This window comes from Chrysemys picta, chromosome 2 (assembly GCF_011386835.1).
Source record: "Chrysemys picta bellii isolate R12L10 chromosome 2, ASM1138683v2, whole genome shotgun sequence".
Lineage (NCBI taxonomy): Eukaryota > Metazoa > Chordata > Testudines > Emydidae > Chrysemys > Chrysemys picta.
In genome coordinates this window covers 145777382-146065739 of record NC_088792.1, presented here as the reverse complement: position 1 = coordinate 146065739, position 288358 = coordinate 145777382, and the positions used below count along the sequence as shown (strand labels likewise).

General features: G+C 41.6%; 1 pseudogene; it reads left to right on the top strand.

Annotated features, from left to right (window-relative positions):
* The first annotated feature begins 8144 nt into the window (after positions 1-8144).
* On the top strand, positions 8145-8244 carry LOC112059520 (U6 spliceosomal RNA; annotated as a pseudogene).
* Positions 8245-288358: the final 280114 nt, after the last annotated feature.

Here is a 288358-nt window from a genome sequence, read left to right as displayed (position 1 = left end):
ATTAGGAAAAACTTTCTAACTATAAGTGTAGTTAAGCCCGAGAATAGGCTTCTGAGAGCATTGTAGAATCCTCATCACTAGAGGTTTTTAAGAACAGGTTAGACACATATCTGTCAGGGATGGTCTACATAACGCTAATCCTTCTTCAGCATATGGGGCTGGAATAGATGACCTCTTGAAGTCCCTTCCATCCCTATATTTTTATGATTCTAAATCACAGACAGATTGTTGTAATGCCTGATGCCTCCCTAAAGTGAGTAATACAACAGTTGTCAAGGTTACTGTCAGAACAATGGGTATGTTAAAGAGAGTGGCCATGCTAAAGGAAACTGATTCTCCCAGTTTGTCTCTAAAGGGTTGGAACATAGCCACCTGACCAAGATGCTGCAATTCGCCAGTGAATCATATGACAGAGGGGACTGAAACCTTATTTAAGGGCAAGATCCTGTTCATAGTGCTCTCTCTCACTGACTGACAATACAAGTACTGCAGGAGGTAGAGGTTAGAAGGTACTTGTCGCCTTTATCTGCAGACTGGGTCCAAGGACTCCAAGAAGGAGTGAGCAGAGATTCTGAGGAGTTGTTTTACCTAATGATCTGTAACACTTGTATGTTCTGAAAATAAAGTTACTGTGGTTTTAGAAAAAAGAACAGGAGTACTTGTGGCACCTTAGAGACTAACAAATTTATTAGAGCATAAGCTTTCGTGGCCTACAGCCCACTTCTTCGGATGCATATAGAGTGGAACATATATTGAGGAGATATATATACACACATACAGAGAGCATGAACGGGTGGGAGTTGCCTTACCAACTCTGAGAGGCCAATTAAGTAAGAGACAAAAATTTTTTGAAGTGATAATCAAGATAGCCCAGTACAGACAGTTTGATAAGAAGTGTGAGCATACTTACAAGGGGAGATAGATTCAATGTTTGTAATGGCTCAGCCATTCCCAGTCCTTATTCAATCCTGAGTTGATTGTATCTAGTTTGCATATCAATTCCAGCTCAGCAGTCTCTCGTTGGAGTCGGGTTTTGAAGTTTTTCTGTTGTAAGATAGCCACCCGCAGGTCTGCTATTGAATGGCCAGACAGGTTAAAGTGTTCTCCCACTGGTTTTTGAGTATTATGATTCCTGATGTCAGATTTGTGTCCATTAATTCTTTTGCATAGAGACTGTCCGGTTTGGCCAATGTACATGGCAGAGGGGCATTGCTGGCACATGATGGCATATATCACATTGGTAGATGTGCAGGTGAACGAGCCCCTGATGGTATGGCTGATGTGATTAGGTCCTATGATGATGTCACTTGAATAGATATGTGGACAGAGTTGGCATCGGGCTTTAGGTTCCTGGGTCAGTGATTTTGTTCAGTGATGTGTGGTTGCTGGTGAGTATTTGCTTTAGGTTGGGGGGTTGTCTGTAAGCGAGGACAGGTCTGTCTCCCAAGTTCTGTGAGAGTAAAGGATCATCTTTCAGGATAGGTTGTAGATCTCTGATGATGCGACTTTAGTAAGGCATTTGATACGGTCTTGCATGATATTCTTATCGATAAACTAGGCAAATACAATTTAGATGGGGCTACTATAAGGTGGGTGCATAACTGGCTGGATAACCATACTCAGAGAGTTGTTATTAATGGTTCCCAATCCTGCTGGAAAGGCATAACAAGTGGGGTTCCGCAAGGGTCTGTTTTGGGACCAGCTCTGTTCAATATCTTCATTAACGACTTAGATATTGGCATAGAAAGTATGCTTATTAAGTTTGCGGATGATACCAAACTGGGAGGGATTGCAACTGCTTTGGAGGACAGGGTCATAATTCAAAATGATCTGGACAAATTGGAGAAATGGTCTGAGTTAAACAGGGTGAAGTTTAATAAAGACAAATGCAAAGTGCTCCACTTAGGGAAAAAAAATCAGTTTCACACATACAGAATGTGAAGAGACTGTCTAGGAAGGAGTACAGCAGAAAGGGATCTAGGGGTTATAGTGGACCACAAGCTAAATATGAGTCAACAGTGTGATGCTGTTGCAAAAAAAGCAAACATGATTCTGGGATGTATTAACAGGTGTATTGTGAGCAAGACAAGAGAAGTCATTCTTCCGCTCTACTCTGCTCTGGTTAGGCCTCAGCTGGAGTATTGTGTCCAGTTCTGGGCACCGCATTTCAAGAAAGATGTGGAGAAATTGGAAAGGGTCCAGAGAAGAGCAACATGAATGATTAAAGGTCTTGAGAACATGACCTATGAAGGAAGGCTGAAAGAATTGGTTTGTTTAGTTTGGAAAAGAGAAGATTGAGAGGGGACATGATAGCAGTTTTCAGGTATCTAAAAGGGTGTCATAAGGAGGAGGGAGAAAACTTGTTCACCTTAGCCTCTAAGGATAGAACAAGAAGCAATGGGCTTAAACTGTAACAAGGGAGGTCTAGGTTGGACATTAGGAAAAAGTTCCTAACTGTCAGGGTGGTTAAACACTGGAATAAATTGCCTAGGGAGGTTTTGGAATCGCCATCTCTGGAGATATTTAAGAGTAGGTTAGATAAATGTCTATCAGGGATGGTCTAGACAGTATTTGGTCCTGCCATGCGGGCAGGGGACTGGACTCGATGACCTCTCGAGGTCCCTTCCAGTCCTAGAATCTATGAAAATATCTGAGGGTTGTTAACACATAAGATTCATGCCTGCTGCTTGTGTATTCAGGAGGAACACTGAGGGTACTGAGGGTTCTCTCATGTGTACAGTCTTGTTCCACTTTCTAAACTGCTCACCGAGGGGAGCAGTGGCTGCACAGCTACGGTGACAACACTGGGTTTAACAGGAGCAGAGCCATTTGGGGGATGTTATTATTATTATTTTTTTGGTGAGGCTATCCTCTGACATGAACATTAGAGGAGGAAGAAAAAACACACACTCTCACCCCTCCGTCTGCCTCCCCCTCACCAGCATAAATGCTTCTAAAGTACTTCCTTTAAGTTCTCCAAGCTGATTTTAGTGCAAATCTGCCATGATGAAACTTGAGGAACACTGAGGGTAGTGAGGGTTCTCTCATGTGAACAGTCTCTTTCTACTTTCTAAACTGCTCACCGAGGGGAGCAGTGGCTGCACAGCTACGGTGACGACACCGGGTTTAACAAGAGCAGAGCCATTTGGGGGATGTTATTATTATTACTTTTTTGGTGAGGCTATCCTCTGACATGAACATTAGAGGAGGAAGAAAAAACACACACTCTCACCCCTCCGTCTGCCTCCCCCTCACCAGCTTAAATGCTTCTAAAGTACTTCCTTTAAGTTCTCCAAGCTGATTTTAGTGCATATCTGCCATGATGAAACTTGTTAAAAATAGACTTTAAATGATAAATTGCTAGAGGGCTACAACAGTATCTTCTCTCATTGACAATACAATAAAACTGAACCTCAGTGCCACCGGGTTACAGAATCTGAGAAGCTTAACGCTCAAGGCATTCACACGTCTTGCTAATTCCACATTCCCATGAGTTCTGAGATTCAGGCTTAGAAATAATTCCTTTTCCTTGGAATCAACTGCTGCTCTTCAGGAAGAGGTTAAAAAAAAAAAATACCCTAGACAGAAATCTATTAAGAACAACAGTACAAAAGTGCTCAAATCTTTTCGGGCTTAAAAAATAGATATGTATACATTCCTGGTGAATATGTTGGTTGGTTCTCAGCTATTTTAAAGTGTATATTTTGGACTAAGCTCCTTTTGAAAATATTTCAAACTAAAGTAGAAAATGCAAAGAGTATTCTGTATTCTGAATATTCTATCTGCAATCTAATATCATCTAAATTCTTCTTCTGCCCTCGTCACTGTGGTATCTCACAGCACACGGTGAAATTGTTTTGCTTGATGCCATCAGTCTCTTCTTCTCTGGTTAACCCTTTGAACATATGTGTTCATATTTTACCTCCATATATTTAATGTACATTTTTATTTTATTTTATTTGTATCTCCTACAGCTCTCAACCACCAATTTGGCACTTAGAGGGTTACACACCAAGTGGAATGATGTTCTTCTGCACTGTCTAAGTGGAGTGATACATTTATTTTGAGAATTTATAATTTCAATCATATTTCCTTAATCCAGATGAAATTACTTTATTTAACTGATGTAAACTTCACGTCATCTCTCCTAAGCCTTGATTTGGTGAGGCTCCAAGAGATAAAGCAAACTGAAAGCAATGCTAACATTTAAAAAGCATTTTCTTTACTGTGGCAGCATTGCAGTTGACAGAAAGCATTCTGACAATGTTAGGAGTGCAGAAATTCATTACACTACCTTGTGTTTATTACAGGCCTACATAAAATCAGATTTTAGCTAGGATTAATAGGCCCAGGATGCAGTTTATTTGCAGACGGGGAGCTCTGCATGTAAAGCACGCACACTGAAAAAGGACTGGACTATGGCATAAGCACTATATGCCTGTTCCTGGGGGCCCAGTTCCTGCAATCATGTGATCAGATCAGAAAGTACTTTAATTTGAAAAATTGCTTTAATTAGTCCCTACTGTCAATAAAAAGGAGGAACCAATTTTTTCCTCCCTGCAGATTGCTATGGAAGGACATGGGTCAGGATCAGAAAGCTGGCTAGGTTCACATTGCAGAGTTCCCTTAGTATTCTCTCCTCAGGTGCGGAGAAGGCTTGGGGGCCCACAGAGGAGAGAGGGTGTTCTGCTTCTCAACCCTATAGATCATGAGGATACGTAAGGAAGGGAACTCTATTTGGAGACCTTCCATTGAAAACCCTTCCCCTGGAAGCAAGACTCCTACAGGATCTATTTCACCATTGGATAGGCCACCCTATGGCAAATCATCCCCAAAGAATGTGGATGGGCATACAATCTGAGTTACCATTGCTTCAAGCTCTATGAACTCAGTCACCTGGAAATGTGCTGCCTAAGAAGGGGAAAATACAGCATAAATCAATCCCCCGCACACACTTGCATCTCCATCCTTGACCTTCAAAATCCCATGCAGCACACACAGAGGGATTTCTTTTGGTGCTAGGGGAAACTGAGAGCACATGAGGTTGGCACTACACCCTTTCTTAGCCCTTCCTCAGCTTGGAACTACTGGGTTCTCCTATCCAACACTCACTTAAGTGGAAGGTAATATGGGACCCTGCATTTGTTTTTTTAAGATACAGAATCTATTAATATTTTTATCTGCGGAAATAAAAATTAAAGACAACTCAATATATCATAAAAATCCAGGTAGGTCTGTATCACGTGCAGCTAGGGAAGTCTCCAAGGTGGCAGAGTTGCCAGTTACTACTACAGGAAAAGCAAGTGAATTTGTTATGATAAATTGGACACTAAAACAGGCTCATGTGTGCAGCACATAGGCAGCAGCTCCTGAAGTATTGTGACAGAGGAAGACAAAAGGTCAACAGGAGAGCTGGAGTGTGTGCTGCAGCAGCTATTGCTATACACTTCGAAAGAGAGCATCATGTACTTCCTGTGTCCATGATAGCTTTTGTCCACCAGTCAGTGCAGAAGGCTGCTAGATTCCCTTCCAGGAAGGCCAATCTGGCCTCCACCCAGGTATACAAAGGGGGAAGAGTACAACTTGTATTCTTCCTCCGCTCTTTTGCAACAATGAAGGGCCAGCCTACTTAATTACAAGTAGAGATATGTGACCCTTACTAACTACAAACCATGTTAATTCTTCTGGGATATGGTGTGGGTGTGGTTGTGTGTTCTGCAAACCCTAAACTCTGTCTTGTTTGGCAAATGCTTTGTGGGGGGTTTTCTGAACCTCTGCAATAAATCCAAGCCCATTTTGAGTGACTCTTTTCCTCTCACTACAGATTGAAGGAAGAAATATATATGGACTATATAGTTCAAAATAATATAAAAACTAATGGATTATTATGGTTTTGACCCAAAACAAGGAAAAATGCAATGGGCTTGACTGAGTTTCATTTTTAGTTTAATGATGCCTGCACCAGAATTGAATCTTCACAGTGACAAGGAGACATCCTCCACCCCAATTTTAAATCAATGGTTAAAAAAAAAAAAAAAAAAAAAGCCACCCCCCCCCCTCAACCCTTCAGCCTAAAATAATTGAATACAATTAAACATGATTTAATTTACAAGATTCTACCTGGGAGGGAGGGTACACTTGTGATGTCTTAGATAAATTCCAGGCATAACCATTAACTGTTACCATGAAAAATCGTAAGAACATGAGCCTAGAATTCTGAGCCTATTGTGTGAACATACTGTATAAAGAGATGATGTGACAGGGTCTATGAGGCCTTCTCTGCTCCCAGCTGGAGGCATCAGTGCCCTGACACCCCTCTGCTCAAGGAAAACCCATTCAGGTTAAACTACCAACAAGACAGTCTTCCAGAGGCCTAGAAGGGCCAGGAGGAACCAGCACTGGCCGGGAGCCAGCAAGCCAGTTAAGAAGGCTTGCCTGCTGCTGCCCAGGGGCACTGTTGGATAGGGACTGTGGCAGAGGTGTAAATCCTCAGTGCTAGCCAAGTACCTTAGGCCTAGTTAACCACCTTGCCTTGAAGTGCTGCAACTAAGCGTTTGCCTTTGAAGTTGTAAGTTTGTGTAAAGGCACAGACAGACCAATTCTGAGTTTGGTATTTCTAGTTAACTGTTTAGAGGCTGACACCGAGCTTAGGACACAGGCTCCCTTTCTCGGAGCAGGCGGTCACAACTTTGAGATTAAGACAGAGAGTGCCTGCAACACCATGCTTGGTGCTATAAGAGAGTTGAAAACAAGAAAACAGGTGCTTAATTCATTGAATTCAGTGGAGTTACCCCAATGGTAAAAATAAAAAAAAAGACATATTAGGATTAGAGCATTAAAGTGTTCACAAAGAAACCCCCAAAACATGATACTCACCAGAACAACTGGAAACCTATGTTTGACAAAAGGTTCACTTCAGATTATGAAATGTTTGATCAAATATGGGTCAAATGGGGGTTTGCAAGTAGCCTGTTTTGCAGAGATGCTGATCTCAATTCCATTTGAGATCATTGGGAGCTGCTAGTACTGCACCTCTGAGTATCAGGAAATTGGTTTTGTACATAAAAGGTGTAAATGGGTAGTTTGCAATGAGTTTTGATTGAGATTCTGAGTTTGTTTAACTTAAAACTTAACATGTAACATGAAGCTATGAACCCAGGTGGACCAAAATTGACATGTTTACACAACCCCCTGTAAAGAGAAATGGATGGGCTTTGCACAGGTTTGGTCAGAACCACATTAGCTATAGATATCCTCTATATGTACATACATCACTAAATTAATAGAGTGCCCATTATTTCTCACAAAAGTCTTTCCTCGGCGGCAGGGGCGGCGAGTTATATGGGCCCATGGTGCCCGGACTCCAACAATATTCAGGGCCTGGGGGCCCGGCTGCACCAATGTTTGGGGCCGGGCTGGGATAGCTTGCTGAATTGGGGGGCTAAGTTAGTAATATAAATTGCTTGATATACTTCTCTATTTTTAATCTTTAACTATGATGGCTCCGTCTACTCTTACACTGCTAGGCCACTAGAACTTCATTTGTTTCCATAAATATTGGTATTAGAAATTTAACGTCATATTTTTGTTGTGAAGTGAGGTGGAAAATTTGAAATCTATAAGATTTTTTCCCCCAAGTTGGAACAAATAAAGCAGTTTTTAAACCATCAATTGACTTCAAAAGAAAAAAAAATATGAAGCCTACTCTTTGACTCTAAACAATTTATGATGTTTAATAGAATTTTAAACATGTCTGCATATATGAAGAATACTGTTTTATAGCAACATTTCTAATATCTCCCAACACACTAATAAACCCTAAATTAATATAACTCTTAAAATGTATATGCAGATACCCAGACAACAGTTGACAGGACATAAATAGTTAACTTTTCTGTTAACTGCCTTGAATTTTTTTAAACCATGAATGGAAGAAGGTTATCTATTTGTTTCCCTTGCAAACATTAAAGTATATTTTGAAAGATAATTCTATCAGTTTCTCTTTTGCATAAAATATAGCAGATTACATTGCACAGTAGCAGGTAAATGTTGGAAACCTCATACTAATAGGTACTTGTGCATAGTGTCCTTTTGTCTTGCTGAAGCATCGGCCATAAGCAGTTAGTACCTTAAGAGCCATGTATTTGCCTGTCAAAGCACATATACTAACATTGGAAAGATACAGAGAAGATTAGCATGGCCCCTGTGCAAGGATTACAAGACAAGAAAGAGCTGAAAATATTAGGCAAACCTTTTAATAATCAATGGTCTTATTCATTTCAATTAGCAAACAACTGGTCTACTGGGGAGAGAAGACATTGCAATGGAGACATCTCATTACATTTTTACATTGAGAAAAAATATTTCATACAAGCAGTGGTCTGTTTTTTTTAAATATGAAAGTGGTAAAAATGTATTAATTTTAGCAAATTCTGGGTTAACGTTTGCATACTGAGAAGCCCTCAACCTGGCAATCTGCTGAACTGTGATCCCACCTTTTTGTAATAAGGAACTTAGGTAAAAAATGTGTATTAGTTCCCCTACAAAAGGACTCTTACAGCTTGCAGTATGATGCACATACCAAAGTCTAACTACCATTTCCCTTTATCAACAAAACCCTCAGTTGAGAGTAGTGCAGCAACAGTGGGGACAGAACAGTGGGCTCTTTCAGTTTGTCAGATTGCTGTTAAGAACAGAACATTGTAAAGAATCAAGTATTCTCTCTCTCTCTCTCTCACATACATATACACACAATATGTATAACAAGGGGACAGTTTATGGGCCAATCAGGATCTTAATGAAGTGAACAGAAGTTTTTCTATTGAGTTCAGTGTAAGTAGGATCAGCCATCATAAATGAACTGTGAACACTGAATTAAGGTGTTCAGCAAACTCCCCCTCCACAGCCACTGAAATAAGGCAGCCTCATACTGAAGCATGGATTTTTTTCTTGTAAGGTACTTAATTTAACTCTAATTTACGACCCAAAACTTTAGTATTTTCTTATATCTCCTCTATAACTCATACTCGTAAGTAACACTAAAACCTCATGGCCCATAGATTTCATCCTCTTATTTAGCCACAGCTAAACAAGCTACACAGAGGTCAAAAGGAAGGGGCTGAATTGGCTCTAATCTGATACTCTGATATTCGGTAATTTTACTGTAAAAATTCATGGTTTTCCCAACAGATGTGGTACTCAGCCAAAGTACACAGAGCCATACCAGCATCTGGGTGAGTTCTGGCTAACCAGGTACCAAAGTGAAGAGTTCAAATATAGACTCATAAAAAATTCTCCCGTTGAACAGGAAGAAGGAATGGCCTCATATGGACCAAAAATTTTATATGGGATTATTTCATATCAGCCTTCATCTTGAGGGAGCAAACAAGACTTGATTGGTTTTAAAACCCAAAATGAAATAACTGCCTACGTAACACACTTCACTCATAGCCAATGTTTTTTTTTCTTTTTTTTCCCTTTTTCCTTTTTTTGGCTTACTATGCATACTCAGAAAATCTCAGATGTAGCATCTGCTTTTATTTCTCTATTTTTGATGTGTTTGTTTTCACCTGAGTCATCCAAGCCCCCTTTGGTGCCCCAATGCTCAAGAGGACCTGTGAACCCACCCTCTACCACTCCTACCCGTTCAATCTAGGGCCCTACATTACAACATTCCCATCAATAGTGGATTAGATGCAGTTCTGTCTGGAATCCATTAGTTTCACCGCATACACCTAGGGTTGCCAGGTGTCCAGTTTTCAACCAGAATGCCTGGTTGAAAAGGGACCCTGGTGGCTCCAGTCAGCACCGCCAAGCGGACTGTTAAAAGTCCGGTCAGCAGTGCTGCAGGTCTAAGGCAGGCTAGTCCCTACCTGTCCTAGCACCGCTCTGCACCCTGGAATCAGCCGGCAAGTCTGGCTCCTAGGCAGGGGAGCCATGGGACTTCATGCGCTGCCCCCACCCCGAGCACCAGCTCTGCACTCTCAATGGCCAGAAACCACATCAAATGAGAGCTGGGGGGGGCAGTGCCTGCAGGTGAGTGCACCGTGTGGAGCCTACTGGCTCCCCTACTTGGAGCCACACCTGCCAGCCACTTCCGGGGTGCAGCACGGTGCCACGACAGGTATGATGCCTGTCTTAGCCCTGCTGTGCCACTGACCGGGAGCTGCCCAAGGTAAGCCCATGGCCCATCCCGAGCCGCAACTCCTTGCCCCAGCCCTGAGCCCCCCCAAATCCAGAGCCCCCTCTTGCACCCCAAACTCCTCATCCCCGACCCCACCCTCCCAGCCTGGAGCCCATAGCCCCTCCCATACCCCAACCCCCTGACCCAGAGCTCCTTCCCACATTCCAAATCCCTCGGCCACACACCCCAGCCTACAGTCCTCTCCAACCCCTCATTGCCAGCCCCACCCCCAGCCAGAGCCCTCCCACCCTCCTGCACCCCAACTACCTACCCCAGCCTGAATCCCTCTCTGACACCCTGAACCCCTTATTTCTGGCCCCATCACAGAGCCTGCACCCCCAGTTAGAGCCCTCATCCCCTCCCATACCCCAACCCTCTGCCCCAGCCCAGTGAAAGTGAGTGAAGGTGGGGCAGAGCAATCCACTGAGGGAGGAGGAATGTAGTGAGCGGGAGCGGAGCCTCAGGGAAGAGGCAGAGAAGGGGGCAGGGTCTCGGGGAAGGGGGCGGGGCTAGGGTGTTCTATTTTGTGCAATTAGAAAGTTGACAACCCTACATACACCCACTACAGGAGATTCCTATACAGAGTTATATGAGATGCCATCTGCCTCTCTACCCTTTCGGGGCTCTGTGCCCCAATGCCCTATCTTCTGCTGGCCTGCACAAAGAAAAGGAGTTGAAATACCTTATGGATTCATCCATGAAATGGCTGCTACTATAGATCACCAAGCCAGACCAGACTTCTTTTTTCATAAATTTGAGATTTTCTTTCATTCAATTTGACAGTAGTACTGTCTAAGGCACAAGCAAGAGCCTGGATGAGCTGTGATTATGTGTTCTCTGTCAGTGTGCCAGAGGTTATCATTCTATACAAGTAACAAGCCATCATCATTATTATTTCAGTTATTACAGCCTCACAGCCAAAGAAGACTGTAATGACTCTTTTAAACATGTGTTGTTGATACTGTAATAAACTAATATTGTTTGGACAAACTGTGTGTTAACATCTACTGTACTTTTAACTACTTCCACTGACAGAAACTCACCCTCTATTGTTTATAAACACAAGTAGCCAGAAGAGGCCATATGGATCGTTCTTTCAGAGTAATTTCTTACCATATATGGGGGTGGGATGAGGGGAAGCATTGTGCAATCTATTCCTGTGACTTAATTTTGGTCACAGTACGTCAATATCATCATACAGCAGCAGATCTACTTAAAAAAATACGCAGCTAATAAGACAATTAACAACAGAAGTTGGAGGAGCTGGAGCAGGTGCAGAAAATCTCTAAGTATTTATGCATTAAAACAATAGGAACAACTATCTTATAGTGAACTGATTACAATAGGGAACCTTGGGTATAACTTTACCCCAAAGTACATAATGAAGAAATGGTTTTAAAATACTAAATCCAAATATTAATTTCTTAGGTGAAAGCCCCATCAAATTAAGATAGTGTAAGTTTCAATGGCTAGAGTCTAACTCAGACTAAGTATAGTAGTGGTGAGTTATTGCAACATATACACACATGAGGCCAATTGCTGCTCTTAGTGATACCGCTGTAACAGAGCAGAATCAGACCCATGATTATTAAGAGGCTGAACTCCCCTTGAGAGAGGCTGCAACAGGAAGATGTAAGAGGGTGGATTTCAAGATGGTTTGGCAACTCTTACTTAGAGCTGCCTCACTTAGATAATGTCAAAACCATAATATCATTCTACTATATTTAATTGTATATTTGATTATCAAATTGCATTGTACCACTCTCACGTAGCTTGCAGAAGTGGGGGAAAATATTCTGCTCTACTCCACACCCAAACATTCACAAAACAAATCATGCACTTTGTCAGACTTATCATATAGACTCCTCCAGAAAGAGCCATTTACGGAAATATTGAGACTGACCTCTTCTTTGTGTGGAGGTCCTGAATCACATAAACCAGATATTTCTGAAGTCTGAGAGCAGTGTAATTTCATTCTGCTCCCTATGCTGTGAAATATAGAACCATTGGTGTCATGAAATCGAAGAAGTATAAAAATGGAAGTTCTTACTGATAGAAGCATGTGCAGTTTATATTAAATTAAGAGGGATGGAAACAGATCTGTGGCTTTTGAAGTACATGAAAAACTACATCTCCACCAAAGACACCAGCAGGTCAGGGGTGTAAATGGAAATAACTACTTTAGGGACAGGCTATTCAGGACCCATATTGAAAACCTGTGTATCGCATATTTTCACAAAATCAATTTATTTCCAGCAACTTGGGAGCTTTATGGTTTATGAAATATAGTTATAGTCCAACTGTCAGCAAGGAGCAAGATTTCTAAAGTGGGAAAACCACTGAAGGTTCTGCCCCCTCAAATATATATAATTTGCTTCCATCTGAACCCTAATGTCTCCTACCTTTTGGTATTTACTTTCTTCTGGTAAAACTTCTATATTTTATCTATATCTCAGATATAGTTAAAATCCAAAGTCTAAAGTTCATGTGTATTTCTTTATTTCATAGGAAGTAAAATATCAAGACCAACTTGGGATAGAATGAGAGATTTTTATACTTCTTACTGACCAATAAATATATATATATTTAAGGATGAGTCTAAAAAGACACTGTAGGCACACTGATTGTAGCAAATCCGTTTTGTTAACTAACCTCCAAATGAGACAATTTTCTTCAAATAAAGTGGCATGTATTAAAAATTATGTAATTGAAAGTGCTTCTGAAGCTTGGTATACTGTGCTATGCCATGGATATTTAAATACATTCAAAACCATTTACAATTATTAGAGAAATTTCTGCCCTCAGATTTTTTATTTTTATGAATTATAATAAAAGAGAGAATCCTGCTGACTACAATGAGAGTGGCACACACACTCAACATCAAATATGGCCTATTACTACTTTTTTTGTAATTTCTCCCTAATTTAAAGCATTGGTTAGGGGTAATAATCTGGGATAGTCCACACATTGATGTTTTACTACCGTCTATACTACTCTCTTCAAGCATCATTCCAAAGTATATTTAAAGCTCTCTGTAGAATAGGTGCTGTCAATATTTGGTGCTATGAGAATAGTGTCATTGCTGGAAGTGCACAGACTGAGAAAAAAAAAGAAAGACAAGGATAGCATGCATCTTTATGCACTCCCAAAAGCAAGTTCTCTTCACACACCCTCTTCCACAATGTCTGCACCTTAAGAGGGCCACATCCAGACCTGCAATGGGGCAGCTATGATGTTGGCAAACCGGGTATCAACTGTTGCCAAGATTGCAGGCATTAGCTAAGAATTTACAAACTTATAGCTGGAGACCAGACCAGTACACCTGTATGTTAGTTTTGCTCAAAATAGGTATTAGTCTTATAAGAATGTATTTAGTGTTTTGACTCTATGAAATGCTTGCAAATTGTTGCATGCACTAATTTCATTGTAATGTCTATATTCTGTGCTATAAGAAAATATGTAATCTTTGCTTTATAATTTTGAAAATGTTTGCTTCAAACTTGTGAACCCAGTCACAGGAACTGTCCCTGTCACCCATCCAGAAGGACTATCAAAATCAGATAGGCCACCAAGGAACATCGCAATAAAAAGGATGGGTTAATGGCCCTATCACATCTGGGAAATACTATGGGCAAGAAAGTTCGTCCTGCGAACTTGGAAGCTGAATGAAGGAAATAAAACAAAGTCACAGGAAAATGTTCTCTTTCTCTTTGCTATTTGACCTCTGACAGGTCCAGAGACTCTAAACCAGAGGTCGGCAACGTTCGGCATGCGGCTCGCCAGGGTAAGCACCCTAGCGGGCCGGGCCAGTTTATTTACCTGCTGATATGGCAGGTTCAGCCGATTGCAGCTCCCACTCGCCGCAGTTTGCCGTCCCAGTCCAATGAGGGTGGCAGGAAGCGGCGCGGGCCGAGGGATGTGCTGGCCACGGCTTCCCGCCGCCCCCATTGGCCCGGACAGTGAACCATGGCCAGTGGGGGCTGCAATCCGCGAACCTGCCACGTCAGTAGGTAAATAAACTGGCCCGGCCCGCTAGGGTGCTTACCCTGGTGAGCTGCGTGCCAAACGTTGCCGACCCCTGCTCTAAACTGAGGTAGAGTTCCTCTGGGTTTGCCCCGAAAGACACATTGAATAAACAGATCACGACAACGGTGTCACACTTAGGATTTAGATGATAACTCATATGTGTGTGTGTGTGTGTTTGTTTGCTTTCACCTGTAAATAACTCTTATTCCCTTTTCCTAATTAACAAACCTTTAGATAGTTTATTACAGGATTGGCTACAGGCATTGTCTTTGGTGTAAGATCTAGGGTTCCAGTTGATCTGTGGTAAGTGTCTGGTTTCTTGGGGCTGGAAGTGGTGTGAACCTGAAAGTGGTGTGATTTTTGGTGTAAGTGACCATTTAACACCAAGTCCAGTTTGTCTGGGTGGCCAGATAGACCACAGAGCCTATGGGGACTGTCTGTGACTCCATGGTAAGACTGTTATCGTGATCCATGAGTTCACATTTGTTACTGACTTTGTGAATTTAATTATAGAACACACCACCAGTTTGGGTTGTCTTCCAGTTGTAAGCCAGTTTGGATTGTCTTCTAGTTGTGAACCACTTCAAACAGTATGACAGCAGTTTTGTGATAATTTACTGGCACTAAGCACTTCTAAAGCTACTGTAACTGGGATCTTTAGGACATATAAAGTTGCCATGTTCTCCCAATGCTCTGGATATTCCTGATTTCCAGAATGGTTCCTTGGGACTGATAGTAGACAGGGAAGTTACAGTAGTTCTCAGGCTGATTTAATTTACTCCAGGGATCTAGGTGGAGCACATGGTGGCTCCAGGGTAGTGTGAGGTTCAAAAGTGACTTGTAACCACCTTTATGCCTGTATTCCCCATGGCCCGCACCCTTGGCTGCACCAAGAACTAAAGATCATACCCCAACATTACCACCTATCAGCAAGATTGTGTGGGTTGTAGGGATATTCCTTATCTTCACAACAGGGAATCCCATTAGAATCTATCAAATCCATGGAACTGTAAGTGCAATAGAGAAAAATTACGTGAAGATGGGGTGTGGTATAAAGGTTTTAGCAGCAGCAGTCTGGGATGACTGCATTACTCATGAGTGGCAAAGTCACAAGCAAATTATGCAGGTCATCCTAAAGCAGAGCTAATGGAATCTTTATAACACACCATCATATATTATGTACCTGCTGCATATTTTACAGGAAAATTAGAAGCCTGATCTACACAGAGAAGTTTAACTTAAATCAATTTGGACCCTTACCAATCCCCATGTACACTCACACTAGTTTAGCTAGCTCGTTGGCAAAAGTGCCAGCTTGTGAGAGGGTTTTATTAAAGACTACTCTTAATAAGCCAGGTGCCTTAATTACCATGTGTCCAATAGTGCAGGGCTCAGAGGGCTGTGAGTATAGTATAGTATAGTATAGCCACTTACACCTCCTAGTGGAAGCACTGGCTACCTTGCTGTTAGATATTTTGTCGATGTTACTTTACTTGGTGATACACATCATCAGCAAGCAATGAATCAGTCTAGGAACTTGAAATACAATGAGTGCTGATTAGTCTTCCTAGTGGCACAGCACGGCCCTTTCGGTTGTCAGTACATCATGCTGTGTGCCTGAATTTAATAATGATTTGAGACTGTCAAATAACAGGCTCAAATGGAATTATTTAATCAAGGATTATTAATCAGAGATTAGTACAGTACTATACAGAATAGAGAAAGAATAGATACACCAAATGTGGCAATGTAAGAAAAAGACCTGAGCTTTGTTTCTTTCTCCTCTGTATCTGGTGAGATGTCTAATTCTCAATACCTCTGACTTTTTATAGTGTACAAGACAAAGAAACACCTTCTGTGGATGGAAAGACACTTTCCTGTGATCGATTTTGCCATGTTATGTTTTAATGTTTTCATTTACCTCACTATTTATGGAATTTCCCTTATGGTAACTATGTTACATAATTGAAAAGCAAAAAAGGAATTCTAACTTGGTCACTATTCCTAACAGTTGGGCCAACTGGCAGTTCCCCAAAAACATCTTTTACTGCATCCCTATTTCATTATTAAAGAAAACATCTGCAATAACAATAGTTCCTTACAAATCAAGAAATCCTGCTGATAACTTAGACACTTTTGGTAGTTTGAGGGGGTCTCTTTCCTAAACATCTATTTTCCCATAGACTCAGAGGTGCCAATCATGATGGATTATGGTCCAATACTCAATCATAAGAAATTCCTGAATAGAGGTCACTTGCAGGTTACGGATCAACACTCTGGACTTACTATTCTGGACTTACTCTTTGCTAATACCATAAAGATTTTGAGAGAACAATTAATATGTAAATGAAATTAATATTCAAATAAGAGGACTAAAAGGGTTAATATTTACTGACAGGTACCAACAAGCAGAGTGTAACTATGCCATAAAAACAACAACATGATGTGCTTAAGATGACTTTTTACATCTTAGAATCCTACAGATGAAAAGCCTGCTATCCAGGGTTTCTAAGGTAAGGGACAGGAGATTAGTTTTTAAAAGGCCTGCATTTCACCCACCTGCACTCAAAGCAGGCCAGCTTCTTCAATACAGAACTGCCCTGTATCTATTCCAGGAAATCCCAACTCCCAATCACTGCTACTGCAGTGAACAGTCTGTGCCTAATGATTCCTAACATGAAGCAGAGTAACACTTCCACAGATCCCAGGGAAGGAAGACAGCTGAGCAGTCTCTATCTAGCATTATAGATCCTTACTCCTCCCTGGCACAAAACACTAACAGCCCTATCCTATCCCAGCCCTCTGGTCCATTTCCTGTTGTAAAACACCTTAGTGCTGAGCAGCATCATAGGGATTCATTTTTTGGATAGATAACCCTTTGTGAGCCAGTAAGCATCAGATTCCGGATCTGAGACCCCACACAAAACTACATATCTCTACAGCTACTATGCTTGGGAATTTTCATGAAATGTCTAAGGTTTATAACTCATATATAAGGCAAGTGGCATTTAAGACAGCCCCACCCCTGCACTCCTTACAAGTCGACTTGACAATAGCTAAAATGAAATTAAATACCTAGATTCATAATTCTCTGTCAGGTGCTGAGCAATTCCATTAATTTCAGTGAAAGTTAAGGGTACCCAGCATATTACAAGATCAAACCCACACATAGGGTTAAACTGTTCATTAAACTTATGTCAGGAATGACTGTTCCTCAAGCATATATGCAGAGACTTTAGGGTGTTTTCACTGTCCAGCATAATTTTAGTTGAAACTCTCCTCCTTAAAAAAACAAAAACCAGTTCCTCATTGGGATTCACTGTTCCCTATATTTTTTCTGTAGAAACAATTATAAAATGCAAATATTTATATATCACACTGATCTCCAGTAATCCTCAATAGCAATTCAAAATCCAGTGTTATATTTTACAAATTAGAGAGAAAAAATATTCCTCCCTTTTTAATAAGCACTGTGCTGGCACTCAAACAAGAGGGCTAGAGGTTTATTCTCATAAGATTCTGACACACACACACACACACACACACACACACACACTGCCACCTCCTCCTAAACATGTATTTTATATTCATGCTTTAAAAAGGTTCACCAGAAGTGATTATTTTCTTTTTTCTTCCCTTTATACTAATATAATTGCAAAATAACTGTCCTAACCACAATGCCTTCCCCCCTACTAGGCAGTCAAAATGGCCTTTTGCACTGCACCACTCACTTTAGATGTAAGGAAAAGAAATTCTAACAGTTCTGAAAGAGTTGAAGATCAGTAAAAGTCAAGACTCACCCCAGATAACACTATAAGAAATATAGATTGCTGGAGTAGGCGTGACTTGTTATATAAGAACTCTCTGAACTGATTGGGCATAAATAGCATAGAAAGAGACCTCTTCTTTATAAGACAAAAGGAAAAATAATCTTCAATATATTAACCAATATGGAGGATGTACTCATCAAGATGAAAACAGAAGGATGTGATTCATCATAATGGTACACATCACTGAAGGAAAAAAAATGCTTTAAAACTCTGGACTCACTCAAAATGATAGTTAAAGGAACTACAGTTGTTAGAAAAGCAAAGCTTTTAAATCATTCTCCCTTTTTGAAAAAGGATTATCATATATTTTGTCTTGTTTTATTTTAAAACAAAGATGAAGACAACATAAAAATCTCTCAAACCCTTACTTTCTTCGTGATGATCCTCATTGTTTTCCCTTTGGTTTTGTCATTTGCATTTCAGATATTTAAATAATTACGGTGAAAAAATAATTTAATAAATGTCTCTTGTTTATAACAATTCTGTTAAATGACCTTGCCACTATTACAAATGACTTTGTGGGCTGGTTTTTTTTGTTTTGGTTTGATTTGATTTTGTTTTTGTTTTTTCAAAAAATCACAGCAGTCACAGGTTCATCACACAAAAGAGCTCAGTCTGCTAATTGTTGGAAGAGCATACAGGGCAGTTCACCTCATATTTCTGATGTGGTTTGTACATGCACATTAACTTTCTCTGAGGGGCAGGAAAACACTGAAAATAATTCTGAGAAGTCAGAGGTATGTCTGAGCAAGGGGTCCTTCCTGTATGAGGAGCCATACAATTTAGGAGTTTCCTAGCATGTGTGCCAAGAAATACTCTCTCATCAGCCAGAAAATTACTCCATTATAATATAAGCTGAGCAAAATTCAAATTTCCATTCTGTGGGCAATTCCAACATTGTAACATTTGTTCTTGTCCCAAATCGAACTGAAAAGTTGAAAATTCAAAATTATTCAAGGAACAATAATTCAAAAAATTCTATTCCAAAAACATGAAAAAGTTTTATTTTGACATTTTCAATTGAAATTGAACATTTCAACATTCCCAAAATTAAAATGTTTTGTTTCAGTTAGTTGAAATGTCCAAAAAAAACCTTTATTTCAAGTTATTTCAACATTAAACGGCTTTTGCTAATTGTGGTGTTCTGCTTTTCGGGAGATGTAATTCAGGATCCTGATTCCCCCATTTCCCGGGCCAAACTATCTGTCCTATAATGCATCCAGAATCATATGACATTCATGATGACCACAGAGGGAACTCAGTACATTGTCTTATGGGGAGATGTCATCCTCCAGGGAGACCAGCCCATAGGAGAGATAATAAAGCAATGTGCCTCAATAAGACAATGCAGTTTAATATTTTGATGAATTGTTTTGAAATAAAATGTTTCAGATAAGTTAAAAACAGAAATATTCTGATTTGGGTGGAACTCACCCAAAATGATATATTTCATCTGAATTTTCCAAAAAGAAAAATTGAAAATATTTGGCAAAATCAAAATGTTCTCATGGAGAAATTTCACAATGTGGAAACTGCATTTTCCATTGGAAAATTATTCCAATGGATAATTCCTTACCAACTCTAGTTACAGTGAAATGAATATATATATATATATATATATATATATATATATATATATATATATATATATATATATATATATATATATATAGTGACAGACCCAGACCAGTGGTGTACAGGAGTCTGGTAGAGGGCAAATATACTGGTCACTGGATGAGTAGTTTTCTGTTCCCTGGCCTGAGTGACCAGAGCAGGGGCTGCACTAGAGTAATCAGTAACCTGCTAGAACCAGTTAAGGCAGGCAGGCTAATTAGGACACCTGGAACCAATTAAGAAGCTGCTAGAATCAATTAAGGCAGGCTAATCAGGGCACCTGGGTTTTAAAAAGGAGCTCACTTCAGTTTGTGGTGTGAGTGTGAGGAGCTGGGAGCAAGAGACGCAAGGAGCTGAGAGTGAGAGGGTGTGCTGCTGGAGGACTGAGGAGCACAAGCATTATCAGACACCAGGAGGAAGGTCCTGTGGTGAGAATAAGGAAGATCTTTGGAGGAGGCCATGAGGAAGTAGCCCAGGGAGTTGTAGCTGTCATGCAGCTGTTACAGGAGGCACTATAGACAGCTGCAGTCCACAGGGCCCTGGTCTGGAACCCGGAGTAGAGGGCGGGCCCGGGTTCCCCCCAAACCTCCCAATTGACCTGAACTGTGGGTTCTTCCAGAGGGGAAGGTCTCTGGGCTGTTCCCCAACCCACATGGTGAATCTCTGAGGCAAGAAAATCTGCCAATAAGCACAGGACCCACCAAGATAGAGGAAGAACTTTGTCACCCTGGTGTTAGAAGTGGGATCTTGGGGTGCACAGCGCGGCGGAAGAAGGAGAGTGATTTAAAAAAACAAAAAACAAGAAAAAGGGAGAGGGTTTATTTTTTTCCCCACCACAATGGATGACGTAGTGCGGGCACTGATACATGCTATGGCGGCCCAGCAGGAGGCTACCCATGTCAGGGCAGCCACCCAACAGGAGGCAGTGTGGCTTCAGCAAGAGACTAATTGCCTGCTGATTGACTAGGTTGCTCAAGACCGAGCTATGTTGCGGGAACTGGTAAACCAGGTAAAGACCCTTACAGAGCTGAATCGCGGCCATGATGGGACGCGGCTCATATGGGCCAGCCATTGGCTGCAGAAAATGACATGGGAGGATGATGTAGAGGCATACCTTCTGGCCTTTGAGAGGACAGCCCTACGGGAGGCTTGGGCTCGAGATCAGTGGTCTGGCATCCTTGCCCCATTCCTGTGTGGGAAGGCCCAGAAGGCCTACCATGATCTGCCTGAAGAGGCTGTGGCAGACTACCCCCAGCTGAAAGCAGAGATCCTGGCCAGATCTGGGGTAACAACAGCAGGTCCCAATTGTATGACCTCATCCATCTCGCACGAAAGTGGTTGCAAACAGAGTCCCGGAGTCCGGAAGAGATACTAGCGGTTCTGGTCATCGACCAATACATGAGGGGACTACCACCAGACCTTTGTGCCTGGGTAAGCCAGAACTAACCCTCCACCTATGACGAGGTTGTCACCCTGGTAGAGAGGCGAAGGACAGCGAGGGAGCTGACCCGACCAGTTAAGGAAGAGGCACCCCGGGTTAAACTAGCAGCACCAAGCCCTAAAGTTTGGGTGACTGGGCCACCAGGAGGGCCCAGGTGGAAAAAGAGAGAGGCTGAAGGCCCATCAGAGGCCACAAAGAGTCAGAGCACTGATGGAACAGAGGATCGTGATGTTAGACTGCCCAAACCAAGAGACCGGGGACTGTCTAGGGCTTCATACAGATGTTATGCCTGTGGGGAGTGGGGACACATAGCTGCACAGTGTCCCAATGCTGAGAAGCCTATGCAGTGTAATCTGGGGAACTGGGCAGATCCATACTCCCTAATCCACCTTGTGGGGTGTCTCACTAACCCCACATATGTATACCAGACCAGTGAAATTAAATGGGGTAGGGACCACAGCACTGGTTGATTCAGGGAGTGCTATCACGCTTATCTCAGGGAAGCTCGTGAAGCATAGTCTGCTGCTGCAGGCTAAACATACAGGGATAACATGTGTCCATGGGACAGTTAGTTACTACCCCACCATCCCAGTAAAAATCAAGATCCAAGGGAACACTACTGAGGTAGCAGCAGGTGTAGTCCCAAAACTCCCATACCCGGTGCTTATAGGGAGGGACTTCTCAGGGTTTGGAAACTTACTCCCAGTAGGTGGATTGGAGAAAGATGGGGACCCTAAAATTGATGAGGCATCCACAGCAGACTGTCAAACCCCAATCTTCTCTGAAATATCCCCAGATTTGTTCTCCACTCCCAGAAAGGGTAGAAAGACAAAAAGGGAAAGAAGGGCAGCTAAGGCCTTGGGAACCCAAATACTGACCCAAAGCCAGAGGGTCGCTCTTGTAGGTAGATGGACCCGCGCAGCTGAAAAGGAGGCCACACAGGAGGGAGAAGCACCTGAGTCTGACCCCCACCCTAATGCTTCTGAACCAGTAGAGGCAACAGAGGGCCCCTAGATCTTGGGCAGATTAGCCCCGGGAGAGGAAATTTTGGACGGGACCAGGCAGAAGACCCAAGGTATGACAACATTAGAAAGGAGGTGACTGAAATAGATGGGGTCCCCATGGAAGGAAAAACCCAGGGACCAGGACCCTACTTCATAATGAAGAAGGATCTCTTATACCGAGTTGCACCAGTACAGGGGCAGAAGGTACAGCAGATCCTAGTACCTCAAAAACACTAGAACGCTGTATTAAGTCTTGCTCATAGTCAACTTTTGGGGGGGCGTTTGGGGGTAGAGAAGACCCTGGCATGAGTCCTACGACGGTTCTTCTGGCCCGGAGTACATGAAGAAGTGTGGAGGTACTGTGCCTCCTGTCCGGAGTGTCAGCTGCACAGTCCCCGTCCACACTTGAGAACACCTTTAGTACCCCTTCCCATCATAGAGGTCCCCCCTTCAAGCAAATAGCCATGGACCTAATGGGACCCCTGGAGAAGACGGCTCGGGGCCACCAATATATACTTGTTGTTTTGGACTATGTTACTCGCTACCCAGAAACCGTCCCCCTGCGGAACACGGCCTCTAAAACTATACCCAAAGAGCTGATGGGGATCTTTGCCTGAATGGGGCTACCGAAGGACATATTAACCGACCAAGGAACCCCATTTAGGTCAAAGCTAATGAAGGACCTCTGTATGCTGCTCCATATGCATACCCTGAGAATTTCGGTCTACCATTCGCAGACTGATGGGTTGGTAGAAAGGTTTAACCGAACCCTCAAGGCTATAATAAGGAAGGTGGTAAGTCAGGATGAGAAGGATTGGGACACCCTACTACCCTACCTTATATTCGCTATCTGGGAGGTACCACAGGCCTCAACTGGGTTTTCCCCATTCGAGTTATTATACGGGCGTCACCCCCATGGCATACTAGATATCGCCAAAGAGATCTGGGAAGAGGAACCCAATGAGGGGAGAAATATAATAGAGCATGTAATGCAGATGTGAGACCGGATAGCCCAGGTTACCCCTATTGTACGGGAACATTTGGAGAAGGCACAGGAGGCCCAGCGAACCCATTACAATCGCCAGGCAAAAGTGCGACAGTTCCAACCAGGGGATAGGGTTATGGTGTTGGTACCCATGGCAGAAAGCAAGCTTCTGGCCCAATGGCTGTGTTCTCTACACCAGAGGGTCTTTTTCAATATACTGTCCTCCCTTTTGGACTACATGGGGCCCTGTAGTAGGTTTGGGCTGAAGTTCGGCCCTCAGCGGGGCTGTGGGGTGTCCCACCGCCTCGCTCTGGTCCGGCGGTAGTCCGGGACAACAGGCACACAGTTAGGGGCTCAGGCCCATAAGCAGGGGCTGAGTCAAGAGGTCCGAAACCCAGGCCCTCAAGCAAGGGCTGAGGCAAAGTCTATAGCAGCCCAGGCCCTAAGTCAGGGAGGGCAGCAAGCAAACAGTCTGTCAGAGGCCCAGGCCCTTAAGCAGGGGCCGGGTCAGTTTGTGATAGCCCAGGCCCTAGGTCCTTGCGGGGCAACGAGCAACTAGTCTGTCAGGTACCCAGGCCTTTAAGCAGGGTCCAGGTCAATTGGTGGCAGCCCAGGCCCCAGGTCAGGGTGGGGCAACAAGCAACTAGTTAGTCAGCTACCCAGGCCTTTAAGCAGGGTCTGGATCAGTTTGTGGCAGCCCCCAGCCCCTCTAGGCCAGGGAAAAAGTGGGGAGTCTGCCACCCAAGGAGTGAGTGGCAGGGGGGATGCAGGCCCTCCCACTCCACTGCGTCCCAGCCCGGGGTCCTAGCAGCAACGGAAACTCGCTGCTGTCAGTGGGGATCCTGGCCGCAACACACTGACATCAGCTCTGGCAGTGCAGCAGCCAGACTGGGGTCGGCTGTCCCCGGGCTACTTCCACACTCCCCCTCATATGGTACCTGGGCCATCTTGGTGTCATCGGTGCTCTCCACCAGCATTGGCTCCTCTGGGTATGTAGCGAAGGGCAGGCTCGGCTCGTCCTCAGGATAGCTGGCACGGGGCAGGCTCAGCTCCTCCTTGGGGTAGCTGGCACGGGGCAGGCTTGGCCAGTCCTCCTCAGGGTACCGGGCGAGAGGTAGGCTCGACCGGCCCGGTGACTCAGCAGGCCGGTCGCGTCCTGCGTCTGTTTCCCAAGTGGGAGCTCGGCCACAGACGTCTGCTCTCTCCGCCGGCCTGGGCTCCACTGAGCTCTGCAGGTGAGCTTTTATACTTCCGGGTCAGGGCCGTGACCTCGGAGGAGCAGGCGCCGGACCCGGTGGCTCCACCCACGTTGGGATTAGGGGAGGTTCAGCCCTCAGCAGGGCTGTGGGGTGTCCCACCGCCTTGCTACAGGCCCCAGGTACCTTCCAGCGCCTCATGGACAAGCTATTACGCCGGCATAACAGTTATGCTGCTGCCTATTTGGACGATGCGGTCATTCATACCCCAGACTGGGAAACCCACCTGGAGAAGGTGCAGGCAGTACTCGATATCTTCAGGCGAGCTGGCCTTACAGCAAACCCTGCCAAGTGCGCTGTAGGGTTTACGGAGGCCAAATATCTTGGCTACATTGTGGGAAAAGGTCTGGTAAAACCCCAAGTGAACAAGTTAGAGGCCATCCAAAATTGGCCACGACCAAGTCACAAGAAACAAGTCCTGGCGTTCCTAGGCGTGGTGGGGTATTACCGACGATTTATCCCCCACTTTGCCACAAGGGCAAGCCCCCTGACAGACCTAGTGAAAGCCCGTGGACCTGATCCGGTGAGATGGTCTGATGCAGCAGAGGAAGCATTCACAGACCTATGGACTACCCTCTGCAGTAACCCTGTACTGATAGCCCCTGATTTCACTAAGGAGTTTATCCTGCAGACGGATGCATCGGAAGTAGGGTTGGGGGCCGTTCTATCACAGATGGTCAGGGAGGAGGAACACCCAATTCTATACCTCAGTCGGAAACTCCTTCCAAGGGAACAAAAATATGCAGTGGTGGAGAGAGAATGCCTCGCTGTGAAATGGGTCATGGAAACATTGAGCTACTACCTGCTCGGGCGAAGATTTGTCCTCGTGACCGACCATGCCCCTCTTCAATGGATGCAGCGGAACAAGGAGAAGAACACAAGATGGTTCTTATCCCTTCAACCTTTCCAGTTCCATGTGCAACACAGAGCAGTGAGCTGTCATGGCAATGCCGATGGCTTGTCACGTGTGCACTGTCTGGCGTCCCAAGCTGCCTAACCCCTTGGCATTGAGCAGGGGGGAGGGATATGTGACAGACCCAGTCCAGTGGGGTACAGGAGTTTGGACCTATTGGGATCCAGGAAGTGCAAAAGGATCCCCCCCCAGCCTAAGGGGACTGGACCTGGAGACCAAAAATTACAGGGGACAACTAAAGAAGAACAGGGACAGGAGTGAGGTCAAAGGGTCAAATGAAGGCGGCAAGGCAGCAGGGGGACGCCGCCCAGAGGAACTCTGCTTGGATACGTGAAAGAATGGAGGACCTGAAATAGGCCCCACAGTCACAGGAGACTCCATCGGCCAACCTCCTCACTCTGGTTTTATAGATGGCCAGTTTCTCTAGGGCCAGGAAGAGGTTGACCAGGAGGTCCCGTGACTTCGTGGGGCGATGGATAGGGAGTGCATAAATAAAAAGGTGAGGAGAAAAGTGCAACCAAAATCTTAACAAAATATCCATGAGGAGCCGGAATAGGGGCTGCAGCCTGGCGCACTCCAGGGAAACATGCGCCAGGGTCTCCCTCACGCCGCAAAAGGGGCAGGTGTCTGGGATAGGGGTAAACCACACCAAGTACACGCCCGTGCTCACGGCTCCGTGAAGGAGCCGCCAACTGATGTCCCCGGTGGGCTTTGGTATCAGAGCAGAATAAAGGCTGGCCCACCAGGGCTCCTCACCCTCCAGAGGTGGCAGAAGGTCCCGCCACTTCATATCAGGGCAGGACGCGAGGGTGAGGAAATGAAGAAAATGGAGTACGAGCGTGTATAGATGTTTCCTTGGCGCGGTCCGGAACAGAACCGGCTGCAGATCGTGCAGCCAGCTCATGGCAAAGGGACGGGGAGGGTGCCGGTTGGGTCCATGGGGCAGGAGCCTGATTAAAGTCTGGAGGGCTTGGAGTGGAAGGTGGGCGGGGCATACCCTCTCACAGGACCCGGTCGAGATAGTCCCAAGCAGCGGGCGGCAAAGCGGCCCTCACCTCCTGAAGTACGTGACGGGGAGTATGAGGTCTGGAGAGCCCCATGCGCTGAGCGAGCATCAGGGGATCCAGCCAGTCTCCCAGGTCGTAGTTCAGGAGGTCTCCGACTTTGGTGACTTCTGCCAGGACCAACCTCTGGCGCACGATGGGGGACTCCGCCACCTGCACACGGAGCTGGGGGTTGTGTAGCAGCGGCTCCGCGAGGAGATCTGCCCCCACGGTGGCTGTCACGGACCTGGTCATGGAGAACAGTTTCCAGGTCAGGAGGAGGTCCTGGTAGAAGACTGGCAGCCCGGAGAGGCCTCGCGGAAGACCTCTCGGATGGAGACAAAGGAACTGCCGGTCATATAGGAGCCCATGGAAGTGGCGCAGGAAGGCGTGCACCAATATGCTCCACGCCGGACTACCTGCACCATAAAGGAGCCTCTGCAGGGCCTGGAGGTGGAAGACATGGACCTGAGCATGCAGACACTTCAGGCCGTGTCCTCCCTCCTCCAGGGGTAGATGGAGAACCCCCGCAGAGACCCAGTGCAGTCCTGACCAAAAGAACTCCAGAATCGACGTCTGGAGGGTGGCCAGGAAACCCGGGGCTGGGACCAGGTTGTTGAGTCGGTACCAGAGCAAGGACAGCACTAGTTGATTGAGCACCAGTGCTCTCCCTCAAAGGGAGAGACACCGGAGCAGTCCTGTCCATTTCCGGAGCCGCTCTGACACCCTGCCCTCTAATCCTAGCCAGTTCTCCAGCAGTGATGGATGTGTGGCAGAAAGGTAAACGCCGAGATAGAGCAGCGGTCCCATGCTTCACCGGATGGCCTGAAGCGTGGGTGGGAGGGAGCTCGCCTGCCACCCGTCCCCTACCACCAGGCCAGAGCTCTTGACCCAGTTGACCCGGGCTGAGGAGGCCGCCAAGTAGATGTTCTGGCAAGCCCCCACCCTCACCAAGTTGCCCGGGTCCTGGACCACAAGGAGCACGTCGTCGCCGTACGCTGACAGGTCCAGCCGCAGCTCCGGCTCCCACAGCACCTACCCCATCAACCTCCTACAGAGGAGACAGAGGACTCGATCGCCAGAGCATACAGCTGGCCCGAGAGGGCTGACCAGTTCGGTCAGGGTCCAGTTGAGTCTGACCTAACACTCTGTGGAGGCGTACAGCACCTGGAGAAAACCCACAAACTGGGGCCGGAAGCCAAACGCTCGCAGAGTGCCCAGGAGATACCCGTGGTCCACCCTGTCAAACGCCTTCTCCTGATCCAGGGACAGGAGGGCGAATGACAGACCATCCCTACACCCGAGTTCCAAGAGGTCCCGGACCAGATACAAGTTCTCGAAGATGGCGCGGCTCGGGACGGTGTAGGTCTGGTCTGGGTGGATCACGTCCGCCAGCACACTCTAGCCGCAACGAGATGGCCTTCACTATGACTTTATAGTCCGCGCTAAGGAGCGAGATGGGATGCCAATTCCGTAAATAGCGGAGGTCCCCCTTCTTCAGCAATAAGGCTAGCACGGCTCGCCTGCACGAAACAGGGAGGACCCCGCCCTGCAAGGACTCGACCCAGACAGTGACAAGGTCTGGGCCGAGGACGTCCCAAAACATGTGGTAGAACTCCACGGTCAGCCCGTCCATGCCTGGAGATTTATTGGTGGGCATGTGGCGGAGGGCTTCTGAGAACTCGGCCAGAGTGAGAGGCAGCTCCAGCCAGTCTCAGTCGCCCGCGCTGACCATCGGGAGTTTTGCAAGCGTTAGGATCGGTCGGATCTGGGGAGAAAAGGCCTGCATAGAAGGCTCTGGCCCTCCCGCACATCTCCGCCGGATCAACGAGGGGGGTTCCGTCCTCTTCTAGAAGGCAGGTGACGTGCTTCTTGGCCCCCCTCTTTTTCTCCAGGGCGTAGAAGAAGCGGGAGCTGCGATCCATCTCCCGAAGGAGGCAGATGCAGGATCGAACAAAGGCACCTCGGGCCCGATGGTCCTCGAGGGTCCGGAGCTCCTCCCGCTTCTCCTGGCACCTCCGCAGAGGGAAGGATCACCGGGGCTGGCGGCCAGACGCCTCTCCAGCTCTAAGACCTCCCGTTCCAACTGCCCTGTTGCAGCATCCCTCCGTCGGCTGGCGCCCCGGTTATAGTCATGGCAGAAGAGCCGGGCGCGCACCTTCCCCAGGTCCCACCACCGCCACGCCGAGGAAAAGGCATGCCCCTGCCCTCGCCAGGCCAGCCAGAACTCCCGGAAGGACGCCACGAAGCCCACATCCTCCAACAAGCTATTATTAAAGTGCCAATAGGCGGGCCCCGTCCTCTCCGTACAGAGAGAGGCTGTCACGGTGGCTAGATGGTGATCTGAAAAAAAGGCCGGCCGTATGCTGGAGGCGTGGGCCCGTGAAAGATGGAAGCGTGACAAATAGATACGGTCCAGCCGTGAGTGGCGCGACCGATGGACCTCCATCTGGACAAAAGTGAACATCGAACCGTCATCCAGATGGTGGTCACGCCAGATGTCCACCAGGGAGTGATGTTCGATGATCTCCCGGAGGACGTCCACGGCGGCCGGGTGCTGCTCGGTCCCCGAGTTGTCCCGTTCCTCGAGGATGGCGTTGAAGTCCCTGCCCAGGACCAGGCACTCGCAAGGATCCAAGGTGCTGAGGAAGGCAGACGTCTGCTGATAAAAACGCAACCTCTCCAGGCCCGATGTCGGGGTGTAAACATTGACAAGATTGACCACAAGCCCCTCCATGGGACCTGGAGGTGCAGCAGGCGGCCTGGCACAGCCTCGGCGACCCCCAGCACCTCGGGCCGTAGGTCGGGGGAGAACAGGGTCGCTACTCCAGCCATACGAACTGTGAGGTGGCTAAAGTAGACCCTATCCCCCCACTCCAGCCACCATCCACTCCCCCCCGAAGGAAGGAGAGCACCTGGCTCCTGTGGAGACCCATCCTACAGCCCTGGGTGTTTAATGTTGCGAAGGTGATCGGTGCCATAAGGAGGGCTGGGGGGGATCCTCGCCGGCAGAGACGCCCACAGCCTCCGTCAGGCCGCGCAACAATCCATAACCTACCCCGTGGGCGACTAAGGAGTCACGAAAGAGGCGGATCCATTGGTAAGCCGCGGTGGCTTTCCTCCTGGTCCTCTTACCGTCTCCCATGAGGGCCCTCGCGGCCCAGAGGATCTGATGGAAATCCCCCCATCGGTGGAGTGCAAGCTGTACCTTGTTGCGGGAGCCACGGATGTCCTCAAGGAACTCCCCTAGCTCCTCTCTCAGTGTATGGGGGGCGGGGGTGGGATTACCGATCTATGGCTTTCCCCCAGTGGGGCCCCGTCACAGCTCCGTGGCCCATCGAGACGGGCAAGCAGGGGGCAGACCCTCGACGTGGCGTCCGATGGGCTGGCCCCACGTGGCCTGCCTCAGACCCTGACTCATTGGGGGCGGAGGGAAGATAGCAGCCCCTGGTGGGTCGGGACAGGGAAAAACAAAGGCCGCTCCTTGGGGGTCATCCTCTGGGATATGGAAGGAGACAGCCCCAGGGGCGTCAAAAGCATCATAGGATGTGGAGGGGACAGGGATAGGGTCAATGTCAGGGGCAGGGGAAGGGTCGATAGCGGGATCGGGGGCCCCAGCAGCCAAGCCATTGGGTTGGGGGGGGGTGGCACTCTGGAAATAGGCTCAGGGATTTGCGGGGAGGGAGAGGGGCCTTCAGCGATGCCAGGTTCGTGCTCCAAGGCAGATGGTAAGGCCACGGCCTCCATAGGTGGAGAATCAACGATGGGGCCCCTACCCGAGAAGGAGGTCAGCTGCCCCGCAGCCACGAGGGAGTTCCCTGGCGACTCGGGTCCCGGCCACGTGGCACTGGCTGTCGCCTCAAGAGGCTCGACGGCCGCTAGCAGGATACCATCTGTGGCCGGGTTTGTGGAAGAGTCCAAGGGCTCCTCGGAGGCAGTCCACAGGGCCTCCCAATTGACCTGGACTATGGGTTCTTCCAGAGGGGAGGTTTCTGGGCTGTTCCCCAACCCACGTGGTGAATCTCTGAGGCAAGAAAATACACCAATAAGCACAGGACCCACCAAGATAGAGGAGGAACTTTTCACAATATATAACTGTTTATCACTAAATATACTTTAAACGTTGTTTAATCTTACCTTATGGAAGACTTATTTGAATTAATAATATTTCTACACAAAATATGATGACGTAACCACTTTTGAAGCTTATTCAGTATCTAGAATATCATCTATGGAGATTCCACTAAGCCTAATAACCTTAAGCATTAAAACTAAAGGTGGGCTTGATGATAGCATAAACCTAAGTATATATTATCTGCTATTGGAAAGATTGGCCAAACTGCATTGTAAGACTGGCTGATCAAACAGGGATCAAAAGGTCACATCAATGACATAGTTTTCCACAGGGTATTGGACTATTCCTTGTGCGATAAGGGGCAAATCAATTATCCTTGATGAATAGCGCATCACCTCAGTAAAGGAGTTCATGGCTATTTCAATGATGACAGCCTCAAAGGGCAATACTAAAAGGTTACCTTCCTTCTCCAATCAAGCTTGACCAAAGTTATTAGGCAAGCCCATCTCTATTCTCTTTCTAACCAGATACACTTTGTGCTATGCTTGATGCTTACTTATATCCAGATAATCATGTATTCCACAGTGGCAAGTATTGTGAGAAAGGTGGCATAATTTAGTAATATAGTGCATGGTGTCATGACTCAAGAGCAAGATGCCTGTCTGATGTAAGTGTGCTGGTGTCTTCCTCAATTTCAAGTTACTCTTAATAAGCAGAAATGTCTTTCTGGGGTGCCAGAAATAACTTGTGTGAAATACAAGCTCTCTCAGTGGCAGGCATCACTCCCCTTCACTCTAATTCAGAAGGTATTCTGTGTCTTCCAGTCATCAACAGCCTGTATTTCACAGGTTAGGACACATTTGAGGACTCCAGTTAATGTGACACTGAGGTCATATATGAAGTTGGTGACCTTAATTCAACTGTAGGAAAACTTATTTTTCCTTTGACATATGATACAACTCTCACCTCCTAAGAGTTTGCACTTGGCTGCTTGAGAGCATAGGATTAGTCCACAATCTTAATGCAAAAGTAGGAAAATTATCTTTCCAGAGACATGCAATATAGTATGACTTTCAACTCTAGGTAGTAAGGGTGATTTTCACGTTTATGCAGACAACCAGAATTATCAAATTATGCATTACATTATAATGTGCAAGGTGGGAATGGAAAAATTGGACGTCATTATACTGCAAAGCAGGTCTGAGCTGTAAGGCACAGGAGCAGGCATAGAATATAGTAAAGAAAGAGAAAGTACTGCATAATGTAATACACACTATAATTATATGTTCTTTCCTCCTTTCTTTCAAATTGTATTTCTTTTAACTTTACCCATTGTTTCAGACATTGTTTTCACTGATGTTGCTGAGTACACAAATACAGGATTTGCATCATTGAAATACAAGGCAGGAATAAAATGTCAATACTTCCTTTGTAACTGGCATATTATTTCTGCCATGTATTTCAATGGGAGGAATAAAATGTCAAGTAAACGGCAATTACACAATGAATATATGACATTTTATATATTTGGTGGATAAGCAGGAAAAGAATTTGCTGAAATTGTGTTTTCATTGAGGGGATGGCAAAAAAGCAGGCAAGAATATAATGTGCCTCAATTTAAAGACTGCAAAGGCTCAACTTTTAATGTTTTTGGTATTTGACATTTAAGGAGGACAGGGTACCACGACTGAAGGACAAAGAAGAGAGGTAGGAATTCTAATTTTTAAACATGGATTTTTAGTGCTGTGGGAACATGCCTGACTGACAATACTTGTAACTGAAATCCTCGATGTTATCTATGGAACTGATATGCACTGATGACTTTACTAATCTCCTCCACACCATGCTGCCATTGTACCTCATTTATGACCTATGGGATGACCACTAGGAGCAAAAGGACAGTTCAGTACCTGTGTCCATTCGTTAACTGGATTCCCTGATGAAACTGTAGAGAAAGGGGTCTATTGTAATGGTGTTCTTTTGTGGTCACTAGCCCACTGGCAAATGGATTGAAATCACTACATCAGTGATCATCCACCTGACAGTAACAAATACGAACCTGTAAACCAAAGCAAAAAGGCTCTGCTTCCCATTACTAAACTACCATATCTGTCAGCACTGAGAGTTATAAATAAGGACACTGATAGAATGAGGATTCATCTTATAAATCTCTTGAAATGCATTGGAGTTTAAGAGACAGAACAAAAAATGATACCTATTTTATTAAAAAAGGAAGTACTTATTTTTCTGAATAGGTATATCTAGTATGTATGACTATCAATTGCCCCAGAAAGTAGCAGTATTCATAAGATCCCATTACTGGACCATTAATTAAAGTTGGCTTTAGCTATTTTAACACATAGTGTTCATTTTAAAGAGCAATTTTACACCTTGGAATGAACAAGAAAAAAACTATTTCATTTTAGCGTGATCTTCACCCTTTAAATTCTGAGTCTCCTATCCCACTGGTGGATTTATTTTCTGTTAAAACATGGAGACAGTTTCACCCATCACAGTTTTAGACACCAGTATTTTAAGCAGCTCTTGCACTGTGCAAGAATATTTCATTGTGTTATAGAATACGTATGGAAATATCCCTATACAAGACAAGAGATTTAGGGGGGATTCTGCTTTATAAAAATATTTTTGAGTTAGAAAATTTGGTTTGTACATATATATATATATATATATATAGTTAATGTGTGTATTAGGAATTACCCCCCACCTTCTGTTTCTCAAATTATAAAGAGCTCTTCTTTGCTCATTGGGCAAAACAGTGTAATACATTATATTTAACTATACACCTATGACCACTTCTGCTGCACTCTTTTCATTAACCATTTCAAACTTATCTGCTGCTAATACTTCAAAACTTTGACCCATTTCAAAGAGCTGCTCAGATCGATGGTTCTGAAAAATATTGACCAGAAAAAACACTGTCTTCTTTTTAATCCAAAAAGTTGTGTCCGGCTTCCCATAACCCTTCCAGAAAAAGGGCATGGATCAAAGGCCCATGGATAGGCAATGTTCATTTCTGGACCAGTGGCAGGTCTAAGGTCCAATATTCATCCATCAAAGCTATAATTGAGAGTTTGTATAACTGGAAAAGGAGTATCCCAGGTTCCCAATCTGACCCACATAGCAGTTTATATAGGTCTTGTAGGTCCCAAATCATTAGACTTCAAAGTCATGATAATAAATATTGTGACAGACCCAGACCAGTGGGGTACAGGAGTCTGGTCCTATTGGGATCCAGGAAGTGGGCGGGCAAAGCCCACCCACTGCTAAAGGATCCCGCCCCCCAGCCTAAGGGGGGGTCCACAGGACCTGGAGACCAAAAAATTACAGGGGACAACTAATAAAAGAACAGGGACAGGAGTGAGGTTAAAGGGTCAAACGAAGGGAACCAGATGGGGACACCAAGCAGAGAACCTCGGACAGCGCCCACTGACTCTCGAAGGCATCAAGGGAGCCAGCGGATGCTGCCCAGAGGAACTCTGCCCGGATACGTGAATGAACGGAGGATCTGAAATAGGCCCCACAGTCACATGAGACTCCATCGGCCAACCTCCTCACTGTGGTTTTATAGATGGCCAGTTTCGCTAGGGCCAGGAGGAGGTTGACCAGGAGGTCCCATGACTTTGTGGGGCGATGGATAGGGAGTGCATAAATAAAAAGGTGAGGAGAAAAGTGCAACCAAAATCTTAACAAAATATCCATGAGGAGCTGGAATATGGGCTGCAGCCTGGCGCACTCCAGGTAAACATGCGCCAGGGTCTCCCTCACCCCGCAAAAGGGGCAAGTGTCTGGGATAGAGGTAAACCGCGCCAAGTAAACCGGGTGTAGTCACGGCAGAAGAGCCGGGCGCGCACCTTCCCCAGCTCCCACCACCGCCGCGCCGAGGGAAAGGCACGCCGCTGCCCTCGCCAGGCCAGCCAGAACTCCCGGAAGGACGCCACGAAGCCCACATCCTCCAACAAGCTATTATTAAAGTGCCAATAGGCCGGCCCCGGCCTCTCCGCGCAGAGAGAGGCTGTCCCGGTGGCTAGATGGTGATCTGAAAAAGGGGCCGGCCGGACGCTGGAGGAGTGGGCCCGGGAAAGATGGAAGCATGACATATAGATGCTGTCCAACCGGGAGTGGTACGACCGATGGACCTCCACCTGGACAAAAGTGAACGTCGAAACGTCATCCGGGTGGTGGTCGCGACAGACGTCCACCAGGGAGTGATGTTCGACGATCTCCCAGAGGACGTCTGCGGTGGCCGGGTGCTGCTGGGTCCCCGAGTGGTCCCGTTCCTCGAGGGTGGCGTTGAAGTCCCCGCCCAGGACCAGGCACTCGCAAGGATCCAAGGTGCGGAGGAAGGCGGACGCCTGCTGATAAAACACAACCTCTCCGGGCCCAATGTCGGGGTGTAAACGTTGACGAGATTAACCACAAGCCCCTCCATGCGGACCCGGAGGTGCAGCAGGCGGCCTGGCACAGCCTCGGCGACCCCCAGCACTTCGGGCCGTAGGTCGGGGGAGAACAGGGTCGCCACTCCAGCCATACGAACTGTGAGGTGGCTAAAATAGACCCTGTCCCCTCACTCCAGCCGCCAGCTAGCTTCAGTGGCCGGATCCGTATGGGTCTCCTGCAGGAAAATCACAGAGTACCCCCACTCCCAAAGGAAGGAGAGCACCTGGCTCCAGCGGAGACCCATCCTACAGCCCCAGGTGTTTAATGTTGTGAAGATGATTGGTGCCATGAGGAGGGCTGGGGGGGGATCCTCGCTAGCAGAGACACCCACGGCCTCCGTCGGGCCGCGCAACAATCCGTGACCTACCCCATAGGCAATTAAGGAGTCACGGAAGAGGCGGACCCGTTGGTAGGCCGCGGTTGCCTGCCTCCCTGTACTCTTACCCTCCCATAAGGGCCCTCGCGGCCTGGAGGATCTGATGGAAATCCCCCCATCGCTGGAGTGCAAGCTCTACCTTGTTGCGGGAGCCTCGGACGTCCTCAATGAATTCCCGTAGCTCCTCTCTCAGTGTATGGGGGGGTGGGGTTATCGATCTATGGGTATCCCCCAGCGGGGCCCCTATCTCAGCCCCGTGGCCCACCGAGACGGGCAAGCAGGGGGCAGACCCTCGACGTGGCGTCCGATGGGCTGGCGCCACGTGGCCCGTCTCAGACCCAGGCTCAATGCGGGGCGGCGGAGGGGAAAATAGCAGCCCCTGGTGGGTCGGGACAGGGAAAAACAAAGGCCGCTCCTTGGGGGTCATCCTCTGGGATATGGTGGAGACAACCCCAGGAGCGGCCATAGCATCATGGGAAGTGGAGGGGACAGGGAAGGGGTCGGTGTCAGGGGCAGGGTCGGAGTCAGGAATAGGGACAGGGGAAGGGGCAATAGTGGGATCGGGGGCCCCAGCAGCCAGGCCACTGGGTGGGGGAGGTGGCACTCCACAAAGGGGCTCAGGGATTTGCAGGGAGGGAGGTGGGCCCTCGGCGATGCCGGACTCGTGCGCCAAGGCAGATGGTAAGGCCACGGCATCCGTAGGTGGAGAATCAATGATGGGGCCCTGACCTGGGAAGGAGGTCGGCTGCCCCGCAGCCATAAGGGAGTCCCCTGGCGACTCAGGTGCCGGTTGCATGGTACTTGCCATCGCCTAAAGAGGCTCGGCGGCGGCTAGTGGGGTGCCATCTGCGGCCGGGTTAGTGGAAGAGTCCAGGGGCTCCTCGGAGGCGGGAGCGGAAGCAGTGGGTAGGGGGACAGAATATGGGGAACGGGAGGCCGAGGCGAGGTTGCTCAGATCGAGGCCCGCTGGCAGAGGGTCATCCTCCCCCTGGGTAACCGGGGTCAGACCCAGGGCCTCGATCTCCTCATAAATGGAAGGGAGATCACTTTCTACATCCCTAGGGCTCTCCCCGCCTGCACCCGAAGCGACGCTCGCCTTGGTGCGTGCAGGGGCTTCAGATTTTAAGGGGGAGAGAGGGGCTCCTTCAGGGGTGTCCATAGGAAGGGACTCCGGAGGAGGGGTAGTGCTATCCTCCGATGCTGCCACTTCTTCCCTAGCTGGTAATGGTGGACAAAACCCACCCGGGAGCAAAGCGGAAGGCTCAGCTTTGGTTCCCCCCTTCCTGGTCTTCCGGGGGGCTATCGCATCAGATGAAAGGAGCGGAGCTCGAGCCTTCCGCTTGCCCCGCTTCCCCTGCACTAAGGACCAGCCCTCCATGGCATCATCCGGGGGCTGGCTAACAGGGGTCAGGTCAGGGAGCAAGGGCAAAGGCTTAGGGACTCGGGGAGGCAATGGTGGGGCAGCATGTAGGAGGGAGGATTCTCCCTGGGGCATGCCCTCTTCTATGCCCGGTGATATCCCTACCTCACCCTCCTCCACAGGCCCCGCCAGATCGCAGGCAGCAGAGGCGGGCCCACTTGCTCATCTAGGTGCACTGGGGGAGATACCCCTTGGGCCTGAGCGGGAGTGTTGGTGGGCCGGAAAGGAGGAGGGGCGTCTTCGGGCACCGGGCAGCTAGGGGCGCCGGCGATGACGGGGCGGGCGCCCTGCCGGGGCTCAGGGGTCCCTGATGTCCCTCCGTGCCGGGCCAAGGGGCAGTCCCTCTGGACGTGTCCTATCGCCCGGCAGAGGTAGCACCGGGCCTCCCCCGTTGAATAATGCACCCGGTAGCGGGCTCCCTGGTAGGGGACGAAGAAGGACCCCTCGAGCGCCTCACCGTCACGTGCCGTCGGCAGTAGTTGTAACTGTACCTGCCGGTGGAACGAGAGGTCATGACGGAGGGCGGGGTCTTTGCAGCCCAATGGGAGAGGGCTGACCACAGAGATTGGCCTCCCCAGGGTAGAGAGGGCGGGTAACAGGGCGGCATTTGGAAGGAAGGGAGGGATGGAAGTCAGGACCAATTGGGCGCCCAGGTGTTCTAGCGGCTCCAGTGGGACGTATATGCCCCCCACCGCCAGGCCCTTCTCCACTGCCTCCTGGGCTGCGGCCTCCGATGCTAGGAAGAAGACGACCTTTCCGTACATCTTAGAGGCCGCCACAATGGCCGTGGGCCCCACCACCCTCGCCAACGCCCACACGTAGGTCTCCACGTGGGGAGAGGCGGGTACCAGGAGGCAACAGATGCCGTGCTTCCTGGTTAAGGTGGGGAAGGGGCCCCGGCCGCTATAGAAGGTAGGAGAGGTGGTGGATGGGGAAGATGATGTAGCGGCAGGTGGGGGGGCCACTGCCACCTGGGTGTATGCCCTGGGAGCTGGGGGTGGGACACCTACAGAGCTGGTGGAGGGAACAGCAGTGAGGGACGCCGCGGCCGGTTGCGGGGCCGTGGCAGTGGGGGCACCCCCTGCCATGGAGGGTCTGGCTTTTTTAAACGGGGCCTTTACCCTTCTTTGTGCCCTGGCCCTTCCTGCCGGCTGGGGGGACTCCCCCAGAGTCAGAGGGGGCGAGGGACGTGGCAGCAGCGGAGGTCACCTCGTTACCCACCGCTGCCGGCACTCCAGCAGGGGTGGTAGTAGGTGGCTCGGCAGCGGCGGTTGAGGTAGAGGCTAGGGGGGGACGATGGTGGGGCGGGTGGAGGAGAGGCAGCAGGGTCTGCCCGAGGGGTCTCACTCTCCTCGTCCCCTGCCATAATGAGGACGGGGGGAGAGCAAACACTGGAGGGGGGGTAGGGAAGGGGGAAGCAGGTCGACCACTCCTCCCCGCTATGCTGTAGGCAGGGGAGGAGGGTGCCAAAAAAAGGGAGGGGTGGATGGGGGCGCTATCAAGGGCTAGGGGTCAGTCACCGACTCAGGGAAGGTTTCCGGCTCCTCTAGTTGCATCAAGGAAAGGGGGATATAACAGCAGTGGGGGGTGCAGTGAGACAGTTTCAAACTAAAACGGGGAGGGGCACAAGCACATTGGAGGGGACATGGGCGCACAAGGGGAGGGGCTAATCAGGGCAAGGGGACCGCAGGGGGAAGGGAGCAACCAGGCAGGAAATGGGGCAGAGGAACCATGGGGCTAGCTTTGGAGGTTGGGGCGGGTCAAACAAACAAAGGCTGCAGAGGGAAAGGGTGAGGCAGGCAAACAAATTGGAGCTAGCGAGGGACTAGGGCAAGGGAGAGGGGCAAAAGGTTGCAAGGGACAAAAGGGTAGGTAACAGGGGCAAAGTTGGGGGCTTGCTGCAGGGGGGAAAAGGGTCAGTCCAAAAGGGGGGGGGCACATGCACCCATGTGCACTTGCAACAAAAAAGAAAGTCCTTGTAAGCTGGCTGCTGCATCAGGCCCAATGGTGGCAACAGGGCGTGGCAAGCCTAGGGGAGCAGCTGAAATCCCAGAGGCAGGAGCTTGAGGTAGATGGTAAGTAGCCAGTGGGGGTGGTGGAGGGGGCAACGATGATGATGGTGGGGTGGGGGGGGGACACAGACAGACCAGGGGGCAGGCTCCACACCACACCCCCTGTGTCCCACAAACACAGTCTAGACCCCCACCACAAGAGCACAGTTCAAAAGTTACTCAGTCCATGAGAACCCCCTCCACGGTGGTCTGTTCCTACGTGCTCCCCTACTGGCAGATGGTCCTCTTCTTTTCCTCCTCCTCAGGGCTCCAGCAGCTCCCAGCAGCAAACACAGCAGCTTTAGGCAGCAGTCTGGTGGCAAGCAGGAAGGACCCCTCTCAGGTGTCAATGGTGGTGGTGTCCTCAGCAGCAGGAGCACTGGCTGGCTCCCTCCCCTCCTCTGGGGAGTGGGCCAGCAGCCCCTCCCACCCCGGGGCTGTAACTGGAGCAGCAGCAACCAGGGTGCGGGGGTTTAGCAGCCAGCCAACAAGCAGGTAGCAGAGATGCAGGGGAGTGGGGGTCAGCCAGGGGAGTAGCTGGAGCAGCAGCAACAGACAGCAGTTGTAGTGAGAACCCAGGGCCTAGTAGCAGGAGGAGCAGCTCCTTACCCACCTTCCTCCAGGCCAGTGGGGTACAGGAGTCCGGTCAAAGGCAAACACACCGGCCACTGGCTGAACCGTTGTCTGTTCTCTGAGTGACCAGAACAGGGGGCTGCACTAGAGTCATCAGGAACCTGCTAGAACCAGTTAAGGCAGGCAGGCTAATTAGGACATCTGGAGCCAATGAAGAAGAAGCTGCTAGAATCAATTAAGGCAGGCCAATCAGGGCACCTGGGTTTTAAAAAGGAGCTCACTTCAGTGTGTGGGGCAAGTGTGAGGAGCTGGGAGCAAGAGGTGCAAGGAGCTGAGTGAGAGGGTGTGCTGCTGGAGGACTGAGGAGCACAAGCATTATCAGTCACCAGGAGGAAGGTCCTGTGGTGAGAATAAGGAAGGTGTTGGGAGGAGGCCATGGGGAAGTAGCCCAGGGAGTTGTAGCTGTCATGCAGCTGTTACAGGAGGCCCTATAGACAGCTGCAGTCCACAGGACCCTGGGCTGGAACTTGGAGTAGAGGGCGGGCCCGGGTTCCCCCCAAACCTCCCAATTGACCTGGATGGTGGGTTCTTCCAGAGGGGAAGGTCTCTGGGCTGTTCCCCAACCCACATGGTGAATCTCTGAGGCAAGAAAATCTGCTAATAAGCGCAGGACCCACCAAGATAGTGGAGGAACTTTGTCACTATATATATATATATATATACATACAGACAAGCTTTTGAATGTAATGTTATAGGTTTCTAAAATATACATTATATTTTTTCTCTCCCTCACTGACTTGTACAATTGAACTAATGGTACTAGCAGCCTTATTTTTCCATTATTCCAGTAGGAGTCCTTACAGAATAAGGTATAAATCATTGCAAGTCAGGATGGGAAGATATGACTTTGCTTTACAAGTGAAGGGATACAAAAATAGGGCCAAAAAAACCTCTCCAAAATATTTCTTAAATAGTTTTCCTACCTGCTAAATATGTGGCATATTTAGAATACTTTTTTGTGCATGGTTGTAGAAAAGTTTTATTGGCCTTCACTTTGGAAGATCCACGTAATTTGCTCATGTGTTTGCTTCTCATGAATAATACAGTCAAACTTAACTCATGCCAAAACACCTTTTTCATTCAATGCCATACCATGCCATCATGTATTCTGTATACACATGACAGAGGTGCCTCAGCCAAATCTCCAGATCCAAACACCCTTGAATTTTGAGATATTAGACCTGAATAGACTTGGACAGGAAATGGCTTTCCCATATTGGGAATTTTTTCAATATTCCAAAAATGTTCCAATTCTGCACTGGGATAAAACCAAGACTTTTGAAATTTTGAAAGAGAAACCTTAGCCAAAAGCCCACTGGTTATGGCACTTACCCGGGGTGTGCAAAACCCAGGTTCAGCTCCCTGTTCTATCTTATTATTCAGACAGGGACTTGAACATTGGTCTCCCACATAAGTTCCCTAACCACTCAGCTCTTGGTTTTTCCAGAGGTGGCTCTTAGCTATTCCACACAGTCTTGAAGTTGTTTCCACTTGTATAAATATTTTTTTGAGCAGAGATTTGAACCTGAGCCTGCCATATCCCAGGTGAGTGCCCTACCCTCCACTTATACAGTCAGTCTCTTTTTCTTTTTGGCCAAAGTAGAACAGCTCCATCAGGAGAAAGACACTAATTACAGAGCTATTTTCTATACTAGGCTGGGTGACTGTCTCTTTCTCTCGCCTTCCCCCTTCCCAAAAATTCTATCCAGGACCTTAGAAACCTTTCCCACTGAAAGTTACATTGAAACTAGTACATTCCCATTAAAAGTTTTGTTTTTGGCAAATCAGCATTTTCTGTGCAAAAAAAACCCCAAACGTTTTATCAAAAAATTCCTGACCAGCTCTAGATCTGAATCCAGATTTGAACATTACTACCTATTATTAGTATACACAAGTATATTCCTTATATTAGAATGCTTTGTTTGTGTTGGTTAAGTGACAGCTGATTTTAAGCTCTGATTTTTGTTAAATGATAGGAATTTAATTTGACTTCTTCTAGCGTGCCTTCTGATATGAGCGCTTTGACCATGTCACTTAAATTATGTTCACTGGAGAATTAAGCCATCATACAGATTGCAATCCTTATAATTCCTTTGACTGTTTTATTTTAGAAGGATATGTGGAATAAATATCTGAAATATGATAAAAACTGTGTTTCTCATTTTAATATTTAGCTTCTGCAACAGCTGGATGGTAACATGTAATAAGGGGCTAGCTGATGACACCATATGTTCTTGGTTTTATTCCTAAAGCTTATGCATACAGTAGGCTGGATATTAGAGAAGGTACTATTATAAGCAGACATCTCTACATTCTAATATAAGTGGCATAGCCAAGGTACCCTCAAGGACCTCATTTAACATTCCAATTACAATTTTGTCAGAATGATGGGCACTAATGAAATTGCTCATTAATGCTGAGCACTACAATTTTGTTAGCGATGCTAATAAACATGGACAATGCTATCATTTCTGTGGAAAGATCTGATGTGTGTGTGTGTCTCTCTCTCTCTTTCTCTCTCTGCATGATGGATACATGCCATGGCTGAGTTCATGCCATTAACACAGATTTCACAGATGGCCAGAGTAACAAAAGGTGAAACTTTGACAGCAGCTTTGGGTTAACAAATATTATGGCTTACAAGTAATTTAGATTAATCCTCTGCCTATTACTTTTGTTATATTAAAAAAAATAATTTATTTTTTTTATTCTTCTGTAATTAGAAGAGTGAACCAGGGAAGAACTTAAATGTATCAACAAGAAAACAAAGGAAATGTAAATAAAAGAAAAAGAATATTCTTTTGGCATTCCTTGAGTTTTGTGACTTTTGATAGTTTTATTCATAGTGGTTTGTATAAACCCTTTTATCTTAAATGAGTCATAGTTTTCATTAGTTCAGATCCTGAATTTTGTGTTAGGCTCTTCTCCACCTTGAAACTCAGTCAATCTGGTTTCATCTCCATATTGCATTTTTTTAACTGAAACCTTAAACTGAATCAGGATGGTTCAAACTTAAATCATTCAGAAGATATGGCCATTTTTGTTTTGAAAATTTCTCAATCTGGTTCTTCTCTCACTTACAGCATTTTATGTTTACTTCAATGCAGCTACTCCTGCTTTACACTGGTGTGGTGGGGCGATGCCCCAACCCCTGAGGAAAAGGCTGGAACAGGCCTTTGAGGCTGCACAGGCTGGCAGCCAAGCAACAGAGGCCTGTTAGGAGCCAATCAGGGCAGGGCAGAGGCAGCCAATCAGGTCCAGGTTGGGTCCTATATAAAGGCCACCTAGCAGGAGGAGAGGTAGTCTCTCCCTGACTGGCAAGGGAGGAGGACTGGCCCCTGGGTTGAAAGGTAGAACCTTGGACAGAGCAGTGCTGGGGAAGGGCAGAAGGAGCTGGGGAGCTCCAGCCAAGGAAAACCCAAGGCTGCAGGCCTTGCTACAAAGGGCCAAGCGGGTGCACAAGGCCAAAGGGGAAGCGGCTCAGGGACAAAGTCTGACAAGGGGAGAGAAGGAGGGCAGGGAGGCTGCCACTAGAGGGTCCCTGGGTCAGGACCCAGAGTAGCGGGTGGGCCTGGATTCCCCCCCTTGCCCCTTGTACGACACCTGGCTGAGGAGGAGCATGGCCTGATACAGGCTGTGTCTGGCTCCTGTGACAAAGGGACAAGACTTTGAGGCTGCGGCTGGCCACTAGAAGAGGTGCAGACGGAGGACTGCTGATAACACCAGACCCCCAGAAGGGGGTGAGACCAGAGCAGTGGGCACTGCCAGAGGGCAGTGTCCTGAAGAGGACGCCGCTGAGCGGGGAGCAACAGGGGTCCGAACACCAACAGGGGAACAGACAACGGACAGGACACCTGGCAGAGGGCGCCCTGCAGAGGACAGAGCTAATTCCCAGACGTGCCAGCGGGAGGTGCTGCGGTGGTGAGTCCCAAACCCGTCACAGCCAGCATAAGTGATTTTACATGCAATGAGCCGAAATCTCCTCTGCCTTGCATTCTGTGCTAAGTGGTTGTACCATTTTGGTCTGGAATGTGTGCTATACAGTCAGCCCTCCAGAAACCATAGAGATGCCACATTTCCTGTACATTCATTATGCAGGATTTTTGTTTCTTTCATGTGAGGTGCTGCATGCTGGAAAGAGAAAACAGAAGAGCCAAGTACACTGGATTTGCAGGCTATGGCCAGAGAATAGTAGGAAGTTTGTTACCTTTTTCTCTGTACAGAGTTTCTGTTCTTAATTAAGTTTAATCCTGAAACCAGTCTTGCTAGTTAAGTATATTACATAATACCAGCAGTGGGAGGCAGAGTTTTGGAAGGCCCAGTAAGAGAGGTAACAATGAAATGACTGCTTTGGAGCCTATGCAACTGCAAGTAGCTTCCTCCCCCAGCCTTGAGAAATCCTGAAGATGCCTGAAAACATTCAAACTATACATGAAAGCTGCAGACAAATAAACTGGATGATGAGCAAAAGGTTGTTCTGCTCTTAACTGTGGCAGATACAGAAGCACTAGCTGTACACAATGCATTACATTTACATGGTTGAGGGGGGAGAGAGAGGTAAGCTTTGCAGGAAAAAAATGAAAGTCTTTGAAGATCATTGTGTCCCTAGAAAAAATGTTACTTATGAAAAAGATATATGTGCAGCAAGGGAACAGAGAATGAAGGGGAACTGTCAAGGAGTTTGTCACAGACTTAACACTAAAAAGTCAGTTCTGTGAACATGGAATATTAGAAGATTCTCTCATTAATGATCAGATTGTCCTGAGATGTAACTATAAAAACTACAACCAGTAACAGAGAGATGGATAGAACACTAGAAAAATCAATATGTATATGCCAAGCAGCAGAACAAACAGAAACATATAAATTGGCAAGTGATAGAAACATTGAAAGCAGGAAACAGTGGCAGCTATCATAAGTATAGGAAAGGCTCAGAATTTGGGAAATATGCAGAAACTGTAATGAGCCCAGCCATTATGCTAAAATGTTCAGAGAATGCATGAAACTGAATGTATTGAGTTCAGAAAAGGATTCCTCCAGTGAAAAGAAAGAACTGTCCTTATGCACAATAATAGAGGAGGCTGCAAACTCAAAAGATTCGCTAATTTAAATGTGCACAAATGTCACATCTGTGCAGGGCTGTCCCTAGGGGTGTGTGGGGCCTGGGTCGGAAATCACATCACTTGGGGGCTGGAAGTGATGTCACTTCCAGGACCAACTGCGCCGGGGTAAGGGAGGCTAGGGGAGCCAGCCTGGCCCAGCCCACACTCTGCCCCCCCCCCCCCCCAGCCTCCCTTCGGCAGTGCTGCTGAGCTCCAAGAGGTTGGGGCCACGCCGCCTGCCTTCCGGGGACAGGGAGGCTGTGATGGCACCATGCGCTCTCCCTCCCAGTGCTCCAACTGCCGCGCACTCTCCCTCTGGTGGAATGGGTGGGGCTGGGGGTAGCCTCCCCCAACCAGTGGTTCACCTGCCGCCCATATGGTGCCGGCCAATTGCGCTGGCCCACGGGCCCCCCAAAGCACGGAACCCAGAGCAGTCACCCCAATTTGCCAGCTAGGGATGGCTCTGCATCTGTCACATACAAGATGAACACTGAGGCACAAGTAAATGTTATAACCGAAACTGAAACAGAAAGATGTGAGGAGCACATAAAAATGGAAGAGTCAAAAGTGTCTGAAAATTTTAATGGAGGAACAACTACAGTGTTGGGACAGAGCACATTGATACCTAAATAAAAAGGGAAAATGATAAAACAAGAGTTTGTGGTGGCATCCAGAGACAAACAACCAATTTTGGGCCAACACATGTGAAATGTTGGTCCCATCAAGATGAAGTATGTTATAGAGACATAAAGACAACCTAGAATCAGATATGAATATATTACTAGCATTATATGAAGTTGTATTCACGTGAAATGGGTGCCTCCTGCTAACATACAAGATATGGTTAAGAATGATGCAGAACCTATGATAAATTACGCACATAATCTTCCACAAGCTTTAAGAAAGAGGGTAGAAGAAGAGCTGCAAAACATGACAGCAGATGGTACCATTCAGGAAATACAACAACTGAGGGATTAGGTTCACTCCTTAGTTGTTGTAGAGGGGGAAGAAAGTGGAGAATTCCAGCTATGTATGGACCCTAAGGAGCTGAACAAAAACATAAAAAGAAAATATTTCCATATGCTCATAAGAAGTGAAATATTGATTAAGATGGAAGGAGTCAAATTCTTCAGCATATTAGATGTATTGGTAGGAATTTGGCAGCACTACTTAGACACAGAGTTTCAAGATCTGCACTTTCAGCACTCCAACTGGCAGACACTGCTTCATCAGAGACTCTCTTTCAGAATATATTTGATTCTAGAAGTCTTTCACTGTAGAACGAGCCAGATGCTAGAAGATCTAGCAGGCATGAAAGTATACATTGATGACGTAACAATTTTGGGCAGCACCACCACTGTTCATCAGGAATGAGAGCTAATAACTTTAAACTGAATAAGGCCAATGTCAATTTCAAACAATGGAAAACCATACTTGAGAGAGAGAGTGTCCTCAAAGCAGAGCTTGCCCAATGAATCTAAGATTCAGGCAATATTGAACATGCCAACGCCTGAAGATAAAAACATAATTCAAAAACTTCTAGGCATGTTGAGTTATGTCAGCAACTTCATGCCTAACTGTACAGCTCACACAACTCATCTAATACATCTCCTCTTCAAGGTCACCAAACAGGCATAGATGCCAGAGCATGAAAGAGAGTCCAATAATTTAAATCAGAGCTCCAGTACTGCAATTTTTTGACCCATTGAAAGACATCAAACTCCCCATAATTGCCTTGAAAGGAGGGCTAGAAGCAGTAATAGTACAGTGTAATGAAAATGATTGGTTGCCAGTCTCATATGCATCAAGGCCTATGACAATTACAGAGAAGATGTACACAAAAATTTTCACAACTTTCTTTACGTTCACAGCTTCAAAGCAGAAATTGATCACAAACCAGTAATTGCAATACACAAAAAGGAAGTGGGAGAAGCACCATCAAGGATGTGACCTGAGTTCCACTTAGTAATGGCACTGTAATGTGGTCTACAACCCTTATACTGAACATAAATAGAGGGGGGAGGAGAGAGCCTCCTGTTTACAAGCAAGCAGCTTGGTCACACCCCCTCACAGTTGCCAGAGCTGCCAATCATGGAGGCAGTCACCCACAGCTGCAACCAGGAAACAAGGCTTGCTATAAAGGGAAGAGTGCAGAGAAGGAAAGAAAGGCAGAAAGGTCTTGGGGAGCAAGATGGTGACAACCTGAGCCAGGATGCCTCCAAGAAAACAGCCAGGAGACTGGAAGAGATGACAAGTGAAATGCTGACAGGATTAAAGGAAGGTGAGTGTCCAAACAATGACCTCACTGACAGCAAACTAAGTGTGTGTGTGGGGGGGCAATCAGGTTATGCTTAGCCTCTTGGGGTGGCCTCTTGAGTGGCCTGTGACAGGTAGACACATTCTCACAAACTTATGCACTGTCTAACAATATATAGCCTGATAATCTAGAACAAACCGTAAACATATCAACATGATAAAAGCATCATGTGCTGTATCTCCAGGCACATGGTGTATGGGGAGACTTTGGCAAACCAGTAAAGTGCTTGAAACCACTATGGCTTATTGTTTAAAAAGCAACCTAGTCAGCAGGCTGTGAAGTGGCCATGCAGCTTGACCAAGGCAGGAAGGGAGGGGGGTTTAGGGTGCTACAGAAAGGGCAGCTTGACTCCATATCCTTCCTGATAAGAATTGTGTTGAAGTTGCTGATACATTTTAGAAGAGCAGTATGTACCCTTAGGAATGTCTATTCGGGTCTCAAGGCTGCAGACTCTAGAAAGACCCACACCTGGTTAATCAATAATCAGAAGGAGCCTCTTGCTTGCCCAGTGGAACTGCTAGCTTGACAAGTTTTCTTTAAGGGACATGTCATTGTATTACTAATGTATAAATACGGGGAAAAAGCTTGAGATAAGTGGGACTCTTGGGGGGGGGGATGACTCTTCAGGACTGGTCTCTCCCTCTGGATGCATCTTGTGTTCCCCACTGGCAGACGGGCTGCCACTGTGCCACTCGAGAGCCACACTCAGCTTTGGTAATTATCAAGGGTTGGGAGTGTTTCACTAATCTTGTTGCAGATGAGTGTAAGTGCTTGAGTCTAAGTAAAGTTTAGCTTTAAGTGAAAGAACTCTTGTGTTTTCCTGTTTGTGCCAGCCATCTATTGGTCGGACGGCCGTGTCTCCCCTGATTTATTTCCTGACACCTCCTCGCACAGCGTAAAAGTTACCAAAAGCTTTGGGTTGAAAGAACCCCAGGTAACAATGGGATGAACTGGAGACAGACTGCAAGCAGTGACACAAGCTACAAGTAAAGGGGGGGGGGGGGGGGGAAGCAACACTCCTCACCTGCATGTTCCCACTACAGAAATGATGTTTCAGTGATCTCAGGGGTGCTCTTGAATGGAGCACAGACAATGCTTCTCAGAGTGATGAGGAGAAAAGTACTGGAACAAATAAACTTGAGATTGAGCAAATGACCCAGGAGAGCTAAGAAGCTGTATTCTGTCCACCGATGAGTGGTAACATCAGAGAAATGGTAAGCAGGTGTGGAATGTTTTAGAACTACAGAGATTCCCAGCAGAAAGAACCAATGTTACCACACAAATAACTCAATTCTATAGGAAAAATTCAGTATTGATATATTCAGCCTGGGAAGCCATAATCATCCAGTTATAATGGAGCACTCTACTGATTTCCCAGAAATAGTCACACTTGAAGATACCACAGTTGTCAGAAATATTAAATCTACACATCATGGAATTCCAAGAGCAGTAATATCTGACAACAGCCCACTTTTCAAGAATAGGGGATTCCTGAATTTTGCTAACACATACAACTTTCATAATAAAACATCTATTCCCAGATATTCTCAAGCCAATGGATTAGCTGAATGTGGAAGAATTTTCTCATAAAAAGCAATGGATGCAACAGAAGGAGATCCATATTTTCCATTACTCATGTAATAATACTACATTTGGCTGTCGACAAGTCCTGAACTTTGAACTGCAATATTCTCTGGGCTAGCCCAATGGCTCGAACTTTGGTGGGGGGCATGGTGGAATTGCATCAGGAATGTTGGCTGGCAAGTGACTGAGATTCAGCCCTAGGAAGGATTTCAAATGTGGTCTGCTGGTTAGGTCATCAGTTTCCCTGGGGTATACAATAAGAACACTGATCTATCACCCCCCCCCAAAAAAAATCTGAGTGATATTAGGAGCAATATCACATCGGCTGCTGGCTATGATAAGGTACCACTAGGTTTCTTGAAGTAATTTAGGACTCATGCTCACCAGTGGCTAGCACAGTTCTTCACTCAAATAGGCAACGAACATCACAATCTGAAGACATGACAAATGTCAAAAGTCATAACGCTCCTAAAACTGGAGAAAGACCCACATATTGGTCAATAGCTTGCAACATTATCTCTGGCTGTGCCGTTCAAGGTGCTGGAGTGTTAGTCAATACTCAGCGTAGAGCAAGCAGGCTTTCAAAGAGCTCGGAGCACCTGCGTTCAAGTGCTAGCTTTGACACCATTAATCAAAAGTAGTTTTCAGATGGGAGCAGGACAGCAACATATGACATTGTCTGGCACATGGGGCTTTTAGTCAAATTGTCAAGAGCACTCCCAGCATGCATAGCCAATGTCATTGACTTTCTCCTCTGCCACAGACAATTCTGAGTGCACATAGGAGACAGAGTTAGCAAGGGGAAAGGGAAAAAAAATAAGTCTACCCCAAGGCTCTGTTTTGGCAACGTCACTTTTCAACCTGTACACAAATGACCTTCCACTCACCCAGTTCCACAAGTTCACATATGTAGATGACATTTGCTTGGTCATCCAAGCATGCTCATTCTCAGAACTTGAAGAGGCCCTAAAGGCGGACTTGATTAAGATGGTTGTAAATGCTACTGACCACAATATTTGGCCAAGTGTGACCAAGACAATTTTGAGTGTGTTCCATCTTGAGAAAGATATTCAGTTCTTGGGCTGCTCTGGCTTTCTCAATGGAGATCTCTTGGGGGGAAAAAACCCCACCCAGACTACCTCAGAGTAATCCTAGATAGATTTCTCACATAGCTTAACCACCTGAGGAAAACTGCAGTTCAGGTGAGGATGCGTAACAACCTTCTAAGTAAACTAGCCAGCTCTTCATGGGGAGCAAACACTCAAATTCTCCAATCTTCCAATTTAGCACTCTCTTATTCTGCAGCAGAATACTGTGCTCCAGTCTGGCTCCATTTCTCTCATGTAAAGTTGGTTGACACACAACTACACTCAACCATGTACACCACAACTGGGGTGATTGATCAAAAACAGTACCGTGGCTCCCCATGTTAAGTAAAATAACTCCTCCACATATCCATCATGAGGCTGCTACAGCCAGAATGATTGAGAAGATCAGGACAAACCCAAGTCTACCATTACACACAGACCTCTTCAACCACCCAAGAGCACACTTGTCATCGAGGCACCCATTGTGGACCCACTTGTCCTGCCCAGATTTCTCTGTGACATTGATGTGGCGTGAAAAATGGTCTGAAGTTGACATAAAAAACGGGTTCTTGTAATTGATCCAACCAAACGTATCAGCTTTGATTTGCTACAGACTCATGGGCCCTTCTGAACCATTTTCAAATGGGCCAGGGTCAATGTGTAGCCAGCCTTCTGTCTGGGGTCAACAAGAGGATCCCACCTGCACCTGTGGCCAAAGACAGACAATGTCACACATCACTGGCAGCTGCTCTCAGACCAGATTTGATGGTGGTCTGAGGGCTCTGCACTTCTCTGATGAGGCTGCCGCAAATTGGCTTGGCAAGCTCCGCATCTAGTAAGAAAATGACTATTCAACTAAAGAGCAACCCACTGCAATATGGAAAGGAATATGAACTCCTTTACGACAGATGTATAAATGCCAGATATGACACAAAAACAGAGGATGACTAAAGAGTCTGTGATAGTGAGGACAAAACGAGGAAAGTACAATCTGACAAAATATGACAACAAAGGAACAAGACCTCTTTCACAATTACAAAACAAAACAAAACAAAAAAACATTCCAGTGAGCATTTGGGAAGATGGGTACTTGCCAGTCAAAGCTATAGTGGTCAAAAAGAAAAATCTCCTTGTTCATATACAGTGATCACAGATGAATGCAAATTCTTATGAAGGAATCATAAGCACCTGTTCAAGATACCTGAGGAGGCAGAGACAAATGAACTGACTGCAAATGTACAAATAAAAAATAATTCACAAACTGATCCTGTTACTGCCTCTGAGACTGAACAGAGATGTAAAAAAAAAGGGAAGGTGTGCTATAGGTTAAGTCCTTCAGGAAATGTTGAAATGTGACACTTGTACACTCTGCATGCAGTCTTTTTATTTTCCTGTCAGGTATTGAATGCTGGGTAAGACAAAAAGGGGTGGGGAGAAACCCAAGACAGGGCGTAAGTTACAAGTGACAGCTAAAGAACAGTAAGAAGTTTTGCTACCTTATTTCTGTATGTAGTTATCATTCTTAATAAAGTCTTTATTTTGAAGCCAGTCTTGCTCATCAATAAGATAACACATGGTAGGCACATTGCCTATGAGTCATAAGATGCATTTCCTCAAGCTTACACCTGCATGATTTTCTACACATAATCCATGTATTCTGTCTTTGTGTGATTGAAGAGAGAGGAAAGGGGGGTGGAATTTTGATGTGTGTGCATTGCTGTGGGAGGATATGACTGAACATGAGTTAATCAGATTAAAGAGAAGCAGGGCTATGTTGTAAACTCTGAACACTGAGGACTTGTGTGAGAAGAAATACACCCAACAACCAGGTCTGTGTTAAAAATAACAGTTTTCCTTTGGGAGCATCTGCATGTGGAGTTTTCCAATATATAGTAAAGAAAAAAAAATTGGAGAAACCTTTTCATTTCAAGTTGCAAAATCATTTTGGTGCTGCATACATAGCAAAATACAAAGGCAAGATAACAGTTCAGGGTGACATTTTTGCAGCAAAATTAGAACAGTTTTTGCAACCAATCCTTCATGCTTGAAATGGCCACGTTTTATATGTCAAAAACATTTTATTTTCATGGAAATCAGTGAAAATATGAGCCCATATTTTCACTAGCAGTAAATACTGTCTTATACCCCTCTATTTAACAAAGACTTATTTTTTGACATCACCATTAACTGAATATCTTTTTAGCAGTGGTTTATAGTGCATCTTTAACTTCAACACTAAATCTTTCAAGAAGATCATACAAATGGGATCCATTACAGTACTGAATATAAATGTGTTGACTATAGTGCACAAAGGTGTGGGTTTTTTGTGCAATAAAAACGTTAACAGGTGGTTAAATAACTATGAGAGTTCAAAGAAAGACAATGAGACACTATTGGCCAATTTCTTTTTTTAAAATATTTTAAATCAGGATACAATAACATAAGTATCATGTACAGCAACTAAAATAGCATCATAATTCATCCCCTTCCTCACATGCCTCAGCTAGTTCTCTATTAATTTCATGATCTAAGTCAAAATTGCCCTCCTTTTAAAACCTTTCCACAGACTTACTCCAGCCTGCTCCACCAAACTTCTCCATTCACCCCCCTTCTGCACTTTTTACTCATCAAGTACTGACTTCCCCTCCATTCCATCACACAATCTCATTCTGTTGATGCAAATGGAACCCAGCTCTCACAAATCCAACTCAAGTCTCTTAACCACAAGACGATCCTTCCTCATCAAGTATTTGCAAGGCTAACATGGCTTACCATGTGTTCTCAGGGATAGCAACAGGCTAATAATGGGTAGTAGAACTTTACAGAAGCACTCAGACTGTGTTTATGTTTCAATTTCACAATATGTATCTCACTCGCTTCCAGAATCCTATTCCAGACCTATCATACCTTATAGTTGCACACAGGATTCTGTATGGTGACATAATTCTTGTTCATTGCTATCTTACAGGCCAGATTCATGATACCCTTCATGAACAGTTGAGTAGTATGTTATTACACCAATAATCTCCTTGACTTCAATGGAATACAGAGATGGACAAGGATTTCCTTAGTATTCATGGCCTGCCATATGTGATAGTCAACGGGATTTAGGCTATATCTACACTTGGTGTGATTCCCAGCTCGCACAGGTTACCAAGCTAGAACACTAAATATAGTGTAGCCACGGTAGCAAACAGTGGTAGGGGCCTATCCACCGCAAATACAAACCCATTCTGGGCTCCAGGGGTATGTTCTTGGAGTCACTGTGCTGTCATTCACCACTGCCTGTTATACCACAGCTACTCTACATGAGATCTCTCATCAAGCTAGCATATGTTTGCCTACTTGAGCTGGGAATTACACCTTTAGTTCCAAGTGCAGATGTAGACTCCCAAGTGCCTAAATCCCTTTTAAATGAGATGTAGGCATCTAAATCAGTTAGGCCCTGATTTTCAAAGGTATTTAGGCATTGCTGAGCTCAGCATTGTAATACCTACGTGCCTACCAACTGGATTGCGTCCCCCTACAACACATACACACACACAATATAAGAGTATTTTGATAAAGATTGTACACCATTATTATTATTATTTGTATTATCATAGAATCCATGAGGTAAAGTCATGGACCTGGACACGGGTTTGCTAGATGCTGTAGAAACACAGAACAAAAAGATAGTCATCATGGTATAGCTGGGTCTCCTTTATTTATTTTGTTTTCAGTCCATCTATTTTACTCCATCCATGTTAGGAGATTAACTCCCATTGAAGTCATTGGCATCAATAGAAGTTAAATGCCTAACCTTTGTAGGTGCCTTTGTAAATCCTACTAGGTGCCTATCTGCATGGTTAAGAACCTAAATACCTATATAAATCTGGCCCGATATAAGATTTTAACCAAAGGCAGGGTGTCTGCACTACAAGCTTGTCCAGACATCTTGGGAGATCTGTCATCCTAATACTGGATAGGAAATTCATGTAATTGTTCTCATCGTCCCCGTATAGCCAACTACTGCCATTTCTAATGATCAAATCTACCACCGCAGCTTTTCTGGACCTCACATTGTAAATCCTTCTCCTGGAGTGATCTCAGTGTGTAAGAAATGATCATACTTCTCTAATTTTAGTGGAATGTGGGTCTCATCTGAGGGAGTTCACTATTCCAACTAGTTTCCCTTCCATCGTAAGACTTGCTTCCTCGGCTGGAGGATCAGGGCAGACAGTTCTCAGGCAGGCCTGTTCTACAGCATGGTGAAGCCATGAATAATTCCATCTCTTGCTGCTCCTCCAGCCTCAAAATGCTATATCCCTAGACTCAGAAGGGATATTATGTATCAATCACCTGGCAAGAGGTAGTCATACACTCTGTTCTTTGAGCAGTAAACTATGCATCCCCTACCCTAAAAAGTCTGTTGTTGATGCGTTTAGTCGGTAAATGAGTATTAGGCTGACTTCATTATTAAGATAGACCAGGGGTTGGCAACCTCTGGCATGCAGCTCACCAGAATAAGCACCCTGGTGGGCTGGGCAAGTTTGTTTATCTTCTGCGTCCGCAGGTTCGGCTGATCGCGGCTCCCACTGGCTGCGGGTCGCCGCTCCAGGCCAATGGGGGCTACGGGAAGGGCAGCCAGCACATCCCTTGGCCCATGCTGCTTCCCAGAGCCCCCATTGGCCTGGAGTGGCGAACCGCAGCCATTGGGAGCCACGATCGGCCGAACCTGTGGACGCAGCAGTTAAACAAACTGGCCCGGCCTGCCAGGGTGCTTACCCTGGCGAGCTGCGAGCCAGAGGTTGCCGACCCCTGAGATAGACGTTAAAGAACTTGGGATTTTCTGTTCACTTAATGGATTTTCTTTACCATTGTCCACTAACAAGTAACTAAGCAGGCTACTCCTGAATACAGAACACAGTCAAAACTCACTGTGTCATTGTCTCAGGCATCAATCAACTCAAGATTCTCTCTCTCTCTATTCCCTCCCCTCCCCCCTATATAGCTGTAAAAAACCCTCTTATTATCTCCAAGCCCTTTGGCTATGAATAATTCTCTGCTTTTGTGGGTTTTTTTTTTTTTTTGGCCTTTATTTATCTCTTGATTGCAAGCCTTAACTGCCTCTGCGTGTTTGGTTGCCTTTCCCATTTCTTAAGTCCTGTACAGCTTTGTTTTGCCTCTGATGTCTTTGAGCAGCCCTTTATAAAGCCACATTGCTCATTTCTTTTTCCTTGCATTCTTTTCCAGGAATTTGTTGTCTGTTGAGCCTTTTTAGGACTTTTAGGATCCTCCCATCTTGTTCTATATTCATGTATTTTAATAGGGAGGCAGTGTTGCCTAGTGGATAGAGCATTGGACTGGGTTCTATCCTCGGCTCTATCACTGGCCTGCAGAATTACCTCAGGCAAGTCACTTCATCTCTCTGTGCCTCACTCTCCCCTTCAGTAAAGGGCTAGATATTATTTATTTATTTATTTATTTACTAATAATTCTCATCTAGTGTGTCTTGTTCATTCAGGGCCAAACTCTGCAACCATCATTAACATGGAGCAGCACTCACATAAGTAGTCCTATTTATTTCAATATGTTATTTTTATTTAAGTAAGAGTAACAGAATGTGGCCATATATTTCTTAATTTTCAAAAATCTATTTCTTGAATGCTTAAAACCTTGTGATGATGCAGTTCTATCCTAATTGAAGTAGAAGCAGGATGTTTCTCCTCTAGTCAGATTATCTATTTTCTAGACCATAAAGCTAAGTTCTATATTGTCTACTTTAAGAATCTCAGTGATAATGATGATGAATGTTTGGTTTTTCTGGTTGCTAAACAGATATATGGGCAGATAAATTCCTCCATGAGGAAAGTATCCTGTGATTTCAAGTTTCTTGAAAGTTGGTCCAGTATTTTTTTCTCTGTTACTGGTGTCTGTAGCATAAATAGACATGCTTTCGTTTTTCTCTCTAAATTTTTTCTTTGTATCTTTATCCAAAGGATTTCACTACCACACTATTCCTATTCCAGTTGTATAACAGTAATGCCTCCCCCAGAATGCAAAAATCATGAATCAAGCCCCCTCTCCCCGCTCCAAAATCATGATTGGCTCAAAAATTGTGAGTGTTTTTTTTTTTTTTAAAATACTACATGTTGGGTTACATTCTTTTTTAACCTTTAGGGTACACTCAGGTCATGTTTTAAAGTTTTTCTCTGTGTGACTCCAGGACTGGGGTTTTAAGAAAATATCATGAATTACACGATAAAAATCACATGAGTTGGCAGCACTTATTGTGCTAGCCTTGCAGATTCTTTTCATTCATATTAATTTATCACTACATCCCAGTTTCCTTTCCTGTCCTCCTCTCCTGTAGGGAAATGATTGGTAGAAGTTTTAACTGATTCATGTTGGTAATTATCAATTTCTACTTCCAGCTCAAAAACTGGGTATTTCCCACCGCCCAAGCCCCCAACACACACACTTTTGATTGTCACAATTTACAAAGTTAACACTTACTTGAAAAATAGTTTTGTCTCCTGTGGCCATTAATATTCCTAATGCAATGAAAATACATATTGGGGTCAAAGATAAGGAATACAACCTATGTACTTAAAATGCTTTACAGCATTATACATAATACATATATTATTTTAGTGCTTTATAATTTATGCAATATTATATCTATTTTTCTGAACCTGTGATGAATCATGTTTTAAAATCATTAAAAGGGGCTCCAGCAATTTTTCTCTTTCATAACTGATGCAGCAAGCTTAGAGGTGCTGGGGCTCAACGCTGGCACAAATTAAGCACTGTTCTTGAGGCACACTGTGATATCACTTCTGCTTCCCATCCTGCCTGCAAACAGGAAGTACGAAGTCAGGGAAAGTGATAAACATTAGTAGAGAGAAAATATATGTTATATATATTTGTCCCAAGCCTCAGAAAATTTTGGTTTGTGATCAAAAGTTATGGGTCATATCATATTTTATCTAAACCTGTATGCCCTGCCCTATTCTCGTATGTCCTGGCTGTTTTATAAGTCACAGCAATAACATGCAATACAGCTGGAATTCTCCTTAATACATGTTCATGGATGAATTACAATATGAAATTAACTGTCTACATGAATTGCAACCTGATGTCCTACACTGCTGCATTGATTAAGTGCCACAACAAATAACCATGGCTTTCAGAACCAGTATTACCAGTGACCTTAGCAAATCAACAACTATCTCCAATGGAGAGACTGATTAATTGGTTGATTATATACAGCCTATGTAAGTCATTTTTCTATTTTCCATAAAAGAGAATCACATAATAAAATACCATGAACCTGCTAAATCTGATTGGATAATGACATTTTGATTAGCAGGAAACCACACCAAGCTTATCAGGCTAACTAACCAGCACCCAGGCCAAAAAAAGACTGACTAATTATAGTATTTGTAAAAGAGACCCGAGAAGGACAATTTTCCCCGCTGTGTGGATTTTTTTCTTGAATCATTCAAAATAAGCAACTCTGTTCCTATCCCAGCAACAAACATTTTCTTTTCCTACTGTTTCATTCTACTTGCAGACCCTTACACACAGTAGAAATGGTAAGCACATAGTCATTATGTTTTCTTTTACTCTCAGAGGGAAAAAACATTGAAGGTCTTCCCACATTTTAACCATCCAACCTCACACCCTGTAAAGGAAATTCACTGTGGTTGCCCTTATTTCCAAATATTTGTTTCTATGAACAGAAATTACTATATTAGAGGCTCCACAGCTCTATTTTCAGGGTAGGACTTACTGACTGGTTTCATTCCAAGGGCATAGCCAACCCATTTCTTTCTACAAGTGTCTTTAAAATTCACTAAAGCCTCACAGAAATGAATCTCACTTTAAGATTAACTACTGTATTTAAAACACTAGCAAAAGTCATGAAACATTTAATGCAGGTTTAAATTTTGAATAGTTTTCTGTAAATGTTTACGGTTATAAGACACGATGCATTTAAGAGCCCCATAGAAATGTCTTAAGTTTATAACAGCATATTTTTAATGGTATAAGATTAATATGTTTTATAAAGTATCAGTCTCAGGGTTTTCTATAGCACCCTTAACAGTAGTATCCAAGAGCTATCCAGGTAAATTAGATCTGAATGGTGAGGACCTGAATGTACTCCATGGAGTCTTCAGCTCTTTTTTCTTTCCATGTTTTAGGAAGCTCTGTTTGGGAGATGTTATATTGCATATTTTATTATAATATATATTTGAAATACTTATGTACACATCTATACTATAATATGTTGTTTAATATAAATATATAAGTATTAAATAATATACTAGTGTAGATATTTATGTGGACACGCGTCTACATATACCTATTTGTACATGTACACATACATGTATATAGACACGCACACACATGTCTACGTGTGTGTGTGTGTGTGTGTGTGTTCATATACATATATACACACTGTAATAGCTTGGACTCTTTTAGGTCGTGTCTGGATGTTTTCAGAGATCTTGCCCCATCAGAAATCCTTCTAGTTATGAGGGCACTCAGACTTTGAGTGTTTCAAAGGAGTCTAAAGAGGTCTGACTTACTTTTGAAGGTTGAGTACAGCTAGACCCCAGGGCAGGGCTTATCTTCAAGGCCTCCCTTCAGCAATCAGCTTGTACCTGGCCTGGTGGGACGTTGTGGGCAGCAGACGTTCACTAGCTGGCTCCCCCCCTAGAAGCTCTGTTGCAAATGTCAGCTAACTCTGGGGCATTCTTCCTGGTTGTTGTCCCTTCCTGTAACAAATTCTCTCTTTCAAACTTACTTCCTACAGTGGACAAGGCCGTTCAGGTGTGCCTATTTAGTACCAGTTGAAACCAGAGGAGCTGTGCCCCGTGACACACACATTTATCTGTAAAACATGGCTAATATTACTTCCTTTCTCCCACCATTTGTCTATCTTGCCTATTTAGATAAAACTCTTCAACTCAGAATGGGTCTTACCGGGTATTTTTAAGTGCCTACCACAATGAGGTCTCTGAGTACTATTGTAAGGCAAATTAACACTACTACTTTTAAAAAATAACTACAGAATGTCAAACTGAAGATTCTTGCAGCCTGATATAAGAGTGATAGTACTTTGGGGTTGTGTAAACCTTTTGGTATTTCATGGCTCCACTGCAAATGCTTTATTTTCATCTCTCATGTATTGCATCCAGGGTTGTTAGCTGATACAGATAGTCTTGATAGGTAATGGATGGTAATGCAGTTGCTGGTGTAAACTGGGTTTTGACCAATAGGTGGCTTTGGACATCAGGAAATGAATTGGAAGTGAATGGCAGGATCAAGAGCACAAGTGATCTCTACAGACAGGCCCACTGAAGCAGGCTGTGCATTCTACATGAACTGAAACCTATGCAAAGCTTCTACCTTCAGCCTCACGTTCAGTCAATTACAGTAATTTAAACCAGAGGTGATGAATACATGAACCACTCTGGTCAAATCATCATCAAGAGGAAGAGGCAAAGTTGGAAGAAGATATTTCTTTACACTGCTGCTAACTAATCATCCAGGATTACTAAGGAATCCAGCAAGACCACACCACGTTACACTTGGATGAGCTGTGCAGTGAAAAAGGGAGAATATCACATCTAGCTCTTCAAAGTTTACCTCCTTACATCCATCAGAACTGTGGGCTTCTGTCATTAGTCTGAGCCTGCTGTTCTTCCACCTGGTGCTGATTTTCCAGAAGCACTGGGACAACTTTGTCATGGCAATGACAAATATGGACAATTAGATTTTCAGGTAGATGTTGGTGGTGCATTTTTTGTGGTGGAGAATGTGGCATTTCACCACATTTCCTTGAGGTCTCCTATAGACGCTGAAGAGAAAAATAGATTCATGTGGCACATCACAAATGAGGAGCTTTAAAGAAGAACAGTCACCTACCACCATACTTTGGGTCCTGCTACACAGGAATGATAGATGACTGGCATTTTGTGTTTCACTTCATCAGTAACTGCAGAAAGTATGATTAGTAGCATAGGCACTGACTTTCCAAAGGGCTGGGAGGTGCTCAACCCCTGGCTCTGCCCCAGGCCCCGCGTCCACTCCACCCCTTCCCCCAAGACCCTATCCCACCCCTGCCCCATCTCTTTCCACCCAGTTCTGCCCCCTCCTCTGAGCATGCTGCATCCTTGCTCCTCCCCCCCCCAAGCCTCCTGAATGCTGTAAAACAGATGATTGTGGTGGGTGGGAGGCGCAGGGAGGGGGAGATGTTGATTGGTGGGGCCCGCCGGCAGGCGGGAGGCACTAGGAGGTTGAGGCAGAGCTGATAAGGGGGCTGCTTTATTTTTTTCCCTGAGGGTGCTCCAGCCCCAGAGCACCCACGGAGTCAGCACCTATGATTAGTAATGTGAGCATTGAGATATGGCCTCTATCTATTCGCACGAGCAAGCAATCCTTTAGTGGTCCTACAGCTGTCTCCATACTGTGCTCTGGTCTGAAGCCTAGCTGTGATGGATTCATGATGTTAGCAGGTCATATGTTGTTGGATATTGGTTTTCCATTACTGTAAACCCAGGTTTAAAACTAGATTGACAAAGATCAGGAAAATCTGAGGACTTTAGAGTCATACAAAGTTGCCTTACCACCACTCTAGACTCTTTCCCCAAAATGGAAGGTTACAGACAGGAAAATAGTTGCAAAGACATCAAGAGATGGGCAACCAAAAACTGAACAATGGCCCAGCAGTAAGCATGTTTGAAGAAAGCCAACACCCTACCTTCCATTGAGGCAGCACTGACAACCTCAAACAAAAATGAATCCAATATGTCTCAGCCTGATTTCATACGCCATAAAGAACAAGGAACCAACTTTAAGGAAGTTATTTATTATAGTTATTTAATATTGCTGTGCATTTATTGCCTTATCTAAATCCTCCTCTTAGTACTGTAAATATTTTGCACTCATCCCTTATTTGCTTCAGATCCTATTTTAAATATATACATGCCTCCCTTAGGATTTGCACCAAGCAGTTTGTGTTTGGTTTGTTTTGACCTACAAAGTCCTCTACCAAATCATCAAAAGGACTGACCATAGCATGACAGTCTTTGTGGCCTGGATAAATAAAATCTGGTAGACAAATGTCAGACAAAATGGATACTTGTGGTAGGAATTTGAATTCCCTACTGCTGTTAAATTATGAAGTGTCGCAAAAATTGGCTTGTAAATACTGAGGTTTAGAAGAGGGCTGAAATACTTTGATAAAAGCAAAAATACCTATACAAATATTAAGCTAGGATGTTATTTCAGGTTTTAAACTCTGACTTGATCTGCTGCCTACTCTGAAATGACTTATTTTGACTGAAACAATTTTCACCAGATCACAGTGATATTTGTTTTTTTTTTATAATCTTTCCCGAGACACTTGAATTTTGTCATAATTAAATGAAACAGGACAGAAAACATTTACGTGCACACATAGGACTAGATTCTGCCAATTAGGCATAGGCCTGAGTAAACTGTAGAGCAGAGCTGCTCCCTGCTCCCTCTACAGAGGGAGTTTAGGGGGGATTGTCCCCTCCTGAGAAAGCACACACTCTTTAATAGATTACACTGCATATTCTAAGGAATGGTAAGAGGAAGAACAGCAAAATAAAGTCAATGGATTTCAAGAAGGCAGACTTTAGCAAATTCAGGGAGTTATTAGGTAGGATCCCATGGGAAGCAAGTCTAAGGGGAAAACAATTGAAGACAATTGGCAATTTTTCAAAGAGACATTATTAAGGGCACAAGAGCAAACTATCCCACTGCGTAGGAAAGATAAGAAGTATGGGAAAAGACCACCCTGGCTTAACCAGGAGGTATTCAATGATCTAAAAATTAAAAAAAAAAAGAGTCCTACAAAAAATGGAAACTAGATCAAATTACAAAGGATGAATACAAATAACTAACACAAGTATGTAGAGACAAAATTAGAAAGGCCAAGGCAAAAAATGAGATCAAACTAGCTAGAGACATAAAGAGTAACAAGAAAACATTCTACAAATACATTCGAAGCAAGAGGAAGACCAAGGACAGGGTAGGCCCATTACTCAATGAGGGGAGGGAGGGGATAATAACAGAAAATGTGGAAATGGCAGAGATGCTTAATGACTTCTTTATTTTGATTGGACGTCTAGTGAAAATGAGGTAGGACCAGAAAAGGCTAAAATAGGGAAAGAACAAGTTTAAAATGACTTATACAAATTAGATGACTTCAAGACACCAGGGCCTGATGAAATGCATCCTAAAATACTCAAGGAGCTGACTGAGGAGATATCTGAGCCATTAGAAATTATCTTTGAAAAGTCATGGAAGACGGGAGAAATTCCAGAAGACTGGAAAAGGGCAAATATAGTGCCCATCTATAAAAAGGGAAATAAGGACAACCTGGGGGATTACAGATCAGTTGGCTTAATTTCTGTACCTGGAAAGATAATGGAGCAAATAATAAAGCAATCAATTTGCAAACATATTGACAAAAATAAGATAAGTAACAGTCAGCATGGATTTGTCAAGAACAATTAATGTCAAACCAACCTGATAGCTTTCTTTGACAGGGTAACAAGCCTTGTGGATAGGGGGAAAGCAGTGGACATAGTATATCTTGACTTTAGTAAAGCTTTTGATGCTGTCTCGCAGGGCCGGCTTTATGAACTGCAGGGCCCGATTTGAATACCTGGCGGCAGTCTGGGGCCTCGGCGGCACTTTGACAGCAGGGGGCAGGGCTGACGGGGGAGGGGAGCCGGTACAAATTACCGGGGCCCGGTGGTCCGGAAGGGGGCCTGGGGCTCGGCTTCCCCGGCTTCCCCCCTCTCATCAGCCCTGTTTAGCCGGTCTGCCCTTGCTGGGGGGCCCGAAAAAGTTTTTTTACCAGGGCCAGAACCCGCTCTCGGCGGCCCTGGTGGGGGGTCTGCTCGGGGTCTTCCGCAGCACTGAAGGACCCCCCACCGCCGAAATGCTGCCAAAGACCCGGAATGAACCCCGTGCCGCCAAAGACCTGGAGCAGAGCACCGCCGGGTGAATAAAAAAAAATTAAAATTAAAAAGGCGCCTAAGGCACGGGGCCCTCTTAGGCATGGTTGTGGGGCCCGATTCCAGGGAATCGGGTGAATTGGCTTAAAGCCGGCCCTGCTGTCTCACATGACCTTCTCATAAACAAATTAGGGAAAAGCAACCTAGATGGAGCTACTATAAGGTGGGAGCATAACTGGTTGGAAAACCATTCCCAAAGAGTAGTTTTCAGTGGTTCACAGTCATGCTGGAATGACATAATGAGTGGGGTCCCTCAGAGATCAATTCTCGATCTGGTTCTGTTCAATATCATCATCAATGATTTAGATAGTAGCATAGAGTGTACACTTATAAAGTTTGAGGATGATACCAACCTGGAAGAGGTTGCAAGTGCTTTGGAGGAAAGGATTAAAATTCAAAATGATCTGGATAAACTGGAGAAATGGTCTGAAGTAAATAGGATGAAATTCAATAAGGACAAATGCAAAGTAGTCTACTTAGGAAGGAACAATCAGTTGCACACATACAAAATGGGAAATGACTGTCTAGGAAGGAGTACTGCAGAAAGAGATCTGGGGGTCATAGTGGACCACAAGCTAAATATGAGTCAACAGTTTAACGCTGTTGCAAAAAAAGCGAACAACACTCTGAGATGTATTAAGAGGACTATTGTAAGCAAGTCATGAGAAGTAATTCTTCCGCTCTACCCCACGCTGATTAGGCCTCAACTGGAGTATTGTGTCCAGTTCTGGGCACCACATTTCAGGAAGCATGTGAACAAATTGGAGAGAATCCAGAGAAGAGCAACAAAAATTATTAAAGGTCTAGAAAACATGACCTATGTGTGAAGATTGAAAAAAAAATGGGGTTGCTTAGTCTGGAAAAGGGAAGACTGAGAGGGGACATGATAACAGTTTTCAAGTATGAAAAAGGTTGTTACAAGGAGGAGGGAGAAAAAATGTTTTTCTTGACCTCTGAGGATAGGACAAGAAGCAATGGCCTTAAATTGCAGTAAGGGAGGTTTAGGTTGGACATTAGGAAAAACTTCCTAACTATCAGGGTGGTTAGCACTGGAATAAATTGCCTAGGGCGATTGTAGAATCTCCATTATTGGAGATTTTTAAGAGCAGGTTAGACAAACACCTGTCAGGGATACTCTAGATAATGATTATTCCTGCCCTGAGTGCATGGGACTGGACTAGATGACCTCTCGAGGTCTTTTCCAGTCCTTTGATTACTCTCTCTCTGTGGTCCATTATTGAAGCCTGTCGTCAACTGGTTGGAAGCTGAGCCGTGATTCATCCTCCCCCAGTACCCTTATTTTGGAGACTATTTACAGGAATACAAATGCATGAAAGAAACAACTCTGGAGCTCCCCTGAATGCAGGAAATACAGCTGTCCTTACCTTTTGCGAGGGGCATGCAAGGATGTAGAGGAAGGTTCCCTCCGCTCCTCACCGTGCAAGGTACAAGGACTATAATTGATGTTTTGCACCTATCTCTCCACATACACTGCTCTACCACATCTTATTTATGTGATACTATGGGCACAGAACCTTGCATTGGTTTATGTTTTTTTCATTTGAGACCTAACACCCATGACATTTTTCTTATTCTCAACCTGAGGTTAAACCTTCTCAAGGAATAAAGCACATCAACAGGCCATGCAACAGTTATTGAATCTTTAGTACTTCCTGGTTCTGGAGGCCAAATTTTCAAAGAAGCTTGTTTTTCTTTTTTCACGTCAAAAATATCTATATTTGCACACCAATGCTCCCAATGCTGCATTCATATAAGGCCAATTGTTTATAAAGTGCACAGATACTTCTGTATCAAAGGTGCTTTTTCAATGCAAATCATTATTTTTAGCCATTTTTTCTCTAACTATGCACCCATGTGTAAGCAATCTGGCCTCCATTTTGCAATCTTTACTCAGGACCCCAGCACTGGGGTTAGGCAAGAGAGGGCGCAGACAGTATTCATGGAATCTTACTGGTCATATGCAGGAGGCAGCCTTCATTTCATTGGCTTTGCTATCCAAGTGCATGGTGAGTGCTAAAGTTAATATAAATGATGAATGGTGCCAGAGTGGGCAGTCTGGATGGGTTAAGGATTTGTTCATTCACTTCCTGTACTGTACAGTCAGTGTCTGGAAAGCAAAGCTCTTCAATGAATGATGTGCTTTTGAAAGGTTTGTATTTCCGCTACAGTATAATCTGTATGATAAAAACATTGAAATTGCTCAAAAAGGTAGTTGATAAAGCTGTAAAGCAAGTAGGAAAGAGCAAATAAACAATATCTATCTATATCTACATATTAGGCTTTGCTATAAGAAGTAAGGTTTAGGAATTAGCATGAGGCCTAGTAGTTAGGCTAAGTTGGCATGAGTGTTAATCTAAGGTTATGAAATATAATAATGTGCTTTGTGATAATTAAGAATACTGCAAAAAGAAGAGTACACCACAAAATAATAAAAACAAGTTTTGAGATTGAAAAAAAGCCCCTATCAAGGTACCCATGGAGCTAACCACATTTATATATGAAAATTTTTAGGAAATTAATTTATTCAAGTAGGAGTACTAAATGTAACAAGCTTAAGTATGTTTCGCCAGAATACCACAAAAGGGCAGGGGCTGCAACTTCATCACATATAGTCCCAGTCATGTGTTGGTGGAATGGAAATGGGGTTATCCAACCTTCGCTGGGTAACACCTCGGTTGACAAGATGATGTAAACTGGGTTATCACATCTCACTAATGATATACTCCACAGACTAATTCTTCTATCTTTGTTTTCCACAATTCTCAGGAGTTCAAGTGTATGATAACACTGAGAGATATCCTCTTATTTGTATTAATTTATTGTGGCATTGCAGTTATTTGTATGTTGTTTGGATTTAAGTACAGTCTTCCAGTCTCTGTGTGTCTCATATCAATCCCACCCTAATGAATACTCTTATGTAGCCACCTGAGTAAAGACCCTGTATTAATGATGTCATAGTTCAGAGTAACTGCACCTCTATGAGAATAGCAACAAAGTGAGAGTTAACAGTTCTAAGAACCACATACACAGTTCTTTCTATGCAAGCCTATTTTATCTTTTAGGTAAAAGCACTACAGAAGAACAATAAAAGAATGTATACATATGCTAATAAGCTTACCAGGGTTCACCCCAACCATAACATGGATTCTGGAAGGAGCAGTCCTTCAAATCCCCACTCAAGGGGATTCCGTGTGGTTACAAATTCATCACAGCTTCAGCTCAGAGCAAGCACCCAGTTTTAAAGCCACAGTAGGTCCCGTCCTTCCAACTTCTTCTAAAGGTCAGTGCCCTCTGTGGACCAGGGGTCATGTCCATTTCCTGGATCAGGAAGAAGGCACTGACCCAGTTTAAATCCAAAAATTCTTTCTTTGTCTGTTGGTTGCTGGAGAATACAGTTTGAACTAGCATATGCATACCTCCCCAGTGAGGGTGACTTTCAGGGGTTCTCTTCCTACTAGAGAAGGTACATATAATGCCATAAACAACACATACACAATTACATTTTTAATATAATGTCACCCACAAGTATTTACATAATTGAATAAAGTTTATCTTAATTCCATAAGATTTGTTAAGGATATTGTCCATCTGTCACAAGTAATGTGCAATTTTGTACTATAATTAATGAAAGGCTAGAGTTCACAACAAATTGTACAGTTAGCTGAGGAAATCAAGAAGTGAAATTCTGTGAGGCCTGTGTTATGTTATAGGTTGGACTAGAAGATCACAATGATCCCTTCTGGCCTTAAAATACATTAATCTGTAATAAGTAGATATGAACCTCTTTACCTGGAGGAGTCTTATTGTCCATGAGACTTTATTCAGACAACTCTCCCATTGAGGTAAGTGGGGGAGTTTTGTCTGAGAAAACATTGCCATTTTGGGCATGAATGCATAGAGGTTAAGGCCAGAAGGGATATTAAAATCATCTAATCTGACCTCCTGTATATCAAGGGACATTAAATTTCCTCCAGTTAACACTGTTTTGAAAGGAATAATGTGTTTGGCTAAAGGTATCTTCCAGAAAGATATCTTGATCTGAAGATATCATGAGATGGAGAATCCAAAACTCCCTTGGTAGTTTGTTCCAGAGATTAAAGAGTCCTTTAGCACTCAATATTTTCTCTCTGCAGAGGTTCTTTTTACACTGTTAATAAGTCACTTCTCAATCTCTTCTTTTGATAAGCAAAAGAAATTGAGATGTTTAAGTCCCTCACTGTAAGGCACTTTCTCCAGCCTTCAAATCATTTTTATGGTTCTCTTCTACACCCTATCTAATTTTTCAACCTCCATTTTGAAATGTGGAAACCAGAACTGGACACAGTATTCCAGTATCAGTCTCATCAATGCTATATAAGATCATTACTCCTACTTTTGCTTCCTTTATCAAATTCCCCACACTTCTAATATATATGGTTTGCTGTCTATTTTCCTTTCCCCCCGATTCTTTTATATACTGCTTTTGAGATTGTACCCCATTCGACTCTTTAGCACCCTCCCCTTGCATTTCTGGTTTAACTCCCTCCTGGCTCCTCCAGCTAGTCTCCATCCCAGAAGGTAGCGTCCCACACCTGAGAAATGCAGGCTGTCTAGTTCACCTAGCCCCATCTCCCACTGGAATGTGGCACAATATTTCACAAACCCCAAACCTTCAGCTTCACTCTAGTTACACAGCCAACAGTTCACCTACAAGGACACTCATCTGGTATGTTCCCTATAGTTTTCTGTTCCATTCCTCCAGAGACAGGCTCCTTATCAGCTGACTGGTTATCTGATAACAAATCAGATAAGTTGAATGTCTCCTGGCTCTTTTTTTCCCTTTCTTGGTCAAGAGTCACCCGTCTGTTTCTTTGGTTTCTACTCTCTCCAATTCCCTTAGTGCCCATCCTTCCCCCTATGACTTTTGTGGCAACTATTTCCAAATGTGATTGTCCAAAGAGTCTTCATTTTCTCAGATGCTACAGTGTGGAAACATCCAGACCTTCCCCCTAGTATTGTATTTCATGCACCAGAAATTTCTTCAAATGGGGGGGGAGGGAAGTGGGGGGAAGGGAGGGAGTACATCCAAGGCAGGGTACAACAAACAGTTATTTCCTTACTGTCCATATTCGCTACCTGGTATAGAGCCATCCTTACACAGAAGGAACCATACTCCCTCCAGAACTCCCATTTGCTGCTCTTGCTTGCCTGCTGGATAATGAGGCTGTTCATAAGAGTAAATAGGCCACGACTCAGCTAAAATTGTACACTCAGGCCCTAAGTAAGGACTGTAGAAATTCTTTTTTTAATATAATCAAAATTTCATACTACTTGGTTTGGCCAATTCTATTGATATAATCCATTTATTTTACAGTTTTATATTTCTACTTGCTTAAACTCAAAATGGCTGTGATTTAAAAAAAAATTGACAAGTGATCAATAGAATGAGTATTCAATTTCTTTAGAGTTACTGAAATGTTTAACTTTGCAAAGTGGCTCATGTTATGCTGATCATTACTATATAAAAGTATTTTCCTATCGTAGACCACTATGTGTGACAGCAAACAACCACACACACAAACTTTTTCTATCCTGTGTTAAATTCAATAGCAAAAACAACATACAACATAGGATTTAAGAAAAGAAAGTATAATTACATTAGACTCAAATGGGTTTGTGAATGGAAGAATTCATTGTTTTAAACCATTGGTATTAAGATTCTAAAAATCCTTGAACCCAGTGTCTGGCTGAACTGACAAATCTCTTGCAATAATATATTAGAGGAGCTTAAAGCACTTTAACTTAAAAGTGCTATATACAGTAATCACTTCTTCCACTGAAGGGCAACCACCTGTGGTATAAAATCCAGCATCTGTTTAACAGTGCACAGTACTTCCTACTTATGACTGGAAGTGAAGGCACCTATAACCAATTGAAACAGTAGAAGGCGTTTAAGTAGGTAGAATGTAATTACCTGAGTTGGAATTTGACCAGGTCATTGGGATTACTATGAGCGTCTGGTGGGAGCATCAAAAACCACAAGTAGATATCTAACAGAATGTGCAACACTATAGTACTAATCTCATTAATTTTGTTTATTTCTCGCATGCTTGAGCCTTTGTGTTCTAAAGGCAATTGTAATTTCCTCTGTGCAGTATGAATAAGCTGATAGAAATCAAGTTGTTTTCCTAACAACTTTTCCTAGTAACTGTGCTCTTCTAGTGTTATTTAAATAAGACAAACAACGTTAGTCAGGATCTTAGTTTTATACATCATCCAAATAATGGTATACTCAGCAGTAAAGTTCCCTCTAACCCAGTGATTCTCAACCTATTTACCATTGTGGAACGCATATGTGGCGGCCTGTGTGTTACGTGGGCTGCATCCACACAATATATATGCTACCTGTATGGCGCTGATGTCACATGGGCTGCAGCTGTGTGCTGATTGGGCCATAAGCAGCCTGAAGCCGCAGGTTGAGAACAACTATCCAAATTCTAAAGAGGGTTGTTCAATCAATAGTGAAAAAAATGTGGAAAAGTACTCATATTTATCATAATCAATACCACTTCTTAAAGTGCTCTTTGGAGATCCCTTCTCCAAAACTAAAGAGGTTAAACTCAGGCATCCCATAACTCTATAGTTGCTAAATGTACCTGATTTTTACCTGATTTTGAAAATTTGACCAAAAGAAATAATGAACTTTTTGTAATTTTTTTCTTGGCAGGGGCATGTATGAATAATTCTCCCTTTTTAAAACCACCTCTACAGATAGTGTAGAGTCATTCCAGTGTTCCATGTTTCCTATAAACCTCTGGATACTGGGTGTTGCTTTGTTTTGTTTTTTTAAGATTTTTTTTTTCCATTAATGTTTTCTGAGGTGAGAAAAAGCGTTAGAGAAGGAAACACTCCCATTTTCTTCCTGACTTCTTATCACGGTTGTCCTGTTTTCCATATCTAAATTAGTCAGTGAATGTTTGTAGTGCCCATGTATGTGTCTATGTAACAGGATATGCTGACCCAACATTCAATTCCTCTTCTCTTTACACTAACTGAAAGCCAGGCAGTTGGAAGAGGATGTCAATGAACTGAGTGGAGAAACAGCTGATGGGCTAATTGGGTGGAAGCATCCCCAGAAGCTAGGTTCCATGGTCCTTACACCCCTTATCTTGGGGGGATTTCACCCCACCTTCCTCGGTGGCTGCTAGGGGAACCCAGGCCACATAGCTGGTAGCCAAGGTGTACTCCCTTAGGCTTCTTGCTAGAACACTTCCTATCTCTTCTTGCCCCCAGAAAGTGACTGCAGACTCTTTTCCTATAGCCCTTTTTTTGCTGCAAACTTTCTGGCTTTATAATCATGACCCAACCCCTCCCCAGCTGGGCTTCATTATGAATTAACCCTGACTTTCTCACAGATGCTGCTAGCTCTGTTAATTGGACTCTGAGGCCCAACCCCATCACAGTGCACTTATGGGCTTAGAAGTGAAGGGCAGAGTAAAAAGGTTATAGAAGCTATGATACTGAGGGGAAAAATGAAGGAAAGGAAAAGTAATTGCTTGATACCACAGTCTTTGAAATCATATGGAGTCTTTCTATTTACTTCAGTGAGGGTTTCACTGAACCCTAAAAGAGGACAAGGAGATGAGAGTAATAGGACGAAGATCAATAGAAAGGAGAAATGGAAGGAAGGAAGGAATGTAATGAAGTAGTGGTGAGAGATAAAAGAGCAGAGGAAAGATGAAAGAAATGTATCAACACCAGTGAAAAGATTATTGTGTTTGTTCGGTCCATAAACCATCCCAGCCCTTATACCTTGTTTTCTAGAAGCATGCATCAGGCAGACAATTGTAGTTTTTAAAGGACAGTTTTCTTTTTAGCACACGCCTACAGGTTTCAAGAGCATTATCTCTGGAGTGCAGGGACTTTCAGCAGTGACAGTTTTCATATTAAAAGCTGATTTAGGAAATTTTACAGCCCACACTTACTTTTGGTATGAAAAAGTTAAAACTGGCAGTGTGAATTTTGTTTGCGGTGAGGGTGGATAGTCCTATTTTATGGGAATGGCATCAATTGCAAAGTACAGATCCCATCACACCTGTGAAATATGAAATGTTTTATATTTTACCACTATCGCTGGCCTTGGACTTGTGCTTGAAACATATTCATATAGACCCTGATCATAGCTGATCATTAAAAATCCCACGCAGTTTACTTAAAAGGTGTGGGTTCCCAAGAAATATTTCAAGAGGTGTATAATGACCTTCTGTCTACTTAAAGAACTCCCTGGAGATTCAATTGTAAAAAATATTCTTCATCTCCTGTTCAATATACCAGATTTGGATATATAATGTTAAACAACCACTCCCAAATGGCTGTATTTTAGTTGTGTGAAGTGATATCTACATATAATTTATATTCTGTATGCCAGATGCTGATTTCAGTTGCACTGGTCGAAGTCTGGAGTAAATCTCCTTAAGTAAATGGAAATATTCCCAATTCACATCCTTGTAACAGAAATCAGAATCTTACCCAATATCTATCTAAAGTATGTACAGAGTACCAGTCAAAGTAGTATATGAACAACAATGTTGTGACGTTGCACTCCATATGATTTAATGAAAATATACTACCGAGTGTGAATATAATGTAACTTGAATATTCTTCATGCAAAAGGTCTTTTGTAAGGTAACATTACAAATCTTATAATCTACTGAGTGTGGTCATCCTATTTGTATAAATGTATAATTCTTGTATCTGAAACTAGAAATATGAAATATAACTGAAGTTCTATTGCAATTATGCAAAGTGTGGGCCATTAATGGTGGTTTGGAATCTTGATGGCACCCATCAACTAGGACAACTGGTTGTAAATGGCTCTGATTATTTGCAAGCCTTCCTGTGAGTCAGGCCAGGAAGAATGAAGGCTTGGAGTCTCACAGGACATGTGACCATGTCACCTGGTACTGGAATCCATCTTAAACCTGTGATGGTGTCAGACTCGTCATGAATATCATTGTGAAAAATATGTATGAATTTTGTGTAAGGAGTTGTGTATATACATTGAAAATACATTCTTAAAGTCTGTGTCTATGGTCTGGTCACCAGCAAAGGTGGGGAAAAAAAACAACAACAGGTTTTCTGGTGGACAAGAGTTTATCCATTTATCTATTTACATGAAAAGTGATTATTGTCTCACTCACAATCACCAATTATTAATATTCTAAGTCAAATGTTAATGAAGAGCTGGTGGGGACTTCACAAAGAAACTAAACAGGAAGAGAGAAACAGCAGGAGGCTGACCTCCCTATCTGGTAGTGCAGATCAAAGGTTTGATCTACCATATCTGTGGGGCAAAGAAGGCACCTTCACTGAGGAAACAAATATTTTGTGAGTTTGCTTCATGAAAAATCAGTCTCAACCAGGTTCCGTTGAAAACACTGGTGAGTACCACCACTCCTGGGCTGTTCATGCACAGCCTCTGGCATGTAAGCTGCTCCCAGCTATTTGCAACTGAATGACACTAGCCAATATCTCCGGTCCCAGACACAACCCTAGGAACTTCCGTCTTGCGGTGTCCAGTTATGCCCGCTGGACACTGCAAGCTTATATGAGTTCGTCAATTTAACAAAGACATTGATATGTACCAGGCTTATCATCCCAAGAGGAGTCTCTTACATGCTTCAAACCAAACACTGCTTCAGGTAAAATAAACACACAGATTTATTAACTATAAAGATAGATTTTAAGTGATTATAAGTCAAAGCATAACAAGTCAGTTTTGGTCAAATGAAATTAAAACAAAACACATTCTAAGCTCATCTTAACACTTTAAATCCCTTAAAAAATGTAGATGCTTCTCACCACAGGCTGGCTGGTTGCTCTTCATCCAGGCTCTCCCCTTTGATCAGAACTTCAGTCGCTTGGTGTGGGGTCTGTAGATGTAGGTGGAAGAGAGAGGAAGACCATGGCAAACATCTCTCCCTTTTATCAAGTTCATTCTTCCCTCTTGGCTTTGCCCCCACCCCTTCAGAGTCAGGTGAGCATTACCTCATTGCAGTCCCAAACTGAAGAGTGGTGACTCACTGGAGAGTCCAACAGATCCTTTGTTGCTGCCTAGGCCAGCGTCCTTTGTTTCTGTGAAACTGGGCTGGGTTTGTCCCATTCATCCACTGATAAGGTGTGAACTGCCTCTCTGCTCTTGGAGAATTTTTGCCTGGGCTTATTTTAAGCCATGAAGACACATTTGCAGCCTCATAACTATATGCATGAAATTATAACCTCTAACATTACTGTAACAACAATTACTATAACATCACTGTAACAACAATGCTCAGTGCATCCTGAGCCTTCCGAAGACACTTGACATGACAAACTTTGCATTGGATACCACACAATCATTTTACAAGGATGAACATGGGGGTGCTGGGTGTTCCCCGAGGTACAGAGCATCACACCCATTATGAGGGAAAATGTACAATAGAACAAAGATATACGGATCTGGTACACAGGAACTGGCAAGAAAGGGGAATTTTGTTTTCTAAGGATTCCAAAAGTAGCGATGTCATATGAAAAAGATAAGTACTCCCTGATTTTAGTTATGATTACAACTTTTCAAGTTACGGAGCCAAATTATTTCTTCAGCTCCTCCTATGCATGCCTCTCACGATCAATAAGGGAGAATTTCCTCTACTATTGTGGAATTAATTCCTTTAGAATAAACATTTTCTAAAAAATCTTCCCCATTTTCATTGTTTATGAAGTTTTGTGTAATGTAAGGGAGGGATAGCTGAATTCTATTGAAATGTTACACAGAACATTGTTCTGTTTTGATACAACATAAATGATGTTCGCTATTATTATTTCATATCAAAGGATATCTACAAAGTTTGTTATATTTTTTATTGGAAATATGTTGAAGAATGAAACTTTCCAATCATTTTTTTTTTCTTTTGAACTACAGACAGACAAAACAGGGAAACCAACAAGAAATTGCCCATTCACATAACAAGATAATGCACGCATTTCATCTCCAAAAGGTAGCATAGGAAAAGAGTGCATGTGCAATTTATGACTATTTGAGCATAATTCATATTTGGAATTTAATAGCCTCTTTTCTTCGCATATTGAACATACCAATATAAATTGCACTTTCAAAAACTGTTAGAGTTTTGAGAGCAAAACTGACAGGAAATAAAAGTCAGTGCCAGTTTTTTAGCCTCTCTAAGAAACTACATCCCCTAGGGCCTGATCCTGAGAGGTACTTAGCACCTCCTATGAAGCAATGAACACTTAAATCTTATTAATGTTCCTGCAGTTGAGGGCAATCAGCACATTGCAGAAGACACTCAGGACCAGGTTTGTAAAGGTATTTAGGCATTGGTGCACTCTGTTGCATGGCCTACATGACTTAGGAGCCTACGTCTAATTGAAAGTCAATAGGGATTTAGGCTCCTACATAATTTCTGACAATGAGACTTAGGTCTTGAAACACTGAACCAGGTAATGCCTAAATACCTTTACAAGGTGTCAGTCCCTTGTGGGAATAAGGCCCCAATGCTGGCAGTATTGCAGACATCCAGTGCAACTAGATTAGAGAAATCACATGCAAAAGAAAGCAGGACAAGAGCAAATAGCAGTACCACACACAATATTCCATACAGATGTTAGGAGGAAAAATGCACACATAAGAGAGGGACACCTTGCCCCAGTAAAAAAAAACAACAGAATCAAATTTAAGAACACTCTTAAGAGGCCAGAGCTTCCCCAAATTCACAAATGAGTATTGCAGAATTAGGATTCACTCTGGGGGGAAAAAACTCAAGCAGGAGAGCACCAGCTATTCTGTATCATTCTCTTCCTCCCATCAGTATAGCAGAAACAGAGTACAGTGGATAAAAGGTAGATACTGGAGGAAGGTTATCACATACATGCCATAAAAAGATAATATGCTAATGGTGTTACCATGATAAGCCCTAATTGCTGAGATCAAGCCACTATCCCTTAGCTCTTCACTCCACTGACCATTTGCAAAGCCGCCATCCCCAGGCCCTATGCAAAGCAAAGTCAGTGCAGTGGGAGACTCCTTGTGACATACAATTTGTAGTATATGTTTAAATGCGCCCAGTTCAAAAAAATTGTTACCGTATCTTTATTTGTTGAAATGAATACATGACCAAAAAATGTACTGAACATTTACATGTAAATCTAGAAAGGAGACCATTCATGTATGAAAAATAGTTTTTCTTGTAAGCAAAAGTCATGATGTTGTTCAAATATTACAGGGTTGAGAGCAAGTGCCATTTAAACATTACCCTATACACAAAAATAAAATCCTGGAAAAGAAATGGGGATGCTTTTTATAGTGGACAGCAGCAATAAAGAATTAAAAACATTCCTCTCCACAGTAGAGGAGTTCAGTTACTGCCCATCTTGGCATTCATGTAGTCCTGTTTGAAGAGGACTATATTAAGGCAAACCAAAAACTTTCTAATCTGCACCTGCAGTGTTCACATGCGGGTGATACAGTGCAGCACTTTGGTGCACACTGCTGTTCACACCCACAAAGTCTGAAATATGGGACAATGTAGACATACCTGTGCAGCAGGGACTATTTCTCTCAGAATATGTTTCTACAGGGCCCTGATCTTGGTGCTATTGTAATTCATACAATAAATATGGAGTTTAGAGGTGGTATATAAATTCTAATTCTTGCTAATTTCTACTTCATTTGGTGAGATTGTTTTTCTGAGGAACTCTTGCCTAGATCTACTTTGTAATGATTAATTATCTGTCTGTAACAAAATAACTTTTGAACACCACATCTGATCAATTACAAAATTTGAGGGAATGTTCTAGGCATCCTTTGGCAGAACTCTGTCTGACTTTCACCAAAATCAACAAAAAAGAAAGGGGGTGGGGATGGGAAATGGAGGAGACAGACAGTCCCTGGTAACTGATTAGGAGACGCTCTTGGTTTAACCACCTCTATAATTGTCTATAGATCAGAGAACCCATTCATGGCAGCCATCTTCCAGCATAACAGAACCCACCCCCAATCTCACCTCTGCCCATGGCCACAATATAGTTTAAAAAGTTGACACCCTGAATGACTTATGTACAAGAGAGGGAAAAAAAGAAATAATGGTGGATGGGAATAGGGATACACACAGAATTCCTGGAATGGAAGTGAGAGAATGGGTAACCAGGGAATAGGGGAAGTGGGCCTCAGAGCCTCACACATGGAGAGAGAGAGAATGGGAGACACTCAGAGCTCCTGACATGCGGGGAGAATGGAGGGCAGTGCTGTGCTGGGCATGAAGGAGATGGTAACTGAAGTTGTGAGGGCATGGGATTACCCAGGCAGAGAGCATGGAGGGAGAATAGAAGCGTGCAAAAGCTGGATCCCATGGGAAAAGGAGGCACTAAGTAAAATCTTCAGAATTACTCAGAGCTAGGTGGAGAACCCAAGAGATATCAGATTTGTACAGGTAAAGGGCAGTTAGAATGTCAAGAAGAAGGCTGGGTTCAATGAGTGACAATGGATCAGCATTCTCGTTGCGCCACCTTTCAATACCTGGCATAGTCTGGAGAAGCTAATGATCCTCCTAAGAAACAGAATTTCACAAGTTCATACTTGAAGAATCCCGGTATCACAGCTTCTGGTAACCCTAAGAAGGTACAGTCTCACAGCTTCCATACAAATAGGCCTGCACTTTGAGTCTTGCAGCTCAACATTGAGGGTTTATCAACAGCGAAGCAACACTTAATCAGCGCTCTTGCTCATCAACATGCTATCAATGTTATCTGCATACAAGAAGCTCACATTTCATCTGATAAAACCGGCTGATACAAGATCAATGGCTTTGATCTAATACACCATGCTACACACTCAAGGAATGGCCATGTCCCATATATTCGGGTTACCATTGCAGACACAATCCATCTGTCATCCACTGAATACTGTGATGTCATCAAGACTGGCACATTTTGTATAGCAAACATCTACAAGCCTACTAGCATTAGCTGGGGTTCAACGGATTCTTCCATGCTTATCGCACCCAGCTGTTTATGTTGGAGACTTCAACAGCCATCATACAGACTGCGGCTGCAAAGTGGCTGAAGCCATTGGTGAACAACTTGCGGACTAGGCCTCACAAAATGACCTCGCCATTGTTCATGATAAAAAACAGACATTCCATTCTTCTAAATAGAACGGTGACTACTTACCTGACATATGTTGGGTCAGCTCAGTACATGGCACCTCGCATACAGCATCATGCCAAGCCTTGCGCAACGTTGCACACAGCCAGCACAATATGGATTGAGCCATCACTGATCCATATTGGTCTTCAGCTACCAATAGTCACAAGCATAAAGAAGCAGCAGTTGAACCCATGCAAAGTCAGCTGGAAAAAATACAGTGAGGCACTGGAATGGAGTGTTGTAATGATACTGCTATGCCACATCCCGATATGGCGCTTCTGTAGATTCATGTACAAAGCAGCCACCAGAGCCATTCCATGCAGATATTCCCTGACTTGAAGAGGAGTTCACCACTCTACTTAAGCTGTCTAAGTCAAGCAGTGATCTGGATGTGAATGACTACTTAATCAATGCTCTGAGCTGTACTCGCTGAGTCAGATGGGAGGAAAAGACCAAAAACCTGGACTTCACTTGCTCCAGCCGGAAATGCTGGAGTTTACTTTGTTGCCTTGGAGTAGCCTAGCAACCACCAACACCAAGCCAATCATCTGTGCATGCCAGTCAAGTAGCCAGTCACCTCCTTTGCATGGGACAGACATTCCTGGAAAAGGAGTGAAGAATCAAGTTCAGAGTGAATAGAGGATCTTCTGCAGGCAGCACAAATCTAGAGCTTGCCCTGAACCTTTCACAGTTCCAGAGCTGGACAGAGTGTTGTATAATATCAAATCTGGCACTCCTGCCGGCTATGATAACATCCTTCCAGAAATACCTTAGCCCATGCGCCTGTGCTTGGCTGGCTCAATTCCTCAGAAGGGTCACCAATGAAGGAAGACTGCTGAAAATCTGGAGCTTGTCAAAAAATCATCTGCCTTCCAAAAAGACCCAAACTAGTCAGCATGGATTCACGAAGGGGAAGTCGTGCCTGACTAACCTAATTGCCTTCTATGATGAGATAACTGGCTCTGTGGATGAGGGGAAAGCAGTGGATGTGTTATTCCTTGACTTTAGCAAAGCTTTTGATACGGTCTCCCACAGTATTCTTGCCACCAAGTTAAAGAAGTATGGGCTGGATGAATGGACTGTAAGGTGAATAGAAAGCTGGCTAGATCGTCGGGCTCAACGGGTAGTGATCAATGGCTCCATGTCTAGTTGGCAGCCGGTTTCAAGCGGAGTGCCCCAAGGGTCGGTCCTGGGGCCGGTTTTGTTTAATATCTTTATTAATGATCTGGAGGATGGTGTGGACTGCACTCTCAGCAAGTTTGCAGATGACACTAAACTAGGAGGCGTGGTAGATACACTAGAGGGTAGGGATCGGATACAGAGGGACCTAGACAAATTAGAGGATTGGGCCGAAAAAAACCTGATGAAGTTCAACAAGGACAAGTGCAGAGTCCTGCACTTAGGACGGAAGAATCCCATGCACTGCTACAGACTAGGGACCGAATGGCTAGGTAGCAGTTCTGCAGAAAAGGACCTAGGGGTCACAGTGGACGAGAAGCTGGATATGAGTCAACAGTGTGCTCTTGTTGCCAAGAAGGCTAACGGCATTTTGGGCTGTATAAGTAGGGGCATTGCCAGCAGATCGAGGAACGTGATCGTTCCCCTTTATTCGACATTGGTGAGGCCTCATCTGGAATACTGTGTCCAGTTTTGGTCCCCACACTACAAGAAGGATGTGGAAAAATTAGAAAGAGTCCAGCGGAGGGCAACAAAAATGATTAGGGGTCTGGAGCACATGACTTATGAGGAGAGGCTGAGGGAACTGGGATTGTTTAGTCTCCAGAAGAGAAGAATGAGGGGGGATATGATAGCAGCCTTCAACTACCTGAAGGGAGGTTCTAAAGAGGATGGAGCTTGGCTGTTCTCAGTGGTGGCAGATGACAGAAAAAGGAGCAATGGTCTCAAGTTGCAGTGGGGGAGGTCCAGGTTGGATATCAGGAAAAACTATTTCACTAGGAGGGTGGTGAAACACTGGAATGTGTTACCTAGGGAGGTGGTGGAGTCTCCTTCCTTGGAGGTTTTTAAGGCCCGGCTTGACAAAGCCCTTGCTGGGATGATTTAGCTGGGAACTGGTCCTGCTTTGAGCAGGGGGTTGGACCAGATGACCTCTTGAGGTCCCTTCCAACTCTGATATTCTATGATTCTATGATTCAAGCTACCCCCTGATATCGCTGCCTTCTGTGTGTCTCAAGGTTCTAGAGCACCTAATTTTACAGCAAATAGAACCAGCGATGGAGAACATCTTGAATGTTGACCAACCAGGCTTTTAACTAGGTCAAAGCATGTGAAACCAACTACGTGCACTAAAACCAGACACTATTTTCCTTGACTTCACCACAGCGTATGACACAATGTGGCATACAGGTCTACTTGTTAAAATATCAAGAGTCCTCCCACTATGGACTACTGATGCCATTGACCTGCTACTCCAAGACAGATAGAGCACGGTGCATGTCGGTGAGAAAACAGGTACTTTGAAAAAAATAGATGAACGGGTTACCCCAGGGCATCTGTTCTAGCCCCAACCTTGTTCAACCTATACATCATTGACCTGCCATCAACCCAGTCATTGAAGTTCATCTATGCAGACGACATTTGCTGCAGGCTGCAGGCTCTGACTTTCTTGGAACTGGAGAAGACTGAGTGACTATGTTGCAAAGCTGGCCGACTACTGCAAGACATGGTGTCTTCAGCCTAGCACCAGCAAGACAGTTATAGCACATTCCACCTCCACCATGCCAGTGATAAGAGGGAACTAAACATCATATTGAATAGCCAGAGGCTGAAGCATGCAGCTTACCCAGTTTGCTTAGGCCTCAACTAAACAGTGACATACAAAAGCCCCCTGACCAATATAGTAGCGAAGGTCAAGACTTGCAACAACCTTTCAGGCAAACTGGAAGGTTCTTCATTGGGACCTCAGTCCTTTCCATCTCGTACTCAATAGCAGAGTACCATGTGCAAGGATGGAGTTGGTCGGCACATACCAAACTTGCTGACGTGCGACTCAACTCAACAAAGTCCATCATCACAGGAACTCTCTGACTGACTCATCTTAGTATTTGCATGTTCGCTGAGCCAAGCAACAGTATTCTCAGTGGCTGAGTGGAACTCTCAGAGCCCACTGCTGAATTTGGTTAGTGGCTTCCAGTTCTGAGCCACATGTACCCCCTTACACAAGGAGGGAGGTTGCAGGTGCAAGCTGCTTGAGAAGGTTCATGCCAACCAAAGCTTGCCCTTGTTTAATGACCTTTTCAATCCACTAGCTACATGTCTTTCATCACATCACCCAATGTGGTTGAGGCTGCCATGCCAGGACGTGAGAGCAGAGTCCCTGTGGCGGGAAGACTGGGGCTTAATAAAAACCACTCAGCAGTTCCCCGTCCCAGACCCTACTGCTCACCCGCCCGGCTTCGACCTGCCTCATCATTAGTGGGCCCTTCTTAACCAATTCCAGACTGGGCAAAGCCTCTGTGCAGTCAAGCAACACCAGTGTGGTCTTCGAGACAATCCAAGCTGCAGCTGTAGCACAGATCAAACAATAATATACATTGTCAAGCAGTGGCTGCTATCCAAATTCAGTGGTGGGCTCTGTGAGTTCCATTTATTCCCTGGAATGCTATTGCTTGGCTTGGTGAACATGCAAATGCCAAATAAATGCTACTGAAAGCAATGAATAGCTCGAGGAACATAAAGATGAAGTAATGGCTATATGGCCACAAAGAAATTGTTAGAAACCTTGAGAAGAGCAGTTTGGAATAATCCGGATGGATTTGGAGTGTGAGGTGGGGAAGGAAGAATAGAATGCAGTGGCTTGTAAGTGGTTCAATCAATCTGCTTAGAAAAGAAAGGAAAGGATGAAGGGATATTTGGGTGTGTTGGAAACTCAAGTGGGGACAAAAGTCAGGTGGAAAACAGGGAAAAAGCTCAGAGCCACTGACAGGAAAAAAAACAAACCTTTTTTCGAAAATTATTGGCTGTGTTTGTACACAGACATACAGTCTGCTGTCCTAGGCATATCCACTTTGTGAGCAATTATGAATGTTACAGTGAATGTCCAATAAATTATACTTATAATGCACTCTGGACTTTTAAAATCAAGCAGTAATGGGCTTCCCCTTGAATATACTAGTATAGTTTATTTCTAGTCACTATTGCACTTTTATTTCTTTTTGAGCAACCTTACTTTTCTTTTTTGGTTTGCACACTACCCAGAGCATAACTTAGAACTGGATCATAATGTGATACATCATTTCTCAATTACCATATCACAGAATTTACTTGCTTCAGTTGACTCAATCAGTTTAATGCCTTTCTTTACAAAGCCTGCAAAAAAGGCATAATTATGTGGGTGTTTGATGCAGTAAGGTGTTGAGATTCCCTTTGATTGACTCAGACAGGATCTGGAAGATACATGATAAATTGCAGGCCCGATCCTACAGTGAGGTTTCAACAAATACATGAGTGACCAAAATATGGTTAGGCAAAAATTCCAGTAATATCTAGAAAAGATATTTCCATTACTCATGAGAAACAATAGTTCTCATTCTACTGAGGGAATAAAAAAATGTTGGCTTCTTTTTTTTTTTTTGGTATTATGATGTATATTTTTTCAAAATGAAAATAGTTGTTATTCACACTAATGATGCACAATTTTGGAATAAAAGGGGTCAATTTGAACCCAAAATCTATATTATAAGAGCCAAATTGTGCCATAAGGTGCACATAAGATGCCTCATACAAGTCTTGTGTTTGATCTGTGTTTGACTCCAATTCATCAAAGCCCTTAAACATGTATTCTGTTGAGTTAGCATCTGACCACTTAGTTAGAAAACTTAACCTTTTTAATTTTCCTAGAAGGAGGGGGCTGTATGTGATTTATTCCTCTGCAAGAATAGTAACTTTTGTATGTATTTTTAAAGGAAAAAGAAAAGGCTGCACTCTTGAAGAGCTGATACACAGATTGAATGGAGGGAACTGACCTCCAACATAGTTTTTAGCTCAATGGTTAGGTCACTCACCTAGGATGTGAAAAACCCCTGCTTGAAATCCCCTCTCTGTCTGAAGGGGGGGGGGGGGGAGAAAGTGATTTGAAGAGGAACCAGCCACTTCTCAAGTGCATGCTCTAACCACTGGGCTAAGGGATAATATGATAAGTGGGGCTACCTAAGTCTTTCCTGTTGAAGCTCTTCCACTGTGGCTAAATAATTAAACAAACAAACAAAAAATCATTGGAACAGGAGGACTGGATCCCCCACCTCCAAGGTGAGTGCTCCAGGCACCAAGCTATAACGTCACTCTCTTACTTGCCTGCTCTCACTCGTCTAATGAGTCTTTCATGGTTGATCCATAGTGGAACAACTCCAGCAGGAGAGATGAGGGAGCCCCACCTCAGAATATCCTTTAGCCCAGTGGCTAGAGCACTCACCTGAGAGGTCACTTTTCCCTCTGACACAAGGAGGGAACTTGAACTGGAGCTCTCCTACATCCAAGGTGAATACCTTGACGACTGGTCTAAGAGTTATGAGGGAGGTGGTGCTCCTTCTCCTGTCACCATGCTTAAATTCCTCTGTAGACCAATCTATAGATTATGTATTAATTATACTGATTGCTTAAGAATGTCCAGTAATCACTCTGAGATTTGACAGGTTCTTGTCCCACGATCCAGCCAGTATTGTTAAAATTACTGTTCAGTTGAGAACCCCAATGTACACAGTTGCAACACTTACACTTTAGGAACCCTTCTCTATTTACAATTGTTTATGAATACATTTAGCAAAGTCACAAACACTCTAACCCAGCAATGTAGGTAGAGATAATACAGACTGTACATCTGCACAGACATATACTCATACAACCCCTTTCAGAGCCACCTGAAATGTTAGCTATGATCTTCCTCATCACCATCACCTTCTCCCTCATCACCAGTGGCCATCATTCTGGCATTTCCCAAGAGCTACATCTATTTCTCCACCTGGCATAGGCTGGAATGCAACTTTTAAAATCTGTTACACTGACTCCACTATGTCTAATCCATATTCAGTAGGAGGTTCTCCTCTCTTCCTTATTTGTATGTCCTCACCCTACTAATGTTGGCATGCCCTTCTCCTAGAGGTTAGTGTATTAATGATTTCTACTTATGATCATATATGTCAATTTGTTGCCATGACATTCTTGTGGTCAGACATCTGCAGATGTTCTACCCTAACATATCCAAAAGCTGGTGTTAGCTCATGATCCTCAGGTTGGCTGGGTTTGTTATGCACAAACTTTCCCCTTAAGCACTCTATTCCCTGTTCCCCAAAACTTAGAGGTGACTGTTAGGCCTCAAGCCTTATGCTAACTGCTAAAGCAATGTCTTACAGGAAACAGGCCTGTAGGTTCCTTGCATTGATGCTGTATAAAATAAATGTTAAAGCTAGCTCTATAAACTACACCTTTGAGAATGAGAATGTAAACTATTTTTAATGCTGATACTTGAGGGAAACACAGTCAATTCCTAGAGTGGCTATTAACTGTTTCAGAATTCTTTGGATACAAATTACATTATTAAGTTAGCTGAAGCCCCAAGTGATACCCTGACACATGCATAACTATAACTTGTAAGAACAGAACTTTAAATGCTCTTTTTGATTTGGGCCTAGGGCTAGTTGAGGTTAGCTTGTGGCTTAATCTTACAAAGAGCTATGATGATGCATTTTACAACACTCCTAACAAAGCTGTCCATGGACCTGCACAGACAGAGTTTCCTGGTGTGTTGTACAACTGGCTTCCAAATGAATTTCAATGTTACAACCTAAACAAGAGTAACAGAACAGCAGCAAACCACCAAACTAAGGAAGCAATAATTAAGCTTATCCACAGAAGGAAGGATTATCTGTGGTATAACTTGGTGGTTAAGAAATTCACATCACAAACACAAATGCTTTATTGCTATTTTTAAGTGCCATACTTTTGATTTGTCAGATATGAGTGATTGCTCATGCTGAAGAAATACCCTTATAAATAATTCCAAGTATTATACATCATAAAACATGCAGAGATATAGCTAACAAGTGCATTTTAGCTTTTAATTTTTAAAATGTATTTAAAATATTAGCCAATCTTCAGAACACCCTTATCTTATAAGTACTATTTCTAATTTAAAACTTGGAAAATAAGAAGACAAGTGAGTTTCCAAACAGAGGGAATCAGCATCAGAGATAAAATTGTGTCACAGGTAGAGCTGCTTCATCACCCTATCTGCAGCCTCAAGTGTGGCACTGCAGGCACTCCCTGCCTTAGTCCAGTCCTGCTCGAATCACGGTGACCTATCCTCTAAGCTCAGCATCAGTCTCTAAACACTTAATTAAAAATAAACTCAAATGGTGTCTGCAGCTTGTGCCTTTAAATAAACAAATAACTTCAAAGGCAAGTGCTCAGTTGTAGCACTTGAGGTCCAGGCCCTTCTTAACTGGCCTGCTGACTCCCGACTGGTCAGTGTCTCCTCCTGGCCCTTCTAGGCCTCTGAAGGACTAAGTCTTGTTGGTAGCCCAGTCTGAGACGGGTTTCCTTGAGCAGAGCAATGTCTAGACAGGAAGCAGAGAAGGTCTGATAGTCCCCATCATAGATTGTCAATCAGATGTTTCTTGCTCTAGTCAAACACACCCCACTACAATCTAATATTTTGAAATACCCCATTTACAGTTGCCTGTACAGCTTAATTCTGCTACCTTGTGTTTTAATCCCGTGTACTGAAAGAGGCGGGGTCCTGTGGAAAAAATACTATACAATTATGTAATTAAAGCCTATCATAAGGCATATGTACAAGATAAAATTTCCTCTGATCAATATTAAAGAATCTCAAAAATAACATTCATTAGCATTGGACAGGGCACTCTGCAGGAATGAAAATCAATACAGATGGAACCAAGATATATACCCTCTGCAAGTTGTGTCAGGAGCAGGCTTTAATACCTACCCATGCTTTTGAATATGATATTGCAAGGAAAGGGATTTTTTTGTTTTGTTTTTATTTTGATACCTTGGATCATTGCCTTTACTAAAAGAGCTTGTAATTCACCAAATTCATTCTTGAATGTCATGGGCTGATATGATTATCATAGGACAAGTGAGGAAACAATAACACACATACAAGGGGGCTGAATTAAGGTTACACAGGAAACAGTGTAAATCTGGCATTTCCTAATGTACAAACGCTTGATTTTACAACCTAAATAACTTTTTTTTTTTAATTAATGTTTTGGACACAATTTCATAGGGTTTTTTTGTTTGTTTGTTTGTAAGGCAAAGGCATTCTAAAACTCTTTCTCACCATGCCCCAACAGAAGGGCTTGAACTTGGAGCACTGAAGAACAGACCTCTAACACTTGAGCTACAGGACTAGCTACATGAGCTGGCAACAGCAGAAGGCTGATGAAAGGGATGAGCCATATTCTGGGTACAGGAAGCGTTATTCAAGCAGCATGGTCCAGTTCTTTGTTCTCTCCCGCACCCTGTAGAAGATGGGGGTGGGGGGGAGGAATCTCCTGGCCGAGGTGATGTGCCCATAACGGGGAGTATGGAACACTCTGCCATGCACTGTGTCTGGGGAGGTGTGCTTAGAATGAGCTGGCTTTCACCTTCCTCTAAAGTTGCTTCTAGAGCAATGTGCAGCAGCATAGGCCCAGTTCTTTAAAAAGGTTTAGGTTCAATTATTTTGGCAGTCTACCAAGTTTTCCAAAGGAACACAAGTCGGAAAAGGGAATGGAGATTTTTATGTTTGTACCTTAGCTAAATCTCAGTGTAATTTAATGGGAAAAGAAAAGGCAGCAGGAACAGGAACCCAACACCCATGCCATGGTCTGTTCAAAGGCATGGGGTCTGAAAGAAAGAGCCTTCTGTAAGAGAAGGCAGCTGCAGAGACAGTGTCAGATGGAGTGAGCCAGATCTTTGTAGGAGCCAGGAGCTGGAGAAAGGGAGATATGAAGAGATTCTGGATGGTTGTGATCTTTTTTAGTGATGGAGTGAGCAGTCCAGAGACAGCAAGAGAATGGCAGCAGGAAGGAGGGGGCATGAGAGAGGTGAAGGTGATGCAGGAATGGGTGTAGGAAGTAGACAGGAGGGGGACGGCGTGAAAGCCAGGGTTGGGGCAAATGTCACCAGAGATTAACAGGAGGCTGTGGATTTGGGACCTAGATTTGTGCTGGCAGGAGGAAGATCAGGGTAGAGAGGGTAAGAGGAGCAGGTGAGAGAGCTGGTGAGAACTGTAGAAGGTGGAGAGTAACTGGGAAGGGGAGATAAAGGAGGACAGATGTTACGCCCATGCAGAAGAGAGGTGCAGTGAAAGCCATGGGAGAATGGCAGATGGAAAGATTACAATACAAAAACAACTCATCATGGAAGAGCTGAAGGCATGCTCCTAATCCCACTGCTGAGTCACTGCTGTCTGAGATGAGTTCCCTGCTATCGGCAGAGTTCCCCACTTACAGTCCCTGTTGCTGGTTAGGAGGCAGCTCCAGGGTGTGACCTAGCAGTGTACGTGTTTGCACGCACGCACCCCACCAATAAGCTGTATAGTTAATGTAATAGGTTTAAAAGGACAAAAATTCTATTGGCATGTAGAAGTATGGAATTCTTGCTCAGCTTGAATAATGAAAATGTTAACAATGTGAGGTACAGAAATTATGCCCTAATCAGAAATGCTAATGGTAATATTTGCTAGAACTTCCTATTTTTAACACACAGAGACAACCACTTCTATCCGCGTATGCACACACAGAGACACACACTGCATACAGACAGCATCTTGTTGCTTTTGTCATGCAGTGGTGAACTTTGAGCTTTGTGTAACACATCATAATCTAAAAGGCAGAGCTGCTGGTATTACTTACATGTGTTATACAAGGGGAAAAATGCAACTTGGAAATACCTTGAGATATCTGTAAGAAAGGTTAATTACTTTTAGGGCTGTTTGAACTGTGTAAAACATAAAGAACAGTCTGAACAGATGAAAATGACAGCAGACATAGTAGATAATACAGTACCACTTGTGACTAAAAGCACAGGTGTTTATATTTATATATATGTATATATATTTTTAAACAGGAAACCATTAAAAATGCTCTTTTTATTATTTAAAACAAAGAAGTGATCATTTTCCTTTCTACCCAGGCTTTCTAATCCTGCCATGCTGTAAAGGATAATTAATAACTGGATGGACAAAAATTAAGTTATTTAATGTATTTCTGGGTGAGATGATATAGGTTAGAGGGTCACCTAAAATTCTATAATTTAAACAGTATTCTACATTCAAGCACATGCTAACAATTCATAATTCCACTCACCTGTTACTCTCTGACATAAAACAATGGGGTTTATTTTTGAGGAGTATTACTGTTTCAGGAAAGAGAGATTATGTGATAGTGACACTAACATATTTTCCTCCATATTTTTTCCTCTCACTAAGTAAAATAAAAGCTTTATAGCTGCACACAGAATTGCATAGATATCATCAGCACTGCAGAAACATCAGGTTTAGTCATTTTGGCTTTCTTCCTGAAATTCCAAATAGACATTTAATTAAGTCACTGTTATCAAATATAATGCTTCCCTTCCTTCTGTTGCAGCAAAATGTGTAACACAAGCAATTACTGTATCTCAGTTTTCAATGAAAAAAAGAGTCAGAGGAAGAAAATCAAAGCATACAAGACCCAGTGGAAAGTTAAAGTATATTAAGAAAATTAACAAGTACATTAGTTTATCACTAGTGGCATGTATTGTGAACAAAATTCTGTAAAACTCCAATCATTTCTTCTTATCTCATCTCCAAAATAATGCAGTAGCTCCATGGATTTATTTCAGATTTTTAAAACCCCATCCTTCATGATTATTAAAAAAAAATCAAAAATCTATTCTGAAAATAAATATTTCTACAGACATTTTTAAGGTTTGTTTTTTGAAAAATCATCAATTTGATGGAATTATTATAACATGCCAGCATAGATCAGATATACTGAACCACTACTATTTCAGAAAAAGTCTGTGTGCTGAATTGTTAAAAATGTCATTTGAGCTGAAATTTCAGATTTTAGATTTTGCTTTTTGTTTTGCCTCCCCTACTCCAAACCTGAAGCAAACTGTAAAGTAGCACAACATATTACCTATGTGTCATTCTTGGAAATATGTTAAAGTACTGTAGTAGCAGCAAATGTTTTTTGAATCCATAAGGCTTATAAAGGACGCCATGGAGGAGTAAACAAATAAATAGATAGAAAGTCTATCAGAAAATAAATACAACACTTGCAGTTCTAAATTACCATATTTAAAGTAATATTGTAATGCAGAGCTGACAGTTGAGAAAAAATAAATTGCAGAATAAATTATGCCAAGCCACCATAAAATACGTTCACAAAAATGTATTTGTATTTTGCAAAAAATATTTTTGATTGATGTTTTACATTTAGCACCCTTTACATTACAGGCTTCATATCTTCCATAGTACATTACAAATTGTAAATCTCATCCAAATGGTGTTCAATAAGATCCTGTGTTAGCAGCTAAGTTAATAGGAGCTCTTTTGTTATCCAGTATACTCTAACTTTCACATGTCACAGTGTTCCCAATGATCTATGAGTATTCTTGGTGTTGTGCTTTAATGCTTTAAAGGGCAAATCCATGCCCCGGCACCCAGTTTGAGTATATACACTGGGAACAGGGGAAAGCCAATGGGACAAAGACTTCCCCCTCTCCCTGACAAGATACAGAGCAGCATTTCATGGAGACTACCACAACCCAATACGAGAAGTAATTCCCACAATCGAAGCCCCATACACTCCTGTAGAGGGAAGTGCCAGAGAACCTATGTAGTGGCAGATGCTCCTTATCTCCAAGCCTACTCCTGCCTTTGATCACAGACTCCTAGGTTCTGTGTTACACAGGGTTTGGGCATCATGATAAGTGGCCTCCCCACATTTGATCTTACATGCAGCAGAACCTCTCCATTCCTATGGCCAGAGGACCCTTCATGCCCAGTAAAGATGTGCACCCAGTAGCAAAAGATGCTGCTGATTTCTTGACATGGCAACATCATTCTTTGATTCACTATCTTCACAAGAAGGGAGTTATTTGAAAGTTGACACTGGAAGAGTCTTGGCTATGAGACTAATACTGTGATATGCTCCGATAGCCGTACGTATTGTGCAATACAACACTTTGTCATCTTAAATATCAGTGATTACTGATTACCGCAAACAACTCTACCCGTTTTGTAATGAATAAATAAATGATGCTTAGTGACTATTAATCCTTTGCCAAACCTGGCACAGAAATTGTGCTATCCTTTTGGTATGAAAGTTAAACTACAATAGACAAATTACAGTGCCAAAATACAGGGTGCTAGTCAAAAAAATCCCAAACAATTCAATCATTCTGAGTTCAGGTCATCTGAACTGAAGTTTAGAGAGCCAGAATCAGGAAGGAGTGCCAAGAGATACTGGATTTCTAGTCAGTTCTCTAAAATGCATACTGGGGATTTCTCAGGCTTGGGGGACTGAATGCCCATTAATTTAATGGGAAGGCAAACCCACGAGGAAAACACTGAAGAATATCTAGTCCTGTACTAGGGTTTTTCTACCATAAGGGATGATCTGTAGCTTAGTTATTACATGCTGTTTTCATGGACACATTAAGCCCCACATAGTCCTATGTATTTATTTTAATAGCTGCATATGTTGGTATTATAGCCCTTGGATCAGAGCAGTGTAAGTAGTAGGCATCCTAAAACTTGTATCAGAGAAAAACCTTCATGCACCTAGAGATGAGGTAGGCCTGGGAGTAGAATTGGAGACAGGGAGCTACATGGAGGAAAACTTAATGTCCAAATGGGGGCAGGGGGAACAGAGTAAGAGGCCACAAAGGCTGCTAAGATGTGGGTGTAAGTGGACAAAATTCTGGGGTGGCAGAGTGGGGAGCAGACTGCTTGTGTAGCTTATAATTCATACATGGCTCAGTGTGGGCAATATTTAAAGCAACCAAAGTCTGAAGTATAGAAGTGTTCAGGTAGGTTTTCATAACACCTTGAACTCTACCTCTACCTCAAATCATGCCTTATTGCTGAACACTGTGCACAGACCATTAAACTATAAACACTATATTCCAAGAACAGATCAAAAATATCACATACCATTCATATAAATGCAAAAAAATATAAATAGAGACAGATCTCTACTAACATTATACACAGGCGCTGACTTTTGTTTTTCCCTCTCCCATCATCACTGTATGACTGATAGATGAGGCCTCATGGGGAAGAGGCCAAGTGGGGGTGGGACCCCAGGGTGGAGCACGGGCAGGGCCTTGGGGAGAAGGGGGGGAAGAAGCTGAGCAGGAGCAGGGCCACGGTCCAGGCGCTGGGGCCCACAAAAGTTTGATCCAGCCCTGCAGGTTCTGAGCACACCCTATTTTTTTCAGTGGGTGCTTGAGCCCCAGAGCACCCAGGGAGTCAGCACCTATGGTTGGTGCCATCATAAATAGAGAATGTAAATGCCTCTTCAACTCTTCAGTGACTGTAGCTGTCCTCATGCCTGCTCATGCAGCCATCTTAGATTACATAGAGTCTTTTGGACTTATTTTATTGAAAGTTAGGTTAACAAATGTACTATGCGTGGAAGGATAGAACAGAATAAGTGGGATGAACTAATTAAAACAAATCACTGATGTTTCTTTTATAGTGCAGTTATTTGTATTGTACTTTTCATAATCCCTACACGATATTGCAACTAGTCTGCTGTACATTTATCTTGTATATTTAGAAATATCTTACTGTTTATGAAAGAAAATAACTTGCACTATCAACAATTCTGCTTATCTTTAGTAAAATAAATTAGTAACTAAATGCACCCTGCTACAGTATTATACCACAAAGCACTGAACTTTAGAAAGCTGCAGTCATATGTTCCAGTCTTCATTATGTCAACACTGAAATAATAAATCAGTTTGGCAACTGCCTAAAACCTCTAGAAATGACCTGATTCAGGGCAAACCACTAAAGTATATGGACTGAAAATGTCAAATTGCTGGCATCTTTTGAGTTTAAAGCACAGACATGTCTTCTATAGTCACACACAAGCTTGCACTGAGTTCACAGGCCAAATTTGCTAATATGCACCTTTTAAATAAGTTGACCCCACCTACAGTAGTTTAAGATTTTTAAAAAATTATTTGCATACCAAGGCCCTGATAATGCATCAGGATCCACTAGTGCAGGGTCCTAGTCATGGATTTCAGTGAAGGAACTGATTCCACGTTTATCAGAGTTAAGGATCTGGGCTTCAAGGCAGCATCATTATTATGGCAGGCATCACTAGCTTGCACACTTACAGTTTTCAAAGGTGTTTGTTTATTCATTTTTTTAAAGCATGTGAGCAAATAGTATTGGGAGGACGTGCTGTGGTATTAAGTTTTTGTGTTATGTAAGCTCCTGTGTAGAGAGTTTCTGGAGAGGGAACCATCTGAGCAGCAGCAGAATATACTCTCTACCTTGATCTCTACTTTGAGTCAATTTGTGAAGCAAAATTGTTCCTGGGATTAGTGCTGCACTGAGACTCCCACATGAAGGGATTGCCCAGCATGCTATTTGACCACCTCTGTTCCAGGATTAATATGTGTGTAAATAATGGAAAATACACATGGAATGTACCTGGACTCTGCATTACTGATTTTTCCTCCTCTGGGAGGCTAATCTGTGAGAATCCAGAAATCTGCTACCACCCAGCGGAGGGGAGATGGTGTTTTCAAATTAAGAAACTGCTGTCAAAATAAAGAGCATCAAACACAAAGAGTGAAACATGGATTTCAGTTTTAACTTCTATTTTAAATTAACAAAAACAAAATAAAGATAGGCTTCTATGAGTGGGAAAGCATGTGTGCTCTCTCTATTTCTATTACACACTCTCTAGCTGCCATTTGGAACTGATATGCAGCAGAAAAGGAAGAAGACTTTTAACATGTAAAGGATGAAAAGTTGAATTTTAGCACTGCTAAGAAACCACAACTCCCAATGACTTCAGATACTGAGAGGGATATCCAGCATCCATAAAATCCATGCCTGCAGTACACAGGACACAAACATGAAATCTCCACTACAGTACATTTATAACAATTACACTGAAATTTACCAATGGAGTTTCTGTTGTCAACCATGCATAGGAAACAAACTTACTCCCACATAATCTAGAAAATGAAAGTTACAGAAAGGAGAGGTTGTACAATGTGTATCCTTCTAAAATAAAAGGACCTCAAGTGGGATTTTAAATGCTAAAATATCCTGTTGATATAAAAATTAAAGCAGTCCAATTACATAAGCAGTCTTCAATTTAGTATACTTTGGCATATAGTATATGTCAACTAAAACACAAAGTAAAGTACCAGATGTCTATAAAGTCCAAACTACGGGGTTACAACCCCCCCCCCCACACACACACAGACCCCAACGCACTTCCTATATTAGAGAGAGAGAGAGAGAGAGAGAGAGAGAGAGAGAGCGCACGAGCACATGTGTACACATGAAGCATGCTTGTATCAGCCAAATATATTTTCTTCTTCAGGCACAATTAGCTGATATGTACAAATTCAGGATATCACCATTCAGAGTGGATTTACTGTGAAACAAAGTGTGCAGTGACACGGGGCCCCCAGTGACTGGGCCCCAACAAAATGCAGGACAAATATCTGACAACCTGCCTCTGAGTCCCAGCTGGCGATGCAGCAGGACTCAGGCAGGCAGGCTACCTGCATACCATGCCCAGTGGCCTCACACTGCTCCCAGAAGTGTCCAGCTGCTGGCACATCTCTGCGCACCCCTGGCGGGGGGGGGGGGGGGGGGGGGGGGCGGAGGCAGCTCTGCACACTGCTCCCAGGCAGTGCACAGAGACCTGCTGCCCCCCAAGGGGTGCGCAGAGATGTGCCAGTAGCAGGGCTAAGGCAGCTCCTTGCCCACTCTGCCTCCCTCCCTCTGTGCCTCTTCGCTCCTGAAAGCGGCCGGCATGTCCCTGCGGCCCCTGGGGGGGGAAAGGGGGAGTTCTGCATGCTGCCCTCACTCTGAGCATCGACTCCACAGCTCCCATTGGCCAGGAAATGCAGCCAATGGGAGCTGCAGGGGCGGTGCCTGTGTGCAACGGCATGCGGAGACCCCCTGCCTAGGAGCCGTTGCCGAAGGGCTGTGTGTGCCAGTTGCTTTGAGAGCCACGCTGTCCCCCTTCCATACCCTAACCCCCTGCCCTAGCCCAGAGCCTGCACCCTGCACCCAAACTTCCTCCCACAGCCTGCTCCCCGCACCCCCTCCTGCACCCCAACCCCTGCCCCAATCAAGGTACCTCATTTTATTTTCATTTACTTCCTATTACTTATAATATAGGAGGAGGAGGAAGAAAAAAAGAATGAAAAACGGGTGGGGGAGGGGGATACAAGAGAGAATGTTCTTTTCTTTGGCTGGGTCCCGAAGGGGGAAGCCCCGAAAATGAAGCTGCACACAGGGCCCCACTAACTCTAAATCTGCCACTGTACAAATCCTGAAATATTGTTATTACATTGTCTGCCCTAATTGTTTTCTTTTTATTTCAGAGCACACACACAACCACCTGTGTTTTTGTTCAGTATCTTCTTTGTTACAAGAGATCTTCAATTCATATTTATTGTGAGACTGTTTGCATGTACTAGTTATAGCCAATGCCACTGGATTTCTGTAGTCTACCTGGACCCCCCCCCAATGACATCTTCAGATCAAACACACACCTTGCGGCAGTTCAGCTTTGGACCTATGCAGATTCCACATTACCGAGTCCATTCCTGAAGATCCTTTAATCCATGTTTCCTTCTTACTTTGGCTGATCCTAAGGAGAGCAGGAAATGCCAATCAGAAGAGCTCTTCTTGTTCCTATTTGAGGAGAGAGAATCAAAATACTGTTCCAAAGCACTCAAACAGAATGGGTAACAGGGAAGCAGAACAATCAGCAATTACACACTGTAAACTGTGACTGGAATAAGGGTTGAAGGATTATACATTGTAAGACGGAAGAGACAGAAGAATGGAGGATGGGCAGAAAGAAAGGAAACTAAGGATGAAGGGGGGCACAGAATGAAGGAAGCAAGAAAGCAAGATGGAAGCTTGGGAATAGAAGCAGTAGAGAAGAGTGAGAGGAGGAGAGAAGATGGGTTGGAGAGCAAGTGATGCCACTGAAGGGGACAGAGCTTAAGGGAGGGAAAGAAGAAGACCACAGAAGAGATGGAGACAATGTTGGAAAAGACTATAACACCGAGAGAAGCAAGAGACAGAGAGGAAAAAAGGAAAACTATTTCAGACATTAAGGGGAGGCCAATTAGGACAAGCCAGCTGCGTGGCTACACAACTCTTAGTTACATATTAGGTATGGGGTGAATTGTTTTAAAGGGCATGGCTCAGGGTCATAGACAGGGATGAAGCTTAATTAATTTTTTTGCCCTATAGAAAGATGGAAAACCTACTCACCAACTTATATAGCCTTCCACTTCAATTATACATGCACTTTACTTAATAGAAATGGTCCAAGAGTCAGGCTTAAGCAAGCTTTACAGCTTGCTTATTCTTCCTTCTGATCCAGTGCAGAACAGTCTGATGTCAGGCACAGCTGATAGTGAGGAAGGAGAGCATTGTGAAAATGGAAACAGGAATAACATTCATCATGTGTTTAACTTCAGACAATTATCAGACAGCACTGGCAGTCTATTAATGGCAGGCCAGCTCCAAAATCAGATTCTTCAAGTTCTCCCTAGAATCTAAGCTTGGGATCTGGTGTCTTTGAAGATGAAACAAAGTGACGTGAATGGAGAGAGAATAAACAGCCCCTTCATTTCAGCAGTGATTTTGCTGCTAGGGTGTTAAAACAGGGTGTGTGGCTGGCAGAGTCAGGCCAGAAGGTACCACTAACAAATGATCCCATTGATGGGAAGTTGCATGGCTCGATAAGACCATACAGCTCCCAAACTAGTGGTGTCTATCTCATTATACTCATTTAGTAGTCTCAATTGAACAGCTCTTTGTTACTCCCAAAACTTAGGGTCCATTCTTGCCATTGCCAGCTGGAACTCCCCTTTTGCAGCCACTGCCTCACTAATGTTTTGTTGCCTCTGTGACAAACTAGGTACATGTCTATTATTTCTTCTGAATATTATGTGTGACTCTGTGTTCCTGTTCAATTGTGTATCACTGTCTATTTGAATACATAGAGTTAAATCAAAGGAGACAGTATTCAGGTTGTTGAGGGGCCAAGCAGCAAGTGTAAAACAATGACACAGTTAGGTCAGCCTCTAGGTACCTAGATTCAAGGGAGTTCATCTAACAATGGCTGGCCATTAGTTGTATGGACAAGTTACCCAGCTGACTCCATCCAGGCTAGGATGTTTTACGCTTCCCAAAAAGCTAAGCCTGAGATAAAAAGATATTGACTGATTAAAAAGTATCCCTGGCAAAAAGGAAGAGAGATTTTTATGGTTAGCTGAGAGAGGCTGACCAGGATGTATCAGTGAAGAGGCTGACAGTTTGAGTCACAGAGATAGAGGAACAAGTCTGCAAGAAGTGTCAGCTTGTTCTCCCAACTCAGAGATGGGAAATAAGCAAGACCTGCCTAAGCTATGGATAGAGAGATTAAGATTAAGTAAGGAATATACATGTTGGACTCTTATTTTAAATCCACCTCTTCAAGTTCTAGATACCTTTTGGGAAAGATAAACCATGCTTCATTTTGAAGATGCTGATTCTGTCTCATTGTAAGTATGTGTTGTCACAAGCTTCCAAGGTCAAACCCTCCATTTGGACTTGCAGAATTAGATATGCTTGGTACATAGGAGACTGTAACTCAAGTTCTGGTCTGAGAATAGATGGGTTGTGGAATTCTACCTCAGAAGAGGGAAAGGCCTGAGGCCTGATCTTATAGGGGCTGTGTTCAGAGAAATCCAAGGAGGAAGAGTGGTGCAGGAAACCCAGCAACCAGGACAACCTCTTTTGCAACCTGCCATTTCTGCCTGAGAGGTAATATTGTGCTATCTATACATCACTCTCCATAAAACACAGAAGTGATAGCGGCTGCCTTGTCAGTATACATAGCCATGTCTATGCCTCCCCTGAAGCCCCCTACTTGTGAAAAGAATCTCCTGAATTTCTTCTTTGAAGCACTCTGCACCATGACACTACAGGAACTGGCTAGGATGGAGTAGATGGCACTCAGAAGAAGGGGTCCTTGTCACTTGCTAATGAAGAAGTTGCTCATACCCAACAACAGCCCATATTGGCAATTGTAGCAGCTGTGACAGTCCCTGGCACAGGCTACCCCTTCTATGTCTCTTTCCAGTTACTTGAAAGAGGTGCCCTTGGGTGACATACCCATACCTACAATTCTCTTTGGGGTGGGACTCTGCAATCCAATCACTCTCCAACTGTGTCTTCAAGCTAAACACACCTGGTTGCTGACTATGCTACTTATCAGGCCCCTGGGCTTGGATCCTTGCAAGAGTTCTCCTTCGGAAGCCAGTGCACAGCAACACAGAGGCAGCTTCTTCAAAACAAACTATGATTTATTTTTCCAGAAGGTACACAGTGCTTAAGAGAAATGGATTGAAAACAAAGGCCTACCCGCATTCCCCTCAAGCCCCTGGGTAGTCTTGATGTAGCCCTTGGTGCCAATGGAGAATGGAAGAGCACGAGTTATGGCTTGCATGCTCCAGACCCCTGACTCTCAGTAAGTCTCTGGCATGTTCAGCATGCACCCCCGTATGCCTCTGTGTCAGCGTCCAGTTGCTGACAACTTCTCCCCATCCCCTTCATAGAACATATCTTATAACAGATCAATGCTTTTTCATCTCCACATTCTCAGTCCTGTCACCATGGTTGGGACGGAGGAGACCAGCTACAAGCCTGGCAGATAATGATTTTTAATGATAACCACTGTACACAGCATTATATAGACTGATTCTAAAAATTCATTGTAAATGAGGAAGAAGCCCATTACCATTACATGTATGACTCCTCCAAGGCAAGTAGATGGACAGACCTCTCTGGGGCAGGCAAGAGCATGGCTTTGAGTTAGACTATTTCTGGCAGTGACCAGTGGCAAGCAGGCTAAAGTGTGCCATGGCCTCAGAGTATAATAGGTTTAGCCCCTCTCACAAAGCATGGCTCAAGCCTCCTCTCTGCTGCTTGCTAATGAAAGCAGCTTTGTCCCCCTCCTTATATGGGTTGGGTACTGGGTTCTCCTTTGCAATGCCTGGTGCCTCCACCCTGGTGACTCCTCTCTGTGCCTGGGACAAAAGGGGTGCTGGTCTCTTGGGAAAATCACTAATATTACTCTTCTTAACAAGGAGTATGACACTGTGCATAAACAACATACATGAACAAACCCCAACAAATGAAATGCCACACCCAAAAATTTAACAAAGGGGAACTTTACTGGGGGACAGGAAACAGATTCTTGTGAAGGAAAAGTTTAAGGTTAACTAATAAATGCTAAAAACATTAATATTGCAACAAATTCTCAATCTCTCATCATTTGTAACAAGAACACACGCCCCAGCTTCCTCTCTGGCACCTTCCCAAGAAGATGAAATGCATAAGATGGGTCTAGATATGGCTGTTGCAGTACTGAAAAAGTTGGCCAGCTTAAAGAAGATAAAATGAGCCCTCTTACAGTGTATTCACCCCTGAGTGGGGCAGGGTCCTCTTCTGGCTTCCCGGACTGGAGTCCTGTGGCGCTCTCTGCTAGCTCTAGGTAGCTGATGCTGGCAGATCTCTGCCATTCTAGACGCCAGTCTCCTCAGGGCTGGAACTGTCTGACCATGCATGGGATGCAAAGACATGACACTAAGCAAGCTGTGAAACAGTGTCAGAGGGCTCTGGGAGTTACAGCCAGTGTTGAACTTAATAGGGTGGGACACCTAAATTTAAATTAATGGAGATATCCCATCTCCTAGAACTGGAAGGGACCTTGAAAGGTCATCAAGTCCAGCCCCCTGCCTTCACTAGCAGGACCAAGTACTGATTTTGTCCCAGATCCCTAAGTGTCCCCCTCAAGGATTGAACTCACAACCCTGGGTTTAGTAGGCCAATGCTCAAGGCTCAGTCCAGCATTCCAGGAGCTGGCAAACTCCAGGAGTTACACAGGTGATTGCCAAAGAGGGAATATCTTCTTATTAAAATTTTCTGCAGCCATAAAGCTTACTTCTTCTTAATGAATAATGAGAACAGAGAACAAAAACTTGATATGTATAATATTCACCAAATAGGAGAAACTCAGTATTTGTTTTCTTGTACAGAAGATTAATGTGCATGTTTGAAAGAGAGAGAAGTAATGAAATCCATTTTCAAAATCAATATGAACCACCTGAAAAGAAAGCCAACTACTACCTGCAAGGAATTAAATGTGAAATATAACATTCACTGCCTTAAATATCTCAGTGGTGAAAGGCATAAAGCTAACATGCTACTTAGGCAGCCACATGCAGTAGCTAATATGGGAAGCACAAATTCTTAGCTCCTACAGAATTTGTTAAATCAGCCCCTTAACTAAATTGTTCTAACTACCTGAATGTTTTCAAGGTAATTACCAGTTACTTTCTGGCTTTACTGTCATTCAGAAGTCTCAATAACATTCTGCTAATTATGAATTAAGAAGATTAACTTTTTCCCTAGATGAGATTACAGGAGGGCTACTTAATTGCATTAATGGCTTGGAGTCATAGAAGTGGCAACTGATTTTTTTATCTCCATCATTACCTAGGGCCTGCTCCACTGAACTCAATAGCAAAGCTTCCATTAACTTAAATGGAGGCAAGATCAGGCTCTTAAAAATCTAATTTTCAAATAATCACAGACTACAAAACCTGATAATGAAATCCTGACACTTCTACATGCCAGTCAGAATCCAGCACAAAGGCTTGCCCACCATTTGACTTCTGACAATTCATTGACATTCTGCAATCAGTCCAAGGAGCTATTTATATTAGTTTAAGGTTGGCTTTACTTGGAAACCTTGACAACAGTCTAGTTTTGACATTCACACAGCTTTGTCTTGCTAAGAACAAATGTTAGTGTAATCTCTTATGTAGAGAAGTGACTTCACATGAACCTCTGAGTCAACCCCCTCTTGTATGCACAAAGTTTCAAAAGGACACTCCCTACAACTACCTACCTCAAAAAGTGGCTGTGTCTCAATGACACTATGTTGATATAGTTTGTGAAGTGCTTCAGCAGCCCTCAGAATAAAAGAACCTATTAAAATAAACAAAAAATAGACCCACAATTTCAAATGCTACTTATGCATTACTATTTTATTAGGACACTCCTAATTTTTCATATGATCATCTGGTGTTCCAGGAACTTTTTTTGTGATGCTGGCAATGCCCCAGTTATGTGTTTTTGTTTTTTTAGTTGTTTCTCCATAACTACAAGACACTTGTTTAAGACTTATTGATATACCAAAGAATTCACTCTGTATTTACCAGAAAGAAAAAAAAAAGTCATCCAGTGACGAACAGTGTTTGGAGTGAAAAGAAAAGTCGAATGAGCATAGACAAAAAACAAAGATGTTCTTTTGCTCAAAGTGAATGTTAACATTTGTTCAACATTTCATGATGAACTAATTCAGAAGCCTAAGTTACTGTGGGTGGGGGGAAGCCTTTGCTCTGAGAAATAAGCAAATGTCACAGTTGAGTCAGAAGCTGGCAATAGTGAGACCAGCACATGTCTAAAGAAAGTGACCTTAAAAAAAAAAAAAGTGTCTAATGAAGGGAGGTGATGGGAACTTGTCATCAAGTTTGGAGACTCAGTTTAGATCCCTGACAAAGGATCATTGGTCTAGACATCTGGCTGGAATTTTTTTTTTAAAGAGCATTTAAAAAAAAATTTCTGACACTTTGATTCTTATTTGACTGAAATACCACATAGTAATAACAGCACCACAGTATTTTGAAACTTTCTTTTCTAGTCATGACTGAAAAAGTGTAGAGAAGCATAAAAATGAGAAAACATAAGTATTAACTAAACTAGTTTGAACTTCAAAAATATCATTTTCTGTGTTCACTAAAGTATTGGACAATGATTCATTCTGATCCTTATATTATCTAAACCTTATTATTAATATTTGTAATTATTAAATTACACTGGTCTACAATTTTTGAGAAGTCGTCTGCTTCAGAGATAAAATGTGCCATTTATTATGTATTTTGATGTGCTGAATTCTAATATGACAATTAAAACAACTGATTGGCTACTGTTTCTAAGATATTTAAGTTTTTACATTTTATGTCTATGTATATTGTGTAGATAGTAGAGTTTTAATCACAAATTGTAAACCTAGGTCTTTTCATGTGTTTATGGTTGCTTTACATGATAATATTTCACTTGTCCTGTTTATGTAACACTTTAAAAATCAGCAAAAGGGTTATATAAATAAAATTTATTATGAAACAAAAGGCAAAAAACTATTATGTACATAGTTTAGTCCTATTCACAGTCCGCTTTTTCTTCTTTCACACACCTTTCTCAACTGGAGGCACCAGGCAGAAGTAACAATTGCTGGTATGATCTGTTGGCTCTCTCCAAATCATTGGCACTGCAAAAGGCATAGATTTCCTTTTCCTGTTCAACCACTGGTGAAGATTTGTTGCAAAAGTGTTGCAGCATTGTCCTGATCTCCAATTTTGCAGCCAAAATAAAGGTGATAGGCTTTCTTAACCATAGTGGTTACACTGCGCTTTTGTGATGCAAAAGTCACTTCACCACAAACATAGCAGAAGTTATCTGCACTGTTCACACAAGTACGAGGCATCTCTGCTCACTTTGGCTAAACAGAAATGTGTCCCTTTGCAAAATCAAACATTGACAAATAAGAGAGAGCACAACACTGTATGATTTCGAGAGCTGATATAGGGCAATTTGTTCAGCAGAGTGATGTAAGCTTCGTTATGATTGCATCATCCATGACTTCTAGGAATAACATGATGCAATTCATATCATGTATGACGCAATACCAGCTTCAGATTGCATCATTCATTGTTTTGCCTAAAAAGCAAGTACTGTCCAAACCCAGTCATAGATTTATTCATAGATCCAGTATTTTAGTCATTTCTGGTTTAAATTGAGATCCCTTCCCTTTATAACTCACTTATCCTCCGCCATTCCCAAGTCAAAGGTCGTATATATGGACCCAATAGCATATCTTGAAAACTAGAGTCAATCAACAATTTTAAGTATCATTTTCGTTCTCAGTGACCCAGAATTAGTAAAGTTTGACTACATTTATTTCAGAAGCATTTTGGCTGTAGAGCAGTGTTATTATTAATTATTGTTATTATTAGTATGGTACCACCTAGGAGTGCAGTATTGGATCAAGACTCCCTTGTGCTAGGCTCTGTACAAACACACAGTTCACCAATCCTTAGTTATAACTTACCACTGTACAGCTGCCACCTAACCCGATAGGTGCCTAAACTCATCAGTGCCTAAATTTTTGTAGTGAAAGTTCTTTAGGCACCTATGTTTCTGCCTCTGTACATGCATACTGCAACCTCCCTCTAGGTGTCTAGATGCCTATCTGCTGCCTAAGCCCCAGAGCAATTTATAAACCAGGGAAGACAGGTGTTTGACCACCTAAATCAGGTTTTGGCCCCTGTGACATTGCACACCATATTTTTTATAAAAATATGTTTATAAGTGTGGATATGATGTAACTGGAATATGCTTTATGCAAAAGGTATCTTAAAAGGTATCATAATAAAGCTTATAATCTACTGAGTGTGGTCATCCTATTTCTATTAATGTATAATTCTTGCATCTGAAACTAGAAACATGAAATATAACTCTGAGGTCCTATTGTAATTATGCAAAGTGTGGGCCATTAATGGTGGTTTGGAATCTTGATGGTTCCCATTAACCAGGACAATTGGTTGTAAAAGGCTCTGTTTACTTGTAAGACTTCCTGTATTCATATGTGCCAGCGAGTGTGACTAGGCTAGGAAAGAGTCTAGTCTGTGAAAGAAGCTTATTGGAACATCTCTGAGGTTGAAATTTACCTGTATTCAGTTTCTTAATGTATTAGGCTTAGACTTGCGTGTTTTTGCTTTATTTTACTTGGTGACTTACTTTGTTCTGTCTGTTGTTACTCGAAACAACTAAAATCCTACTTTTTATACTTAATAAAATAACTTTTGTTTATTATTACATCCAGAGTAAGTGATTAATACCTGGGGGGAGCAAACAGCTGCACATATCTCTCTATCAATGTTATAGAGGGCAGACAATTTATGAATTTACCCTGTATAAGCTTTATACAGAGTAAAATGGATTTATTTGCCGTTTGAATCCCATTGGGAGCTGGGAGTCTGGGTGCTGGAGACAGGAGGCTGTTTTCAGTTAAGTCTACAGCTTTAGGGGCATGGTTCAGACCCTGGGTCTGTGTTGCAGCAGGTTTGTGTGTCTGGCTCAACATGGCAGGGATCTGGAGGCCCAAACTGGCAGAGAAAACGGGCTCAGATGTAGTCTCACATCAGGTGACAGTCCCAAGGGGGTCTTTGTGACTGAACCCATCACAGCCCCAATCCAGTACACGTGCTCAGAGGCCACTTCCAAATCAGGCCCCTCAAGCGAGTTCACACAGAACATCCGAGAGGTAAGAGGCCCTCTCTTATAGCTTTCTTTAGCCCAGTGGGGTAGGTACTTACCTGAGTTGTGAGAGGCCTTGGTTCAAGTTCCACCCTCCCCGCTCCCAAGGGACAAAAGGGATCTGAATGTGGATCTGCCACCTTTCAGGTGAGTGCCCTGAACACTAGGCTATGGGATAGGCTGACAGGGGGCTCCTTCAATCTCGCTTATTGAAGTTGTTCCACCTCAATTAAATAATTAAGTATTAAGTGGGCCAGAGAAAGTATTAGAAGGACTATATCCTTGTGCACTGACTTGAGAGCTGGCAAGAGTCCATATAACCGCACCTGGTTGCAGGGCAGCACGGCCTAATGGCCAGAGTCCAGGGAATTAGCCCTGGGCTACAGGACAACATGGGCTAGTGGCCAGAGTCCATAGAACAAGCCCTTGGTTACAGGGCAGCAGGACCTTACTGCTGGCTCAGTGGGGGTGGTCCTACCAAAACACGCTGAGGCTTACCAGGGGCAAGGTACCAGTCTGTCATCCCCCCCGGGTCGGTTCCTACCAGTTTGGGAGTCGGGGTCGCCCACGAATCCCAGGGTCCTCTGCGGGTCTCTGGAGCTATCGCCTCCTCTGGTTCCTTCCCCGGTAGGGGTTCGTGCCAGTTGGAAGAAGCCTCCGCTCCGAGCGGCTCTGGGAGCGTCGGCTGGTCCGCTGCAGGAGCTACCCGGTTAGGTCTTTCTCCTTCGGCCGCCAGCCCAGACTGAGCTGAGTTCCCTCCTTTTATACTCACGGAGTATTTGGAGCATGCCCAGTTCGGGCGGGGTGGGACTTCCGCTGACAGAGCTACCTGTCTGTCACTTCCGGGGCTAGTGCAGGGCAGAGCTGCCCCGTCACAGGCCCCCTTCCCTGGATGTCTCGTTTGAAGTCACCTGAGGTCCCAATCCACTAGGCAACCTCCATGCATACATACCAGATCAGGCCAAACATGCAATTTAAGTGGCTGAATTCCTATTCGCCCCTAGTTCATGAATCACAAGCAGAGATAGGCATTTAAGTCTGGTACAGTAACTCCTCACTTAATGTTGTAGTTATGTTCCTGAAAAATGTGACTTTAAGCGAAACGATGTTAAGCTAATCCAATTTCCCCATAACAATTAATGTAAATAAGGGGGGTTAGGTTTCAGGGATTATTATTTATTTTTTTTGCCAGACAAAAGGCATTATATACATTTTAAACAATTTTAAACAAGCAATTTAATACACGTATTGAACAGGCTGGCAGCCCCCTATCAGCTGCCCTACGTCCCCCTCCCAGCACCTCCCGAACACCGGCAGACCCTATGGATCAGCATCTTCCCCCGCTCTCCCCGCCTCCTGCCCGTGGCAATCAGCTGTCTTGTGGTGGGCAGGAGGCAGGTGAGGGAGGGGGGAGGCTGCGTGCCGCATCCTTGCTCCTCCCCCCAGCCTCCTGAACACTGCAAGACAGCTGATTGCTGCGGGCAGGAGGCGGGGAGAGCAGGGGAAATGCGCTGATCCGCGGGGTCCACCAGGGGGCGGAAGGGGCTGAGGGGACATAGGGGAGCTGATAGTGGAGCTGCCAGCTGTGGACAAAGCAGGCGGACAAACGACATTATAGGGGAGCATTGCACAACTTTAAACAAGCATGTTCTGTAATGAAGCAAGGATGTAACATCGAAACAAAGTTAAGCGAGAGGACATTAAGTGGGGAGTTACTGTATAGAGGGTGGTGTCTATCACTGAGAGAGTGGCAGGGCCTAGCACATACTTCTGTTATTGGCATCTCCTATTGGCTAGCTTAGGCAACTCCCTGCCCAGCGTGTTGGCTTTGTGGATAGTATTGTAAGGCATCTATCTCTCCCTATTCATTGCATAGAAGGCTAGGCACCTAATCCAGGCTTTGTGAATCACAGTGTTGTTCCTTTGATTTTCTAAGCACCTAAAAGTACTGTGACACTCAGTATTGCAATGCCTACGTCCCTTTTTTGGGGGGGGAGGGGCATAGTGACTAAGTAATACTCTAACTTTTCACTTAACTTTTCACTTAACTGCTTCTTGGAGTTGCAATGCTGAAATACTGCAAGGAGTGCTATAGTAGAGAGAACTTTCCTCACCCCCATAATACAGTTACAAATATTTACCCTAATTTAAAACTTGTTGCAACATACTTCAGGCAGCAGCCCTGAAAAGGACACATCTGCTCTTAGCCCTCCAAACTCTGGATCTAATCAGGCAATGTTGTGCTAATAAAAAGGACTCATTAAGCTAACTTTCTTAAATATTTTGTCCGAATTACAGAAGAAAAGATTAACTACTGGTATTTTTCTGATACTTTATACCAAAGGCTGAAGGGTTAAATCACCATGGAGATTTTCTTTTCTTTTGAGAATAGTATAATTTTAACTAACTTCCTTTTACTATTCAGCAGCTGCTATCTGATCTCCCATCACACCTTTAATTAACAGTTCCAGAAAGAATATTAATTGTCATTAATGCTATGCACAGAATATTAAGTAAGTCAGAATAGCAACAAATACAGAGTTTTGAGATATTTGTTTAATACAAATAACTGTAACTATTCCTATTTGGATAGACTGGCACAGAGGATGACAAATATGCTTAACAAATACAATAACAAAGTTCTCTTTTATGGTATTTATACTGAATTATAATGAGAAAGCATAGTCTCCCAGCAGAAATAACAAAGGAAGGATCACTTTTTCTTGGTATTTACACAGATGACACACTGAATGGTGAAGGGGCGGACGGGAGGGAGGGTGGGGGGGTAAGGCAGGGAGTATTTTTATTTTATTGAATCATTCCCATCTATAGCAACAAAGTTTCCAGAGGACCACCCTCAGCTTCACAGTACTATACAGTAATTTTCAGGGGAGGACATCTAAGACAAATGCAATGACGCTGGAAGAGTGATGTAGGGCAGTTGTTCTCAAACTGTGGTCCTTTGATTACTAACAGTCCATGAAGCAGACTGGTCTCATCATGGTGTTGGCTGTCCTTCTTTCCAGCTTCTAAATCTCATTTAAAGACATTCAGAAAATATTTAGTATATTTTAGCCATTACTTTTCCATATAAGCAATTGCTGTGATTGCCAAAGGATGCTATGAGATGGGAGAGAGTCAGTCTGTGTGGTCAAGATAGGGAGCTGAGCCAGCCCAAGATCATGACTTAATAAAGAGATTGTCGCAAAACTCTGAAAGCTAGAAACACATTTAAAAACAAACTGAGTTATACCATTCTTTCTCCTTACCTCCAACCACCACATGCAGATTCCTTCTTGCTATTGTTAAAAACTAGGCCTGTGGAAAAGAAGTTTCACCAAAGATGTGAATTTTTTATTGTAAAATTGCCACACCAATTCTAAAATGATACCCATCCTGTTTCTGTTATACTACTGGGAGAGTCTTTATCACACTTACCTCCTACAATGTTACATGCTGAATGAGTGAAAAAATCTTTACGTTACCTAGAATAAGTGGTTCATTGATGTGAACTTTCAACAATAGAACCCTCTGGGGCTGTTGTGAATTCTAAGGAAAATTCCCCAGATAGATGGAATCAAATGACAAAAATACAATGAAATGGAACCTACAGTACAGAGATGCCTTGGAATTCAAATGAGGAATGAAGGAGTATATCTACCTGCTGAGATTATTTACCCACTGTCCATTCAAACCCACCCACTGAGGGCTAGGTTTGCACAGCCCTGCCTGGGTGTGCTGGCTTTTACTCACTTTCACTTTGCAATTCTGAATTCACTTGAACTCAACAATGATTGCAAAATTTGGGTGAGGGAAGGTGAACCTTGAACGCATCAACCCTGAACCCATGTATAATCGCAGAGTGGGTTTAGGCTCTTAAGTGATATGTAAACATTAGTCTAAGTTCATGTTCATGGACCTGGTGTGATGTTGTCCACCCTAGGGTTTAAGAACTGTCTTCCCCCACCCCAACATACACATAGAGCTAAGTGGCTTATTGAGCTATTGATCTGAAAGCATGCACTAGAAATTGCTGTATTAATGGAGACGGCTACTACAGGTGCCAGGGAAATACAACAACATTATGTAATCTGTGCAACAACAACAAAATACCTGGGCATCAAGCAGGAAACACAACATGAAGAATACTCAGAGACTGCGCTTTCATTGTGGGATAGCGTCACAACGCAAATGATTGTTGGTTTAAGGACAAACCTAGAAACTGCAAGAAATTAGGGGATGGAGCACCCAGAAAACATACAAAACAGCACAAAGCACAACCACCACCATTTTACAAGGGCCATACCAGAGGATTTCTGATTCATCAGCTTGCAGGTGACATTGAGTCCAGTGAAAGTTCACTACAGCTGTTTGATTTAGAATACAATCTATTGCAGGAGTGGGCAAACTTTTTGGGCCTAGGGCCACATCTGGGTGGGGAAATTGTATGCAAGGCTGGGGCAGGGGTTGGGGTTCTGGAGTGAGTGCAGGGTGTGGGAGGGGGTGCGGTGTGCAGGAAGGGGCTCAGGGCAAGGGATTGGGGCAGAGGAGGGGTGTGGGATGTATGAGGGGGCTCAGGGAAGGGGGTTGGGGTGCAGGAGGGGTGCGGAGTGCAGAAGGGGGCTTAGGGTAGGGGTGCAGACTGCGGGGGGCTCAGGGCAGGGGTTGGGGGGCAGGGTGCGGCATGGGGCTCAGGCCAGGGAGTTGGGGTGCAGGAGGGGTGCGAGATGCAGGCAGGGGGCTTAGGGCAGGGAATTGAGGGGCGGGGTGCAGGAGGGGTTCGAGCTCCAGCCTGGTGCCACTTACCTAAAGCGGCTACGGGGTGGCAGCAGCGTGCACCGGGTCCAGGGCAGGTTCCCTGCATGCTTGCCCTGTCCCCGGCCCCGCGTTGCTCCAGGAAGCACTGCGGCCCCTGGGGTGGGAGGGGGGAGCGGAGGGCTCTGTGTGCGCTACCCTTGCCGCGCCTCTAGGTACCTCCCCCGAAGCTCCTGTTGGCCGCAGTTCCCCATTCCCAGCCAATGGGAGGGGGCGGTGCCTGGAGGCAGGGCAACGCACGGGGAGCCCTCTGCCCCCACGCCCGGGGCCCACTTCTGAGAGAAGCGCCAGGCCCACAGCGCCACAGGGGGCAATACCGCGGGCCGGATCCAAAGCCCTGAAGGGCCGGATCCGGCCAGCAGGCCATAGTTTGCCCACCCCTGATCTATTGTCTGGATTTCTTTAAAAGTGGAAGGAGTAAGGTTTAAAACGGAGCTTGTTTATGCAGTTTCTCTAACTTTATACCACTATTATCAGAGATTAATTAGAGGTGAAATTGCAGAAAACCTCAGTGGTAGTAAAATGATACATATAGGGGAAATCCTCATTCGTCTGGGAATTATCATAGGGAAGGCAACAACTGTAAACTGCATATGTTAAACTTCTTTCTTGTGAAGCAAGCAGGTCATGTAGTACTTGATAGACAATGATGATAGAGAAATGAAGCTATATTGGCAAAGAATAAAATGCCTGCAAGTTGTTTTGGTTTTTTAAAATATGAACTCCAAAACAAAAATTGGTAGAATTTTGATGTCTTTCACGATGGTACTGAAATCTTAAATAATAAAAATGTGCTTGAAGAGCAACTCCAAAATTTCACAATGCAATTCCAAAATGTCATAAAGCTCATCCAATATCTTTTGTGATATACCAAATACAGAGGAAGAAAATCTGCAGTCCCAGAACTCTGGCTTTAGAGACAAAGTTAATTGGAGTTAATGGGATTCCTCTACAGGGGCAGTGATTAAACAAAGGGGCTGCACATATCTGTGTTGATTTCTAGGTTACTATTAACCCAATATTTCATGTGAATCAGATTTCTTTATTTGAAACAGAGAATACATTTCCTCATTAACAGATGGTAAGCATTTCTTCAAGATCAGCCAAGCCCAAACCTATCTAGTCATGGAGATAAAAGACATTGAGGGCCACAAGAGGGCTAAGAAGCTAATTAAAAGGATACTACCCAATTCTTATGCACCTCGTAGTATCAGACCTCCTGTGATCACAAAGCAGATATTTGAGGTGCCTAGCTGTGAAATGAGTGAAGCTTTCTAACATATTTGGACAAAGCAGAGGTTTTTAGGCATGGAAGGGAAGCTTTGTTGCCTTGTTCTGCAGACATTGCTTTATCTGACCCTGTAAGGTCATATACTAGCCAGCCATAGTACCTCCTTGCATTCAGGGTGCGATGCTGCAAGGGGCCCTGGTTTCTAGCACCTCCTGCAGACCATCTGCCTCTCACCAGGTCTTCTGTGGCTTAGCCCTCTGGCCAAGTCACAAAAATCAATCCCCTTCCAGGATAAGGAAATATCCAACTGAAAGTCCAAACTAAACAGCCAAATAATGATTCTTCTACCCCTTTGTGGGCCCACTGAAGTGTTTTCACTGGCCTTCCCTCAGGGCCTTCCTCACAGGAAACCTAATCTACGCCTGCAGTTGGGCTTGCATGCTCCTTCCTCAGAAGTGGGTAGGGGAATCCAGGCCCACGCTCTATTCTGGGTTCCAGCCCAGGGACCCTGTATTAAGCAGCTAGGTCTTCTTCCTCCAACATGCTGCTGTTTTCCTGGGTCACTTCCTACCTATGAATCCCTTTGTGCTGCTTCCTTGCAGCCTGTGCTCAACACAGCCTCTCTCTGGTTCTCAGGTCTCTGGATTCTCCATTGTCTGCTTAACTAATAAGTCTTCCACCCCTCTCAGGCTCCACTGAAATACTTTTACTGACTCAGGGCCTCTCCCACAGGAATCTGCTCCTTGTTGGTTTTCCTACATACAGAACAGTCCTGCCTCCTTTGTATCATGCCCATCCCCAAGCTGAGTTCTCCACTCTGTTTGTATAGTCTTTTCCTTTTACAGCTGGGATTACTCATTATCATTACATTGCCTTAACTCCATCAACCCATGCTGCTAGTGTGAGTCTAGCTTGCCTTAAAGGGGCAGTCAGCTTCTGACAGGCTCACACAGACTGAATTCTGCAGGGAGCATCTGCCCCACTAATCAAAAGCCAAAGAAAACATCTGCATAGAACAAACCATTGATTTTCATAGGTCCACCAATGTGACATATAGTTTCTTGTGTTATCAATTATACACAATCCACATATAAATCCCTGAAACCTGAATTCTTATCTAGCTTACCCTGGTGTAAATCATAAGTACTGCAACTCCATCAAAATAAATGACATCCAGAGTAAGACTGATGCAAGATCAGACTTGTGTGTCGTGATTTAAAAATATTTCTAAGTATTTTTTTTTAATTAATTCTATTTATTTTCAGAAAACAATGTTCGTGGGTACATGTCTTACTATGACTTAGTCTGAATCATAATAAAAATAGTCAGTTTTTTTTTATCTTTTGGGATTGCTAAATACAAAAAAAGTCCAATATGGTAACATAATACCCATTACATTTGGTAATTGCTATGCTATTAACATTCAGCTCCATCTTGCCTTATGAATAGATTCTGCCACATTTGTCCCAGCACTGTTTTCCCATCTCCCAGACACACACAAGCAAATGTCACAACAATTTTGAAAGCTAAACACTTACAAAAACCAAGCTAGTATCTCTGTTCATTGGGGCACCTGGCTGTGGGGAAATGGATTCTTCTCTTGAAATGTTGATGTTTTATTAGCAACCTGTCTGCACAGCAAGTGAAAAATTTCACTGCAACTTGACCAATTGTGTCTTTTGATTTATTGTTCTATCACTTAAATAATGTCACTAGGATTCAGGTCTTTTTTGCCTTAATATGATGCTAGAGTGTGATCCTTGGATTGGTCACAGCAAGACTTGATTATTGCCATATCCTCTTTAACACACTTCCTTGGTAGAGTTCTGTGTTGATCATAACTTGTACAGAATTCTGCAGCCAGGGTTCTTGTCCTTGCTAGGCGTTTTCAATTATTGCCTTTTCTAGGATATCAGAATAATCAGTTCTAACCTACTGTAAAATTGCTCTTTTAACATACAAGGCACTGAATCAAATCAATCTGGCCTATCCCACTCACCTTTTTATTCCCTGAACTCTGTCTTGTACCTGGAGGTCAAGTAATGCAAGCTTCTGCCTGTACAAAGCTGACTAGCTATCTGTGTAAAGACATCTGGGTTTAAAGCCTTTGAGCATAGGGCCTTTAGCTACTGTGTTCGTTTAATTTGGAACTCCCTAGGTTGCTTTGTGCTGTTTTCAAAGCTAGGTTTAAGCCTGATTTCATTAATTTGGCTTATTCTTTATTCTCTATTGCCAATGGCCTTGGGATGCTTGAGATGAAAGGGGCTATAATAGTATAATAAGATGCTGCTGACAGCTACACCAAGCATGTGTACAGAAAAATGCTTGGTCCAAGTCCACATGTTAAACAAATATGGAATGATATATCTCAAGGAGCTGCATATGGTACACAAAGCCAAATGAAAACTGTTGTAATAAGATCTTGATCCTTCATTCCCTGGCTGGCATGGTCTGGGTGGAAGAAATAAACATTTTTTTGCCAGATGGCTTACCGTGGAAGGCTGGCTATCAGAAGCTCCTTAGAGGTTTGGAATATGGAATAATCCTGTGAAGATGGAGTAGTGGTCAGAGTGCAGGCAAAATGGTCAAAGTTACATGATAAGTTTGCTTTATTTCAGGATGCCACAGGTGATCCAAAGACTATTGCTAACATGCATAAATGTGTTTGTGTATTTATTTATGTGATGGGTATATCAACATTGTCCATTTTGGAGGTGGAGAAGAAGAATTCCTACAGACCCCTCTCTATAGCAGTGGGATTGTTAAACCACTGTAGATATTTCAATCCATTAAAACTTTCATTTTACACTCAACGGGGGGGGGGGGGAGAATTGGGTATTTTTGTATCTTGAGAGTAATGACAGGCAGGTTACCAATATTATACAAATGCTGACTAACTCCAAAGGCAATAGCAGCTACCAAAAAAAGGGAGTGCCCTCAGGTAAAGAATAGTGCCTTTGATTATGCATATAGCCCCCAGCCTTTGGCTTAGGGAAATTTATCAAAATCTAAAGATCTATTTTTTCACCTATGGACAATATTTTGCTATTGCTATAAAAGCAAGAAGGTATTTGTTTTATTTATTACCAGTAAAAAATTTCCACTGAATTAACTTTTTGTGAACAGAAAGCCCCTAGAGGCCATCTCTCACTTTAGCTGGAAAAAGATAGGCCTCAGGATCCCTTCCCTGCCCATGAAGGGGTAGCCTACAGGGAAAGGCATGAGGGAGGGGATAAGATGACCTGTGGTTTGAGACACCTCTCTCTTCCTCCATTTCTTTGAGAACATTTTAGACAGAAAGGGGGAAAGTGCAGGTCCCACTCCCAATGTAAAAGGACATGGATCAGTAGGGCCAGCCTTCACTTAACCAGAAAGTTCTGGGCATTGGGAGGGATAGCACCATTTTACCCTAACTAAATTGTAATAAACTATACTCTGCTCCCCAGTTCGGAAAGACCTTGTATTAAGATGCAGAACTTTCTCATCTCCCACTAGTATTTTGTGTTGCTGGCACGTGCTTCTGCTAGAAGCCTGAACACACTGAGTTTGGAGGGAGCACAGAAAGCTGAAGTTTTGCCTGGGCAGGCAGCTTCCTCTGAACATTGGTGCTCTGAGACTGGGGACCAATCACTGTGAAGCTGCTGGCTGAGAAACAGCTCATCACAGACAACCCTCCAAACTGGCAGGCATCCACAATGGACCTCATTTGTGAATTACGGCCTGAGCCATAGCACTCTGTTCCATGTGAGGACAACAGAACATGTTCTTGATGAGGCAGTGGTATCTTCCAGATGTGAGTCAGTAGACATCTTTAATCTATATGTATTTTCTCCCAACTGCAACTAAGACTTTATGGATTTAGATGGTGTGATATGCTCTTTGTTGCAAGTCTCCCCGGCACAGTTTACTGATGCACTACACACAGTAAATATATAAATAATTTGCTTGCTTTAGTCTATATAAGTGATTTGTTTGCTTAATGTGTTGGAAATAATTTGATGTATTATAGTCACTGCTGTTTCTGTCATCAGACTACTACAATAAGGAAGAGCTGTACCTCATTTGACCTTTTGCTAGCAATTTTTAAGTAAATACAGGAGTTTTGCCGCTTTTCTACCTTTATCATAATGCTGCTCTTGTAGTTGTTCCGCTCATATTCATTTATTTACATATGTTATATGCCATGAGATAACCAAAACAGTTTTGTTTAATTAATAACAAAAAATCCCATGATTATTTATGCCAGTCCATCACAATTTTGTACACTATAATTCACAGTCTTAATAATATATCATATATAACAGAATATTGAATTTATTAGTAAATTGTAGTTGTATGATGAATATTTGATTTCAGTTGTCTACTACAAGATTTTTTTACTTTTTCTTTTGCTTATAAGTTATACCATCAAGTTACAACTTGCAATTTTGTAGAGAAACTTTACCTATTTTGTTTCCTACAAACAATTTGACAGATTTACATTATCTAGTTTTCTGAAGAAAATGATACTGATTTTCATATTAAAATTATACAGAAGTGAAGACAGACATCTTTTGTAGTCATAAATTATTCTATTCACCCAACTTTTCTATCTTACTCTGCATCAGGAGGACCCAGGAATGTCTCTAGACTTCAAATGGTCAAAACCACACAAAAATAGCTTCCAAGGCTTCTGGACCATGAAAACTACAAGGCCTTTCTAGTTCCTCTGCTACAAAGGCTGTGAAATACTCTGCTGGAAATATTTTCCCCTTTAGCCACAGAATCACAGAGTGCCTAATTAAGTGATACATAGTACTCCTCTCTTATAAGTAACAACCCTGTCTCCATCCAGCTTTCTATGTGAGTGGGTGGATGTGACGGGTTGGATCACAGAAACCCCCTTGGGAGCTGCCACCCGATGTGCAAAGACTACCCCTGCTTCTGTTTTCCCTGCCAGCTCAGGACTCCAGCACCCTGTCTTGCTGAGCCAGACACTCCCGTCTGGCTCCAGACACAGACCCAGGGTCTGAATCACTTGTCCCAAAGCTGCAAGTTTACCTGAAAACAGCTCGCAGTAGCGTGCTTGTCTTTAGCACTCAGATGCCCAACTCCCAATGGGGTCTAAACCCAGATAAATCCGTTTTACCCTGTATAAAGCTTATGCAGGGCAAACTCATAAATTGTTCGCCCTCTATAGAATCATAGAATCATAGAATCATAGAATATCAGAGTTGGAAGGGACCTCAAGAGGTCATCTAGTCCAACCCCCTGCTCAAAGCAGGACCAATTCCCAGCTAAATCATCCCAGCCAGGGCTTTGTCAAGCCGGGCCTTAAAAACCTCCAAGGAAGGAGACTCCACCACCTCCCTAGGTAACGCATTCCAGTGTTTCACCACCCTCCTAGTGAAATAGTTTTTCCTGATATCCAACCTGGACCTCCCCCACCGCAACTTGAGACCATTGCTCCTTGTTCTGTCATCTGCCACCACTGAGAACAGCCGAGCTCCATCCTCTTTGGAACCCCCCTTCAGGTAGTTGAAGGCTGCTATCAAATCCCCCCTCATTCTTCTCTTCTGGAGACTAAACAATCCCAGTTCTCTCAGCCTCTCCTCATAAGTCATGTGCTCCAGACCCCTAATCATTTTTGTTGCCCTCCGCTGGACTCTTTCCAATTTTTCCACATCCTTCTTGTAGTGTGGGGCCCAAAACTGGACACAGTATTCCAGATGAGGCCTCACCAATGTCGAATAAAGGGGAACGATCACGTTCCTCGATCTGCTGGCAATGCCCCTACTTATACAGCCCAAAATGCCGTTAGCCTTCTTGGCAACAAGAGCACACTGTTGACTCATATCCAGCTTCTCGTCCACTGTGACCCCTAGGTCCTTTTCAGCAGAACTGCTACCTAGCCATTCGGTCCCTAGTCTGTAGCAGTGCATGGGATTCTTCCGTCCTAATTGCAGGACTCTGCAGTTGTCCTTGTTGAACCTCATCAGGTTTTTTTCTGCCCAATCCTCTAATTTGTCTAGGTCCCTCTGTATCCGATCCCTACCCTCTAGTGTATCTACCACGCCTCCTAGTTTAGTGTCATCTGCAAACTTGCTGAGAGTGCAGTCCACACCATCCTCCAGATCATTAATAAAGATATTAAACAAAACCGGCCCCAGGACCGACCCTTGGGGCACTCCACTTGAAACCGGCTGCCAACTAGACATGGAGCCATTGATCACTACCCGTTGAGCCCGACGATCTAGCCAGCTTTCTATCCACCTTACAGTCCATTCATCCAGCCCATACTTCTTTAACTTGGTGGCAAGAATACTGTGGGAGACAGTATCAAAAGCTTTGCTAAAGTCAAGAAATAACACATCCACTGCTTTCCCCTCATCCACAGAGCCAGTTATCTCATCATAGAAGGCAATTAGGTTAGTCAGGCACGACTTCCCCTTCGTGAATCCATGCTGACTGTTCCTGATCACTTTCCTTTCCTCTAAATGTTTCATAATTGATTCCTTGAGGACCTGCTCCATAATTTTTCCAGGGACTGAGGTGAGGCTGACTGGCCTGTAGTTCCCCGGATCCTCCTTCTTCCCTTTTTTAAAGATGGGCACTACATTAGCCTTTTTCCAGTCATCTGGGACCTCCCCCGATCGCCATGAGTTTTAAAAAATAATGGCTAATGGCTCTGCAATCTCACCCGCCAACTCCTTTAGCACCCTCGGATGCAGCGCATCCGGCCCCATGGACTTGTGCACGTCCAGTTTTTCTAAATAGTCCCGAACCACTTCTTTCTCCACAGAGGGCTGGTCACCTTCTCCCCATGCTGTACTGCCCAGTGCAGCAATCTGGGAGCTGACCTTGTGCGTGAAGACAGAGGCAAAAAAATCATTGAGTACATTAGCTTTTTCCACATCCTCGGTCACTAGGTTGCCTCCCTCATTCAGTAAGGGGCCCACACTTTCCTTGATTTTCTTCTTGTTGCTAACATACCTGAAGAAACCCTTCTTGTTACTCTTAACATCTCTTGCTAACTGCAACTCCAAGTGTGATTTGGCCTTCCTGATTTCACTCCTGCACGCCTGAGCAATATTTTTATACTCCTCCCTGGTCATTTGTCCAATCTTCCACTTCATATAAACCTCTTTTTTGCGTTTAAGATCAGCAAGGATTTCACTGTTTAGCCAAGCTGGTCGCCTGCCATATTTACTATTCTTTCTACACATCGGGATGGTTTGTTCCTGCAACCTCAATAAGGATTCTTTAAAATACAGCCAGCTCTCCTGGACCCCTTTGCCCTTCATGTTTTTCTCCCAGGGGATCCTGCCCATCTGTTCCCTGAGGGAGTCAAAGTCTGCTTTTCTGAAGTCCAGGGTCCATATTCTGCTGCTCTCCTTTCTTCCTTGTGTCAGGATCCTGAACTCGACCATCTCATGGTCACTGCCTCCCAGGTTCCCATCCACTTTTGCTTCCCCTACTAGTTCTTCCCTGTTTGTGAGCAGCAGGTCAAGAAAAGCTTTGCCCCTAGTTGGTTCCTCCAGCACTTGCACCAGGAAATTGTCCCCTACGCTTTCCAAAAATTTCCTGGATTGCCTGTGCACCGCTGTATTGCTCTCCCAGCAGATATCAGGGTGATTAAAGTCTCCCATGAGAACCAGGGCCTGCGATCTAGCAACTTCTGCTAGTTGCCAGAAGAAAGCCTCGTCCACCTCATCCCCCTGGTCTGGTGGTCTATAGCAGACTCCAACCACGACATCACCCTTGTTGCTCCCACTTCTCAACTTTATCCAGAGACTCTCAGGTTTTTCTGCAGTATCATACCGGAGCTCTGAGCAGTCATACTCCTCTCTATAACACTGATAGAGAGATATGCACAGTTGTTTGCTCCCCCAGGTATTAATACATACTCTGAGTAAATTACTAAATAAAAAGTGATTTTATTAAATACAGACAGTAGGATTTAAGTGGTTCAAAGTAGTAACAGACAGAACAAAGTAAGTCACCAAGCAAAATAAAATAAAATGCGCAAATCTATGCCTAATCAAACTGAATACAGATAATCTCACCCTCAGAGATGCTTCAGTAAGTTTTTTCTCAGACTGGACACCTTCCAGGCCTGGGCACAATTCTTTCCCCTGGTACAGCTCTTGTTGCAGCTCAGGTGATAGCTAGGGGATTCTTCATGATGGCTCCTCCCTTTCTCTCTTCTCTTCCCCCCCTTTATATATCTTTTGTATAAGGCGGGAACTCTTTGTCTCTCTGGGTTTCCACCCCCCCCTCACTGGAAAAGCACCAGGTTAAAGATGGATTCCAGTTCAGGTGACATGATCACATGTCACTGCAAGACTTCATTACTCACTTGCCAGCACACACATATACAGGAAGACTCACAGGTAAATACAGCCATCTGCAGACAATGGGAGTCATCAAGATTCCAAACCATCATTAATGGTCCACACTTTACACAATTACAATAGGCCCTCAGAGTTACATTTTATATTTCTAGTTTTAGATACAAGAGTGGTACATTTATACAAATCAGATGATCACACTCAGTAGATTATAAGCTTTGTAATGATACCTTACAAGAGACCTTTTGCATGAGGCATATCCCAGTTACTTACATTCACTTATTACCGTATTTTCTCTAAAACTATCTCAGTTACATTATATTGACTTATTATCAAGTTTTTATAAAACCATATAGACTGCACAACGTCACAGTGGAATGTATATGTATTACACACAAAAACGACGTTAAAAAACCCCCAAAACATGACTACAATTGCAAAGTAAAGCACCCAAAAGTTAGGAAATGCAAGAATTGCATTGCCTGTGCAACCTTAATTTGCCGCTTTTGTACGGATGCATTATGATGTAGTGCTTAATTACATGATCATATATTCTTTTTCTATGGTGCACAAAACTGATGTTGCTCAATTAGGGTTAGATTCACAAAGAAACTTGAATGTGGTGACGCTGAGTGTGGCCATGCCTAACTTTTAGGCACCTAGAAAATCACTTGGATTCACAAAGTCTGAGTTAGGCACCTAGGCTCCCTGTACAATGAATGGGGAGAGATAGGTGCCTCAGGGCATGTCTATACTTATGGCTAAATTGACACTGCTGAGATCAATGCAGCAGTGTCAATTTAGTGGGTTTGGTGAAGACTTGCTAAGTCGATGGCAGAGCGCTCTCCCATTAATTTCTGTACTCCAGCTCCCTGAGAAGTGTAAGGTAAGTCGGTGGAAGAGTTTCTCTCATCAACACAGTGCGGTGTAGACACTGTTGTAAATTGACCTAAGTTACGTCGACTTCAGTTACGTAACTTACATAACTGAAGTAGCGCAACTTAGGTTGACTTACAGCGTTAGTGAAGACCAGTCCTCAGAATGTGGGATTCACAAAAGCCAGTATGCTAGGCAGCTGCTCACCTAAGCTAGCCATGGAAAACGGATCCAGGGGCCAGCAGCAGGGGTGTGTGTAAAGCTGTAAAGCCCCGTCCTCTCTCTGAGAGATAGGCACCTAAGTCTGAGCTGCAGGGAGGTGCCAACCTCTGCTTGGGATTCTCGGATGCAAACCCTCCCTTGGGTTAAGTGTCTACACTGGTTTTTGCAAGAGGCCAGCAGGAAAAAGAAGAAGAGGGGGACTAGGACCTCTATGACATACTGCGGTGTTATCCAGACCAGCAAGGCGCTATGTCTCACCTGCCCTACAACATTGGGTACCCTGCAATACATTTCTGCATTAGCTCCTACCTGCATTAGCTCACAAACAATCTTCAGGCATGCAAGCCATGCCCTGAGTAGATATCAGAGTGCAACTGTAGCCTGCCAGTCACAGTCAGATTACACTCTGGCTCTTACCAACCTCGGCTATGTTGCAGAGTGATGCCAACACACTCCCAATCTCAGATTTCCCCGCAGAAAAATATATGTCCTGTACTGCCCAGCCCTCTACTGAACAGTCCAAATATACTAAGTCTGTTATTCCTTTAAGGCAATAACATATACCAAGCTTATCCCCTTAAATGGAGTTACCCAGACATTTTAAGTTAAATACTCTGGATTACATAAAAAATAAAACAAGTTTATTAACCACAAAAAATAGATTTTAAGTGAGTGTAAGCAATGAGCCATAAAAATCAGATATGGTTACAAGACAATAAATATAAAAACACTTTCTAGAGCCTAACTCAACAAACTATATTAGATTCAAAGGAAAGTTTCTCCGTGCATGCTTTCAACAGCTTAACTGACCAAATTTTCAGATCAGGATCTCTCCTCAAGACTCCAACGGCTGTTTCCTTTTTCTTCTCGAGTGCAGAGAATGAGATGGGTGGGGTGTTGCGGTATTTGCCTCTCCTTTGTAGTTTCAGTCCCACTTTGAAAAGTTTTGCCAACTGAGAACCAAGAGACAGGGGATATGCTGGAGGAAGGAGACATCATGCTGTTTCCTTGCTAAAATGCAGATCTCTTTGTCCCTGTACCCCTTTCTTGCCAGAGAATGGGCACTTGATAGGTGATCACCCATCATCTTTGTTGACATCTGGCTGGGGCATCAGATCAGCCTTTGTCTTGAGAAACTGGTTTAGCCACTTCCCATACTTATCTGGGAAACACATTTCACTCATGATTTCAGCTTATGTTCAAAATGTTGCTACATGCATTTTACCATATTGCTAATCAGCAAGTTATGAGTTTTCAAATGGTATCTCACCTGGCATGCATTGTACAAAGATTATTACAATAGGGTGTGAATACAGGGGTGCTTTCCATCAAACCTCCCTCATAACTTCTAGCCCTGCAGTCAGAGTACTCTCCTGGGATGTGGAAGAACCCTAGTTCAAATTCAAACTCTACCTGAGTGGGAGAAGGGATTTGCTGCCTCTGAGGTGAGTGCCCTAACCACTAGGCTATAGGATAGTCTAATATGGGGATCCCTCAGTCTGTGTCCTGTTGAATCTGTTGCACTCTGGATAAATAATTAAAAAAACAACAACATTGGAGCAGAGGGACTGCATCCTAGGTACTCTACCTCCCAGGTGAGTACCCTATCAAGCTACAAAGTCATTATTATGCTTGTTCTCTTTATCCCTCTACTTCATGGGTGCCCAATGATTCTTTCATTATTTATTCACATTGATCCCAGTTCAAATCCCTTCTCCCCCTGAGGTGGAGGGGGGACTTGACCCACAGGTCTCTAACATTCCAGTTGAGTACCCTAACCATTGGGCTAATAGTCACAAGGGAGGCGGGCCTCCTGCCTCAGCCTGTGGCTGTTTTCTGAAAGCTTGCCTACAGAGGCTCAGTTTGGTAGGCGAGCTCTGATAACACCTATTGGATCAGACCCCACAGATGAGGTAGGTGGAGGAACACCTATCTTCCCTCAGTTTGAGCATCGCTCTGGGGGCTTCGGCATCTGGACATCCGGCATGGAGCTGCAGTGAGCATGCTCAGAAGCAAAAACATAGGCACCGAGGGAAATCCTACTGCAAAAATGTACATGCCCAGTGAGTTTAGATATCTACAGGGTTCTGGGGAAGTTTCTGTGAATCACAGTATGCCCTGATCCTGGCATTTAGACACCTAAAGTGGCAGCGAGGCACATAAGCCCCTTTGTGGCTCTAGTCCTTATTGAATCTTACCTTAGGCTGCAGTACCTCCTGTGCCACTGACACCTCAGCCAGTCTAGTTCCTCCATTTATTACAGTTGCTGTCTACTTGTGTTACTTCTTCCCAGATGGTGCCAGCACATTAAATATCCTCGGGTACTATCTTGTGCCAGTTCTCCCCTGGCCTTCTTTCCTTTCTCTTTTCTCCCTCTAGGGTACCCAATTCAATGCCTGCTTAGCATGTCTTCCATCTTCCATACGGTACACAGCTCCCAGCCACCTGAACCTTCTTTCTTTGATGATATTTTCTAATATGCCCAGCTCTGTCAGCTCCCTTACTCTCACATTCACTATTTTGTCTTTCCATGAAATGTGAAATATCTTCCTCACCCATCTGTGGTGGGCAACCTTCAATCTCTTTTTGTTAGCCACTGTCATTGGCCAAGTCTCTGCTCCATATAATAGGATGCTCAGTACAATCACATGGTCTAATCTGACCTTTAGTTTGGTGTGGAGACCTCTATTTGACCAGATGTTGTTCATCCTTCCAAATATGGTGTTTGCTTTTCCTAATCTCATTTGAATATCTTTATCATAGCCACCTTCAAATATCTTCACACTCCCCAGGAGGCAGAACTCTAGCTGTTCAATTTCTTTTCCATCCATGTACATCTTTAAAATAAAGAGGAGATGCAGGTAAGATCGATTCAGTTCAGATTCAAGATACATGGGTTCAGGAGAGTGTTGCAGAGGCAAAAGAAGCAGCACAGAGTGGGAGACTGCAAGCCACTCTACAGAATACTGAAAAATATTTAAGGAAGAATCAGACCCTCACAGCTGATATCCATTAGGGGCTCTCATGGACAGGTGTTGAAAATGCACAAAGAACAAGCCAGATGATGGAACGTACATTTCCTTTCCATATTAAACTGTCCAGAACTGACAATAATGCCCAGGCTCAAGAGAAATGTTAGAAATAGAAGAGGGCCAATAAGACCCGATGAAATTAAAGCAGCCCTCAAAGGTCTCAAACCGGGGCAAAGCTCCTGGGGTTGACAGAATTCAAGCAGAGCTGCTAACAGTTGGAGGCAAAATTGCAATTGAATAACTAACAAAACACTGTAACGAAATATGTGTGAAACAACAAGGAGCACAAAATTGAAAATATAGCATCATCGTGACATTGCCAAAAAAAATGTGGTCTTAGTGTATAAACTGAATAGCTATTGTACTGCTATCAATCCCAGGAAAAGTATTGGCTACCATTATTCTGAATAGAATGAAAAAGAGTGGATGAAATATTACAAGAACAGGCTGGGTTCTGTTCAGGTAGACTACGTTGTGAACAGACACCCACTTTTTGACAGATCATCTAAAAAGCTACTGTTTGGCAAAAACTCATCTGAATCAACATTATCAACTTTAAGAAAGTGTTGGGTAGTATCCAGACAGAGAGAGACCCACATGGAATATTGCTACCATAAGAGTTTATATATCATTCAGCATACCTCATGTGCTATTACTAGTATAATACATATATGAGGATTAACTTTTCTGTGTGACAAAAGCCAGTCCTCTAACATCATTATTAGCATTATAACAACACTTGAATACTTCAAATGAGATTGGAGTTCCATTGTGCTAGGCACTGTAAATATACATAAGAGTTTGTTCTGAAGATTAAATAGACAAGATAGACAAAGGACGGGAGAAAGAAACATCAGATGAGAAACTGAGGCACAGAGATATTAACTGGCTTGCCCAAAGTCACATAAGATGTTTATGGCACAGTGAAATATTGAACTCTCATCTCTTGTCCCCTAATCTAGGGCCTTAAACATAAAACCATTCTTTCCTCCCTGACCTGGGGTGATGGCCATTTTTTCATTAGTGTTTAAGCCTGTAGGCTGAGTAGTCCTTTTCTTTTCTTACTTTGCTGACAAGCCTATTCTAAAAATAATCTATTCTGAGTTGAATGCTCTGGAGAATAAACAGCATATGGCACAGCATTTGGGAGGTATCGCAGTTCAGATATGGATGGAAGGAAGATTTTTAAAGGGTGCCTACTGCTAAATTTGGATACTGGGGTCTACCCTGATCCTACCCTGAAGTTAGACAGGAGAATCATGAATGACAACAATGTCTGTATTAATCATTACATGGCTTTCTCTAGATGACTTTAGTTATGGGCCTGTCAAACAGGGGAAAGCGTTTGTCACATTCTGAAAGTTTAAAAAGAAAATGTTTCACCAACAGTGAGACTCCTGGTACTTAGTTCTCTTAAGACATGGTTTTCATATAACTGACCTCTTGGCCAGATTACAGGATGGGCTGTGGACCCACAGGAGAATTAATGAAAGCTAGAACTGGTGTTAACTCCTGTTAGTTAACAACATGGCCATAAGAGAAGTATTCAAAAGAAACAAGACATCAGGTACTGTGGGTGGCAAGCTTATTGGCAAGGGCTTTCTATTACCCTACTCATGTCACTTTCTGTGACAAAGTAGGTGGTAGTTGGCATATGGTTTAGATAGCATGCAGAGCTTTCCTGTGAAAAGGGTGGGCTGATTTACAGCCAGCAAGCACCACTTCCCAAGGGATTACATACTCCATGCTGCAGCCTCTTTTGGAGAGCAGAAGGTATAAAGGTTTTTCAAAATCACATCCATTTTGTCCTTTTCTGCTTTTTTGGTGTGTCTTAATGTGTTATAAACATCACTGTCTTATGACCCTGCTGTTGTAAGAAGCAATGCTCTGCTTTTGTCAGATTTTTCATTTGCGCCAAGTGCTGTAAGAGGGAGCTAAAAACCTTCTTAAAAGTTCCCCAATTACTGTCTATATTTCCTGCCATTTATATTGGCATCAGAGGTTTAATTGTATCCATTTTAGCACAGTAGCCTGATCTCTTCTTTTGTTGCACCTTTGTAACTTGCTTTTTATCTTTCTTTTTTGGAGTTTAGGTAGTTCTGGCACCACAGACACATAGTAATAATCACTCAGAACAGCCATTTAGCTAGAAGAGACAGGACCACCTTCTTGAAGGTGTCTTAATCATGCCCCTGATTTTCTACCCTCAATCAATTACAGGCACAATTCTACACATAATCTTAAGTGACTGTAGATGTACAATGGTCTGATGTGCTGATTGGTAATCTGTTAATGAGACATCTAAATTCTACCACCTATGCTTACAAAATTGCACTCACAGATATGCCAAATTAAAAGCCACTTCAGAAAATCTGGTCCAAAGAATCTGAGCTTCTCCTTCATTTTTCCAGAGGGATGGGAGAGTTTATTTAGAAATGGCATTTTACCCTAATAATTTGTGATGTCATAGTATTTGTTACTTAATTTTTCAACAAGTTTCTTAATCCCTCTGGTAGATTCTCCTAAATCTATGTTAATGAACATATTGGCATGAGTTCTTGCTCTACAAACAGATCAGCTCTAGCACACTATTATAAAGTTAAAGAAATTAGAGATGCAAATGAACTATTAGGTTATCCAACATAATGCGTAACAGGAGTAGTGGGGGCACAAAACCTAACTGGCTTCAAGACTGAGCTTGATAAGATTATGGAGGGGGTGGTAGGATGAGACTGCCTACAATGTCATGTAGCCGATCTGTGATTGCTAGGAGCAAATATCTCCAGTGGCTGGTGATGGGACACTATATAGGGAGGGCCCTGAGTTACTAAACAGAATTCTTTCCCAGGTGTCTGGCTACTGGGTCTGGCCCACATTTTTAGGTCCAACTGATCACCATATTTGGGGTAGTGAAGGAATTTTCCCCCAGATCAGATTGGCAGAGACCCTGGAGGTTTTTACTTTTCTCTGCAGCATGGGGCCTGGGTCACTTTCAGGTTTAAAGTAGTGTAAATGATGGATTTTCTGTAATTGAAGTCTTTAAATCAAGATTTGAGGACCTCAGTAACTCAGCCAGAGGTTATGGATCTATTATAGGAGTAGGTGGGTGAAGTTCTGTAGCCTGAAATGTGCAAGAGGTCAGACTAGATGATCATGATGGTCCCTTCTGGCCTTAAAGCCTATGCGTTTAAGTTATTTTTTGCAATTCACCAGCAGCAGAAATGACTCTGCACTTCTATTATATGTATACTTCCTCAACATTTATCATCTGTATTTTTTCATGCGTTTGGTGAATCAAGATTATTTCTCCTCTACTAACTATTTCTTCCGGTTGAGGTGAAGATTACTCGATCTAGGATTAAAACAGGGGCATTTAGCAGTTGACCTGTTCCCTTGACTGCTACCACCATTATCAGGCTTATTTTATTTACAAAGATTTCTTTAGTAGTTATCCTCCTATTATCAGAGCACCTCATTAATGAAATTAGCTTCGGAACATCCGCAGTGATATAGGAAAATATTAATAACTCCATTTTAGAGATGGGTTAAATGAGGAAGTGAGAAAGGGCATTGAGAACCAACAGCTGACCCAGCACGCCGGTCACTTAGGGTATGTCTACACTGCAATTAGCCCATCCTGTGAGGTGGTAGGGTCCCAGAACTCAGGGTTAAGCCCAAACTCAGAAGACTATTTTGCAATGAAACAGACCTGCAGCCGAAACCTCACAAGCCCAAGTCAGGTTGGCTTGCAAGGTTTTTAATTGCAGCGCTAGATTTTTAATTGCAGTGTAGACATACCTAAATGCCAGTTAATTTCCCCCAGGGTAGATCTGATAGGGCCTAATTAGTGGATTAGAATAGGCTGGGGGAAAACTAATGAGGAAATTGGCTTTTTAACACAGGAGGTACACTGTGGCACTGGAAGGCACTGTAAGGGAGAGAGTCAGGCTACTAGAACCAATCTCTGGGTAGCGAGATCTCATCCCTCTCCTTGGCACAGATCTGAGGAGAAACTGTAAATAATTATGGTATATGAATCAGTAAGGTGGTGGAAAGAGCAAATGTAAATAAACTGCACTGAGGTGTTTAAGAAAGGAATATCTCTGAATATGTGTAGACAGAGCATAAGACAGGAACAGGATTTTGCCCTATCACAGGAAGAGCGAGGTGAAATCATTACAGGAAGCATGAGGCAGTCAGGAAAAGAACCCAGACCTCCAAACTCACACTCTAATACTTGGCTCAGGGGAAGTTGAGAACTTAGATTAAGGACAATAAAGCTATTTACCAAAACAAGATTTCAGCACACATATTGACACATATGTTATGTATGTGAGAATGAGAAATATCTGGAAATCTGTCCATTTTGGCAAGGGCACAAAGTTCTTAAGTGTAACATCTTATTTTCTTTTAAATTAACATAAAGGAAAAAAGAAGTTAAAGGTCCAGAAAATCTATTATCCACCTCAGATGAGCCACTCAAAGCAGTTCTGTATTTGCTATTTGAATTGATCATCAGAATGGAATAGTTTTCACCTAACTCACCTGCAGTCAGTCAAAGATACACTCACTTATATCTGCATCTTGATTGGTAACGATAATTTTTCCAGACTTCCAAATTTTTCACTGAAGAAGAGGGAAACAATAGATACTTTTTGACTCATATCTGTTTTCAGCCAAACAGGAACCAGGATATTTCTTCTTACATGCATGCCTTTAATTTGATGGTAACCTTGGAATTATGTTTTAATGCAACTAATTCTGCAATTGTTGGTAGTTGTTGTACTTATCATTTGGAAGTCCTGCATAAAAGCTTTTGATGAAACATAAAACTAAAGCTCCAAGCTATTGCAGCAGTATCAGCTTTTTAACAGTCCTAAAATCTTTTCTTTTAGATCAGTATCACACTCTGATATCTGATGCTGGAGGCTTGAAAGCAAAACGTGTATTCATTCTGTGGTTGGGCGAGGGAGCACGTGCTTTGCAAAAGTGCATAAACTGCTACTTGCATATGGGTGTCCAGCAAAAATAGCAAACCAAAAGATATTTTTAGCACAAAAATATTGAGGCAGAAGGTTTAATGTTTTGCAAAGCCAGTTGATGGCTTCATTGCAAATTAGGAGGGCATGATCTGACCCTTTGTGATTTACAGTTATAAACTAGAAGTGACAATTTTGAATGATTAGACCAGAGTGCCAGCTCTGAAATAGTTAAAGTAGAGCATCACTGTTTAAATGTGGATTATTCTAAGTGCTCTAAAATCCACATGCTAACTTGGATTGTCTTGAAATTCATTGTGCCTCCTGGGGGGCGTTAGTGTGTCCTCATTTAAACATGAGGTTCCAGATATGGTTTCCCTAAAAAAAATAAAATAAAAAAAATAAAAATACTTTTAAAATGCATCTTGTTCTTTTAGCTTTTTCTGCACTTGGTGGCTCAAACTTACATGCTGTGATCATTGAACCAGAGCTGTTTTCTGTTTTAAGAATGGTATTTTAAAGTGTTCTAAATCCACATGTAGAGTCTGATTTAACTTTAGAAGTATTGTCAAGGAAATTAGCATTGATAAAATAGAGGGAGGAAGAAAGACTTCAATAAGTAGTTACAATAATCATGTTTCCTGAACAATGGGACTGAGTGTGAACAAGGGAAAATAAGTTGGTGGGTTCTTTGATAAAAGAGTTAGCTGATACTCAGCCTCTTTAAGATAAGCTGCTTATAACATCTTCAGATTCTTAAAAAAATTTGGTGCAGGACTAGGGACTTGGGGGAGAGAGTTGGAACACTGAGGGATATGCTGGAGTGTTTGGGAGGGATGCAGGGAGTGGGGCAGGGGGGTTGCAGTGAGATGGGAAATGCTTAATTTGCAATAAAAGAGGTGCCGGGGCTCAATCTAGGCAGCCGGAGAGTGGCGGCTGCTGGCGGCTGCACTGCCTTCAGAGCTGGGTGGCTGGCGAGCAGCAGCTGCTGGCTGGGTGCCCCGCTCTGAAGGCAGTGCCATGACTAGCAGCAGGGCAGAAGTAAGGATGGCATGGTATGGTGTATTGCCACCCTTACTTCTGTGCTGGTGGTGCTGCCTTCAGAGCTGGGAAACTGGAGAACAGCAACTGCTGGCCAGGAGCCTAGAAGTGCCAGGGCTATGAGCTGCCAAGCCTAGAGACCCGGCAAGCCCCGGCACAAATTCAGCACTGGAGGTGGCGTAATAGAGGGAGAGGGGTTTGGGACTCCAGCAAAGGAAGGGCAAACAGGAGCGGCTAACGGGAGTTTTGTGAGAGAGTTTAGAAAGGGAGGGGGGGGGGGGGCTAGATACACTTGCCATTCTTTAAATTTAAGCCCCAAACACCCCCTGATAAAAACAAAGGAACAACAAATGAACGAGCTACAGGAGTAAAAATATAATGCAGTCAGAAGTCCAGCAACAGAATGGGGGATATCCAGTTTATTGCACCCAATGCAGGATATATGATTACCTACCCTATGGACAGGTGGCATATGTGTGCATTCAGTGCAAGGAGCTCCTGGCCTGAGAGACCATTTATGGGCTTTGGAGACCAGAATGGATGAACTGGAGGAGCTAAGAGAGACAGATACATAGATGATACTTTCAGAGACATGGTAAAATGGTCCCATCCCTAGTCTGACAGCCTTTGTGCTATTGAGGAGTATGAAAGTCTCAAGGAAGGAGAACATCCAACTGGAGCAGAGGGAAATGATCCCATAGTTGGGACCCTCCTTCCAGATGATGTTGTGGTATACTCTCGCACTGAGGATACCTCTCCGGGCAAGGGAACTCCAGTTATTAGGAAGAGAGAGGTATTAGTAATGGGCGATTCGATCATTAGAAACATAGATCGCTGAGTTTGCAATGACTGGGAGAACCCCATGATGACTTGCCTGCCTGGTGCAAAGGTTGCAAATCTCTTATTTAGACTTATATGTAGTGCTGGGGAGTAGCCAGCGTTCATGGTACCAATGACATAGGGAAGGATAGGAAGCCAAATTTAGGCTGCTGGGTAAGAGACTGATGTCCAGAACCTCTATGGTAGCATTCTTTGAAATGCTTTCAGTTCCACACGGAGGGTCAGTTAGACAGGCAGAACTCCAGGGTCTCAATGCGTGGTTGAGACGATGGTGTAGGGAGGAGAAATTTAGATTTATTAGGAACTTATTAGGAAACTTTTGGGAAATGGGGAGCCTATATAGGAAGGATGGGCTCTACCTAAACCAAAATGGAACCAGATTGCTGGCACTTGAAATTAAAAAGGTCGTAGAGCAGTTTTTAAACTAAGGGCTGGGGAAAAGCCAACAGGTGCGGAGGAGCACGTGGTTCGATCAGAGACATCCCTTAGGGGAGGATCTATTAATGGAGATTCTCTATGTCCTAGTAAGGAGGAGAGGATGGAAGATGATAATATACAGGTAAAATCTGATGAGAAACAGTCAAATGAAAAGAAGTCCCATTCAATTACATCACATAATGGCAGATAGTGAAAAAGTGACAATTTTTTAAAGTGCTTATATACAAATGCTAGAAGTCTAAATTCTAAGATGGGTGAATTGAGTGCCTCATATTAAATGAGGATATAGATATAATAGGCATCACAGAAACTTGTTGGAATAAGGATAATCAAGGGTAAACAGTAAAGCCAGGCTACAAAATATGTCAGAAGGACAACATAGACCGTACTGGTGGGGGAGTGGCACTATATGTAAAGAAAGCATAGAAGCAAATGAAGAAAAAATCTTAAATAAAACAAACTGTACCATAGAATCTCTATGGATAGTAATTCCAGGCTCTAATAATATGAATATAGCAGTAGGGAAATATTACCGACCACCTAGCCAGAATGGTGATTAAAAACAGCAAGGAGTCTGGTGGCATCTTAAAGACTAACAGATTTATTTATTATTATATATTTATTTATATTTATTTAAATAAATGTGTTAGTCTTTAAGGTGCCGCCAGACTCCTCGTTGTTTTTGTGGATACAGACTAACATGGCTACCCCTCTGATAGAATGATGACAGTGACTGTAAAATGCTCAGGGAGATTAGAGAGGCTATTAAAATAAAAAAAAAAACCTCCATAATAATGGGGGATTTCAACTATCCCCATATTGACTGGGTACACGTCCCCTCAGGATGGGATGCAGAGATAAAGTTTCCTGACACCTTAAAGGACTGCTTCTTGCAGCAGCTGGTCCTGGAACCCACAATTCTTGATTTAGTCCTAAGTGGAGCACAGGATCTGGTCCAAGAGGTGAATATAGCTGGACCGCTTCATAATAGCGACCATAATATAATTAAATTTAACATCCCTGTGGTGGGGAAAACACTGCAGCAGCGCAACATTGTAGTATTTAATTTCAGAAAGGGGGACTACACAAAAATTTAGGAAGTTAGTTAAACAGAAAGTAAAAGGTACAGTGAAAAATGTGAAATCCCTGCAAGCTGCATGGAAACTTTTTAAGGACACCATAATAGAGGTTCAACTTAAATGTATACCCCAAATTAAAAAACATAGTATGAGAACCAAAAAAAATGCCACCATGGCTAAACAACAAAGTAAAAGAAGCAGTGAGAGGCAAAAAAGCATCCTTTAAAAAATGGAAAAGTCCTAGTGAGGAAAATAGAAAGGAACATATACTCCGGCAAAAGAAGTATAAAAATATAATTAGGAAGGCCAAAAAAGAATTTGAAGAACAGCTAGCCAAGTCTCCAAAAGTAATAGCAAAAAATATTTTAAGTACATCAGAATCAGGAAGCCTGCTAAACAACCAGTGGGGCCACTGGACGATCAAGATGCTAAAGGAGCACTCAAGGACGATAAGGTCATTGCAGAGAAACTAAATGAATTCTTTGCATCAGTCTTCACAGCTGAGGATGTGAGGGGGATTCCCAAACCTGAGCCATTCTTTTTAGGTGTCGTCAGAGGAGGTTTTGGAACAAATTGATAAACTAAACAGTAATAAGTCACCAGGACCAGATGCTATTCACCCAAGAGGTCTGATGGAACTCAAATGTGAAATTGAAGTTTTATATTTAGGTAATTGGCAGAAAGGTTGTTATGTGCATGGCCAAGTCATCCAAGAAGTATGACACTGCTGGTGCTGAAAATTGGGAACTGTGTGATATACAGTACAAGGTAGGCCTTTTTAATCTAATATACACAACTATTAACCCCCCTCCCCGAAAAATAAAGTTTAATAATTCTTAAAACTTGCTTTCTGGACACCCTATTACAAAGGCACCGCTAACTTCAATCCTGTGCAAAGACTGTTGAGCCAGCCCATAAGAAGTCTCCCAACCTTTTATAGGCTACTGTACATGAGGGCTTTAACAATTTAGAATAAGCTAAAGCTAAACTATAAATCAAGTTTTAACAAACATTTCTGTTGCTTCATTTTCCAATCTAACAGGAGGAAATGTCATTCTATGTAATAATTGTGGGAGAAAATGCAAGTCTTCTGAGGCAGGGAAAATAATTGTTAATGCTGATACTAGGTGGGAAGAAAGCTTTCTTTTCATTTTATTCCCAGCTTTTATTGGCACTTAAATACCTTTACTCTGCCTTAGTACTCTGCCTAGTGGGGGGGAAATAGTTTTGACTATGATTAATCTATTAAGGAGTGAAGTATCCAACTCTCACTGAATGTCAATAGGATTTGGGTACATAACTCCTTTAGGCTCATTAGAAAAAAAAATAAATTAAAATACCTAACTTACTATACCATCTTGAAACCTCAATCACATTCTGAGTCAAAGCCTCTAAGATAAATCCTGAGGTCCTTGCTCATTTTTTTTAACTCAGTCCTTACTCCAGAAAATTCCCAATGATTTCCTGAGGAAGTCTGATCATAAACTAAGTATGAATTTAAGGATTTGGCTCTGTCTCATGGTGTCATCCAATTGATTACACATTAATATGTACAATTCCAATTTGAAAAAAAAATATTTTTTTTCTTTGGTGATGCTAATTTTGAACATGTAAGATGAAGCTGTCATTTTTTCACACAAACAAAACCAAATATCCCATCCCTAAGGCTTACAGTCCTCAACTTCCACCGACTTTATTATGAGTTAAGGGTGCTTAGTACTTCCACAGGAGATAATTAGTACCTGAAGGTTAATGTAATTGCAATGAATGCATAGGCAAACAATTTTTATTTCCTGGTAACTATGTGGCAAAATACATTGGGAGCTTCCATGTTTAAAAGAGCTGGTGAGATAATATAAACTGAATCAACATTTCAAGAAATTTAGCTATCTAGTTGTAAACTGGCCATGGTTTCTGCTAACATATATGTTGCTAATTAGTATTCACTGAAGGCTTGTCTACACTACCACGGTAAATTACGCTATTCCAGTTACATGAATAATATAATGGGAGTCAACGTAGCTTAGGTCGACTTACCATGGTGTCTACAACGCACTGCGTCAATGGGAAACATTCTCCCGTCGACTTACCTTACTCTTCTCAGAGTGGTGGATTACCGTAGTCAACCAGAGAGTGCTGTGCAATCAATTTAGTGGCTCTTCACTAGACCCACTAAATCGACACCTGTTGCATAGACTGCAGCAGCGCCAATCTATCGGTAAGTGTACACTGGGCCTGACTGTTGGATAATTTTCAGATTGTGGGTGGCTCACAAACCATTCAATTACAACTATTCATCATCACATTTTGTTTGCAATTCTTATTCTAACTGGTGACACGGCATTGCTTCTGCCCCCTGCCTGGTTGTCAAATTTTTGAAAGCATAACAGATGATGAACAATAAATAACAATGAATGACAATGGACAAAATATTTCCCACACAAATTTTCATAAATATCAGATTCTTTTCCAACTATTCCCATAGATTAGGACAAAGGGACAACAAGGCTATGCAACTCTAAAGTCACACTTAAAAGCTATTTGAGGGCTTAAATGGAATTTAAATGGTGCATAGGACTTGTTTGCCCTCTATACAGGAGTGAATTTCACCCATAATGAATATTATGACCTCATGAATAGCAGCCAATTGAATTTGATTTACTTTATTCACAAATATATTGGTGTATTTTTGCTCATTGTTCAATTACTAAATTGTTAGACTCTGAGAGGGAAAGAGCATGTCTCAGGATATACTGGATATTTGATTAAGTCACATCACTGGCATTTACAGTTTTCTGAAGGTGTAATTTATTCTACTGATGCATAGTCACTATTTCATTTAGCAGGGTTAATTTATACAGTTGAACAAAGTACCACTATATATCTCCACAATCATCTAATAGTGTTACTTCTTTATCAGATATTTACTGCAGAGAATCTGATTGTATGTGGTATTTTTTTTAAAGGTGAACAGAAAATATATTGTTTAAATTTATTTTTCCAGAGACTTGTTGATTTTTCTCCCTTTTTTCCTATCTGAAGACATATGGCTTTAGATCTTTGGACACCTAGTTGCACAATTCTCTTCTGCTGAAAATTTGTAAGACTGAGTATCAATGATTTAAAATGAGGAACTTTAAATAGTACTTAATTGAATTAATCCTTAAGTAATAAATGAGCAATTTGTATAATAGTTTGTACAGTGCTCATCTAAGCTGAATGGCACACAGGGCCCTGAATTGGTTTAGCATTTAATTACACTTCACAGGTTTACAGTTCATATTTATAATATATTCTCCTCAAGTGGGCTTTCAAGAATGTCTGCCAGACACAATAAATAATGGTTATGTATACAGCTGAATTTGTGGCGATTCAAGGAAGGGGAATGGCTTATCAAATTAAAATAAACATTATGGCTGCCTATGTGAGTCCTATACACTTTCCTCCAAAAGCTGCTTTTCACCAGTTAAAATAGATAATCAGTAATACAGTGTTCTGAAAATGCAGAGTGATGCTAATACCCTCATACTTTTTTTTACTTCAAATGTAAATCAAATCCATTTGTTCTACAATATTTATCTTGTAAATTTCTGTCATTATGAACACTGCTTGAAATTCTCATATTTGATTTAAATTATACTTGTTCCAAGTTACTTTGATTCAAATTACATCCGGTGGATTTCAATAATGCAATTTCATTTTACTTTTTTATTAGTTATTAAAACTCATGAAACCACTTCTCCCAGAGTGGCTGATCTGTAGCTTAGAGTTGCATATTCTTTCACAATGTCTTATCAAACTTTTTATGAGGGTTAGTCAACGATAACCACAGATGATGGTACTAATGTCACATTTTATTTTGTATTTACCATAGCAATAAAGAAGCATACAGACTATGAAAGATCAAACAAGAACCACTGTATAAAGCTCAGAATCTACATTTTATTATGTAAACTGATAAACATATGCAACAATGTTTAATATATTTGTTTGTAGTTGTTATTGTTCATACAATGCAATTATTCAATAACTGAACATTATATTGCAAAATCATACATCTGTATACCTGGGTGACAAAAATAGTGTTAATAAATTTATGTGCTCTCCCTGCTGTCATATATTTTACTTTAAGGATTCCTACAGTAAACACAATGTTGTTAGCAATAGCTCTTTGATAACTTGTAAGTACAATCAAAGAAAAATTGGATTATGCATATGTAGAAAAGAATACCATGGGATAATCCCTTAATGTAGTATGGGAGCATTTTAGCGTACTACTGCTATCGTTAGACTTGAACTTGCAGTCCTTACATAGGCAACACTCCAGATGAAGGAAATAAGAAATTGTCCGTGGGAAGACTGCAGGATTAGACCTGTATTCTGCTAGCAAAATGTTAATGCACTATATCACTTAATCAAAGAAATTAATTCTGGAGAACAGCATTTAATTCTTACTTTGTGTTTTTCAACCATATATGTGAAAGATCTTTACAAAGTAAATTAAATATCATTATCCCCAAGTGTCCAAACTGAAGTATATAGAGGAGAAGTAACTTCACCCATTGCAGGATTGTCCTGTGCATTAATTTCTGGTGCTTTGTTAAGTCTTATTTTAAATGTCAAGAGACGTGGCTCTCACCACTTCCCTAAGGAAACTATTCCAAAAGAAAGAAGTATGACTCTAATTTCAAGTATCGGGGGTAGCCATGTTAGTCTGTATCCAAACACTGTATCTGTTAGTTGTATCTGCAAAAACAACAAGGAGTCTGGTGGCACCTTAAAGACTAACAGATGTATTTATGCATAAACTTTCATGGGTTAAAAACCTCGCTTTTTCAGATGCAACATCTGAAGAAGTGAGGTTTTTTACCCATGAAAGCTTATGCCCAAATAAATCTGTTAGTCTTTAAGGTGCCACCAGACTCCTTCTCCTTTCAAGATTGAACTGTGCTAGGAATGGGAAAGAGGGGATGCTGCCTGAATAGCAGAACCTAGGGGCTTATGCCTTTGAAAGGCAGAAAGCTCTCTGGGAGCTCTGATAAGTGCAGTGAGAGGAACCCTTTGCTCCAGAGCTTCTTGCAGTATATATCCATCCTGCAGTGCTCAGACACCACCCTAGTGCAACTAGCACTAATAGCAGCACTAATTATCTTTCCTTCCCCTCCCTTGCATCCAATAGGCAAACAACTAAATAATGGCTCCTCACTTTGCATACTGGGAAAGGAAGGACTCATTCCCCTCACTCTCCATTGTAGTGTGCCTCTGTTGGAGTAATCATAATTTTATCCTGTAATTATAAATATTGTAATAATTGCTTATAGAAATCTAATGATTTATTGGGACATTGCAAGTAACAACTCCAGCATTGACATAGGACTAAAACATCCTACATCTCCCCCTCAATCAGATATAAAAAATAATATCAAAACAACAACTTACCAATAAGACAAAGATACATCACCATATATTGGTGGAGGTGCTGTGTACACTAATGATTAGAATATGATTAAATGCTATAAACAGACCTATAAAAGGAAAAACTTTTTTCTTAACTGTCTTAGATATATTTTATTTTTCAGTCCGTGTAGAAACTGCTGTGTATCATAAATGTAAAGAATATATTTTAATAATGGTTGAACCACGGAAGATTTATAATTTTGAGTAAGCTGAAATATGCCCCCAAAAGTCTAGATCCAAACTTCTTGAACCTGCAGAACTGAGTTGGAAATTTAATGAGACAGCTATATTACAAGAAGCAGCAGCTCTCTCAGTAATTCTAGCAGTCATGCTTGGTTTGATCTCAGCCAAAACAAGGAAGATCAGAGGCATGGGAGAATGTATAGGATTAAAAAAAAAAATCTATGTAAGACTGTTTAACTCAAAGATTATGTAGCTTGGTTTCATTTGGAGTTCTGGACAAAGGTTCAGGTTGTTCTTATTTTCATCACATTCCATTTCTAAAACTTTTATTCTGTGCTTTTTATTTATTTCTTATATATAAAATTGAATTTTTGTATAAAGAAAACTAAAGAGTCCTCATCAGTTTAAATTTGGCTTCCCAGAAATGTCATTTTTTTACAATGTGTCGGGGAGCTATGTTGTAATACTTTAATTATGATATAACAGGTTATTGCTATTGTAACAAACCTGCTATTATGGAGTCCCTAGTGCAACATCCAGACAGTCAAGGGCTGCATAATCCCCAGAGTACAGGAAAAGGAAATAAATTAGGGCCTGGAAAGATCCAGAAGCTGCACGACAGCGGGAGCAGCAGACTGGAGACAAAAGCCTGGGAGCTGATTGTGGGGGAAAAACTGGGTAGCAAGCAATGTGGGAGCTAGAATCATAGGATTATAGAATATCAGGGTTGGAAGGGACCTCAGGAGGTCATCTAGTCCAACCCCCTGCTCAAAGCAGGACCAATCCCCAACTAAATCTGTAGGGCTGAGAGTTAAGCAGATACAGTGTTATTTCTGACCCAGGGACAGTTGTACCTGCAATAAGGATATACAGGACAGCCTGCAGGTGGTACACAAGTATGTATGGGTTATAAGTAGAGCTGGTCGGAAAATTTTAGTTTTTGTTCCTGAAAAAAAAAATTCAATGAAAAATTTTCATTTGCATCAAAAATTTTTGTCAGATGTTTCTGGGTCTTCATAAAAAAATCCTACCCAGCATACTGCCAACTAATGAAAAGGTTCTCTGCTTTTTGAGGGGCAGGATTTGGGAGCTTTTGACACTCCCTCATTCCAATTGTCAAAAATTGAAATTTCCTGCAGAAACAAATAACAAAATACTGAAAACAAGTTTTGAATGGAAAAATTTTGACCAGTTCCAATTAGATTATTATTGTTATAGCTCTGTGCTGGAGTACCCTTTTGGGTTGAGGCTATATTTTTTGTAGCCATGGCACACAATTTTATCTAGGATGTTTTCCCCTTTTAGTTTCTCGAAGCCCTAGTCAAGCAATTGTGTGTTACTCAAAGTGGGTAAGAGTTTATGGGAACCCACTGATGGCTACAGCCTGAATATCCTAGTGCTTGGAGCACTTACAGCACTTACCTCCAGTTCTAAAAAAAGAGGGGCTGGAATGCACTTCCTGGTGCAAAGAGTGACTATTAATGGAATGGTGTCAGATTGGAGGAAGGTCTCAAGTGGGGATCCACAGAGATCTGTTCTGGGTCCAGTGTTATTTAATCTATTTATTAATGACCTGGATGTAGGAATAGAAAGCATACTGATCAAGTTTGCAGATGACACAAAGTGGGGGGAAGGGGGAAAGAGATTGCAAACATTTTAGAGGATAAAGCTAAAATTCAAAGAGATCTTGATAAAGTGGGGAACTGGGCAATTGACAACAAAAGGAAATTCAACAAAGTCAAATGTAAGGTGGTACTCTTAGGAAAGAAAAAACAAATGCACAAATATAGAATGGTGGATAACTGGCTTTGCAAAAGTATTACTGGGAAGGATCTGGGCGTTGTGGTGGATCACAACCTCAACATGAGTCAACAGTGTGATGCTGTTGCAAAAAAAAGGCAAATGCAGTTTTGTGTTGCATCAACAGAGATATAGCATGCAAGTCAGAGGAGGTGATAGTTATGCTCCACTCAGCGCTGGTTATGCCTCAGCTAGAGTACTGTGTCCAATTTTGATCACTACTGTATAGAAAGGATGTAGAGAAACTGGAAAGGATCCAGAGGCTAGCGACAAACATAATCAAAGGGATGGAATGCAAGTCATATGAGCAAAGGCTGAAGGAACTTGGTATGTTTAGTCTGGAAAAGAGGAAAATATGTGGGGGCATGATAGTGGTCTTCAAATACTTGAAATGCTGCTATAAAAAAGATGTATACAAATTGTTCTCTCTTGCCACAGAGGTCAGGACAAGAAGCAATAGGTTCAAACTACAGCACAGAAGTTTGATTTAGATTAAATCTCAGGCTGTAAGAACAATAGAACAATGGGACAAACTGCATAGGGAAGTTGTGGAATCTCGTTCACTGGAGGTTTTCAAAGAGGCTGGATAGCTATCTGCTTGGATGGTTTAGATACAAATCCTGCAACTTGGCGGGGGATGACCCTTGCGGTCCCTTCTAACCTAAGATTCTATCATCCTGCTTCCAGTACTATCACCCATAAGAGCCACTTCATAGTTAAGTTAAGGGCCAACGCAAAAATTTTCTACTAGTTTTGCAGTGTATGAGACAGTTTCTTAACTATGAAATTAAAATAGCATGGGACACAAATTGATTGCATTAATTTGATAGTAAGGAATGCCTCCCAGTTCTGTTGCACCCACCCCAATGCCCAATTCTTGGTTTTATACACACACTGCACAGAGTCCATAGGACAGCATCTCTGTGGAGTGATCAGTGGGGGACTAGAGAGAGAAATGCACTTGTGGGGAGGAAATGAAAAAATATTCCCCTCTTGATGTTTCCTCCCTCTCAACAAGACTTGAGAGGTTCATCTCTCACCCATATGAATTGTCAAAATAATAATTACTTTCATGTGATAAATATCAGCATTCTAATGTGACACACAGAGCTGGACAATACTGCAGTATAGTACCTGCAAAACCCTTTTTATTTACTTTTAATGAAAATGCATGTGAACCAAATTTTGGTCACAAGTATATTTTCAGAAAGATAGATAAAAAGTTGCATATACCCTTCTGTCTATGTAATCATCCTGAAAGCTCGCTCTGGGTTTTGGGAGTTCTCCAGTCAGGGAACAGAAGAACTGCCATATGGCTTACATGACCAAACTAGTTAAAGCAATAGTTGCAGGAAATAGTTCATGAACTGAACTATGTCTGCATAAACCAGTCAACAAATAATTTCAAACAATTAATATATACAAATCCAAGTCTGTGGCACATGATTTTCCAAGAAAATGAGGGAATGTATTTGTTAAATTGTTCACTAAAAACAGTGCAATCATCTAAAAATTGTTCCCTAAAAATATCACAGTCCTGCAACCTTAAAATGTTACCTATTAAGCAGGAAGGGAAAGGGATCTTGGTGACATGCAATGGAAATCAGCCTGCAAAGCAGGAAATCTTTAAGGTGGACATTTAATTCTCCAAAATGGTGATAGTAAACAGGGCCGGCTCTACTGTTTTTGCCGCCCCAAGCAGCGCGCCGAATTGCCGCCGCAGACGGCGGGGCAGTCCATGCTCCGTTAGGGCAGCACGCGCGTTTCCGTGGCGGCAGCAATTCGGTGGCAGCTTCTGTCTTCAGCCAGAAGACAGAAGCCGCCGAATTGCCGCCGTGGGCAGCTGAACATAGAAGCTGCCGCCGAATTGCCGCTGCCACAGAAAAGCGTGTGCCACTCTAACGGCACACGGACTGCCCCTGCCATCCGCGGCGGCAATTCTGCGCGCTGCTTGGAGCGGCAAAAATACGCTTGCAGATTGCCGCCCCAAGCACCTGCTTGGAATGCTGGTGCCGGGAGCCGGCCCTGATAGTAAAACAATGGATCAAATTTTGAAGAAGAAAAAATCACTGGATGGCTAGAAATTAGCAGAGTCTCGAAGCAGTTTTTTCCCCAGATTTACTTAATTGCTTTGAACAAATGAGAGAATTAGTGGAGGAATAGTAACTGGAAGGAGTTGCAAATAAAGTACTAGAATCTAATCCCACAAGCTGCTGATGATCATCTCTGAAGCACTTAATGCACAAAAACTCCCATTGACTTCAAATGGAGTGGAGGGTGCTTAACACCTCACCAGAGCTGCCTGCGGGAACAAGCCCCTAGGGAAGACTCAGAAACAATACCAAGGAGTCTAGAGAGATTAGGAATATGGACAGTAGGTAACACAATGGAAAAAGGAAGCCAATACAAATTTGGGGGGAAATATTTTTGAAACACAGATAATGAAAGGAAGGGAGAAGCCTGAAAAAGTAGACATGCTTGAAGAGACCAATAATAAGGATGTTAGTACACTGCAAATTAGTTAAGAATGTGTAAAGTGATATGTCAGATAAAAAGATAATTGTGGACTGCATATGAAGAGTGACCACATCACATAGCAAACATGTAACCCCTTGTTTAAGATTCTGGTGCAACCACACATGGACTATTACACTGAGTTCTGGGTACCATACTGCCAGATAGATATTGACAAATTAGAGACTTCTTATTGATGAAGCACACCAAAATGATCAGGGGTCTAAAGGAAATGACTTAGGTATCTCTTAGCCAAAATATACATTTTTTAAGCTTTCCCATTATGAAGGAAGGACATGGTAGTGTTCTACAGATATTTGGAACATATAAACAGTGGGGATGGTGAGGAATTAATTTCGTAAGTACAAATGATTATAACAAGAAGAAATTGAATGAAATTTAAAAGAGGAAAAATTACGCTTAATTAAAGCTAGGCTAGACAAAACAGTAGAAAAATATTCTGGAAGTGTCATGTATTGGCTTGAGATGGCCTAGATAACGAGAGGGATTCTTTCCACCTTTAATGGTTTAGTGAACATATTTTATTAGCTTTGTGTGTCATTACAACCTTCCATAGATGTTCAAAGATCACTGTGTTATAGCTAAGGAGCAACATTTTTCATGTCTGGAAAAGAATAGCCTATGGATAATCATAACAAGAAGAAAGGTCAATAGATCGGTTGTCATACTAAAAATAATTGTACTGTTTTAGCTGCCACATTGGAAATATGCAATGTAAATCACCTAACACTAACAAAATGTTACAATTTGCTACATAAAAGTAGTTTGAAAGGAAACACAGAATACATTCATTTTGGTGTCTTTCATATAATATTTGCTTATTAAATGTAATGCTATTGAAACCAGTTTTGCAACCTACATATTAGAAATAGATTTACAAGTCATATCTCAGAAAGCATCCCCACTTAGACACCAAGAGCTTTTTCTCTAAAACCAGCTTCCAAAATTGTGCCAACAAGTTTTTGTTCACACAAACTGCTACATGTGCATAATTCGTATGTGTGCACATATAAAAGGTGTGTATTCATGCAAATGGGAGTTAGATATCTAACTACCAATTTGCAACGCCAAATATCCATTTGGATGTTCTAATACAAATTTGCAGTTTCAATGTTTATTAGTGCAAAATTTGCAGGAACATTTTTAGAGACTGACATCCAGACCTCCTGATTTTTTGATCACAAGTTTTCTTTGTCAGTGAAGAATGAAATCCATAGCAGCTTTCCAATGCAATGACTTTACAATCTTTTAAGTGGTGATGCATGTGAAATACATTTAACATTTTTATGAGATATTGCTAGAAACAATAATCATAATGTTCCAGCCAAGGACCTTATGCTTTCATCCACTGTTTTCAAATCCACAGAACTAATCCTTCAGGAAGAAGATTAAGGGCCAAATTTTGTTCTGCCATGCTGGTGTAAGCCAGAATAACTACTGGGTATACAAGATGTAACAGAAGAATTTGTCCATTAAATTAAAAACCAATTACATTAATTCATATCTGAAGCTCAAATGAGAAAGTAAAAAGTCCTGGAAATAAAGATAATTTTTTTTATTATTTTTTAAACAAACAGGGGAAAATGCAATTTAGTGACCCACTGGTTTAGAAAGTTTGAGCTGTTAGTGATGCAAGGCACAGCAGGAGGAGCATCAGTGTCCACACAATGGAGTTGGGAAGTCTCCATTCAGGATTTGCAATGCAAGTGAAGTCCCTTGAAAACTAAACAAATGTTGCTTTTCAGAGCACTAAAAGCCTTTTCCCTAAGAATCTCTAGCACTTCATGTATTAAGGTAAGGCACCAATTACTGTTTCTTGATAAGGCAGAAAGCTGGAATAAGGAGCTGTTCTCCCCACCCAACAAAGCAATCACACCCACGAGTTTGATGCCCTTAACCCAGCAGGCTCACTCCACATGATGAGACTGAATTCCCACTTCTGCTAAAATAATGTTGAAAGCCAATGAGAGATTGAAGCGCATGCAAGCATGGGAACCAAGTGAGTTGCCACAATACGAAGATTTAGATTGATTCTTATTTTTAGAAAGAGGGGTCATAAAGGTGTGGGAACAAAATTCACATTATTGGCACAAACAGCAAATGATTAAGATTCTTCTGGATCCTGAAATTCTCAGATTGGCCATTTCACCTCAGATTGTTCAGGTTCAATGAAGTCTAGGGTGTATCTGTCTGTGTGTGTTTAATGCAGGCTCTGCTCCTTCTGTAGCATTAATTAACCAAGCTGGATGTAATAACTGCACAACCACTACTTCTGCTGCTAGTGTCATTAGGCAACCCTCCAGAAAAAAATAGCCTTTAAAGAACAATTTAATGAGTGCACTACAAGAAAGTGCAAGACAACACCTGAATGTTCCGCTCGCCCCACCTTGCCACAAGGGGTCCTGACAACAGCAAAACTAATGTGGCTGTGCTGCATAGGCGGGAAAGGGCAAGATTCTAGGACTGTACACAAGGGATTTGAACCCCATGCAAGGTCATTGTCACCAGGTACAGTGGAGGCTTGGGGAAGACAAGGATCTACAACTACAAAGATCCACTGTGTTACCATATTTCAGGTTCCCAAAAAGAGGACACTACTGGAGGGGAAGAAGCTGGGGATGGGAAAGGAGGGGAAGGAAGAGAGGGGGACCTGTAGGGAGAGTACTTTTAGAGGTGCTGGAAGGGGTACCTGTGGCGGGGGTACTCACTGGGGGCAGTACCGCTCCCTGTCATGGTGGCTGGTGCAAGCCCAGGATGAAGCAACAGTTGCCAGTCAGTGCCGCCCTGTGAGACCCCATCCCCAGGGCTGAAAGCCTGGACCTGCGTGGATGGGATCCAGCAGCTGTGGCTTGCAGAGCAATGGACCAATCAGCTGCAGATTCAGGGGAGGGACCAATTAGGGCTCTTTCTGAGCTGCAGCTTCTCTGCTCCGTATAAAACCTAGGACATTTCCTGTTATTTTTAAAATCTCCCCTGGACAGAGTCTCAAAAAGAGGCTTTGTCTGGGAAAACCCAGACATATGGTAACCCTAACTGACCTGCACCCCGATGTGTCACACGGCATGGGAATTCTGGAGTCATAAGGGAACTTCTACCCCCTGAGACCATAGTAGCTGCTACAAAATGTTGATGCAGTCTGGAATGAAGGATTACTTTGGCTCTCCATTACAGTCTGCTCACTGAGGCTGTGTGCTTAGACTAGGATTTGATTTTAAAAGACATATTACATCTGGAAGCAAAAGCAAATCATCAACTGTTCCACACAGCATTTTTTTTGTTTTGGTCATGGTTGACTTGAAGAGTGATCACATGGTCAGCCTGAAATACTGAAGCACACTTGAGTATAAAACATTTTAAATGTGCCCATCACCATCACGTCTAGGTACAATTTAGACAGCTTAGACCAATTTCCCCAAAACAAAGACCCATATACTGCAAACAAATCCACTATAGCAACTGAGCTGAGAAGATCAGAGGCAGGGAATTCTCAGCCAGTCAACACGATGACAAAAATATTCAAAATCCTCCAGTTAGTAGAAAGCTTGTGTAAAGGCGGGTGTCTTACTTAGTGCTGTAACAGTGCTTAGACACAGGTATATTTCTGTTGGGACTGGGAGTGAATACCAGAGCTACTGCCTGCCCTTGAGCTTGCAACAACTCCACCCTTGGGGAGGGATAGCTCAGTGGTTTGAGCATTAGCCTGTTAAACCCAGGGTTGTGAGCTCAATCCTTGAGGGTGCCATTTAGGGAACTGGGGTAAAAATCTATCTGGGGATTAGTCCCCCTTTGAGCAGGGGGTTGGACTAGATGACCTCCTGAGGTCCCTTCCAAGCCTGATATTCTATGATTCTATGATAACCAATGTTACTTTCAAATTCAGCTGTCACAGGGACTGTGGTGGTCTATGTAATACCCTAGCTTCAAACAGTTAAGGCTCAGTAGCCAGCATCTTGAATCTGTCCTAGAAGCAAACTATCAGCCAGTGCAAAGAACAGAATACAAGGGTAATATGGGGCTCATCTAGTTGTTCTGCCTAAAAGATAGGGATTTGTATTCTGCACTATCCTAAATTTCAAAGTACACCTCTACCTCAATATAACACTGTCCTCGGGAGCCAAAAAATCTTACCGCATTATAGGTGAAACCGCATTATATTGAACTTGCCTGATCCACCGGAGTGCGCAGCCCCACCTCCCCCGGAGCACTGCTTTACCGCGTTATATCAAAATTCGTGTTATATCGGGTCGCGTTATATCGAGGTAGAGGTGTACCATTCAAGAGTAAACCTAGTTACAGCACGATGTAGTTATTTAACCATAAGGTGACAAAGGCATAGTTAACTAATTAAGATGTGCATCCCAGAGGAAAGGACACAATCTCATAGCCAGATGAAATTGCAAATATATTTACAGCCACTGGTGCTTCTGGAGAATACAGAAGCAGACAGTAGTTTATTAAGGTCCCCAAGATTGTAATTAACTCAGTAAGAGTCCCAGAATCCATCAGAAATTCATCAGTAAGAGCAGATCATCATTACTAGTCCACCACTTCATCAGGAAAGAGAAAAGACCCTGGCCTTTGCCTGGAGAAAGCAATCACACCATTACAAAGTACGTTCATTATATCACCAATTACCATCCCCATGACAAAGATAAAAATCTAGGGTGTATCCACTTTTGTGAGTAGAGTCAGAAACCATTAATAAGGTTGGCAGAATTTGTTTGTTTCTTTTTTTTCAATAATTGTTGATGGATAATATCAATGCTTATATTAAACATTTTTTTATTTTTATCAATTTAAATTTTCACAGTTGCGGGAAATTATGGGGAGGAAATGGACAATTATTTAATGACAGACACTGAGATTCAGAAAGTTAGCTTTATAACCCTAAAGCTGTATAATCATTAAAAAATAATTGTCAACATCGTATGTCAAAATATACAAAGTAAATATCCTTAAATCAAGCTCTACTAAGTTCTCGAGCAGCATTTTTCTTACTTTGCGTATCTGTAATATTCAGTTATTATTTATGGATTGTTTTCCTTATCAGTTTGTGTGTGTACAGTGAAATCACATTTACTGACATTTCTGAGTAAAAAATTAATCTTTCCAAGCCTAACCATCAGGCATATTAAGCCGATGCTGAATATGAGGGCCCTCAGGTCACAGGTGAATATCAAAATATTCTGATTAGAATCCCAATGGTCCTCAACCTATTTACCATTGTGGGCTGCATATATAGTTCTCTCTGTGTTATGTGGGCCGCATCCATGCAATATATTTACCACCCTGCCTGCTGTGGCTGCCCAGTCGGGCACATGTCCCTCAACGCCTGCTCCCAGACAATCAGGAGCAGGGGCAATCGCACTCCCTGAGCCATGGGAGACCCAGGCTAGGAAGCTGCCCATGGAAGAAGTTTCCACCCCGCACCAGCTCTCCCCCCAGAGATGGAACTTATAGGGCAGCCTCCTGCTGTGGCTGTGAGCTCCAGGTCTGGACATGGCCAGCAGGGGTTGGGCAGATGGGCGCTATGTGCTCCGGGTCTGGACATGGCCAGCAGGCTTTGGGCAGAAGGGTGCTATCTGGTGCAGGCAGTCCAGTGTGCACTGCAGCCTGGAGCATGATCATCCCACCAGAGGTGACACGTAGCTGTGGCTAGTCAGTGGACATATGCCCGCCCCATTACTCCGAACACCCAGAAGTGAGGAGGCAACGCTTCCCCAGTGGTGGCACTCGCAGTCATGCCCTTCTCTTTCCCCTGCCACATCCTCCATCCCCTTTCCTCTCCCCACTGTCCCCTACCCTATCCACTCCCACATCCCCTCTCCCTTTCTCTTCTCTCTGCCCCATGCCCTTTCCTCTCCACACTATCTCCTGTCCCCCTCCATCCAGCCCCATTCCCTCATCCCCTTCTCTTCCCCATCTCTCTTCCTTCCCCACTGCCTCATCCTGCTCCCACATGCGGGGGCGGCTCTATGTATTTTGCCGCCCCAAGCACGGCAGTCAGGCAGCCTTCGGCGGCATGCCTGCGGGAGGTCTGCTGGTCCTGCGCCTTTGGCGTACCCGCCATCGAATTGCTGCCAAAGCCGCGAGACCGGTGGACCTCCCGCAGGCAAGCTGCCGAAGGTGGTCTGACTACCACCCTCACGGCGACCGGCAGGCCGCCCCCCGTGGCTTGCTGCCCCAGGCACGCACTTGGAGCGCTGGTGCCTGGAGTCGCTCCTGCCCACATGGTACTCACCATTGTAGAGAAACAGGACCCAGCACAGGTAGAAGAGGATGATGATGGGCACTAGAATCCAGGAGGCAGTGTCCTGGAGCTGCCAGCTCAGCCGGGGAGAGGTGCCGAGCGAGTTGGCGCAGATTGGGAAGCACAGAACCTCCCTCCCCCCATGACAGGCTGAGCAGTGCTCAGTGCTCACAGAAATCAGGGTTGGGGAGTAGTTCCCAACTACGCCCACAGCTGGTGTGGGTTGATGACCTGGCACCTCCTTCTGTCCTGGCACTCCTACAGCAAGTCCCTGAAGCATGGGATCTCCCCCTCCACCACCACAGAGGGCTGCTTTGCCTTCCCTGTGGACAGGGAGTGTTCTAGCAGGATTCCATGGTGTCATCTCCCCCTCAGCCAGGATCCGGAAGAGGCAAACTTTGATTTTTTTTAGCACACAGCTGGGACAGATGGTAAAGGGTGCACCTTGGTCACATCACAGGTAGTCTCCTCCTGCCTTGGCTCCTCACTAAAGTGATGGGGAGGAGCAATGGAAACCTGAAACCTGGTGTCAGTCATGCCACTTCCTTGGCAGATCAGCAACTGGAAGACAGTGATGAGTCACCTTCTTGGTTACTAAGTTAATGCTGCAGCCCATGAAAGGCCACATTAAAAGCCAGGTGAAGAATTATTATTGGATTTATTTCCAGTGATTTTTTTTTGTCTTTCCTGATTGAAAATTGTTTCTAATCAAAACCTGATCTTCTCAAATGCATTTGTTATTCAATTGTTAAAATAATTTCTTGGTTCACAGAACTTCATTATGAATATTTGAAATTCAAGTAGCTTTGATTGAACACATGGGTCACACGCAGAGCTCTGATAAGTACCAGCTTACATGAACCTATCCACATTTTAGCTGTATCAGAGAATAATAGAAGCTTAGGGTTGGAAGGGACCTCAGGAGATCATCTAGTCCAACTCCCTGCTCAAAGCAGGACCAACACCAACTAAATCATCCCAGCTAGGGCTTTGTCAGGCTGCTTGTTTCACTGCCCCATCAAATCAAGTGGTATTCCATGGATATGAGCTGAGCTGGGACTCAGGAGACGACGAGTTCAAATCTCAGTTCTTAAACTCACTACAGTATATGTTTCCGTGCACTTCATAGCCCTTATTAATAAGCAAAGCTTATTGTAGGAGACAATCAACTATCATCTCTCCTGCCAGTTTAAACATAAATTAATCAAGATATTGCACAAGGTCTTTTGTGGCAGAGTTGAGACTAGAACTCAGGTCTTTAATGTAACAGACTGAAATATTACCAACTCAGTGCCATACTCCCTTTTAGGCCTGTTATTTCAAATCTTGCTTTAACCATTAGACTACACTTTTTTCTCAGAGCCAAGAACATAACTCAAGAATCCTGAATGCCAACACTCTATTGCTATCTAGCCAATAGTTCTATAGTACACTGGCAAAGTGTCCATCGTGCCCTGCAGGTCCACACTCCTTTATTTCAAGCTGTACAGGTCTCTGCTGGGGATCTAAAGGGCTATGATTCAAATCTGTTGCTGACTCCTCAAGTGGGGTGTCCTTATGGTGAAACACTTGCAGTTGCCTTTAAGAAAAACAGATTAATTAGCACTAGAAAAAATAGTATAAAACCTGTTATAAAGGACTACAAACCATTATGTACTATGGTGTAACATAAAAGGGGTCCACATTTCAGTCATTTGTCACAGGTGAACGATTTGGCTTGTAAACTGTTTTCACTACAATATTTGCAACATGAATAAAAAAGAAATGGGCATGAGCACAGTCAAAGTAAATTTATTTAAAACTTCAAACAAATATTCACAGCCCTAGTCACATTTGTGCACCTGAAAAAGAGATCACTTGATGGGAAAGAAAAAGTTGTTACAAAATCTTTTTTCCCCTCACTATTTCAAGATTTAGGCCAAGGTCTACATATAGAGGAACAGTGGGAGGATGGGGGTGTGTGTGCATGTTAGCATTTCACTAGTTTTAACCTACTGCATCTGTGGCATCCATATTTTTGGCATTAATGCATTTTAATAACTCCTTCTTCTCTGTTTTTTCACCCCTGCAAACCTCATTCTTGAGCACAGTTATTGAATAATAATAATACATAATGCAGTAGGAAAAAGGGACCTGTGGTCACCAAACAGTGAAACCCTATAATAATCCCAAATGTCGGCAAGTTTAGTGTAATATCAGTTTATCTGCTGTGTCCTCTACTACAGAACTATATTCTTCCCTTTCACAGAATGAAATCAATGATCTAATAGTGTTTTCTGTTATTAACTATTATACACAAATGACCTAAATACATAAAATTGATGAGACAGGCCACAGCAAATTTAAGAAGCTTCCATTCTTTATCTTGCTTTCCCTTATTTTTTTTCTTATTTTCAACTTTTCTATTAATATCAAACATAACTCTAGGCTCATGAGCTTAACAAATCTAAAGAACTTTATTAGGGAGAAGGGATAAAATATGTTTGGTTTCTGAATAACTTTTCCTAATGACTAACAATGTGTCTGAATATCATGTTTGTACACTTAAATTTGTGCTGGTAAACACTTGTACATGGGTCAATATTTAACAACACAAGCGTTAAATCCCTTGCCGCTCAACTATAAATACACTAATAGAAAATTCACAATGTAAAATGAAGAGCTGAAATTCCAACCTTAAAAACATGAAATGCATTCAACTCATTTGAACTCTAAATTGATTTCTGCTAAACATCACTCAAGGCTAAGTGAATTTTAGTTAAAAAGTTACTGTGGCATCATCTGTCCCTCTAACAAGGATGACAAAAATAGCCTCTGGTCTACCTCCAACTGAGCTCTTCTTATCTTTTCCAGAAACCCATCTGCTGTAACATCAATGAAGACAGATTTTTTCTGAGTACATTTTAAATGTGGTGACATTTATTCTAGATACTTTAATATGCATGTGTATTAAATCTGCTTATTACTTTATATTTGTAAGCAAAATACAAACAACAACAAAAAATAGTCTGTCTTGTTATGGTCCATGAAGTTCATTTAAGGAAGATTTGTAAAACAAAGTCAATTCTAATAGCTCATTTTCTTTGATAATTCTACCTCTGGAAAGCGTGACTGGGGATTCTGTAATGTCAATGATATAGAAGGAAAAAAGATTCTCCTCAATGTACTGTATCAAATTTAGTTCTAGCATAAGGGGCGGTATAACTTCATTAGGAATTACACCACTTTCACCAAAGTAGAATTTGATTCATATTTGTCTGATGCATTGGCTTGTTTTCTAAACACCGGAAAGAAAAATTAATCAGATATTTGCCTGTATGTCTTATGCAAATGATATAATACCATTATGAGTCTGATCTACCATTCAGAATGCTCATTAGTAGATTGATTTGAAAATATTTGTTTAACTTCTATAGAGTTTACTGACTGTGGATGAGATCTTTACAAAAGACAAGTTTGGATTGTTGTTGCTTCCCTCCACCCCTCTGCTCTACATATATGTTAAAGATCTCAGGACACTTCTTTTACGAGTAAGTAAAAGTTTTCCCTGGTATCCTTGGCCAAATGTATTACCTCTAACCACTATAACATGTGCTGTGTACTAGTTGTCCTAAACTTCACCTTCCTTTGGAGAGGTGACTGTTTCAGGAATGAAATTATTCCTGATGTAGTTTTTTCAGTGCTATGGGATGAGAGTCAGAACACACAACAAATTAATTGCTTTGCTAGTCTTAATCTGAGACAATGAAGATATTGAGTAGAATACTGTAGTAATTCTAATTAGTAGTTCCCAGCAGATCTCCAACTATTTTGAAACAAATTAACTTTCCTCTCAAATGCCTACATGGGCTGCTGTTATTAACAGAGTGTTTCAAATTCCATATTTATTTGAGTTTACCCACTGAGAAAATTAAAATATTTTCAGACATTGTTTTGACATCCTTAGGTAAGGCAATTATATTATCTGCAGTATCGTCTCAACAGAGCTCTTAAGCTAAGACAGGGGTTCTCAAATTGGGGGTTGGGACCCCACTGCGAGGTTATTACATGGGGGGGTCACAAGCTGTCAGCCTCCACCCCAAACCCTGCTTTGCATCCAGCATTTGTAATGGTGTTAAATATATAAAAGTGTTTTTAATTTATAAGCGGGGGGGGGGGAGGTCACACTCAGAGGCCTCCTATGTGAAAGGGGTAACCAGTACAAAAGTTTGAGAACTACTGAGCTAAGACAGTTAGGTGCTGCGATTAGTATAGATGGTCCTGAACCCGATCCTGAATACCAAATACACATAAGCATCCTAACTTCCTGTCTTTAAAATATCCTCAACCAATATTCTGGATCCAAATGTTCTTGAGCTCAGAGCTTCAAATTCCAAATCCAAACCTAAAATTTCACAACTTTTGAAGTGTTGAGATTCAATTCGACTATCTGACCAATAAGAGAGGTTTAAGCAGGAAACTCTGTTGACAAGTCAATATGGATCTTTTGCCTTTGGTGACCTTAGTTCAAACTTATCTCTAGTCAGGAGTAGATGGGAAGCTATCAAGAATTAAAACTTTAAAGTGGTAAAAATACAAAAACATTTTCTGGCAAACTAATCACAGTGAAGAAGAAAGGAGGGATATAGCAGTTTGGCTATATCAAACATGGAGGAGAGAGTAACAGACTAATGGTTACACCATTGGACTACAAGTCTAGCAATCTAGGTTTAATTCCATTTTTGTCACTGACTTCCAGCATACTCTTTGCAAATAAGTCTCTCTCTGCTTCAAACTCCCATTTATAAAATTGGCAGAATATATACCTACTGCACTGGAGTGTTGATTCATTCACGTTTCAACACTCGGAGCTCCTTGTGAAGAAGATGCTGGAGAACTACTAAATATGTATTATTAATAATAAAATGAATGCAATTTAGTGGTACTCATATACTCAATTGAACATAAAAAATTAAATGGGAAATAAAATAAGAGTCAATGAGGGACCACAACAAAGCTGGCAGCACAACTAATAGCTTGTCTTCATTTCAGTGTTAGTTCTAGGTGTGCGTGCACATGAACACAAACACACACACACCCCCCTCTCCCATTATTGGCGTCTGTGAAAATTTGGCTCTAAGACATTAAAATTACAGTTACATACAGGAAAAGAAAATATTACAAATAGGAAAGGGATAAATGAACCATACATTTGAATTTGATTACTTTTGCGTGTGTGTGCACATGCGTACACACACACTTTAAAAATCTGAACAGCTTTAACATGATCTTTACTACATTGATTTCTGAGTACTATATAATATTGTGGCAGAAATGGCAAAGATATAAAACATATAGAAAACTCATTGCTTATAAGTTTGTATCTGAAGTGGGGATAAATATTTTTAAAAGGCATAGTACAGAACCATTCATAAAGGTTGATTAAAAACAACAAAAACAAGAAGAAGCTTGAAGGTACTATTGCTTCTGAGATTGAGACTCAAAGTGAGGTGTCAATGACTTAAGTGCTTTTCCTTTTTGGGATACAAGCGTGTAGGGTTACCATATTTCAGCAAGCAAAAAAGAGGACGGGAGGAGCCCCGCCCTAGCCCCACCCTGCCCCTCCCACTTCCCACCCCCCTCAAAACCCCCAACCCTCCCCCCGCTCCTTGTCCCCTGACTGACCCCTCCTGGGACCCCTGCCCCTAACTGCCCCCCAGGACTCCACCCCCTACCTAAGCCTCCCTGTTCCTTGTCCCCTAACTGCCCCCTCCTGAGACCCCCCCACCCTAACTGCCCCCCCGGACCCTACCCCCTACCTGTACCGACTGCCCAAAACCTTATCCACACCCCCCCCAGAAATCCCTCCCCGAACTCCCGACCCCCCCCGCTCCCTGTCTCTTGACTGCCCGCTCCAGAACCTCCCTGCCCCTTCTCCGGCCCCCTGGCCCCCTTACCCTGCCGCTCAGACCAGCGTGCCGGGGAGGAGGAGCAGGGGGAGGAGCTCCAGACTGCCGGTGCGAATGGCCAGCTGGTGATCTGCGAATGCAGGGAGGGAGGGAGGGAGTGCTCTCAGCTGCAGGGGAGAGGAGGGGGAAGTGGAGGAGGGGCTCTCTCTGGCTGTCGGAGCCCCATGTAAATGGCACCATCCGGCCGGCTGCCCTGTTAGCCGCGCGCGCTCTGCATGGGGGGGGGGGAAGTCCGGAAATTTACAAATCCCCTCTGGACGCTATTTTTAACTCTAAAAGCCGGACATGTCCGGGGGAATCCAGACGAATGGTAACCCTACAAGTGTGTACCAGCAACAGCCCAATGTGGTGCTCCTGTAGAAAAAGGGGTATTTTAAAGTTACTACAATTATGTAGTTTATAGAAACAATAAAGTTAGGTCAGCTCTTACTAATTTTTTTCTCTTACTACCTACTCAGGGGTGTGACTCCCACTGTTTTAGTCACTGGGGTTCTTGTACATACCTTAGGGGACACCAGGATTAAGACCAAGAAAAATAATCACAATTATTAACAACGGCTATTTTATCATTAAAGAAAGGAAAAGAAAACTTCAAACAAAACAACATAAATGACAGAACACAAATGAAGTGGTCACTTACATTGCAATCTCTTCTGCATTCCTCTCAGCCCTGGTCTACACTGGGGGGGGAATTGATCTAAGATACGCAACTTCAGCTACAAGAATAGCATAGCTGAAGTTGACATATCTTAGATCGACTTCCCTTGCATCCTCACGGCGCGGGGTCAACTGCTGCCACTCCCCCATTGACTCCACTTCTGCCTCTCGGCAGCAGTGGAATTCCAGAGTCGATGGCAGAGTGATCATAGAATAGAATATCAATCATAGAATAGACCTCAGGAGGTCATCTAGTCCAACCTCCCGCTCAAAGCAGAACCAATCACCAACTAAATCCCCAAATGGCCCCTTCAAGGATTGAGCTCACAACCCTGGGTTTAGCAGGCCAATGCTCAAACCACTGAGCTATCCCTCCACCTCCATTTATTGTGTCTACACTAGATGTGATAAATGGATCCCCGATAGATGGATCACTACCTACCGATCTGGCCGGTAGTGAAGACCTGACCTCAGTGATGAGTTCTTAACAGAGATTACACCCTTGAGAGTGAACCACCTTTGGAGTGTCCTTCATTTGGTAAGTTAAGGCCAAAGTATATTGTTTTGCAAATTTATTGTGAATTCAGTCTTAGTGTCTTATTAGATAACTAAGCTGTTTATAGCTGTATAAAAGTGTTAAAAGGCAGGTGGATCCTGTTGGTTATTGTTAATAACCAACCAGTTTATAGTTCGACAAAGTAAGTAGTCTTAACTAAATCCCATAAAATCAAATAAAATATTTCAAACAGTTCCTTAAAACAAGCTATTTAAGGTGCTGTTTTAAGGCTGGCTAATTACAAATATTAAGAATCTTATATCCAAATAAATACCACTATTTCTTTGTTTACCAGTGTTTAGCCCATCTCCTCTCCAGGGACACATGGTGTAAACCATTTGGTAATTAACAGGAGAAACTGTTCATATTTAAGTTACAACAGCATTTCCATATCCCAATAAAATTATTACAAACGTTTTTAAATCGAATCTCTTGGTACTACCTTAATTAATTTCTTCTCAACAATCCATGTTGAAGTCTTGGGGAGGTTTTCTTTGGGTTGGTTTCTTGAGTCGTCTCAGGTTTTTTAAATGTCATGGCTGCTTGCTTGTTGAAATGGCCAGGATAAATGGAGGAGTGCATGCTGTTTAAATAGAGTAGCAGAAGGTGTGCATGTACTTACTGGTGCTCACTTCAGTTTTTAATATTCTTCTCCTTCTTTCCATTAAATTATAGGAAAACAAACCTCTTATAGGCTTGTCTAGATTCCAAATTGGTTGCTGTTATATTTTCATTGGCTTCATTGCATTGAGGATTGGCTTAGGTGACACCATTTTCTGAATACGTAGTGTGTTTCAATGAATATGCAATATTTCTAAATGCCTTTGTTATTTTTGTGGCAGGAAAATCCCAGATAACCTCTTAAAATTAGAGTTTAACTTTTTCTTTTTATTCAATTCAATTCAATTCATTTTCTGAAATATTCCTTCAATTTTTTTTAGAGTGCAACAGGAAATGAAATTCTATTTTCAAAATCTCCAAAAACTCCTGGTTTTTATATAAAACATTTTTATTTCTCAAACAGTTTTTTTAAAATTAAATAACTCTTAGAAAGTTTTTAGCTGAAATAGTTATTAAAGAAGTTGTTGATACCAATTTAGATGGTTCTTGTCTTCCTCATTTCAGTGAGGGAATTGTTCGAGCACTATTAATTCCCCATTAATATAAATATTCTAAACTTAAATGGATTCTTACATTAGAAATTATTTTAACAATTATTTTAAGGTCATTCGATTCCATGCAGGTACATAAAGCATTTTACCATTTATATAGTAATGATATTGGAAAATTATATTAAGATCTTTGCATTTAGCTAACATATTTGAAAGTATGATTTCACAAAGGTGTTTGCCATTTCAGCACTGAAGTAATAAGCAAAAGGTCTGAAACATTTCCACCTTCACATGTTTTTTTTTTCCTAGAAGCTTTTCTGAATGAAGTTTTAGAGTAATTATAACAAGTATATTTCTAGAATTTTCTGTGCAAGTTTACTTAGAAGGGTTTTTTTGGGGGGGTGGGAGGTGGGAAGAAGTGAAAAAGCCCACTGCACCATTATATTTAATGCTCTGCACGATTATATGTAATGCCCTACATTCCTCTTCACAATCATGTCTTTTCCTAAAACATGAATGGTTTACCTTGTTTGTTTCTTGCTATAAGGATTACATTGGTACCAACTGGTATGGTCTAGATCAGTGTTTCCCAGACTTGGGACGCCGCTTGTGTAGGGAAAGCCCCTGGCGGGCCGTGCCGGTTCGTTTACCTGCCACGTCTGCAGGTCCTGCCGATCGTGGCTCCCACTGGCCATGGTTCGCTGCTCCAGGTCAATGGGAGCTGCTGGAAGCGGCGGCCAGCACGTCCCTTGGCCCATACCACTTCCAGCAGCTCCCAGTGGCCTGGAGCAGCGAACCGCAGCCAGTAGGAGCCGCGATCGGCCGGACCTGCAGATGCGGCAGGTAAACAAACTGGCCTGGCTCGGCCCGACAGGGGTTTTCCCTGCACAAGTGGCGTCCCAAGTTTGGGAAACACTGGTATAGATAAAACACTCTTAGGGGTTTGTTTCTTGACCCATGGTCCTTTGAGTTACAATCTGTATGTTATAGCACTTCAACTTCTATTAAATATTTTGTACACAGCACAAATTTCAATAACCAATCTTTTAAATATAGTACAAAAGAAAATAGTATACAGATTAAAGCAAGGTAAGTTTTAAAACACCACTTCTCTGAGTTTGTATAATATTCATAGGAGTAATACATATGGTTTTATGGGAAAGGAAGGGTTAACATACTTACATTTGCTTGTCCTTTGGACACAGAAACAGAAGCTGCCTGAAATGTTTTTAACCAGCCTAAATATTTGTATAACACACTAACTAACTAAAAACATACACAGGTATTGCTAAATTTTAAAGCAACCTGGTATACCGTAGGTATGTCTTTAAAGTCAGCAAAGATGCAAACTAGTTTATAATGACCTAATGTTTTTTAAAAAGATATAATAATTGTATTAACATCATTTCTGCATGAATACTGAGGTTTCTCCCCTACAAATTGCTTCCAAGAGTGGTATGTGAAAAGCATACGCCAGGCCTAGTACAAAAGTGTCACTGATGACTTTTCATAAGTTGGTGGAGTCTTTTGGACTTCAATGGATGAAGAGAGTAAACATACAGATGAACAAAAGCAATCAATGACTGGGTTCTCTATTGTGCTGAAAGCAGGACAAAATTTGCCCCAGGGATATGTGCTGAAAAAAATCTTTACAAAGGTGTCTGCAAACCTGAATCACGATATCTATATCCTTTCTGTTCAAAGCCTACCTACAGGAATTACATATCTGTATAGAAACATTGATTAGGGTAATCCATTAACACTTTGTCTGCTGTACATTCACTTTCTCTTTTAAAAAAAAAAAGACAACTTCTCAGGTTACAAAACCCCAAAGCCTGTCTTCATGAAAATCTATTTCACAATGTAGAAATATGTTAATCTGTTCTACAAAACAATATTGTGAATGGAAAGAATATTCAAAAACATTTTTCAGCCTTCTGAGATGTATGCAGTTTGCAACAAAGTCAAGCAGAGTAATTTCATACATCTGTCAGAGTTTGATAAAACAAAAACTTAAGCTTCTATGTGCAATTATGAAGAATCTTTAAAAAAAAATCATGAGCAAACATCTGCCACATACAGTATTCTCTGACATTGATATTAGGGGCTACTTAGTACCCATGAGTAGAAAATCTTTAACAGCTGGAATAATTATGTGATTACACCAGAAAATACATCATTAACACTGCATACAGCACTTCCTCTGATTTTGTTTTCAGTTACATACTTCAATATTCATTAAAATATTTTATGAATTTTAACAAGAGCATATTTTAGATCTTTTTTCACAAATTGCTGTATATAGAAATAATTTTAATCATTGTATTTCTTTAAATTTTACATTGGCCCCAAATTAATCATAATTTCCAGGCATAGCAGTAATAAATGGATTGTTTCTTTTATTTGTCTGACTGACAAGTGTTTGCGCTTAATCGTTCATGATGTCCCCAAAGTCGGGCTGATCATTTTTTCGACAAATATTATTGGTCTAGTTTTTACCTGTCCTAATAGTCAAATCCTTATTCAATTATTCAGTCAGTCTTTGATATGAAAATTATATAAATGCTTTCTCTAAACTAGATAAAAGGATTCCAAACTGTTCAAAGAGAATATTGTACTTTCTGTCATTTAGCACTGCATGACAGTCTGTGGATCTCTTGCCATACTCGTTCCTTATGAATGCCTGACCATTAAAAGTAAAAATAAAATAAATTAAAATAATAATTAGCTGTTAGAACATCTGTTTGCTAAAAACACTTTTTTCTTAAAATTCTCAACTGAAAGACATACAAATGGGGATCAGACAATATCACTTGTGTCTGAGCTATATATTGCCACAGACATTTTATTCAAATAACCTCTTTCACTTTATTCTATTCTCTTGCTCCACCTAGAAAGCTTCCTTCAACAGCCACATATTTCACAAAGACAGGTAGCTGGGCAATAACAAACCATGTAGTATAATAGGGGAATAATAGAGCAATAGTAATACTTTGTATATTTCTTTGATAACCTATATGGCAGGTGTTCATAGAACTGACTTTTACTCACACATATACACTTGCTTCTTGTCCTCAGTCTAAATTGCTGAAAAGCTAGATCACTACCATCACACCATAGTAGCCTGTGAATTCAGTTCAGCTGTTTGTTAGAGCTGAGAGTAAAAGCTTAGAATGATTTAGTGCCAAGTGAGGAATGTCAGTATTTCATCCAGTATTGGCAGAGGTAAAGATCTCAGTCTCTTCTTGCCAAACTACAGCTACAGTAGTGACCTACGCTTTAAGTTACAAACTATAATTGTATAGTTCAATCCCTCTCTTCACGCTTCATCTGTCTTTTTCATATAGCCTGTAACATCTTTGGGTCAGAGAACATCTTGTGTATGTACAGGGCCCAGCACAAAGGGACCCCAATCCTGATGGGGAGTGTAGAAGCAGCTCTGGATGCTACCACAAACAAGTAACTCGTAGGAAACAACATTTCTTCCCTAAACTCTATTTTGTACAACTCAGCAAAATAAATTAATTAGTGCATACTTATATAATAAGGACCAAATTCTACCCCAGCATACATCCTGTGGATTCACCACTACCTTCTGTGGGATTGCATGTGTTCTAAATTAGGACAGAATTTAGCAATAGATCTTTACATTTTTTAATACATTGATCTTCCCAACATTTAAAACCAAGATTCTCAAAGCACTTCTGTAAGTCTGAATTAGTCCATATTACCGTATAGAGAAAATGAAAGGCACATTTAAAATTAATTGAAATATATAAATGGTGTATTTAGTTCATAGTTTCCACATCAGGTTGTAACTGATTATTATACACATTCCATAACTGCCCACCGCTGTAATATCTGAATAACCTGATGTGCATTTTTTCAGTTACAATAATAGAGCGTAACACTGCCTTTTCTCCACTTTCATAGCCTCCTGTTATAATGACCAGATTCCAAGTGGAATTGCCCCTCACGCCAAGCAGTAAGATGTGTCTTGGAATACATTCTAAACATGGTAAGAGTCTAGCTCAGACAAATCTCAGAGCACATTTGCAGTATATTAGTTGCACTATTGTTGCACCACTGAGGCTTAAAACTTCCTCTTGTAATCATTAGATAGCAATGCTATAAACCAGTAAGAGAAACACTGGAAGTGGTCCTTTCTTTTTCTTAAAAAAAGCATAACAGAGCCTTTCAGAATCAAATTTTGACCTCTCATGTGCATGTGCATCTCCCAATGTCTTGAATTAGAACTGTATGCTTTCTTGAGGATTTAATTGGTAAGAAAATACATGATAAATGAAAATGGTCCTGTAGTGCGTGAATCTCAGAGTGAATATGAAGAGCAGGTACCAAATGTGTCCTTTCTCATAGGGGCCTTCAGTTGAAATATAGGTGTAGGTGCTCTAGAAAGTAGGGCTTGTCTACATGGGGACCTCCAGGAGAGTAAATTCACACCTTTAGTTAATTCAGATTTATTTTCCTGGGTCTCCCCTTGTAGACAATCCATAACCTTGCAAAATAATTATGGAGGAATCTGGTGTATATAGCCAGGGCTGGCTCCAGGCACCAGCCCACCAAGCATCTGCTTGGGGCAGCGCCTGGAGGGGGGCGGCGCAGCAGGGCGTTCCGGCCCGAGAGCGGGGTTGCGACAGGGTTCGCCGCCCTCCCCGTGGCGTTCCCGCCACCGGGGAGAGCGGAGCTGCAGCGGGCTCGCCGCCCTGCTCCTGGCGCTTTGTCCGCCGGGGGATCTCCACTCTCCCCCTGGTGCTCTGGCCGCCGGGGAGAGCGGAGAGCCCCGGCCGGGCTCACCGCCCTCCTCCCGGCGCTCTGGCTGCCGGGGAGAGTGGAAAGTCCCGGCTGGGCTCTTAGCCCTGCTCCCGGCACTCTGGCCGCCGGGGAGAGCAGAGAGCCCCGGCCGGGCTCTCTGCCCTCCTCCTGGCGCTCTGGCTGCCGGGGGCTCTCCGCCCTCCCCCCGGCGTTCTGGCCGCTGGGGAGAGCGGAGAGCCCTGGCCGGGCTCTCCGCCCAGCTCCCGGCGCTCTGGCCGCCGGGGAGAGCGGCGGCCACGGCGGGCTCACCACCCTCCCCCCGGCGCTCCGGCCGGTTGGGGATTGCGGGCCCGCGGCTAGGCTCGGCGCCCTCCCCTGCCACGCCTAGGGCAGCAAAAAAGCCAGAGCCGGCCCTGTATATAGCTATGAGCCTGTTTTCTGTGCACTGCATCTTTAATGTAAACAGTCTACTTACCTTTCTGCTGTGGGGCAGGGCTTTAAGGTGAGTCAGAATAAGGAAATCTTAAGGAGTGGGACACATTCTGCTCTCATGACAATTTATTATTTGATCTGTTGTGTTACTTCATCTAAAATGAAAAAGAAAGTGCATGTTTTGCTCTTTGTGTAAACAGTTTCCACCCACAAATCAGGTAGTTAATGGTAGATAGCTAAATTTAATCATTTGTGCTGGTTATTGAATGTGCTTGCAAACTTGAGCTTTCAAGATAAGAGGTATGGCTGAAGCTCACTTTGAAAATACAGCCTGTAAAGAATTAACATGCTTTTGAGTTTTTATAGCATTGAGTGAGATACTTACATGGGAAAAATCCAATCTGTAGATCCCAAAAAGAATACAAAATTAACAAGGCTTAAACAGAATACTTGGCTTTCTGTTGCAGATGTGCTGTCTATGGAGAAACAACAACTTCTTATTAAAAGGACATCTCTAAGTCATTATTGTTGTTTGTTGCTGAAGATTACACATAATGTAATGTGCAATGTTAGTGGAGAAGCGTGGCTCTGTAGCCTTTCCCCTCTGCCCCCCCGCCCCTGAACATATTGCATTCTGTAACAGCAAAGCAACAGCGTCTAGTACAGGGATCGGCAACCTTTGGCACATGGCCCATCAGGGAAATCTGCTGGCAGGCCAGGACAGTTTGTTTACCTTCAGCATCCACAGGTTTGGCTGATCACAGCTCCCACTGGCCGCAGTTCGCTGTTCCAGGCCAATGGGGGCTGCGAGAAGCGCCGCGGGCCGAGGGATGTTCCCCCATTGGCCTGAAACAGCAAATCGTGGCCAGTGGGAACTGAGATGTAGAACATGCAGGCTATGTTGTCTGATAGGAGGATCACATACAAAGATCCTATCAGCAGGAGGAAATGGGAGCAGGCATTCCTGACCACTCTCATTCCATGAAGATTGATGTGTAGAGACATCTCTAGAGGTGACCATTTGCCTTGCGTAGTGAGGCCATGTAAATGTGAGCAATGTCACTGGGTGAGTTGGGAGCCAGTTGAACAAACAGAATTTAAATCTACGCTCTTCACTGTGTGGGATGGGTCTTAGCAGGAAGCTAATTAATGTAGCCTACTTCTGTACAGTGTGTCAAATTACTATTATATGATTCTGTGAAAAAATCACTATTATGGATTTTGAAAATAGCTAAGACAAAAATAAGTGTTGCACTGAAGTTCTAAGACACAAGTGTTCAGCCATGTTTCCAGTCTTAGTACTCTTTATGGCAAATTTTTATTTAAAGTAAAAATGAAGAATATAAACTGTGAATCTGAGACATCGTCTGTGAGCCGGTAGTATATAAGTATGAAAGTTTGCATCCTATAGGCCAAAGGCCTAAAACCAGTCTCACGGTTCCAATAATGGAATGATCATTGATAAGGTGACCATCTTGAACTTCTGAGCTTTGATAAACTTTTTGAGAGCTCTGAGGTCCAGTATGGGTTGCCAACCTCCCTTTCTTTTGGGTATTAGAAAGCAAGAAAAGGAGAACCCCTTGCTTCATAGATGTTGAGATACTGATTCTATAGTTCCTAGCTGGCGGAATCAATCTATCTCCTGTCATAGTAGATTCTTGTAAGAAGGGTCTCTGAAGAGGGAGGGGGAAGGATGCTGTGGAGGGAGTAGACTGATAAAGTATATAGATTGGACAATCTCTAAGACCCATCTGTTTGAAGTTATATGCTCGCAGGCACTGCAGAACACTTCCAAATCGTGGCCAAATGGGTTCAAAATCATAGTCATTTACAGGGAGTGATCTTGCGGCTCCTCGACTTGCCTATCAAAAGTGGAACTTAAAGGCAGGGGGCTCAAAGATTGTCAACCAGTTGGATTGCATCTTGGGAATTTTCCCTTTTTTTGTTGCGGCTCATAGTGGCACTGCCTTAGGATTTTAGTCTTATATGGCTTGTGTTGGTACTGGGGGCTAAAGTGTCTTTTTTGCTGGGTGTAGAGATTCCCAGCAAACTGAGGGCGGCCCTGGAATCCTTCAAGGTATGAAGGGGGGTGTCAGTCTTCTCCACAAAGAGCTTCACACCCTCAAAGGGGGGGGGGTGTCCTTCACAGTGGTCTGTACCTCCTTTGGGAATCATAATAAGTGGAGCCATCTCATCACCCAGCAATGGAGATGGACCTAGCTGCTGTGTCGGCGGCATCGAGGGCTGACTGTAGCAATGTTTTTGAAACTAACTGTCCCTCCTGAATGATGACCTTGAAGGATTCCAGAAGACTCTCTGGCAGCTTATCAATACAGTCATTCAGCTTATTGTAATTCCTGTAATCGTATTTTGCCATGAGCACCTGATAGTTGGCAATACAGAATTTTAAAGTGGCTGAGGAATATGTTTTTTATTAGATATTAAGATTAGATATTAAGGCACTTCCGATCCCTGTCATAGGGCATTGCCCTGGAATGGTGTTGTCGGCCATGGGAATTCACGGCATCCACCATGATAGAGTTGAGTGGCAAGCAGGAGAAAAGGAACTGTGATTCTTTTATGGGGACAGAATATTTCTTGTCTGCACACTTGCACATCAGGACTACTAATGCCAGGGTTTGCCACAACTTTTTAGCTAGAGATGAAGATGGCTTAATTAATTGGGAGGGCGATTTTAAAGGAAGACGAATAGTGGAAGATATCAATGAGCTGGTGGTGTGCATCCTTTACCTCCTCTGGTGGTATGCGATGAATATCCGCTACTCTTTTTGCCAGCTCCTGGAAAAGACAGAAGTTGTCTGCCATAGTTGTCTGCATGACTGCTTCATCCAGAGATGAAGATGATATGGCCTTAGGTGTTACATCCTCCTCTGTGTCAGATTCTTGTTCCTCTTTCCTGAGGCTCTGAGGCCCTAGATGCCATGGCCAAAGAACCGTGCTGGGAGGTTGTCGGACGATGCTTGATGCTTGCGAGGCAGGCTGTTAGTGTGCTGCCCAAGGGTCCCAGTATGGCCACTGTGCTGGCATAGGGCCTGGTGGAGGTGGCCATACCAAGATGGTGGTGGTTCCATCTGTGGGTACATTCCTGGATCCTGTTGATAGTGGGTTTCATATGTAGCTTGGGAGGAGTATTGTGATATCTCCTATGGCTCACTGTCTGACTGCTCACTAGACAGTGGAGGGGCATGGCATGAATCCAGGGATATCCTCCATGCCTAGTAAAGTCAGTATCAAGAGGCAGAGACTTGGGTGCCTCCGACATGCACAGGTCTCTGGTCTGATGGAATTCACCACTACTGATCGTCAGAGGCAGTGACGGCGATATAGAGACTTTGTTTACCCGGCAAATCCTTGTCTGTACTGGTGTCTCAGGTGCCGGGTAAACTATTGTTGCTGACAGTACCAAGGTCAACTCATATACCGGGAGCATCTTTGTAGGGTGTTTGCCTTTATCTTTTGGGGCCTACAATTTGTTGCCTGTGCTCAAAGTTTCCGTGGGCCTGTCAGCAGTACTGGATACCAACGGTCACTGTAAGGCGTGGGTGCCAGATGGTCTTGGTGCTGAGGATACTGAGTGAGATGGTGATCACTTATGGCTATCCCAAGGCTTCCCGAGGGGACTTCCCATTCTCGTTTTTGAGTTATGAGAGAAGTCCTCAGACCGCTTCCTCAACCCACTATCCTTTGAGATTAAAGGTTGTGATTGTGGGGGAAACTCTCAATCACTCAGAGGTCGAGATTGAAGAGCTGCCTCCATGAAAATAATTTTTGGCACTGCTATCTGGCCTTGTGGGATCTCAGTCAGAGCTGCTGGCAGAGGGAATACTTTTGTAGAATGTGGCCCTCGCTGAGGCAGTGGATGCACTGAGAGTGCTTGTCTGCAACCAGGATCGCCTCACTCAAAGCCCGGGAGCCTATGAAAAATATTTGATAATATTCATGAACCAGTTGCATTTGGAAACACCTACAGGCAATAGAGAAGAACTTCAATTCTAGCTTGGCTGTACAGAAAAGCTGTTTACTTAGTTTGTATTTTTATAGACTGAAGGTTAAATATAGCAGCAGTTCAGGTTAATCAGAAGTAATTATATTGTACATCAGCCCCCATACTTACTTGGTCCTGAAATGTCATGCTTGAAGTCTGCTTGTTCTTTGGTGATAGTATAGGTGTCCCAAACAGCACATTTTCAGGAGATTTTCAAACCAGTCAGCACAATGCAAGTCACACATCAGGAGAAGTCAACCATTTATATTTGAGAATCACAAAAGGATTCTTGATCTTTTTCTGGATCAAAGAGTTTGTCAGTTTTGCTGTGGTAGGTATACATTTGGCTAACGGCACATACATAACAATTAGTAAAACAAAAGTTGTTAATTTTAAACTATTAAATTAATAAAACAATGAAATGATGAATTTCTTTATGAAGTTGGAAAGTGTAGGGGACAATTTCCTGGTGCAAGTGCTGGAGCAACCAACTAGGGGCAGAGCTCTTCTAGACCTGCTGCTCACAAACTGGGAAGAATTAGTAGGGGGCAAAAGTGGATGGGAACCTGGGAGGCAGTGACCATGAGATGGTTGAGTTCAGGATCCTGACACAAGGAAGAAAGGAGAGCAGCAGAATACAGACCCTGGACTTCAGAAAAGCAGATTTTGACTCCCTCAGGGAACTGATGGGCAGGATCCCCTGGGAGAATAACATGAGGGGGAAAGAAGTCCAGGAGAGCTGGCTGTATTTTAAGAATCCTTATTGAGGTTGTAGGAAAAAACCATCCCGATGTGTAGAAAGAATAGTAAATATGGCAGGCGACCAGCTTGGCTAAACAGTGAAATCCTTGCTGATCTTAAACGCAAAAAAGAAGCTTACAAGAAGTGGAAGATTGGACAAATGACCAGGGAGGAGTATAAAAATATTGCTCAGGCATGCAGGAGTGAAATCAGGAAGGCCAAATCACACTTGGAGTTGCAGCTAGCAAGAGATGTTAAGAGTAACAAGAAAGGTTTCTTCAGGTATGTTAGCAACAAGAAGAAACTCAAGGAAAGTGTGGGCCCCTTACTGAATGAGGGAGGCAACCTAGTGACAGAGGATGTGGAAAAAGCTAATGTATTCAATGCTTTTTTTGCCTCTGTCTTCACAAACAAGGTCAGCTCCCAGACTGCTGCACTGGACAGCACAGTATGGAGAGGAGGTGACCAGTCCTCTGTGGAGAAAGAAGTGGTTCGGGACTATTTAGAGAAACTGGATGAGCACAAGTCCATGGGGCCGGAGGCGCTGCATCCGAGGGTGCTAAAGGAGTTGGCGGATGTGATTGCAGAGCCATTGGCCATTATCTTTGAAAACTCATGGTGATCGGGGGAGGTCCCGGATGACTAGAAAAAGGCTAATGTAGTGCCCATCTTTAAAAAAGGGAAGAAAGAGGATCCGGGGAGTTACAGGCCACTCAGCCTCACCTCAGTCCCTGGAAAAATCATGGAGCAGGTCCTCAAGGAATCAATTCTGAAGCACTTAGAGGAGAGGAAAGTGATCAGGAGAGTGATCAGGAGTGTTCTTAATCTGAAGAAGTGAGCTGTAGCCCACAAAAGCTTATGCTGAAATAAATTTATTAGTCTCTAAGGTGCCACAAGTACTCCTGTTCTTTTTGCGGATACAGACTAACACGGCTGCTACTTTGTAACCTGATCAGGAACAGTCAGCATGGGTTCACCAAGGGCAAGTCATGCCTGACTAACCTAATTGCCTTCTATGAGGAGATAACTGGGTCTGTGGATGAGGGGAAAGCAGTGAATGTGTTATTCCTTGACTTTAGCAAAGCTTTTGATATGGACTCCCACAATATTCTTGCCAGCAAGTTAAAGAAGTATGGGCTGCATGAATGGACTATAAGATGGATAGAAAGCTGGCTAGATCGTCGGGCTCAGTGGGTAGTGGTCAATGGCTCCATGTCTAGTTGGCAACCGGTATCAAGCAGAGTGCCCCAAGGGTTGTTCCTGGGGCCAGTTTTGTTCAATATCTTCATTAATGATCTAGAGGATGGCGTGGACTGCACTCTCAGCAAGTTTGCAGATGACACTAAACTGGGAGGAGTGGTAGATAAGCTGGAGGGTAGGGATAGTATACAGAAGGACCGAGACAAATTAGAGGATTGGGCCAAAAGAAATTTGATGAGATTCAACAAGGACAAGTGAAGAGTCCTGCACATAGGATGGAAGAATCCCATTCACTGTTACAGACTAGGGACCAAATGGTTAGGAAGCAGTTCTGCAGAAAAGGACCTAGGGGTTACAGTGGACAAGAAGCTGGATATGAGTCAACAGTGTGCCCTTGTTGCCAAGAAGGATAACGACATTTTGGGCTGTATAAGTAGGGGCATTGCCAGCAGATCGAGGGACGTAATCATTCCCATCTATTCAACATTGGTGAGGCCTCACCTGGAGTACTGTGTCCAAGAACAATGTGGAAAAATTGGAAAGAGTCCAGCGGAGGGCAACAAAAATGATTAGGGGCCTGGAGCACATGACTTATGAGGAGAGGCTGAGGGAACTGGGATTGTTTAGCCTGCAGAAGGGAAGAATGAGGGGGGATTTGATAGCTGCTTTCAACTACCTGAAAGGGGGTTCCAAAGAGAATGGATCTAGACTGTTCTCAGTGGTAGCAGATGACAGAACAAGGAGTAATGGTCTCTAGTTGCAGGGGGGCAGTTTAGGTTGGATATTAGGAAATACTTTTTCACTAAGAGGGTGGTGAAGCACTGGAATGGGTTACCTAGGGAGGTGGTGAAATCTCCTTCCTTAGAGGTTTTTAAGGTCAGGCTTGACAAAGCCCTGGCTGGGATGATTTAGTTGGGAATTGGTCCTGCTTTGAGCAGGGGGTTGGACTAGATGACCTCCTGAGTCCCTTCCAACCCTGATATTCTATGATTCTAAGTTAGCTGTTTGACTTTGTGGCCAAATTCATAATCTCTACTTTAGCCCGTACCTTGCTAGCTGATGTTCCATAAAACTACTATTACAGTACCAGAAGCTCCATTACTAGGTGACCTAACTGGTCTTTGCCACTTCTTATGTCTATGAAGCTGTGAATTAGTCTATGCAGCCTTACCTTGACTGCAGCAAGTACTCCTGGAACTTTAGAATTACACCTCTCCTACAGGAAATTTCCCGCCTTGCAGGCTGTTGCCACCTAATAATATAGAGTTCTTAAGGGGTGGGGGGGGGGGGAATTATCCTGCTTTCTTGAAGCACAGATGAATTTTTAAGGCTCCAGAAATATGTTTCCTCTTTCCTTTAAGATCTACATTTCCCACAGACAATTTTTAGAGCACATAATTTGTAGAAAATATTATATAATGTTATTCAATTAATTCAGACCTTTTGTTCAGTAATTGTCTCTTTGCAGCTTATGATTCTCAATGTTAATTGTTGTTCAAAATTATTTGCTAACACTTCTCACATAATTGCTGGTCTGTAGATGGAGTGTTTCGTTGCAAGTATTCCGTATTTGAAATTTGAAATGTATTCATTAGTTCTGATTAGAGAAATAGGTCAACATATGATCATATCTGTTTCTTGACTGGATGAGTACAACATGTTTTGGTGCAAATATAGATATCTGTTAATAGAACCTTCAGTTTCCATGAATATCCCCTAGTATTTGTTTAAAACTTTCCCCTTTCTCCATCCTGATTATCCGGAGTTGAGCATAATCCAGTTGAGCCTGTTTACATCACTGGTGATTTTGTCCCCTACCAGTTTATGAGACTAAGCCTATGCATTTGGTTGATGGTAAGGAAATCTATTTTAATTAATTCTAGAGAAAGTTTTGAGCTATTGAACTTCTTTACAATTGAAAGAACATTTTTTTCCATACAGCTTTGTGTGTTAAATGACTGGGCTTCCATCTATGTTGCTGTGACAGTCCTCCTTCCCCCTAGTGCAGCCTAAGTTACTATGGTAAGGGGAACAGCCATCAAAATACCCTTGGACTTTGAAAGTGTTTGCTAGTTAATGCCAAGCATGCCCTTCAGGAATGTCAACTAAAAGACAAGATCAGGAAAGAGAGTTCTCTTCTATATAGTCCAATGAAGCAAGTCTTAACTTAGCAACACAGTTTTTCCGTAAGTTTCTATCTCTCCGTCCCAGTTAATTCTGTGTTTAAACTTACACTTATGTCTCTCCTATTAACCTCTGAAGTCTCCTCATGAAATTCTTTGTTGAGCTAGGGTGTTTCATCCATTGCTTTAGATCCCAATTATTTAAACCTTTACATCACAGCACAGTAAATAGACTTCCTTTCATACCAGCATATTTGGACAATGTAGCTATTATTAATCAGAACCCACCCTTCCCCCACAAAAAATACACACAATTATAAATTAAAGCTATGTAAATCCATCACAGTTGCCAAATTCGTACTTTTGACAATGATTTGTAAAGTACAAACTTGTAATACTTAAATTTTGCAGCTGCATTCTTAAATGGTCTGAAGAAAGAAGTGATTACCTGCATAAAAACAAAAATAATTTTCAATCAAGAAATAATCTATATAAAAAGAAAAAATGATCACATAAAATAAATGGAACAATTTATTTAGATATCTTTGGACAGTACAGAGAAGTCAAGAGAGAGGAATGCTTTTCCTATGTGTCAGTATTAAGATGTATATTATTGCTCAAGTCACATTTGTTTCTAAATGGAGACTCCTTCATGAGAGAGAGAGAGAGAGAGAGAGAGAGAGAGAGAGGACTTTTACTCATGTGATGTGTACAAGGGTTTGCCGGGGCTCGACCCTCTCCGGGGCGGTGGGGAGCCACACCGGCTCACTTTCAGAACACACAGTTGATGTTGAGGAAGTAGTCTGCCATGGGGTCTCCCTCGGCAGCCCTTGCTGTAACAGGAACAAATACTGTAAGCCCAGACCCTGGGTCAGGGCGGGGCAACACTGGGTCAGGTGCTCAGGCCCTTGGGCCGGAGCTAAGCACTGGCAATATAAACAATAGCAATAAGCCCAGGCCATAGGTCAGGGTGGAGCAACAACTGCTGAGTCAGGAACTCAGACCGTCAGGCAGGACTGAGCAGTGACCGTACAAATAATATCAGGCCCAGGCCCTAGGTCAGGGCGGGGCAACAATGCTGAGTCAGGAGCTCAGACCCTCAGGCAGGGCTGAGCAACAACAGTACAAACAGTAATGAGTTAGGGGCTCACACAGAGTTGAGCAATGACAGTAGGCCCAAGCTTCCAAAGGCCTGGGAGAGGGGTAGACTGCCACCCACGAGTTGGGTGGCACGGGGGATGCAGGCCCTCCCACTCCACTGCGTCCCAGCCCAGGGCCTTAGCAGCGGCAGAAGACCCGCTGCTTAGTCAGTGGGGATCCTGGTCGCAACATACTGACATGGGCTCTGGCAGTGCTGCAGCCAGACTAGGGTTGGCTGCCCCGGGCTACTTCCAGACTCCCCCTCAGGTCGAACCTGGATCCAGGTGTTGTCTTCTGGGGGGTCCAGGTCCATGGGTTCTTTGGTAACCGGCAGGCCCAGCAACTCCTCTGGGTAGCAGGCACAGGGCAGGTCCGGCAACTCCTTCGGGTAGCGGGAACAAGGCAGGTCCGGCAACTCCTCCGGGTACCGGGCACAGGGCAGGCCCGGCCAGTCCTAGCGGCCGCCTTGGGCCACGGGGTTTTCCCCGTCATGGGCTAGGCTGGAGGCGTCTGGCCTCTCCGGCGGCTGGTGCCTTACTGAGCTCTGAGGGCGAGCCTTTATACTTCCGGGTCGCCACCTGACCCTCTGAGCGGCGGGCTCAGAACTCCCTAGCTCCGCTCACTCCGACTTCCGGATGGGCTCTTCCCTCTCTGGGGCGGCGGGGAGCCACACCGCCTCGCTACAGATGTCAACAGGAAAATTACAAGCCTGACACATTCAACAAAGAATGACACCTTTCTCCAATATTTTTTATGCTTAATTTCCTCCAAACACACAAAAAATATGGTTGGATTAAAAAGCTAATTTAGCTAACTAAATCCAACATCTTTCCCACTTAAAGACCAAATACTATTAATTGATTTTCAAATTATTTTCAATAATAACCACTGTGGGCACATAACTGCTCATCAGAAATCCAAAACTATTCAGCTATAATATTTTATTGGGTATAGTCATTTTATTTCACCATGAAAATGTATTATTTGTGAAAGCCATAATGCTAATAAAAATATTAATCAATAAAAAAAAAAAAGAAAAACATGTCCTCACTGACAAAGTAAAGTTACAGTTTTCTCGCTGCTATATGATTCTTACATGTTCATTCAATAAACTTGCACTATTTCACAAATCAATGGCCAAACATCTGAAAAGCTGTTTCAGTAGAACTCACAAATGAAGTCAAAAATAAAAGTACTCTGCAATCACGAAAGGCCCTTTTCTCTAAACATTTGTGCCTTATAAATTAATTCAATTTAAAATCGCATTTAACCTTTTTTCCCCTATGCATAACATTCTTATAAATCAATCCCTAGAAAAACCCTAAGCTCTCACAAACAGTAAATTATGTTAGGACAAATGAAACATTGCATTTTCATTTCTTTTACATTTAGGCAAGTGATTCAGAAATTAAAAGCTTCACATCTAACTCAGGTATGGATAAGTGTAGAGTGTTAATATATACTGTACTTTTCTACTGCCTACCATCCTGGGATGCAATTTTCTATACATTCTTAACTAAACTATTTATATCTTCATATCTGATCTCATTGTGTTTTTCAAGGTCTTAATTATATACACGCTGGTCCAAATACAGGGAAGAGTTGAGCAACTGTAATACTTTGGTCTAATTTTGGTTGTGTTAGTGTGCAGGTAGCTGGGTAGTGGTGGTAGTCTGTAATATAGAGGAGGTCAGACTAGATGATCTGGTGGTCCCTACTGGAATTGAACTATATGACCAACTGTAATCCTCAGAGTACTGTGTTCCCAGGACCCAATCACGCGCCCAGTCGAGTCAATAGAGATGAGCCACACAGCATCTCTGAAGAAATGGCCTCATTGTACACTCCCATCCTGTCAAGATTATACATATTGAATCCTGGTGACTACTAAGTGTTGAGCAAACATCCACTCTCGCTTTCTCTTGAAGTAGGTCAAATCACAAAGGATGAATATAAACAAATAACACAAGTATGTAGGGAGAAAATTAGAAAGGCCGAGGCACAAAACGGGATCAAACTAGGTAGAGACATAAAGGGTAACAAGAAAACATTCTACAAATATATTAGAAGCAAGAGGAAGACCAAGCACAGGGTAGGCCCACTACTTAATGGCGGGGGGAGGAATTATACCAGAAAATGTGGAAATGGCAAAGGTGTTTAATGACTTCTTTGTTTCAGTTTTCACCAAAAAGGCTGGTAGTGATTGGACATCTAACATAGTGAATGCCAGTGAAAATGAGGTAGGATCAGAAGCTAAAATAGAAAAAGAAGAAGTTAAAATTATGTAGAGAAGTTAGATGTCTTCAAGTCAACAGGGCCTGATGTAATGCATCCTAGAATACTCAAGGAGCTGATTGAGGAGATATCTGAGCCATTAGCGATTATCTTTGAAAAGTCATGGAAGATGGGAGAGATTTCAGAAGACTGGAAAAGGGCAAATATAGTGCCCATCTATAAAAAGGGAAATAAGGACAACACGGGGAATTACAGACCAGTCAGTTTAACTTCTGTACCCGGAAAGATAATGGAACAAATAATTAAGCAATCAATTTGGAAACATTTAGAAGATAATAAGGTGATAAGTAACAGTCAGCATGGATTTGTCAAGAAGAAATTGTGTCAAATCAACCTGGTAGCTTTCTTTGACAGGGTAACAAGCCTTGTGGCTAGGGGGGAAGCAATAGATGTTGTATATCTTGACTTTAGTAAAGCTTTTGATACTGTCTCGCATGACCTTCTCATAAACAAATTAGGGAAATACAACCTAGATGGAGCTGCTATAAGGTGGGTGCAAAACTGGTTGGAAAACCATTCCGAGAGTAGTTATCAGTGGTTCACAGTCATGCTGGAAGGGCATAACAAGTGGGGTCATGCAAGAATCAGTTCTGGGTCCGGTTCTGTTCAATATCTTCATAAGTGAATAAGATAATGGCATAGAGAGTACACTTATAAAGTTTGCGGATGATACCAAGCTTGGAGGGGTTGCAAGTGCTTTGGAGGATAGGATTAATATTCAAAATTATTTGGACAAACTGGAGAAATGGTCTGAAGTAAATAGGATGAAATTCAGTAAGGACAAATGCAAAGTACTCCATTTAGGAAGAAACAATCAGTTGCACATATACAAAATGGGAAATGACTGCCTAGGAAAGAGTACTGCAGAAAGAGATCTGGGGGTCATAGTGGACCACAAGCTAAATATGAGTCAACCCCTGTAACACTGTTGCAAAAAAAAGCCAACATCATTCTGGGATGTATTAGCAGGAGTGTTATAAGCAAACCACAAAAAGTAATTCTTCTGCTCTACTCTGCACTGATTAGGCCTCAACTGGAATATTATGTCCAGTTCTGGGCACCACATTTCAGGAAAGATGTGGACAAATTGGAGAAAGTCCAGAGAAGAGCAACAAATATGATTAATTGTCTAGAAAACATGACCTAAGAGGGAAGATTGAAAAAAAATTGGATTTGTTTAGTCTGGAAAATAGAAGACTGATAGGGGACATGATAACAGTTTTCAAGTACATAAAAGGTTGTTACTAGGAGGAGGGAGTAGAATTGTTCTCAACTTCTGAGGATAGGACAAGAAGCAATGGGCTTAAATTGCAGTAAGGGAGGTTTTGGTTGGACATTAGGAAAAAACTTCCTAACTGTCAGGGTGATTAAGCATTGGAATAAATTGCCTAGGGAGGTTGTGGAATCTCCATCATTGGTTAGACAAATACCTGTCCTTCTATGAGTGCAGGGGACTGGACTAGATAACCTCTCGAGGTCCCTTCCAGTCCTATGATTTTATGATTCGATGTCTTTGCTTACGGCGGTGTGAAGAGCACAGATGCTGCACGCTCAGGCTAGTACAGGTATTATCAACAATATATATGGCGAGGCAAGGATTAGGCAAATAGAATAGAGTAGTGTGCCTACACACCTGAACTCTAGAGTATATACCCTACATGGCTCTCTACATGCCCAAGCAGTGCCTCCCACATGTACACTGCTATTTTTAGCAGGGAGACAGTGAGAGACTACGCTACTAAGAATATAAGAATTGCCATACCTGGTCAGACCAATGGTGTTCTAAAGCAATATCAGCAGTGGATAATGGCAGATGCTTCAGAGGGAATGAACAGAACAGGGCCATTACTGAGAGATCCATCCTCTGTCATCCAGTCCTAGCATCTGGCAGCCTAGGGACATACAGAGCATCTTTGCTAATAGCCATTGACGGATCTATCCTCTTTTTTGAACCCAGTTATACTTTTGGCTTTCACAACATCCCCTGGAAATGAGTTCCACAAATTGACAGTGCATTGTGTGAAGAAGTATTTCCTTTTGTTTATTTTAAACTTACTGCCTATTAATTTCATTGGGTGATCCCTGGTTCTTGTTTTATGTGACAGTGTAAATAACACTTATTCACTTTCTCCACATGAGAAATGCATGATTTTATAGGTCACTATCCCCCGTGAGCTGTCTCTTTTGCAAACTGAACAGTCCCAGTCTTTTTAATCTCTCAGTGGAAGCTATTCTATACCCCTAATCTCTATACCTTTCCAATTCTGATATATCTTTTTTGAGATGGAGGAACCATAACTGCATGTAGTGGTATTATAATATTATCTATCTCTTTTCTAATGGTCCCTAACATTCTGTTAGCTTTTTTGACTGTTGCTGCACATTAAGTTGTCGATTTCAGAGAACTATCCATGACGACTCCAAAATCTCTTTCTTGAGTGACAATAACTAAGGGTACATCTACACTACCCACTGGATCAATCTATCGGGGATCGATTTATCGCGTGTAGTGTAGACGTGATAAATCGATCCCCGATTGCTCTCCCGTCAACTGCTGAACTCCAGCAGTGCGAGAGGCAGAAGCAAAGTCGACGGGGGAGCCGCAGCCATTGATCCAGCGCCGCGAGGATGCAAAGTAAATAATTTTAATTCGATCTAAGATACGTCAACTTCAGCTACGATATTCTCATAGCTGAAGTTGCGTATCTTAGATCGATCCACCCCTCCCTCCCCCCAGTGTAGACTAGGCCTAATTTAGACTAATTTAGACTCCATCATTTGTATGTATAGTTTTTTTTGTAATGTGCGTTACTTTGCATTTATCAATTTTGAATTTCATTTGCCATTTTGTTGCCCAGTCACCCAGCTTTGTGAGATCCCCTTATACCTCTTTGCAGTCAAATTTGGATGTAACTATCTTGAGTAATTTTTGTATCATCTGCAAACTTTGCCACTTCTTTATTCACCCCTTTTTCCAGATCATTTATGAATATGTTGGACAACACTGGTCCCAGTACAGATTCTTGGGGAACCCCATTATTTACCGCTCTCCATTATGAAAGGTGACCATTTATTTCTATCCTGTTTTCTCTTTTAACCAGCAGGTACAAAACTGAGGCAAAGGACACTGCCCAAAGCACTGTGACGTCACTTGCTTTTGAATGTGATTGTGGTGTTTTCCCAAATTAATGTTTGGTTCCCTTTCCCTTTGAATAAAAGTTCTTTTGTTATGCACAGACTCGGTTCTTGTGAGTGGGAAAGTATTGCTCCTTAGAAGTGTCCAGGAGTGGTGTTTAGTTTACCCTGGATTGCTGGGTGGGGGCTTGAGTCGATTCTGTTTTGTACTGTTAGGAGGAACCCCTTGCCCTTGTTGTTGCCAACTCCACCTGGCAGAAGGATTACATGTACGCTATTTTCTCTTGTCTACGGATGTCTAAAAGAAGATAGGCAGAAGTGACACATGAAGGTGCACTTATTGACATTTTACACAAGCAGATAAAGATAAGCCTGCATCTAACTCAAAACTGGGAAGAGCAATACTTATTTTGGAAACCTCCACTGAAATTATGGCCATGGGTGGTTGCTACTACTCCTGTTAGGGAGGATAGGCTGACAGGTTCTGTATTTCTTAATGGTTTAAAGACTAAGGGCCAGATTTGCTGATCCTTACTCATGCTGAGTAGTACCTTAACTCCATATGTAGTTCCTAATTTCAGGGGGACTCCTCCTGGGGAAAATACTGTTTTTGTAGGGTGGCAGAATCTATGCCGAATGTTTAACTAACAGCCCATTCCTACTTTGCTGATGTAATTCCTACTAAAGTTGATGGAAATTTTTCCTGAACAAGTCCTGAAGGAACAAGTATCAGAGATGAAGTATTTAAATATTCAAAGTGTACACCAGATCTCAGAAACCACAGATTGCAGGCCTCATGCCCAATTCTGCATTAATTTCTATTGAAACACCTAATGATGTCAAGAGGATCTTTGTGTGTGCAAAGAATGCAGGATCAAGCCTTGATGTAATGCTAAAAGTGACAATTTGAATGAGTCAAAAGTAGGTTTGGTTGCTACATCTGTGGTGGAGTCTCCCTGAAAAATTATTTGTGGCTTGTCAGTCACATTTTCCTATTGTTAAATGTTTCCTATTGTTAAATGCTGCTGCCATGTGAAAGTTTCACAGAAAGAAAGGGGAAACTAACTAAATGATTGACTACACAGAAAAACAGAAAAATTGTCTATACTGTCAAATACACAAAACATTGAAAAAGATATCTTTCTTTAATCTCTTTCTGTTATAGTAATCTTAAAGGTTACTTGTAACAGTAACAAAACATTTTCAGACAGCAATGTAATTTTTTTTAGTTGATAGTTTCCCTTTGAACGTTTTCTTTGCATAGAGGGATCAGCCTTGATTAAGGGCTAGTAAGATATTTAGCTAGATGTAATGATTTGCAGATTTCTGCACTGCAGTACATGATGATTTTCAATTCCATGGGAAGTCAGCCAGGAAACAGAAGCCATTTTCTTCTTCAGCACAACTAAGAACATGGTTTTCTGCAAGGCAAGCTAATAAGCTTTCTCATTGTTTAATACTAATGTCTTGATTTGCGTGGGTGTCCTCGGTGGCTAAATAATATTTTTGTAAACATAGAAGCTTTAGCCTAGGCAAAAGCAAAGAAGAAATATTTACAGTTTAAAACTTTTTATGTAAACAAATGGATTAAAATGAAAACCATCCCAAAAAAGGACGGAGGAAGGATTTCTCTGAGTTACCAATAGAACAAACATCTTAGAAGGTTCAGAGTCCTATACAACATAGACTAAAACCAAAGAATAAGTCTTCCTCTAATTCTTTAAAAACTAGAGTAACGCAAACGTGAAACTTGCCTACTTCCATGTCATGGGATTAGTAATAAAAATAGAGACAGACAGAAAGAAAAATCCAGTAAACTAGATTTCAGCAGGACTAATTACTAACCCAAATGGGTAACCACTAGCCCAGGGGGAAAAAAAGCTTCAGATTGCAATAAACTGCAAAACTAAAAATCGATTAAATCAGCATATCCAACAAGATCAACACAAACTGGGACTAGGACATGATGAACAAACTCATATGATACATGTACTGTAAGCTAGGACTGAACCTTGATCTTCAGAGATCTAATATTCCTTTGTACTTACCTTTCTTGAGTTTATGGTAAATAATACAGTTGCTTTCTTTTAGGTTGTCCTGAATTGCAACTTCCCTAAGGAAAATTAAAAAAAGGGGGGGGGGGGAGGGGGCTCAATTTAACACATGCTCCACAACATCAGCTGGAAAGATGACTTGTTCCACAAGAGCTGTGGATGCATTTAAAAACTAAAAGTCCATTCTTGTAAACATGAAAAACTAATATAAAAACATTTGCCAGAATATACAAATAGCTTGCTCCCCGTCCACATACCTATTGTCAAAAGGCATTGTTTGAACTAACCCTGTGTGCTAGGTTATATGAAATGACATATGTCTGAACCCAGAAGGCTGTACAGCAAACAATGCCCTGTCATATGATATGACATATGTATGCACCCAGGCTATATAGCCGCCACATTAATAAGGGCTCCTTTGACATAACAGATGATCTCTCTATTTATATAGTACCTTTAAAACATTTTCTGCTTCTTTAAACCTCTTCCTTGCAGGAAAGTACAATAGTAGCTACAGGAAGATAGCAAAAACTCTTGAAACATTAAAGCAGGCTACTTCATAATATTGATTTCTTCTGGTCCCCCAACGTATTTCTTTTTATAGTCTATCATTCTTTTTTAAGGAAGTGAATATAAGCCTTGATATGTTTCAGAACTGTGTGCATCCTCTACTGCAATTATGGTTGCTTGCCTGATGCCATTTATATTATCATTGTCACTTTCTGAAATGATCCAGTAACAAAGATTATGTGGCAAATATTTTTGATAACAAAGGTACTGTGCAAGTGCAACTGATTATATTTTGTAGCTCTCCCACAAGCACATTAAAAAGAACTAAAATGTCATTGAGGAATTCCAGATAATATTAAATGATTCACTGTTCTTACACCAAACACAAAAATACAGACTAGCTCTAAATATCTATTCTTCCTTCTATCTCTCTTTAAGATGATTGATAAGACTAATGTGTAATGAACTATTCTATTTAAATGGCTAAATCAAATTTAACCACTAGTAGTCCGGATTGGAAATGCCAACAAACAGGAGTAAAATTTCAAGGGTGAAAGCCTTCCTAAGATAAAATCATGAGCAAATGGTTAATTTGACACAGAACCCATAATTCAGTATTGCTGTACAGTGAGTGACCTTCACTGTAGTGCTTATATAGACGTATATTTCTGTAAACAGACACACTCACACACACCCTCTCCTCCTTCCACATGGCCACTTTAACCTGTCATATAAAGAATATTGAAGATTCTGCTTTGACTTGATATGAACAATACCTGCTCACTGGTAACTTTTTGGAAACTTGCTCCACTACAGTGTGTGGCACATTCTGCAAGAAAATTCTACTATGAAAATGCAACAGCATTGTAGAACTACAAGATCATGCTTGATTGAGTGGCTTCACAAATGAGGCAGGAACTGGGCCAAGCTCCTTACTCCCTTAAACGCCCCACTTGCCTTGGACTAACACTTGGTTCCCATGGACAATTCTTCACCCTTCCCTGGGGACATTGCATGGGCTGGAGCTCACCCGACTGCCATAGGATCATGTGATGGGTCCAACCACCCCCAGGACCCAGCACATGACCCCAGCGACCTATTTTCCCCCACCAATCAGGGACACATTATGGGGCAGGAGCTCTCCACAAACTTCAGGGGAAGTTAATGGTAATAGAAAAATTATATAAGAGAAATGGGAGCTGTCCCTCTGATATCAGGGTGGGCTTACAGTGAGTGAGCTACTGAAGGGGCTAGAGTGTTCAGTGAGCCTGCTATTGCTGCAAGAGGAAGCTGGCCTGTAGTTGGGCACTGAGGAGGTCTCTGTCTGCAAAAAGCTCCTAAAGAAAAGGCTTGAATCCTGGAATAAACAATGTCCTCTCTTTGAAAAACTGAGTTTTATGATGGAGGGTGTAACAATTACACATAATACAATTTGTTGTTAAAAACATTAGGAAATAAAAACTTGCCACCATAATAATTTAAACTGCAAAGTCAAACACTCAGGAGTTAGGAAATGTCAGATTTACTAATATCTGTGCAACCTTAATTCAGCTTTCTTGTTCATGTGCATTATGATAGTATATGATTGTGTAATTAAAGAAAAACAATGAGGAGTCCGGTGGCACCTTAAAGACTAATAGATTTATTTGGGCATAAGCTTTTGTGGGTAAGAAAACCTCACTTCTTCAGATGCATGGATGCTTATGCCCAAATAAATCTGTTAGTCTTTAAGGTGCCACCGGACTCCTTGTTGTTTTTGTGGGTAGAGACTAACACGGCTACCCCCTGATACTTGTAATTAAAGACTATTTTTTCCATAGGATCCCTGCCTCCATCGGTGCACAGGATGGATTCACAATGGGGCAAAATTAAAAATGCTCAGGAAAATGTAAATAAGCACATCTTTTCCCATTCTCTAATCTTTCTTATGGTTATTCTCTGAACCCTCTCCAATTTATCAACATCCTTCTTGAACTGTGGATATCAAAACTGAAGAACACACTATTTCAGCAGCAGTCACATCACTGCCAAGTACAGTGGTAAAATAACCTCCCTGCTTGTACTTGAGATTTCCCTGCTTATAAATCCAAAAATGGCATTAGCTCTTTTGCCACCACGTCACACCACAAGTTCTTGTTCAGCTAATTTTCCACCACACCCCCCAAGTCTTTTTCAGAGTCACTACTTCTCAATAGTGTTGCTATCCTGTAAGTATGGCCTACAATCTTTGTTCCTAGATGTATGGCGTTACATTTGATACACTGAAACACACATACTTTTGATCTTGCCCAGTTTACCAAATGCTTCAGATCTCTTTGCATCAGTTATCTGTCCTCTTCATTATTTACTACTCCTCAACTCTTTTATCCACAAATTTTATCAGTAATGATTTTATGTTTTCTTCCAGATCCATTGATAAAAATATTAAATAGCATAGGACCATGGACCAATTTCTACATGATCCCTCTAGAGCCATATCCTCTAGATGATGATTCCCTGTTTACAATTACATTTTGAAACTGATCAGTTAGCTAGCTTTTAGTCCATTCACCCTGTGCCATGTTGATTTACTATTGTTCTAATTGCTTAATCAAATGTCATGCAATACCAGGTCAAATGCCTTACAGAAGTTTAAGTATATTACATCAACACTATTACCTTTATCAGCAGAACTTGTACTCTGATTAAAAAAAAATCCAATTAGTTTAACAAGAGTTATTTCCCATGAAGCCATGTTCATTGCCATTAGTGATATTACCCTCCTTTAATTCTTTATTAGTCAAGTCCCATATCCTTCATTCCATTATTTTGCCTAGGATCAAAGTCAGGTTGACAGGCCTATAATTACTTGGGTCAACCCATTTACCCTGTTTAAATATTGGCACAAAATTAGCTTTCTTCCAGTCTTCTGAAACTTTGCCAAAATTCCAAGACCTATTGAAAATCAACATTAATGCTTCATAGAACTCTTCAGTTAGCTCTTTAAAAATTCTTGGATGCAAGTCATCTGAACCCTCTAATTTAAAGATGTCTATCTTTAGAAGCTGCTGCTTAATATCTTCCTTAGCTACTGTTGGAATGGAAAGTATTTAATCATTTATCATATGATATGACTACATCAGCTGTCTTTTTCTCAAACACAGAACAGACATTTGTTGAACACTTCCTTAACTGTCCTTAACTCTGTTGACCTGTGTCCTTTTGCTTCCCTTATCAATTTTCTACAATTTCCACTTCTGATTTATGTTCACTGCTACCAAATCCCACTTTTTTCCATTTGTTATATACACAATTGTGAGCCAAATCATTAGGGAGAAAGAATTTAAACAGAAAAATTTAAAAGATAATTGAACTGTTCAATTAATAAATGCCCTAAAAGTCACAATAAAGAAAAAGGCTACCTTGATCTGGCTAAAATAAAATTAACTTAAATACCCAGGCTGACTTAGAGGAGATGCAGAAGCAACAATAAAGGATACTTTTCAGTTCTTTATTTGCCAGGCTTATTGAACCAGGTAACCCAGTAGATGTTATTTCCTCCAGGGGTAAAACCCAGTTTCCATAGACTTGTAACCTGCCTAAGGGATTTGCATTAATTACTCCTCAATGAGCTTAGTTCCTGCATTGCAAATACAATCACTAGCCAGCCCATAAAGATACATATAACATTTATAAAGTTGATACTATAGTCTTTGGATATTCCTCATGTCCATAGCATCTGCCACATCTCAATATAACAGTCTTGCAATATTCCATGCACACAAAGCATCGTATCTGTCACAGACTCCATCAGTGTTTTTATGGATATGGCAGCTCACTGCTCCTAGTAATTAAACCACAAATTTAAAGGTAAAAAGTTACTTTGGGCTCTGCTCTCTATGGCTCCTTTATCTTGTGTGAGGATGTCTTCAATTTTGGTGGGAGGTTCTGTTTTAATTTTACATTAGAAATATCAGGCTCTATTAGATTCAATTTGTAATAAGTATGAACTGATCCTTTGGACATCCATTGGACCTTTCTTATGTACAAACAAAAAAATAAAAAGGAGAAAGGGAAACAAGCTGAAATAATAAAAAGCAATAAATCTGTATGTTTGCAGTCTTGTCCAGATATTGATAACTGTTTATTAATTTAAATGTCCTGCTCATTGCATTATCATCAGTTCCTTGACAATTCAATACAATCTGTAAAAAATGTTAGGTCCTGGCTTCACTCTATTTTTGGTTCAAGGGTGTGCACAATGACACAATATGAGGCTGAATCCTGAGATGCAGCTCACCCAGGTTTTAAATGAGGGGAGAAGGGAATCCTAGTAATAGACAAGACAATGAAGAAATGTTTTATGGATATATTAATTATAAGTCATGAACCTAAGATAAAAAAATAGAATAGACATTATAACCTACTAAGAACTTTAATGTCTTACAGCAAAGACATGCTATCAGGGATAGTGTTTATTACCATGAGTAGTCTCGTTGAAGTAAATGGCACGTCTAAGGCTTAGAAAGGCAGCATTATGTAACAGTTGGGATTCTGTGGAGCTCAGGGGATGTTTTTAATGGGATCCCCCACTTTGTTTGTAAATATAGCATATATGGGGCCTTCAGGATGCATATCTTAGGTAGCTCAGTGGATTTAAATATTCACTTTTGTGGACCTCTTTGGCCTGGGAGCCAAGACAAGGTTCTTGACCTATTATACTGTGACCAGCTGAAACAAGGAAGGACTTTATTAGATAGAAGAAAAAGGATGAGGAAGCAAATTGCTTCCCCATCTTTTCAGTCTTAGAGAGCTTGCAAAGTCCATCTTCTCCTTCCCAGTTTATCACAGAATCACAAGTCAGAGATGGAAGTGGCATATTATATCATGTAAGTCTTATCTTGTGTAAACGTACACAGGTATTTCCCTTTGTCAACATAGGAAATCTCATTGACCTCAACACACACATGGAAAGTTAAGCATGTGTATTATTTGTTTCCATGATGGGGAGCTTAGCCCTTCCCCTTGCCCATGAAGGACTGTTAAAAGTAATGGTAAAGGGAAACAATGGGGAAAGTCTGACTGAGGAGGAGTTTTCCTTTCAACTGACACCCAAACAAAGGACTATTAAGGTGCTGTTTAGGCTATGGGTTGTTATTTTTTCAGTGAAAGTATATGGACAGAAGAAAGTTTATTTTTCTATAACTGCAAATGTTACATACTAGACTGACTTCAAGGTTAGCTGTCAACACTATGGTGTCCCTGATGGAGTGAGCCTTGACACATCCCTCAACTTTAAAGTTCTTGAACATTCCATTTTATAGAAGTCTTCCAATAATTAAAAATGAAATGAAATAGTAAACATTTTCACATGAAAAATCAATCATCCTTAATATATTCTTTATAGCATTTTTTCTTATGTCATGTTGGACTTATGACCCAAATTAGGTGTTGAGAGTATAAAACCAAACGTTCTTAAGGTGAAGGCTGACATACAGTCAGTGAAGAGAACCCCATCCCACCCCACGGTGTTGTCAACAACCTCTCAGCAAATAAAGCTATTGATGAAAGAATTCTGTAAGCCACCAAAGCCTGCTCTGGAAGAAGAAGATACTTTGAAAGTTTGTAAACAAAGAATTAGTACAACAACAAAGTGAGTATTTCTATATCTCTTATTTTAATTATTGTGTTTGTACTTTTTGCCAAAAGCATACCTTAAAAATGCTGCAAGCTGATTGTCGGCAAAATAAATTTCAGAAGTTACCAATTCTAGTACATTTTGTCCTGCATTTCTTTGATCATACATTTCTCATTTCACAATGGAAAACAAAGCCGTATATGGTAATAAAAAGAAGCATTTAAATTGTTCATTAAGCATCTCAACCCAAAAATATTCTCATAAGTGGGAGTTGAATGTCAAAAGAGTGTTGTATAGCTATGTTAATTAGAGGAAGCTAACCTAAACAGTCCAGCAGACTTAACACTAAAAGTTGTTATCTACTGGGAACTTAAGTTAGAAGTTCCCTAAAATCATAGCACATTCTATGTTGCATTAGATTCTTCTTTTAAAGGTTACTTCCCACAGAGGCAGTGTGCAATTACTCCATCTGCCACCCCTACAGCACTAAAGTACTGTCAAGAGTGCCATATGTGGATAAGTCAGACTGTTGCCCTATTTATCTAATATACATATATAAAAAGACTATCTTGTGGAACCTGTGAAATAAAATGTCAGTATCACTCAGCAGATCCCCAAATACGTTAGCTATGTTTGTTTTTCTGCTTCCCTATTAAATAGGGTTAAACAAAAGATGTTGAACAGTTAATAAGAGTCCTAATAGTTACAAAGCTCAGGACAAGGTAGTCAGTTTACAATGGCAGCAGGAGTTAATTATCATGGCATCATATCCACTAATACTCTTATTCTATCCCAGTAACTGTGAAGTTAACTCAGGTTACCAGTTTAGGTCTAGCCCCTCTTTTATAGACTCATACAGCTCTATAAGACAATTCTGTGCTGACTTGAACCCCATGTGAACTCACTGCAGTCAAGAAACCTGCGTTTGTAAATCAACACAAGTTTTGGCCCAAAGTATTTCTGAAACTTTGGATCATTTTATTTATATCCTTTATAGAACTGTCAGCAAAGGTCAATAACTGCAAAAGGTATTATCAAACTAGAAAGCAAGATTAACTTACATTAGTCCTAAAAGCCTGGTTTCATAATGTTATTTTAAATTAAATGGAGTCTGCGGGCCCTGTGTCTATCTGAAAAAGTGTCTCTCATTCTGAGAGAGAGAGAGAGCGCACATGCATGCACCTGGATGAAGCTTCTGAGAGTGTAACATATTTTTTATTAAGTTTTGCACCTAGCTTTACTGCAGGTCAAATTACTGGAACAAATTACATCTGAAACAAGGAGCTCTGGAACTAAGTTTTACTAAAAGTACATACAGATTTTATATAGGGAGTCTCTAGCTCCCCCTGCTCTCAGAAGTTGCCTCTCTGTGATTGGAGAGTCATTCCCTAAACATAATCCTTACAGAAACAAAAGATGTCATATACTGACAGCCTCCAGTATTGCATTGTAACAATTCAATGTACACTGTGTTCACTGTACACAGATATTATCTTCTTTTAAATAAAGAGTTATATTAACTTGTTGCCTTAGGCTATAATACACATTTGCCCTGCTAATATATTTACAAGCCATCCTCAGTACTTCCTAAGGGCTTGTAAGAATCATTTGAATACTAACTTTGTTTAGAATGGAATGTCATTCTGAGAAACACTCAGCAGGAATCAAAGCACATTCAAAAGACATTGAAAACTGTGAATCCAATTCTGAAATGTTATAAAATGTGTTCTAAAACAAGCAAAGAGCAGCATTGAGATGTGCCCATATATTAGAAGTCCATCGTTTTCTCTCCCATCGTTGTATTCCTCTCAGCGGTAAGAATAATCTGTGAGAGCTGCTTTTACTAGTTGTCATTCTTGGATCAGCAGCTGGCATATCAGCATAAACACTAGTTCCCCATAATCCTTCGGTTCCATCCTAAAATGCCCATCTGCGGCGTACACCTGTCTATGAGTTCTGTGAGAAACCAGGGTAGCCAATTTTCTGTCTCATATGTCCCATTACTGGGTGAAAGCTATCCGATGGGCACCTATGCATGGCACCTTCACTTGCCAACATGCTCAGCTGGAAATGCACAATAGTATCTTGTGGTGTTAAATCAAGAGCTGCATGAAGTGAAAGAACAGGACTGGGGAATTTTATCCATCTGTTTCCAGATTTATACAAAAATGTAGAGTAAGAAAGGTGATACCATGTGCCATACATAGTTAAATTAAATGCATTTGTGGGACTTTATACTTTGACTTAAAAAAATACATCCATGTGTACATATATACACACACACGTATATTAGAGCTAAGAGATTTGCAGAGTGGTGCAGGACTAAGGTTCAGGGTAACATAACAAAATGTTTGGAAAGATCCATGTCATCCAGTACTGTTTGCAAACCAAAGGAAAGTTTTCACTTTACAAGCATCTTTATGAGTCAAGGGCCAAAGACATGCATGCAGCTCTAGAGATGGGAATGAACACCAGCATAGGCAGGGGAATATTTCTACCACCATCCCCACTTCATCTTCCCCTCCATCCACGCACTGATACAACTAGTATTTTATTTATTTAAACTAGCAGACAGTACACCCCCTCCACAGGATGCATGATCAATAGCAAATAACGTCTCAGGGAAAAGAGCAGATCCACAAAGAGTTACCCACCTTATTACATACCAAGGAAGGAACAAAAGGTTTGCATTGAGAAAAAGAGCCATCATTCTTAAAACCAGTTACAGGTCACTCTAAAAATGACTAAACTGCCAACAGGATGGAAAGTAAAACAAGCCTAAAATAATCATTAAAAAGTAGATGGTGGGGGGGGGGAGCACATAACTACAGGATCAGAGTAGCTGCAGAGCAGCATTACTATAAAGATCATCTCTTAACCTAGACTTAGAGATATATGTGCCAAAAAAACTACAATAAAATGAGGTTAATTAACCTAAAATCTGTACTTTTTGAGTTACCCTGCTAATTTATTCATATTCTGACTAGTGCTCTCTCCCTCTCCTATATGGATTTCTTTTCTCCCATTTCCTCTTTTGTCCCTATATTTATCTTACCTTCTCCATGGAATTCGGGCTACCTTCTTTGCCCAGATTTTCTGTTTCTCTTTTTCCCCACTCCAACCCTGAATAGGGATCCTAGGGGAAAGACAAAGGAGCCCACAGAGAAAAGAAGGGGCCATCTCTTGCTCACTCCACAATCCTGTATTCTTCATCCCACACTGCACATCACTGTGACTTTAAGACAATGCAAGCAGGATCCAGTTGCTTTATGTGGCTAGACTATGGGTGGATATCTGCCTTCACTCCCAGATTACCTATGCACTTGGCTGGGCTGCAGGGTGAAACAATCAGCTGGAGTTAAGGTCAGCTGTGTAGAGTGGATAAGCTGGAAGTAGACCTCATGATTCCACTAGCAGAGGAAGGCAAGAAAAGCAGCTATAAACAAACCAACTCCCTACATTCCCTTTGCATTGATATAGGCCTGACCAGCCTGAGCTCTGGGATGAACACAACCCTGGGAACAATGCAACACAAGCCATCACTGCATGGAGCTGTGGCAAATCTGAGCACATAGCAGAGTTTTACACAATGGTCTGGGCCAGGCAGGTTGGATCGCACCGTTGTGGCGGTGAAACACAGAGCCTTTGCGTCCCCATCCCTGGCAGGGCTGGAGCCACAAGCAGGGTAAGCTCTCAGCATCATGCCCCCCCCCACGCAGGGCTGGTGCTACAAGCACCAGCTCGCCCTACTACAGAGGGAAGCCGTGAGCCTCTGCGCCCCACCCCCCTGGCGGCTGAGTGTCCCGCAATTGATTTTTTTCTGTGGGTCAATGGCTCGTGACAGAAAAAAGGTTCCCCACCCCAGATCCTGCACCCCCAGCTGGAGCTCTCATTCCCCCCCCCATACCCCACCCCCCTGCACCAGCCCTGATCCCCCTCCTGCCCTCTGAACCCATCAGTTCCAGCCTGGAACCCCATCCTACACCCCAAACCCCTCATCCCCAGCCCCACCCCAGAGTCTGCACCCCCAGACAGAACCCTCTTCCCCCCAATACTGCAACGCCCTGCCTCAACTCAGACCCCCCTCCTGCACTCTGAACGCCTCGGTCCCAGCCCAGACCCCCCCTCCTGCACCCCAAACCCTTCATCTCTGGTCCCACCCCAGAGACCATACCCCCAGCCAGAGACCGCACACCCAGCCACAGTCCTTACATGCTCTCGCATCCCAACCCACTGCCTCAGCCTGGAGTCCCCTCCTGCACTCTGAACTCCTCATTTCTGGCCCCACCCCAGAGCCTGCACCCCCAGCCGGAGCCCTCAGACTCTCCTGCACCTCAACCCCATGAGCCAGTCCGGTGAAAATGAGTGAGTGAGTGAGTGAGGGTGGGGAGAACGAGCAATGGAGGACGGGGTGTGTGTGAAATGAGCAGATGCGGGGCCTCTGAGAAGGGGCGGGGCATGGCCAGTGCCTCAGAGGAGGGGCAGGGCAGGGCAGGGGCGGGACAAAGGTGTTTGGTTTTGTGTGCATAGAAAGTTGGCAACCCTACTTTGGGACCCCAAACCCTCCCCCTGCTTACACTTCTGCCCACAAGGTGGTGGTAGCACAAGGCAGGATGAGGGTGGAGCAGGCTGCCTGCTATGTTTTTCTCAGGAGGGCAGGGGAGAAGGAAATGAGCAGCTGGGCTCTTCCTACTCTGGGAGTCCCCTCCAACTTCCTACTTCCCCTTCCTGCACCCTGTGAAGTGTGCCTGGCTTAGCCTAGCCTGCCTTCTCTAGACTCTACTCCTTAGAAGGAAGGGGGAGAGAGGAGCTGGGCCCAGAGCAAAAGCAGCAGGCACACTCTTGGAAGTAATATCTGTGGAAACCTGCAGAGATGTAGGGCTGGGCATAAATTAACTTTATGGGGAAGTGGTATGCTATATTATTTTTAATGGTACTGAAGTGGGAGTCCTGAGTTAGCTATATAGGTAAGGTAGAGGCTAAAATGGCATGTGGTTGGGGAGGCTACATTAATTTTATGAGGAGTTGGCCTGAACTAGTTATGTTGGGCACAGTCTGGGCGGGGACCACCATTCCTCCTCCAGGTGCCCTTTCCTCTGGTGAAGTACAGGAGAAGAGCTTCTCCACTAACCCCCAGACAGCCTGGATAGGGACAGCCTTCCATCTCCCTTCAGTAACACCTTACAAATCTGTACAAATCTTTGAAACTATACTATTGGTTTGAGATTTACGAAGTAAACTCATAACAGAACTCTAATATTGACCATCCAAGAAAGTGAACAGTATAATCAAGTAATTAGTTGCAAAACAGCAACAGCTGTTTGCCTCTGCCTAAGTTAAAGGGATGCTCAGAAAGCGTGCCAGGAAATAGCTGCTATAAAACGAGCAACCAGAGAACTTTCAATAATTACTTAGTAACCTAAAGTGCTGGTGGTTGTTATCAGAAGTGTGGGGGTGCTCTTTAATTTATTTGATATCATTATAGGGGGGAGGGATAGCTCAGTGGTTTGAGCATTAGCCTGCTAAACCCAGCATTGTGAGTTCAATCCTTGAGGGGGCCACTTGGGGATCTGGGGCAAAATAAGTACTTGGTCCTGCTAGTGAAGGCAGGGGGCTAGACTCAATGACCTGTCAAGGTCCCTTCCAGTTCTAGGAGATGAGATATCTCCATTAATTTATTAATATACTATATTATACACAAGTATCAGGGGGGTAGCCATGTTAGTCTGAATCTGTAAAAAGCAACAGAGGGTCCTGTGGCACCTTTAAGACTAACAGAAGTATTGGGAGCATAAGCTTTCGTGGGTAAGAACCTCACTTCTTCAGATGCAAGTAATGGAAATCTCCAGAGGCAGGTATAAATCAGTATGGAGATAACGAGGTTAGTTCAATCAGGGAGGGTGAGGTGCTCTGCTAGCAGTTGAGGTGTGAACACCAAGGGAGGAGAAACTGCTTCTGTAGTTGGATAGCCATTCACAGTCTTTGTTTAATCCTGATCTGATGGTACATCCTCGCCCACAGACAAGTTACCAACCTTAAGCATATTCTCCTCAGCAACCACGCACCGCACCATAACAACTCTAACTCAGGAACCAACCCATGCAACAAACCTAGATGCCAACTCTGCCCACATATCTACACCAGCAACACCATCACAGGACCTAACCAGATCAGCTACAACATCACGGGCTCATTCACCTGCACGTCCACCAATGTTATATATGCCATCATATGCCAGCAATGCCCCTCTGCTATGTACATTGGCCAAACTGGACAGTCACTACGCAAGAGGATAAATGGACACAAGTCAGATATCAGGACTGGCAATATACAAAAACCTGTAGGAGAACACTTCAACCTCCCTGGCCACACAATAGCAGATGTGAAGGTAGCCATCTTACAGCAAAAAAACTTCAGGACCAGACTCCAAAGAGAAACTGCTGAGCTCCAGTTCATTTGCAAATTTGACACCTTCAGATCAGGATTAAACAAAGACTATGAATGGCTATCCAACTACAGAAGCCGTTTCTCCTCCCTTGGTGTTCACACCTCAACTGCTAGCAGAGCACCTCACCCTCCCTGATTGAACTAACCTCGTTATCTCCATACTGATTTATACCTGCCTCTGGAGATTTCCATTACTTGCATCTGAAGAAGTGAGGTTCTTACCCACGAAAGCTTATGCTCCCAATACTTCTGTTAGTCTTAAAGGTGCCACAGGACCCTCTGTTGTTTTTTATATTATACACAGTAAACTATATTAATGAACAGTTAGGTTGCAAAGTGAAGCTCTTAAAAATTAGGAATTGCGAGAATTAAGGTTGCCTGTGCAATCTGAATTTATCCCCCTTGCATGTAAGCATTATGATGGCCTTTAATTACACACTTACCTCCTGTTTTCCACAGGACCCTTGTGTCAGTCAGTGCACAGGATGGACTGTGCACAATTAATAAGCAGCCATTTAATATTTTGTTTTCTTATTGTTCAGTTTGTGGCCTCAAGCTTGATTTACTGTACACTGTTCAAACCCTGCTGTGAAAACAGAATTATTCATTTATAATTCAGACACTGTTAACTGCTGCTTCTTGCATCTGTGTTCCTGCTTATGTCATTTTAAATAGAACTCCAATGTTAGGCAAGTAACTGTGGAAACATGTTAGAGATTAATATGTCTTTAATTTTTCAGTCACTGAATAAATTGGGCAAGACCCTTAGTTCTGATTTTTTCCCTACAGTTTTCACTTAGTTATTGCTATAAAGATTCTCTTCAGCTGTGGCAATGATCACATGAGTGATAACCATTTTTTGAAAACTGTAGAGAGACTGAAAGTTTTATCATATAATCCCTTCTTCTGTCTTTGGTGACTAGTATAATTCTACCTAACTGTGATCCCATTGTTGAGTGGCGTGTCAGTGGCCCTGAACTCAGTAAATGCAGCAATGTTAGTTATGAAATAGAGTAACTCCCAACACAAAAGTTTCAAATTCCAAAAGGCAGTTATTAGGCATAATGCCAGTATAAAACCATACTTCTAAACAGCAGGGAAGGGGAAAATGCCCTCAAGCACGGTATGATCCATTTCCAATTTAAATACTGCTTCTTAGAAGACAGAATAGAGTATAAACCTGATCAAAATGTGGGAATAAGTAATTTACCTAGAGACTACAGGTCTTCACAAGCATCTTAGTTATAGTGACTGAATTAGATTATTACAATAGATTTAAACTAGAACTTAGAATGTATTGATCCTTTCACTTAAATTTGATGATAGTACAGTTTATATTAAACAAAAGTGGAAGACTGAGTTTAATATTCAGATTTAAAATGGAATGGAATATTATTAATTCAAACAATTATTTTATTGGTTCCTTTTCCTGGAGAGGATATCAATGGAAAATAATTGGTAAATTATTTCACACTCTACTGATAAAGAATTAAATATAGCATAGGTGGTCTGTTCAGGGCTGAAACAAATGCAATCATAATAAAGGGAAACAATTTTTGATCTTCTGGGATTGTCCTAAGTGATTATTGTGGTCCTTGCTGAATTTAAAATAGCACAGAATAAAAAGGACTATGGAGGTCCATTGTTCCTCAGTTGCTTCCACTTAGCTGCATTGACAGCTGGTGGATAAAGGGGCACTAGCAGAATACAAGTTCCAAGTCACCAGTTCATATGGGAGGAAGAGGCAGGCAAGAATATGCCAGTTCCTGTGTTTTGCCCATATGTACTTCTCTCAGGCTTCCTGCATCTTTGGCAGAATGGTTCCTATTCCTGTTATGAAGACATTAAATGGCCTCTGGCTAGTTGCCCACCCCTTCTCCATGATTTCTAGAAGTCATGGAAAGATATTTACTGTTACTCAAACTTTCAGTTTTGAGGGACATATGCTGTACTTAGTGGCTGTTCCTCCAGCTGGTCTTATTCACTCAGCATGCGGAGTTGAGCTTTCATGCAATAAGCCAAGGAAAGGTGAAAATGTAAAGTTCATAGAAATCATTTCTTCCATGGTTAGAAGATATTCTGTCCCCATTTCATTTTCATGCGGCCTGTTTCTGCTTTTATTAAAGGCATTGGGAGTTTGGGGCACTGTGACTTTAACAGTAGCATAAGCATAAGCTACATATCTGCCCATTTCTACTGCAGTAAGGCACCTTGCTGTGGTTTCTTGTCATTGAATACTTTGTTTTTTTATGAAAATAAAGTATAGATAATGACAAATGTGAATATACGAATAGCTAGGTAACTAAAGTTATATGTGAGTTGTCTAGTGTTTGAGGGAAATTAACTATCATGTGTTGTAATGGTTTTGAGATAAAACATCTATTCTTATAAAGATCTGCAAAAGGCCTGCCCAGTTCTCTTAACAGTGAAGATACAGGTTCCCTTTTTAGTTGAAAACAATTGGTTGTTGGTCAGGCAAATATGGCCAGTCTTTAAAACTTGGGTTCTTAAACTGAGGCATCTGAACCTATATTTTGGCACCTAAAATAATGGCATGACTTGGAGCTATGGACCACCTACAGCTGCCAGTGAAGTGAACTGGAGCTGTTGGTACTCAGCACTTTTGAAAATCAAACTACATATTTGGGTGCCTACATCTGAATTTAGGTGCCTTAGTTTATACATTCAAGTTTGAAAACATAGGTAAAAGTACTTTCATGGTATTTTACCCCATTATTATGTGTGTTCTATTAACCCATAAATTGATAGCTGGCATAAGAAAGCTATACTTTATGTGGCTTTTAAAAAGATATTGTTTTAAGAGAAAAAGACAGTATAACTTTTCTGTCATGTTAGTTGGATAGCTTGGGGGGAATGAGGACATTCAAGAAACAGACACTGCACAGGTGGAGAGTCTAAGATGAGAGGGAGCGGGTATAAGATATGTGTATAGGAACTGTGCCAAACTGGTTTGTTGAAAAGGTTATATCAAATATTTGGTATTCAATATTTCAGCAGATATGAAAAACAAATTTAAGTAATAAACCATGTATTATTTCAAACAGAATGGATAATTTACTAGAAATATTTTAACTACTCAGAAATTGTATTGCATATCCGTGATAATTATTTTATAGCTTACTTTAGAGAAGAGCTTTTGAAATATATGCATCACAAACTATAATGTACAAAAATATTTAGCACTTCTGTAGTGCCTGCCATCTCAAGATCTCCTTTACAGTTGTATATTAATTAGGGGTGAGCTTTTCAAAGGAGTGCAAGGACTGTAGAAGCCCTTTGAAAATTCTACCCAAGTCTCTCAACTCCTCTTTAAGTTTTCTATTATCCCAGTTTTACAGATAGGAAAACTGAGGTACAGGGAAATAAGGACTCACTCAATTTCACAAAGGAAATATGTGGCAGGTTAGAATAGAACCAAGTTAGTTAGAGTTGGAGTCCTATTCATTACACGCTGGATCATACTTCTGTCTGGTTTGTAGCAATACTGGGGTGTAATCCTGAACTCATTGAAGAAAATGGCAAAACTTTTATTGATTTTGGTGGGATCAGAATTAGTCTTTTATTGTTAGCATGCTGTTATGTTAATACGCACTAAGTAACACAACTATAAATGTATTTAAATAAGCACAAAAACCCAATTCTTATAACCAATGTTCATAACCTGAGCCATTCCAATTTCATTCTGAGGCTGAATTTGTGTATAAATCAAATCTGAGTTGGTGTTATATAATCTACCATTATTGTAAAATACAACTGGTCTGTGAAACACAGTGGTCCTCAAATTATGTTTAACAGATTGGGAAAAAAACGCTGGGAGTGGCAAAATATTACACTGGGGTCGGCGCAATTGGTCTACAATTAATTAATAGAATGAAAGAATTAGAATTAAGAGTGTAAAATGAAACACTGACTCACTTAAACCAGTTTTGCCCACTGATGTTCCACTGATTTAAGTAATTATCCTTGACTTTAAACATTGTGAATGAGAAGAATCAGGCTCATTAATTTAAACTTGTTTATCAGTTAAAGAAAACAAGTCTGATTCTGTTGTCTTTTACACTGGGGTAAGTGAGGAGTAACTGCATTGAAATCAATGGCATTGTACTAGTATAAATCCAATGGAAGGGAATTTGGGACAAATATTCTAATTATACTTTGAATTTCCGAAATGGCAATACACTTTAGATTAACGATGGCCCCAGTACAGATTGTGAAGCTAGTCTCCAAGTTAAATGCTCCGTAATACATGTGATTTATGAAGTCTTCCAGTTTTCTGCATCCCTACATCTTAGGAGGGAAACAGATTATCATTTTCAGCACTGTACTCTTTATTCATCATTTTTTTCAAATTTGCAAGATACTAAACATATCAGTTCACAGCTTCTTTAAGGAGCTTGGGACTGCAAATGGTAAACACTCCCTTTCCAAGACCAGTGTAATAAGGCTTTGCTGTCAAAGATATTCAAGAAGCAAATGAAAGGTTTTAAATTTGAAATGTCCCTGGGTCCTTTTAAATGCTGATTTTTTTCCTGATAAACCAGAAGTCCTTTGAGTTGTAAACCAACATTCTGGAAAATAGTTTATTCAATATTTATAACATACCAACGTAAGTAGTGTAATTTATGTAAAATTGCCTTCATGTGACGTGCTATGGTTACTCGGAGAGGCAATTTAAACAACATAAACAAACCTCCCCCCATACCAAGGAAGATCCCCATTCCCTTTCCTTGTGACTCCTCCTACATTTCAAAGACCCCCTTTTTGTGATAACCAGGCTTCCAGCAACAGAGTCTGAAAATAACTCCTTCGAAGCACAATCAACCAGAAAGGATGGTTACAAATTGTGCTGTAGAAAGTGCTTTCTTAAGTTTTGCATTAGTAATTTGGGGTAGACCTACAAAAAAAATGTATCATCCCTGTCCCCTGACCATACCCTTATATACAAATATGGCCTTGTGACACTAGGAGGATTGCCAAGTTAATTCTTTGCTTTCTTCCGATCTCTGCCCACCCTTAAAAAAATAAAAATAAAAAATGCTACTAGTCTCTGTTGTGGAAGAAGCTTCTCCTACTGGGGTCCAGGCACAGATATCAACACTTACTAATCCAGAATGAATTCTCCATATCAGATGGATGTTTAGGGGCTGCTTGATCCCCTACACTCAGGTGATATGTATTTTCCTGGGAATTTTAAGATTTTTTCTACTTTTAAATATAGAATGCAGAGGATTCTACCATATTAATGCAAAAAGAGTGAAAATGTCCACTCCTTTGCACCAAATTTAGAGGCAACACGTGTCCAAAAAATGCAATACATTAAGGTACAAATATATTAAATTTTACTAACTCCTTCCAGTTTTGTGCATATCTGGAAATGTCTACACTGCAGATAGAAGTGATACTGTAGCACCTGTAGACGTACCTGAACTAGCTTTGGTTGATCTAGCCTGAATAATGACAACACTGAAGCCACGGCAATCCAGGCAACCTACCTGAATACAAGCCCACCTGGAATCCTGGGTACATAATCAGACAACTAGCCGGGGCTGCTGCCGGTGTTGTCATGGCTTCAGCGCTATTGTTTTTTGAGCTAGCAAGATCTGAGCTAGCTTGGGTATGTCAACATGCTGCAATCACACCTCTCAGTTGCTGTAAAGACAAGCTCTAAGAGTTTTCCGTTGTCTCTAGAGCTGGCTATGACCACACTCTCTGTTGAAAACTGGTGTAAATAAATCCTTTAGCTTTTCTGCAATATTCTTGTTCTCAGTTGCTTTCTGTATTCCTTGGTAATTGAGCGGATCCACAATCTTGCATGCTTCCTGCTTCTGATATACTCTCTCCATAAGAAGAACGCCTGGGTACTTTCATGTGAAATGAAACTGAAAAATTGCTTTGACATTTATAGAGTACCCAAATTAAGGAATGGACCACAAAGAGTGGCTCTGTCCCTCTGTCTCTCATGAGGAGAGACATTTGTAACAAGTCCTGAGAACAAAGAACTAAGATTTAGTCCTGAAAGCTGATCCTAATATGCAACAAAATATGACCAATCAATTTTTAACTCCATCTTTTACTGCAGTTAAAATTTCTGGGCCAAATTCTGCACTGACTAGAGCTGAAGGAAAACAGCAAAAGGATATTCCTGCACATCCTTGTGAATAAAACCCTCCAACTGTCTTCACTGTTATTTGTGACCACCTTTGTTTATGGACACTTTATTGAGTAAAAGTGTATCTGCAGAATGTAAAAACATAAATAGTTGAAGTGAATCAATGTTGTAAGATTGTACCAATGAAGTCTTCTCAATTTCAATGTTTTTGTAGACTGAGATAGGTGACGGAAGAGGAGGGAGTGAGGTTGTTATGGAGGAGGAGGAAAACATATTAAGGAACTATGGTAGAGATGTAGGAGGAAGCAATGTGTTAGTGCCACAAGAAGCAACAGTGGGAGCTTTTAGCCTGCTGGCACTCAAAGGCAGGAAACCTTTTTGCTGCCTTAAATTCATTTTAATGTAGTTGATTCATTTTTCACTCGCCTAGTTCATGGGCTTATTGAGAAGCTGTAATTTATGGATTTGTGGTGTTCTGAAATATAAACACATTTCTACACTGGTACAGGAACACAAATGCCCCTGGCATCCATTCCATCTCTCAAGGTGTGATTGTTGTATGAAACATCTGTCCAGCAAAAAAGAAGCAAAACAGCCACTCTGTGACTTTCTGTTTAAAGCTATTAATTTTCCAAATATGTGGGGACATGTGCCAAACAAATCAAAACAAAAGAAACCCTCTAACTCAGCAGCCATGAGTTTGTCTGTGCTACCTATATGAAAGGCAGATTCCAATTCTACTCTGTTGCATAGTGTAGCCCTCAAAACCTTAGGAAAAAGTTGGAGGTGAGTCACCAAGTAGTCTCAATAAGTGCCTCAAGAAAGGGAAAACTATACGAAACATCTTAAATTGATACCTCTTTTTACCATTTAAGTGCAAAGGAAAGGTGAAAGGGGGCTTTCAGGAAAGGGAATAAGTGCAAATTGGACAAAATATGGGACAGTCCCTGCACAGGGCTGGAAGAAAATCTTGACCCAGTGTGAGTTTACAAAATAGATCTCCAAAAAGGGGTGACAGCCACATGCAGGGGTTCTAATTACACTGTCACTTACTCTGGTATGGCATCATGAAGTTACTCCTGGTCTTCAGCACTGTAAGAGGAGACTTTGGCCCTATGGCATCTATGTTTGGCTAATGCCAGCACTGTGCCATTATGAGATGGAATAGAAAATGCCTTCAAAGGAAAGACATTTTTAAAAGTATATGAAGTCATCCATTCACTTGATATTCTTTTTTTTAAAAATATGACTGGGAAAAGCTCTGCTTTCTGATGCTTAGGTGAGATGGGACGGAAAAGGCCAAAGGATGATAAATGTTGGAAGCTACAACAATGCGGGCCATATAAGTGCCAAGATAAAGTATAGGGAGCCTTTCCACACCATGCATAGTACAGTGTGCTAGAATGGGAGACCAGCATCACACTGTCTGGTATGCTATCATGGGTTGAGTTCTGCTAGACATGGGCCATTTTCCTTCATGGCCAACATGTATGCTGTGCTCAGCGGCAAATGTTAGTTAAGGGCATATACTGATCTATAGATCAGAAGCAAAATTTCCAATCTACCTCCACAGTCTTCCTAGTACTATTGTGACCTTCAAGAGCAGGATAGATGTTTTGTCAGGTATTAGATAGTACTACTCCATTGCCCCTTACCACCAAGACCCCTTTGCATCATTCCCTAAAGTAAAGGCACCAATTTGGCCTTAACCCATCACACACACCTCCATAACTATAACTGAGACAAATGATCTTCTTAGTTGAAATACTAAAGGGAACAGCGGTGTGTCATGCATGGTTACCAGAAAAATTGTATTAAAAAGCAGTAAACTAAAGGGACAATAAGTAAGACAAATTATGGGGTTCCAGAATGAACAATTTCTAAAATGGAATTGGATTTACTGTGAGCTCAGACTAGCAGATGGGTTAGAATCCATGCCTTTAATTATCCTAAGGTAAAGTATGACTACACAGTCGTGTCCATTGAATATTATAAAGTATTCTGTTTTCCTTTGTGAATAGCATAGCAGCAACAGAGTGAGGTATCTCTTCAAATTATAATTAAGAAGTGTTGCTTAGGTGAGCAACAATGTAAGTAAAATACTATGGTTTGTATGCTACCCTCTACTAATATGAACAGAAGCCTTTGGAACCAGACTCTTATGTAAGGAATGGGAGGCATGCAGTGGCTCCACTGTACTCTACCCCCACCTCTCTAGGGTACATAATCTCTGCTTGCCAAAGAAGTCAATGGTCTGAATTGGGAGGGAACAAAATTAGAGTTGGAAAGTGGTTAGAGATTCCAGTAGAAGATTTTTTAACTTGTTTTTATGGCTTTCTGTTGGCCAACTATGTTTTAGACCAGAGCAATAGGTCTCTTGGTCCCTGCAGCTTATGTATGATTCTACTGTTTTCCTCACTGAAACTAAAATCAACAGAGAACACTAAAGAATGTTAGTAGTCTCTACAGAAACTTCACTGTGGTAATGCTATGCCAAATAGCCTGTGGCTTGTGCAGGAGATGAGCTACTGGGAAAATAGTTCTGAGACTATATCTTTTAGGGAGTCAAGATATCATGTGAAGGTATAGGCAGGTGCCCTCTTGGAGGACCTAGCTCACTGTTGGGTTGAGCTTCCTTTCCTTGTAGATCTCTAAGATCTGAAGGATTTGGAGGCATTGTCCAGTGGCTCCTCTCAACCACTGAGCTTCTCCTCTACTTGAGAAGAACATTTCACAGAAACTTCACAAGGTTGAATCACTTGATGTTTCCTTGGCTATGTCTACACTACCGCGGTAAGTCAACCTACGTTGATGTAGCTTAGGTCAACTTACTGCAGTGTCTTCACCGTGCTGGGTCGATGGGAGACACCCTCCTGTCGACTTACCTTACTCTTCTTGTTCTCGGTGGCGTCCCGGGATGAACTAGAGAGTGCTCTGCTGTCGATTTAGCAGGTCTTCACTAGACCTGATAAATGGATCCCTTGTGCATCGATTGCCAGAGCATCAATCCAGCGGTAATGTAGACATTGTCTTCTCTCACTCCTGCAGGATAGGATTTAGCCCTGTGTAGTCTAAGGCCCCCTTTCAGCAAGATACTTTAGCATATGTTTATGTGTAAACATTTGAACATTGACTTCATCACTTGTGCTTAAAATTATGCATGTGCTTAATCACCTTGCTGAATCACGGCCTTAAAGTCTATCATAAACCCAGTTCCAGGCAAGACTGTTAGTGTCAAGAAATGGCAGTATATCAGATTATTGCTTAAGATCACATTACACAATGAAGTATTTCTGTAAGCAAACTTGGCCTTCAAAATGTGTGAACTAAAGGAAAATTATGCTAAATAGAGAAAAATTACACTTGGTTAAATTCACATTGGGATGTTGCCCTGTCTAACATGTATGTCTTGGGCAAAATGGATGTATTCTTATTGAGACTAATGTTTAAAATATTACCCACTAATATGGTTTCATTGCTCATGCAGAATCCAATTTCTATTTATTCTGCACTGAGGTTACAAGAGGTGTCTATTTACTGAAGCCAGTTCAATAACTGAATGCAGAAATGTGTATATTTACATTTATTCACGGTAATCTATCATTTAGCTGCTTGTACTGCACAGAGCTCTGTTATTGAAATATATTGCTTTTTCTCTATATAATTTTCTTCTGTCTTGTTGCAGGGTAGGTTTTCCATTACATTTTTTGCATGAGCCCCCTCTGCTTATATAATCATTTGCCTTCCCAAAAGACTCAGCATTAACTCTTCTGAGACTTGCTTTCATAAACATCGGATGATGGATGCAGTTTTTCCATTTCCTTTTTAAAGATCCGTATAAAGGAGGCTTGGTTCCCCCCCCCCCCACACACACACACACAGATACACACACAAATAACTGGTACTGCTGAACCCAGGAAAGAGAGAAAAAAAATTGTTCATAATTTCTATATAGAGTACTTGGAAAGCCAACAGGTTTTGACCACTTAGGGTAAGGTTTGGACACTTGCGTGTGGGAGTACACAAGGCGAAGAGCTTCTACCCAAATTGCATTTCCACATAAGGACTAAGCCTGAGCGCCGCTAATCAATTGTCTGCATTTTTTTTTACCATTTTTAGCTTTAATTTATGCAGATATTCATAATACTTCACTGCTACCAACCACAGAATTCTACATACCCCAGAAATCCAGAAGTTCTCCCAAGTTCCCCTGTATTCAATATTAAATAAATTCAGGTTCCAGTGAAGTGAACAGCAAAGACAATCAGGGTAAGTGGTACACAAATGGGAGAAAAGAGAATTGGACAGCTTGAATCAGATTTCAGTCCAGAAATTTTAATATAAGATTGTAAATGCCTGCAACTGACTTATGTGCTATTAATGTCTAAGGTTCTTACAATGTTTTCATTTATAGTTAAAATGAGAAATTGCTGTTTAATTTTATCTTTATTCTTTTCACCCCCTTGCTGTGGTTAGCCTTTAGCTGTCATTGTTTTTTCTCCATTTGGCACTTGTCTGTACAACTTAAAAAGCACTACTTCACTAATGGCAAGAGGCTATTCTCAGGACTTATCACAAGAAGTTTGGCTGTATGCTGGAGTTATCAGGTGGGTTTGGGGGATTGCTCCCACCACACCACAGAGCAGAGATCGACCTGCTCCATGACATCTACGCTAGTGTCTGAGCTGGAATGGCTCAGCAGCTCTTGAACTGGGTACTCAAATAAGGTCCATGAGTAGTAGACCCAACAGCCCTACCATCTGCTTTCCCCCATCCTAATGAATTGCTACAGGGAACTGTTCTGGGAGCCTCATCTTAGCTGGGTTCCACAGCTGGTACATGCTCTAACTTTGCTCTTCACTGCTATGGAAGCACAGTAGTTGTACCACAGATGGAGCCTGCCATATTCTTGGGGCAGGATTGGCTTCTAAAGTAAAAGAATATCCAGTTACAGAATTACAGTTCAGATGAATATATTGTGATCAAAGCAAACCTTATGATGTTTTAACTTATTACCTATGGAAAAACTCGAAGGACCATGTAATCCACAAGGCAAGTTTTCCTCTGTCTGTTCTTTCCTCATTTTTATACAAAATGGGCGTGACTTCAGTCTCTCTCTGAGTGATATAAATTAGGAGTAGCCCTATTGAAGTAATGGAGTTACATTGGTGTAAGATCAGAATCTAACTCTCTAGCTGCTTGAATGAAAGTGGCAGTATTTCACAGTGAGTCTCAGTCTATTTGCCTTAACAAAAAGACAAAACATATTTAATAACTCTATAAAATGAAAACCTAGAACGAAAATTTATCTAAATTGCTTCTATATTACTCATTGGCATTTGATCTCTTTAATGAATTGTTTTCTTGATAGTAAAATTATCATAGACGTTCCAGATAAGCAGAAATTTTACTGTCCCAAATTACTAGCATGGTAATGAACTGTCAGACTATTCTTAAGGTGTTCCCATTTGATTTTCCTTTAGCTATTAAATTAATGAATCACTCTCCTGTACTACGGGTTCCAAGCTTCAAGTATGTGTTGATTAAAGATCAGCATGTATGGTAGTTGGTCACCTGCTTCATAATTACAGCTCTAGGGCTTCTTAGTTGAATGAATATTGAGTCTGCTACTGAATATTGGAAAATGCTTGGTTTTTTTTCCTCATTGGAATATGACTCAAAGATTGCATTGACATCTAGGACTAGATGCATTTGCTGCTGGCTACAGTGCTAATATAGGGGCTGCATTAGAAAGGGACAAACTTTTTAGGCAGATCATATTTTACAATGCAGTTGATATAGGGAGTTATATGGAACACTGAGATCACTGCTGCTATATGTTTTAAACTACTGCAATAGCTTTGGGGGAAAAAATTGAGGTGTGCCTGTTCTCGTGATATTGCTGTGCTTTCCTGCCATTCCCTCTTGAAGCTGCCTGCCAATATATCCATTTGTGCATTTCTGTCCATTCCTACTTCTTGCATACCACACTTAAGGCTGCCACTGCCATGACTCCTCCATGAAAGGCAGGAAAATCTAAGATTTTTCTTTTTAAAAATTTGAATGATCTCTGTGCTGATAAGGGGGATGCTCTACTGCTCTCAATCCCCTGCTCAGCATAAATAATATTTTTATGACAGGAGTCACCAGATGGCACTGTTACACGTAGTCTAACAAGTTATTTTCTGTAGCACATGAGCCGTTTACAGCCTGAAGGAATGCTGTGGAGTTTTGTGATGCAGTTTCTTTGGGGCGGGCGGGCGGAGGAGGGGAGGACTTTGAAGGCACCAAGAATTTTCTCTTATATTTCTAATATTGCTCACTAGAGTAAATTCTTGGAGCACAATTGCCCAAGGGAACTGGGTATTGGTGCTGGGGTTGAAATTTCTGAAAGAGAGGTTTGCTTGTGTACCATTTGTGACCACCTCTGTTCCAGGATTGATATACATAGTCTAAAATAAACAATTTACACTGAGGAAATATGCAGACTCCTTGTCACTGATTCACCTCCAACAGTAAACCAATCTGTAATGCCCTAATGTATACTGTTGCTTGTCAAGGGGCAATAGTATATTTTAAATTATTTGTATTTGTATTGCAAATAGCACCTGGAAACCCTAATAAGGATAAAGATACCATTATGCCAGGCACTGTTTGGATATGAGAGAAAAAAACATCTTTCAGTCTTACCTGTACTTCCATTGAATCTTTTATTAACTGAACCCTCAAATACTAACATCTCAGTTTGATTATCAGCTTGTTCATCCATTTATTGTGCTCACATACAAATGTACTTTTTAAAATGGAAAAATAAAAAAGTTTTGAAGTTTCCACACAATTCCAGTTGGTGTGTGAAAGTGGCTTAAAAAGTTTAAATTTTATAAAATATTTTTGTCTTTTTAAATTTTGAATGTCTAGTTTTTCAGTCTTCTTCAGGTGTCATTTAGTATTGAAATTAACATACCAAATTTCTCCAGCCTTTGTTTAATGTCAAGTGTTGATGCAAAGTATAGGATTTTAAGTCCGAAGCTGGTCCTTCCAGAAGCTTCGCCATTCAGTTACATTTTGTGGCATTACCTGTGTGGAGTTACTTCTGGCACATCAACAAGATGCAATCTGGGGGTATTGAAAATGTGAGTTGTTGCAGGTGATCATGTCTCCAGTTCAGCTGGGACATCTGCTATATCTACTAGTGGGAAATAATGAAATTATACCCTGAAGACAATGAAATGTTGGCTGTCTACAGAAAATCTTAAAAATATATTGTAAAGCTGTTTTCAGTAGTTAGCTAGCTATTAGTCTCTCTAGTGGTTGTTAACTGAGAGATCGAGGTATGCTGAAGTGACCAAAAAAAAAGTTTGCATCCTCATTAAGTACAAAAATAGGATCAAACCGAGTTGACTTAGTAAACTCTTTAACCTGTCTCTAGATATAACAGCTAGAGACAGGTATGACATCTATAAAGGATCATTTGATTTTGTGCTAGTTTTTATGATACTCCTGTTGTAATCAGCTTCCAGTTGTACCAGTGTACTACAATCTGAAGTACTCACTGACTGAAATGGAGATAATTACGGATTTGTAGTGACCTGGGTAGAACATGGTCCACTGCCTGAAGCATATTATTTTATATTTGTTTACAATATGAGTCATGAAAATGATGCTGAGCTTTTTACCAGTACACATGTACAGATTCATCCCTGGTAGAACTCTGGACTTCACCAGGGATGAATTTCATCCACTGAGTAAAGCAAAACTATGCTTTTCAGAATTGTAAAAAATAATGCTCCTTATCCCTCTCACCATGCTTAGAGCAGAACCTCCACAGAAAATGTTAAATCCTTTCTCTTCAAGGGCAAGGTATTACTCCAGTAGTGATGGGGTCTGGCCTCATGTGAACTATAAGATGAAAGCAACAGAAACCAGCAGGGGAGGATGAAGAGTGGGTCAGGATTAAAAAGGTCCTAACACTCCAAACTGCCATATTTATGGGAGGAAAATACTGTGTGAAATACCATTCTGTTACTATTTCATGAAACATTTTCTGGAGAGCGGGAAACATTTGTAGCAATATTAACTGCACAATAGCATTTCCTGTCTCATATTCATAGACTATAAAACCAGAAGGGATCAACATGACAATCTAGTATAACCTCCTGTATAACATATGCCATAGGACTCCCCTGAATTCATTCCTGTTTGAACTAGAGCATATCTTTTTTGTGCAGGGAAAGGATTCAATCTTCATTTATAGATATCTAGTGATGGAGAATTCATTACTGTCTTTGGTAAATTGCTCCAGTGTCTAGTAACCCTCATTGTTAAAATAATTGTGCCTTTATTGCTAGTCTGAATTTGCCTAGCTTCAGTTTCCATTCATTGGATCTTGTTATACATTTGTGAGCTAGAGTGAAGAGCCTTTATTATCAAATTTATGTTCCCCATGTAGGTACTTATAGACTGTGATCAAATCACCCCTTAACCTTCTCTTTGTTAAGCCAAACAGATTGAACTCCTTGAGTTTTTCACTGACATGTTTTTCATATGCCTCACATAGTGTTAATCTCAGGGTACAATCAGGGCCGGCTCCAGGGTTTTGGCCGCCCCAAGCAAACAAACAAACAAACAAACAAAAAAGCCATGATCGTGATCTGCAGCGGCAATTCAGCGGAAGGTCCTTCGCTCCGAGCCGGAGTGAGGGACCGTCTGCCGAATTGCTGCCAAATAGCTGGACGTGCCACTCCTCTCCGGAGTGGCCTCCCCAAGCACCTGCTTGACAAGCTGGTGCCTGGAGCCGGCCCTGGGTATAATCAACACAAGATCATAACAGATGAAAGTTACTTCCAGGGAGTGAAACAGACAAGGAACCAGTTTCAAAATGTGCTGTTCAGCCTGATTTTTTCACGTTAAAAATACCTTAAAGAGCAAAAGCCAACGGATTTATCCAGATAAGTGAAAAGTAATGCACATTGGAAAAAATATTATCAACTATACATACAAAATTATGGGTTCTAAATTAGATGTTACCACTCAAGAAAGTGATTTGAGTCATCATGGTTAATTCTCTGAAAACATCTGTTCAATGTGCAGCAGCAGTCAAAATAGCTAACACAATGTTAGGAACCATTTGGAAAGTGATAGATAATAAGACAGAAAATATCGCAGTGCCACTATATAAATCCATGGTATGCCTACACCTTGAATATTGCATGTAGTTGTGGTCGCCCCATCTTGAAAAGGGTATATTAGAATTGGAAAAAGTACAGAGAAGAGCAACAAAAATTATTAGGACTATGGATTTAAAAGACTTGGACTGTTCAACTCAGAAAAGAGATAACTAAGGGGGGATGTGCTAGAAGTCTGTAATATGTGGAGAAAGTGAATAAGGAAGCATTATTACCTCTTCACCTAACACGAGAGTCCAGGGTCACACAATGAAATTAATAGGCAGCAGGTTTATAAAATACAGAAGTAATTCACACAACACACAGTCAACCTGTGGAAGTTATTGCCAGGGATGTTGTGAAGACCAAAACTATAACTTTGTTCAAAGAAGAATTAGGTAAATTCATGGAGACAGGTCATCAATGACTATTACCCAAGATGGCCAGGGATGCAACCCTATGTTCGGGGTGTCCTAATCCTGTGATTGTCAGAATCTGGGATTGGACAACACAGAATGGATGACTCATTAAATGCCCTGTTCTGTTCATTCCCTCTGAAGCATCTGGCATTGGCCATTGTTGTACAAAAGGATACTGGGGTGGTGCACTATTGGTCTGACCCAGTATGGCCAATCTTATGTTCTTAAGCAAGTAACAATTGGTGATGACGGTTGCTGCCCTACCTGACCACATCAGTTCTTGGTAAGTGTTACATAATACATAACAAAGGCTAAATTCTGCTCAGTTTACATTAGTGTAAATCCAGAGTTACCGAACTGAAAACAATTGAGTTACTGTTTTTGCAACATCAGGCTTTGGTCCTTAATTCTTGGCATTTTGGGCATGTCCTTAGGATTGTGGTCAAATAATAGGGACCAGCTTGCCAAGTCTGTGTGTTACACCACCAATTAAGTAATTTAATATTCTATAATAAACCTGTAGAGTGCCAGGTTTATTGTAAGAAATGTACTTCTAAATCTTGTAGTTCCTTATCTGGAGCAGCTAGTTCCTGGCAGTGGGGATAGATACCTTCTTGCAATGACAAATTTGCAGGGACAAAATAGTTCCTGATGTAACTTCATTGACTTCCGTGGGGTTGCACCAGGAGTGAATTTGTCTTAGTACAGTGTATGCAATTAATTAGTTCTGCTGGGTATTAGAAATAACATATTTTCCCATTTCCTGTCCTAAAGAGAGAGTTAATTGTTCTATTTTTTTTTTTGGTTTGTTTGCTACTAACAGAGATCTAACTTGAGACAAATATGAATTGGTACCAGGTACCAGGTACTTTAAAACAAGGATCTACTTTATAAAATATATGCATAATATTGAATTTTAAGGGTAAAGCAAAAAATTTAATAAAGCTAGGATGGACGTGGAGAAGAGAATAAAAATGTAAGCACTCGTACAGGCCCAATTTCATATGCCTATTTAGGTTAGGGGTTGCCATATTCCTGTTGGGACTAGAGGTAGTTCTCAGCAGATTTATTTGTTTGTTGCCCAAACTATTGTCCTGATTCAGCAGCTGTGAGCTGCAGTCCTATTGTACCTGCTCATCTGAAAGGATGGGGAATACACGTGAGCCATGGATTGTTAAAGGCTGGTTTCAAAATGGAACCCAAAGAGCATCAGCAGTCTGGAATTCAGGATAGCGGGTCTAACTGTGCTGCATATTCTCTCATACATTGCCATGCCTGCTATCTTGATTCAGTGAGCTGACTAGACCTCAGCTTCTTAGGAAAAATCATGAGGGAGGAACCAAGAGTCTCTTAATTGAACCTTAAGGCTCTCTTAATACACTCCAAAGTGGAAAAAGCTCATCAAATCAACTCTGCATTCAGGACTAGAATAACTCTTCTGTGACCTCAGGGGTAGCAGTTTGGAAAGTCTCAATGGCCTGTCCTTTTATTACCAAGATTTTTTTTTTAATTGACGTAGAATCCCAGAAACTATAAGCCAGTTACTTAACCAAAAAATCAGGCAATACTTACAAATCCTGTTCTCTTTTTCCTGGTAATAGTTCAATTTATGAGTTAAGCATGGGAGGATCACTTAGCCTTCCCATCAACACTAGAAGACATCAAGGTCAGTAGATGGCATATACTGTACACCTCTTTCTGTGCAATCTCAGGAACAGAACGTAGGGAGGGTACAGTATTTTTGAGTTCACTTTAACTCAGCCAAAGAACAACACACTTCTAGGACATCATGGTGCTCTTATAGTAAGATAATAGGTATCTATGTTTGAGATATAGTGTGCATACCCAAAGTGCCCAGATATCATTCCCCAGAACCCAATTGTCTCTTGCTTTATAATATGGAAACTTCCTTCTTGAGAAGGAAACTAGGCAGCATGCCCAATTATCCACTGGGCGAAGGTATTTACCTATCAAAATTTCAGTCTGTCTACACAAGTACCAAGTATATTAGCCTAACATTTTCTGTGGGAGAGCTGTCCTGGAAGCAATTCACAACTAGATTTGGCCCAAAGTTTTACTAAATAGATAATAGATAACAAGTATTTTTTCCACACAATTTAAGCAGTATTTTGGCAGCAGATTATCCTGGAGTTTCAGAATACGTTAATCAGAAGCAGTGTTCAAATTTAAAAGTAACATTTTAGGTGCATAGAAAAAAGTTCAGACAAGTTCCAGCAGGCTTGTTGGACTCACAAGTGTGTGGGAAAACACATATGGCATCTAGTTGGGAAGCATCTCCAAAGAAGCTTAACACTCCAAGGACAAAAATTTCAAACCTCAGTGCATGAAGTTAGACTATTAAATCAATATTTAGGTTCCTAAATAACAAAAAAAGTCTGTTATTTTCAGCACCTGCAATGTCAACTGAAGAAACTGAAGCTATAAATGCTCAGCACTTTGGAAAATCAGGCCTGTAATATCTTGTCTAGTAAGTAAGTGAAGCACATAGACTCACAAATATGTAATGGATTTCCACTAACTTTAGGCACCTTGATCTGAAATATTTGACCCACATCTTCAAACAACAATATGTGATGTGTTTATATAATATACTCTAGATCAGTGACTCTCAACCTTTCCAGACTACTGAACCCCTTTCAGGAATCTGATTTGTCTTGGGTACCCTAAGTTTCACCTCACTTAAAAACTACTTGCTTACAAAATCAGTCATAAAAATACAAAACTGTCACAGCACACTATTCATGAAAAATTGCTTAATTTCTCATTGTTACCATATAGCCATCAAATAAATCAATTGGAATATAAATGTTGTACTTACATTTCATTGTATAGTATATAGAGAAATCATTGTATGAAATTTTAGTTTGTACTGACTTTGCTAGTGCTTTTTATGTAGCCTGTTGTAACACTAGGCAAATATCTAGATGAGTTGATGTACCCCTGGAAGACCTCTGTGTACCCCTAAGGGTAAGTGTACCCCTGGCTGAGAATCACTGCTCTAAATTAAGACTTGAAACCGAGAAAGAAATCTTCCATCAGACTGGTTCTCATGGATATTTCAGAAGTTTCAAATTGACACAAGTTGTCTGTGATACTTTTACAGTTTTATGTTGAACTTTAACTAACTCGAGTCTTCTAAGAGGTGAATCTGCAGACAGATCACCTTAGGCTAGGATTCCCTCAGGTATCTCAAGCCAAGTAGAAGCTATAACAAAAGAAATGTAGGGCCATTGACTGTGATTTCTTTTCTCTCAACTACTGGCCTATCCCCAGGGAACAGTGGATTCTCTGCAAAGAGGCCTCACTGGGGAGGAGCTGGATTTTCTCAACTAGGGCATGTGGCCAAAAGGGACAGAAAATATATTTAAGGAAGGGTACATCTCTGTGAAGGAGGGCTGTCCATTGCCACATGCAGAATATGAACTGGAGAGAGTGAGTCAGAAGGCAGGAGGAACTCTGCTGATCCTGATATGGCTGACAAGGCCTCAGATTCACATAGTTGGGAATCAGACAGGACAAGACGGTGTCTCGGGACTTTTGTTATTTTGCAAAGATCTGTAACTCTTATGTACTTTTTAAGAGTAAAGTGATTGTAGTTAAGAAATTCCTGTACTAAACCCGTGTTCCTTCCTTTTCTATCACATATTCCCTGAAAGGGGTTGAATTAGAAGCCCGAGTGCCCCCCAGTAGGTGGAACTATGGGGGAGCCAGTGTAAGCAACTGTGGGGCTCAGGAGGTCTGAGGCACTGACTCCAGGTATTAGGGCAGCTGGATTGCAAAGACCCACATTTCAAGGAATAGCTCATGCAGGAGGTCTGTGTGTGGGAGTGTGCTTTAGACGCTCAAAGCTCGAAACAGTGACTAGACTCTACCCGGACTCAGGGGGCTTGGAAGTAGAACTTGCTGAAAAGGGGTGAATCCCTTTTCATTGAAATGTTGACATTTTTGAGTAATAAGTTGTGTCCCAAGGTGGGGCAGCTCTCACACATTCACATGCACATACATACTGTGGAAAGGAATTTCAAGAAAAAAATCAGTTTCTGGAAAACCAAAATGCTTTTCTTGCCTTCCCAGCTGCCCTTAGGGAAGTCTCTTGTTAATTTTACAATTGACAAAGAATCTTCCTGCCTTGCTGCTGGAAAGGCAGAGAGCCAGTATGCTCTGCCTCTCAGCAACTCCCCAGCTTTGGGAGCTGGAGAGGCATTGCTCATCCCCTGGTGCTAGGGCAGAGGTGGAGAGGCAGAGTGCTCAGGTGCTTTGCTGTGTTTTAAGGAGAGTTACATCAAATTGTAGTAGACTTGGTGAAATATTTCATTCTACCAAATTGGCATTTTCTGATAAAATTGGGGGAGAGGGTTGAAAAATGTCTGACCAGCTGTGCTTAGGAACATGTGAGATTCAACTGTTGGATCCACTTACAACAGACTGGTTGCTGCCCAGAAAGGGACTGGGCCAGGTTGTAACTTACTTTTTTTGTTCAGTAGGTGACACGTACTCCTTTGATGTAGTATTGAATCAATGTATGTGTGGTGAGGGAAGGGGGCATAGTATTCAAGATCTGCTTTTTTTTTTCTGCGCATGAGACAAATTAATACCTTGACAACTTGTGTTAATTAAAGATACCATGTTGCCTTTACAAAATTAGATGTGAACTTCAATGTCACAGAAACATTACAGCTTGAGCAATTACATTCTGCCCCTCTACATTCCTCCTGCAGATTCACTAGACTCTGTATTCTTCACTTCCTATCTCCAAGTGCTGTGAAGCTGACCTGCTAAACAATTACCAGGTAAGTGAACAAAATGAACTGAAAATTTAAGTCATTATCATTATCCTGATGTACTTGGGGGTCTATAAGTGTTTCCATAATTAACTAATATTTCCAGATGTTCTTTAATGTGGTGGGGGGAAAAAAACTTCTCTGTGAAATATAATATATAAAGACTATCTGGTAGGGATCTTATTTCTTCCCTTACTACCAAGTTTAGTGTAATCCAGACAAATAGATTGTGGAAGTGCACACATGTCTTGGTTGCTATATTTTTGCAGTTGAGTGTAGAATGTGGTTTTATATGTAAAGACAATATGAATAAGGTCAAGTGGCTTACAAAGCAGAAAATACTCATTTGTACGCTAAATTGTGATTGGCTTTGCATGGATAGACAAGCTTTTGTACACACTGCTACAGCATGCTTCCCTTGCAGCCCTGTATCGATGAAATCCCCATTTGGGATATAAAGCTGTAGCCAGGACCGCCACCAGCTTTTCTGCCGCCCTAGGCGGTGGAAGGTCCCACACCGAAATGCTGCCCCCCACAGAGGCGGCGGAAGGTCCCGCCACCGAAATACCGCCACGGTCGCCGCCCCCCCAAATTGTAGTGCCCTACGCGACTGCCTAGGTTGCCTAATGGGTTGCGCCAGCCCTGGCTGTAGCACTGCTTAACCCTTTCACCAGTGGAGGTGATGACTTCCTTAAAAGGGGTAAGAGATATGAGGGAATAGCAGGTAAATAGCCCACTGTCCTACATTGGCCAGATGAGCTTGGGGGGAAACATCCTATACCACTTCAAGGTGTGGTAAAGTCCTCACTCATCCTCTTTTCCATTTGCAGGAAGATTTGTGGCTTAGTCAGCCCAAATTCCTACTGGCGCTCCTTCTGCAACATGGCCCTTCCTAACCTCCCAAAATAGAGGGTGTGACTAATGTCACACTCTGGCCTTATGTGTCATAAGGCTTTTAGGAATAAAGCATTGATAAGAACATACGAATGGCCATACTGGGTCAGATCAAAGGCCCATCTAGCCCAGTATCCTGTCTTCCGACAGTGGCCAATGCCAAGTGCTCCAGTGGCTATTACCTGGTAATCATAATGTGACCCATCCCGTCACCCATTCCCAGCTTCTGGCCAACAGAGGCTAGGGACACCACTCCTACCCATCCTGGCTAATAGCCGTTGATCGACCTATCCTCAATGAACTTATCTCGTTCTTTTTTGAACCCTGTTATAGTCTTGGCCTTCACAACATCCTCTGGCAAAGAGTTTCACAGGTTGACTGTGTGTTGTGTGAAAAAAAACTTCCTTTTGTTTGTTTTAAATCTGCTGCCTATTAATTTCATTTGGTGACCCCTAGTTCTTGTGTTATGAGAAGGAGTAAATAACCCTTCCTTATTTACTTTCTCCACACCAGTCATGATTTTATAGACCTCTATCATATCCCCCATTAGTTGTCTCTTTTCCAAGCTGGAAAGTCTTCTCCTCATATGGCAGCCGTTCCATAACCCTACTCGTTCCATACCCATTTTGTTGCCCTTTTCTGAACCTTCTCCAATTCCAATATATCTTTTTTGAGATGGGGCGACCACATCTGCATGCAATATTGAAGATGTAGGTGTGCCGTGGATTTATATAGAGGCAATATGATATTTTCTGTCTTCTTATCTATTCCTTTCTTAATGATTCCCAACATTCTGTTCACTTTTTTGATTGCCGCTGCACATTGAGTGGATGTTTTCAGAGAACTATCCAAGATCTCTTTCTTGAATTTAGACCCCATCATTTTATAAGTATAGTTGGGATTATTTTTTCCAATGTGTATTACTTAGCATTTATCAACATTGAATTTCATCTTCCATTTTGTTGCCCAGTCACCCAGTTTTGAGAGATCCTTTGTAGCTCTTCACAGCCTGACTGGAACTTAACTACCTTGAGTAGTTTTGTATCATCTACAAATTTTGCCACCTCACGGTTTACCCCTTTTTCCAGATCATTTATGAATATGTTGAATAGGACTGGGCCCAGTACAGACCCCTGGGGGACACCACTATTTACTTCTCTCCATTCTGAAAACTGACCATTTATTCCTACCCTTTGTTTCCTGTCTTTTAACCAGTTACCAGTCCATAAGAGGACCTTCCCTGTTATCCCACGACAGCTTACCTTGCTTAAGAGCCTTTGGTGAGGGACCTGGTCAAAAGCTTTCTGAAAATTTAAGTACACTATATCCACTGGATCCTCCATGTCCACATGCTTGTTGACCCCCTCAAATAATTCTAGTAGATTGGTGGGGTATGATTTCCCATTACAAAAAACATGTTGATTCTTCCCCAACAAATTACGTTCATCTATATGTCTAACAATTTTGTTCTTTACTATCATTTCAACTAGTTTGCCTGATACTGAAGTCAGGCTTACAGGCCTGTAATTGCCGCGATCACCTCTAAAGCCCTTTTTTAAAAATTGGCGTCGCATTAGCTATCCTCCAGTCATTAGGTACAGAAGCTGATTTAAATGATAGGTTACAGACTACAGTTAGTAGTCCTGCAATTTCACATTTGAGTTCCTTCAGAACTCTTGGGTGAATACCATCTGGTCCTGCTGACTTATTACTGTTCGGTTTATCAATTTGTTCCAAAACCTCCTCTAATGACACCTAAATCTGGGACAGTTCCTCAGATTTGTCACCTAAAAAGAATGGCTCAGATTTGGGAATCTCCCTCACGTCCTCAGCCGTGAAGACCGATGCAAAGAATTCATTTAGTATCTTTGCAATGACCTTATCATCCTTGAATGCTCCTCTAGCATCTCGATTGTTCTGTGGTCCCACTGGTTGTTTAGCAAACTTCCTGCTTCTGATGTACTTAAAAATATTTTTGCTATTACTTTTTTAGTCTTTGGCTTGCTATTCTTCAAATTCTTTTTTGGCCTTCTTAATTATATTTTTACACTTCATTTGACAGAGTTTAGGCTCCTTTCTATTTTCCTCATTAGGATTAACTTCCACTTTTTAAAGGATGCCTTTTTGCCTCTCACTGCTTCTTTTACTTTGATGTTTAGCCACAGTGGCACTTTTTTGGTTCTCTTACTATGTTTTTTAATTTGGGGTATACATTTAAGTTGAGCTTCTATTATGGTGTCTTTAAAAAGTTTCCATGCAGCTTGCAGAGATTTCACTTTTTGCACTGTACCTTTTAATTTCTGTTTAACTAACTTCCTCATTTTTGTGTAGTCTCCCTTTCTGAAATTAAATGCTACAGTGTTGGGCTGATGTGGTGTTTTCCCCGCCACAGGAATGTTAAATTTAATTATATGGTCACTATTACCAAGTAATCCAGCTATATTCACCTCTTGTACCAGATCCTATGCTCCATTTAGGACTAAATCAAGAGTTGCCTCTCCGCTTGTGGGTTCCAGGACTATCTGCCCAAGAAGCAGTCATTTAAGGTTCAAGAAACTTTATCTCTGCATCCTGTCCTCAGGTGACATGTACTCAGTCAATATGGGGACAATGGAAATCCCCCATTATTATAGAGTTTTTTTTATTTTAATAGCCTCTCTAATCTCCCTGAGCATTTCACAGTCACTACCACTATCCTGGTCAGGTGGTTGGTAATATATTCCTACTGCTGTATTCTTCTTATTAAAGCATGGAATTACTATCCATAGAGATTCTGTGTACAGTTTGGTTCATTTAAGATTTTTACTTCATGTGATTCTATGCTTTCTTTCACATAAAATGCCACTCCCCCATCAGCATGATCTGTTCTGTCCTTCCAATATATTCTGTACCCACATTACTGTGTCCCATTGATTATCCTCATTCCACCAAGTTTCTGTGATGCTTATTATATCAATATCCTCATTTAATATGAGGCACTCGACTTCACCCATCTTATTATTTAGACTTCTAGCATTGGTATATAAGCACTTTAAAAACTTGTCACTTTTTAGGTATCTGCATTACCTGATGTAATTAAATGGGACTTTTTTTCATTTGACTGTTTCTCATCAGATCCTACCTGTATTTTATCATCTTCCATCCTCTCCTCCTTACTAGGACATACAGAATCTCCATCAATGGATCCTCCTCTAAGATCCTGTGTCCGAATCACGCACTCCTCCTCACCTGTTGGCTTTCCCCCAGCCCTTAGTTTAAAAACTGCTCTACAACAGTTTTAATTTTAAGTGCGAGCAATCTGGTTCCATTTTGGTTTCGGTGGAGCCCATCCTTCCTGTATAGGCTCCCCAGGTCCCAAAAGTTTCCCCAGTCCTAATAAATCTAAACCCCTCCTCTCTACACCATCATCTCATTGACACATTGAGACCCTGCAGTTCTGCCTGTCTAACTAGCCCTGTGCACGTGTGTTGATTTGCATTAGCAAATGTCATAATTAAGACTGTGAGTCCATCATGGAAGACACAGATTCCGTGACTTTCCGGGACCAATGTGACTTCTGCAGCTGGGAGGTGCGACTGACACAGGACAGCTGGAGAAGCTCTGGCAGCCCGGGGCCTGCCGCACCTGCCCCCTCCCAGTAGTGGCAGTGGCAGTCCCACGCTGCCCACCCCTGGCAGCAGCAGAGGCGGCGATCCTGGGAAGTCCCCCCTCACTCCCACCCAAGCACCAACAGGCACCCCAGAAGGCCTCCCCCAACCACCAGCAGGCACACCAATGGGCATCCCATAGGCCCCACTCCAAACAGAAGCTGCGCCCCAGTCCCCCCAGAGTCTCCAATATTTAGTCAGGGGTATTTTTAGTAAAAATCATGGATAGGTCACAGGAATTTTTGCTTATTGCCCATGACGTGTCCATGACTTTTACTAAAAATACCCATGATTAAATCTTAGCCGTATTCATAATGGTATCTCTAATAAAAACTATAGCACATAGGCTTAGGCTTAAAAGCTGTGTATTAAGAAGACCTCAGCTAGAGATAAACCAAGAGTTTTATTAGGTTGATATTATACCTGCTGTCAGTAACGTGCTGTAATTGTAGGTCTTGAATGGTTTCTGGCATGCCATTGTACTAAAATCTTGTCTTGATTCAGTCCCTTGTAGCATGCCAGATGCACCATGGCTGGGGCAAGCACTGTAGGTGCTTAAGCTGCTATGCCTCTGCAGGTCCCAATATGCATTCCCCAACTGCCTTCAACACCGCACTGCTTCCAAAGCCCCAAACACCCTGCCTGTGTGATCCACTCTTCTAGTTGTTATAAACTCTTCCCCTGCTGGTAACCCATTACCCTCCCAACCAGGAGGAAAAGAGCATGAGTCGGTTCATGCCCAGCCTAGCAGGTTCACCATACTGCCCTTTGCTGAATCATTAATGCTCAGCTGATTCATCACAATGTCTTGAAAAAAAAAATATCCACCACACAATTGACCAACATCTGTACACCGATAATGGCTCCAAAAGTGGTATGTGTTATGGCATGTGATACTGTTTACCTTATCAGCTCTGCATGATAGTTAGTCATTATTTTTATACAGTACCTGGATACAAAGGTGTATTGTTTTTTTTTTATTTTACAAACAAAGGGTTTAGTTTGACTTTTGTATGATTTATATATTGCGGGTTTCTGATTAATCTTTTTCACTTTCACTGTATTTCTTTAATTTCCTCTCCAGCTATTTCAAAATTAGTCATTACAGAATTAAATACCAGAAATACAGATGATCGTAAGAAGGTGTTGGTGGAGTAGGGCAGGGTGGGTGGGGAATCACACTAATTTGTTAATCCCAGAAGAAAACAATCAATTCCTTGTCATTTCTCCCATCTCAGCCCACCCTTTCCCAAACACATTAAAATATTTTACTGCATACGGTTATAGTTGAACTTAATAGGCATAATCCTACTCTCACCTTTGACTATAGCCCTCACTTGCTTCTTCCATTTGTCTTATTGTTGGCACATATGGTCAAAAAGATGAACATGTTTTAAATGGCTTCATGATAGTAGAGGAAAATAAAATGTTTTCACCCCAAAAGCACCAATTCTATTCTAATACATGTTTTAAAACCTGTATCAACTAAGGGATTTCCAAGTTTAGTAGTAATGGAGTTCTTCATTCTTCATCCATTACTAAACAAGCAGCATCCATCTTCTGTAACTTAGTGTGTAAATATGAAATTCTCTAGGGAACTATTAGAATGCCAAACCCTTTTGATGGGCAAGTCTCAAAGCAACCTTAAAGGACAGGAATCTCGTTATGTCCTAGAGAAGAGCATTGTGCCCTTTTGTTCAGGAGGATCCACTGAGAAGGAAAATGTGCTGGAAAAAGTGCCCATGATATGTGTGTGAAAAACAGCAACCCCAGCTGTAACAGTACCAATATTTATAGGATGCTCACTACACTATTTATGGCGTTTACACTTTGGGATGGACATTTTCTCTAGGTACCAGATTGCCTGGAGCTTACACATTCCTCCATGCTCTTACAACATTTTCAAAATATGTGTATTAGATATATTTGCTAACCCTTCCTGTGCTTTTACAGCCAGAACCACAAGTGCAATCTGTTGAATTTATGTGCACAGATGGATGTTAAAAAAATAAAAATATGAAAAAAATGTCTCCTTGCCCATATGAATTCACCCCAATACATGACTAATGATTTGTAGATGCCATTTACACAATAAGGGGAGTAGTATATTAACAGTTTGTTAGTCCTAGAAGTAATGCTTAGTTGGTGGATAATATTGTATGTATTATACAGTATTTACACTCAGGGATGTATTGGCTTATTGGGAAAGAAATCAAGATGATGAGACTTTATATTCCTTATCCTGCTACCTTTGTATTATAGTAGTATATTATACCTAGGCTCTGTACATACACATAATAAGATTGTCCCTGCCCTGAAGTGTTCATAATGTCTGAATAGGTGAGGGGGACGGAAGGGAGGGATGAAGTGGTATCCCATTTTCCAGATGGAGAACTGAGGCAGATTGATGTAACTTTGTGTGTAACACCTGGAGCTTGTGTACATGGTGCATTAGTCCACACTGGAGGGGTGTAAATTCCAGTGTGCACGAGTGTGTCTCTCACTGACTAGCCCATGTGGACCTGCTCATGCACACTAAAAGTTCCCTAGCGTGTGTTAATGTAGTACTGTTTGAAATGGGACTACATTAACACACACTAGGGAACTTTGGTGTGGACTAATGAACCATGTAGACAAGCCCTTAGTGTGGTTTCTCTCAAAATATAATGTAATATCTTTGGGACAGAGACTGATTTCTCCTGTTCCAGCACCTAGCATAAAGTGTACTGATCCTCACAAGGGTCCGTAGGTGCTACCACAATATATATTAATAACAAAAAATACTTCATTCAGAATTACAGCGCCACTTTAATGGTCACCATGTTTTTTGTAACATAAGAGGCAGAAAATTGAGTGGATGCTCATTTGATTAATCCCAACAAACACAAGTGGACATATGGTGCATTGGGGAGTAGCCAGGTTTATGACTCGAACACAACTTTAGTGAGAACAATATACCTCAATAACATTAAATATTTTATTTCTTGCTTTTGCTGGAGTCATAAAAATGCGTTGTAATAAAGGAAATATGTACTATACCAGTAAATGGTCCTGGTATTTCATTTATATATTACCTTTCTCCCCTGCCCCATTTATATCCTTGTAAAAGCAGCATGTGTCAGTGTATCCTAAAGATTTTAGTGAGTTGTTATTGTTACACTGAACAAAATATATGTAATATTTTTTTAAAAATTGGATCTTCGTTTTTTTGTAATCCGTTTGTTCCTCTTATATCTCTCTGGTATGACGCATGCCAGGCAAACACTTGGAGTATTTGATGGGTTTGTTACATTTGATTTTCTCTTTCCCTTTATTCAATACTCACCTTTCTGACTACTCAAATGCCTTTTATATATTCTTAATGCTACTTAATAACTTGGTAACATTAGTCTGACATGTAGCTTTACTGAAAACAAACTAAACTTTCCCCCTGCTACACATACATACAAGACAACACAATGATGCAGTTATATGTTTCTCCTATTAGGAAAGGCTCTCAAGCTTTTTGGGCAAAGGAATAATTGTTCCCTTCTCGTCAACCATCAGGGAATGCTTTCAGTATCTGAAAAGGTAATGCTAAGGAAGTAAGTTTAATAAAATTAGCAGGGTGGCTGATAAAATGTTTATAATGGTCATTAAAAACACTGAATTAAACTTAAGTTTAAAATGAATGGATGGCTAAAGAACAAGTTACTCTAAATCCTGAGACTTTGCATCCAGTCAGGGAGTAAATGGAGGCAGTTTCCTGCCTTCTGATTCTCTCATGGTAAGGAGTGAGCTGGAGCAATGGCAACATGCCCTGGCTATCTCCATTAGAGGAAAAAGGGTGTCCGAGGGGTGGATGGTCTGTTTTCTGCTGGGAAGAGGAGAGTTAAGTGTTTGAAATACAAGTGCCACAGACACTTGGACAGCGGTACCAGAGAGAGGTAGACATGGAGTTTGAAATGGGCTTTCATTTGGCTCTAGAATATCATCTCTGTATTGGAAGTGTTAAGCAGCAGATATCCAAAGCTGGCCTGGAATGCCTACAGATGGTGCAGATGTCAATGTTAAACCATCTGCTCTGGGAGAAGAATCAAGGGCATCAGTGAGAATAGAGCCTAGTTCTAGAGAACACAGTGACTTGAATTGCATTGGAACAGAAACACTGGTGAAAACAGATGATTGCAGATCTTGCCCAAATGCTTAAAGTGGCTACTGGAAGTAAAAACTATATTTGCTTGTGTTTAGTGAAGTAATTAAAAGGAATAATTCAGGACATCTTAGAAGATGTTGTTGTTCATGATCAAGTATTCTGCTCCCACCTTAAAAAGATATTTATTGTTAGAAGGTTTTCTGTTGACTCATCCTGTTAGCAGATTATGGAATTTTACTGGGAGATGCTGACTCATTGTGGCAGGTGAGGCTTATTAACTGTATCCTGATTGCAAGGGATGTGGGAGTCTGTCTGGGCATAACACTAGTCTGACAGATGTCTTTGAGGAGGAAGCCTAGGAACAGCCAAGTCTGGAATACAGTTTGGGTTGATCTACTGTATTACTATTTCTACTGTTAGTAAGTCCAAGCCTCAAAAAAGGAAAAGAATTTGGATTACATTTCATGTTTACTTCTTTTACAGCAGGGCAAGAAAACCTGCTCACAAATACATGAATAAACTCAAGGAAATTTTTGGCTTCGGATGCCTTAGACATCTAAGCATTAGTGTAGACAATGCAGTAAACTATATTCTCTGATGCTTTGTCCAACCCAGTGTTAAATGTCCACATTCTGGGGCTTCTACCACTTGTGCTCTTCCATCTAATCTCACAATATTTCCCCCCAGGATTAGTTCTATTGTTTTCTTTCTTTCAACCTAGTGTGACACCCCACTCTTTACCACCCTCACAACTTTTCTTCCTTCCTGTTAAATACTATTTTAACCCCCCTCCCCACTCTAAAAAAAGGGTTTAGTCATACAATTCCCATTACAATTAATAGGAGCTGTGTGACTAAATATGTTTGAAAAATCTCAACATACATTAATAACATATTAAAGTGTGCGCCCACTAGTCAATTTTAATCAAGCCTTCACACATGTAATACAAATTTGCATTCCTATATTGCTGTCACAGTGCATTGCAAGTTCTTACCTAATTGACTATGCACTGTCACCACTAGCTCTTTGAGTATTGCTATTTCCTACTTTCTTCTCCCCACTGATTCTTCGCGTTCAAACTTTTTTCCCCAAGGCATTAGCTTGCATTTTTCCAGGCTGAATATCCTTTTGTTATTACCTGATCGTATTTCTAGCTTCTGTCCTCATATATTATTTCTTAGTCCATTCTGGCATGCCAGCACTGGCTATTGCTCTTTTTGTCACAGCCATTTATGATTTAAAATTAAGGCCGACACTATATCCTGAACTCACAATAATATGCCCTTTTCCCTCAGCATCATCCATCAGGACAAAAAGTTAACAATAACTTGAAATTACCTTGCTTTCCCCCCATCCCCAATTTCTGTCATGTTGTTCGTAGATTTTTTTTTTTTTGGTCTTATGCTTTAATAAAACATGAGAGAACTTAGAAGAGCAAAGTAATATTCCACACAATCCTGGCAGAGACAACATAGCTTTTCATCTGTCCAATGAAGATGCACAGTAAAAGGCAAAGAAAGCACAATGTATGGGTTTGTGACCCAGAGGGTCATTTGTGATTCACTGCTCTGTGTCAGTGACTTTTGTCAGACCTGACATACCCACTACACCTCACACATTGGTGTCATGATATTCATTAAAAGGTGACACTAATAAATTGTTTGAAATCTAATAACACATTGGTCATTAGTGTCACTGTGAAATGTTTGAAACAACTCAGTAGGTGAAATTATGGATACTCTCTGTACGTCTGGAGACTGTAAACAGACAAAGGTGACAAAACAGATTTCTTCTATATAAAGGGGAAAGAAAATATGGTGGTAGATGCCCTGTCCAGGAAAGAAGGCTCCGACCTGCTGTCTCTGGGTCGGCCACTGATTGCTCCTCCTGCAGTTTTGTGAGGGGGGAGGTGTGATTCTAAGAATATCCCAGCTCCAGATGACAAGGGTCATGAGCTATCAGGTGACGAGTTCTAGCTGGCTTGACCAATTCAGTGTATGGTTATAATCTGTATCTAAAAGGTGTTATGTAGTATGTCATTGGAAAAATAACTCCTCACTGATCATTAATATTATTTTGTGATATATGTCCGCAGTATATTTGAAGAGATATGGATATATGCTGAAATTATGACTAAAATGGGTTTAAGCCAGGCATGTCAGGAGGAGTTGGTAAACAGGTCTGCCCTAGACAAAGGAACCTGTATTTGCTTCTCTGACCAACCTAGTTGTCAGGGAGCGACAAGGAAGGTCCATTTACATGTTAGGTAAACAAATCTATCAATCTAACAAGCGGGATAGGAGACAGCTTCTGGCAGGCTAGTCACTGCTAAAAGAAACTTTATCTTGGCTATAAAGACAGAGGGTCTGAACCTCAAGTAATAAGCAATTGGATTAACTAATTGTGTACAATATTACTGTGTTATAAAAGTTTATTGAGTGAGGTGTTTTATGAAAGTCTATGACGCACTGGTGACTAATATAATTGTAAAACGTATGTATTAACACTATAGGAGGAATTATGGGTACTCATTGATATTAGGCTTTACAGTCTATGTTCAAACAAAGGAACAAAACAGGTCTCTCCCAGATAGGAGGGAAAGTCACAGCTATCTACCTGTCTCCAGGTAAAGTAAGCAAAGTGTGACCAAAAACAGTGGACGCCCCATTTACATTCAAATCAGCAGGGAGTTGGGAAGCCCCCAGGAAGGGAAGAACAGCATGAGGTAATTTAGACACAATGGAACAGAGCTCTTGCCAGCTGAGACAGATGTGTCCTTCAACCAATTGGGGCGGGGGGGGGAGGAGGGGAAGACTCTGGGAACTAAATATAGTTGAGAAACCTGCTGAGGCAAAGATCTTTGACCTAGCATGATAAGGGAAGCCAGCATCTAGTACTTCTGTGGGAGGTCCTGAGGGAATGTCAGCCATGGCAGAGAAGAAGGTAGATTGGTGAGAGAAAACATCATAAACAAAGCCTGCACCTTGCTAAATTAAGTTTTGGACATTTAGATGTGTGTTTTCACTTTTATTTTTATAACCCTTTCTATCTTTATTCCTTACACTTGAACTCACTTAATCCTGTGTACATTTTGTTAATAAATTTCCTTTATTTTCACTATGAAACTCAGTGCTATGTCTGAAGGGAGGGGTGTATTTAAGTCAATCAAGCTAATAAGCTGTGAGGTGCTTTTGTGTCTTTAGAGGCACAAACAAATCTTATTATTTCTCTGAACTGTCCATGAGAGGGCTGGACATTACAGAATACAAAGTTTTGGGAAAATTCAGAGCTGGGATTATGTTGAGGTCACCTTGCTGGTTGTAACCAAGGCTGGTGGGGCTGTAGACAGGCTGCTGGGGTCAGAGCTGCTGAACCAGGGCTGTGTGGTACACAGACACTCAGGGTGTGATCTGCCTGCTTACAGGATGACTGTGAGCATCCCAGCAGCGAAGCATTGTAAGGAACCAGGGTTGCAGGGTAAGTGGTGACACAACCCCTTACTGAACTGCACTCCCAGAATGCCATTACAGGGTATTTTCATAGAGTTTTAGGCTAGAAGGGACCATTAGAGCATTTAGTCTGAAATCCTGTATATCACAGGTGGTTACATTTCACCAAGTTAATCTTGTAGTGAGCCCAATTGCTTGTGTTTGGCCAAAGCTCACCTTCCGGAATGGCATCCGGTCTTGAGTTGAACACCTCAAGAGATGAGAATCCACCACTTCTCTTGGTAGTTTGTGCCACAGTTCCTGAGGTAACTGCACCTCTGATTCCTTCATAGCCTCATTGACTAGGCACTCAGATCTCAAGACTCTAGCTGTATCCTTTTTGGGGACTGAGTACTGCAACTCTCTCCTTCTGTCCCAGGATTTAAACTGCAATCACTCCTACAATTTACTGTGGTCACCTCAGCAGGTATGAGGTTAGTTCAGTACCTGCAGTCCTGTTCTCTCAGAGACAGTGACAGGATTACCCAGTGACTAGCCAGCCTTTTTAAAAGCAAATTATTACTTATTGAGAACAAAAGCATTACAAAGAAAACATATCTTGAAAATAATAAATAGCTTATATGTAGGTCACAGCAGACCATATATGACTCCTCTTCCCCATGGAGACTCTGGCAGGTTTCAAAGTACTTCAGGTCTTCCATAGGACCTGTTCCTCTGGTCACATCCTCATGCTAATACTTTCTTGGATCTGATGAGAGTGACCGCCCTCCCTATGCTAGGGTAGTCACTTATACAGTTCAGTTGTTCATTTGCTTGTGTTCTTTAAACAGCCCAAACCAGTATATGCAATTTCCCCTTTGGAGGCGGGTGAGGCATCTCCAGACTCGTTACCTCTCTAGGGATTTGAATTAATTACCTCCCAGTGATTTTTAGTGCCTGCATGATACTCTTCAGCTCCCCTCATGGAGCAAGAATACAATTCCTAACCTATAAAGATACATATAACATATATAAAGTTGATCCTATAGTCTTTGGATATTCAAAGTGTCCATAATATCTGTCTCAGGTTAACCTAATGGTTAATCATCCTCACTATTTAAAAAAAGTACCTTATTTCTAATCTGAATTTGTCTGGCTTCAGCTTCCAGCCCCTGGTTTTTGTTATGACTTCCTCCACTAGATTAAAGAATCCTTTAGTACCAGGTATTTTCTCCCCATGAAGGAATATAAACAATGTAATCAAGGTACACCTCTGTCCTCTTTTTGATAAACGAAATAGTCTCTCGCTTTAAGTCTCTCACTCTAAGGCATTTCCTCTTTCTCTTGAATCCTTTTTGTGGCTCTTTTCTTCACCCTCTCCAGCTTTCAACATCCTTTTAAAAATGTGGACACGGAACTGTATGCCATATACCAGGATCGGTCTCATTAATGCCATATGCAGAGGTAAAATTCCCTTCCCTGTCTATACATCCAAGCGTCGCATTCGCCCTCCTTTGTCACAGCTTCTCATTGGAAGCGCATGCTGAGTTGCTTGTCCACCATGACCCCTAAATCCCTTTCAGCCCCCCATTCTGTCGATATGACCTGCATTCCTGGTTCCAAGATGTATAACTTTGCAATTGCCTGTAGTAAAATGTGTTTTGAGTGTTTAGTCTAACTCTCTACACTAGAAATCGAGCTATAAATGGATGATCCTCTATTAAACAAAATAATCTGAAAAACATCACAAGTAATGTATACTGAACCCTTAGAAAAGCAGCACTTTCTTTTCCTGGAAGTATAGAGCTGCATCCACCAAAACCCATTGTGTGAAAAACTCTTAGTTATGCAAGTAAGGGTTTGCAGGATTGGGCCTCTTAGTTACTCTTCTTCATAGTTTATATTTGTTCTGGAGGTAATTGATGGCTAAGATCAAGCAATTATCTTCTATGTTAATTTATTACAATTCTGTAAATAAACATGTGTGTCTAGAGATCAAGGCTTAGACTTATATTAGGTTTTTTCACTTCTGGTCCCTGGGTTTTGTTTTATTTGAATTCATGTATAATATTAATACTTGGTACCTATTACTGAAGGCAATGTATGTTCTGTAGCATGTAGTAATTATGTAGATGTAAAAATATGTACTTGGCTACAGTGCAGTGGTGATGCATTAATTACCAAAAATGTGTTTGTTTAACCCGTACTATATGTAGCATGCCATTGGGACTAAAATATTTGTACATTTACTTTGTATTCCTAATTAGTACTGGTCTTAAGACACGCATTTAGCATAACTCATGCGTACTAACAAATTCCTTTTCATTTGCCTCCTTAAAATAGGGAGTATAATGTGATTAAGATTTCATATATACAAATCAGTAACTTTTATATGCAGTTAAATTTTCCCTTTCACATAATTTCTGGCTGCACAATAAAAATCCAAAATATGCAGTTTTGCCCTGTCAGCTACAATCAGTTGGGTTCTGCTGACAGTTTCCTTGAGCTTAGATTTCAAATACATACTCATGAAATCCCATTCTCTTGACTCTCCTGGCTAACAGAGCTGCCTAAATCTTCATATGCTTTGCACACAGTCTCTCTCTATCAAGAGAAGCTGTCTCTCTCTCTCTCTCTCTCTCTGTAGGCACTGCAGCCACAGGCAGCAGAGTGAGAGAGAATTACCTTAGCAAATGCTGATAATGCAGGTATGACTCAAGTCATTGCTGCATTCATATTGTATTCTCTACTTCTAGTGCCACTAGAGACATATGAGCAGACACATTGGGCATAAGGATATCTTGAGCACACAAAACATAGCCATAGAGTCATAGGATTCAAATCCAGAAGGGACCACCAGATCTAGTCTAGTATATCAAAGGACACCAGCACCATCCAGCACCACCACACCAAACCCTACAATGGAAATTAGACTAAAGTATTACAGCCCACAGAAGACTAGACTGTTGTGTGGCAAAGAATAGGAGGGACCGAAGTGCACAAGTGACTGAGGGCCCCCGCAATGGCAAGAAATTTATTATACCCAGATAATTCTGGCCAGTGACCTGCACCCACATGCTTCAGAGGAAGGTGAGAATCCCCCAAGGGCACTGCCAATCTGACCTGGGGGGAAATTTCCTCAGGACCCCACATATGGTGATCCGTTAGATCATGAAATTGTGAGCAAGAACCGGTCAGCCAAGCATGTGAGAGACAGAATACTCAGTGCCACTCCAGAGACTTGGCCCTCCCCAACCAATGTCCCACCTGCATCCTTGGCTTTTCCTGATGATTCAGAGGAAGAAGATATAAAATTACAAAAAATCCCCCAATATATTGGGGGCAGGAGGTCTGGGAATCCCTTCCTGATCCCTCCAGCTTGCCGGCTGAAATAATGAAAACATGAGGTTTTAGGAACATAAGACATAAACTGGAAATGAGCCCTGCTCCCTACCATCTCATGCAAGCCTGCCATACAATAGTACTCATAACTTTGTCCAGCTCTCTTGTAAAACTAATTTAAGTTGTTTCCCCCCACAACTCCTGCCTGTTCCAGAACCTCACTTCCTTGATGGCTAGAAACCTTCTAATTTGCAGCCTGAATTTGTTCCTGGCCAGTTCATTCCCATTTGTTCTTGTGCCCGCACTGTCCTTTACAAATAGCTGGCACAAGAACAAACGGGTAACTAACGAAATAGCTCTTCATCCTCCCTAGTATTTACCCCCTTAATGTATTTATAAAGAGCAATCAGATTACCTCTTAGCCTTCTTTTTGGTAGACTAAATAATCAAAACTGTTCCAATCTCCTCTCATATAATAGGCCCTGCATCCCCCTGATCATCCTAGTGGCTCGTCTGTGCACCGCTGTGTCACAGCTAGGATGAAGGCAGTAAGACCTAGTGGTTAGAGCTAGAGTCAAGAGTCAGGACGAGTCAGATACTGAGACATCAGAGTCTGAGATGGGCCAGAGGGCAGACTGCAAATCAGATGTCAGGAGGCAGGTGGGGTCAGGTTACCATATTGGTGTCTGGCACCAAGATAAAGACCACAATCAAAAAGCACAGTCGAGGACAAACTAGCATCGGAAACAGGCGTCTAGGGTCGATTGCAAGCAGTGTATGGAGCAGAGACAGACAGCAGGCAGTCTGTGTTGTTGCTCAGAAAGTTCCTTTCATGGCTTCCTGTTTTAAGTACTGGTACCATCCAGTCAGTGGGCTGTGAGGGGCCACCACTCTGATCCTGCTGAGCAGTACCTCCTGCAGAGCCCAGTCTCACAGGGTCCTCCTATGGGAGCTTAGGCTAAGCCTCCAGTGGCAATGCAGATGTGTCCACAGCCCTGAACTTTCAAGTCTGCAGGTGCTTATAACCTGTTACGGTTTTTAAATTAATCTTTCTTGACCATAGATGACCAGAACTGTATACAGTATTCCAAATGAGGTCATACCAGTGCCTTGTATATTGACATTAATAATGCTTTGTCTCTGCTGGAAATGCCTCACCTGATACATCCTAGGATGGCTTTTGTCTTTTTCACAGCCACATCACATTGGTGGCTCATAATAATCCTATGATTGACCCATGCATCCAGGTCTCTCTCCTTCTCTGTTGCTTCCAACTGATGAGCTCCCAGCTTGTACCACAATCTCTTATTATTAGACCTAAGCACATGACCTTGAACTCTGTTCTATTGAATTTCATCCTGTTTCTGTCACTCCAGTCTTCAAGGTCATCCAGATCATCCTGTATAATATTCCGATTTTTCTTTGTATTGATGATACATCCCAACTTTGTATCCTCAGCAAATTTCATTAGCATACTCTTACTTTTTGTGCCAAAGTCATTAATGAAAATATTGAATAAGATTGGTTCCAAGTCTGATCCTTAGGGAACTCCACTAGGAACCCAGTAACCTCCCTCCAGTCTGATAATTCACTTTTCAGCCCAACTCATTGTTTTCTCTCCTTTATCTAGTTCCTTAGTCACCTTACAATTCTTGTACTGATCCCCATCTTCACAAATAATTTCCCATGTGGTACCATGTCAAATGCTTTACTGAGGTCCAAGTGTATTAAAGTTTTGCACTTTCCTTTTATCTAAAAAAATCAGTTATTTTTTCAAATAAAGAAATCAGGTTAGTCTGGCATGATCTACCTTTGGTAAAGCCATTTTACATTGCTTCACCTTTTCCATTTACCTCCATTAATTTAATTATTCTGTCCTTCACAATTTATTCTAAAACCTTGCATATGACTGAGGTCAAATTAATAGGTCTGTAAGTGCCCGGATCCCTTTTCTTCTGATTTTTTTTTTAAACTTAAGTACAAAGTTAGCTATTCTCCAGTCATATAGTATTGCCCCTAAATATATATTTATTAAAAATCCTTGATAGTGGACTAGCAATCTCATGTGGCAATTCTTTTAGTATTCTAGGGTGGAAATAATCTGGTCCAACTGATTTTAACACATTAAACTCAGGTATGGTCATTTTCACTTCTACACACTTATTTCCATCAGTCATACGGCCTGCATACACATGTTCCATATTTTATCATTGTTATTGAAAAATGAGTCAAAGTATTCATTTAGTTTTTGGCTAGATTTTAATTCTCCTTCCCATCCACTTTGCATAGCAGCCCAACCTCATCTTTTCTTATTTTCTTTTTATTTATATAACTAAAACAATCTCTTATTATTTATTTTAATTTCCTTGGCAAGAACTAATCCAACCTGACTTTTAGCAATTTTGACTTTATTCCCACTTTCTTTGCTTTCCTTCCTTTTTCCATTCTCTAAGGCAGTCTCCTTACTTCCAGTAACCTTTTTGAGGTGGTTATTCACCCAGCTGGGTCTGGAGTCTTTCTCTAGAAGCTTTTTCTCCTTGCTTGGAATATAAATTTCAGATAGTTTTTGTATTTTTGATTTGAAGAAATTCCAAGCCTCCTCCACATTTAAGCCCTTGAGCTCTTCAATCTAGTTGACTCTTTTTAAGTAAATCTGTCCTTTTGAAGTCAAATACCATAGTTAGCAACCTGGTTTTGATTATCTTTCCATTTAACTTAAACTGAATCAGCTTGTGATCACTAAATCCAAGGTTATTGTCTACAACCAGCTCTTTTATGATGTCCTCACTACTTATCAAAACCAAATCTAAAATTGCATCACATCCAAGAGTAACTTGGCCCTACCAGTATTATTAGCATTTATTCTCCAATCTATAGCCAGGAAGTTAAAGTCTCCAATTATGACCCAATTCCTAAAAATGTTTCTCTCTCTAATAATTTTAGAGAGCTTTCTATCCATGTCCAAGTCTGATCCTGGAGGTCTACAGGAGACCACTAACACTATCCCAACAGACTCTTTTACAATTCTTCGCCGAAGTGATTTTAACCCAGACATATTCTGTTTTGCCAATACTATCACTTCTTACTTCTTTAGGTTAACACTTTGTTGATGTACAATGCTATCCTGCCACCTTTACCTTTATACCTATCTCTCCTAATCAGCATATGCCCTTAAATACCTATATTTCAGTCATGAGTGCTATTCCACCATGTTTCTATAATATCTCTATTATATCTTGTCAAGGCTGCTTCCCCACTTTGAACTTTAGGGTACAAATGTGCGGGCCTGCATGAAAACTTCTAAACCTAACTACCAGCTTAGATCTGGTCCGCTGCCACCACTCCCAAAGCTAATTCCCTTCCCTGGGTAGCCTTGAGAGACTCTTCACCAATTCCCTGGTGAATACAGATCCAAACCCCTTGGATCTTAAAACAAGGAGAAATTAACCATCCCCCCTCCTTCCTCTCACCAACTCCTGGTGGATCAAGATCCAACCCCCTTGGATCTAAAAACAAGGAAAAATCAATCAGGTTCTTAAAAAGAAGGCTTTTAATTAAAGAAAAAGGTAAAAATCATCTCTGTAAAATCAGGATGGAAAATAACTTTACAGGGTAATCAAACTTAAAGAGCCCAGAGGACCCCCACCCCTAGCCTTAGGTTCAAAGTACAGCAAACAGAGATAAACACACTAGCAAAAGGTACATTTACAAGTTGAGAAAACAAAGATAAACTAACACGTCTTGCCTGGCTGTTTACTTACAAGTTTGAAATATGAGAGACTTGTTCAGAAAGATTTGGAGAACCTGGATTGATGTCTGGTCCCTCTTAGTCCCAAGAGCGAACAACCCCCAAAACAAAGAACACAAACAAAAGCCTCCCCCCTACCAAGATTTGAAAGTATCTTGTCCCCTTATTGATCCTTTGGGTCAGATGTCAGCCAGGTTACCTGAGCTTCTTAACCCTTTACAGGTAAAAGGATTTTGAAGTCTCTGGCCAGGAGGGATTTTATAGTATTGTACACAGGAGGGCTGTTACCCTTCCCTTTATAGTTATGACATATCTGGTTTGACCTCCTGCACTAGTAGTTCCAGTTCCTCCATTTTATTGCCCCAGCTCCTTACATTTGTGTACAAGCATTTACATTGTTTCCCTGGTAACACATAAGTAACACTACACATAAGTCTATCTAGATGTTTCAAGAGATCCGCAGTCTTTGCACCTGGCAGACAAGTCACAATGCGGTTTTCCCGGTCTTTGCAAACCCAACTATCTATGTTTTTAATGATCGAATCCTCCATTACTATTACCTGTCTCTTCCTAATAAATGGAGTTCTCTCCCCTGAAGACGTATCCTCAGGGTGAGAGAATATCATGACATCATCTGGAAGGAGGGTCCCTACTATCTGATCATTTCCCTCTGCTCCAATTTCATATTCTCCTTCACTGAGATTTTCTTTCAGCCTTCTCAACAGCACATACGCTGTCAGACTAGGGGTGGGACTGTTCTACTGTGTCCCAGAAAATTTCTTCTGTGTACCTTTCTGTTTCCCTTAGCTCCTCCAGTTCAACCACTGTGGTCTCCAAAGCCCATACACGGTCTCTTAGGGCAAGTTACTCCTTGCGCCAAATGCACATATATGCCACCCACCCAGAAGTCAGATAATCATACATGCTGTATTCAGTGCAATAAACTGGATAGCCCCCACTCTGTTGCTGGACTTCTGCCTGCATTCTCTTTTTACTCCTGCAGCTCTTTCTTTTATTGTTGTCTTATTTTTATCAGTGGTGTTTACTGTCTTAAGTTTAAAGAACATTAATTAAGTGTGTCTAGACCCCCACACTCTCCCATTCCCCCTCTAAGCTCCCTCACAAAACTCTCCTGTTTGCTAGCTCCTCTGATTGCTTAGGAGTGAACATATTAAACCCCAGTTCTCCCTGAGTAGTCCTACCCCCTGGTTAAGGGTTGATGGGTGCTAAAGGGTTTGGAAATCAAAGCCTCATTAAGACGTTGTTAGGCTTTCCTAGTTGGCCACTAGACTCAGCACACAGTTCCCAAAACAAACACACCACATTACCTACTTTAGCCAAGCAGCAAGCACACCACACACACACACACTGACGATAACAAACTCACCCCAATGGTCACATAGTTGCTCCTTCATCACTTGGAGAACTTCCTCGCAAGATTCCCCTGTTAACTGCGCCTGTTCTCTGTGTTACCTTTCTCTGCACACCATAGTCTCCTCCCCACTTGCTTCAGTCCCAACACATCTCCTCCTCACCCCTCCACTCCTCTGCCCCCTAATCCTTTGTCATCCCTGAGCAAGCATTTGAATGTATACTTTTTCTTTTCAAAAATAGCTTGAACACATTCTAAATTTTCTGCTATACTCAGATTACATTTCCTTATAATTAAATAAACAAATCTGCCTCCCACCCCAAATCACCTTTGATACACAGATTGTAGCAACATGCCTCTTTTTTCCCCTTTTCCCCCTGTCCACCACGAGATTTCTGCCCAGAGTTGGATTTGAATTTACAAAGCTTAGGTGTTACTCATGTTCAATGGATTCAATGGTCATTATATGTTACAGTACTTACACAGGATTTTTTTAATTTATTGACCACAAAGATCTTTTCAACCATGAGGGTAAGCATTATCCTTGCAGATTCCCTAATTTATATCTGCTCAGCATAGTAGGATCATAGTACTTGAGTGAAAAAGACATTTTTAGATCATAGAGCCTATCGCCTATAAAAGCAAGATATGACTTTCTCATAGAGTGTGAGATCAACTGATGACACAGTTGGTTTTACCCAAAAAGCTAGAGAGTAGATTGATTAATTAATACTTCTCTTTTAAAATGGTAGAAGTTAAAACAAAATCAATTTACGCTAATCTAAGGGTTAAAAAATATTGATGCACTGCATGTGTCACAGCTGTATTTTCACTACTCAAAATGAAAAAAAAATGCAAATCCTGTAGGAGTAAAAATGCTTTATCAAGTCTTAAAACTGTATCTTCTTAGTATTATAAGTGATAAAAAATAACAGAGTAATGAGATATGCAAAAAAAATTAATTTAGAAATCAAATTTTATGTTGATAAATAAAAACAATCTCATCATGGTTGATTTTTAGCCTCATCCATAAGACTTTGAACAAAGAGACCTCTTGTTAATTACTATTCAGAATGACTTTAGGAAATCTTTACATTTTAAAATGTTTTGACAGCCTCTTAAAATAATCTGGATATTGATAGCAGATAATTATATCAGTCTACCATTAATTCTCAGTCTCACTGCTGCAATTCACCATAATTAACTGGATCATATATGATCATTAGGAACTGTTACATTTAATATCATATTTGGAGGTCAAATGGATTATTCAAACTTTGTCTTAATTAGAGCTCTACAAACTGTGCAGCTCAAATTATAAAAAATACCCAAACTTAGCACTGGACAGAGGTTCAACTTGCATCTCTGTGAATCAGCACTGGCTCATTTGAATTCTGTTTGTGTCCATGCACTGCCTGTGAAAGTTTTTAGATTCTTATTTTGTTGACAGGTTTCAGAGTAGCAGCCGTGTTAGTCTGTATCCGCAAAAAGAAGAACAGGAGTACCTGTGGTACCTTAGAGATGCATCCGAAGAAGTGGGCGGTAGTCCACGAAAGCTTATGCTCTAATAAATTTGTTAGTCTCTAAGGTGCCACAAGTACTCCTGTTCTTCTTATTTTGTTGAATTATTCTCTAATTTTAATTGCTGTGTCTGGTTACTCAAATTTTATTAGGCAACTGTTTATGATATGTTTTGAGTTTTAACCTGATTCCTCACATGGGGCAAATCATCAGATAACAGGTGCATGTTTTTTTTTCCCTGTACCCCAGTTGGCCCATTTGTTCAGGATGGTTAGCTCAATGCAGTGGAAGCCATTTTCACCTGGTTTCTCAGACACTGCATTCAGTCGAGCCTGATCTGTATGGGAAAGAGAATGCATTTCGTCTGTGGCTGTGACAGAGAAGTAAGTAAGGCTGTGGCTTACAACATTACATTCAACTCCCTCAGTTCTTGGGCACTGCCTCTTAATTGTGCTGGCACACATACATCCCAGTTTTAGAAGGAAAACTTTCCCTGAGCTCATTTTTGGTTTGCCAGATTAAAGCCATAACACTTAAGGCAAACATTGGCAACCCCTGTCTGTGGGTTTGCACAGATGCGATATCAAACCAAATCAGATGGATTCACAGAGTTCTAATTCTAGTGGAGTAGGCTCTGTAATTATTAATGGGGACTTATCCAAAGTCCCTTAACTTTTGAAACGCACAGGATTATATCCCATGAACCTCCGTCCCTACAAACACAGCTGCCTCTCCTCCCTTTTTTGGTATGTAATAATGATGCCAGCCACAGCCTCCTCCTAAAGACCTATCCTTGTAGGTATGAAAACTAGAGGCATGGAAAGACTGGGTAAATGTAAAGATAAAAGGGAACATCTAACTTTGCAAAAGGCTGAATTTGAAAGTTAGAGATGAGAGCAAAAATAAATAATAGGTCGCTGATAGTTGAAGACGGGAGCACTTCATTAGCAGAGCTAAGAGCACCAGATGCCATCTTTTTGGATGCTGTTGTCACTTTTAGATTAATATGAAAAAGTCTTTCAGAGACAAGTGCATTCCTGTTATCACACATAAGCAAACGATCTTGGTGCAAAGGAAACATAGGAAGGATAGTAAGAAGTCAATATGGCTGTATCAGGAGCATTTTAATGATCTAAAATCAAAAAGGAAACCTACAAAAAGTTTAAATGTGAACAAATTGCTAAGGATAAGTACAAAAGACTGGCACAGACTTATAAATCCATAGATTCCAAGGACAAAAGGGACCACTGTGAACATCTAGTCTGATTGGTATAACACATGCCATAATCTTCTCTTTGTTAAAATAAATAGATTGAGCTCATTGAATCTATCACTATAAGGCATGTTTTCTAATTCTTAATCATTCTAATGTCTCTTCTCTGAACCCTCTCTAATTTATCAATATTCTTCTTGAACTGTAGACACCAGAACTGAACACACTATTCCAGCAGTGGTTGCACCAGTATTAAATATAGAGGTAAAATAAGCTCTCTACTACTACTTGAGATTCCCGTTTATGAATTAAAGCATCTCATTAGTCCTTTTGGCCACAGCCTCTCCCTGGTTGCTCATGTTCAGCTGATTATCCACCACGACCCCCAAATATTTTTCAGTCTCTGCATCCCAGGATAGAGTCCCCCATTTTTTTGTTCCTAGATTTATACATTTACACTTAACCATATTAAAAATCTGTTGTTTGCTTGTGCCCAGCTTACCACGTGATCTAGATCACACTGTCAGAGACTGTCCTCTCTATTATTTTCACTTCTCCAATTTTTGTGTCATCCTCAAACTTTATCAGTGATGATTTTGTATTTTCCTCCAGGTGAGTTATAAAAATGTTACATAGTGTAGCGTCAAGAACCAATTCATGCAGGACCCCACTAGAAATGCATCCTTTCGATAATGATTCCCCATTTACCATTAAATTTTGAGACCTATCAGCTTGAATCAATTTAATATGTGCCATATTAATTTTATATTGTTCTAGTTTTTAAACTAGATGTTTAAACTACTACTAAAGTGTTGTCTGATACCATGTCAAATGCCTTACAGGATATTACATCAACACTGTTACCTTTATCAACCAAACTCACCGAAAAATATTATTTTAGTTTGACAGGATCTATTTTCTATAAACCCATATTGATAGTCATTGATTATATTATCCTCCTTTAATTCTTTATCAATTGAGTCCTGTACCAGTCATTTCCCAGGAGGGGTGATCCTTACCTGGAGCCCATGTCGAAGATATTATGGAAAAGTTGCTGAGGCTCATCCATCCCTCTGTCCATTACCCCATATGGCTTATCCATGTGGGAACTAATGATACTGCCAGGTATGAGTCTGAACACATCAGCAGGGACTACAGGACTCTGGGACCAATGCAATAAGTTGGGGGTGGAAGTTGTGTTCCAGTTGATGGTAAGGGCCTAGGCAGGAACATGTGCATCTTGGAGATGAATGCATGGCTGGGCAGATAGTGTTGATAGGAGAGCTTTAGGTTCCTTAACCACAGGATGCTGTTTCAGGAAGAAGGTCTTCTGGGAAGAAATGAGATCCACCTACCCAAGAAGGAGAAGAATATCTTTATGCACTGAGTCACCAAACTAGGTTCAAATGATAAAATGATAAAAGCAAGAGAAAAATGAAGAAAGTGTAGGTCTCCTACTTATTTGGGAAGGAGCACCAACAAGTGATGACATCAAGAATGCTAAGGTTTAATGCTTATTTTGCTTCAGTCTTCATTAAAAAGGGTTAATGGCAACCAGATACTCAACACAATTAATATTAACAACAAGGGGGAGAGGACACAAGCCACAATAGGAGAAAAACCAGATTAAAGAATATTTAGTTAAGTTAAATGTATTCAAGTTGGTAGAGCCTGATGAAATTTATTGTAGGGTACTTAAGAATCTACCTGAAGCAATCTTGGAACTGTTAGCAATTACCTTGAAGAACTCATGGAGGATGAGTGAGGTCTCAGAGGATTGGAGAAGGGCAATCATTGTACCTAGCTTTAAAAACAGTAGAAAGAGGACTGGGGATTATAAAACACTTTGATATCTGGAAAGGTACAGGAGAAAATTATTAAACAATCAATTTGTAAGCCCCTAGAGGATAATAGAGTGATAAGATATAGCCAACATGAATTTGTCAAGAACAAAACAACCTATTTCTCTTTGACACGGTTAGTGGCGTAAAGTGTAGTGGAGAAGCAGTAGATGTGATTTATCTTAATTTGTAGTACCACTTTTAACAGTCCCACATGACAGCCTCATAAGCAGTGGTCTCGATTAAATTACTATAAGCTGGGTGCCCAACTGGTTGAAAGACCATACTCAAAGAATAGTTACCAATGTTTCACTATCAGACTGGGAGGGAATATCTAGTGGGTTTCTGCAGAGGTGAGTACTGGGTCCAGTACTATTGAATATTTGCATTAATGACTTGGATAATGGAGTAGAAAATATGCTTATAAAGTTTGCAGATGACACCAAGCTAGAAGTGGGTGCAAGCCGTTCGGAGGATAGGATTAGAATTCCAAACAACCTTGATAAATTGGAGATTTGGTCTGAAATCAACAAGATGAAATGTAATAAAGACAAGTGCAAAGTACTACACTGAGGAAGGAAAAATCAAATGCATCTAGTCCAACCCCCTGCTCAAAGCAGGACCAATCCCCAGACAGATTTTTGCCCCAGATGCCTATGTGTCCCCCAAGCATTAAACTCACAAACTTGGGTTTAGCAGGCCAATGTTCAAACCACTGACTATCCCTCCCTTACAAGTAGAGGGGGCTGAACACAGGGGAACACTTGCTGATATTTTTTTTAAAATGCTAGGCCTTTGGGTTGATTAAAAAGGAATTTTGATCCCTTAAGTATTTGTGAGGCTTTTAAGCTATTGTCCTTTGATCAATTATCATATTAGACATTAAATACGTTTCTCTGACTGACATTTTGAAGCTCATATCAACATGGCATACTTTAAAAAAATCTATAAATTTCTATTTGTTTACTTGTGATACTTAGGAAATATTTTGCATATCAAATAGGTTTACAATAATGGCTTTGATTTGCAAAGTTTTCTGAAGCAAAAGTCATTGGATTTTATATTTGGTACACACTATCTGACTAGTTGTACAAGCAAGTAAACTAGATGTAGCAAAAGACCTAAACTGTAACTGTACTACTCATAAATTAGAATTTGTGCATTGTAGTAGTTCAATGTGAATGTATCTTTTTGTGTGTATGTAAGATCTGGATGTGTTCCTGCACACTGGCCCTTTAAGGTTTAGATCTATACCAAAAAGGTCAAAGGTGAACAGCTCTGGTGTGGGTGGACAGAAGTGTTAGATGCACCTAAAAGACTGTCTGGCAGTGGGGCATGTGCAAGATGTTTGCATGTTTGTTGGGTTCTGACAAAAGTTAATAAAATAGTTTGGTCTAAAACAGCCCCCTGGTGTGAGAGTGTAACATAGGTCACACAAGTGGTACTAATTATCACACAGCTACATGCAGTTGGGGAGGGGGTTCCACTCTAGGCTATCTAAAGATCATCCATGGGTATGAGTGTTGAACTCTAATTACATGGGATCCTGGTGCAGCCAATCAACAGCATCTAAACCTGCTGGATGTCTCCCCACTCTTCCCCTTCCCCTCCACCTCCCATTACAGGTCACAGTTCAGAGCAACTGCATCTATATTCCTCCTCCATCATCCACCAAAGCACCCACTCTAGGCTCCTGCCTCCTCAGCCATCACCTCTCTTGGGTAGAAACCCACATCTCTCCCTGCTGACTGTTTTTTTCCCCCAAGCTGCATAGTTCCCTCCTACACTGTGATATCCCTAGCCAGCCAGACTGCCTAAACAGGCCAGTGTCTGTGTTTTGCTTTCTCTTCAGAAGTTGTGAACAACTGTTATTGCCACAAGTTACCACACACCCCATGCTAAGCAAGCACATTTATTCTTAAGGTAGAATCATTACTGAGAAAACATATTAAAATCAATAAAATAACTTACACACATGCTAGAAAGCTTACCAGAGGTCACCCCAACTCCAACCTTACATACAATCCTGGCCCACAATAATACATAAACTTTGCATTTAGCACAATGAAACCCAGGCATACTTAGACTTAATTCAATAAGTTTTTTTTTTCAAGGATATGGCAGGAATCTTCCAACACCTTTCCCTGATCAGACAAACAACCAACAAAACACCCTCTCCCCAAAAAAACAAAAAAAGAAGAAGATTCTGCATAAAATATAGCTCCATCACTGGCCTTTAAAACATAGCAGGTGTATGCCATTATATACACCAAGTCCATAGTGGGAACATGTGCCTAGTGCAGAACTACATCACGCTGCAGATCTATGGGGTGCCAGGTATCTTTCCCTTCATTATTTAAAAAGGGCCCAGTTATTATTGTAATTGTCACATATGTAGTTGTCCATATATGCCATACGTGAGTATTATTGACTTAATTATTAATGATATGGCTGTGTAGCAGCCAGGTCAAAATGGAACAGTTTGGTAGAAATGGTTTTAGATCTTCACACTTAATTCTTTACTCGATTGCTAAATGAGTCAGATACCTTCTCATCTTCCTCTTCACTGCTACTGATGTATTTTTATAACTGAAAACTTTAAGGACTTATCACTCATACTCATACTGAGCAGTTGTTACTCCTGGAATAGTCTCATGAAGCTCAGTGAGACTAGTGATATGAGTACGCACTGCTTAGCTTCAGAAGGGGAAGCAGAATCAAGTGATAATTAAAACAATCCAGTGTGAGACACGTTCATTTGTGCAATAATGACATGCCATGCCTGGCAGCTGTGTAATACTTCATGTTTGCTGACAGATGTGTATTTAATGCTCAAACACTGAGGAAAGCTTTCTTTATTCTGTAGCAAGACTTCCTCCCACTTTGAAAGTAAGTGGGTTTGCTTTTTTTTTCTTGTCAGTTTATTGCTCATCTTGCAGCATCTGTTGCTGATCTACAAGTCTAATTTTTTTATTTTTTTTGCCAATTCACCTTTTGGCTATTTTGAAAATGTGGTAAAACATTGTCTGCATTTAACATCTCATTAGAAGCTCACCACGTAACCCTAGTGGCACAAAGCAAAATATTCCTATATGTCAAAAGAAGATTAGGCCGTCCCTCTCATCAGTATCAGGATTTCAAATTGGGAATTCTAGAAACATTGAAGACACTTTGAGGCCAGCATGAAGTTACACTCCAGTGGAAATATTGCCAGGTAGACTGTGCTGAACATTCATCAGATAAAATGTGATCCATTGACAGTGATAAGTAAACTTAAGTCTATAGCAAGTTATTTAGGGATACCCTTGTGTAGTGCAGGTGGGGAAAAATAAGGGAGTTAACCTTTCCTGCCCTTCGTGCAGCCACTGTATAGACTGGGAAGAATTGTATTCACTGTATTTAGGGACTGCTCCCTGATTATTCTGCTAAGAGTGTATTGTAGCCCGAAGTAGTCAGGGGAGGGTAAGTAGAGATATGGCAGAAGAGGAGGCTGTTTGTACAAGGGAGGGAAGGGAGAAAGTGTGCTGTGTCTAAAATTTGTAACTCCAAGTAATCAGAAAAATATTATTTAAGAAGATTATCACATATTTAAAGATAGTAATTTACATGGAACTTATTTTGTAAAAGTAAAACATTTATTTAGTACTTTTAAACATTTATTTAGTGTATCTTAGGTAATGAATGAAAATTGATTGATGTTGTAACACAAGCAAAGAACCAGCAGGCTTGGGACCTGTAAAATAGTTCATTTAGTAGAGTCAATTAAGGGCTGAGTTTTTACTTGACACAAGTAGCTGATAGGCAAGTGATCATAAATCACAAATTGAAATATAGCAGCAAGTGTGATAAGTCAGCGGAGTGGTATGAAGCAAGAAACCACAAACACAGGTTACTGGTATTTTAGGATATTTTTAAGGTGCATGTATAACTGAAACTCACAAAGGTTGACCACAATGATGCTACAGCAACCAGTTGACATAAATGATCATAGATATGATATAAATGGTTAATTAACCTATGGGAATTGGGGATCCCAACAGAAGTGGGGTGTGAAAGTTCAGATAAGGAAAGGGGGTTGAAACTCTCATGAATATGCATAAGATACAGTTTGTGACATTGTAATAGCTGTTATGCCATGGGAAACACCAGGATGATGACCCCTGCTGACAGTTGAGTCATCACCTCACCTACTTTGGGGTTCCCCACAAAGGCTGATGTGAGTAATGCAAATGTTGGACATTCTGCATTCTCTCTCTCTTTCATTATATTGCAGTGTTGATTATTTTGTTTGTCTTGTTAATAAAATTGCTAATAAGAAGGAAGGTATCTGATTGTTTCTCTGTGCTCCTCGAGGCCCTAATTCTAATGATAAACTCACTACTCTAGCTGATCTGGAGGCCAACCCCTCGCAGACCACTGCATGCTAAATTTGTTATATTATAGTTAACTTTAGAATTAAAGATTTGTCACAATACATTTGTTTGAATGAGCTCTTTTCCTAGAGACATAATTAAAAAGAAATCTTAAATTGTGATCAAAACAGATTTTATATCAAGGTGTTGGGGGGAAAACCTCCAAACCATGGCTTTTTACTCATCCTGAAACTGCATGGAGATCATAACTCTGTGACATCAGTTTGTTACGAAGGTATAACAGGTAGTGGACCATGGGACACAGGCCAGTGGACCATGGGACACAGGCCTGTGCACCAATGTGCATAGTACAGCCCTTGGACTGTGGCTGCTTGTCTTAAAGATCCGAAGGGCACATGCTTAGCAATCTGTTACCCTGTGAATGTGGTGCATCAGAACATGGAGTCAAAAACAAAAGCAGTGTCTGCAAAGTGTACTCATGTCACTCTGTACATTCCAAAGTGAATAGTCCTGTTGAAGCAATTGAGACTATTTTTGTGGGTAAGCATTGTTTGGGTTGAGCCAAAAGTAGGATCTTAAAACTGTAGCTATTTCTATGAATTGCTTACATCAATGAGAGACTTTTGTAAAAGGCCAGAAACAAGTGTCAAACTTTTCATGTTTTCATCCTTGGAAAGAACTCTCTAATTCATGACTTTCTAGGCTACCAAAACTATATATTCACAAATATGGTCCAGTGTTGGAAGTTGCTTCAATGTTGCTTCCTAAATACAGGAACTTTGCAAATAAAAATAAAGAAGAGAATATTTCAAAAATTGGGAATAACAGTGAAGAGAGAGATGAACAGATTAATTCACTATTGAAAGCTATCCTCACTCCCTATAAAACTATTACACAATGTTTTGTGGTGCATCAGAAATCACTAGTTGCCCCCCTGTCCTCCACAAGGAATTGCTATTCCCTTGCTTCCCCGGTGAGGGACCACTGTGTCACATGTAGGGGCAGAAAAGCTGGTAAGAGCAAAGGGAATTAGGAATTCTTGCAGAGACATACTGTCTCCATGTCCTGTCTTAAAACACACCAGTGTCCAGATGCAGAGAGAAAAACAAAAGAAACCTATTCAGCGCCATCCTTTGGGTATGGTGAATCGGGGCGACCGCCTTGAGCCCCGCGCTTTGGGGGGTCCAGGCGCTTCGATAAAATTGTGAGGAGGTGGGCTGGGAATTGAAGTGGGAGGCAGGTGGGTGAGCAGGGTGAGGAGGTGAACGGGGAGGTGACTGGCAGGTGGGCAGGTGGGGGGGGGGGGCGAGTAGGAGCTCCCTATCAGAACCTCCCCATCCCCACAGTACCTCCTTCCCCCTGGTGGGCCCCAACGATCAGTGCCTCCCCTCCCTCTCAGGGCCTACTGCCTGCCATGGATCAGATGTTTCGTGGCATCCGGAGGCGCTGGCGGGGAGGGGAGAGGAGCAAGGGGGCAGAACTGGGGTGGGAAGAAGTGGGGCAAGAAGGGGTGGGGATGGGAAGAAGCAGAATGGGGGTGGAGTGGAGGTGAGGCCTGGGAAGAGCCGGGGGGGTACCCCCCCAGCAGATTAGAAACTCGACGCCTACGTCCCAGACCCCAAACCTCCCTAGAGATGGCCCTGAACCTATTAATTCATGTTCATGTCAGAGCTGTAGTCCCCATTTAACCATGACTTTACCCTGAGTACACGTGGTATGATCAGGTTTGCAATAACTAAAATATTAAGCATTTGAAAAGTTACCACTATATAATCCTGAAGAACCATCGTCCAGACATACAGGTGCTCATAATGCAGGCCTACAGGAGGGGGAGGAGATGGGGCAGAGGAGTCCTCATGCACTCCCTCCATTCTTTCATTGCTTGAAAGCAAAGCATTTCAAGGTGACTATATGGATCTACAGTCAGGACAGAACTGATATAAGCCATTAGGGCCAGTAGAGCATAAAGCCAGTATGCTGCTATTGTGCTTTGATGCATCTTCTGCTGATTCCAAGCCCAAACTCGACTGTTGAATCTTTTAATGGGATATAGGATTGGTCAGCCTCCCTTGCGGTGACCAGATGTCCTGATTTTATCAGGACGGTCCCGATTTTGGGGGCTTTTTCTTATATAGGCATCTATTACCCCTCACTCCCCGTCCAGATTTTTTATACTTGCTATCTGGTCACCCTGGCCTCCCTCATCCAGTTCCAAGCAAAAACTCTACCGTTTGTTTGTGTGGTTCTACCCTACTTTCAATGCAAATACTGCATAGATCAAAGCTCTCTCTTAAAGAAGCAGTGCAGCTTCTGGGAGAGGAAGGTAAAAAGAACCAGCTGCTCCATCCCCTTTTTCTCATCTGGTCTCCAGTGGCAGTGGCCAGCATGCTGTATCCCTTCAGCCAGGCTTCAAACCAGGGCCAGGTATAGAAACTGTTACCTGTGTTTCTTTCACAATAGGTCTTTATGCCAACAGAGATCACAGATGACACAGTCATGATTTCTTATTCTTGTAGTGTCTTAGAGCCAGAATTGGCCTTAAGAAAAGTTATGGACCTACACTTCAAACTTATTAGAACTGAAGTCCTTTGCCAACTCCATTAAGTTCTTTAAATCAGGTCCATAATTAAAGTCTCAGACATGTCTACACATATCTTCAGAGTATACCAGTTATTTCTCCTAGTATGAGTCAGTGGTTACGTTATAGATTTGTGCTGTGCAGAATTACTGTATTAGAGGTAGTCATATATTTATTGACTTTATGTCTAAATAGAAGAACTGAAGGCTATTACAATTATTAAACTGTAGTGGAAGAAATGAAAGCTGTTTGACCATTCTTTCACAGACCTGGTACTTGCATTCTCTCTTCACCCTTCTCAGAGCATATCCTTGGAATATTAAGAGTGTCTCATCTGGAATGTGAGATTGACTGGCAGCCTTTACAAATTACACACACAGAATTAAATGGCCAACTCCATATTATCAACGTATGTGTTCTGCATCTTTGGCTTTATAATCTACACTTATGTTTTAGAGGTATTGCTTCCCTGTAATGACTTGGCTTTCAGTCATTTTCAATTGTTCAGAAACTAGTGAACATGTATAGTAGATGTCCCTCTAGTACCAAGATTAAAGAGATGAAGACAACCTGTGATGGTAAGTGTTGTGCTGATATTGGTACTGACCTTGCACAAAAAATCACATGCATGCAGTAGTGTGATGGATAATTCCCAAAATGGGAATAAAAGATAGAAGCAAAACTTGTGACTTGTTTTCAAATGACTTTTCTGACAACTGCATTAATATTAATAGAAATAATTTCTGAACATTTGTAAAACATTTTGAAGAGAAGAAATGCAGGAACAAACTCAATCCCACAGCATCCTGTGGAACAGTTATGTTTCCTACCTTTATTTTACAGATGGGAACATTGAGGCAAATGTTTTAAATGGCTTGAGCAAAATCAGAATTCATATCAGAGGCAGGGCTAAACTCAGATGTTCCTAGTTTCCAGTATTGTGGCTAATTTTATGTTTATATAAGTACTTATTGCTTTCCTGGGTCCACTTGGTGTCTTCATTTTCCCCTTTCCCCTTTCTCCTTCTGTTACGCTAAACACTGAAGCTTTATCCAATTTAATCAAATCTTAATAATTAGGTATGACCTTCCTCCCCAAGAACAAAAGTTAAAACATTTCCATTCTAATTATGATATTTCCTTCTCTGGATGGTAATTTATAGAATCGTAGGACTTAAACAGACATTGAGAGGTCATTTTGTCCAGTCCCCTGCACTCATGGCAGAACTAAGTATTATCTAGACCATCCCTGATGGGTGTTTGACTAACCTGCTCTTAAAAATCTCCATTGATGGGAGATTCCACAAACACCCCAGGCAATTTATTCCATTGGTTAACCACCCTGACAGTTATTACGTTTTTCCGAATGTTCCACTTAAACTGTTCTTGCTGCAATTTAAGCCCATTACTTCTTGACCTATCCTCAGAGTATGAGGACAATTCTTCTCCCTTCTCTCTGTAACAACCTTTTATGTACTTGAAAACTGTTATCATGTCCCCTCTCAGTTTTCTCTTTTCCAGACTAAACAGACCTAATTTTTTCAATTTTCCCTGGTAAGTCATGTTTTCCAGATAATTAATTATTTTTGTTGCTCTTCTCTATACTTCCTCCAATTTGTCCACATCTTTTCTGAAATGTGGTATCCAGAAATGGACACAATACTCCAGTTGAGGCCTAATCAGTGCAGAGTAGAGTGGAAGAAGTACTTCCATATCTTGCTTACAACATTCCTTCTAATACACACCAAAATGATATTTGTTTTTTTTTAAACAGTGTTACACTGTTCAGTCTTATTTAGCTTGAAAACCACTATGACCCCCAGATCCCATTCTCCAGTACTCATTCCTAGGCAGTCATTTCCCATTGTTCCTTGGGACAATTGTTCCTTCCTAAGTGGAGTCCTTTCATTTGTCCTTATTGAATTTCATCCTATTTACTGAAAACTATTTCTCCATATTGTCCAGATCATTTTGAATTTTAATACTAATCTCCAAAGCACTTAGAGCTTGGTATTGTGCGTTAACTTTATAAATGTACTCTCTGTGCCATTATCTAAATCATTGACGAATATATTGAACAGAACTGGACTCAGAACTGATCCCTGCAGGACCCCATTTGATATACCCTTCCAGCTTGACTGTGAACCACTGATAACTAGTCTCAGGGAATGGTTTTCCAACCAGTTATGCACCCACCTTATAGTAGCTCCATCTAGGTTGCATTTCCCTAGTTTGTTTATGAGAAGATCATGTGAGACAGTATCAAAAGCCTTACTAAAGTCAAGATATATCTCATCTACAGCTTTCCCCCTGTCCATAAGGCTTGTTGCCCTGACAAAGAAAGCTATCAGGTTGGTTTGACATGATTTGTTCTTGACAAATCCATGCGGACTGTTATTTATCACTTTATGATCTTCTAGGTGTTTGCAAATTGATTGCTTAATTATTTGCTCCATTTTTTTCCAGGTAAGGAAGTTATGCTGACTGCTCTGTTATTCCCCAGGTTTTCCGTATTTTCCTTTTTATAGATTGGCACTATATTTGCCCCTTTCCAGTCTTCTGGAATCTCTGTTATCTTTCATGACTTTTCAAAGATAGTTGCTAATGACTCAGATATCTCCTCAGTCAGCTCCTTGAGTATTCTAGGATGTATTTCATCAGGCCCTGGTGACTTGAAGACATCTAACTTGTTTAAGTAATATTTAACTTGTTCTTTCCCTTTTTTAGCCTATGATCCTAGTTCATTTTTACTGGCATTCACTATATTAGACATCCAGTCACTACTAAACTTTTTGATGGAAACAGAAACAAAGGACTCGATGAGCACCTCTGCCATTTCCACATCTTCTGTTATTGTTTTGTCCCCCTCTTTGAGTAATGGGCCTACCCTGTCCTTGGTCTTCCTCTTGCTTCTAATGTATTTGTAGAATGTTTTCTTGTCACCTTTCATGTCTCTAGCTAGTTTAATCTCAGTTTGTGCCTTGGTCTTTCTAATTTTGTCCCTACATACTTGTATTACTTGTTTATACTCTCCTTTGTAATTTGACCTAGTTTCCATTTTTTGTAGAACTGTGTTTTTGTTTTTGTTTTGGGTTTTTTTTTTTGAGTTTCAGATCATTGAATCATTGAAGATCTCCTGGTTAGATCAGGGTGGTCTCTTGCCATACTTCCTATCTTTCATATTCAGTGGGATAGTTTGCTCTTGTGCCCTTAATAATGCCAACTCTCTTGAACTGTTTTCCCCTTTAAGCTTGCTTCCCTTAGAATCGTACCTAACAACTCCCTGAGTTTGCTAAGGCATACCATCTTAAAATCCATTATCTTTATAGTGCTGTTTTCCCTCTTACCATTCCTTATAATCATGAACTCTACCATTTCATGATTACTTTCACCTAAGATGCCTTCCACTTTCAAATTCTCAACCAGTTCCTCCTTATATGTCAAAATCAAACCTAGAACAGCCCCTCCCCTAATATCTTTCTCCAGATTCTGAAATAAAAAAGTTGTCTCCAATACATTCCAAGAACTTGTTGGATAATCTGTGCCCTGCTGTTTTATTTTTCCCAAATATATCAGGGTAGTTGAAGTCCCCCATCACCACCAAGTCCTGTACTTTGGATGCCAGAAGCTGGGAAGGGACTGTGTTTGCCAGAAGCGGGGAATTGGCGACAGGGGATGGATCACTTGATTATTACCTATTCTGTTCATTCCCTCTTGAGCACCAGGCATCCTATCAGAAGACAGGATACTGGGCTAGATGGAACTTTTATTTGACCCAGGATGGCTGTTCTTATGGTCTTGTTAGTTGTTTTTAAAAAAGCCTCATCCACCTCTTTTTTCCTGGTTAGGTGTTCTGTAGTAGTAGTAGTAGTAGTAGTATCCATTTTATCCTTATCCAGAGACTTTCAACAAGACTGTCTCCTATTTCCATCTCAACCTCAGTCCAAATGTATACATTTTTAATATATAAGGCAACACCTCCTCTCTTTTATTCCTGCCTGTCCTTCCTGAGCAATCTATACCAATATTCCAGTCATGTGTATTATTCCACCAAGCCAGATGCCAACTATGTCATAGTTGTGTTTATTAACTAGCATTTCAAGTTCTTCCTGCTTGTTCCCCTTACTTTTCACATTAATATACAGACATCTAAGATACTGATTTGATTTCTCCCCTATGTTGAACTAAATGATGAACTTCTTCTGGGTCTCATCGACAGAGATACATTTTTAGCAGTTTGATATGTGTTGTTGTATTCATTCAGTAGTGAATACCATTTTTAACTTCTTGTCAGGGTGCTAGATATTTTTGGCTTCTTACTGTAACTTACTCCTTTGCATGATCATTGGACATTGCCATTAATTGAACAGCCATATAAAATAAATAAGTTTGTGATGTAAGATTGTCTTGTGTACATAAGTGAAACCAATGAAGTTACACAGAAATCACCTATAAGAATATGGCCTTTTCTATATCATAAATAAAGTGGGGTTTGTTAACCAAGAAGGCTGCATAGTGCTTCAATGAAAGCTTTGGATTAAAGGGAAATTTCTTACATTTCTTGCTGGGAATGTGTACACCCTTTGAAGGGTGGCATTGGATGTAGCAGGACTCAGGCAGTGTCTCCCATCCCACCAATCATGTGGGCTGCAGGAAGGAGCCAGCCAGAGACTCCACCTTGTAGGATCAGAAGCAGCCAAAGCTTTCCAGACAAAATAGAATGTTGTCTAACTTTCTCTGCCCTGTGCTGATTAGCTGTTTGCTTCAGTCCTCCTCTCCCTCCTCACAGTCTCTTCAATTCAGCGTCACTCCAGACCTGCCCTGTCTATTCTCATCTCCCCAACCTTTCCTCAGTCCCTTCCCCTTCTTTTTCTTTCTATTTAGTTGATTCCCTCCTCAGAGGTTCACACCTCCAAAAAAAGTAGAACTAACATGACATTTACCACCATCACATTGTTCACCCTTCGCATTTAGACAGTGTCTTTCCATTTAGACAATATTGTCTCGTTGCCTTGTAATTCCCCATCTGTCTGTCTGCCATCTGTTTTCTCTTGTCTTATACTTAGATTTTAAGCCCTTGGAGGCTGGAAATGCCTTTTTCTTTTGTTTTTACATCACTTAACACAACGGTGTCCTGTTCCATGACTCGGGTTCCTAGGTGCTGTGGCCATACAAATAATAATATTATATCAACTACAAAACTTTAGTCATACAGGTATTCACAAATGGCAAATAGAAATACAAAGAGGACAAATCAAACCACAGTTGTGAATTTTACATACTATTCGAACAAGTTTTTGCATTTCAGCCAATTGCATTAACCATGTCTCATAAAGGTCTGGTTAGGGACACAATAGTTAATGAGATTTGTGATGTGAATAGATAACTCCTTAAGTGAAGCATCTCACCTGGGAATTCTGGCCCCTGGCCTCCATCAGTGAGGCATTAACAAAGTCAAATAGCCAAAGATCCAGTACTTCCCTGTTTGATTTCACTATCAATCATTAAAGCCCTGGGCCTAACTCCAGGTATTAACATTAAACTTCTTCAGTATATTTAGAACTTGATTAAGCAAAACAGCTTACAATGCTACATGAAATGGTGCAGCTTCTAGCCCAACCATAGATAGGTATGTCATTGAGAGTTTACATTGTTTCTAGATTATGATATCTTGAATTCACTAAGCTATCTGCCACCCGCTTTTATACTAATTTCAGCAGGACTTTTCTATAAAGTGATACCCTTCCTAGAGGATGGTTCCAACAAAAGGCCCTATGCATTTAAATAAAGAGTTATATTTCTGCTTCTATAGGATGGCTTAATAGGATGGCTTAATAAAGTGTGTAATTTTCTGCTGAATTTTGTGTCTAACTATTTTGTAATAATTATGTGTAAAGTTTCTGTAGAACCTATTGACTTCATTCCCATTAAACGCTATAGGTAATTGTCATAATGCTGAAAGCATTTCCAGCCTATCATGAAAAAGAAGAAAGTTCGCTCAGCTTCCATAACAGCAACAACTTAGAATTATAAACACTTGATACTTCAGTGGGTTCCAGTTGCCTCAGATAGGCAGGCCTCTGAACACAAGATTTTCCATCTTTGCTATAAATGTCTCCATCTGTTTCACATGTTATGGGTCATCTTGGTAAGAAGGCCAACTGTGTGAGGATGATGTGCAGGGAGAGGACTTTGAGACCTTATTTCCATCATTGTGGCCTCATCACACAATTCTACCAGATGATTGACAGGATTGTATAATCACTGGACTATTCTATTTGTAAATCTTCTGACACCATATTTGGTTCAGCAATCTTGCTGGATGTACCAGTGGAATAAATCTAGCTCCTTGCAGGAATTAAGGTAAGAACTGACTTCAAGATGAAGGTAGTGATTATTAGATCATGACAGATATAATCCCTTCTTCACTCGCAGCCAAAAAAATGTCCAAATATATGGATGGTCATGTGTACATGTACATTGAGTCTGAAACAATTCAAGACAGACTCATAGATCCAATATCAGCCAGATTAGGCTACAGAGACTTAAAAGTGTTGTATTCCTAGTGTATAGAAGAGGCTCAATATGTCTTCTTTTTCTGTGTTGGTTGTCAATAAAATGTCAGCATTTATTACATTATTTGTCTACTTAGGATAGGAAATTACTGGTCCTTATCCTGTTCCCCCTGGAGTTCCTTCAGCCCAGCAGGGAAGCAGGCAATGGATCAGGGAGAGCTATTCTCCCCTGCAGTGCAGCAGGCTCACATTAGAATTGCTCCTGGGACTGCAAAGGAAGTGTTGGGAAGCAATTAGAGGAGCTATTGCCTGCTACCACCATTCCTTACAGACAACTTTGAGTCAAGTACTTCAGTTTAAAAATCATATGAGTGCTTTTTCAACTCATAATGAAATACAAATCTCCTTTAAAAAGCTACCTTTGATGCCCAGGGGAACACAGTTTGGACACAAGTGGTATAACATGTGTTTCCCTCTTTTGGGGACCATCTTCCTGGTGTATGAGGGTGGCGCCAGAAGCCTTTCTCCTTAATTGTCCTTCCGATGCCCTTTGGCACCACTGTGAAGCAGTCTTAACACTTTCTCCTTGCGTTAATCTTGTGCACTCTCTCAGGACATACAAGCCCAAAGCATACATTAAAGATTGAGGGTTGTGTTATGATTTTGACAGGAAAAGATACTTCATTGTCTTATAATCTTTGAGTAAAGTATTATTTCCAAACAGGTGTTCTGTTAGTATTTCCACGTGACCATATGCTCTGAAATGATAAACAGATTATTGCAATTTAAATTGGTGCTCCACTTAAGTACAATAAAACACCTCAAATAAATGCTTTTATACTCCATGGCTTTTAACATTAATCTTAGCCTCAACAATGTTTTCTCATATAATTCCCAAAGATGTGATTAATGGTTTGTGAGAGAAGCCACACTTCATAGTAGATACTAGACCTTTAGTAGAATGTGAACAATTAATACACTATTCATGCTTAGCTCAAATCCATTATTGGCACAGTTGTGATACATGTGGTGTTGAAAATAAAATATGTTGTTACAATCAAAAGCATGAAGAAGGAATTTAAACTGATGCAATATTCCAGGCAGCTCTAGCTTATGCTGACAGCTAAATGTTGGTTTTACTTAAACAACATTTTTAGAGGTTGTAATATATGCAAAATAAGCACCGTGTATAACTTGACTGAGTAACAAGCCACACTGATCTATTTAAGATTGTTGATAAGAGCACTAGTAGCTGTCGCACCATAATATCTGTCAGAGCAAAGAATGTTGTTTTGTATATCATGTTTCTTGTGGATTCACGCCACTATTCCTTTATTATTGATTTTAATATGAATTAGTTTATTGATCTCTATTCCAGTTAATTTCAGAATTCCATTTGCGTTTTATTCCCTAGTGTGTCATATAATTTAATCCAGAATATAAAAGTATTAGAATTAAAGTTTATTACTATCTATTGTACTGTATAGTACTATATATATAATAGTTATTCATTTGGTGTAATATTCCCTGTATCCTGTATAAACCATTGCCAAAGCTGTGTAACAAAATATCTGAACAATGAAATACTGTAATGAATGTGGCATTTATTTTAGTTCAACTACAAAGTACATCCTCCACTGTTTGGAATATAGGTAGAATTAATTTGTGTAATTTACATTCATATGATTCAATCTATATTGATATGTTACATGGTTTATACCAGGTTAATGCTTCTTGAGCATCTTATCTGTAATTGTGGTCAAAACTGTAAAGAATTAATTTGACCAGTATTATGGGTAATGTGCTGGTGACGCATTAGTCTACTAATGAAATCCTATCATATCCCATGTAGAAATACTTCCTTTGAATGGGACTTTAACAACATAATTCTGCATCCAATATAGGAAAGTAATGGATGCCCAAAATAGCAAATAAAAAATGAATGCACGCCTATGTACATTTTTAGTTGTACTTTGGGTACAGTTTGGGGGAGAGGGGTTAGTTGCTGGTAACACAGTTTTGTTACTTTTAGTGTACAAGTTTAATAAAATGTAGACTGTTACAAAGTTTAATGTGTAATAAAAATAAATTATTCCTCCACTAAGATTGAACAAAATCTGCAAATTACAAAAGATAATTATGTTCTCCAATTGTAACTGCTTCCAAATAATAATAAAAAAACTATATATGCAGTATTCACATAGTAAACTGCCAACCTGTGCCAGAAGTCTCTCCTGAATTAATGGTTGAACTTCAAGTTCTACTGCCACTCTTTCCACCAGATTCTAAAGTTCCATATACTGTATCAGCTAGTGTATCTTATATTTTACTTTCACTAGGTACATGTTCTTCAGGGGATTTTAGCAGTGTGATTCCCATTGAGGCTCATGATGGCAAGTGGAGGTGGTGGGGGCTTACTAAATGCTTTTATGCTCTCCTGTACTCTACCCTGTTAATGTTCTGTGAATACTTTCACATAGTGTTGCTACACCAGAACACAGAAACTAGTAAATTATAAATATTGTGGCATCTTCCCATAATAAATTCCCTACCATCTGCTTAGTTGGAAGGGCTCTCAGTAACTTACGGTAAGAGAATTTCAGAAAATGTGAAACTTTTCTGGTAAACACAGTCATTGCCTGAAGCATTATTACTAAAGATGTTAGGCTGCTATAAGATTTATTGGATGGGTGCAGAGTTTAAATTTAATTTTCTTTTGGCATATTCTCACAAAGTAATTGCATGTGTATCTGTATAGTCTTAGTTGCAAAATTTGTGGTCAGTTCCTCATCTGGCTCATTTAATTGCTTTTATTTTGGGAGCCACGTCCCTGAGCTGTATCCTATATTAAAATATCAATTCAAATGGGAATAGTCATGTGTTACAAATTCACTCTGTTGGGTACTTGAGCATGCAATCTTAGCATTTGCTTTCTAAAAGTGGGTAAACCTTAATTTCACAAAAGTTCATTGGAAGTGAACACAAGTCAGAAATTAATTTTGACATGATTTTTTGAAAATATTCTGTATTATTTATGCAGCTCGGACCTTATGACTAATCTTTTTCATTGAAACATGAAGTTGGTATATCTGTGCATTTCTCCATTATGACCACCAATGGCCTTTTAAACTAACATTTCTGAAAGGAAGATAAAGTGTGAGATCCAGAAATAATTATGCACTTAGAAAACTGAGTTATGCAGATAATCTGCAGCACTTTACATCTTCAAAGTGTTGCTGTAATACTAACTACACTGTATATGCTGTCTGTTTGATCAGATGTGTATAATTGTAGCAGCTGCAACTAATCAGGATACAGTTATTTATATGCATGATTAGTTTAGTGAAAAGCTTTCCAAACCTTATTATTCTTGAACGCCGAAAAGTTCAAATTTCTTGATTAATCACATGATTTCTTGCTCAATGATAAACCAAGATTTTTTTCTTCTATGAGGGCTTTTTGTTCTGCCAGTTTCCAATATCCTGTTGTATCACTACCAGCAATTGGTTTCATCCTTTACTACAAATCCTCTTGGACTCCTTGAATCAGATTAAGTTCCTCTCCTCTAGCTGAGCTTTCACCTACTTATGTCTGCAAGAGAATGCTCCCAACATTACAACTGCATTATCTATGGGCTTGTCTATACAAGACGGCCATGTGCACTGAAGGGGCAATGTGAATTCTAAAGTACACCCTGATGGCACACACTCACTAGTGCATGTTAATGTAGTACTAAACAGTACTAAACTATTAGCTACTGCTAATGGGGTACTTAACTACACCATTCTATCGTAACATGCACTAGGGAACTTCTAATGTGTGCCAGCAGGGTCTACATGGATCAGTTAGTGTGCAACTTGTTGGTGCACTTTAGAATTCACATCCCTCTATTGTTCATTGCTGCACCATGTAGAGGAGTCCCAAGTCTCATATAATGAGGGCTTTATGAAGGTGTTCCTGAGACATCCCTTAACACATTAGTTCTTAGCCTTGGATCTCAAGCCTTGGATTTCTCCTCTTTTGAAGACAGAAAAAAACCTCAAACTCTCCTCTGTGGACAGCCCTCTACACTTAAATCTACCAAACCATTTCAATTTCAGCTCCCCAAGCTCTATTTTTGACTGACAGGGTCTTTAATTACTTGAAGCTAGCCAGGCATTTTTGCTTCATTCCCCAGCTGCTGCTTTTGGCACAACTTGTTATTGCAGTATTTCACTTCTGGCTAGTATCCTCCGTACTGCTGGTGTCATCTGGGCTTTGGCATCTCCTGAACTCAATGATAAGAGCACAGATAGAATACACTCTGCAGTAGTTCCCACAGTAGGACTTAACACTGTCTCATTATGCTTGTACTTCTTAGTAAAACAATAGTGATACATATACTATGATGGTATAGGGTACAATAAAGATTTCATTCCCACTTGAGTATGCATAACTACTTCATTCACAAATGAAGATAGTCCAGAATAGCCTATGTTGGTCTATTTTCCAAAAATTATTGGGTATGCAACAACAAATAGACCTGAGAAAATTGTGTTCTGCTCATGGACAGCTTCAATTCAATGAGGCAAAATTCATAAATACATTATTACTTATTTAACCAAGTCTTGTATTTGTAGAGAACTCAAATGTCAGTATAACACTTACTAGCACATCCAATGTCCTTTCATAGCTGTGCAGTAAAGGGTCTTCAAAAAATTTAGTGTGAAATTTTTTCAGTCATCACTGAAGATAATAACAATAATTGAACTTCATAAAGTTACTGCAATGGGTATTTCATCATACTAAAATGCTAAACCATCAACCTACCTCATTATCATTGTTTCTTTTATTGGCTATATAAAATAACACATAATACAATTATGCATACAACATGCTACTGCATGTTTAGAAGCAATGATTAGAAAATGATATAACAACAGTGAAGATGATAGCGGACAAAATAATAAAATAATCCTAAAAAACCTTGATCAAATAAAATAAGCAGATCTTATTTTAAGGCCAACATCTTCAGAAACAGATGCCTAAATTTAAGATCCTAAGTCACTGTTAAAGTAATAGTAGTCATAAGAGATCCAATACCTCTAGGTTTCCCTGAAGGTTATTTTTAACTTACTGATGTAAAGACATTTTCTATTAATGTTTTTGAGTAGACAATCGGTTTTGTTCTCTCACCTGAAGGTTGTTTATAATGAAAATATGGGAATATTTGAACTATTATATGTCATAACAGACTTGATTAATACACAGGTGTGGGACTCAGAAGATTTCATGCAGTTAATTCAAAACAATTAAAGGCACATAGCTACAACTTCTGGTATGCTCTTGATGAAAGTGGTAGCACTATACATAATACATACTCTTTATCACAGAGTGTGTACTCAAAGTATTTGTTTGGGATATATTTGTGACATGTGAGATTAGAAGAAAAATAATCATAGTTCAACAAATTTGCTAAAGAAAATTGGAGGAAACTCAATCTCTATATCTGAAATGAAAAACAACTTCTAAGGTAAATTGTTTAGGAGCCTTAAGTTTGATTGTCTTAAGGGTGGAATCTACTCTGTGGTCACTATGCACAAAAGTAACGATATATTACTTTGGATAAATGTTTCTCAACCAATGGGTTGCAACCTCCTTGAGGAGGAGGGTCACAAAAGACAATTGGAATGTGGGGGGAAGGCATAAGGCACTGAAAATGTTATCACAGTCTAAAATAAAGAAAATCTCACTCCCCCATTCTCCACAATCCGTTAACCCTGCAAGGTCAAGTATCCACTGTCAGATTCTTGAAAAACACACACATACAAGTAGAGTTAAATAAGTTTATAATTGTTGTCATTGGTACATTTTTACTCTTACTTGTATAGTAAATGTAAGAGGGTTGCAAAAAAAGTGATTTCAAAAAAGGGATAACCAATCTGAGGGACACCACTTTAGATTGTTAGTTCTTCCTGTAGTGTTGTAGGTTTTAAGAACACAAGAGGGCATTTCACCCTTAACTATAGATGCCTTCACGTTCATTGCTTCTTGTAACAAGTTTAACATTTTAATTTAATTTGATTGCATGAATATAAAACATTATGCTTCTACTATTCTTCATTTCTGTATGCTAATCAGTGCAAGGCACCTTCTGTCAAATGGGTCAGCACCTCTTGCTAGCTGAAAGTGATTAATCAAAGCTGCAGAACTCTTTCATTATCAGTATTCATACAGTTATACTGGACATTTAGTACCCTTGCATTTCAGAGATTTTGCTTGACACAATAGCTCTCTTTAGCTGAAGAACTCAATGGTTTTGTACTAAAAGGTAGGTACACAAGATAAATATTTGGGCACCATATGTTACTCAAATATTAACACCCAAAGGACAGATTAGGCCACCCAAAAGAGAGATAGTGAGAAGTGTGAAGTTCTGTAATGGAATCTAAAGTTTTTATGGTGGCAAGTATTCTGAATGTGTTGCAAACTTATAATTTTTATAATTTAATATACACATTATCGTTTGCAACACATTCAAAACACTTGCCACAATAAAACCTTTACATTCCATTATGAAAACTGACACTTCTTAGTACCTCTCTTCTGTTTCCTCCAAAGCAGAGAATAACAGGATGTTAAAAGAGCCCCCGCAGTGCAAATTGCATTGAGTCAAATGGACATGAATACCACTTATTCTCTTTCAGAATGGGTAAACCATTTTGAAGGATCAGACCATTGTTTACATTATTCAATCAAACCTTGAACCAAACGCAAATGTAGCCTCTCTTGAAGTTGGAAAAAACATGTAATGATTCTTTCAAAACACGTTTTATACAATTTATTATCCATATTTTGCAATTTGTAGGTCCATCTGGAAATATAAAACTAATCTGATTGCAATCTCCAGCCTTGTTGTACACATTGGTTTCGGACAGTTCTAACTACTGTTAAAGTAATAATGCATCTGTCCTTTGGGTGTGAATCTAAATTGAGCCAGTGCTTTGAACCTTATTAAGTTTATCCACATTTACTATAGCAAGAATGGTTGGTAGGTATGAGGAAATAGTGCAAAACTAGTAGAATGTGCTTTGAATACTAAAGTTGTAATCCCAGCCTCTTTTATATTTCTCTCCTAAAATCTCAGTCATTACATTTCTAGATGGACCACAAATAGCAATCATGGATTATAAATTGAATAAAATATGATTTGAAAGAATCATTAAATGTTTTCCCAACTAGGGAAATGCTTTCTAGATGAAATTGCTACACAGTGGACAATAGGCTGAAAAACTACTCAGGGTAGTCATCAGTGGTTCACTGTCAAACTGGAAGGATGTATCTAGTGGGGTCCTATAGGGATCTGTCCTGTGTCTGGTACTACAGTATTCAACACTCGTATTAATGCCTTGGATAATGGAATGGAGATAATGCTTATAAAATTGTGGATGATACAAAGCTGAGAAGAATTGCAAGCATTTTGCGGGACAGGATTAGAATTAGAACTTTGACAAATTGGAGAATTGCTTTGAAATTCAGTAAAGACAAGTGTAAAGTACTAAAGTTAAGCAGGAGAAATCAAATGCACAACTAGAAAATGGGTGATATCTGGTTAGATGGTAGTACTACTGAAAAAAGGATCTGGGGATTAGAGTGGATCACAAATTGAATATAAGCCAACAGTGTGATGCAGTGTTGAAAAAGATTAATGCCATTCTAAGGTGTATTCATAAGAGTGGTATATGTAAGGCAAGGGAGTTAATAGTCCCATTCAACTCAGCACTGATAAAGCCTCAGCTGAAGTACTGTGTCCATTTTTGGGTGCCACACTTTAAAAAAGAAGTGAACAAATTCAAGAGACTCCAGAGAAGAGCAACAGAATTATTTAAAAAAAAATGGAAAATGTGAGCTATGAAGAAAGGTTAAAAAGACAGCACATATTTAGTCTTGAGAAAAGAAAATGGGGGGACATGATAACAGTTCTCAAATATGTTAAGGTCTGTTACAAAGAGGACAGTGATCAATTGTTTTCTATGTCCACTGAAGGTAAGACAAGAACTAATGGCATTAATCAGCATCAAGGGAGATTTAGTTAGATATTCAGAAAATCTTTCTAACTGCACCTCTACCCCGATATAACGCGACCCGATATAACACAAATTTGGATATAACGCGGTAAAGCAGCGCTCCGGGTGGGGGGGGGGGGCTGCGCACTCCGGTGGATCAAAGCAAGTTCAATATAACACAGTTTCACCTATAACATGGTAAGATTTTTTTGGCTCCCAAGGACAGTGTTATATCAAGGTAGAGGTGTATTAGGGTAGTTATGTAGTGGAATAGGTTACCAAAGGAGGTTGGGGAATTACCATCACTGGAAGATTTTAGGAACAGGATAGACAAACACCTTTCATGATGGTATTAGGTATACATGGTATTGATTTAGCGTGGGTGACTAGATAACTTATCAAGGCCCCCTCCAGTCTTATATTTTGATGATTTTGTGATTGTATAAGGTTCACATTGGAAATCAGGAGGGAGATGTCCCTTTCTCCAATAGGGAGCAGAGGTTTTGGATGAGATTGATTATGACTTTTAAAAATCCCATTACTTCTGTCATATGTAAAACCAATGTAAAAATTGGAATTTAAAATATTTGAAAAATGTCAAGCTGTTTAATTAGTATTAACACATACACTCCTATGCATCTGTTTTAAATGCCTGTACATACAGGATAGTTCAGAAGAGGATCTGATTACAAATGGTATTAACAAATAAATATGAATGTCACAAAGGCCATGGTTAATTTGAAACAGTGAAGTGAATCACATGTTTTTAATTAGGGCATTTAATTGCCTCCCACATGCAAGAACACAACTTTACAGCTGGTTGAAAATATACAGTATTCATATCAAACACAAGTGAATTTCTTTAAAATGATGTAATTAAAGAGTAAGAAATTGGAATAGCCAGGAAATACATAGTGAAGGTTCCTCAAATGATTTAAATTCTGACTTGTATTCTTGTGCATTTTCCACCTGGATAATACAGGTAACTTAAATATCATAACAACTTTAGAAATTTTCCTTGTAATTGACTGTATATGAAGAATCATGCATTACACACAGTGCTTATGCCTATCTCTTCTCCATAGTCTTCACCACAGTGAAAGTGGTACTCTGATGTGTGTAGATAGCATGTGTCTAAGTGCTGTGAGGTCATTATGTCAAGTGTTTGGGGTAAAGGTGCATATCTACCCTGTGTCTATCAGTGTTTCAACAGGAAGGCGATTTAGGGAGATACAGTGGAATGTCTGTTATATACATAAAGAATGGTTTGGAATGGTGAACAGGAGAAGATGTTGTCTGTGGACTGATGGTTCTGTGCAGGGAAGACTGCATCTTATCTAGGATATAATACAATATGCTGTGATCATTGACTGATAGCAGGAGAATGGAGTGTAGGGTGCATCAGGTCACCATCCTGAATATTAAGGTAAATGTGAGGTTTTTGATTTGTGGTCTGCGTGCCTTCCAATGTGGTGAGTATGCTTTTTATTTTATTTTTTAATCTCTCTTGCTGATAATGTTCCTGCAGTTGCCAGTGAGGGTCAAGTCTTGGATGGTGTTTGAAGATCTTCAGGGCTGTGGTAGGGACTTTTCTTTAGTGCTGCATTATCTGTGCTACAGTGCTTTGATATGTCAATGTAAAAGGTTTGGTCCAAACTGTCTCATACGGATGTCTTTATTTGCCAGTATAAAAACTACTTTGACTAACTCATATGAATTTCTTCAGTAGCAATATTTGACTTTTGCAAACAGGGCCGGCTCTAGGCACCAGCAAACCAAGAACGTGCTTGGGGCGGCAGATTTTCGGGGGCAGCATTCCGGCCATCTTTTTTTTTTTTTGCTTCGGGCCAGCCCTGGCAGCAGCAGCACGTCGTGCGCGGGGGGCGCCCTGGGGCCACTGCAGTTCGCGCCATGCGGGAGCAGCGCCCGCACCTCGTGGCTGGGCCAGGCAGGCTCTGAGCGGGCGACACTTGGGCTGGGGGCTGCCCCGCGGGGCACAGGGAGCCGCCTGCAGATGTCGCAGGGCGGCCGCCCCCCAGCACCGCAGCCGGGGCTGGGTGAAGCGGCCCAAGCAGCAGGGCCATAGAGGGCAGGGCGCTGTCATGCGGGGCCTGCTTCCCGCTCTCCAGGGCTCCACTCCCTCTGGGGCTACCCTGCCCCGGCTCCTCAGTCCCTTGTCAGGGCGGTCCCCCAGCTCTGCTCTCCCGGCCAATCCTGGAGGCAGAAGCCCTGGCTGGAGGGACCCTGGGCTGAAGCACGGCCTGGGAGCCTCGCTGCTTATCCCGACCCTGCCAGTGCCGGACTAGCTGGAGGCGAGGGGGGGAGCGGACAGAGTCAGCACTAGTGGTGGGGAGCCCAGTGCTGGGGCGGCCGGGGGTGTGGGTGGGGTGGGGTGGGGGGGAGAGCCCAGTGCTGGGCGGCAGGGAGTGTGTGGGGGGGGAGAGAGAGCCCAGGGCTGGGGCGGAAGTGGGTGCGGGTCGGGGAGGGCACTGGTGTGGGGGGGTGACAGCCCAGGGCTGGGGTGGGGGGCAGCCAAAAATTTTTTTGCTTGGGGCGGCAAAAAACCTAGAGCCGGCCCTGTTTGCAAATGACCTAATATATGTATGCAACAACAAATAGACCTGAGAAAATTGTGTTCTGCTCAGTGACTGCAGCCATTTGTCAGGGTCATGCAGAGCTTGACATGTCTGAATTACCTCCCTTTAAAAATTCCTTCATCCTGAGACTTCATTGTGGCCTAGACAAACCCGATGACAGTGCCTTTGTCCCAGGCCTGCAGGAAGAAAGACAAGATGCAAGGGATGTGTGGTTTAATTAGGCCACAACTTGATTAACTTCTCTGGGAACTATCGGTGATAACTCATATGATGCAGGTCATGAGTTTTTCGTTGATTGTTTTCACCTGGTCAATAGCCCCCAGACTTCTCATTGCTGGGACACCATTGCCTTCCACTCAGAATAGGCTTAAGGAGCTGGAGAAAAGGAATTGTCTACTTGTTATACCAAGCATCAGGAACCCCAACCCTGTTCCCTGCCTTCTTTAAGGGATGATTTCCCCAATTCTGGTTTATCAGGGAACCAGATTCCCTGTGGAATGAGTACCTGCACTGAACTGCTGCCAGAAGGAGATCTTCACCACCCTGCCCCTGCCTCTCCAGCCACTTGCCTGTTCCTGGCAAAGAAGAAGCCTTCACTGGGGGGTAAACACGTGCATTTACTAGCTGCCTATCTTTTCCACTGCTACTTTGAATAACTCTGTTATGATCCTGGGGTGATTTCACCCAGTCCTCTCTGGGACCCTACTGGTCACCTTGGAGCCTTCTGGGTACCCCCAAACCTACAGGGAACACACCTATGTATAACCACAAGAGGCTCCTTTGGTGCCTTCTTGTAGCTGCTAACCTGGCTGTGAGAGGGACCTCAGGCTGGAGGGACAGGATTTATATACCCTCTCCAAATGTTCAAGAGCCAACGGCTTCCCTGAGCCTCACAGGCATTCCCACCCCTTTTGACCACCCAAATATCAAGGGAGATGAACTCTTCAAGGAGTTTTTTCTGCTACTCCAAACAAAGATCTCCACCTTTCGAAGTGCATGTTAGCCATTTGGAGCCTGTATGCACACCATGACAGTGAGTATAACTTTTACTCCATAAAAATGATTTATTATTTGTCAATGCAAAAATTTAGCTGTATCCAGTTTTACAATAGTGTAAGGAAAAGTGTGTGAAATACAGAATACCACTTCCTGTGTAGTTCATGGAATTGGGTACATGCATTTTGGTGTGTGTGATACATATTTCCATTACAATTGTTAAGAATGCTTAAAATTGTTTTGTAAATATATGTTTATTGAATTACCACCTGCTATTTCACTCTGTGACTTGGCAGTACCAGTGCTTCTGTTTCTAGACTATCTCTGGACTTTGGTAATTCTCTCATTTCAAATTAATGCCATCAAGTGCTTAAATGAACTAAAACATATCAGTTGAAAATCACATTGGATCCCTCCAGTTTAGTATGAAAGGGATTACCTAGCAACAGTCACTCAGGAATAACAAGATACTCTGAGGATAAAATTGTTAGCAAATTAGTTATCCTTTTATTTTTGTGAGGACATATTTTGTTTACATAAAAAATGATGGCAGTAGCAGGAGCTTATGAAAAAGAAAAGCAAGTGTGAAATCTCATATGGGGGGATAGAGGTATGTAAACAATTCTACAGTAATTATGTATAATTAAGCTATTAAGAACATAGGAGCAGGTAAAAGGATAAAGATACAAACAGTAAGCTTTACTTATTACTATCCCTTTGCAGATTTTCTATTTGGGTGTAACCAAATTAATGCCTTGTAACATACATACTGCAGGTGCACTTCAATCAGTCGTTCCTGCTCTTGTGGACTTAACAACACAAGTGAACCACAAAAAAAAAATTTACTCAGTAAAGTCTCTAGTGACAGGATACACTTCTGATTAGAAACGCATATAAAATGTGCACAATACTGTAACTATTTGTGGGGAAAGAAGAAGGATGGTCATGGATCAGATTAGGCCAGTTTGTGGTAGTTCAGCAATCCAATGCTTTTCCTGGTGGCTGCCATCTTGTGCTGTAGAATGTAAACTTTACTTAAAGGGCCATGCACCTTCACAGGTCCTGAAAGGGTTAATTAGAGACTGAGAGGCTAGTTATATTATCTGGCTGCATCTGGAGAGTGGGCCAGGCTTAATTAGAGATGAAGCCCAGCTGGTGAGGAGCTGGCTAGTGATCATAAAAGCAGAAAGTTTACACAGAAGGGTACTGCAGGGAGAGAGTCAGCAGTCGCTTTCCGGGATTAAAGAGAAGGAAGACAAGGGGAGAGCAAGCCCTTATATACTCACCTGAGTAGAGGAGGCTGGCAAAGCAGACAGGATTAACATAGGACAACCACCAGAATGGATCAGGCTCTGTTGGGAAAGCCATGACAAAAGGACAGGAACTGGAACTCCAGGGAGAGTACCCTGAAAGGCATTTAATTGAGAGGTACACAAGGAGTCAAGGCTGTATCCCCACTCTGAACTTTAAGGTACAAATGTGGGGGTCTGCATGAAAACTTCTAAGCTTAACTACCAGCTTAGATTCTGGTCCGCTGCCACCATTCTCAAAAACTAATTCCCTTCCCTGGTGAATACAGATCCAAACCCCTTGGATCTTTAAAACAAGGAGAAATTAACCATCCCCGCTTCTTTCTCCCACCAACTCCTGGTGAATACAAATCCAACCCCCTTGGATCTAAAACAAGGAAAAATCAATCAGGTTCTTAAAAAGAAGGCTTTTAATTAAAGAAAAAGGTAAAAATCATCTCTGTAAAATCAGTATGGAAAATAACTTTACAGGGTAATCAAAATTAAAGAGCTCAGAGGACCTCCCTCTAGCCTCAGGTTCAAGTATAGCAAACAAAGATAAACACTCTAGTAAAAGGTACATTTACAAGTTGAGAAAACAAAGTAAAACTAAGACACCTTGCCTGGCTTTTTACTTACAAGTTTGAAATATGTGAGACTTGTTTAGAAAGATGGGGAGAACCTGGATTGATGTCTTGTCCCTCTCAGTCCCAAGAGCGAACGACTTCCCAAACAAAGAGCACAAACAAAAAGCCTTCCCCCCACCAAGATTTGAAAGTATCTTGTCCCCTTATTGGTCCTTTGGGTCAGATGCCAGCCAGGTTACCTGAGCTTCTTAACCCTTTACAGGGAAAAGGATTTTGGAGTCTCTGGCCAGGAGGAATTTTATAGTACTGTACACAGGACAGCTATTACCCTTCCCTTTATAGTTATGAGTTAGGGTCTAGGGTTGGAGACAAAGACCTTTAAGTGAGGAATTTGGGGTTATTTGTTGGACTCTCTTATCCCGGAATGGGTGGACTAAATTGTGACCTGGCTGGAGACCCAAGTTACGGGAAGAGAGACTACCATAGAACAAAAGCAAGTGTTGTAGGGAGGTACTACAAAGCTTATAACAAATATTATAGCTCTCTGTCTAGGTAATAGACTGAAATTGTTTAACATTATATTGTACACCTATCTCAGATATTAAGCTTGTATGTTTTATATCTAAGTAAATCCTAGCGGATCTTTAATTAAATTAAGAGTGTGATGACTGGAAAGGCAAACAGAGATGCTCCAGTTTCAAAGCTACTGTTGACTTAATGAAATTCATTTCTGGATTTAAAAAAATGTAACTCCCATTTCTTTCAGTGGAGTTCTACCTGTTTATGGTAGCAGTGAGCTTTATCCTCATTTTCCATTTTAATAAGATGTTTTCATAGCAACTACAGAAACAGAAAGAACAGAGATGTTGATAGTTCATTCAAATTTGCTACGAAGGGGAAAAGACTCGTATTACGTATGCAGAATGGATTTGAGACGCGTGGTCAAAATGGTTATGTCTTTTGGTTTCCAATTGAAATGTTCCCTACTGAGATACTCCCAAGCTCCAAACAAGTGTTTGCTCTAGTTGCATATTGCTTCCAGATCAGACAAATTAAAAGCAGGTGTCTTGCCTCTACAAACAACTTCTTTGGATCTTTCTGTGAATAATTGATTCAAATGAAAGTATTCATGGTGGGCTCAAAGAACAACCTTTCAGAACAATAAGCAGGAAAGGAAAGCTACTGTGAATATGAAACAACTAAGTATTGGGGAGAGATACCTCAAGAGGTCTATCTTAAAATAGGAAAGTTGCATATCAAACAATAAACTTCAGATGAGAACACTCTGGCAAATAAATGCCTTTTGCTACAGCACAAATATTTGTGGAGTAGCTTGGCCCAGATCCACAAAAGTATTTAGGCTCAATTTCTTTTTGGGTCCTTCTGACTAGAACAATCATGGTCCTATACAGTATGTCCTTATACACAAGCACAGGAAAGGGACATATTTTTCTGATGTTGAAATGTAAAAAAACACCCCAAACTTCCCTGTTGGCAAGAATAAAGTCTAACACTGAATTTATATTCATTATCTGTCTGACATTCTCACTTCAGTGAAGTGACATATGGGGACAGTAGTCAGTACACCATTCTCTACCACCAGGTGGGAGGAAAGCCCAGTGTGTGATAAATAACATCAACAAGGAGAAGTAGTTTGCATATCAGTGAACTGTAGGAATACAGAATTGCAATACTGGCTCAGACTAATTGTCCATCTAGTTAGCCAGATGCTTCAGAGGAAAGTGGAAGGAACATGATAATAGAGTAACCAGCTCACGGGTAAATTTCTTCCAAATCTCCATCATTAGAGATTGGTTCATGCGCTGAAACACGGGGTACTAGTATTTGGAACAGAGAGCTGACCAGAGTCATTCTATGGAACAGAGAACCTGTTTTAAATAGGATGAACCCTCTTTTGAAACTGTAACCGATGCTAAAATAGTTTGGTTCTTTTTCCCAGTTTAGTGGCTCGAGGGCTTATTTATTCAGAGTACCAACACAAATTGGAGGCCTGTCAGTGCAGCTGGGTAGCTTAATCAAACCAGACAAAATCAGATAGATGAAATAACAGTGTATGTGGATTTGGCACATTAGCTTAGCCCACTCCCAGGAACTGAAGAACTCTCTCACTCTAAAAGCGGCCTTTTGCTAGGGGACTTACATATTTTCCTTAACTGATGATCAGTTATAGCTGTCATCCTTCCCTCCAGCCATCTGATACAGTAATAGATTTTAAGGAGATGATTTTTTTTTTGTCAGCAGTTTAGTCACTTCATTCTTAAGTTCCTTCCAAATTACTCAATTTAGACCATCTTGTTACTAGAGGATTCTCCAGTCTCCACTTTGTCCGCCTGATCTTTCTTCTGAATAAGTGAAAATCACTCCACCCTGAGATGAATATGTGGATCCTGAGCATGCACAGTTAAAAACCCAGAATTTTTAAAATGGTGCCCTGGAAAAGAGCCGTGTGTGTGTGTAAGTGTGGGTGGGAGGATTGGCAGAATCACAGCTCTGAGGTAAATGACAACAGAAAGCATGTGCAAGATTGTTGGCTATTGAGCATGTGCAGTAAGGGGTGACAGAGAGGTCAGTTAGCTGAGCAGCTAGCCGGTGGTAGCCCACTTAGACCGGTCACAATGTATTTTAAAGATCAGACCTGTCAATCATAATTCTGAGATATCAGTTGGTACTGAGCATGTGCGGATGGGGTAATTGCTTAAAGGTATATAAGGAAGTCACAATAGGACAGTATAAAAGGCCAGAAGCCAGTTTCTTAGTCTGAGGTGGAGAGAGAGAGAGAGAGAGAGAGAGAGAGAGAGAGAGAGAGATGATCAGGAGAAGACAAAAGCCAGCAAGGGGAGCCAAAGAAAAGCTGCAGGAAAGAAGTCAGAAAAGCTGCTGCAGAGAAAAAGAGAGAGAAGAAACCTGAAGCAGAAGAAAACTGAATGACCAGGAGCTGAGCAGCAACAGTGATTAAAAGAAAAATGCCAAAGAATGTATAAAGCAGCAGCAGTGATACCAATGGATTTTTTAAAGTAAGCTTGCCAGATTTTAATTTTTAGTGCTGTATAGTTTAGCATAGTATTTGCTTGAATTGTATGTGTGTTTTAATTGCAACATACCTAAGTAAACTTTAAAACAATTTAGGATCTGCTGTCAGTGATTTGTTGCAAACTGGCCACTTGTAACAAATAACTTTGTTTAGAATCATTTGAACTACGTACTATTGCAGTTTGAATGCTCTTTAACTTGCAATAAGGGATTTATGTTTCAGGGATTTCATGTTTTGTTTAGATTTTTAGGATCTACTGTATTAGGGATTATTAGTTACATTAATATAAGCTATTTTGGTTTTGGAAAGAATACTGCCTATGTCAATTACTTTATTGCGAGATCTCAAACTCAATTTACCTTAGGGCCAGTGCCAGTCCTCAAATCCTCCCAGCGGGCGAATCACTGCTCTACAGCCAAAATGCTTCTGAAATAAATGTAGTCAAACTTTACTAATTCTGGGTCACTGAGAAAGAAAATGATGCTTAAAATTGTTGATTGGCTCTAGTTTTCAAGATATGCTATTGGGTCAGTATATATGACCCTTGACTTGGGAATGGCGAAGGATAAGTGAGTTATAAAGGGAAGGGATCTCAATTTAAACCAGAAATGACTAAAATACATTTTTGACTGGATCTGTGAATAAATCTATGACTGGGTTTGGACAGTACTTGCTTTTTAGGCAAAACAATGAATGATGCAATCTGAAGCTGGTATTGTGTCATACTTGATATGAATTGCATCATGTTATTCCTAGAAGTCATGGATGATGCAATCATAACGAAGCTTACATCACTCTGCTGAACAAATTGCCCTATATCAGCTCTAGAAATCATACAGTGTCGTGCTTTCTTGTCAGTGTTTGATTTTGCAAAGGGACACATTTCTGTTTAGCCAAAGTGAGCAGAGATGCCTCGTACCTGTGTGAACAGTGCAGATAACTTCTGCTATGTTTGTGGTGAAGTGACTTTTGCATCACAAAAGCGCAGTATAACCACTATGGTTAAGAAAGCCTATCACCTTTATTTTGGCTGCAAAATTGGAGATCAGGACAAGAGGTGGGCCCCACACATACGCTGCAACACTTGTGCAACAAATCTTCACCAGTTGTTGAACAGGAAAAGGAAATCCATGCCTTTTGCAGTGCCAATGATTTGGAGAGAGCCAACAGATCATACCAGCAATTATTACTTCTGCATGGTGCCTCCAGTTGGGAAAGGTGTGTCAAAGAAGAAAAAGTGGACTGTGCATTATCCAAACATTCCATCAGCTATACTCCCAGTACCCCACGGAGAAGGACTGCCGATTCCTGATGCACCAGAATCATTCTCACTTGAGTCAGACGAGGAAGAGGAAGAGGATGAAACTTCTGGTCCTGAACCACCAATGTCACAGGACCCACATTTTCTCCCATCCTCCTCCTCTGAACCACACCTCATAACACAAGGTGAACTGAATGACCTTGTCAGGGATTTAGAACTACCCAAGAGTAAGGCAGAGCTGTTGGGCTCCAGACTACAGCAGTGGAATCTCCTGGCAGGTGATGTTAGGGTTTCCATGTTCCGTGACCGTCAAAAGGATCTTGTCCCATTCTTCTTCATGGAAGGTGATCTTGTAGCCTGCAACAACATCGATGGTGTGATGGCAGCCCTCAACATCGTTCAAGATCCAGATGAGTGGAGACTGTTCACTGATTCATCAAAGACGAGTCTTAAAGCTGTTTTACTGCATAATGACAATGTTTTGCCATCAATTCCAGTTGGTCATGCAATCCATATGAAGGAAACCTATGACAACATGAAACAACTTTTGAGGTGCATAAACTATGACCAACATCAGTGGCAGCTTTGTGGCGATTTGAAGGTTGTTGCTCTCTTGCTTGGTCTGTAGACTGGATACACAAAGTACTGCTGTTTTCTCTGCGAATGGGATAGTCGTGCAAGAGATTCCCACTACATCAAGAAAGATTGGCCACTCCGACAGTCATTGGAGCCTGGAAGGAAAAGTGTTCAGCATCCACCACTTGTTGAATCAAGGAAGATTTTGTTACCACTCTTACACATCAAGCTGGGTCTGATGAAGAACTGTGTCAAGGCCATTGACAAAACACAAGCAGCTTTCAAGTACCTCCGTGGAAAATTTCCAAGGTTAAGTGAAGCTAAGATAAAGGACGGTGTCTTTGTTGGTCCTCAGATTTGTGAACTTCTTCGAGATGATGCATTTGACCATGCACTGCGTGGCAAGGAAAAGACGGCATGGAAAGCCTTCCAGTTAGTGGCAATACATTTTCTCGGAAACAACAAGGCAGACAACTACAGGTTGTTGGTGGAAAACCTCCTCAAGGCATACAAAAGCCTTGGTTGCAACATGTCACTAAAGATACATTTTTTGCACTCTCATCTAGATTTTTTTCCACCGAACTGCGGAACAGTGAGCGATGAGCACGGCGAGCGATTTCACCAGGACATTGCAACAATGGAGAAACACTATCAGGGCAAATGGAGCCCATCAATGCTTGCAGACTATTGCTGGACAGTGACAAGAGATGCTCCATTTAATGAATACAAGAGACAAGCCAAGAAGCGCCGAGTAGACAGGACAGGTGAAATATTATCATGTAAAGCAACCATAAACACATCAAAAGACCTAGGTTTACAATTTATGATTAAAACTCTACTATCTACACAATATACGTAGACATAAAATGTAAAAACTTAAATATCTTAGAAACAGTATCCAATCAGTTGTTTTAATTGCCATATTTGAATTCAGCACATCAAAATACATAATAAATAGCACATTGTATCTCTGAAGCAGACGACTTCTCAAAAATTGTAGACCAGTGAATAACATCACTGAAGATGGTGTTCAGAAAAGAAAAAGTTTAGATTGTATTTATTTCAAATTTATTAGAAATAATAAAACTGTCATACAACTTTATACAATCCTTAGCCTGCCAAAGAGTTTTTAGTGTTTGCCAGACACCTGGAAATGCTTCAGTTCTGTCAGTTTGTTGATGTTTGGCCTCAGTGACTGAGCAGTTGAAACCTTCAGGATTGCAGCCAGGTGTGCATCCGATTGCTGTATTCGGTATTTTGACTTGTTTATATTCATAGTGGGAAAAAGTGGTGCTGTCTCCGTGGCTGACTCTGCCTGGCGACTAGTGATGCTATCTCTGTCCCTCTCCCCAGCCAATGGTAGCTATAGGGGCAGCGCCTGCAGCAGACAGAGCCGCCAGCTTGGGTGCATGCATCTCTCCTCCGTGGGCCACAGTGGGGAGGTTCTCAGGCCGCAGATGGCCCACAGGCCGGGACTTTGAGACCCCTGCTGTATCGGAAGGTTATAGCTGTGTCATTTAGTGTTTTCCTTAAAGACTCCAAAACTTTTACCTGGGAAGAACAGATTAAGGGGGCAATAGGAAGGTTATTATAGCAGCATCCCAAAATTCATTTTGGGGGGTAACAATCTGTGCCTAGTGATTTGCTGCTTTTAACTTATAAGTTTATTCCTGTGTACTCTCTTTTGATCTCTAAATAACTGACCATCTGATATTTATTACTGAAAGGCAGTAGGTATAAGGTAAATCTTTCCCCTACATATGTGGTGAAAAATAGAACTGTGTGAGTAGCTGTTTTTTGTTTGTTTGTTTGTTTGTTTTTTGGGGGGAGGGGGGATTGAACAGAAAAAAAAAATGGGGTCAAACAAAACATTAGTTTGACCTGAAAGGGAACATTCTGTTTTGTTTTTGAAGTTTTTACATTCTACAAAAAATAATCAAATTTAAATAAAATTCCAAACAAAAGTTTGCTTTGAATCAAAGTCAGAATGTTTCAATTTGAAAATATCAAAAAGAGACTTTGACTTTTTCCTTTTTTTCCCCAAATGAAACAATTCAGCAATTTCAACATAAATATTACATCAGGCTTCAGAAATGCTTATTATATCTAGGTTCTTGCTTCAGAAATGTTTATTATATCTAGGTTCTCTTCCATTGCATGTCACTGAAATTTATCTGTATGTGTCCTTAAGATTCTTGCATTGGTATGTAAATGCTTGTAGCTTTTGTTTTTGACCATTTACCTATTTTTAACTCCTGTGGTAATGTGACATTTTGGGGATCACCAGGCCAGTAGGGGTTCAGTCAATACCTGCCTTGTAACCCTGGGTGTCTTGTGGCTTTGCAGCTTTGGTTCAGAACTCTGACCCCAACAGCCTGCCAGCAGACCACAAGCCTCACCCTGGCTTTGCCCAACTTGGATATTCCTTACAGGCTCACCTTAGTACCTTTCCAACCATTAATTGATTCCAAAAACATTGTCCTTCAGGGTCCAGTCCCTCTAACTGGACCCTCACAGAAAAAGGATTAGGTTTGCTGCCTCTACAGAGACATTCCAATACTAATGAATAACCCACTGAACTTGAGCCACACCTGGTGTGAGTTGTCAGCCTCATTCTTTTATCTGGGGAAAACCTGTTTATCAACTTCCCTTGCCACGCCTGGTTTAAACCTTTTAGTCATTGACTTTAAAGCATAATGTTAGTGAATATCCATAATTTCACATAGAATATGGTTACATATATTTTACAATGATGTTATTGAACAGTGGGTTACCAGTTTTCAAATGATACCACACAAAGCATATTTTGTATAAAAATAATTGCAATAGTGTGTAGGGTGTCAATATGGAGATGCCTCAGGTTGCAGGTAAGCATTATAAAGGGTTTGTGGAGGCAGATATTTGTTTCTTGTGCAATGCTTGACTTTACAGTACCTGAAGAATAATACTGTGCTTACAAAATGAGTATTAATCTCCTTGAAAGCTAAGTCATGGGTTTTGTCTTCAAATATAAACACTGATGGTAAGAATCACTTGTAAGGCTGTAGAAAATGTGAAGATACTATAGCAGAAATACTTTTTCTTTTGTAAGACTTTAACCCAGTTATGATCAGATGTGGATAAGATGGCTGTCTCTTAACCTACATAAGCCTGAGGATAATAATCATTATTGTGTAGAAAGAACTTTAAAAAAAAGTGGAGGTGGTATCATCTCCTTGTGAATGTTTGTGCTCACCTTTGTAATGAGAGAGTGTTATTGGCTCATCAGTTACTTCTGGGGACTCACATAGCAACAGCCACCAGAAAAGCATTGTATCCTTAACATTTGGCTCAGGAGGCTTTTGCCCTCTTTTGAATGTACACTAACCACAGTGATCCACACTTCAGTCATCTCTGTAGTGCATTCTAAAGTGGGCTCTATCTTAACACCAGCCAGTGCAAAATGTGGCTGCTTCCACAGTTAATGGCACTTCTCACACCTTTCTCCATGAGCTAGAGGCTAGTTGATTTGTACGTGCAAGTTTAATTGTTAGTTTTAAATAAAGCCCTAAATTGTTTAGGTCCTGGGTACCCTCAGAGACTGTATCTTTCCCAAGAGATAACCCAAAGGTATCAGCTGAACTGCTCAAATGAACAGTGCCAGATGTAATCAGGAGAGGGGTTCTCAATTTTCAAACCTGGTTTCCCTGTAGGTTGATCAGAAACACGTTGTCTAAGGTTTTTTGGAAAGTGTGCTGTCTGGAATGGCTCATGACCAAGAGTGCCAAGCTCAGAACAGACTGTCAAAAAGCAGGGCAGAAACCCCAACTGGTGGTATGTTCTGTAATTATATTTCATCAACTCAGTAACAAATGTGAACTCCCAAAACACTAGAATAGTCTTATCAGGGAGTTACAGACAGTCTATCTTGCCACCCAGGTAAGCTGGACTTAGTGATAAATGGTCACTTATACACACACACATACACACGCACACACACAAAATCAGGTTGTTTCCAGGACCAAGAGACCAGTCACTTACTCCAGATACATTTGTACCTTAGATTTCACAACAAAGACAACACCTGTAGCCAATCCTGTAACTAGCTAAAGGTTTATGAATCAGGAAAAAGTAGTAAGAGAGTTATTTAGAGAAGGATATCTGCCTTAGGTTAGTGTTTCTGGTCCTGTGACAGTTCAAACAGCAAATAGATGAAAACTGTTCTTATGATCCTGTTTTATCTTTTGCATTTAGCCTTCCAGTCCATGTGACAAGCTCCCTGGCAGGTAGCATTTCCAAGGTGTTATAGGGCCATTAACCCATCCTTTGTATATGATGTACCTTGATGGTCTGTTTAATCTTGATAGGTCTCCTGAATGGGCTGGGGGGATGATTTCTGTGCCTCGGTTCACAACTTCAGAGCAAACATTTTCAAAGTTATAAGGCAAAACATACATAATTCCTATAACCTGGATATAGACAATGCAAGTCAGATTGATGCATAAAGCCATTTACAAGCATTTCACACAGTCTAAACACTACAGAAATTATTATAAGACTGCTACCTATTTTGAACAAAACTATGATACAGGTGAGCTGGTTTGGTTTCCAATTATGAGTTTGTCAGTACTCAGCTAATGCCTACAGACTTGGTAAGAAATGGGACCTGGTTTCCCAGCATCACAAAGTGTAGTAAATTATCACTATAATCTCTGAACTGTTATCACTGCTCAGAGATGATATACTATGAGATGAATGCTACATTTTACTGCTGTGCATTATATAAAAGATTAAATCTGGTGTCTTTGGTAGCCAACAACCATTCTATTACAAATCATCTATAACCTTCCTCAACTGCCATCTGTCTTTCTTGTAGTTCTTCTACCTTTTGGAGATCCTCTCTAGTGTATGTTAATCCAGTCAGTAACACTGAATTTACATACTTAATCTACTTGAAAGGCTAGATTTATTTTTACTTGTGTCTCTGTGCAGCTATCCCATATAAATAGCTTCATGCTTAATTCATAGATTCCAAGGCCAGACGGGACAGTTGTGATAATTTAGTCTGACTTGCTATATAACATAGGCCATAGAACTTCTTCAAAATTATTCCTAGAGCATATATTTTAGAAAAAAACATTAAATTGTGATGCTAAAATCATCAGTTATAGAGAATCCATCATGGCCCCAAATAAGTTGTTCCAATGGTTAATTACTCTCACTGTTAAAAAATTCCAGTCTTAATTTATCTAGCTTCAATTTGCAGTCATTGGATCATGTTATATTTTTCTTTGCTAGACTGAAGAGCCCATTATTACATATTGTTCCCCATGTAGATACATATAGACTGCATTCAAGTCACCCTTTAACCCTCCTTTTAAGCTAAATATATTCAAGGAGCTTAATCAACATAAGGCATGGTTTCTAATCCTTTAATATTTTTGTGTCTCTTCTCTGAACCCTCTGCTATATATCAACATCCTTCTTGAATTGTGAACACTAGACTTGAACAGTATAAAAAAGTGAATCAGCTACATAAGAATTAGCCGAATGTTATATCTGAGTGCATGTGTCCTTACATTCCAGATATCAGATAGACTTGAGACAGTTCAATTTGAACATCCATAAAGGTATCTAAAATTTGTTTTATTTGTAGACATTTCCATGGTGTTTACCAAAATTGTTTCTGCACATCTGTATATCGAGTATACCCTCTGGTTTTGAAATTGATTTGCTCTGGACTGTACATCAACTGAGGCACCACTGTTTTTGGAAGGTAACTGTAGTTTGTCCCACTTTAATTTTTAGGTTCAGACTAAGGCTCCAATTGTTCAATACTATGCAGAATCTTGAGGGATGCTGCATGTAAGGATTTTACTATGTTTCTAAGTATTTCCATGGTAGTGTGTAGGTCTTCAGATTAATTCCTCATCTATATCCACAGATATATCTTTGTCTAAATATGAAATATTCATTTGTATGCTTATTGTTTTAGTACTGTATATACTAGTAGCAAAAAGACAAGCAGTACTTTCTATCTCCCTAACGGGTGAAATGAGTGCTTACCTGGTGCACCAAAGATTTCAAAATTCTCTCTTTCGTTCCCCCGCCCCTTTTCTTAAGGTGGGTATCCCAGAGATGTCTGAAACCTTTAAAAATGAGGGCATAGCAAATAAAATACATAATTGCACAACGATTGTTTACATACTGAGCACCATGTTTCTAGAAAAATGATCTTATTGAGTTTCACTTCCAGGAAAATGGGTAAAAAGGAAGACTAGTGGACATTATCTGTACCACCCATACATCTTCAGATGGTTTCACAATAATTCTGTCACTTTGTCATGTCTGTACTGCATTGTAGTGAATAAACATGCTATCGGTTCAATCTAATTTAATAATGAGATGTCAAGTAGCTAGGCTTAATCAACTTTAATCAAAGATCATTAGTTAAAGATTAATAGAGCATAATACAGAAAGGAAGAAAAATACATTACCACTGATCTGGGAGATAGCAGTGCAGCTGGCCAACTGACTCAAAATCTGAGCTGCACTCTGCCTCTCTCTCTCTCTCTATATATATATACTAGGTTTGAAAGTTTTGCCATTTCTTTGCATTATTGCTTAATTATTATCTTTGACATCGTTTTCAGACACTTCTTGCTAGGCTTGCACAGACCCATAGTAAACCTCTAACTACTGTATATACTCGTTCATAAGCCAAATATTTTTGGTAAAAAAGTGACACATCAAAGAGCAGGGTCGGCTTATAAACGGGTCTACACCAAAATTTGATGATTTTAAACTCTATGGAATCATTGAATTGAATATCTAATGCATTGTCGTTTTGTTTACCTGGGACGTCTGCAGGCATGGAGCCCCTCAGCTCCCTGTGGCAGCAGTTTGCCATTCCCAGCCAATGGGAGCTGCGCAGCTTCCTTTGGCTGGGAACGACAAACTGCGGCCACAGGGAGCTGAGGGGCTCCATGCCTGCAGATGCTCCAGGTAAACAAAATCTCCCAACCCGCCAGCGGCTTACCTTGACAGCCAGGAGCCAAAGTTTGCCAACCCTTGAAATATGGCGTCGGCTTATGAAAGGGTCATACAGTTTTTGCTATTTTTACCTTACCATCCTGGGGGGGTCAGCTTATAAATGAACGGGCTAATGAATGAGTATATACGGTAGTTTATTATCTGGTTTTGACCGTACCATTCCAAAAGTCAGCAAAACTTTAGTGACATCCTGCATCGGCTATAGCTTGGTACATAGAGCATGATAGCTAAGCATCAACAACATTGTTTGCATTCTTGTTCTTTGGACTGTTTCTTTACCTAACACTGAGATTACAATACTTCACATTTCCACTTAGCTAAACTGCTTAAGTGTAAAACATTTTGGAAGAGCTTAACTTGAAAAAAAATCATAGTACTATCAAACATATGTGATATTTTATATCATATTGTATATGATGCTGGCTAACACTATAAACCTTGCAGACTTTATTTGGCTCCATATATATTTGGTAAAACACAGAATATACATCTACATTGCAATGGAAGACTTGTGGCACAAGTGTAGCTGTCTCTTCTCAGCTGACTCAGGTTCACAGGGCTCAGGCTATGGAGCTATAAAACTGCAGTGTTGATGTTCGTGGTCAGGCTGGAGCCTGGGCTGTGAGACCCCATGCGGGAGGAAGGCCTCAGAGCCCAGGGTCTAGCCTAACCCTAAATATCTACATTGCAATGTTTAGCCCTGCAGCTGACCCATGCTCTGAGACTTGATGCTGCAGGGTTTTTGATCCCAGACATACCCGGAGTGAATAGCAGAATACCTGAAGACTGGTGGGTTGAGTGTATTTCTTATTTTCCTGTTGTATGCAGAAGGGTCATCCAAAGGTTACACCTGACTAACTATAGAACAGTTTCAGTATAAATATACAAGCGTTTTAAATATAATGTACTATGCTTATTCTCTAACGGCTACTTTTTTATTTTGGTTACATAACTTTTTTTTTTTAATCACACTTACAACTACATCAACAATGTTTGTGCTTTGATTGAGTAATACATTTTGCTTGTAGCTGAATGTATTTATTTTCTGGTAGTTATTAAAACAATTTACCTTCCTGGATAATGATTCTGTTTGTGAGAGTGATATTCTCAATACATTTTGTTTACAAGAGTCAACTTCAAGACCTTGACAAAGTCCATTTCTTATATGATAACTACCCTGACAGCATTTAGCAATGTAAGAACTTTGCAAGCTGGGTTTTTCCATTTCGTCTTTGTTCTTGATGCAGATACCGTGGAACCTTGGCTTTGTTCAGTCAACAAACTAATATGAAAAAAACACAGAAAAACCTCATTAGGTCACAAGTGTATCAGGTATGTCTTGATTCTCATCTGATTTACACTGGAAAATGGAGTAGCTCTACTCTGTTTAAGAGATTTAAAACTTTTTTTTTCCAAATTATTTAAATGAGATCAAAATCAGGCACTGACTGCAGCATTGCTCATGGATATAATGTAACTGTATTCCATTTCTCTACTGCTCTTTGATCTTAATAGAACGTCCAGCATCGCATGTTGTGTAATGTGACATTCAGAACAAGACAGCCAGAAGGACGGCATGACTATTATAACACTTTACACACATGCAAGCAGTCACATTGTAATACAATGCAGTAATGCCAAGAAATGCATTTAATAACTATTTATTAAACTTGGATATAGTGTTTCCAGCTAATGCTGCATGATGTTGCAACATTATTTTACCATGCTCAAAAGAAATTATGCTATTACTGTTCTTGAATTATTCATCTGGACACCACAGGAAGAAAACACAACACCTGGAATGTGGTTTAACTAGGCCACAGCTTTATTATATAACACTTCTGGGAACTATCTGGCAATACTTTTGCCAAAGCAGGTCATCTTTCCTAGTGTAATCCTTTTCACCTGGTAGAGGACTGCTGCCAGCCCCTCACCTTGTTAACCTGACACCAGCACTGTTGCTGAGATCCCCAGTGGCCTCTGTCATCTGCGGGTCAAGAGGAGTGGGGAGAGGGTGGAGCGTTTTCACTGTATCAGTCATTGGGAACTCCGGCCTTGTTCCTCATCTTCTTTAGGAGATGCTTTCTCCAAAACCTCTTCCAATTCAGGTTTATCAGGGAACCAGACCAAAATGTTGAATAATTACCTGCACTGGGCACCTGCTACCAAGAGGTACCAGCAATTTTCTTGGCTGCCTCATGTCCACCCTGCCAGATTCCCAGATAGTAAACCATTCCTTCCCTAATAGTAGCCAGAATCATATTCATTCCCCAGTCAGAGAGATTTACCATTTCCCTGAATAACTCAAGTATTGCATATGAAATTTCATGATGGGATGTGTGATTCCCACTCCCATAATTTAACCACTAACCAATTTATCTTCCTGGGGGCTTCATTCACCTGTAAAGGCCTTGCGAGACCCTCCATTGTGGCATCTCAGGCCAGATCACAGTTAGCCCTGGAAGAAGCATTCAACTCCACCCTTCATCAGTTTGTTTTACCAGTTTACTACATCTCCAAATTGTTTTTCCCGAGGTGCACATGGATCCATTCATGTGGCCCCTCCCTCTATGCCTATTTGGAGCTGCTTCACTGTTATAAACTGCAATAAACTTGCAGAGGGAATTGGATACCAACCTGTGGATCAGAAGCACAACACTGTCCTCACACATCCAGTCACCAACTCATATGACCCATTTGCTTGAGCCTGAAGGAAGGGATAAAGAGAGGTTAACACTTAAAGCAGTGAACTATCCTCCCCAACAAGGCTCACACCCATGTATATATTTGAATTGTTGATAGGTATATTCCATTGGACTCCCATTCCAAGCTGTTGTGTGGATGCAACTCTTCCAATTTTGAATGAATAGGATCCCAATTCATCCTCTTTGACATCATTGTGAATGGAAATTTCCTTTTCAGAGGTAACTGAAGTAAGAATGGCTTAGTATCAGCAGCCATGATGTTAGGCCAATCTGTACTGCTCTGACTTGGCAAATCTCAGCATCCCTACAGTCTCGTACTATGACTCATATTGCCATCCCTTAGTTGGTTTCAGGGAGTCAAATCTCTTTTCTTCCCATTGAATATCCCTAAACTCTGAAGCACTATCTAAATTTTCCCTTGCTGAGCTAGTATTAGTGTTCCAGTAGCCTAATTGAAACCTGCTCTTGGGGTTCTGTTAACCCAATATCCTGCTCAATAAAACCACCCTGATTTGACTATGATGCCAATGCATGATAGATACACGACACCCCAGATCAAATTCTGAGAGGGCTCACCTCTGCCCTCAATTGGAATTGAGTGCATTCCTCCACACCCCTAATATGTCCCTCCTTGCATGTTTAAAGTGCTAGTTGCTTTGCACTACAACAAAATTATTCAAGAACCTAAGTTCCAAAAGGCTAGCTGCACCTGAATGGGCTGCTTGCTGTCTCCCAGAACCATCTCTAAAATTCTACCCACCTCATACTCTGAGAGACTTGAAGAACTGGCCATTACCAACATGGATCACTGCCTGGTTTTTACTTCAGAATCACCTCTCTTGCTCCTCCCAGTTCCAGTGAACACTTCTTGCCTCAGGGGAAACTCCAACCCATGCATTAAAATAAACATTCAAGTCTAACTCTAGTATCCCGTCGTCCCTTCAGGGTAACCCTATTGCATTGATTCAGGTATTATCCAACACTCAATCAATCTTCCATCTCTTAATATGCTTTTAATAATAAATTGGGTCTGGCCATGACTGAGGAGGCATTTGGCTGATGTGGGTAGAAAGGGCTGGGCTTAAATTGTTGAGGCAGCAAGTGATTTTATCCCCCAAATAACTAAAAATATTTGGTCTAGAGTATATAGCATATAGCTGGCCAGTTGTTACTAATTGTTTTTCTTGAGGCCAGCTCAGGCATATGACTCCTGCTACTTAATCATAGGGGTTCTTTTACATACCTTAGGGTAGACCACAATTAAAACTAAGCCAAATCACCACAACTATTAATTGATTGCTATTTTATTAAAGCAAGAAAAATGAAACATTAGACAAAACAGAACACAAATGATAAACTGGTTATTTCCATTACAATCTCTTCAGTATGGAGAGAGATTTCACCCCTCAGAGAATTGTGTTAGGGGCACTTATATCTTGGTAAGTTAAGACCAAGGTATTTCTTCTTAAAATTATTTTAAGTCCACTCTTATTATATCAATTAACTAAAACATTCATAAATGGATAACAATTATTTGTGGGCAAGTGAGCTGAGTTCATTATCAGAGATAATAAAGAGCTTATAAAAGGGCCAGGGAAGCAATCTTAACTAAATCCTGTGAAATGAAAGAAAATATTTAAATGTGTTACTTAGAAGAAGCCATTAAAGGAGTTGTCTTAAAACAGGCCAATTTTCAAATAAGAATCTTAAATCCAATTAAATCTCATTATTTCTGTGTTTCCAATATTTAATCCCTGTCACCTTTCCTGGAATACATGGTCTACCTGTTTGGTGATTAACAAGTGAAACTGTTAATGTTAAGTTGCAATACCATTTCAGTATTCCAACAAAATCATTACAAGAGATTTCAAATCTAATCCTTTGGTAGTGCTTTTGGCTACTTCCATCTCACCAGGATGAAGTCTTGGTTTTCATCTGGGTTGGAAGATTGCCTTTCTTTGCTTCTGTGTGGTTGTTCTCTTTTTCTTCTTAGCTGTCTGGCAGCTTGCTTATAGAGATAGACAGCTGAGTTGAGGAGTACTCAAGCAGGGTAGCAGAGAGTGTGACTGATGGGTGCTCACTTCAGAGTTTTATGCTCTTCTTCCTATTTTAATGAAATTATAAGAAAACACACATCTTTCCGGCTTATTTAGATTGAGAGTTGGCTGTTGTCATCCTTTCATTGGCTCCATGCCTCCATTGGTCGATTTTGATGACATCTTCAGCTCCTGAATATGCAATCAGCATAATACACATGCAACACACTTCTAATTGTCTTTGTTCTTCTGTGGCAGGAAAGCCTCAGATACCTCTTAAAATTTAAACTTTCTTTTTATTCAATCCACTTTCAAAGCTATTTCTTCAGTTTCATCAGAGTTTCAACAGATATTGAAATTCTGATTTCAAGATTTCCAAGCACTCCTCTTTTTACAAGTGTGTTTTATTCTCAAAATAGTAGTCTTCTTAAAAATCAATATTTCTTAGAGTCTTTAGATTAAATAGTTATTAAAGTTGTTGATTCTTCATAACAATTTTTGGAGAGATGATTCTTCTGATCTTCCTGAATTGGGTGAGGAGTTGCTTAACTAGGTTAAATAGCTAATTAATTCCAATTAATAGAAATATTCTATACTTAAATGGCTTCTTAATAGTCAGCTTATGTTAGATTTCAGGTTGGTACATGAAGCATATTATCCTTTATATAGCAATAATATTAGGAAATTACATTATAAACTTTTGGAAATATATCTTAAGGGGTTTGCCATTTATAATTAAGAAATAAACACAAAGTTTTCTATAAAACATTCGCAACTACATACATTTTCCTAAAACTTCCAGAATGAAGATTTTAGAGTGATCATGAAAGAAATCCATTTCCATATGGCTATTTCTAGAACCCTTTGTATGGGTTTACTTAGAGGGTTTTCTTGAAGCAGGAGGGCAAAAGCCCAATATACTCCACAGCTTATGGTTTTGATAAGGATCTTCAGTAGTACGTCTCTTCAAAGTCTTTTGACCAAATTGTGTTTAACAGTGTGACATACTAGGGTGCAATCCAGAGCGGTGGGTGCCGAGCAGTGCCTTACTGTTGTAGCTCCCAACTTGGACTGCTGACAAACAGCCTGGCAGCATTCAGGTCACTCCCAGTTGTGTTTGTGTAAGTGAAGCCTGCCAGTCACATCCTGGCTCTCACTGGCCTTGGTTATACTGCAGGGTGACATGAACACACTCCCAGTCCCGGATTTTCCCTCAGAAATGTATGTCCTGTATTGCCCAGCCATCTCCTAGATAGTTCAAATATATTAAGTCTGTTATTCCTTTATGGGATTAATTTACAACAACTTGTCACCTTAAATGGAATTGCTCAGACATATCAACTTAAACACACTTTTATTAACTACAAAGAGAGATTTTAAGTGAGTACAAGTGATGAGGTGTAGAAGTCAGAAATGGTTACAAGAAAAATAAAGATAAAATGCTTTCTAATACCTAACTTAACAAACTGTTAGATTCAAGCAAATTCTCACCACATGCATCCAGTAGTATTACTGACCAACCTCTAGTCAGGACCCTTCTCCCAGAGTCCAGCGACTCCTTCGTTTGTCTTCTCATGTACAAAGAGTGAGATGGATAGGGAGAGAGAGGTCCATTGAGTGTTTGCCCCTCCTTTTTATAGTTTGTCCCCCTTTGAAAAGCAGTTCCAGTTGAGAACCAGGAGACAGTGTGAGTGTGTGTGTGTGTGTGTGTGTGTGTGTGTGTGTGTGTGTGTACATACAAGGGTGTTCCTTGCTGGGGTTTTTTCACCTGTGTATGCTCACATACAGACTTCTTTTTGTTTCCTACCTTTCCCATTTCTGCTTGATGACTGTTTACTGCTTAAATGCAAATTAAGGCAACCATACACTTCTTTGTTCAAGATTTGCCTGTTAGACCAGTTTGGTGCTATGTGAGTATTGAATATGCACTTTTGACATCATATAGGGAATATTATTGATCAGCAAGTTATGAGCTTTCAAATGATACTTCACAAGGCATACTTTCCAAAAAGATTACAATCGTGTGGAGGGTATGAATACAGGAGTGCATTCTGTCACAAACAGAGGCAGTGTTTGAAAACTTTTTCAAATATTCTATACAAAGCACCAATCTCAACAACTAAGCTTATATCAGTGTTCCAAAACAGTGTAAAATAAAATGGCATAGAAAGTTTAAAGCAAGATAAAGTTTAAAACACAGGTTTCCTGAGTTTGTATGAACACTCTTAAAAGTCATAAACATTTTGTTATCTCTCTGGACTCTTGGGGAATTTGGTCACAGAGAGACAACAGCATTCCTAGGAATTTCCTTATAATTTCATATAATTAAATTAATAAAAATATATGCATATGAGGTACTTTTCGCCAAGCACCTTATGTATAAAAGTTATGGTGAATGTTCCCTAAGATTCAATAAAGGCCCAGGCAAGTTAGTAATGACCTAATATTATAAGAATAAGTTATAATTTATTGTCTTTTTTGCATCAGCATTGAGGTTCTCCATCACACTACCAAGTAAAAAATACCCATGTTGAGGGCATCAGCCACAACGTGAAATTGAAGGTAGCCAAACTTGTAGTTCATGCAAAGTAATCTTCTTGGATGCTCCAGCCCTTCTAGCCAACTCCCTTCTTATGCAGAAATGCCCCCATGCCCAACTGACCCAGACACCCTCCTCCTCCGCCCAAACCCCCACCCCCACCCCGCATGCATACACACTAATAAGACTACAGGGGCCATTTTATCATGTCAGTTAATGTTAAAACTAATTCTGTCTTAGAAAAGGGGAGTGAAGAGAACTTGGTCAAAATAATCAGCTACATTAGTGCAGATCCATATCACTTCATTAATTTCAGTGGTGTTAATCCTGATACACACCAGTGTAAATGAGCAGAATTTGGTCTACTGTTTTCATGTTTTTATTCTGTTAACTCATGTCTGAGTGTCTTCAATGACTGCGATATCTTAATTATTGGTGTTAGACTTCTCATGAGAGCTTTGCATTCTCATCTTGAGCAGCTCTGAATTTCATATTGCATTTAAATGTGTACAGTTTCTTTAGAACAGCAGTTGCCAGTAACAAGCACCTAGTTCTCCACAAAAGCTCAATAAGCCAAGGTCAAAATCTCCTTTTCTGCAAAGATTGTGAGCCAAACTACCACAAGCTGAGGGTATGACTGAGAAAATGTTAATGAGCAAAAAGTAAAGTAGCCAAAGAGCTCACCACTTTTACCTATTTATCTGAACTGTGATGCTTAATAAAGACTTGATTTAAAGCATGTACATTTTTATTATATAGAGATATTGTGAACATACAGTAACTACTTTATCCTTACACTACAAATAGGAAGAAAGAAAACAAATCAATGTTAAAAAGGCTTTATTTTTGCTTTCTAATTATATATATTTAAATTCATCCCAGTATGTATTGCCTATGTAAATTCTTCTACATCACTTCTGCACTCCATTAAAAGCTTTATTGGGGTGCATTTGGTGCAGAGGACCTTGTGGAAAGGTGTGGGGGGGAGGTAACAAGGTTTCACGTTCCTGGAGCCGCTGTGTTTTGGGAAAGCTAAAAAGGCCACAGAAAGCTGATTTGGACTGGTACAAAGAGCACCAGGAGCAGAGGTCTTTAAACAAAACATCCCTAAAAAAACCCAGAACTTAAAAACCCTCCCGAGAGCCAAAGCAAGTTGGAAATCAACAGCGGACCCTGGATGACCCATGCAGAGGACAAAAACTCCCATCCACCCTTCCCCCTCTTCTTCTTATGTTACACCCAGGCTTGGCCAGCCTCGGGTAGTGCGGGTGGAAATATAAAAGTGGGTTAGGGCTTGGGACACTACGCTTTCTTCCTTCCTCTCAGTGATGTGGGGAATCCCCACCACTCTCTGCTCTTATTTTATTAATAAAGCTTTAAAATGTAAACACTTGGTGTCCTCCGTCATCTCTTCTCCTAAAAATCCTATGGCCTCAGCCTAATCACCTGATGCCCGGGCAGATTGGTAACATAAATCTGTCACAATGGTGTCTCTAGCCTCTGTTTGCCAGAAGCTACGAATGAGTGACAGGGAATAGATTGCTTGATGATTACCTGTAGTGTTCATTCTCTCTGGGGCACCTAGCGTTGGCCACTGTCAGAAGACAGGATATTAGGCTAGATGGACCTTTGGTCTGACCCAGTATGGCCGTTCTTATGATCCAAAAGCTTCAGTTTCATACTTGTACGGCAACGCCCAGGCAACACATTTTCCATTAATAAATAAACACAATTTTTCTTGATGTCTCCCTCAAGGGCCACAGCTTATAGTCTGGAGAGTCACAGGGTGGAAAGCCCTGTTCTGTACTACTAATCAGGAATTGGATTGATCCAATAATCATTCCCAGTTTTATATCCATAATAACACCTATAACTTCAGAGGAGCTGGACCTTGTCTACACAAAGTGTCAGTGAGACCTGAACCAGGCCCAGCATATCTTCACAATAATTAAGAAATCTTCCCACCAATATTTAAAAAAAATAAAAAAATTGGACAGTGAGGCAAGCCTACTGATACTAGGTTTACATGGTATATCTGTATCATTTTATGCTCTGCTGCATCAAGAATGTAGAATTATTACACATTCTCTTATAGTAATTAAAACTAATTAATTACTGAAGAAAAAAATAGAAAAATGATTTGCAACAGCTTTATTTTTCTAAAAACTGCATATTCTTTTCTATAAGAATTTGCAGTTAGAAGTACAATTTCTGTTTATTACAATTTGTTGCCATGTACTGTATATCATACATAATTCTGGGTTATTAAATTCCTGAAGCATGCAATACAGCAAACTTAATAGACTTTATGCAAATCATTATATAACAAAATAAGAGCAGATGGTACTCATCACATCAGAATCTTTCCATAACTGTTTCATATTTTGTTTAAATTAAACAAAACATAAAGGTACCTCTGTGGCTTCTAAGTTATTTTAATTTATTCTACCCCACTGCTTTTCTTGCCATTTTCCTGTCCCCTTGCACAGCATTAAAATAAAATATTTGTTTTAATGTCCCATAGATATTTAGTGTTTTAGTATTTTTGAATTGTGCTAGGGACCAATAAAGATATTTGTTTATTCCTATTTTTCCATCAGAGGGAAATCTATTGCTATGAATAGAGTACATAATTCAGCTCACAGGATTGCCTAGAGGAGAGAATTAAAGCTTTACCAGGAATCTTAAACTAGTATAGAAATAGAGCTCAAAAGATACAGCTCCATAACACTTTTCCCTTAAAGCTTGCTCCTTTTATATTTTTCCTGCCGCCAGCATAGTCTGGGGATAAATGATAGAACATATCAACCCAAAGGAAGTTATGAAAACAAAACAAAAATATCAAACAGGATGCTAGAAAAAAATAGGAACAATATAACTTTATTCTAACTGCAGAGATGTTAACATCACATCTGAATACAAAATGTCTTTTCTTATATTATCACAGAAAGCAAATTTCACATGAACATCTATATGCACAACAAATGTACTGAGCAGAGCCTCTTATTAGGTGAGCTCTGTAAATTTGAACTTGTAAGATCATAATTTTTTTGTAATAAACAATGAATGATAAAACAAAGGGGGAAAAAAACACTGTTACAAGGAACATGATTTTCTGTCACATTTTGAATAAGGAGAAACCGTTTTGTAGGATACCAAAAAGTGTATCTGTTACATACTACCACTGTTTTCAGAGAACCCCCTCCCGACCTTCTTCTTGAAGTCTGTTGCTACTTTTGCTTTCTGTAGTATTAGAGAAGGGATGTTTCTTGTTTGTCAATTGTTGTTTCTATGGGACTTTATTTCAAGCCTGCTTGCTCCATCTTGTCTTCATTTCTGACAATGAAGGAACATAATTTGTGGAAGTGATGTAGCGTGGACTGGTCCCTGTTGAAAATGCTTCAACAAATGGAAGGACTATATAGAGTCTGGCTGGAATGCATTGTGATGAGTCATCGTTGAGCCCAAGTGTTCTGAGGTAATTATCTGTGAGTCCTAAGGGTCCAGCCAATCCACAAGCAATGGTCTAACTTGCTGACCCCAATGCATGTGTATACTCGTCTAATGAAAGCATTCACAGCAGTCTGCTCAACATCATTATCTTGTTAAGGGTACGTCCAGCTGTTTGTTCTGACAGTATGCTTCTGCCTGTGCCAACCCCAGCCAGTAGCCCAGCTGTCCTCACATGCACTACCTATTCTTACCATTCCCTCAGAGCATCCCTTCCCACAGAATTAATTGTAAGAAGGACCCTGGGAAGGTAAAAGGAACTCTGAGGATCTCCTGGTGGGGTTTTCTCCAAATCATGTGGGATGTATGTATGGAACGAGCAGTTGGTTTGCCCCAGGATCCTCTGAAATGTAGAAGGCCTCCACAGGAAAGGTAATGCCACCTCAAGCTGTAGGATCACTTTAACAATCTGTGGGAATGGCCCTTCTTCCTACGTGGATACTAGCCTTGTGGAGTAACCTCCACCTGGTCCCAACACATGTCACAGAGGTCTCTTTCATGCAGCATAATCTCAGTGTTTGTGTGAGTTCATAAGACAGTAATTTGGTAATATTTAACTGAACTTGATTTGTTCAGTTCATGATATTGAGTCCATAAGTATGGCTATATTTTATATTTAGTACAGCAGAATACAAAAATTACATTTCCCCTATGCTATATGTCAGGAGCCCTTGTTTTCTGCAATTCGACATTAGGAAAGTGGCCACATATTCCAACATCCACTCCCTCCCCCCAAATACACACACACAGAATTTGGCTCCTGTATAAGTTTTCAGGAACAGTGTAAGAGACTGATTGCACATCTATGCAGGGAAAGTGCTGTAGTGGAACATTGAGCACAGGAACTCCAACTGACTGGGCTGGAAAGTTCTCTTGAGACTGCTCCATTAGCTCTGCCTGGGCTTCAGTACAGTACATTTCCATTCCATAAAACCAAATGTGATTATTGGGTCAGGACAGAGCAAACAGGCTTGGTGGTGTCAGAGCAGCAAGGTGACTGTAATGGGGGAGAAACACGTTGTCATATGGCCTTCCCTCCCCAAAGGCAAGATAAAGATCTTTGATTTTTGCAGTACCAAGAAGTTTGTGGGAAAACTTAAGGTTTTAATGCATTAAATATAACAATAAATAACACAATAAACAATATAAGAGAAGAAGCCATATGACCCACCGAGATGTCAAAATTCCTTGCAACTTCTCTCTTCCTAGCTGGCAAAGGCCTTAAAATCTGCCTCTTTCCTAGGTGCCAGAAGCTCTCCTCCCATCTGACAAAAAATTCATCTCCCACCCACCCATTACTATTACCAAACCCTCCAGCTTCCGCTTGACAACTGTGTACATTCAGTGAGAAACTGTCAATACTGAATTTTTAACAAATTACTCTGCAGCAATGTAAAATAAATCAAGCAAAAATTCTAAAACAAAGGATTTTTGATAAATATTAAAATGAGTAGTGAGTGCAATGAGTACATTGTTTATCAGGTAATTTATTGTAATATTTAATGCCTTAAAACCCAATATTCCCAAAAGCTTATTGGTGCTGAAAAAAATCACAGGTCACCATAGAAATAAGTAGTGATGTATAGTACCTTGGAATATTTATTTTCATTTTTATTCTTACACTAATTTGTTAGAAACAATTCATCATTATGTCATTCTTGACATTAGACTTTAACATTTTATTATTTTCTAATATTTTCTGTATTTTAATGATTTTGCAAGCATCAAGGTACTCTATCTTCTCTTAAACTAGGAGCATAGTCTTACTTAGGTGTAAGTCAGGAGATAGGTAGCCTGGGGCATGGGAAAGCTGATGGTTTGGATGGGTGATGGGGAACTAGAGAATCAAGTGAGGGTATATTTGTGGGGGTGCCTGTGCCCAATATTGCTCGCTCCACCTTATGTCCAGCTGGCTGCTGTTACCTGATTCCTTGTGGTGTTTACTCTGCTGCTCCTCCCTGCTTCTTATCCAGCAGGGGAAGAAGCAAGTTAGGAGGCAGAAAGACAGACTGGAGGAAACTAAAAGGAGAAATCCTGCTGCCTCTTTTTAAACGACCCTGGATCTATCTATGCCTTCTGCTACTTTGTTGTACTCAACTGGCCTGGGTCTATCACAATAAGTATTTAAAAAATTAAGTTGTGAATGATGAAATGGATAACTGGGATATTTCAGAAAAAAAAGTTCTTGGGAAACTGGGGCATCGTATTAAAAACTGGTCTCTTTAGAAAGATGACAGCTATGTGGAGAAAAAGCAAACAGCTTTAACTTACAGTCTCCTTTAAACACAAGATAGTCCTTCAGTTTCCTCTCAGGGCTACTTCTGAAACATTTAGCTGGCTCATGTTTTATAATCTTTCTCAGGTACATTTTTCAAAACTCACAACGTAAAGTCTTTGTGATATTTACCAAACTCGAGAGAGAAAACTCCACCCTAAGAAGAGTTGCAGCATGTGAAACTTTTTGGTGAGGGTGATGATAGGGTTAAAACTGGAATTTGTAATGAGGAGCTAGCTTCAATCTTAATTATTGAGGGTGACATTTTCAAAAGTTGTCAGTATTCACCTAACTGCTTTCAGTGAAGTTAGTGATCAAACTCCCTTTAACTTCAATGGGAGCAGAGATAGGCCAACACTTAGTAACTTTGGAAATTTCACCATTCCAATTCGGTAATAACGTCTTTGCTTTTTCTCATGTTGTCTTCTGTGTCTGTAATACCCCCCTGGGCCCTTTATGCCTTGCAATGTTACTTCTCCATTAAATCCCTCTTTTCACTTACCTTCTGTTGCTGACCTCCAGCTGACTGTGCTCAAATTTTAATATTACAACAAAAGCAATCAAAAAAGCAATTGATGAGATATGTATGTAACAATACATATGTTGCTTGATCTTTCAATGTTGTTGTAACTTCTTCATTTGTACCCTTTTATGACATCTTTATTTAATTTCATACCTTGTATTCTGTTTCTTTAGATAGTAAGCATCTGTCATTTGCTTCTACAGTGCCATATCCACCTATTGTTTTTATTCATAAAGTGCTAATGAACTTCACAAATATTAAATAAAATATTAATAGCATGCAGGCTACTAGAAAGAAACTAAAACCTTCCCTCTTCTTGGATTGTATTCATTTTCAGGACAAAATCACATCCCTCAGGAGTAGAGGCTGAGCACAGCAGTCCCTTCTTGCCTTGGGATCTACAAATCTAGAAACATGAATCTGACAACCTTCAAAACATTTGACAAGGAAGAGCTATGAAACTGATGGCCAAATCTCCAAAGGTTTGGTGGGTTATTTTGGTTCATATACTTATCTCATCCTCAGTCAAAGTAGCTGAACCTCTTGGGCCTTCAAAATTGGGCTGGGATTCTCACAAGAACAGACTTTCTCATGAGACTTCATTGTATTTCTCTGGTATTTGTTGCTTCTAGTTAGGGCCAAAATTCTGCTAGAATTGCATCTTGTGTGACATTTGGCACGTTTACTTTAGGAAGTTCAAAAGTAAATGAAAACATTAAAAATATACCTTTTTATTATTATTTTAAAAGTGGTTTGGTTTCACCAAAGGTTCAGGTCAGTTCTTATTAGTTTGACCAGTTAATCATAGAATCATAGATTATAGGACTGGAAGGGACCTCGAGAGGTCATCGAGTCCAGTCCCCTGCCCGCATGGCAGGACCAAATACTGTCTAGACCATCCCTGATAGACATTTATCTAACCTACTCTTAAATATCTCCAGAGACGGAGATTCCACAACCTCCCTAGGCAATTTATTCCAGTGTTTAACCACCCTGACAGTTAGGAACTTTTTCCTAATGTCCAACCTAGACCTCCCTTGCTGCAGTTTAAACCCATTGTTTCTGGTTCTATCCTTAGAGGCTAAGGTGAACAAGTTCTCTCCCTCCTCCTCATGACACCCTTTTAGATACCTGTAAACTGCTATCATGTCCCCTCTCAGTCTTCTCTTCTCCAAACTAAACAAACCCAGTTCTTTCAGCCTTCCTTCATAGGTCATGTTCTCAAGACCTTTAATCATTCTTGTTGCTCTTCTTTGGACCCTTTCCAATTTCTCCACATCTTTTTTAAAATGCGGCGCCCAGAACTGGACACAATACTCCAGCTGAGGCCTAACCAGAGCAGAGTAGAGCGGAAGAATGACTTCTCGTGTCTTGCTCACAACACACCTGTTAATGCATCCCAGAATCATGTTTGCTTTTTTTGCAACAGCATCACACTGTTGACTCATATTTAGCTTGTGGTCCACTATAACCCCTAGATCCCTTTCTGCCGTACTCCTTCCTAGACAGTCTTTTCCCATTCTGTATGTGTGAAATTGATTTTTCCTTCCTAAGTGGAGCACTTTGCATTTGTCTTTGTTAAACTTCATCCTGTTTAACTCAGACCATTTCTCCAATTTGTCCAGATCATTTTGAATTATGACCCTGTCCTCCAAAGTAGTTGCAATCCCTCCCAGTTTGGTATCATCCGCAAACTTAATAAGCGTACTTTCTATGCCAATATCTAAGTCGTTGATGAAGATATTGAACAGAGCCGGTCCCAAAACAGACCCCTGCGGAACCCCACTCGTTACGCCTTTCCAGCAGGATTGGGAACCATTAATAACAACTCTCTGAGTACGGTTATCCAGCCAGTTATGCACCCACCTTATAGTAGCCCCATCTAATTTGTATTTGCCTAGTTTATCGATAAGAATATCATGCGAGACCGTATCAAATGCCTTACTAAAGTCTAGGTATACCACATCCACAGCTTCTCCCTTATCCACAAGGCTCGTTATTCTATCAAAGAAAGCTATCAGATTGGTTTGACATGATTTGTTCTTCACAA